The 275,502-nt window shown below is 47.5% G+C and overlaps 3 protein-coding genes and 2 non-coding genes across 6 annotated transcripts; 3 read left to right on the top strand and 2 right to left on the bottom strand.

Moving 5' to 3' along the window:
* Positions 1 to 38,984: 38,984 nt before the first annotated feature.
* LOC119946244 lies at positions 38,985 to 39,122 on the bottom strand. The gene has a single exon (XR_005456352.1). It is a non-coding gene; the product is annotated as a small nucleolar RNA SNORA7 (small nucleolar RNA).
* A 33,933-nt stretch (positions 39,123 to 73,055) lies between these two features.
* On the top strand, positions 73,056 to 212,735 carry ITGA11 (integrin subunit alpha 11). The gene is made up of 30 exons (XM_038767246.1): positions 73,056 to 73,126; positions 105,792 to 105,903; positions 139,656 to 139,756; positions 147,632 to 147,723; positions 150,184 to 150,298; positions 152,240 to 152,367; positions 155,565 to 155,713; positions 156,998 to 157,142; positions 157,987 to 158,152; positions 158,947 to 159,017; positions 172,015 to 172,159; positions 175,739 to 175,887; positions 179,126 to 179,266; positions 181,378 to 181,581; positions 183,991 to 184,121; positions 185,936 to 186,102; positions 187,889 to 188,031; positions 188,996 to 189,106; positions 191,403 to 191,488; positions 192,459 to 192,666; positions 196,875 to 196,973; positions 199,775 to 199,851; positions 201,326 to 201,415; positions 202,521 to 202,611; positions 202,906 to 203,019; positions 204,097 to 204,183; positions 205,410 to 205,520; positions 206,391 to 206,486; positions 210,298 to 210,411; positions 211,347 to 212,735. Exons 1-30 carry the CDS (start codon positions 73,072 to 73,074, stop codon positions 211,416 to 211,418), a joined length of 3,570 nt encoding a protein of 1,189 aa, XP_038623174.1. The 5' UTR covers positions 73,056 to 73,071; the 3' UTR covers positions 211,419 to 212,735.
* LOC119946263 lies at positions 141,933 to 142,070 on the top strand. The gene has a single exon (XR_005456369.1). It is a non-coding gene; the product is annotated as a small nucleolar RNA SNORA7 (small nucleolar RNA).
* A 6,518-nt stretch (positions 212,736 to 219,253) lies between the features above and the next one.
* FEM1B (fem-1 homolog B) lies at positions 219,254 to 232,226 on the bottom strand. The gene is made up of 2 exons (XM_038767337.1): positions 231,821 to 232,226; positions 219,254 to 222,646 (listed from the first exon to the last, which is right to left on the bottom strand). Exons 1-2 carry the CDS (start codon positions 232,066 to 232,068, stop codon positions 221,011 to 221,013), a joined length of 1,884 nt encoding a protein of 627 aa, XP_038623265.1. The 5' UTR covers positions 232,069 to 232,226; the 3' UTR covers positions 219,254 to 221,010.
* A 687-nt stretch (positions 232,227 to 232,913) lies between these two features.
* On the top strand, positions 232,914 to 270,070 carry CLN6 (CLN6 transmembrane ER protein). Of its 2 annotated transcripts, none has more exons than XM_038767240.1 (7): positions 232,914 to 233,010; positions 260,298 to 260,412; positions 261,186 to 261,284; positions 263,958 to 264,146; positions 264,241 to 264,296; positions 267,458 to 267,580; positions 269,705 to 270,070. In XM_038767240.1, the coding sequence occupies exons 2-7, from the start codon at positions 260,311 to 260,313 to the stop codon at positions 269,973 to 269,975; spliced, it is 840 nt and encodes a 279-aa protein (XP_038623168.1). In that variant the 5' UTR covers positions 232,914 to 233,010; positions 260,298 to 260,310; the 3' UTR covers positions 269,976 to 270,070. The 2 variants fall into 2 exon arrangements, with proteins under 2 accessions (XP_038623168.1, XP_038623167.1); XM_038767239.1 differs by lacking the exon at positions 232,914 to 233,010 and adding an exon at positions 247,842 to 247,876.
* The last annotated feature ends 5,432 nt before the right edge of the window (positions 270,071 to 275,502 follow it).

Raw genomic sequence — 275,502 nt, 5'->3', positions numbered from 1 at the left:
TTAGATGATGCAATCAGGTCAGATACAGTCCCTGTTCCATATGGGGGTCACAATCTGAATTAGGGAGGCATGGATATTTTATCCCCTTTTTGCAGGTGATGAAACTGAGGCACAAAGAAGTTGTAACTTGCTCAAAGTCGCACAGCAGACAAGTGGCAGAGCTGGGATTAGAATCCAGATCCTCTGACTCTCAGGTTCCCGCTCTTTCCACTAGGCCACACTGTTTCTCTAACAAGATCCAATTTGGGGTTGGCTCAGATGGCACGACTCCACTTTTCAAGTTGAGGAATCCAGCATTCCAACCTCTAAGCCCCTTTTCCCCAAACAGGGAGAGTGGGGAATGACCCTGCTAACTGCATTAAGACTCCTGCCCCATTCTGTTTCTCCCATTTCCTGTGAAACTACCTCACAAGGCTGAGCCAGAGAACAAACGGTGAATGAAACCCACCTCCTCCCCCAACCCCAACACACACACACTCTTACTTCCTCATCCAATAACACATATTAATAATAATTGTCATACCAAATCCAATCGCTGTCTCACCCAGGGCTCACAATCAATAGGAAGAGGGAGGAGATGTCTTAGCCCCACCTTACAGATGGAGAAACAGGCCCAGAGAGGCCCAGGGAGGTTCAGTGACTCACCCAAGGTCACACTGTAGGCTGAGGACAGGGCCGGGATTGGAACCCACGTCTCCCAACTCCCAGACCCGTGCTTTTTCCTTCAGACCATGCTGCTGGTATTCCCATAGCCTGTGTCTCCGGAGCTCTGGGATGTTTGAGGAGTGACCTTCCGCTTCTGTGAAACCTCTCTGAGAAGGAGGAAGGAGACAGACTAAGGAAACTGAAGGAAGTTATGGTTTGGAGGGCTTATGGCCTTATTTTGGTGTTCCTTAAACAGTCAGGCCCATAATAGGTGAACTGCATGGCAGTTTGAGAACAAGAAGGCTGAGCAGTTTCCATTTCCTACTTAGCAGCTCCCAAAATAATACCTTGAATTAGTAGGGGCTTTGATTTTTTCAAAGTGCTTTCACATCAGTTTCCTGTTTTATCCTCTCAATAACCTTGTCAGATAAGAAGAGGCAGGTAATAGTATCCCCATTTTACAGATGACGAAACTTAAAGGGTCTTGCCCAAAGTTACATAGCCATCCAGAGGCAGATCTGGATCTGGAACTCAGATTTCCTGATTCTCTGACCCATACATGCTCTTTTTTTAAAAAAAAAAATGGTATTTGTTAAGCTCTTACTATATGACCCATGAGGAGTTGTGGCTAAGACACAACTTCTCTCAGAAAAAGTTATTTGGAAAAAATATATTTCCCTCGTGTCGATGGATCTCAAGTTAATCAGCCAAATAAATCTTTTGAGTTCTATTAGATTGTAAGCTCCTTTACAGCATGGAATTTGTCTTTTACTTCTATTGTACTCTACCAAATGCTCAGTACAGTGCTCTGCACTTAATAGGTGCTCAATAAATTCCATAAAGACTGGAAAAGGGGTAACCCTGTAGCAGGAGGGGCCACTTAATGGTAAGACTTGCTCAATGCCAACATGGCCCAGTAGACTGTAATATCCTTGAGGACAGGGATTGTGTCCAACCAACTATTGTATTGTACTCTCCCATTGCTTAGCACAGTGCATGGCATAGCATAGCACACAGTAAATGCTCAGTGAATGCCATTGTTGGGTTGATTGATTGATTGATTGGACTATGAAGGCAAGTTGTGGAAACACCTTCTCCAGGGACCAAGAAGATCTCAACAGTCTTGGATTGCAGTTCTGAGTAGAGACAGAAAAGCAGTGAGAGTAGTGCTTAATGAATATTATTATTATTGTTGTTGTTATTTTATCCTCTAGACTATAAGATCCTTGAGGGCAGGGAACATGTCTACCAACTCTGTTGTTCTGTACTTTCCCAAGTGGTTAGTACAGTGCTCTGCACAAAGTAAGTGCTCAATAAATACCATTGATTGACTGATTATATGGGTAGCTGATCTCTGAACTACCAGGGGTCTCTGACAGCCAAGCCCTAAGCGAGTAGGAAAACAACTGGTGGCCTAGTTGAAAAGTTCATGAGTCTGGGAAACAGCACAACCATTGGCCAGCTGTGTGAGCTTGGGCAAGTCACTTAACTCCTCTGTGCCTCAGTTTTCTCATCTGTAAAGCGTGGCTCAGTGGAAAGAGCACAGGTGTTGGAATCAGAGGTCATGGGTTCTAATCCCAGCTCCACCAATTGTCAGCTGTGTGACTTTGGGCAAGTCACTTAATTTCTCTGTGCCTCAGTTACCTCATCTGTAAAATGGGGATCAAGACTGTGAGCCCCCTGTGGGACAACCTGATCACCTTGTAACCTCTCCAGCGCTTGTGTGTTACTTTGCACATAGTAAGTGCTTAATAAATGCCATCATTATTATTATTATTATCTCCCCGCTCCCCCTGTCTCTTAGATTGTGAACCCCTGGTGAGACTGGAAATGTGTCTGATCGGATTATCTTGTAATTATCCAAGTTCCCAGGTAGACTGGGGACCCACTGGAGATCTGCTGGGTAGACTGGGATCTCATTACATGTCTGCTGGGTGGCCTGGGATCCCAAAGGAGGTCTGCAGGATAGGTTGAGTTTCCACCGGAGGTTTGCAGTGTAGACTGGGATCCCACTGGAGGTCTACTGGGTAGATTGGGCACTAGACGTCTTCTGGGTAGACTGGGCTTCCACTGATAAGTAGACTGGAGTCCCACTGCTGGGTAGACCCTACCAGAACCCCATCCCTGACCACTCCCATCAACTTTGGGACAAAGGCTGAGAGTTAGAAGCCTCGAACTCTCCAAGATAGCACACCTGGCGAACCCGGACTCCCTCCCCAGGACCAGCGTGCTGGCCAGAGAGGGTTCGTTTCAGAGAACCACCTTGGAGCTGCTTCACCCAGACAATCAATCAAGCAATAGCATTTTCAATCAATTAATGGTATTTATTGAATGCTAACTGTGTTCAGAGTACTGTACTAAATGCTTGGGATAGTACCATACAATAGAGTTAGTAGAAAAATTCCCTGTCCACAAGGAGCAGTGTTTATGACAAACCCTTCCCCTCTAGCCCCACAAAGAAGGCGATGGATCTGAGACCAAAATGTCCCAACAGCTGGCATTGTCGCTTCTCTCCTTCTAGCCTTAGGAGACAGTCTTGCCTAATGAGTAGAGCACCAGATGGGGAACCAAGAGAACGGGGTTCTCATTACTGCTCTACCACTTGCCTGCTTCTTAACCTTGGGTATTTCGTTTAACTTCTCAGGGCCTCAATCTTCATCTGTAAAATGAATCTTCTCCTTTCCCCTTAACTGTGGACCCCATGTGGGACAGGGGCTGTGTCTACTCTGATTGCATTGTACCTACTCCAGTGTTTGGTACGTAATAAGTGTAACTACCACAACTATTATTACTAATAAACCCGGCCACTTTATGACCTGGAGAAGTCACTTACCCTTTCTGGGGCTCTCTCCTGGTAGATCCCCTTTACGTCTATCTTGTAGGGATCCAGAGTTTAAGGATAGGAGGAAAGAGGCCCTCAAAATGCTTTGAATGTTTCAGGGCAAGATAATAATAATTATGGCATTGTTAAGCACTTACTATGTGCCAGTCACTGAACTAAGCGCTGGGATGGTTACAAGCAAATCAGGTTGGGCACAGTCTTGTCCCACACGGGGCTCAAAGTCTCAATCCCCATTTTACAGATGAGGTACCTGAAGCACAGAGAAGTGAAGTGACTTGCCCAAGGTCACACAACAGACAAGTGTTGGAGCCGAAATTAGAACCCACCACCCTCTCACTCCGCTATGCCAAGCAAGATGCTGCCAGGTATTCAATCAACGGTATTTACTGAATGCTTACTGTGAGCAGAGCACTATACTAAGTGCTTGGAAAAGTGCAATACAAGGGAGTTGGTAGAAATGTTCCTTGACCACAAGGAAACTTACAGGCTAACGGGGAAGATGGACAGACAGATCTGAAAAAAACTGGCCATAATCAATCGATAATATTTATTTATAATAATAATAGTGGCATTTATTAAGCACTTACTATGTGCAAAGTGCTGGGCAGGTTACAAGGTGATTAAGTTGTCCCACGGTGGGTTCACAGTCTTAATCCCCAATTTACAGGTGAGGTAACTGAGGCACAGAGAAGTTAAGCGACTTGCCCAAAGTCACACAGTTGACAATTGGTGGAGCAGGGATGTGAACCCACGACCTCTGACTCCAAAGCCTGTTCTCTTTTCCACTGAGCCATGCTACTTCTGTGGGCACTTATTTGACCACTTTACTCTATGCAGAGTACTGTACTGTACACTTGGGAGATCCTTGCCCTCAAGGGGCTTTAAATATAGCAAGGGAGACAGACACTAAAGTCAATTACAAGTAGGGGAAATAACTGAGCATAAGAGAGAAGTAGTAGGAAGTAGAAGTCGTGCAAGGGAGTAGGATGTGAATCCTTACATGCTTAGAGGGTACGGATGGAGGGAGAAAAAAAGATTGGGACAGAGGGAGAATAAAAGTTTGGGGAAGTTGAAAGATTAGTACAGGAAGGCTTCCTGGAGAAAGTGTGATTTTAGTAGGTCTTTAAAGATAGGGGAAACAATGGTCTGGTGGATGTGAGCTTCTTGTAGCCATGGAACGTTTCTGTGTATTGTTGTATTTTACTCTCCCAGGCATTTAATACAGTGCTCTGCACAAAGTAAGCACTCAATAAATATGACTGAATGAATGTGAGGGGGGAGGAAGTACCAGACATTTCCCCTACTCCTTCTTTCCACAGTGTCTCTGCACTGGAATCAGTTCCCTTTAAGCACTTGATATTCATCCCACCCTCTTCTCCACAGCTTTTATGGACGTAGCCATAATTTACTTTAATGTCAGTCTCCCCTTCTAGACTGTAAGCTCCTTCTAGATGGGCAATGGGGCTACTGAGTCTGTTACAAAGTGTTCTGCCCACCGTAAAGGCTCAATTAATACTATCAATCGATCGATTCTGAGCATATACACTTCATCCACGCATACATTACCTCAAGGACACAGAATAAAAAACATGGGTATCTTTCTCTGCCAGGGGCTTTCTAGAAAATATCATCCCCATCTGATAGCTAGAGACAAACAAATGAGTCATAAAAAGTGCTTTGTGCCCATAATTTCCTAAAAGCTACATCTTTGTCCTAGGCAAATGATTCTGAGAAATGGATTTTAGACGAGGAGAAAGGTTAACTAAATGCATTTCAATCACATAAGCCCAGGCAGCGAGCACCTTGAATCTCCAATTTTCCCACAAGTGACCTCTTAATCAACAAACAGCCGGTTTTCAATGTGAGACCGGCTCCAGCTGCTGGTGGGTGCTGGGAAGCAGCTCCAAACGGAAGGGGTTTATGAAACACACTTTAAGTGAAACTGACAGAGAACAGCTTCCAAGAGAAATCAGCCAGAGGGGTGTCAGGCAGACTTTTGATAATAACAACAACCCTAATAAATAATAGTTGTGGTATGGGTTAAGCACTTACTATATGCCAATCACTGGACTGCAAGCTCATTGAGAGGGAATGTGTCTCCCAACTCTGCTAGTTTGTATTCCCCCAAGCACTTAATACAGGGCTCTGCACATACTAAGCACTCAATTGGTACTATTTATTGAAAGCACTGTACTAAGCACTGGGGTACATATAAGATAATCAGTTCTCACATGGGGCTTACAGTCCAAGTAGGAAGGAGAACAGGTATTGAACCCCCATTTTGTAGATGAGAGAACTGAGACACAAAAAATAAGTTGGTTGCCAAAAGTCCCACAGCAGGTAAGTGGGAGAGGCAGGATTAGAACTCAGGTCCTCTGACTCCCAGGCCCATGCTCTTTCCACTAGGCCATACTGCTTTTGATCCTGTTGACATACATGCCCCAAAAGAGTCAGTGTGGCTTATTCCATGTGAATGGATTTCAGGAAAGAGGTGGGGAGAGGAACAATATCACTGCTAAGGAAAATATTTTGCCCATTAATGAAAATATAACCAGCCAAGAGAGGGGTTGTTAGACTAAGTCCTCACCCCAACCCTGCCACCACCCCAACTTTAATAATAATAATATTGATGATGGTATTTGTAAAGCCCTTACAATGTGCCAAGCCCTGTTCTAAACACTGGGGTAGATACATGGTATTCAGATTGGCCCACATGAGGCTCACAGTCTTAATCCCCATTTTACAGATGAGGTAACTGAGGTACAGAAAAGTTAAGTGACTTGCCCAAAGCCACACAGCTCATAAGTGGGGGAATCAGAATTAGAACCCACATCCTCTGACTCCCAAGCCTGGACTCTTTCCACTAAGCCACACTGCTTCTCTTTCTTAAAGGAAAGGCTGAACAGAAAGTGGCTGCAGCCAATTATAGAATCATTCAGTCAATAGGCTTTATTAAGCACTTACTGACTACCAAGGCCATGGGTAGAGTACATGACAATTAAACTCCCTAGTCCCTCCCCTCCAAGAGGCTGCCAGCCAGTGATAGCTAAACTGTTGTAAATAGGGCTCTCTTCTACCATTAGAGAGGAATCAGCTGGGATGTGGCCCCCCATCTACTCCATCTCAAAGCAGGGGTGATGGTTCCCCAGAGAGAGGCTTTCGTCTCCTGTGGAGGGCCTGGCCCCTAAGCTGTGGGCCTGGCTCTTCCAGCCTCAGTCTCTAGAGCCCCTCTCTGCCCACTTAGCTTGCCCTGCTGGCCCACTTGGCTTCACAGCTGCAGGAAATAATGAAGAGCTTGGGTGAAAAGCACAAGCAAGACAGATTCTGACTGTAGTTTTTAACTCGGATGCTGACTCTCCACTACCTTTCTGCCTCCTTGCTGAGGGAGGGGGGAGCCTCCTTCTCTCTTTCCAGGAGAGAGCATAAGGCCTAAGAGAGTGGCTGAGTAAAGCCCAGTTTAGTTTGCGTGTTCCCCTCCTGAGCAGAAGGAGTTTGCTGAAGCTGAGACTTGGGACCAGCCTGGGGATGGCCTGACAGCGGGTGAACATATCAACCCCAAAGTGGATGGTGAGTTTGTTTCTTCCTAGAATGCCCTGTGGCTGGCCCCCTTGGACCTGTAAAGAGCCCTGAGGGCTCTGATCTTAGGTTGCTGCTAGTGGTGTAACTGATGGTGATGGGGAATTAAATGGAGAAGCCACTAAAATGGGAGTCAAGACATTGGTTTTGTGCTACAAAGAGATGACTGATTGAATTAAGTCTTGTTCAGAGCATCATTGTTCCTGGACTTGGGCTTTGTAATTAATTTCCAGCAGATGACAGTGGATCTGGGGGCTTTAATTAGGTGCTCTCCTGCTGCCTGCTCTCAAACTCTCCTTGGGCACTGAGCCATCTTGGCTGGTTCAAGTGCTAATGTGGGGGTGAGAAGGGGGGCACAGACAGCTGCGGAATCCCATTCTTCCATCTAGGATGCTTGAGACCCACCTTCCAGGGTGGAATGATATATGTTGGTCTTGGGGGAATTTGGGAGATTGCACCATTTTCTAATGTGCCCCAATAGAGAAAACTACATTGTTTTATTTGGATTAATGAAGACAGGTCAATAGGGGGTGCCCTGATGACCTCTGATTGGCTTATTGGCCCCCAACACCTCACTCTTGGCTGTGACAGCCTCAGTTTCCTCTGTGGTCCTATTTTGTACTTGAACCTTCCCTCCTCTTCCATTTTGCTCTCCAGGCTAGGAGAAAATTGACAGAAAGATCAAGGCTTTCCTCTTTCAAGTCCTGGCACAGGACAGAAGGGCACTGGAGTGGAGAAAATCTATGGTGTGAGTGCTTCCCATGTGTAGAGTACTGTACTAAGCCCTTGGAAAAGTACAACACAGTAGAGTTGGTAGATATGATCCCTACCCATAAGGAGCTGATGGTCTACAGAATGAGACAGACACTAAAAAGCTGCAAACATCGCAATCATATTGAGTGCTTACTGCGTGCAAAGCACTGTACTAAGTGCTCAGAAGAGTGTGATATAGCAATCTCTTTTTTCCTCACACCATCTGTGAACCTCTGAAGGGCTTTGAGCCAGGAGGATTCTGGCCACAGGAATAATTCCATAGGGAAAAGGACAAGAGGAAATGGACTTTCATGGGAAGCTTGGGGGTGGGGGTATGGCAGAGGGGGGAGGGAGAAGAGAGGCTGGTTATCGAGCTGGAAGAACTGGGGGAGGGAATGGTGGAGCAGTTAAGGAGGGGCAGTCTCATTCTTCTTAGCCTCTGTCCTCATCTGCTTTTGTAGTCGCTCTTTTATTCCCATTCTCCATTTTGGGCAAATGAAAAATTCCCCCCAGTTTATCACTTCTCTTTATGCTGTTCCCTTTGTCTGAGCTGGCTTGATTTCATAAATATGCTGATTACAGTGATCACTTGGTGCCCAGCTGAGCCTCTGGAGTCTAGCACCCAATGCCTGGGATTAATTAGTTCCAATTAACACCATGTAGCTTGCTTCTCTTCTTTTCTCTCTCCCAGCCCCCACATCCCCACCCCACCCTGCTTCTTCCCCTGCAAGGGGACAGTGAGTTGGGGCTGGATGAAAGCCTTCAGTAACCTTAGTCATGTATTAGGCCACACACAGCCCTCTAAACTGTAGGCTCTCTGTGGGCAGGGAATGTGTCTATCAACTCTGTTGTAGTACATTCTCCCAGGTGCTTAGTATAGTACTTGCCCACAGTAAGTGCTCGGTAAATAAGATTGATTGATCCCAACCACCAAACTCTCCAGGCTGGACCAGCCCAGTTGCCCCTGGGAGGAACAATGGGTTCTCAGCCTGGGGGAAAGGGGACAGGGGCCTGAACCATGAAACCTGTAGATCACTGGAACACCCAGGAGGTGGGAGGGTAGACTGTGCAGGCATTTTTAATCACAAGACTGTGGCCCTCCTGGGCTTTTGTTTGGAAGGTGGTCCCCAGGGAGAGGGGGGAGAGGTTCAGGACCATGGCTTGGGCTAGCAAAGGGAAAATAATAATGATATTTTTTAAGAGTTTATTATATGCCAAGAAATGTTCTAAGTGCTGGGGTAGGTACAAGGTACAGAAGCAGCATGGCTCAGTGGAAAGAGCACGGGTTTTGGAGTCAGAGGTCATGGGTTCAAATCCTGACTGCCAATTGTCAGCTGTGTGACTTTGAGCAAGTCACTTTAATGTCTCTGTGCCTGTTATCTCATCTGTAAAATGGGGATGAAGACTGTGAGCCCCATGTGGGACAACCTGATCACCTTGTAACCTCCCCATCACTTAGAACAGTGTTTTGCACATAGTAAGCACTTAATCAATGCCATTACTATTATTATTATTACGCAGTTGTCCCACGTAAGGCTCACAGTCTTAATCCTCATTTTACAGATGAGGTTAGAGGCACAGAGAAGTGAAGTGATTTGGCCAAAGTCACACAGCTAAGTGGCAGAGCTGGGATTGGAAGCCACTGCATCTGACTCCCAAGCCCGTGCTTTTTCCATTAAGCCATGCTGCTTCTTGGAAAAGGGCAAAGGGGAAGCATCGTGCCTACTGGTTAGAGCACGGGCCTGGGAATCAAAAGGACAAGGACTGTAATCTTACCTCTGCCACTTGTCTGCTGTGTGACCTTGGGCAAGTCATTTCACTAATCTGTGCCTGTTACCTCATCTGTAAAATAGGGATTGACTGTGAGACCCTTGTGGAACATGATTACCTTGTATCCACCCCACCTCTTAGAACAGTGCCTGGCATATAGTTAGCGCTTAACAAATACCATTTAAAAAAAAAAGAAACGTCTGATTGGGGGCCGCACCGGCCATAGAGAGGCCTCATAAACAAGAGGGTTGACAGGCCTCTGCTTTGCCCCTCTGCCTCCTCCAGATCCCAGTGGCTTTTCCCTGGGTGACACAATGTGCACCTTTGTGTGGTTGTGGGGCCTGTGCCAGCTCACTTTCTCTTATTTATTTATTTTTTCCCCCCTCCTACTGGACCATGGGAGGAGGGGGTGGGAGCAAGGTTGAGCACCCAGAAGGCCACAGCTGCCCGAGGCTGACAGGACCACTAAGAGTGCAGGGGGTCAGTGTTTCTGGGCAGCTACCGGGGTGCTGAGTACGGTGCCTCAAAAGTAGCAAAGGAGCAATCTCGCGGTGGGGAAGGTACACTTTCACCTCCGCCCCTGAGTCCCAGCCAAGCACATGCCGGTACCACTAGTTCTCCTTTTGTCCCACCTTTTGGGTTTCACTGGCAGCTACAGTAACCTCGAACAGCTGTGCCGCCGACCAATTATCCAAACTGGGCAGGCTCTGCCTCGGAATTGTGGGTGATCTAATAATGGTATTTGTTAAGCGCTTAATATGTGCCAAGCACTAGTGAGGGAGCCCAAAGTGACGGCTCCGAAGCAGATCCTTTGCCAGAGGTCGGAAGGGGTGACTGGGTACCTTGCATTTTACCCCAGCACTTGAAACAGTGCTTCATGCATAGTAAGCGCTTAATACTATTATTATTATTATTAAATAGGGTGGAGGAAAAGTGGGGCAAAGGGAGAGTAGTTTTGCAGAATTTCCTTGCATTAGTAACTGGAGTCACTTGTATTGATGTCTGTCTCCGCACCTCTAGACTGTGAGCTCGTTGTGGACAGGGATTGTCCTTCTTTAAGTATTGCATTTTCCAAGCGCTTAGTACAGTGGTCTGCACCCAGGAAGTGATCAATAAACAGAATTGCACTTAGTACAGTGGTCTGCACCCAGGAGGTGCTCAATAAACAGACAGGATTGCGCCTAGTACAGTGGTCTGCGCGCCGGAGGCGCTCAATAAACAGGCAGGATTGCACCTAGTACAGTGGCCTGCGCGCCGGAGGTGCTCAATAAAGACAGGATTGCGCCTAGTACAGTGGTCTGCGCGTCGGAGGCGCTCAATAAACAGACAGGATTGCGCCGGGCCCGGATAGCGTTGGTGGGAGCGCCCTCTGCTGGCGGCTCTGCGGAACGGCCCTAGGAGGCGGTGGCCTCAGCGTGGCCGGCAGCCACCAGCTCTTTATTTTGTTCTTGGCTTGTTTTTAGACGGTATTAAGCGCTTTCAACGTGCCAGACGCTGTCCTGAGTGCTGGGGTAGATACACGTTAAGGAGTTTGGACATAGTCCCTGTCCCACATGGGGCTCAGTGTATAGAGAAGCAGCGTGACTGAGTGGAAAGGGCACAGGCTTGGGAATCAGAGGTCATGGATTTTAATCCCGACTCTGCCACGTATCAGCTGTGTGACTTTGGGCAAGACACTTCACTTCTCTGTGCCTATTACCTCATTTGTAAAATGGGGATGAAGACTGTGAGCCCCACGTGGGACAACCTGATTACCTAGTATCTACCCCAGTGCTTAGAACAGTGCTTGACACATAATAAATGATTAACAAATAGCATCACTGTTATTATTACTACAAACACAGACCTGGGAGTCAGAAGGGCCTGGGTTCTAATCTCAGCTCTGACACTTGCCTGCTGTATGACCTTGGGCAAGTAAGTTCGCTTATCTGGGCCTCAGTTTCTCTCATCTGTAAAACTAAGATTGTGAGCTCAATGAGAGACATGGGCTGTGTCCAGTTGGATTTGTTTGTCTCCACTCCAGCACTTAAAGCAGTGCCTGGTACATATCAAATACCATTTTTTGAAATCCCCATTTTACAGAAGAGGTAACTGAGGCCCAGAGAAATAAAATGACTCTCCCAAGGTCACACAGCGGACAACTGGCAGAGCCTGACGCATCCAAATGGCCCAATCTCTTCAGGCTGGATGGGCCCAAAATGAACGAGGAGGAAGGAGGAAGACCCTGTGGGATTCGAGTACATCTTAGCAATAAGTGAATAATATGTGGATTAGCAGACAGTCTTATTTTGGTGCAGGCACATTTTATACCAGAAATACTTCACTGCCTGAAGGAATCTGTTGCTAGCTGTTCTAGCAGAGGAACAAGAGCAGGGCCTGATGCAGGGCAGGGGAGCTGCATGGATTCCTGTTTCTGTGGTTTTGGGGAAACTAGTTTTCCCTTTTCTCCTGGAGGGAGAGAGAATGGTGGGGTTTTTTGTTTGTTTTTAAAGGGTGGGGGTGGCATCCTGAACTGATAGAACTCTGAGAGGGGTTGATGTAGCTCAATAAACTGATGAACTTGAAAGCCTGCTCAGAGGGCAAGGACTATCTGTCCAAATGGATTCACCGTAAACCCTGGAGTCCTCTTGCCTGGAAGTGAGCTGGAAAGGTAATCTTGTCATCCCTCTGCCTCCACATCAGACTCCTTAATCAGGCAATTGTATTTATTGAGCACTTACCATGTGCAGAGTACTGTGCTAAGTGCTTTGGAGAGTACAATATAACAGAGTTTGTAATCACGTTTCTTACCCACAGTGAGTGTGTCTAGGGGGGGAGACAGACATCTCTCAATCATATTGTGTATTTACTGTGCGTAGAGCATTGTATTACCCCTTGGGAGAGTACTATATAACAGAGTTGGTAAACATATTCCCTGCCCACAATTGGCTTACAGTATAGAAGGACTGGTACTTCCATTCTTTTACAAAATATCACTAGTTTCTGTTGAGATGGTTATTTTCCAAAAGAAAGCTTTCTCTTGGGTCTGCCCTGAAAGATAAGATCTACCCACAGCCACCTGGCATGCTTTGTTCAGGATATTTTCTGAGCTCAGGACAGTGTAATAAACAAAACTCCTTGTGGGCAGAAGCTATGCTTCCCAACTGCTTAGTGCAGTGTGCCAGGAAGGTAGGGAGTGCATGGAGCCCAGACTCCCTCATGCCAATGCTGGATTCCGAGGCAGGGTATGTGTGTCTACATGTCTTCTCTGTTTGCTCTCCAATGGCTTTTTCCCCACTGCTTTCAAACATGTTCATGTTTCCCGTATCCTAAAAAAACCATCTTGACCCCCAGCTCCCTCTAATTATCTTCCCATCTCCCTCCTTCCATTCCTTTCCAAACTCCTTGATTGAGTTGTCAACACCAGCTGTCTCAAGTTTCTCCTCCAATTCTCTCCTTGACCCCCCACCCCCAATGTGGCTTCCATCCTCTTTACTCCACAGAAACTGCCCTCTCTAAGATCACAAATGATCTCCTTTTTGCCAAATCCAGTGGCCTCTACTCCATCCTAATCCTCCTCAACCTCTCATCTGCCTTCAACAATGTTGACTACTCCCTTCTCCAGGACCCATTATCTAGCCTTGGCTTCACTGACCCTGTCCTCTCCCGGTTCTCCTCCTATCTCTCTGGCCACTTGTTTTCAGTCTCTTTCATGGGCTCCTCTGTCTCCCACTCTGTGACTGTGGGGGTCACTCAAGATTTGGTTCTGGGTCCCATCTATTCTCCATCTACACCTACTCCTTTAGAGAACTCATTCATTCTCATGGCTTCATCTACCACCTCTATGCAAATGATTCTCAAATCTCCATCTCTAGCTCTTCTCTTTCTCCTCTGCAGTCTCACATTTCCTCTTTCCCTCAAGACATCTCTACATGGATGTCAGTCAATCATATTTATTGAGCACTTAATGCAGGCAGAGCACTGTACTAAGTGCTTGGGAGAGTACAGTATAACAGACACATTGCCTGCCCACAGCGAGCTTACAGACTAGAGGGGAAGACAGATGTACAAATAAATAAATTACAGATATGTACATAAGTACTATGGAGCCGGGAGGGGGGGGATGAATAAAGGGAGCAAGTCAAGGAGTTGCAGAAGGGAGTGGAAGAAGGGGCAAGAAGAGCTTAATCCGGGAAGGCCTCTTGGAGAAAATGTGCCTTCAATAAGGCTTTGAATTTTGGAGAGTAATTGTCTATTGAATATGAGGAGGGAGGGCATTCCAAGCCAGAGGCACACGGGTGAGAGGTCAGTGACAAGATAAATGAAATAGAGGTATAGTGAGAAGATCGGCATTAGAGGAGCGAACTGTACAGGCTGGGTTGTAGTAGGAGAGCAGGAAGATGAAATAGGATGGGATAAGGTGATTCAGTGATTTAAAGCCCATGGTGAGGAGTTTGTTTGCAGGGGTGGATGAGCAACCACTGGAATTTCTTGAGGAGAGGGGAAACATGGCCTGAATGCTTTTGTAGAAAAATGATCCAGGTGTCAGAGTGAAGTATGGACTGGAGTGGGGAAAGACAGGAGGTTGGGAGGACAGCAAGAAGGCTGGTACAGTAATCAAAGTGGGATGGGATAAATGATTGGATTAACATGGTTGCAGTTTGGATAAAGAAGGCAGGGTAGCTGTTAGTAATGTTGTGAAGGTGTAACTGACAGGATTTAGTGATGGATTAAGTATGTGGATTAAATATGTGGGTGGAATGAAAGAGAGAGGAGTCAAGGAAAGCACCAAGGTTCCAGGCTCGTAAGACAAGAAGGATGGTGGTGCTGTCTACAGTGCTCTGCACACAGTAAGCACTCAATAAATACAATTGAATGAATGATGGGAAAGTCAGGGGCAGAACAGAGTTTGGGTGGTAAGATCTCACCCAGAGAAGTAGCATGGGTCAGTGGAAAGAGCCTGGGCTTGGGAGTCAGAGGTCATGTGTTCTAATCCCGGCTCTGCCACTTGTCAGCTGGGGGACTTTGGGCAAGTCACTTAACTTCTCTGGGCCTCAGTTCCCTCATCTGTAAAATGGGGATTAAGATTGTGACCCCCATGTGGGACAACCTTGATTACCTTATATCCCCCCCAGTGCTTAGAACAGTGTTTTGCACATAGTAAGTGCTTAACAAATACCAACATTATTAAGATAAGGTGTTTTTGTTTTAGTTTGAGGTGATGGAAGGAACTCCAAGTAGAGATGGACTTGACACCTGTCCACATGTTTTGTTGTCTGTCTCCTCCTTCTAGACTATGACCCCCTTTTTGGGGGAGGGACCATCTCTATATGTTGCCCAACTTGTACTTCCCAAGCACTTAGTACAGTGCTCTGCACACAGTAAGCACTCAATAAATATGATTGAATACTTTGAAGGCAGGAGGAAATTTGAGACTGCAGGGAAGGAGAGAGATCAGGGCTGAAGATGCAGATTTGGGCATCATCCACATAGAGGTGCTAGTTGAAGTCATGGGAGCAAATGCTTTCTCCAAGGGAGTGGAGTGGATTCCCACTGTCATCTCAAACTTAACCTGTCCAAAACTGAACTCCTTATCTTCCCAGCCAAACCCAGTCCTACACTGACTTTACTATCACTGTAGACAGCACCACCATCTTTCCTGTCTCTCAAGCTTGTTACCTTGACATTATCCTCAACTCATCTCTCTCATTCAACCCACATATTCAATCTGTCACTAAATCCTATCTGTTCAACCTTCACAACATCACTAAAATCCACTCTTTTCTCTCCATCCAAACTGCTTCCACGTTAATCCAAGCACTAATTATCCTATCCCAGCTCGATTACTGTATCAGCCTCGATGACTGTATCAGCCTCCTTGCTGACCTCCCTGCCTCCTGTCTATTCCCCCCTCCAGTCCATACTTCACCCTGCTGCCCAGATCATTTTTTCTACAGAAATTTTCAAGTCCAGGTTTTCCCCACTCCTCAAAAACCTGTGGGGGTTGCCCATCCAACCACCGCATCAAACAAACTCTTCACCATTGGTTTTAAAGCACTCAATTAACTTGCCCCCTCCTACCTCACCTTGCTTCTCCCCTACTACAACCCAGTCCATAAACTCCACTCCTCTAATGCCAACCTACTCACGGTGCCTCAGTCTCATCTATTTAGTTGCCAACCTCTCACTCACATCCTGCCTCTGGCCTGGACTACCCTCCCTCTTCATATCATCCCCCATTCAAGGCCTTACTGAAGGCACATCTCTTCCAAGAGGCCTTCCTTGACTAAGCTGTCACTTCCCTTCTCTCACTCCCTTCTGCATCCCTCTTGCACTTGCATTTGTACCTTCAGCACCACAACATGTGTACACGTCTGTAATTTATGTATATTAATATCTCTCCCCCTCTAAACTGTAAGCTCATTGTGAGAGAAACATGTCTACCAAATCTGTTATATGGTTATATTGTAGTCTCTGCACACAGTAAGTGCTCAGTAAATATGAATGAACGAAAGCCTGGGCAATTGAGATTGAAAAATAAGAATAGAATAGTAGAAGCAGCATGGTCTAGTGGGAAGAGCACAGGCCTGGGAATCAGGACCTGGGTTCTAATCCTAGCTCTGCCACTTGCCTGCTCTGTGACTTCTCCATGTTTCCATTTCCTCAACTGTAAAATGGGGATTGATATGGTGAGCCCTATGTGGGCTATGAACTGTACCCAACCTCATTAACTTGTATCTCCGTCAGTGCTTAGTACAGTGCCTTGACATAGTAAGCCCTTAAATACCACTTTTAAATAAAGACGGGTGCGAATGAGAGAGTTCAAAAGGTGCTAGAATCAATTTCGTGGTCCTGAAGTCTTTGTGACTGGGCTAAGGCGTTTCCATCGATAACGACGGAAAACCCCCTCATGAAGTTGTTCTGCTTCATTTCCCTTGGCTGCTGCCCCTGTTCTTGCACCTCCGGGTAGGTGTCTGGGTCTCCCACCATCCCAGGACCCCCTGATGGCGAGCGTAAGAATCCAGCCACCTGAAACCTCACGGCCCCGGCCTGAGGCTCCTTCTGTTGGCAAGAGTCTTTTCACTGCAGCAAGCTCTGCCTTTCCCTCCTCCCTGCCACCAAGCTGAGCCAGAGCTGCTGATCAGGCAGCAGAGGCTAGCATTCATTCATTCAATCATATTCACTGGGCGCTTATGTGGGAAGAGCACTGTACTAAACACTTGGGAGAGGACAATACAACAGTAAACAGGCACATTCCCTGCCCACATTAACCCCGGACTGCAGTGGTAGTTCTCTGTCCTTGCCGCTGCCCTCTCTCTGGGTGGTGGTGGGGGTGCAGAGCTAGCAGGGTTAGACCCATTTTGCCGGTATGGAAACTGAGGCACCCCCAATTTTTTTCTCTCTAAATGTGACTTGCTCCCATCCCTCTGGGGGTCAGTTTTGGGGGGCAGAGGGATGAAATGCTGAATTAGGGTACAGATCAGGGAAGGTTCCTGGCAATAATCTCACCCTATTGCTGGTGTCCTTACTGGCACCTGAATCCCAAGGCAGCCTGGGGGTGAGGGTAGTGACCTGCTTCCAAGGGAGTTCCAGGCCGGGGTCATCTGGGGTTTGGGCCTAGGTTTCCCATGGATTTAGGATGTGGACTCTTTCACCACTTCCCCACCCCTCAATTCATTGAAATGCTCCAGAATTTCAGTGGAGTTCAGGGGTTGGAAGTTCGTTGAACTGGGAGAAGCTCTCCCAATTCAGGACATGTCATCCCACTCCTCAAACTCCAGTGGTTGCCCATCCAACTCTGCATCAAACACAAGCTCCTCACCATTGGCTTTAAAGCACGCCATCACCTTGCTCCCTCCTACCTCACTACTCTATTACAACCCAGCCCACACACTTTGCTCCTCAAATGCTAACCTTCTCACGGTGCCTCAATATTGCCTATCTGGACCAACTACCCCTTGCCCACATCCTGCCTCTGGCCTGGAATGCCCTCCTTCCTCAAATCCAACAGACAATTACTCTCCCCCTCTCAAAGCCTTTTTGAAGGCACATCTCCTTCAGGAGACCTTCTCTAAGAGCCTCCTTTCTGCTTTTCCCACTCCCTTCTGCGTCACCCTGACTTGCTCCCTCTGTGCTTCCCTCCTCCCTGCCCCACAGCAGTTATGTCCTTATCTGTAATTTTTTTTTTATATTGACATTTGCCCCACCCCACCAAGCACACACACAGATTGTAAGCTCATTGTGGGTAGGGAATATGTCTGTTTATTGTTGTATTCTCCCAAGAGCTTTGTACAGTGCTCTGCATACAGTAAGCACTCAATAAATACAGTTGAGTGAATGAATAAATCTGGTTTAACCCTCCAGTTGCCTCTGGCCAAGGAACCCCAACCCCACAGGGGTCCTGGGTTCCTCTGTAAGTTTCCATGAGCCCCCCCACCCCCCACCCCTTCCGACCCAGCAGGCTGGGGGAGTTGCACAGGTTCTCAGGCAGCTAGTCGGGTTTCCATGGGAACTTGTGTGGGATGGATGGAGCCAAGTGTCTTTGTTACTGGCAGGAGCTGGTGGTCTCGGGGGTGGAGGGGGCTGTGGAAGGGAAGAGTGAAGCTCAGAGAGGTGAGGTGGCCTGTTGGGGTCGCTGCTGAGCTTTGGTTGGCTGGAATTCATAACCCAGATCATTCCAATAAAAAAAAATTCTCATTGCTGTTTTTTTTTTCCTTTTTTTTAAAAAAATGGTGGGGTATTGGGGATTTGGGAGAGGGCTTTACCCCCTCTCCTCTTTGACTCCCCTCACACCAAGCAGGACTTCCCTGGGAATTTTTTTAAGGCATTTGATTCATTCATTCAATTGTATTGAGCGCTTACCGTGTGCAGAGCACTGTACTACACGCTTGGGAAGTACAAGTCGGCAACATATAGAGACGGTCCCTACCCAACAACGGGCTCACAGTCTAGAAGGGGGAGACAGACAACAAAACAAAACACTGTACTAAGCGATGGGGTTGGAAACAGTCCATGTCCCACTTGGGGCACACTCCATCTCCATTTTACACAGTCCACAGCCCACATGAGACTCACTCTTAATCTCTGTTTTACAGATGAAGTAACTGAGGCACAGAAAAATGAAGTGACTTACCCAATGTCATGCAGGTGGCAGAACCAGGATTAGGACCCAGGTCCTTCTGACTCCCAGGCCCAGGCTCTAGTCACCAAACCACACTGCTTCTCATTGGAGCAGATTGCTGCATTCCACTTCCCCACCCAACAAGGCCAACTCCATTTTCCTTCTCCCTTTTTTGCCCTCCTCCTCCCGAGGTGCCTCTTTCCTCTTTGAGGAATTATCCTTGGGTCTAGAAGCAGCGTGGCTCAGTGTAAAGAGCGTGGACTTGGGAGTCAGAGGTCATGAGTTCAAATCCCTGCTCCCCCACATGTCTGCTGTGTGACCTTGGGCAAGCCACTTAACTTTTCTGTGCCTCAGTTCTCTCCTCTGTAAAATGGGGATTAAGACTGTGAGCCCTATGTGGGGCAACCTGATCACCTTGTATTACCACCCCCCCCCCAGAACTTAGAACAGTGCTTTGCACATAGTAAGTGCTTAACAAATATCAACATTATTATTATTATTATTATTATTACTATTATTATTATTATTATTATTATTATTATTATCATTGGAACCCAGCCAGGGCTCATGGGGCATGAAAGTATCAGGCAAGGTTGGCCACCCCATGCCAACTCTCCTAACCCACTGCTCCTTCCTGTGAATTAACCAATTGATGGTATATGAGTGCTTACTTTGTGTAGAGCACTGTGCTAAAACCTTGGGAGGGTACAATACAATGCGATAGACAAGTTCCCTTCTCATTATGGTCTAGGAGGGCAGAAGCAATTGTCAGCTATTCTGTTGTATTGTGCTCTCCCAAATACGTAGTATAGTGCTCTGTTCATAGTAAGCACTCAAAAAATACCATTAATTGAGAGGGTGGGAGGCAGCTTGGTCTCTTGGAGGGAGGGGGACACATACACTACCCCCCCGCCCCCCGACCACTCTGAGTGGAAGAGAAAGCCTGGGATCTCTGAGCTGTTGGAAGGTGGCTCTGCCCTCCTGTGCAGGGAGAAAGGAGGAGAATTGGCCTCTTGGCGTCCCTGATGGTCATGTGACCAAGTGATGCCTTATTGCGCTCTGCCTTAGGCACAAAGGAGGATGATGAGGAACTTACAGTGAAATGGGGGAGTTGGGCAGAAACTTAAAAACAAAATGCATACAATGAATTCAACCAAAGAAAGGTGACGATCAACTTCCAGGCTCTCCACCATCTGGTCCCACCTTTCCTATCTGCTTTTTTTTTTTTTTCATCCATTTCTCCTTCAGCTGCAGAAGCACAGTGGCCTAAGGAAATAATAATTCATTCATTCAATTGTATTTGAGCACTGAGTGCGTGCAAAGCAATAATAATAACTATGGAATTTAAGCACTTTGTGCCAGGAATTGTACTAGACACTAGGCTGGATTCAAGCAAATTGGGTTGGACACCGTCCCTGTCCAATACGGGTTGCTCAGTCTTAACCTCCATTTTACAGCTGAGGTAACTGAGGCACAGAGAAGTGAAATGACATCAAATCTCACAAGGGGCTCACAGTCTAAGTAGGAAAGAGAAGAGGTATTTCATCCCCATTGTACAGATGGGGAAATGGAGGCATAGAGAAACTCAGTGACTTGTCCAAGGTCACATAGCAGACAAATGGCAGAGCTGGGATTAGAATTCAAGTCCTTCTAAATCCCAGGCCTGCACTCTAACCATTAGGCCATGCTGTAGAACACAGAACTAGAAATCAGAGGACCTGGGTTCTAATCCTGTCTCCAGCTGCTTGCTAGCTGTCTGTGGGCAAGTTACTGAGTTTCTCTGTGCCTCCATTTCCTTATCTGCTCAGTGGGAATGAAGTACCTGTTATCTATCCTACTTAAACTTTGAGCCCCTTGTGAGACCTGATGATTTTGTATCTACCCCCAGCTTGACACATAGTAACTGCTTAAAAAATACTACAATTATTATTAGTATTAGTAGTAGTATTTTTTATTAGAATGTATACCCCCATATGGTCAGGGATTGTGTCCACACTGATTAACCTTTATCTACCCCTGCCTTTGGAATAGTGCTTGAGAATAAGTGTTTAGCAAACAGTAAATAATAATAGGTTTCAATAGAGCTATGAAGGATAAATGTGGAAGGGGAAAAACACTCCATTGTCGGGCAAGGGTGTGGGTGGGTGTGTATGCAAGGGCAGTGCTAATGAATGGCCCCATGGAAAGTTGAAGCAGAGTGGCCTAGTGGATAAAACACAGGCCTGGGAGCCAGAGAACCTGGGTTCTAATCCCAGCTCAGCCACCTGCCTGCTGTGTGGCCTTGGGTAAATCACTTAAATTCTCTGTGCTTCAGTTTCCTCATCTGTAAACTGGTAATTTCATACATGTTCTTCCTCCTACTTAGACTGTGAGCCGCAAGTGGGACAGGGACTGTATCTGGCCTGATGATCTTGTACCCAGTGATTAGAACAGAACTTGACACAAAGTGCCTAAAAAACAACTTTGGGAATCCAGAGTGAGTATTTGTTCTAAGTACTTGCTCTCTCCTCCTTTTTCCTCCTCTTCACCTTCCCCTCTGCTTCTTAATGATGGGTGGATTTTTAGGATGGCAGTAAGTACTGCGTGTGAACTAAAGCTGGGTGTGGGGAGAAATTCCCAGGCCCTGTCCAGAATTTTCCAGCTCCCTGCCTTGGTTTCCAAGCGCTCCTTGTTGTGTGTATGTCAGGAGACTAAGCCCCCCCCTAGCAACCCAGCCGAGCCGGCCCCCCGAGCTCAGTCTCTCTCTGTTCTCCAGGCCAGAGCGAGGGCCAGTGCCCCCAGCTGTGAGCAGAGCGAAACTGGCACCGGCTGAATGCCTGGCACAGGACACCGGCTAAGAGCTGGGAGTCCTGTGACAAGGACGCCAAAGGACGCGTTTCACCCATCGCTGTCAGAGGAGCAGTGTGGTTTAGTGAATAAAGCATGGGCCTGGAGTCAGAAGGTCAAAGGTTCTAATTCTGGCTTTACCATTTGTCTGCTGTGTGTGACCTTGGGTAAGTCATTTCACTTTTCTGGGCTTCAGTTCCCTCATCCGTAAAATAGAATTAAGACTGTGAGCCCTATGTGGGACAGGGACGGTGTCCAACCTGATTATTCACACATTCATTCAATCATATTTATTGAGAGCTTACTGTGTGGGGAGCACTGTACTCTAAGCACTTGGGACAATACAATACACCAATAAACAGACACATTCCCTGTCCACACGAGCTTACAGTCTAGAGGATCTAGATTAGCTTGTAGCTACCCCAGCCCCTGGAACAGTGTTTGATACATAGTAAGCACTTAAAAATTCCATTTAAAAAAAAATTAAAAACTTCACTTCTCTGTGGCTCATCTATAAAATGGGGATTAAGACAGTGAGCCCTATGTGGGATAGGGTCTGTGTCCAATCCAATTACTTTGTACTTACCCCAGTGCTGGTACATAGTAAGTGCTTAATAAGTGCCATAAAAAAAGGTGGGGGTTGGGAGGGTCTCTCTCCCTGAGGTACGGTCCAGTTTGCCCCCTCTACCTTCGACTTAACTGTGTCCAGACAGTATCTCTGTGTCCTGGCAGGAAGAGAGAAATTCTTCTTTTTCCATAGTGGCAGCAGGCCAGGGTACTCAGCCTCCAATTTCCACAGCTCTCAAAGCTGGAAAATTCCTGGAAGTGGTTCTGGGAGGATTCCGGGCACCTGGACCAGCCCACCAGGCTGGGTTGACCAGTCTTGGTCTGGCTCTATCCCAGGTCGGTGTGGCCCCGGCCCCTCCCTGCTCTCAGTAGGGGAGTTGGAGGCTGGGTCACCACCAGGGAGGGACTTCAGGGAGCCCAATCCAGTTTCCATCACCGACATCCCTAGGCTGGATTCATCTTCTCCCCTCCCAAAAATGTATTGGCTCTGCAGGCCAGCTCTGCTGTGTGATCTTTTATGTGATCTGCATGATCAGAGAAGCAGCATGGTGTAGTGGATAGAGCACAGACCTGGGAATCAGAAAGTCATGGGTTCTAATCCCCGCTCTGCCACTTGTCTGCTGCGTGACCTTGGCAAGTCATTTCACTTCTCTGAGCTTCCGTTCCCTCATGTAAAATAGGATTAAGACTGTGAGCCCTATGTGGGACAGGGACTGTGTCAACCAGATTGGCTTGTATCCACCCCAGCGCTTAGTACAGTGCCTGGAACATAATAAGCACTTAAATACCACAGTTATTATTATTTTCTTGGACAAGCCTATGCCTGTTTCCTCAGCTGTAAAATAAAGATGAAATACTAGTTCTCCCTTCCTCTTAAATTATCAGCCCTGGGTGGCCAAGGAATGTGTCTAATTTGCTTATTTTGGGTCAACCTCAGACCTTTGAACCCCCTCTCTAGGCTGTAAGCTTGTTGTGGCCAGGGAATGTGTCTACTAATTCTGTTGTATTGTGCTCTCCCAAGCACTTAGTACAGTGCTCTGCATATAAGTGCTCAATAAATGTGATTGCTTGGAATATTATAATAACTTTAGGGTTTTTATTAATATTATTTTTAGTCCCTGCTGGGAAAGAATGAATTCCCCTGCATTAACCATGCCTTCAAAATCAATGGCATTTGAGTGCTTATTTTGCAATAACTGAACTAAGTGCTTAACAAATACCATCAGGAGCTTACAGTCGAGCGGAGAGATTGTGAAGCCCTCTTATATTGATGGTCACAGACTGTGACTAACTTTCAACTATGTATTTTTTCTCTGTGTTTAGTACAGTGCTCTGCCCACAGGTGCTTAATAAATAGCATTATTACCACTGAAAAAGGAAACTGACCATCAACAGGAATTGTGACTAGTGCAATGTTCAGGTAGTTTGGTCTCTAGCATGAATTTCGGTTTTGCCTTTGCTCTTAGGAGACTCAGACTTGGTGGTAGTTTGTGCCAGGTGATTTTTTTAACTATGGAAAAAAATAATAATAATAGTGGTACTTGTTAAGTGCTTACTATGTGCCAAGTCCTATTCTAAGCACTGGGGGTAGATTCAAGTTAATCAGGTTGGACACAGTCCCTGTCCCACGTGGGGCTCACACTCTTAATCCCTATTTTATAGATGAGGTAACTGAAGCCAAGAGAAGTCAAGTGACTTGCTCAAGGTCACACAGCAGACATGTGGCAGAGCTAGGATTAGAACCCAGGCCCTTCTGACTCCCAGGCCAGTGCTCTGTTGACTAAGCCATGCTGCTTCTCTCTGGCCTGGGAATGTATTTCAGGTGTTTGCAGTCTGTTTCCCATTCTGATCATTCCCAAGTTTAATAATAATAATGGCATTTATTAAGCACTTACTATGTGCCAAGCACTGTTCTAAGTGCTGAAGAGGTTACAAGGTGATCAGGTTGTCCCATGTGGGGCTCACAGTCTTAATCCCCATTTTACAGATGAGGTAACTGAGGCACAGAGAAGTTAAGTGAGTTGCCCAAAGTCACAGAGCTGACAAATGTCAGAGCCAGGATTTGAACCCATGACCTCTGACTCCAAAACCCATGCACTTTAGGTTTAGTACTGAACTCTTAGACTTTCAGGAGTGTTTGGGAGGGATCTAATTCCAACAGGGTCTTAATGGGATCCTCTCTCCTCAACCCCCACCCCACCATTTCCCTGCAATCATTAAAGGGAACAAATTTGGAACTTGGAAGACCTGCCCTCTAGTCACGACCTGCTATGTGAACTTGGGTGGGTCCCTTAGCCTTTCTGGGCTTCAGTCGTCGCAGTTTAAATTGAGGATAGCGACTGCCTCTCCTTTCCTCTCAGGGTGGTCACATTTTTTCCCTTTCACCTCTCCCCCAATTTTCACCCTCAAAGGCTATGCATCAACTCATCAGCAGTTTCTGAGCTGTAGAGTAAGACTGTTTAACCAGACTATCCCTCCCCAGCCATGGAGGGGGGGGGGGGGGGGGGGGCTTCTTCTCCCAGTAGAATGGGGGTCCTGTGGAAGCTCTGGGGGTGGGGATGTTTTGGGGGTAGAACAAGGCATGTGTGCTGGGCGTTCCTGCTGGGAAAAGCAGCCTGAAACTCAGCTTGGACCACCTGGTCAGTAAGTGCATTCACTCGGAAACACTGCCACCTTGTGGGACTTGTCGGTTTTACAGGGCTCCCCAGAACGTTCCCCACAAGCAAAGCGAAGATACCTCATTCATTCAATCGTATTTATTGAGCGCTTACTGTGTGCAGAGCATTGTACTAAGCGCTTGGGAAGTAGAAGTCGGCAACATATAGAGACGGGTCCTACACAGTAGCGGGCTCACAGTGTAGAAGGGGGAGACAGAAAACAAAACATAAACAAAATAAAATAAATAGAATAAATATGTACAAATAAAATAGAGTAATAAATACGTACAAACATACATATATACAGGTGCTGTGGGGAGGGGAAGGAGGTAATGCGGGGGGGATGGGTGGGGGAGAGGAAGGAGGGGGCTCAGTCTGGGAAGGCCTCCTGGAGGAGGTGAGCTCTCAGCAGGGCTTTGAAGGGAGGAAGAGAGCTAGCTTGGCAGATGTGCAGAGGGAGGGCATTCCAGGCCAGGGGGAGGACGTAGGCCGGGGGTCGACTGCGGGACAGGCGAGAACGAGGCACGGTGAGATTAGCGGCAGAGGAGTGGAGGGTGCGGGCTGGGCTGTAGAAAGAGAGAAGGGAGGTGAGGTAGGAGGGGGCGAGGTGATGGAGAGCCTTGAAGCCGAGGGTGAGGAGTTTTTGCCTGAGGCGTAGGTTGATTGGTAGACACTGGAGATTTTTGAGGAGGGGAGTAAGATGCCCCATTTCTGCACAGAGACGATCCGGGTAGCCGCATGAAGTATGGATTGAAGTGGGGAGAGACAGGAGGATGGGAGATCAGAGAGGAGGCTGGTGCAGTAATCCAGTCGGGATAGGATGAGTGATTGAATGAGCAGAGTAGCGGTTTGGATGGAGAGGAAAGGGTGGATTTTGGCAATGTTGCGGAGGTGAGACTGGCTGGTTTTGGTGACGGATTGGATGTGAGGGGTGAACGAGAGAGCAGAGTCGAGGATGACACCAAGGTTGCAGGCTTGTGAGACTGGAAGGATGGACGTGCCATCAACAATGATGGGAAAGTCAGGGAGAGGGCAGGGTTTGGGAGGTAAGATAAGGAGTTCAGTCTTGGACATGTTGAGTTTTAGGTGGCAGGCAGACATCCAGATGGAGATGTCCTGAAGGCAGGAGGAGATGCGAGCCTGGAGGGAGGAAGAGAGAGCAGGGGCAGAGATGTAGGTTTGGGTGTCATCAGCGTAGAGATGATAAGTTGAAGCCGTGGGAGTGAATGAGTTCACCAAGGGAGTGAGTGTAGATAGAGAACAGAAGGGGACTGAGAACTGACCCTTGAGGAACCCCTACAGTAAGGGGATGGGGGGGGGGAGGAGCCCGCAAAAGAGACCAAGAATGAATGGCCAGAGAGATGAGGAGAACCAGGAGAGGACAGAGTCTGTGAAGCTAAGGTTGGATAGCGTGTTGAGAAGAAGGGGGTGGTCCACAGTGTCGAAGGCAGCTAAGAGGTCGAGGAGGAGTAGGATAGAGTATGAGCCATGGTATTTGACAAGCAGGAGGTCATTGGTGACCTTTGAGAGGGCAGTTTCCATGGAATTCAGTCATATTTATTGAGCGCCAACTACGTGCAGGGCAATATATGAAGTGCTGGGGACAGTACAGTATAACTAAGTTGGCAGACATGTTTCCTGCCCACAGAGAGCTTACAGTCTAGAGGAATTCGTCACCAGTGGTATTTAGCCAGCCCTTACTTTGGGAGAGTATAATTCAACGGAGTTGGTAGGTTTGCATAGTCTGAATGCTGTGGTGACTCCAACTGCCATATGAACATGTTTCAGATAAGGGAAACAGCATGGCCTAGTGGATAGAGCATGGGCCTGGGAGTCAGATGAACCTGGGTTCTGATCCTGGCTCCGTCCCTTGTCTGCTGTGTGATCTTGGGCAAGTCACTTAACTTCTCTATGCCTCAGTTACCTCATCTGTAAAATGGGGATTAAGACTGTGAGCACCAAGTGGAATAAGGATTTTGACCAACTTAATGAGCTTGTACCTGCCCCAGCTCTGAGTGTTTGACACATACTAAGTGCTTACCAACTACCATTAATATTATTGCTCTACTGCTGGCTGGAAGACTGAGGGTAGAAATGAGGCTTGTTCCCAAACATAAACCTGTGGCCTAGTGAAAAAGCCTGGCACAGGGGTTTTGGGTTCTAACAGACATTAGTATGAATAAATAAATGACAGATATTTGCATAAGTGCTGTGGGCTGGGAGAGGAGATGAATAAAGGAAGCAAATCAGGGCGATGCAGAAGGGAGTGGCAACAGAGGAAAGGAAGGCTTAGTCAGGGAATGCCTCTCAGAGGAGTGATGCCTTCAATAAAGCTTTTAAGGCAGGGGAAAGTAATAGTATGTAGGATATGAAGAGGGAGGGCATTCCATGCTAGAGGCAGGACGTGGGTGAGTGGTTGATGCCAAGATAGGCAAGATGGAGGTACAGTGAGAAGGTTGGCATTAGAAGAGCGAAGTATGTGGGCTGGGTTGGAGTAGAGTAATGATGGCATTTATTAAGCACTTACTATGTGCAAAGCACTGTTCTAAGCACTGGGGGGATACAAGGTGATGAGGTTGTCCCACGTGGGGCTCACAGTCTTAATACCCATTTTACAGATGAGGTAACTGAAGCACAGAGAAGTTAAGTGACTGGCCCAGTGTCACCCAGCTGACAAGTGGCAGAGCCGGGATTTGAACCCATGACCTCTGACTCCAAAGCCGTGGCGGTGGGTTGACCCAGAACTTTCTTGCTTAGCATCGACAGGGTTTGGTTTCCTTGGGCCCTCGTTCTGAGTTTGTTTCGGTTTTTGTTTTTAAACCGGACAATGGTGTTTATCTTCTCCAAGAGGAGATGATCCCCTCCAGGTGCCTGGGATAGAGCCATCCTCTGGCCGGCTCGGGCTCGATTTACATGGTCCTGTGGCTTCCCAAAGTTGGGAGCAGCCATTCCTGGCTGCTTCCCGACTCCTAGAGCTGGTGCCAGCAGATGGGGAATAAGTTGGAGAAGCAGCACAGCCTAATAGAAAGAGCAGGGGCCTGGGAGTCGGAGGACATGGGTCCTAATTCCGGCTCTGGCACTAGTCTACTTTAGACAAGTCACTTCACGTCTCTGTACCTGTTTCCTCATCTGTTAAATGGGTATTAAGAGTGTGAGCCCCACTTGGGATGTGGACTGCATCTAACCTGATTATCTTGTATCTGACCCAGTACAGGGCTGGGCACATAAGTACTTAGCGAATACCATTTTTAAAAAAGTTCCAAATTGACCCTCTGTACTTACAAATGCTGTTATTTAAGCGCTTATCCATTATCCTCATTCTCCTATCCTAAAATCTTTTGTGCCTCTAACTGGATTGTAAGCTCCTTGAGGATACCTCTTCTGTCTTTATTGCACTCTCCCATGTGTTTAATCCAGTCCTGAACACTCAGAAGCCTTTATCCCAAAGGACACTTTTTCTAAATTGCAGTGTGGAGTGCAGTGATCTGGCTAGGAAGTTGGTTTTACCATCCTTTTGGGGCAGAGATGAGACAGGAGAGTAAGATGCGCTCTCAGCCCTCAGAGAGCTTCTAGCTTCGGGGGATCACCAAGCAGCTATAACTAAACACAGCAGTGAAGGATGTGTTGGAGTCTTGGAATTTTTCTGGCTAGCAGTGAAGTGCTGTCTCCTCTAAGGAGAGACCGTATGGAAAGTCACTTAGAGGAGCAGCGTAACTTAGTGGAAAAAGCACAGATTTGGGAGTCAGAGGACCCAGATTCTAACCCTAAATCTGAAAATTGCTTGTTGTGTGACTTTGGGTGAGTCATTTCACTTCTCTGACTCGGTTTCTTCGTCTGTAAAATGTTGTTTAAATACCTGCTCTCCATCCCCTCCTTAGGCTGTGAGTTCTATATGGGACAGGAACTGTCTGACCTGATTATAATAATAATAATGGCATTTGTTAAGTGCTTGCTATGTGCAAAGCACTGTTCTAAGTGCTGGTATCTACCCCAGCTCTTAGCAGAGCACTTAATCATATCACTCTAGACTGTAAGCTCACTGTGGGAAAGGACTGTGTCCATTTATTGTTGTATTGTACTCTGCCAGGGGCTTAGTACAGTGCTTTGCACACAGTAAGAGCTCAATGAATATGATCAAATGAATGAATTTACTGAGTTTACTATATGCAGAGCACTGTACTGAGCACCTGGGAGAGCTTAGGACATAGTAGTGCTTAACAAATACCACTATTATAATTAATAAATAATATCTCAGGTCTTGCATAGGTCTCACCCAGCCAACAGGATCTTAACAGCAACTGGAAGGTGCCCATAAGAAGTTTAGTGCACCCCACCAGAACCTAGTGCCATGGGCACGGTCCCATGTCTCATTGTCCCTGGCCTCCTCTGACCACAGGTGAAAAGGGATGGATGATACCAGATGAGTGAACGGGTCCAATGCGGCTGGGATAAACCCTTCCTAGCTAGCCTTGCTGGATGTTCTGTTCCCTGGGCTGGGGTTATATTTAGCATATTTAAATGAAAACAAGAAGGATAGAAAAGTCCCCTGATCTAATTAGGTGGGAATACGTGGAAGCCAATTACAGAGAGGCTGAGGTCCCAGAGGGGCTGGGATGGGACAGGGTAGGGTTTGGTGATGGAGATTATTGTTGTAGTGTCTTCTCCCAAGCGTTTAGTACAATGCTCTGCACACAGTAAGTGCTCAATAAATATGATTGAATGAGATGGTCCACCCATGAGGGGAAACTGCAAATTCTATCTGTGCTTGTTACTGTACAAGTGTCTGATGATAGCTGCATTTAAACCTCTCAAATTGATCCAATCACTCAATTGAATCGAGTGCTCACTGTGTGCACAGCACTTTACTAAGTGCTTGGGAGAGTACAATAAAATAAACATATTCCCTGCCCATAACAAGCTTACAGTCTAGAAGGGGAGTCAGACATTAATAGAAATAAATGAAATTATGGAGATGTACACAGTGCTTTGTGGCAGGGGGTCAGTGGGAAGGAATAAAGGGAGCAAATCAAGGAGGCAAGAAGGGAGTGAGAAAAGAGGAAAGGAGGGCTTAGGGACAGCCTCTTTGAGGAGGTGTGCCTTCAATAAGGCTTTGAAGGAGGGGAGGGTGATTGTCAGATACCTCATCTGTAAAATGGGGATTAAGACTGAGCCCCATGTGGGATAGGGACTGTGTCCGCCTCGATTTGCTTGTATCCACCCCAGAGCTTAGTATGGTGTTTGGCTCATAGTAAGCACTTAACAAATATCATCATTATATGAGAAGGGAAGGTATTCTAGGCTAGAGGCAGGAAATGGGTACAAGGCTGGTGGTGAGATAGATGAGATTGAGGTGCGGTGAGGAGGTCAGCAGTAGAGGAGTAAAGTGTGAGGGATGGGTTGTAGTAGGAGAGTGGTGAGGTAGGAGGGGGCAAGGTGAGGACTTTAAAGAGACCCCGGACTTTGTATGGGGAAGGGGGAAGCCGGCCACTGAGGAGCAATGTGACCCAGTGGAAAGAGCATGAATCTGTGAGTCAAAGGACCTGGTTCTAATTCCTGTTCTGCCACTTCCTGCTGTGTGACCTTGGGAAAGTCACTTCACTTCTCTGAGTCTGTTACCTTATCTGGAAAATGGGGATTGAGTGTGAGCCCCATGGAGGACATGAACTGTGTCCAACCAGATTATCTTGTTTCTACTCCAGTGCTTAGAACAATGCCTGGTCCATAGTAAATGCTGAACAAATGCCATAAAAAGGATTCCTGTCAGAGCACCTTGGGGAGGAACTGCATCTTCTGGTGACTCCAGGTGGCCCGGGGCAGGGCTGGGCACCCCTGCCTAGGAGAAGCAGCATTGTGTAGTGGGTAGAACACAGGACTGTGAATCAAAAGGACTTGGGTTCTAATCCCAGCTCTGTCCCTTGTCTGCTGTGTGATCTTGGGCAAGTCACTTCGTTTCTCTAAGCCTCAGTTCCCTCATCTGTAAAATGTGGATTAAGATGGTGAGCCCTGTGTGAGACAGGGACTGTGTCCAATATGATTAGTTTTAATCTACCCCAGCACTTAGTACAGCGTCTGGCACATAATAAGCAATTAGCAAATACAATTTAAAAAAAAATGAGAAGGGCAAGCATGAGGAATGTTTGAATTATGTTAGTGCATGTGCCTCCTTGGAGTACTGTGCCTCAGTGCCGAGTACAGTGTCTGACACATAATAAGCACTTCACAAATACCATAAAACAAAAAGGCAAGATATCGGGGGCGGGGGAAGCTGAGGATTGGTGGAGAAGTTGAAGGAGGGTTGGGGCACTTAGAGTGGGTATATGAGCTCTCTGCGCTCTTCTCTCGGAGCCCCCTGTGCCCTGAGGTTCTCCCACGGCCTGAGAACAGGGTGCCCCCATCCACAACTATAGAAAAGCCTCAGGAAGAGTAGATTCCAACTTCAGGGGCCCGACCTGCAAAACTGCTTTTCAGTTGTTATTCGATCCAGTCTAGGGGAAATCGAGGAGCCGTCCCACCCCCATCCCCACGCCCCCGCCCCCGGCCCCCACCATGTCTATTTCCCAGCCTTAAACTTTCCACCACTTCCGCAACCGCCCACACTCTGGGCATCTTTCCGTGGTCGGGCTTTATGCGGAGGCGAAATACCGATCCCATTGAATCGTGCTGTGCTGCCTCTAAGAGTTTCCCCCGCCCAACTGACGACTTCTTTCTTTGCCTCTTCCCCAGCCCCAGTGGGATCCTCTCGTTTACTGTGTGCAGAGCACTGGACTGACCGCTTGGAAAATACAATTTGGCAACAGATACAGTCCCTATCCAATAATGGGCTCACAGTCTAGAAGCGGGGAGACAGACATCAAAACAAGTAGACAGGCATCAGTAGCATCAAAATAAATAAACAGAATTATAGATTTTCTTTCCTGACCATTAGTAGGCATTCTGACTTAAGAAGCAGCTTGGCCTAGTGGAAAGAGCACAGCCCTAGAAGTCACAGGAACTGGGTTCTAATCCTGACTCCTACTTGTTTGCTGTGTGACCTTGGGCTAGTCACTTCACTTCTCTGTGCCTCAACTCATCTGGAAAATGGGGATTAAGACTGTGAGCCCTAGGTGGGACAGGGACTCCTGACCTGATTACTTTGTATCTATCCCAGCACTTAGAATAGTGCTTGGTACAAAGTAAGTACTTAATAAATATCACAATTATTATTATTCTCACGTGGTGCCTTTCAGCTGCAGAAACCCCTCCAGTCAGGACCCCGTGCAAGTTGATTTTCTGCATGTCTGGGACTCAAGTGGTCATGGGTTCTAATCCCAGCTCTGCTACTTGCCTGCTGTGTGACCTTGGGCAAGTCACTTCACTTCTCTGGGCCTCTCTTCCCTCATCTGTAAAATTATAGGCATGGAGGCGAACCTTCTAAAATGTTGTCTTTTTTTTTGGCTTTGTAGTAGTAATGTTATCTGAGTGTCTACAGAAAGCAATATCTTCTACTAAACTCCTTTCTTCCCATAAGGGGTTTAGGTTCCAATAGGGAAGACAGGGATAAGAATGATTTGGAACAAGTATGCTAAATGTTTCCTTGAATGGATGTATGCACGCCAGTTCCGACAATGAGCATAAATCAGTATACAAGTCCCAGAGGTGGTGGTTGAATTGCTACGACTTGGGGTGTCTTAGCACTTAGCCAGCTTAATAGGAATCTAGCCTAAATCCCTCCTGCTGCAGTTGAACTTTAGTTTGAAAATGGATGCTATCATTTTGTGGACATGCAAGCAGGTAATTGCACCCCCTAAGATGGTTTTCTTCCCAGATTTCCATGCCTAATGAAGTGGAAAGTCTGTTAAGTCAGGCCAGAGTGCCAGCTAAAGGGGGAACTAATGCTATCCAACTTGGCCAGAGATTGGCCCTGCTGGTAACTGCAAGTGTGAGGGGACTCTGTAGGGACCCAAGACCAAACAGGACATTTGTCTGGCATTAGGTCAGTCCAGGGATCAGACGGGAGGTCCCCTCTCCAGGATGGAAACAACACTGGATGCCTCTGTACATCCTGCTTCCTTCAACTGCTTCCTTCTTCTAGCGCTTAGAACACTGCTTCACACAGAGCAAGCGCTTAACAAATACCATCATTATTTATTATTTATTCTACCTCCACTCCTGCAGCTGAGTTCAATGACGCAAAAGTGGCACCCATGTTCACAGGGATGGGGGAGGGGAATCAAAAGGCAGTTGCGGGGAGTGGAGGGGTGGCAGGAATCCCTACAATGCTATAATTTTAGGCCGATTCTAGCAGATGTTGGCAAAATGATGACCAGATGCCGTCAACTCTGTTGGGCTGTCCTCTCCCAAGTATTTAGTACAGTGCTCTGTATACAGTGAGCACTCAATAAATACCACTGATTTTTTTTCAATGGCATTAAGCACTTACTATGTGTTGGACAATGTAGTAAGTACTGGAGTAGGTACAAGCTAATCAGGTTGGGCACAGTCCATCCCCACATGGGGCCAATAGTCATGATTCCCATTTTTGCAGATGCGGTAACTGAGGCACAGAGAAGTTAAGTGACTTGCCCAAGGTCACCCAGAAGACAGGTGACAGAGCTGGGATTAGAACTCAGTCCTTCTTGTGATGGGTAGGGAATGAGCCTGTTATATGAGTCTGTCTCCCCCTTTTAGACTGTGAGCCCAATGTTGGGTAGGGACTGTCTCTATATATTGCCAATTTGTACTTCCCAAGAGCTTAGTACAGTGCTCTGCACATAGTAAGCGCTCAATAAATGATTGATTATATTGCTGTATTGTGCTCTTCCAAGCGCTTAGTGCTCTGCACATGGTAAGTGCTCAATAAATATGATTGATTCCCAGATTAAGCCCTCTTCCCCAGCTCAGTCTCCCTTCTCTTTCTTCTATGCAACTGGATCTGTGACCTTTGAGCATCTGATGTTTTCCCCACCTCCAACCCCACAGTACTTATGTTGATACCTTAAAATGATATATTATAAATTATTTATTCATGTTAATGTCTGTCTCCCCCTCTAGACTGTAAACTCATTAAGGCCAGGAAATAGGTCTGCTAATTCTGTTGTTTTGTACTCTCCCAAGTGCTTAGTGAGCCCCTTCTAGACTGTGAGCCCGTTGTTGGGTAGGGACCATCTCTATATGTTGCCAACTTGTACTTCCCAAGCGCTTAGTGCAGTGCTCTGCACACAGTAAGCACTCAATAAATGATTGAATGAATGAATATGCTGTGCATGGCAAGCTCTCAATAAATATTAGTTGATTGGTCTGTCAACATCACTTAAAACTGAGCATGGGTGTGGCCTGTAATAACAATAACTGTGGTTTTTGCGTGATACTATGAGGTTCTCATGGTCTGAACTTTTCAAGGGTTGTTGTTGGCTTACCCTACATGACCTTCCATAAAGTTAGCTCAACCTAAACCAAGAAGGATAATCGAGAAGTCCTGTCCAGACAGCTCCATGACTAAAGGCAAATTTGGAGAAAATGGCCTGAGCCCCTCCGCTTCCAAAGTCTCATGACCAAAGTTCCAATCCATTAAGGGATGGGAAGGCAGGGGGTAGAGACCCCCTTAACCATTCTCAGTAGTACAGTGCTTGGCACCTAGTTAGTGTATAACAAATACCGCTATTTAATCACTATTATTTTCCTATTTTTAATGGTATTTAAACGCTTACATGTGCCTGGCACTGGCATAGATGCAAGTTAATCAGTGCCATATGGGGCACTTGTTTATGGTTGAGTTCTCCTTGCTGCCTCTGACTCACGCCCTCTTTCCAGTCTTCGGTGAGCCTGCCAGAAGACTGTGACACAGAGGTATTTTCTAGAAATTCACCAGATAAACCTTCCCAAGATCATCAGCATATTTGGGGAACATAGATGTGGACATGTTCATTCAATCGTAAGACTGGGTGCTTCTTCATGGCAACCTGCTAGGTTATAAGATCCCCACTAGATCATCATAATAATAATAATGATGGTATTTAAGTGCTTACTATGTTTCAGGCACCGTACTTAGAGCTAGGTTGGGTACAAGGAAATCAGCTTGAACACAGCCTCTTTCCACATGGGACTTACAGTCTTAATCCCCATTTTACAGATGAGGGAACTGAGGCATGGTGAAATGAAGTGACTTGCCTAAGGTCATACAGCAGACAAGTGGCAGAGTCAGAATCAGAGCCCAGGTTCTTCTGTCCCGCAAGCCCATGCTCTATAACTTTCTCCAACTTACTCAAGACTCCTCTTTAAAAAGGGAAAAAGATAAATTGGGAGCCTCATGTGGGACGGGGACTGTGTCCAACTTGATTACCTGGTATCTACACCCATGCTTAGAACAGTGTTCAACACATAGTAAGCACTTAAATACTCTTAAGAAAACTTTAGGAAGAGGGCAAAGATAGCAACAGATTTAATGGTAGTATCCTTTCATTCATTCATTCACTCAATCATATTTATTGAGCACTTACTGTGTGCAGAGCACTGTACTAAGCGCTTGGGAAGTACAAATTGGCAATATATAGAGACGGTCCCTACCCAACAGTGGGCTCACAGTCTAGAAGGAGGAGACAGACAACAAAACAAAACATATTAACAAGATAAAATAAATAGAATAAATATGTACAAGTAAAATAAATAGAGTAATAAATATGTACTATGAGCTGGAAGAGATCCAAATTTAGCAGGTTGGATGCAGCCTTCTATTCCACGAGGGTAATCAATAGTATTGAGCGCTTACTGGGTGCAGAAAGCTATACTAAGTGCCTGAGAGAGAACAATACAGCAAAGTTGGTACACAACAAGCTTACAGTCTTTTTTCTCCCATCTTACAGATGAGGAAAATGAAGCCCAGAGAGGTTCAGGGACTTGCCCAAGGTCACACAGAAGGCCGGGGCAGAGCTAGGACTAGAACCTGGGTCTCAATCCCTGCCCACAAGGAACTTAGGAATCCCATGCTCTTTCCAGTAGACCTCACTGCCTCCCTGAAGTGGGAAATGTCCAATTTAATTGTGTTCCATCATGTCAAGTCCTGACTGACATGTTATGAAGAGGGAGGGAGGACGTTACAGTCCAGAGGCAGGTTGTGGGCTTGAGGTCAGTGGCGAGATAGACAAGATCGAGATACAGTGAATAGGCTGGCATTAGAGGAGTGAAGTGGGTGGGCTGGGTTGTCCAGAGCTCATGCTTATCAAAGGATATGCCTGCTTCCACCTCCCCCTGCTCCTTTTCCATGTGTGCAAAGAGATGTGGCAAAGTTGGTGTCGGAACCTGAAATTTCCCCTCTCAAAGAGGTCTGGAAATTTGGGGAGCCAGGTTAATAATAATAATAACAATAATAATAATAATTGTGGTATTTGATAAGTGCTTACTATGTGCCAGGCACTCTTCTAAGTGCTGGAGTAGATACAAGATAATCTGGTTGGGCACAGTCCCTGTCCCACATAGGGACTTGGCACATAGTAAGCACTTAACAAATGCCATAATTATTATTAATCCCCATTTTACAGGTGAGGGAACAGAGGCCCAGAAAAGTGAAGTGACTTGCCCAAGATCACAGAACAGACAAATGGCAGAGCCGGGCTTAGAACCCATGTCCTTCTGTCTCCTAGTGGGAAGGACACCGAGAGAGCAGAATTGGGGGTGGGGGGGCGGGGGCACCCCGATGCCCAGGACAACTATTTCTGGTGAATGTTTTGTCAGAGCAGTCAATCTTATTGAGCACTTAGCATTTACTAAGTGCTTGGGATAGTAGAATATAACAATAAACAGACATATTCCCTGCCTGTAACAAGCTTACATTCTCTTTAGGAGCAGACTTTTCATGCTTACTCAATCTCTATGCTACTTTCCTTCTACAACCCAGCCCACCCACTTCGCTCCTCTAATACCAGCCAACTCACTGTACCTCGATCTCATTTATCACGCCAATGACCTCTAGCCAATGACCCACCTCTGGCTTGTAATGTCCTCCATCTTCAAATCCGACAATCACTCTCCCCACCTTCCCTATCTTATTCAAGGCACAACTCCTCCAAGTGGCCTTCCTTGACTAAGTCCTCATTTTCTCTTTTCCCACTCCCTTCTGGGTTGCCTTGGCTTTTGGATTTGCACCTTTCATTCACCCCTCCTTCAGCACAGCACTTATGTACGTATCCATTAGTTATTTAATATCAATGTCTGTCTCGCCCTCTAGACTGTGAGCTCACCGTGGGTAAGGAACGTGTCCACTGACTCTGTACTCTCAAACACTTAGTACAATGCTCTGCACAGAGTAAACACTCAATAAATACTATTGATTAACTCTTCTGAGGCCATAGTTCAGTGCTTTGCCACAAAAAGATCTAACAATGCCACTGAATAAACAAGTCTGTTTAATATCAAATAGCATCCCATCAGTAGGAGAGCAGGGGGAGCTTGTTACTAGAAACAAGAGGCTTGACATCATCTCCAGGGAAACAAAGCTGCAGCAAAAATCCACACTGAGGAGGAAAAACAACTTGGAATCACCACGTGGTGTTTGGTTTCTGTCAGAGGATCATTTGTGTCTAGAAAACCAAACTGCTTATGTTCAGGACTCAGCTTTCTTTGACCTGGGTTTTCCTGCCAAATAGCACTTCTCTCCTCCCTCCTTTCTTCCCACCTCAAATACCCAGGCTGACACATCTGTCTGGGATGCCCCTGGAACTGGAAAAGGTTAAGTATCCTAAAAACCACACCAGGGAGATGGAAGTTTCTCTGCAGGCTTTCCAAATGCAAGCAAGGACATACAAAAGAGTTTCTCTGGCTTTATTCTTCCCCCTCTCACCCCTTTGGAAAGTGAGGGGTGTCCCTGTCAAAAGTGGTTATTTTACCCAAAGTCTTATTGGATCATGAGCTAGAATTTGAGAGGAACTAAGACCTTTGTGGGCAATTGAAAGGCCAGCTGTGACTTTTCTCCAGAAATTCATTCTTGGACAATGTGCCATCTTTCTACTTGAGCATTTGGTGACCTGAACTATATTAACCATTGGATTGTAAGCTCCCTGAGGGCAGGTAGTTTCTGCTGTACTCCACCTAGGGCTTAGTTCAGGACTCCAGAGGTGCTTAATTTTATGGAGGTCCTATCCATTTACATTGTATCTACATCAGCTTTCAGAATAGCATGTGACACATAGTAAATGCTTAATAAATACCATTATTATTATTATTGATTGATCATGTATAGTGGAATATTTAATGGATTGAGATGACGGTGAAATCTGGGGCAAAGGTGGAACTGAAACAAAAGTAAACTGGAACATCCATTCTCTGATGATGACCAGTCTTGACTATGGGAGGGAGAGTCAAGCAGAGGCCTACCCTTTCCATTCCTAGCTTGGCCAGTGGCTAGCGAGTAGAAGGCAATCTGCTACAAGTCAAAACTCACCTGTGCTTGGCAGCAGCGGTGTGGGAGAGAGTCGAGGGTGGAGACCCGAGTTTACTGCGTGAAAGGAGGCAATGGTAAACTGCTTCTGTATTCTTACCAAGAAAATTCTATGAAGACACTACCAGAACGATTACAGATGGAAGTGGGGCATTCTGGGAGAGATGTGTCCATGATCTTGCTATGGATCGGAGATGACTCGATGGCGTAAGACAAGACAGGCCAAGCATTGGGGTAGATAAAGTATAATTAGGTCCTACACAGACTGTCCCACACAGGGTTCACAGTCTAAGGGTGAGGGAGAACAGGAATTTATACCCCATTTTACATTTAATCCCCATTTACTAGATGAGGAACAGGCCCAAAAAAGTGAAGTGACTTGCCCAAGATCAGACAGCAGACAAGTGGAGGAGCCAGGATTAGAACCCAGCCCCTTCTGACTCCCAGGCCCGTGGTCTAGCTACTAGGCCACGTTGCTTCTCTGTTGGCAGAAATCCTACTAGGCTCTGTGAGAAAACATCCCATTCTCTTATGGTATTGTATACATTTGCACTAAGAATCAGTAGGATTCAAGATTCAGTAGGATGCAGTTATTAATTTTCATGCAAATAAAATAAGTACTTGTCTTGTCCTACAATGTTGAGTTGTCTCCAACCCATAGGGACACCAGGGACATGTCTCTCCCAAAACGCACCACCTCCATCTGCAATCATTCTAGTAGTGTATCAATAGAGTTTTCATGGTAAAAAAAAAAAAAAAAGCCTCCTTCCATGCAGTAAACTTGAGTCTCCGCCCTTGACTCTCTCCCATGCTGCTGCTGCCCAGCACAGAGGAGTTTTGACTTGTAGCAGGTTGTCTGCCACTCACTAGCCACTGGCCAAGCTAAGAATGGAATGGGTAGGCCTCTGCTTAACTCTCCCTCCCATAGTCAAGACTGGGAGAGTACTGGAAACTCTCCAGGTGCAACTCTGAGAGGGGATTTAAGTGCTTACTATGAGTCAAATACTGTTCTAAGCACTGGGATAGCTATTAAGTTAGGTCAGGCACAGTCCCTGTCCCACATGGGGCTCACAGTCTAAACAGAAGGGAGAACAGGTATTTAATCCCCATTTTACAGTTGAGGACACTGAGACCCAAAGAAGTGAAGTGACTTGCTGAAGGTCACCCAGCAGGCAAGTGGCAGAGCCAGAATTAGACCCCAAGAGACCTGATTTTACAGACCTGTTCTTCTCCCACTAGGCCATGCTGCCTTTCAGTGTCTTAAGGAATCAAAGAATCCAGAAGGGTATATGGTCTTTAAGTTGGTCAGTCATCAGGGCCAGACCTCTGACTCCACCTGCTCAGAACTGTGTGTGTTCTGCATTTTTAATGGTCCCCCAGGAAGGGATGAGACTCCACAATCTTCCCCAGTGGTTGACTCCAGGATTTTATCACCCTGACAGTCAACCAATCTTTTCTTATTCATTCAATTGTATTTATTTAGCGCTTACTGTGTGCAGAACACTGCCCTAAGCACTTGGGAGGGTACAAATCTTCAAATCTGCCAGACAATTACCCTCCTTCTCTTCAAATCCTTACTGAAGGCATATCTCCTCCGATGCCTTTCCAGACTAAGCCCCACTTTTCTTCATCACCTACTCCCTTCTGTGTCACCCTGACTTTCTCCCTTTGTCCTCTGCCCCCCTCCCAGCACTTATGTATATATCTGTAATTTTATTCATTTACACTGATGTCTGTTTATATTGATATCTGTCTCCCCCCCACCTGCCCCCCCAGACTGTGAGAAGGGATTGTCACTCTTTATTGCTGTATTGTATTTTCCCAAGAGCTTAGTACAGTGCTCTACATACAGTAAGTCCTTAATAAATATAAATGAATGAATACCATAGAACAATAAACAAAGTTCCTGTCCACAATGAGCTTATGGTCTAGAGGTGGGGAAGCAGACTTTAATAGAAATAAATTACAGATATGGACATAAGTGTTGTGGGGTTGGGATGGGGATAGAACAATACGAGCAAGTCAGGGCGATGCAGTTAAGAATTTCTCAAGATATAAGTTTTGGGAGTGGAGGTTAGGGGGAGAAGAGGCTGTGGATGCAGTCTGATCAATCAATCATATTTAATGAGTGCTTACTATGGGCCAAGCATTGCACTATATGCTTGGGAGAGCAAAATACAACAGGCTTAGCAGACAAGTTCCCTGCCCACAGGGAGTTTACAGTCCAGAGATGATGAGACTTCCCCACTCCCCCGTCCCCACTTCCATATCTCCTTTCTTACTAATGGGAGCTGGATGCTTTTGGTAAACCATAGAGAAGTTTAGAGGGAGACTTAGTCACTGGATTTTAAAAAAAAAAGGATTTTTTGGAAGATTTTTCTTAAAGCTTTTTCTTGGTGTCCAGCAGACCCCTCCCAGCTCTCCTGATGGGGGTCACCTCCATTACCATTGTCCCTCCAGAGACAGCATTTTGTTGTCTCTCTCTGGGTCATTCACCTCAGAAATTTCATGCCTTAACCTTCTCTTGGAAAATGCACATGCTGGAAACTTTGAAAACTGCCCTAGAATTTCAGGCATTTACTTGAGAAAGAACTAGAATGTGGCATTCATTCCTAACATTTCATTCCAAAACCATCCAGGAGATGCATGTAGATAATTTTTTTTTAAAAAAAGATCTTTTTGGCTTCGTTTTTTTTCTCAACATTTCTGTCTTAGTTTGGGACCATCTTGACGAGTCTATTTTTGAAGCCCCAGGATCTGATCTGTTTTTGCCTTTTGGTACCATTCTCTGCTTCCCCTCACCCCCCACATCCTCCCTGAATTTTTTTTTCCTCCCCCAAATGGGCAGCTTCTAATCATCAATTATATTAAGTGCTTACAGTTGGCAGAGCACTGTACTAAGTGCTCAGGAGAGTCCACTATATCAGGGTTGGTAGGCACATTCTCTGACCAATAAATATGGTAACTTTTTTTTCAAAGGTATTTAAGCACTTGCTATATACCAGCATCTTTCTAAGTGCTGAGGCTGATACAAGGTAATCAGGTATTACCCTATTTCAGATGAGGCTTACAGTCTTAATTCCAATTTTACAGATGAAGTAACTAAGACCCAGAGACGTGAAGTTACTTGCCCAAGGTCACATAGACAAGTGGCAGAGTAGGGCCTAGAACTTAAGTTCTTTAGACTCCCAAGTCTGTGCCCTATGCACTATAGACTGCATTGCTTCTCTTCAGACTCAGCTTCAGTCTCTCAACAGATATAATAATAATAATGGCATTTATTAAGTGCTTACTATGTGCAAAGCACTGTTCTAAGCGCTGGGGAGGCTACAAGGTGATCAGGTTGTCCCACAGGGGGCTCACAGTCTTAATCCCCATTTTACAGATGAGGGAACTGAGGCACAGAGAAGTTGTGACTTGCCCAAAGTCACACAGCTGACAATTGGCAGAATGGGGATTTGAACCCATGACCTCTGACTCCCAAGCCCGGGCTCTTTCCACTGAGCCATGCTGCTTCTCTGTCCAAGAGAATTAAGGGGAGGTTCTATTGTATTTTGGGACCTGAGGTGTCAATTAAGCTGGGGTCCAGGCTGTGAGTAAACCAGTGGGTAAACTGAGCAATTGTCCAAAGCTGACTGTGTGCAGGGAGTCTCCGTGGCTACCAGGGGGCCCCCAAGGCAGCCAAACAGCTTCACTCCTCACCTCGTCCTGCCAATCGTACTTCTTGGGCTCTGACTGTGCAGAGCACTGTACTAAACGCCTGGGAGAGTACAATATAACAATTATAACTAACTGTGGTATTTGTGAAGTACTTACTATGAGCCAGGTTCTGAACTGTCTTGGCTCCACCGCTTGTCTGCTGTGTGACATTGGGAAAGTCACTTCACTTGCCTGTGCTTCAGTTCCCTCATCTGAAAAATGGGGATTGAGACTGTGAGCCTCACATGGGACAGGGACTGTGTCCAACTCGATTTGCTTGTATCCACCCCAGCACTTACTACAGTACCTGGCACATAAGCGCTTAACAAATACTATTATTATTATTATTATTATTAAGTGCAGGGGAAGACACAAGTTTATCAGATTGGTCACATCCCTGTCCCACAGTGGGGCTCACAGTCTCAATCCCCATTTTGTGGATGAGGTAAATGAGGCTCAGAGAAATGAAGTCACTTGCCCAAGGTCACACAGCCAACAAACAGCAGAGCTGGGATTAAAACCCATGACCTTCTGACTTCCAGGCCCAAACCATGCTGCTTCTCTAAGACACATTCCCTGCCCACAACGAGCTTACAGTCTAGAGGGGTACTAAGTGCTTAGTACAGTGCTCTGCACACAATAAGCATGCAATAAATATGATTGAATAAATTGAGGGGGAGATGGACATTAATATAAATAAATACAATTACAGATATGGACATTAGTGCTATGGGGCTGGGAGGTCTTTACCAGAGACCGAAGTAAACTGGTTCCTTGGGGGAATATGAACACTCTGAAGGCAGTGAGCCAGTGAAAATTCCCATTGTGATTCTTTGTTCCCTTAGATTACAAACTTCCAGTGGACAGGAAACCTTTTTACTTTCAGTATATTCAATTGTATTTATTGAGTACTTACTGTGTACATAGCACTGTACTAAGTGCTTGGGAAAGTACAATACAGCAACAGTGACATTCCCTGCCCACAGCAAGCTTACAGTCCAGAGCATATGTATAAGGTACAGTGCTTAATAAAAGGCTGTAGATGGGGCCTCTGCTCCAGTTGAAAAAAAGCTCATCTCACGAGGTGCTTCAGTAGCATGTGCAGGGAGTGGAAATGAGCTTTCAATTTCATGGAGTTAGAGGTCGAAGTTGGTCAAGCTATCCTGCACTATCAATCCATCAGTGGTATTTATCTTTATGAATAATAACTGTGGTATTTAAGTGCTTTCTATATGTCAAACTGTACTAAGCACTGGGGTAGATAGAAGATAATCAGGACCCACATGGGACTCACAATTTAATTAGGAGGGAGAGCAGGTATGAATCAGGTGAGGGAACTGAGGCCCAGAGAAGTTGTGAGTTCCCCAAAGTCACAAGCAGACAAGTAGCAGAGCTGGGATTAGAACCAGGTCTTCAGACTCTCAGGCTCTTTCCACTAGGCCATGCTGCTGATTGAGTACTTCCTGTTTGCAGAGTACTGCACTAATAATAATAAAAACGATGGTATTTAAGTGCTTACTATGCACCAAGCCCTGTTCTAAGTGCTGGGGGAGATACAAGGTTATCACGTTTTCCCAGGTGGGGCTCACAGTCTTAATCCCCATTTTACAGATGAGGTAACTGAGGTATAGAGTAGTTGTGACTTGCCCAAAGTCACACAGCTGACAATTGATGGAGCTGGGATTAGAACCCACTACCTCTGACTCCCAAGCCCGTGCTCTTTCCACTAAGCCGTGCTGCTTCTCTAAGCGCTTAGGAGTGTACAATACACCAGATTTGGTAATCGAATTTACACTACTAACTTTTTTCACAAGTTTCCAGGAAATGAGACATAGGCTTCAGTGTTCAGTTTTTAATCAAATGTGGTAATGATGATATTAAGCGCTTTCTATCTGCCAAAGCACCATAGTTGGTACATAATCGCAGTCCCCAGGATACATGGGGCTCACAGTTTAAGAGCCTTCACCACCAGTAGGTCTCTTGCAAATGATGAAACTAAGGTCAGAGAGGTTATGCCACCTTCCCAAGGTTGCCCAGCAGGCCAGTGGCAGAGCAGGGTCCAAAATCTACTTCTGGTGAATCTCAGTCCAGTGCTCTGAACATTAGGCCCCACTGTCTCCCCTAGTTGAAGGAAAGGAAAATGGGAAGTGGCTTCCCATACCTCTCATCCCAGATGTGCTTTGGGTACTCTCAGAGTTCATTCAGGAAGTGGCCTTTAGAGAAGCAGCGTTGCCTAGTGGATAGACCAGGACCAGGGTGTCGGAAGGACCTGGGTTCTACTCTCAGCTCTGCCACTTTCATTCATTCATTCATCCATTCAATCGTATTTATTGAGTGCTTACTGTGTGCAGAGCACTGTACTAAGTGCTTGGGAAGTACAAGTCGGCAACATATAGAGATGGTCCCTACCCAACAATGGGCTCACAGTCTAGAAGGAGGAGACAGACAACAAAACATGTAGACAGGTGTCAAAATCGTCAGAACAAATAGAATTAAAGCTATATGCACATCATTAACAATAAATAGAATAGTAAATATGTACAAGTAAAATAGAGTAATAAATCTGCACATATATACAAGTGCTGTGGGGAGGGGAAGGAGGTAGGGCTGTGGGGGTGGGGAAGAGGAGAGGAAAAGGGGGCTCAGTCTGGGAAGGCCTCCTGGAGGAAGTGAGCTCTCAATAGGGCTTTGAAGGGAGGAAGAGACTCCTGTTGTGTGACCTTGAGCAAGTCACTTCATTTCTCTGTGCCTCGGTTCCTTCAGCTATAAAATGGGGATTGAGACTGTGAGCCTTATGTGGGACAGGAACTGTGTCCAACCCGATTATGTTGCACTTACCCCAGTGCTTAGGACAGTGACTGGCATATAGTAAGCGCTTAACAAATACCACATTCATTCAGTCATATTTATTGAGCATTTACTGTGTGCAGAGCACTGTACTAAGCACTTGTGTTATTATTACAGTTATTAGTTATTATTACAGTTATTATTAGTAGTAACTCTGCAGTAAGTGCTCGATAAATACTGCTGGCTGACTGCAGCATTAATGCAGCAGGAATACCCTCATGCTTCAGTTATCCAAATTTAGATAAAATTGTGGCAGCCCAATTACCCAGGCAAACTAAAAGTGTACGTCTGCAGCTGTTGTGCAGAAGATATCCAAGTGCAAACGCTTAGTACAGTGCACATTTTAAGTGCTCATTAAATACAAATGAATGACTGAATCCAAGTCTCATTGTTAGGGTTGCCAATGGAAGTGTAGGAGATCGTTTTGGCTCTGGGGCTAACTTGAGAAAAAACCCCTGGCCCCATGATATGCACTGTGGCCAGTCAAGAGTGTCTCTGGGCTCCCTCGGGAACTCTGCATGGCATAATGGATAGAGCACAGGCCTGGAAATCGGAAGGTTGTGGGTTCTAATTCCAGCTCTGCCAGTTGTCTACTGTGTGACCTTGGGCTTCAGTTACCTCCTCTGTAAAATAGGGATTAAGACCATGAGCCCCATGTGGGACAGGGACTGTGTCCAACCTGATTTGCTTGCATCCACTTCAGTGCTTAGTACAGTGCCTGGCACACTGTAAGCGCTTACCAAATACCACGGTTATTATCCCAAGGAGTGAGGATACACCCATTCTGCCCCTCTCTCCCCCTTACTCCAAGGCTGCAACCTGCACCCTATGCTGAGAGGCTTAGGCAACTAGAACTTAATAGAACAAGACAAGAATCCTAGACCCAGATTCTTGTCATTCATTAACCTGCTCTGTTTGCCTATCTTGGCTGTGGCCTTCAAGGCCTGGTCTCTTCCCACAGGGGCATGAGAGGAGAAGATGTGCCTCGCCCTGAGCTCTTTCAAGGTCCAAAACCACAACTCCCTAAAACAGTTTGACATCTTTTACTTCCTGGGAAGAGTTATTGAGTTGCTGGTATTTCCTAACAAAACTGGTTGTAAATCAATCAATCATTGGTATTTTTTTAAAGTATTTTTAAATGCTTACTTTTTGCCGAACACTGTACTAACCTTTGGGGTAGGTAATAATGGTGGTATTTTGTTAAGCACTTACTATGTGCCAAGCTCTGTATTAAGCGCTGGGGTAGATGCAAGATAATCGGTATGGACACAGTCCCTGTCTCACATAGGGCTCACAATCTTAATCCCCATTTTACAGATGAGATCACTGAGGCCCAGTGCTTATGAGCAAAGTACTGTACTAAGCACTTGGGAGAGTACAACACAACAAAATTAGCAGACATGTTCCCTGCCCATAATGAGCCTACAGTCTAGAGAGGATGAGAGACATTTAATATGAATGAATAAGTAATTAGTAATAAACATTTTAAAGGTATTTACATAGGTGCTGTGGGATTAGGGGTGGAGTGAATATTAATTATCCAAAAGTCACAGGTTGAAGTACATAGAAGATGTGGTTGGGAGAGTGAGCTGGGGAAGAGAGGGCTTAATTGGGGGAGACCTCTTGGAGAAGACATGGCTTTAATAATGCTAGGATAGGTAGGAGGGAGAGAGCCAGTGGAGTGCCTCAAAGCCGGTGAAAAGGAGCTTAGGCTCAAAGGACAGATGAATCAGCCAGTTAATGGAATTGAGCTTTTACTGTGGGCAGAGCACTGAACTAGGTATTTTGGGATGGTACAACAGAGTTGGTAGACATGTTCCTTGCCCACAAGGGGCTTACAGTCTAGAGGGATGGGCAGCCAGTGGAAGTTTTTGAGATATGTGCAGAATGGGTTTTTTTGGATGATTTTGGGGTTTTTTTTAGAAAAAATGATCCAGGGAGGAGAGGGAAGGGGTCAGTGAAGGAGGTTTCTCTCCTTCTCCAACCCAGCCTGCACACTTCACTCCTCTACTGCTAACCTTCTCACTGTGCCTCCATCTCACCTGTCTTGATGCCAACCCCTAGCCCAGTCATCCTTCTGTCCTGGAACGCCTTCCTCCCTCAAATCTGCCAGACAATGACTCTCCCCCACTTAAAAGCCTTACTGAAGGCACATCTCCTCCAAGAGGCCTTCCCAGACTAAGCCCCACTTTCCCTTAACTCCCACTCCCTTCTGCATCACCTGGACTTGCTCTCTTTGCTTTTCCCCCCTCTCCCAGCCCCACATCACTTTTGTATATATGTTATTTATTTATACTGATGTCTATTTGTATTGATGTCTCTCTCCCCCTGCCTCTAGACGGTGAGTTCATTGTGTGCAGGGACTGTCACGTTTTATTGTTGTATTATGCTTTCCCATACACTTAGTGCAGTGCTCTGCATACAGTAAGGATTTAATCAATATGACTGAATGAAGGAATGAATGAGGCTGAGGCAGTAATTGAGGAGGGATATGACATTACAGAAATTATAAATATTCTGGGGATTTGAGAAGTTTTCAGGAGTGAAAGACCTAAGCACAAAAGAGGGGGTGGGAAAGCCCAGTGGCATCCCTCTCTGATCCTCCCAAACAAGACTTCAAGTTCAGTAGGTACCCTGATAGGATTCCCTACCCATCCAATTAGTTCCAGTGGAGAAGGAAGCTTGTGTGAAGCCTCCATCCCTTGAGGGGATGTGTCTGCCAACTTTGTCATATTGTACTCTCCCAAGCGCTTAATCAGTCAATCGTAGTTATTGAGCACTTACTGTGTGCAAAGCACTGGACTAAGCACTTGGGAGAGTTACAATGTAATAATAAACAGATACATTCCCTGCCCACAATGAGCTTACAGTCTAGAGGGGGAGACAGGCATGAATAGAAATAAATAAATTACAGACATGTATGTAAATGCTGTGGGGCTGAGAGGGGAGATGAATAAAGAGAGCAAATCAGGGTGACCCAGAAGGGAATGGGAGAAGAGGAAAGAAGGGTTTAATCTGGGAAGTCCTCTTGTAGGAGATGTGTCTTCAATAAGTCTCTGTTGGATAAGAGGAGGGAGGGGGTTCCCAACTTGAGGCAGGACGTGGGTGAGGGGTCAGCAGCAAGATAGATCAAGGTACAGTGAGGAGGTTAGAATTAGAGGAGTGAAATATGCGGGCTGGGTTGGAGTAGGAGAGTAGCCAGGTGAGGTAGGAAGGAGCAAGGTGATTGAGTGTTTTAAAGCCAATGATGAGAAGTTTCTGTTTGATGCGGAGGTGGATGGGCAACCACTGAAGTTTCTTGAGGAGTGAGGCAACGTGGCCTGAGCATTTTTGTAGAAAAATGATCTGGGCAGGAGAGTGAATTATGGACTAGAGTGGGTAGAGACTGGAGGCTGGGAGGTTAGCAAGAAGGCTGATGCATAATTAAGGCAGGATAGGATAAGTGACTGAATTAATGTGGTAGCAGTTTGGAGAGAAAAGGGTGGATTTAGCCATGCTGTTAAGGTGGAACCGAATGCACTCTGTAAATATGATTTTTTTGTCAATGGTATTTAAGTGCTTGCAAAGTGCCTGGCACTGTACAAAGCACTGGGGTAGAAACAAGTTAATCAGGTTGGACACAATCCCTCTCCCGCATAGGACTCGGAATCTTAATCCCCATTTTACAGATTAGATAAAAGGCACAGAGAAGTGAAGCGACTTGCCCAATGTCACACAGCAGAAAAATTGCTAGAGAACTTTTTAGGCCTGTTCTGTAATCCACTAGGCCATGCTGCTTGCTCTGCTTCTAATGATTGAATGATTGATCGCTGAAAAGACAATCACCACCCAGCAATTCACCTCCTGATGTTCCTTCCAGCTTTGCCAGGAGCTAAGACCTGAACCTTTTCTAGAGTTGGAGCCCTTTTGGTTTAAGGGGACTACTTGCTTCCTGAGGTCACCCCACCCTCAGTCCAACCTTATAGGGGAAGAGGAAAATTGGGTTTATGGAAAGGTGGTGCTTCCTGGGAACTAAGCATGGCACCAGGCATCTGCAACAGCCTCCTTGCTCACCTCCCTGCATCCTGTCTCTCCCCACTCCAGGAGTACTTCAGTCAGCTGCCCAGATTATTTTTCTACAGAAATGTTCTGTCTGTATTTCCCCACTTTTCAAGAACCTCCAATGGTTGCCCATCAACCTCTGCATCAAACAGAAACTTCTTACCACAGGCTTTAAAGCACTCAATCACCTTGTCCCTTCCTATCTTATCTCCCTGATTTTTCTACTGTAACACAGCCCACACAGTTTGCTCCTCTAATGACAGCCTACTCACTATCCCTCCATGCTTCTATCTCTCCGCCGACCACCCACCCACATCCTGCCTCTGGCCTGGAACACCGTCCCTCTTCAAATTCTCAAATTCCATAAGCTATTACTCTCCCCACTTTCAAAGCCTTATTGGAGGCACATCTCCTCCAAGAGGCCTTCCCTGAATGATCCTCCTTTCCTCTTCTCCTACGACCTTCTACATCAGCCTTGTACCTGGATTTGCACCCTTATCCATCCCTCCCTCAATCCCACAGCACTTTAGTAAACATCCATAATTTATGTATATTCATTTCTATCTTTCCTTTTAGATTTCCCTTTTAGATTGTGAGCCCATTGGATAGGGATTCTATTTGTTGCTGAATTGTACTTTCCAAGTGCTTAGTACAGTGCTCTGCACACAGCAGTCAATAAATATGACTGAATGAATAGATTATAAGCTCATTGTGGGCAGGAAGCATATCTACCAACTCTTGTTATATTGTACTTTCCCAAGTGCTTAGTATAGTGCTCTTGCACACAGTAAGTGCTTAATAAATATGATTGATCTGGAGGTGGTAGTTTGTGTTTGCCTTGAGATCACCTTGCCTCCAATAGTTTGATGGCTCCTCTTGGCAACCAGATGCTTGGAAAGTTTGGGGATCCTTGTTGCTATTATCTGCAAACAACCCACAACAAGTACTTAGTTGTTCACACATCTGGGTTGGAGATTAGCTGACCCTGGAGAAGATTACCAATAAGAGAGGAATCAAGACTTTTTAAAATCTGGAACAGACTCTGGTCCAGACTGCCTTTCGAATAACCTTTTTTAAAAATGATATTTAAGTGCTTATTATGTGTCAGGCACTGTACTAAGCACTGGAGGCGATACAAGCTAATTAGGTTGGAACCAGCCCCTTTCCCATATGGCCTCACTGTCTTAATCCCCTTTTTACAGATAAGGGAACTGAGGCCCAGGAAAGTGAAGTGACTCACCCAAGGTAACATAGCAGACAAGTGGCAGAAATGGGATTAGAACCCAGGTACTTCTGATCCCCGTTGTATCCACTAGACCACACTGCTTCTCAGCATCCTGAAGAACTCCCAGATCCCCCTTCTCTCTCACGATGTTTCTGAAGAAGGACAAAATCATGGAGGTCCTAAACTATGTAATTCGGGATGGAAATTCAATGTGCCAAAAGGGCCTCAGGGAGGCGGAACGCCTTGGGCTCCTGAACCCTCCAGGCTGAATCACACTTGGCATGCCTTGGAGTGTGTCACCGTGGCCTCAAGCCAATCAGCACCATCAGTCAGGTCACATAAGGCCACGTGGTTAAACTGACTTCAGAGCTGCCTCCCTTGGTCATCAAGACATTTGTTTTTGGTGGCCTCTTGTTAAGGTGGGGAGTCAAGGGTGGACCAGGAAATCTGGCTTCATCCCTTTACATTCGGGATCAGGGGCAGCAGAGAATTCTGGGCCTGTATTTTTTTATTTAATGGCATTTAAGTGCTTACTATGCTCCAGACACTGTACTAAGCACTGGAGGAGATGCAAGCTAATCAGGTTGGGCCCAGCCCCTGTCCCACATAGGCTTCACTGTCATAATCCCCATTTTACAGATGAGGGAACTGAGACCCAGAGAAGTGAAGTGACTTGCCTAAGGTCACACTAAAGACATTTGACAGGATTAGAAACCAGGTCCTTCCGAGTCCCAGGTCTGGGCTCCATCCACTAGGCTATGCTGCTTTTCAGATGTTTAGTTGAGGCAGAAGGGAAGGGTGGTAAGAGTCTGGAGGGGAGAGATTTGTCTGAGAAAGCTTCCTAGGGAAGATAACATAGGATCCGGGCAGGTGAGCAGGTCATCATCATCATCAATCGTATTTATTGAGCGCTTACTATGTGCAGAGCACTGTACTAAGTGCTTGGGAAGTACAAATTGGCAACATATAGAGACAGTCCCTACCCAACAGTGGGCTCACAGTCTAAAAGGGGGAGACAGGGAGCAAAACCAAACATACTAATAAAATAAAATAAATAGGATAGATATGTACAAGTAAAATAAATAAATAGAGTAATAAATATGTACAAACATATATACAGTTCTCCAGGGGTGGTCAGTTCTCCAGGGGAGGAGATTTCCCCAGCCAATATATTGTACTCCCCCAAGTACTTAGTACAGTGCCATGCACACAATAGGTGTTCAATAAATACTTTTGATCGATTTGTTTTTGCCATGCTGGGAAAGAATGGGTAAAATCCTGGGTAGAGGCAGGGTGATGGATCAGATGATACCCTAAGGTCTCCTCTTGAACTGTGATTGCCCTCACAGAGAGGAAAGCAAAGCCCTGGCCTCTAAACTGGTGTCTCGGGGGTCCTGGGCTGTTAGGGAAAAGGAAAGAAAAGAGTCAGATGTGAGCTGCAATGAGGGTTTGGTCCAGCCTCCTTATGGCTTGGCATTCCAATATTCTTGGGAGCTTTATTTGGCATCTAATAGCATCTAATTGGGAGAAGTCAGCAGTGAGTCATGCAGACATGCCTGGTGGTGTTTTTCCTCCTCTTTAACATCTTAGCCATTGACTATTTTTATTTCAGGTCAAAATGCATCTTTCTTGCTTGTGGAAGGTTTTTTGGTGTTTTTTTTTTTAATCTGTTACCATGAGAACTGTGGTACTTTCTCTGGATCTTCAGGGTTGGCCCTGGTTGATTGCCACTAAGCAGGGAGGACTTGTCCTGATGAGGGGAGGGGAGAAGTGTGGCCAGTATGGATTGTTGATTCTCTTTGCTGCCCACCCCCACCTCAGCCTCCCTTCATCCCATGGGGCAGAGAGCTGGGCCATCTCTGGCTCCACCAGAGGAAGGGGCAGGAAATGGGCATCTCCCCTCTCCTCCGGCCCCTTCCCACCGCTCAGGGCATGGCTCATCCATGGGCTCATCCCTTGGCTGCTCTAGAATTAAACTCCCACAGAGGAAGGCTGGCCAGGCCATGCAAGACTAGGATGGTCCCTTGTCCAGTCTTATCTCTGACAGTCTCGCTGTTAGGGCCATCCTCTGTCCAGTACCCATAAGGCACCTCTACCTCTGGGAATGTATTCATATTTAATGGCATACAAAGTACCTGTAACTATATATTTTCAAAATAAACCTAATTCAGCCAGTCAACAAGTTGGTGACTTGATAAAATCAATGCCTATTCTTCGGCAAGACTCCTTGGCCTTCTTGGTAACTAATTAATAAAACCTAATCATTTGATGCCTGATTAAACAAGACCCATATCTGCCCCATTCAGGGTCCTGGGAGTCAGAAGGATCTGGGTTCCAATCCTGGCTCTGCCACCTCTGCTGTGTGACAATTATGTAAGTCACTTCATTTCTCTGGGTTTCAGTTCCCTCATCTCTAAAATGGGGATTAAGAGCTAGCTCTCTTCCTCCCTTCAAAGCCCTACTGAGAGCTCACCTCCTCCAAGAGGCCTTCCCAGACTGAGCCCCCCTTTTCCTTTCCTCCTCCCCATCCCTCCCTGCCCTACCTCCTTCCCCTCCCCACAGCACCTGTGTATATGTTTGTACAGATTTATTACTCTATTTATTTTACTTGTACATATTTACTATTCTATTTTGTTAATGATGTGCATTTAGCTTTAATTCCATTTGTTCTGATGACCTGACACCTGTCCACATGTTTTGTTTTGTTGTCTGTCTCCCCCTTCTAGACTGTGAGCCCGTTGTTGGGTAGGAACCGTCTCTATATGTTGCCAATTTGTACTTCCCAAGTGCTTAGTACAGTGCTCTGCACACAGTAGGTGCTCAATAAATACGATTGAATGAATGACAGGGACTGTGTAAAAACAGATTGTCTTGTATCGACCTCAGTGCTTAGTACATTGCCTGACACATAGTAAGCACTTAACACCATATAGATTTGCACATGATGCGAGGGTATTGGATGATCTTGATGGAACAGTCACCTCATTGGAGCTAAGGTGGCCATTTGTCCACTTTTTCAGGTAGTCCATCCTCTTTCTGGCATGGATATGACAATGGACATATTTGGTATTTTTTTATTTCAGTTCCCAGTCAGTGGTATTTATTGAGCACTTACCATGTGCCAAGAACTGTACTATGTGCTTCAGAAAGTGCACACAACAATAGAATTAGATGACAAAATCCTTGCCTTTAAGTGCCACGAGGCTGGGATGAGGATCCTAGTATGTCAGTTGAAGTTTTGGAGTGCTTTCTGTGTGCAGAACACTGTACTAAGGGCTTGGGAGAGTACAATAAAACCATATAACAGTCACATTCCCTGCCCACAAAGAGCTTTCGTTTTTGAGGGGAAGACAGACTTCAATATAAACAAATTACTGGTATGTACGTAAGTGCTGTGGGGCTGGGAGGGGTGAGGAATAAGTACTAAGAGGGTATGGGCTTAAGTGCAGAGGTGATGGAGAAGAAGAAGAAAAGTATGAGGAGATGAGTTAGTGAGGGAAGCCTCCTGGAGACTTGTGATTTTAGTAGGGCTTTAAAGATGGGGGGGAGCAGTGGCCTGTCAAATATGAAGGGGGAAGGAGAACCGAGCAGGAGAGAGAGTGTGTGTGAGTAAGGGGTTGGCCTGATTCATTTATTCATTCAATCGTATTTATTGAGCACTTACTGTGTGCAGAGCACTGTACTAAGCACTCGGGAAGTACAAGTCGGCAACATATAGAGATGGTCCCTACTCAACAATGGGCTCACCGTCTAGAAATGGAAAGAACACAGGCCTGGAAGTCAGGGGACATGAGTTCTAATCCTGACTCTGCCCAGTGCTTGCTGTGTGACCTTAGGTAAGTCATTTAACTTATCTGGGCCTCCCTCATACTTAGATTGTGAGCCCAGTGGGGAACTGGGACTATGTCCAACTTAATTTGTATCTACCCCACTGCTTAGAACAGTTTTTGACACATAGTAAGCCTAACAAATACCATTTTAAAAAAGCTTATAGTCCAGAAGGGGATACAGACATTAATAAAAAATAAATGAATTATGGATATATGCATAAGTGCTGTGGGGCTGAAGGAGAGGTGAATAAAGTGTGCAAATCCAAGTGCAGAAATCATCCAGGAACCCCTCCCATCCCATGCTGCTCCCTGCAATTAGTTGGAATACAAAATCATTTCACCTCCTCTCCCTCCCACCCCCTACCAGCTTCTTCCCTGACCCACCCCCTTCAGTGCACCTTACAGGCACATTAATCACATTTTTCCTTTAGGTTCTGTTCTTCTCTAGGAGCCGGCTGGCTGCTTTTCATTGAAATCAGGATTTGAAATGGCTTTACCATTTGTGAGCACGGCTTAACTGTCCGTGCTGCTTCCGCTGAGTTAAACTGGAGAAAAACAGCCCTGTGACGCACACCCACCTTCATTTCCCCCCCACCACACAGACCGACGAGGAGCTAAAAATATTGAATCTTGGGGAATGTGAGGAGGCAGATGAGTTTGGGCATTCCACAGCGATATGGATTTCCTCCATTCTTTTAGCGCTGGGGTCTCAGAAACCATCCAAGCCGAGACTGGTCATCCTTGGGAGGACAGTTTCATCTCTTCAGGTGGATAGTGATGGGTTTGAGGGGTGGGGGTTGCCAGGAGCCCTTGGGGTGATGGTGACACCTCAGATTCCTGACTGAGCTGCCGCTGCTCCCATTTTCTTCCATGGTTGGGATAGAGCATGGGCCTGGGAAATAGAAGAACCTAGGTTCTAATCCCAGCTCTGCCACTTGTCTACTGTGTGACCTTGGACAAGTCACTTCATTTCTCTGGGGGTCATCAGTTACCTCATCTTTAAAATGGGGCTTAAGACTGTGAGCCCCATGTGGGACATGGACTATGTCTGACCTGGTTAGCTCCTGTGAGCTCAATGTGTTCAACCCTGTTTATCCTGCCTTGAAGTCACTTCACTTCTCTGGGCCTCAGTTTCCTCATCTGTAAAAGGGGGATTAAGACTGAGCCCCATGTGGAATAGGAACTGTGTCCAACCTGATTAGCTTGTATCTACCCCAGTGCTTAGAACAGTGCCCGGCACATAATAAGCACTTAACAAATACCATCATCATCATCACCATGCCACCCAGAAGAATATCGCACTTAGCTATCTGAGGATGATGAATAATAATAATCAATCAATGGTACTTATTAAGTACTTAACTATGGGCAGAGCACTGTACTAAGCACTTGGGAGAGTACGTACAGAAGAATTAGCGGACACATTCCCTGCCCATGATGATCTTAAAGTCTAGAGGGGGAGAATAATAATAATAATAATGTGTGATATTTAAGTGCTTACTCTGTGCCAGGTAAGTGCTGGAGTAGATACAAACTAATCAGGTTGGACACAGTCAGGGTCTCACGTGGGGCTCACAGCATTAATCCCCAATTTACAAATGAGGTTAACAGAGGCACAGAGAAGTGAAGTGACTTGTCCAAGGTCACACAGCCAACAAGTGGCAGAGCTGGAGTTAGAACCCAGGTTCTTCTGACTCCCGGACCCGTGCTCTATCCACGAGGCCACACTGCAGAGGTTACCTTCGCTGTCCTTCCTCCCTAAATAAACCCATTTTCCCATGAGCCCTAGTAAACAGGCAGGCAAAGGCAGTCTTGGAAGGATTTGAGCTGAGGCTTCAGAAGTCCCCTGTTGGCCCCTGCTCCATGTCCAGTTGGAGAGAGTTACTGTTCAGTGATGCAACTGACATCCAAATAGTGGCACGGGACTTTCATTCCCTTCGGAGAGATGTGAAATAATTCCCACGCAGTGAGGAATCATTTCCCAGAATCCCTGGCTGTCATTTGCCCCCCTATCCATCCTGTCCCTCTCTTCCTTTGGTTTCTACCTCACGCTGTTGGCAACCCACGCTACAGGGTGAACCCTTGCATTTGCCACTTTATCAATGAGTGCAGAGTTCATCGGGCAAGAGTCAACGAGGGCATAGTTTGACTTCTAACTGGCCTCTGCATCAACATCCTTTCAGCTTTAAGGACAAAATTGCTCAGGCATTTCCTCATAAGATGGGTCTGGCATGGTGAGAACCCAGATGGAACAACAGTAAACTCAAGCTTTGTTGGAATTCATAAGAATTTACAGTAACATTTTTTTTCCCCTATTCCCAGACTATTTACATTCCCCGAACTCCACTTTAACTCTTCTGCACACCGAGGTCATTCTGAGCCATCCATCTTGTCCCAGTGAACCAGTTCACTTGGCTAAGGGAAGTTTCTGTAGGAAGCTTTGACTTTGGGAAAAGAGGGACATCTCTATGAAGATTAACTGAATGCTCAACATTTGGACACCAGTCATCCTGAATGCTACTGGAGGGAGAGCATTGAAATAATGCACCAGGAATGATAACGGCAAAAAATGGGATCAGATCTGATCCATGTATTGAAAAGACCAAAATCCCAGCAGTGGAAATAGCCCAGAGAAATTGTGGTGGTTTTTTTTTTTTTTTATTAATGAAATTTGTTTAACTCCCTCATCAACGCTCTGACCCCTCATCTCCGCTATCTCTTGCCCTTAATGAACTGGTCACCTATTTTATTCAATCTGTCACTAAACTCTGTTCAACCTTCTCAACATGGCTCAAATCAGCCCTTTGCTCTCCATCCAAACTATTCCCATATTAATCAGAGTACTTATCCTATCTTGCCTTGACTACTGTATCAGCCTTCTTGCTGAACTTCCAACCTCCTGTCTCTCCCGACTCCGGTCCATTCTTCACTCTGGTGACCAGGTCATTTTTCTACAGAAACATTAAGTCCATGTTTCCCCACTCCTCAGGAACTTCCAGTGGTTGTCCATCCACCTCCACATCAATCAGAAACTCCTTAAGTTTGGCTCAAAAGCACTGAATCACCTTGCCCCCTCCTACCTCACCTCACTACTCTCCTACTAATAATATATAATATGATGGCATTTATTAAGCACTTACTATGTGCAAAGCACTGTTCTAAGCACTGGGGAGGACACAAGGTGATCAGGTTGTCCCACATGGGGCTCACAGTCTTAATCCCCATTTCACAGATGAGGCAACTGAGGTCCAGAGAAGTCAAGTGACCTGCCCAAAGTCACAGCTGACAAGTGATGGAGCCAGGATTTGAACCCATGACCTCTGACTCCAAAGCCTGTGCAGTAGGTCACGTTGCTTCTCTAGACTTCTCTTTAGTCAATAAATACTAAATGCACTAAGGTAGGGGGGATATAATAGGATTATTTGCTGTGATCTCTGCCACAGGGAGCTTCCAGTTTAGGTGGTAATTTTACACCTCCAACTTTTGGGTCCCAGCCTGATCGACGGAGCAAGTCTCACAAATGTTGACTTCAGAGCCTAGATCTGGGGAAGTACTGACTAGCTGTTGTGTGGATTGGTCTCTAACTCATCAACATTCTTCCTGCACCTGAGCCCAGGTCTTTGCTCTCCTGTTATGACAGACATCTATCTCTTTCTGACTGTTTTTCATCTTCCTCTGCCTAGAGAGTCTGGAATAGGTATTCCTACAGGAAAAAAAGCATTGAGCTCCATAATTTTCAACATCCTTGAATTATTGACATGGGATGATGAAAAATGAATTTTCAGTTTTCCAAAATGAAACATGGTTGGGTCCTGAAATGTACAATCCTAGAAAACAGGGCAGAGAAGATGAATAAGATAACATTTGTGAGCATCTTTAAACGAATGATCTCCAGAGAAGAATCCACAACCCATGAAGTACCAAAACCCTTAAAGTACAAAAGGTTAATTATCATTATCATAAGTCTGACTTTGAGAGATGTACTTCCAAAAGTGAGAGTAGCTATAGTTTGGGGTGACTTGGTTAGCCCTGAAGTATACAATTAATTCAAGTAATTCTCAGTTGTTGGTTTAATGTTTCAATTAAGGATGACTTCCTTCTCTTTTTAAATTATTTTGTGCCCATATCTCCTCTAGATTACATGCTCCTTAAGGATAGGATAGTATATTCTTCTTCTATGGCATTCTTCCAAGTGCTTAATATAGTATTCTGCACATAGAAGATGCTCAATAAATATAATTAATTTACTGATTGATTCAGGAAAATTTTCACTGGATGAATCAAACCCTAAGCAAGTTCTGTACCTCAAGACCCAAGTTGCTTTCTCTGCACCAGTTCTTTCTGATATTATCAATGTTTCACCGGCGTTTCCTGGACTTTCTGCTTCAGTGAAGCAGTGGGGCTCAGTGGAAAGAGCACGGGCTTTGGAGTCAGAGGTCATGGGTTCAAATCCCGACTCCACCATATGTCTGCTGTGTGACCTTGGGCAAGTCACTTCACTTCTCTGAGCCTGTTACCTCATCTGTAAAATGGGGGTTAAGACTGTGAGCCCCACGTGGGACAACTTGATCACCTTGTATCCCCCCCCAGCACTTAGAACAGTGCTTTGCACATAGTAAGTGCTTAACAAATGCCATCATCATCATTCATTGTCCTCAATATCTGGGCTATTGTAATAGCTTCATGCTCTACTTGTAACTGTTTTGTCCTAAACAGAAGTCCTTATCCTTCCACCTAAACCCTATCCTCCCCATGGCTGTCCAATCACTGCAGACAGTACCACTCCCCGCCTTATCTCATAAGCAGCGTGGCTCAGTGGAAAGAGCCCGGTCTGGGGAGTTAGAGGTCGTGGGTTCCAATCCCGCCTCCACCACGTCTATGCTGTGTGATCTTGGGCAAGTCACCCAACCTCTCAGTTTTACCATTATTTCATCTCTAAAATCTGCCATTTCCTCTCTATCCAAACTGCTACTAAACTGATCTGAGTACTTATTCTATCCCACTTTGACTACTTGCTGACTTACTCAGCTGTTTGCCACACTTTACTCCTCTAGTGCCAACCTACTCACTGTACCTCAGTATTGTCTACCACCACCGATCTCTTACCCATGTCCTACCTCTGGCCTGAAATACCCTCCCTCCTCATTTGGGCAGACAATTTCTCTCCCCCGCTTCGAGGACTTATTGAAAGCACATCTCCTCCAAGAGGCCTTCCTTGACTAGGCGCTCATTTCCTTTTTTTCCACTCCTCCTGCATCACCCTGATTTGCTCCCTTTATTCATGCTCCCTCCCATTCCACAGTAGTTATGTATTTGTAACTCATTTATATTCATGTCTATCTCCCCCTTTAGACTTTTAGCTCTTTGTGGGCAGGGGATGAGTCTGTTATGTTGTTGTAATTTCCTGCCATGCTTAATACAGTGTTCTGCATATAGTAAGCACTCAATCAATGATTGCCTGATTGATTTGTTAAGTGATTACTATTTGCCAGGTATGTACTAAGCACTGGGATAGATACAAGTTAATTAGGTTGGACCCAATCCATGTCCTACATAGGGTTTGCAGTTTTAATCCTCATTTTACAAATTAGGTAACTGAGGCACAGAGAATAATAATTGTGGTATTTGTTAAGCGCTTTTGTGCTAGACACTGTATTAAACACTGGGGTGGATAGAAGCAAATCGGGTTGGACACAATCCCTGTCCCATGTGGTGCTCACAGTAGCCGCTGGAGATTTTTGAGGAGTGAAGTGAAATGACTTGCCCAGGGTCACACAGCAGACAAGTGACCGAGCTGGAATTAGAACCCAGGTCCTCTGGCTCCCAGGTCCATGCTCTTTACATTAAGCCAAGCTGCTTCTTTAATTTTTCTTGGGGCTCTGGGCAATCTCTCCCCTTCCATCCATCCACTTCCTCAGAATGGGATTCTAGAGAGAGATTTGAACTGAGGGAAAGAGATGGAGCCTGGGAATGTGGATGAGCCCTAGAGGTAGTAAGAGTACAGCTATGATGGCACTGGATGTTCCTGCAGACAGCGAGCCTTCCCTCTAGAATATCCAATCCTGTTTATATTTGACAACATTGATTAGACTGGAAGCTCCCTGAGGGCAGCAGGTGTCATTTATTTCTATTATACTTAGCACTTGCAGTTGGTTCAGTGGAAAGAGCCTGACTTTGGGAATCAGGAAGAGCTGGGTTCTGGGCTCAGTTTTTGCCTGCAGCCGGCTAACATCAATTAATTCATCATGTCTATTGAATGCTTAGTGTGTGCAGCACACTGTACTGAGTGCTTGGAAGAGTACAATAGTACAGAAGCAGCAAGGCTTAGAGGAAAGAGCATGGGCTTGGGAGTCGGACGTCGTGGGTTCTAATCCTGGCTCGGCCCACTTAACAGCTATGTGACTTTGGACAAGTCACTTCTCTGTGCCTGTTACCTCATCTGTAAAATGGGGATTAAGACTGTGAGCCCCACCTCAGACAACCTGATTATCTTGTATCTACCCCAGCATTTATAATAGTGCTTGGCACATAGTAAGCATTTAACAAATACCATCATTATTAACAGAGGTGGTAGACATGTTCCCTGCCCCACCAGCTCAGTCTAGAGGGAGAGACAGGCATTAATATGAATAAATTATGGATATGTACATAAGTGCTGAGGGGTGTGAATGAAGAGGGCAAATCCAAGGGTGACGCAGAAGGGAATAGGAGAAGAGGAAATACCCTCATAGTAGAGAAGCAGCGTGGCTCAGTGGAAAGAGCCCAGGTTTAGGACTCAGAGGTAGTGGGTTCTAATCCCACCTCCGCCACTTGTCAGCTGTGTAACTTTGGGCAAGTCACTTAACTTCTCTGGGTCTCAGTTCCCTCATCTGTCAAATGGGGATGAAGACTGTGAGCCCCATGTGGGACAACACGATTACCTTGTATCTACCCCAGCGCTTAGAACAGTGCTTGGCACATAGTAAATGCTTAACAAAAACCATCATTATTAGTAGAGAAAGAAGTCTTGAAGGAGACCAATCAATCATATCTATTGAGCGTGGCCTGTATTCAGAACACTGTACTAAATGCTTGCGAGAGTACAATATAAGACACATTCCTTGCCCACTGTGAGCTTACAGTTTAGAGGGCTAACGGTGGGGGGGTAGGAGAAGACTGCACAGGCACATGACCACCTATTTGCCTGTTGCACTCTGCCCAGAGGAAACATGACCGGCAGGAATGAGAGAGAGCCTGAGTGGCCCTAGGCAAACCACTAAGTGCAGCATCATGGCAAAGAAGATAGAGCCTAGGCCTGGGAGTCAGAAGGTCATGGGTTCTAATTCCAGCTCTGCCACTTTTCTGCTGTGTGACCTGGGGCAAGTCACTTCATTTCTCTGGGCCTCAGTTTCCTCATCTGTAAAATGAGAACTGACTGTGAGCCCCATGTGGGACAACCCGATTAGCATTTGGTACAATGACTGGCACATAGTAAGAGCTTAACAAATACCATAATAATTTATTATTATTATTATCATTAAGCACCAGAATCCCACATGGGTTCTCTTTCCTGGCACCTCAGGTGTGAGGTTCATTCACCTTTCTGGTAGGAGGTTTTCATTACTGTCATCCCTGATAACTCAGTACAGTGCTAGGTTCCAGATAGACTTTCAATAAATGCCATTGTTCAGTGGGATGATTGCATGAGACCAAGTTAAATGCAGAAAACATCTGTAAAATGGGGATTAAGACTGTGAGCCCCATGTGAGACTTGGACTATGTCTAACCTTGTGCCTTCCCCCAATGCTTAGTCCAGTGCCTGGCATATAGTAAGCACTATACAAATACCATTAAAACATACATACACACACACACACAGCACACACACTTCCAGGGCTTCTAAGATGACTGTCGAAACAATTCAGGAGGAAAGTAGAACTGTGGCCCTGGGACACTGTTTTCTACCTCATTTTTTAATGGTATTTATTAAACACTTACTATGTGTCCAGGACTGTTCTACACACTAGGGTAGATGCAAACTAAATCAAGATGGATATAGTTCCTGTCCAACATGAGGCTCACAGTCCAAATAGGAGGGAGAACAGGTATTGAATTCTCTCTTTGCAGATGAGGAAATGAGGCACAGAGAAGTGAAGTGACTTGCCCAAGGTCAGACAGCAGGCAAGTGGCAGAGCTGGGATTAGAATCTAAGTAATCTGGCTTCTAAGCCCTTGCTTTATCTACTAGGCCATGTTGCATCCCTTTTTTGGAGGGTGGGGAGGCTGAAGTAGACCTTTTCAAGTCATTGGAAGACCAAAAGAATGGAAAACCCAGGCTAGTTCCTTCCATCCTTAATGAATCTCCGGGAGTCTCAGCAGCCTGTTACATGAAGAATGCAGAGGAGCTGTCCTTGCCCAATCACAGTGACTTAAACCAAAAGGAATGGACAGGAACTGCAATGGGAGGGATTTAGATTTTTGGTGTTTTGTTTTTTTTAAAATGGCCTTTATTAAGCACTTTGTGCCAGTCATTGTACTAAATGCTGGGCTAGATAAAAGATTATCAGGTTGGACACAGTTCCCATCCCAAATAGGAACAAATGCCATCATTATAATTAACAGAGTTGGTAGACAAGTTCCCTGCCCCACCAGCTCCTATCCCAAAGCAAGCACTCAATAAATATGATTGTATTTACCCCAGCATTTAACAGAGCGCTTGGTGGATAGTATGTGCTTAGTACCACAATTATTACTTAATTACATTCCCCACCCACAGTGGTTATCAATATCAATCAAGGGTATTTAATGAGCACCCACTGAAGCAGGAGGAATAAAGGTATTTAAGTGCCACTTTAGTATTTGCAAAGTACAAGACATTTGGGAAGTATAGAGTAACAAAGTGACATGTTCCCTGCCTAAAGAAGCTTACACTCAGAGTGAGGAAATTGAGTGAAGAGCATTATAGTCAGAAGATGCATTCTCTGTCCTCAAGCAGCTTGCAGTTTAGCGGTGAAGACAACACAAAGTAAAAGTGGCCTAGGTGGGAGGTTGGCAAGGAGGCTGAGGAAGTAATCAAGGTGGGGTAGGACAACTGCTTGGATTAATGTGGTAGCAGGAAAGGACGTATTTTAGTAATTATGATGGTATTTAAGCACTTACTATGTTCCAGACATTATACTAAGCGCTAAGGTGGATACAAGCAAATCAAATTGGACAGAGTCCCTATCCCATGTGGGGCTCAATACCCCTTTTACAGATGACAGAAGTAAAGTACCTTGCCCACGGTCGCACATCACACAAGTGGCAGAGCCGGGTTTAGAACCAGGATAACCTGACTCCTGGTCTTGTGTTTCTAGTAGACTCTGCTGCTTCTGTTCTGTGCAGATTTGTGTTCTCCCAAGCATTTTGTAGCATGCATTAAACTCAATAGTGAGCCCATTGTTGGGTAGGGACCATCTCTATATGTTGCCAACTTGTACTTCCCAAGCGCTTAGTACAGTGCTCTGCACACCATAAGCGCTTAATAAATATGAATGAATAGGAGCTTAATAAACACTGTTGCTTTAGGCCGGCTGGCCTGAAGGCAAGGGGATGATAAATTGACCTCTTGGGCCCCTTCCAGCCTGAAGACTCCTAGCCCCCTCCCTTCTCCACAGAGGGCCAGGGAGCTTTGACTCATTTGAGGGGAGATCTTGCACAGAGTGGGGAAGACCATTTCCAAGTGATTCTTCTGGCACTGCCCTACGTTGCCACCTGGAGACCCCACCAGCTGACCCCAGTGGGCACCCTCTCTTTTTCTCTTCCAGGCATTTGTCTTCTGCAGTTCTGTCTCCAGAACCAGCCGAAGTCCAGCACTTGCCCCACGCATTTTCATCATTAGTGCTCAACTGAGAAGAATGCTCTTAGAAGCATTTTATTATCCAAACAACACCGAGGAAAGGAAAAAAATAAAATGCATCTTCAGCTCCCAGCTGTGGATCTCTGAGGAAATATTTATTTTGCGGTAGAGGGGGGATGGCCTCTGGCAGCTGGAAAATGTAGGGATAAGTAACAGTAACCTCCCCACTGCAAAAAAACACACATATATATACATTTTCTCTGATCTCCCTGGGACTCCATGCATTCCCCTTGCTCCCTTGGGCCCTTGCTCTCTATTCAAGGTAGTTGTCTCCTGCCTGGGTTCCTAATCTCCCAGGTCTGACCCAGTGTGCCCCCTAATCTCCCTCTCAGCCTCCAGGTTGGACCCCTGCAAGGCTGGAACCTCGTCTGGCTTCCTAAGGCCAGCCTGAACACAATTAGAGCAGTGCTGGAAAGACAGAGATAAGATGCCATCCAAGCTGCCACTCTAGGTTTTCTTACCACTCCAGAGTCTGCCTCCCATCTTCCCTTCCTCCCCCTCTTTTTCCTTCCTACGCTTCTTCCCTTCCTCCCCCTGTTTTTCCTTCCTACCCTTCTTCCCTCCTACACTTCCTTCTCTCTCCCTTCTTCCCTCCCCAGCTCCCTTCCTCCCTCCTTTTTTCCTTTCCTCCTTCCCTTCCTCCTTCTCTCCCTTCTTCCCTCCCTCCCCTTTTTCCCTCCCTTCCTCCCTTTCTTCTACTTATAAAGCCTTTCAGTGTTGTTTGTGGTCACAGAAGGGCTCAGCACATTTCTGCAGTGTAGGGCTGTTAGCCCTAAAGTTCTGGACAAGTTCCACTGTCTGTAACTCCGGTCTGTCTGCCTCTGCTTCACCCCTGCATGGCAACGGGCCTTGCAGTTAGAGACTTAGCACTGCTGGGAAGCATGGCTAGGCTTTGGTGGTCTGCACTTCTCCAGGAGCAGAGGCACTCCATGCCGGGAGTCTCTTTCCCTGAGTGGTTGGTGGGCTTTGAAGCTCTTAGTAGGAAGCCAAAGGAGGAGCCGCATGTCCTTGTCGGAAGAGCACAGAACTGGGAATCAGGAGACCCAAGTTCTAATCCAGGTTCTGCCACTTGCCTGCTGTGTGACTTTGGGAAGGTCACTTAACTGTTCTGTGCCTCAGCTTACTCATCTCTAAAATGGGGGTTAAATTTCTGTTCTCCCTCCTTCTTTGACTCAGAGCCACAGGTGGGACAGGTACTTGTCCAGTCTGATTATCTTGTATCTACCACAGTGCTTAACACATGATAAGCCCTTAAGTACCACAATTTTTTATGGTACTTGTAAAGTGTGATGTGTCAAGGACTTTTCTAAGTGCTGGGATGGATACAGTCCTCATCTCACTGGGGCTCACAGGTGAAGTAGGAAGGAGAACAGATGCTCAATCCCCATTTTGGAGTTGAGGAAACTGAGGCACAGAGAAGTGAAGAGACTTGCTCAAGGTCACACAACAAACAAATGGTGGGGCCAGGATTCATTCATTCATATTTATGGAATGTTCTAAACCCTTGGAAGAGTACAATACACCAATAAACAGACACATTCCCTGTCCACAATGAGATTACAATCTAGGAGCGGGGAGACAAACATTAATATAAATAAATAAATGACAAATATATGTGCTGTGGAGCTGGGTGGTGGAGGGTGGGGGGAGAACAAAGGGAGCAAGGCAGGGTGATGCAGAAGGGAGAGGGAGAAAAGGAAAGGGGGGATTAGTCAGGGAAGGCCTCTTGGAGGAGATGTACCTTCAATAAGGCTTTGAAGGTGGGGAGAGTAAACTGTCTGTCAGATTTGAAGGAGGAAGTTTCAGGCCAGAGACAGGATGGGGGTGAGGGGTTGGTGGTGAGATTGATGAGATCGAGACACAGTGAGAAGGTTAGCACTAGAGGAGCAAAGTGTGTGGGCTGGATTGGAGTAGGAGAGTAGTGAGGTGAGGTGGGGGGGCAAGGTGATTGCTTTAAGGCCAATGGAGAGGAGTTTTGTTTGATGCAAAGGTGGATGGGCAACCACTGGAGTTTTTTGAGGAGCGGGAAAATGTATTCTGGGCATTTTTGTAGAAAAATGATCTGAGCGGTAGAGTGAAGTTTGGACTGGAGTGAGGAGAGACAGGAAGCTGGGAGGTGAGTAAAGAAGCTGATGCAGTAATTCAGGAGGGATAGGATGTGATTGCATTAGCGTGGTAGCAGTTTGCCTAGAGAGGAAAGGGCAGATTTTAGTGATGATGTGAAGATGGGACCAACAGGATTTAGTGATGGATTGACTATATTGGTTGGATGAGAGGAGTCAAGGATTAGAACTCAGGTCCTCTGACTGCTAGGTCCTTGCTTTACTAGGACATCCCGCTTCCCAAATAATGATTTTTATTATCATTATTATGTGATTTACACTTTTGCTCATTGGCTAGAATAGTTTCCAGACTTTCCCAGGATATCATGAGCTTAGGCTACTTTGATTGTGAGCCCTGTGTGGGACAGTGACTATGTCTGAACAGATTATTTTGTAGCTTCCCCAGCTCTTAGAACAGTGCCTGACACAGAGTAAATACTTAAGAAAAGCCACAATTATTATTATCACTACGTTAAGTGCAACGGAAGCTCAAGGCACCTTCCCGGCTTCAAAGTTCTTGTACTCTAATGGAGGAGACAGATCTAGAAATATTTACAAACAGTAGAATCAAAGTAAATCATTGACTGTACATGGAGCAGGGAGAATTTCTCCAGAATGCCAAAGGATATGATTAACAAATTCTCCCCACCTCCCTCTGTTCTGGGCCATGAGAGTTTGGACCCAGTCCTGAATATGGAGTCAGTAGATGTAATGAGTTGACCAATGACACAAGTTTTTGTGCTCAAAAAGCCCAATTCCCTGTGGGAAAAATGTTCTGTCTCTTCCATCCCTCCGACTGTAGCTCTGCCTATGGCAAACAGAAGTAGTGTGGTCTAGTGCGTAGAGCCTGGACCTGGAATTCAGTGGATGTGGGTTCTAATCCTGGCTCTGCCACTTGCTTGCTGTGTGACCTTAGTAAATCACTTTACTTCTCTGTGCCTGTTACCTCAACTGTAAAATGGAGATTCAAACCGTGAGCCCCAGGTGGGACAAGGGACTGTGTCCAACCTGATTAGCTTGCCCCTACCCTGGCGCTTAGAACAGTGCTTGGCATGTAGCAAGTGCTTAACAAATTCCATAATTATTACTATGATTATTAAACTCTCATTCCCCGATTGTCAGCCCGACACTGTCTCACTGGGAAGCAGCAAGGCCTAGTAGAAAGAGCTCAGGTCTGGAAGTCAGGGGGCCTGGGTTCTATTCCCAGGTCTGCCAACTTGCCTGCTGGGTCACCCTGGGCAAGCCACTTCCCTTCTGTACCTCAGTTTCCTCATCTGTAAAATGGGGATTCAATATCTGTTCCCCCTCACACTTTGGCTATAAGCCTCATGTGAGACAGGGACTGTGTCTGACCTGATTGTGTTGTACCTACCTAGAGCTTGGCACTCTAAGTAAGCACCTAACAAATACTACTATTTATTATTATTATTATTATTATTATTATTATTATTATTATTATTATTATTATTCTATTCTGTAAAGCATTGACACAAGTCTCTTGCTTTCAGGAAACCTTCCTTTCATGCCTTTGGCAAAACTCCCTGGACTGAGAATCAATCAATCAATCAGTGGTATTTATTGAGAGCTTACCGTGTGCAGAGCACTTCACTAAGCACTTGGGAGAGTACAATATGGCAATATAACAGACACATTCCCTGCCCACAACAAATCTCTGCTCTCCAATGGGAAGCAGTATTGCCTAGTGGATAGAGCATGGGCCTGGGAGTCAGAAAGACCTGGATTCTAATTCCATCTCCGCCACTTGTCTGCTGTGTGACTTTGGGCAAGTTACATCACTTTTCATTGCCTCGGTTACCTCATCCGTATAATGGGGATTAAGACTGTGAGCCCTCTGTGGGACAGAGACTGCGTTCAACTAGATTAGCTTGTGTGTACCCCAGTGCTTAGAAAAGTGCTTGACACTAGTAAACACTTAACAAATACCGTCATCAAACCAAGCATTCAGTGGTATGTTCTGGGCACCATACTAAGGGCATGGCAGAGCCCAGCAGTCACAAGACATAAGCTTCTTGTCCTCAAGGAGCTTATAGTGTAAAGGCCAGCCCCTTCATGAGACCTGTACCAAACGCAGCCTCTTTTTGGCCATAGGAAAATGTAAGGTTATCTGTCTCTCTGTTACTTTGTGGGCTTTTGGCCCTGCCTAGAGCTGGAGAAGATCGAAATTGAAGTTGCCAAGTTGGTTAACTGGCTACATGTTAGGGTTGATCGAATGCTTAGTACGGTGCCCGGCACACAGCAAGCACTTAATAAATACCACTTCTAGGTGATCAGATCAGGCACAGTTTCAGCCTCCCACAAGCCCATTCTCTGGGGCTCATGAACTAAAAATGGTAGGGAGGCTGTTACCTTATCCCCATTTTATAGATGAGGAAACTGTGGCTCAGAGAGGTAGCGCAGCCTGGCAGAAAGAGCATGGTTCTGGGAGTCAGAGAACATGGGCTCTAATCTTGGCTCTGCCTATTGCATGACTTTGGGCAAATCACTTGGATTTTCAGTTTCCTCATCTGTAAAATGGGCAGAAAATACCAGTTCTCTCTTCTACTTAGATTGTGAGCTCCAAGTAGGACAGAGACTGTGTCCAATCTGACTAGTCTATCTTTGAGCTCAAAACAGTAAGTGCTTAACAAATACCACAATTATTATTTTCCCAAGGTCACACAGCGGGCCAGTGACAGAACCCGATCTAGAACTCAGGTCTCCTGACTCTGTCACCTGCTCTTTGCAGTAGGCTATGCTACCTTCCTATGCCTCTTCAGAGAACTTCCAGCCCACCCATGTGTGCTTGGGGAGGTCAGAGGAGCTTTGGTGGTTTATATCAAAAATTCCCTCTCCGATCTTGAGATTTTTCTGGATGGAACTTCTCCTCTTCTTTACTCTTTATCAAGTTTTCTCTTCAAAGAAATTCTTCCCTTATCTGTCGTATCTTTCCGTTTGGTCATTCCTTTCCTCATTTCCTCGTAATATCTACACTGTATAAGCAATACATGGCTGAGGCCTGATGAATGCAGATTGTAAAATAAGGGCTCATATTTGTCCACAGTGTAAACAGCAATACATTTATCCCACTAACATGGCCAGAATAGGGGCAACAGGCATGGGGGGGGAGGGTGGATTTTTAACTCGGTGGGCTCAGGAGACCTGGGTTCTAATCCCAAGTCTCCCACTAGCTTGCTGTGTGATCTTGGGTGAGAACCTTAACTTTTCTCTTCCTCAATTTTCTCATCTGTAAACTGGGGATTAAATACCCATTCTCTCTTTTAGATTGTGCAACTCAATGCTCTCCTAGTACAACCCAGCCTGGACAGTTTGCTACTCTAATGCCAACCTACTCACCTTGTTCTCATCTATCTCACTGCCAACCTATTGTCCACATCCTGCCTCTGTCCTGGAATGCCCTCCCTCTTCATATCCAACAGTCAATTAGTCTCCCCACTTTCAAGCTTTATTGAAGGCACATCTCCTCCAAGAGGCCTTCCCGGACTAAGCCTTCATTTCCTCTTTTTCCACTCCCTTCTACACTGCCCTGATTTTCTCCCTTTATTCACCCCTCCCTCAGCCCCACAGCATCTATGTGCATATCCATGGTTTATATTAAAGTCAGTCACCCCCTCTAGACTGCGAGCTTGCTGTGGGCAGTGAATGTATCTACCAACTCTGTAATATTGTCCTCTCCAAAGTGCTTAGTACAGTGCTCTGCAAACAGCAAGTGCTCAATAAACAGAAGTCATTGATTTCAGCCCTTGAAGGGCAGGGACTGAGTCTGATCTGATTATTTTGGCATATAGCAAGCACTTAGTAAACACCATTATTGTTGTTATTATTAGAGGGGAAGCAAGTTGGAAGAGGACAAACCTCAAAGACCTAATAGGAAGAAAATCATAAATTTGGGTCTTTTTTAGCCCTAAATGGAAATTCTTAGGAAATTCTTAGTAACCCATTGAAGTGGACACTCACAGTGGGAGGCCAGAGTTCAGTCATACCCAAGAAAAGCACCTTGGAGAGACTGCAGGGCCAAACAGATGGAGATTCTCAGAGAGACAGGAAGATGGAGATGGATGGAAACAGACAACGGCTCTGAGGGATAGAGGCGGCACAATTAATCGTCTTTATTGAGCACTTACTGTGTGCAAAGCACTGGACTAAATCTTTGGAGAGGACACTAACAGAGGTGGTGGACATGTTCATTCAATTGTATTTATTGAGCACTTACTGCGTGCAAAACACTGTACTGTGCTTGGGAAAGTAAACTATAACAATCAACATACACCCTGCCCACAGTGAGAAGTGGTGTTGCCTAGTGGATAGAGCATGGGCCTGGGGGTCAGAAGGACCTGGGTTCTAATCCTGGCTCTGTGGGGCTCCTGGGCAAGTCACCTCACTTCTCTGGGCCTCAGTTCGCTCTTCTACAAAATGGGGAATAAGACTGAGAGCCCCATGTGAGACAGGGACTGTGTCCAACCCTATTAGCTTCTATCTACTCCAGCGCTTAGTACAGTAGCTGGCACATTGTAAATGCTTAACAAATACCACAATTATTTATTATTATTATTATTAATGAGCTTACATCATTAATGATCTTACAGTCTAGAGGGGGAGACAGACCATAATATAAATAGACAAGATAGATGGGCCCAGGGAACTTTCTTTTATTCATTCAATCGTATTTACTGAGCACTTGAAAGCACTCTATTAAGCGCTTGAGAGAGTACAGTATAACAGTAAACAGAAACATTCCATGCTCACAATGAGCTATCAGTCTAGAGGGGGAGACAGACATTAATATAAATAAATAAATTACAGATATCTACATAAGGGAATCTGCTCCAGATGTAAGAAAGTGCCTTTTGGTGGGAAGGCTTCATATTGGATGTTAGTTGTGCACTGCTCAAAATGGCGAGCTCCTCGATCTGAGGGTTGTGCCATTCCCCCTTTCCTCAGAGTAGGACCAAGGCTAGTTGTCAAATGAACCTACTCACTGTGCCTCCCTCTTGACTCTCCTGCTGCCAAATCCCTTGCTCAATTCCTCCCTCCTGCCTGGAGTTCCCACCTCCTTCACGTTTGACAGATCACAACTCTCTACATCTTTGAAAGCCTCCTAAAACCACATCTCCAGAAGGCCTTCCCTGATTAATTTCTCTTCTCCTTACCTGCATTTTTCTCCCTAACTTCCACTTCAAAGGTTATGGGCCACCTAAGCACTTTTTTATGGTATTTAAGCACTTACTACGTGCCAGGCACTGTACATAGCACTGGGGTGGACACAAGGTTGGTTACAGTTCAAGTCCCACTTGGGCTCACAGTCTTAATCTCTGTTTTATGCATAAGGTAACTGAAGCACAGAAAAGTTAAGTGACTTGCCCAAGGTCATACAATGGGCAACAGTTGAATTTAAGTACATATCTTATATGCTCTATTACTTCCTCCTCTCTGTAATAAATCTTAATGCCTACCTCCCCCACCGGACTTCAAGCTCTTTGAAGGCAGGGATTATGTCTACTAATTCTATTGTACTCTACCCAGAATTTAGTATAGGCCCTCAATAAGTACTCTTGATTAGTTCAGACCATCCATGCTTAGATAATCAAATTAAAACTGCCTTTCCTGACTAATGTTTCATCTCCCCTAGTTACCCCCAATACTTTGTCACTTATGCACTTGAGTTCTCATACTCTAAACTCACTCCATCTCAACAGCACTTATGTACATACCTTTAAATCTGATGGCTTCCCCTTACCTATAATTTGCTTTTGGATCTGTTTCCTCCTCTATATTGTAAGCTCCTTGAATCAATCAATCAATCATATTTATTGAGCACTTACCAGATGCAGAGCATTGTACTAAATACTTGGAAAGGTTTAATCCCTTGGCTTAGTGGTAAGAGCACGGGCTTGGGAGTCAAAGGTCACGGGTTCGAATCCTGGCTCCGCAACTTGTCAGCTATGTGACTTTGGGCAAGTCACTTAACTTCTCTGTGCCCTCAGTTACCTCCTCTGTAAAATGTAGATTAAGACTGTGAGCCCCACGTGGGACAACCTGATAATCTTGTACCTACCCCAGTGCTTAGAACAGTGCTTGGCACATAGTAAGCACTTAACAAATCCCATAATTATTATTATTGTTATAATACAACAGAGGTGGTAGACATGAAGACAAGAAAAGTATCTACTAACTCTATTATCCTCTCCCAACTGCTTAGTACAGTGTTCTGCACAGAGTAAGCACTGCATAAATGCTATCGATGGATCAACCGATGTGACAGACATTTGCCCAACTGAGTGTAGTTATCTGAATCTTTTTCAGTTTCTCCAAAATGGAGCTTGGCTTTCCACTGCACCTTATCCAGGGGCCCAAACCAAGCTCTGACTCCACTCTTGAAGAACCTGTGTGGCCTAGTGGATAGAGCCACTGCCTGGGAGTCAGAATGACCTGGTTTCTAAACCTGGCTCGGCCACTTGTCTTGTTATGTGACCTTGGAAAAGTCTCTTAACTTCTCTGCTGTGCCTCAGTTTCTCTTCTGTAAATGGGGATTAAGACTGTGAGCCTCACATGGGACACGCGCTGTGTCCAACCTGATTTCTTTGTGTCTATTCCAACCCATTCATTCAATCATATTTATTGAGCACTTACAGTGTGCAGAGCACTGTAGTAAGCACTTGGGAGCATACAATATAACAATGAGCAGACACATTCCCTGCCCACCACAAAATTACAGTTGAGAAGCAGCATGGCGTAGCTAGAAGCAGCATGGGGTAGTGGATGGAGCACGGGCCTGGGAGTCAGAAGGTCCTGGGTTCTAATCTAAGCTCTGCCACTTGCCTGCAGTGTGACCTTGGGCAAGTCACTTCACTTATCTGGGCCACTTGCCTCATCTTTAAAATGGGGATTGAGACTGTGAGCCCCACATGGGGCAGGGACTGTGTCCAACCCATTTGCTTGTATCCACTCCAGCATTTAGTACAGTGCCTGGCACATAGTAAGCGTTTAACAAATACCATGCCAAAAAAAATATAATTGTCTTGGACTAGAGAACAAGAGCAGAGTGTGCAGAAAAGGCTACTGAGGGGGAGAGAGACGTCTCACAGCAAGGAGTGCCCTCAGCACCTCCCTGTTCAGCTTGGTCCCTCCCACTTCCTCCCTGCGAACTGTTTGTCAGGGAGTTGGCTGGGGCGTGCTGGGGAAAGCATAAGTTTTCCTCAGGCACGCTACCACTCTGGCTCACTGCCCCTCACGGATGGTCGGGACAAGGGACCGGGAGTTTCGGGAGCTTCGGAAGCTGCAGCATTCACATGGACTTCCCCAGAGAGCTCTTTGTACCCTGGGCTCTCAGCCTGCTGCTGCCAGGTAAGTCTGCATCCCTCAACCCTCGCCCGCCCAAGGACCCTCTCCTCAGGCCCCCTCCTCCGCTGAGAAGCCTGGATCTAATTTGCGAGATCTGAAGGCGAATGGTGGGGGTCGTGCTTAGCAGCTGATGTGTGTTTAAGGGGGATGGCCGGGGTGGGGGGAGATAAATTTGGCTTCCACCAGCTAGGACTTGAGAACAATCAGAAGTTCTTGGAAGGGCCCATGTCAGCTGGCCCAAGTTCCCGAGTCCGGGGCCTGGTCGGATGTTTCTCGGTCTGGATGTGAGAGATGGAGAGGAGGGGAGCCCTCGGTTAATTTGGAGAGAGAAGAACAGAGATGGCAGGAGGAGAAATCTGTGCCCGAGGGACATACCTGTCAGAGGAATGATTGGCACATTTCTCTGTGGGTGGATGAATGTGACTCTGGCTGTCGGGCACCTCGCCCTCAACCAGAGACTGGTGTCTTACCCACTGCTCAGAAGAAGCCTCGGACAAGGTATCTGGGAATGTGGGAGCAAGGGAGGGTAAAATGTGGATCTAGTGAGGTGGCTGGATTTTGTCCTAAATTCTGGAAACTTGTGAGCAAGAGTGTTGGCCTCTCAAACGGTTCAGCTCGGGGCTGCAAAGCCAGGTTGGGTTTCAGCAGGGAAAAGAACAGTTATTGTTGGAAACTTGCCTGGCAGTCAGAGTCGAACGAGTCTAACAGCGATCGCCAGCGAGAGAGGTTAGCTGTCCCCTGCCCCAAGATGATCAATCAGCAGCTTCTCTTGAGGGAGAGGCTAGAGGGGTCCTGCTTTCCCCTTTGGTGAAATTTGGGGCCAGAGAGTGGGATCAGGAGACCGGAGGGTTGATGGGGGGGCAGGTTATGAGGTTGGTGTTAGGTTCCAGACTCTGCCATCTGCCTGAAAGCCTCCCAAATAACTCTAGGGGGAAAGGGCACCCCACCTTTTTCAAATTATTCAATTACTTAATGGTCCCTGGGAAGCCACAACCGAAAGCCTCTCCTCCCCGCTTAATCTGGAACACGTGTGCATGCCATACACGTTGACAAACTGGTTTATATTTTGCACACAACTCCAAGTGAGACACAGAGGTTTTCATTTCAGGAACAATTTTAAGGGGAATTGTTAAGAAGCAATATCTGCAAGCAGCAGCAACAAGTCTCCAGACGGACCTCGGCCCGGGACTTTGAAGCTAGGTGTCTTGAGTTCTTCTGCCATTTGAACAAACGGGAGCCAGGCTAAAGCTGATTGTGCATTTCCTGTAGTTGAGTGGAGTTTTTACTTGATTTATTTCTTGCTTTGGGAGTCTTCCCACCTTTGCAGGGAAGAGTTATGGTCCAGCAGTCCAAACCCAGATGGAGATCTGTTCTCTCACTATAGCATGGGTCTGGTGATTTCAGCTGGAAAGCCCTCCTGGTTGGGGCAGGGGGGGTGGGGGGGCACTAAGGAGATTCAGATTCACGCTGGACTTAGAATGAGTTCAATTACCCCTGAGGATTTGTGAACATTAAGACCAAAATGCTTCAGCAGTCTTGGAAGTGGTCACAGTGTTAACTGGAGAGAAGAGAGGAAATCAATCATTCATATTTATTGAGCTCTTGAAGTGTGCAGGACACTGTACTAAGTGCTTGAGAGAGTGCAGCACAGCAACAGGCACATTCCTTGTCCACAATGAACTTAGACTAGATTACAAAATGCCAAGAAACAGCTAAAACAGAGCCAGCACTGAGGTGCCCTCACCTGCATTTCTTAGACTTTGAGGACCAACAGGAATCTCAATCAATCGTATTTATCCATCTGTTATATTTATCAATCAGTGGTATTTATTGAGTGCTTTCTTTGTGTTGAGCACTGTACTAAGCACTTGGAAGAGTACAATATAACAGTCGGTAGACAAAATAAGTGCTTGGGAGAGTACAATATAACAGAAGAGGTCTTTTCCCCTTCCTTGGGGGAAGTTATGTGCTCAGACCTCCCCAGACGGATATAGTTGGCAGTTTAAACTCTCCAAGGGCAGTAATTGCATCATTTCCCTAGGGACGTCTAATTGTCAGGAAGCTTTTCCTGAGGTCTAATTTCAAGTCTTTCAGCAGCAATTTTTTTAATGGCATTTAAGTGCTTACTACATATCAAGTACTGTTCTAAACATGGAGGGTAGATACAGGTTAATCAACCCAAATATAGTCCCTGTCCCACATGGGGATCACAGTCTAAGTAAGAGGGAGAACAGGTATTGAATTCCCATTTTGCAGTTGAGAAAACTGGAGCCTAGTGAAGTGACTTGCCTAAGGTCACACAGCAGGCAAGTGGTGGAGCCAGGATTAGAACCCAGGTCCTCTTGTGCCCATGTGGCCATGCTGCTACTGGTGGTTCAAAGCTAAAATTCCTTAGTGGAGAAAGAACACCAATCAATGCATATGCACAAATTGAAAGATTTTAGACATAAAGGAACCTCCTTACCCCCTGTTGAGATAGGCTTTATCATTGGAGGTCCCCAAAATGAAGAAAGTGACCCTTAGGTCTCAGGCCATATTTGAAGAGTCAGGCTAGGCGGACAGGACACTTACCCTATCTCAGCTCGATTACCACATCAGCCTCCTTGCTGACCTCCCAGACTCCTGTCTCTCCCTACTCCAATCCACACTGCACTCTGCTACCAGGATCATTTTTCCACAGAAACGTCCAGTCCACGTTTCCCCACTCCTCAAGAAACTCCAGTCATTGCCCATCCACCTCTGCATCAAACAGAAACTCCTTACCATCGGCTTTAAAGCACTCAATCACCTTGTCCCCCCACTACTTACCTTGTTACTCTCCTACTACAATCTAGCCTGCACACTTCACTCCTCTAATGCCAACCTACTCACTGTACCTCTATCTCACCTATCCCACCACCGAGCTCTCACGTATATCCTGCCTCTGGCCTAGCACATCCTCCCTCCTCTTAACTGACAGACAATTACTCTACCTCCCTTCAAAGCCTTACTGAAGGCAAATCTCCTCCAAGAGACTCTCTCTGACTAAGCCCGCTTTTCCTTTCCTTACCATCTGCATCACCCTGACTTGCTCTCTTTATTCATCTCCCCTTCCAGCCCCACAGCACTTATGTCCATATCTGTCATTTATTTACGTTAATATCTGTCTCCCCCTCTAAACTGTAAGCTCCTTGTGGGCAGGGAATCTGTCTCTTATAGTGTACTCTCCCAAGCACTTAGTGCAGTGTTCTGCATACAGTAAGTGCTCAATAAATACGATTGACTGACTGAGTGGTCCTGTGACACCAAGATAACTTAGATCCAGATAACTGTCAGAGAGGTGCCCTGTATAGTATTTCTATATTGGGTCCCTCTGCTCCTCCATCAAGATCTATTTCCCTTCTAAGATTTTTCCCCAACCAAGAAATTGCTGGCTCCTTGAAATCCTGTAGTGCTTGGTGCAGTGTTTAGCACATGTACATGCTTAAGAAATACCACAATTTTAATTATTTTTTTCTGCATTGTCTATGCACTTGGATCTGTGCCCTTTGGGCATTTGATATTCCTCCTCAGTCCCACAGCACTTATGTTCATAGCTGTAATTTATTTAGAGTAATGTCTGTCTCTCCTTCAGTCTTGTGGCGAGCAGGGGATATGTCTACCAACTCTGGTACTTCCTCAAGCGCTTAGTACGGTCCTCTGCACACAGTAAGTGCTCAATAAATACCACTGATTGATTGATTAAAAGATTCTCCCTGGATGAGGAGCCAACTTTTTACTATGAGCGAGGGAGATTTTAGGGGAGGTGGAGAGTGGGAGGGAAAGGCCTTCTGAGAGCCACCATTTTGGACCTTTTCAGTCCTGGCTAGAACCTCTCAAGTCTTGTGAGAGATTCAGGTTGGACAAGTCTGGAAATTTGGTTCGCTGAGCTGTGGGGGGGTCAATGCCCCTAACCATCTGTGTGCAATGGGGGCACCCAAGCCCCTAAACTTCATTTGCTTGTCCCTGACAGGAGTGCCCAGGGTAGGGGGGAGGTGTTTATCACCTGTAAACAAACCTGAAGGGCCCTCTGAGAATTCCAAAAACATAAACAGCCTCTTCTCTTGTCCTGCCGCTCTTGGAAGTGAAATAATAATAACAATAATAATAATAATAATAATAATAATGGTTAAGCATTTATGATATGCCAAGCACTATACTAAGCACCAGCTTAAATAGAAGATAATCAGGTGCCACATGGGACTCATAGTCTTAGTAGGAGGGAGAACAGACATTGAATGCCCATTTTGCAGATGAAGGAACTGAGGCACAGAGAAGTGAAGTGACTTGCCTAAGGTCACACAGCAGGTTCATGATGGAACCGGTATTAGAACCAGGTCCTCTGATTCCCAGGCCCATGCTCTTTCCCCTAGGCCATGCTGCTTCTCTCCCTGGTCACCATTCCTGAGTGCTCAGAAGGCTGGGGCAGAGGCGGGGATATGTTTTCCCCATTTTACAGTTGAAGAAACTGAGGCCCAAAGAGGTTAAGTAACTTGCCTAAGTTCAACAGTGAACCAGGGCAGTTATGCCTTAACCCTGTGCTCGATCTGAAATTTCACTTTTCCTAATTTGTTTGGGCAAAGACTCCACCACAAAAGAGACCAGGCTCTAAGGTTCATATTGGTCCATATTGGCACTTCCTTTCCCCATTAGCCAATCAATCAGTTATTTGTATTTATTGAGCACGTACTGAGTGCAAAGCACTGTATTAAGTGCTTGGGAGAGTAGAATATGACAGATGGTCACAACTCTGTTGCATTCTACTCTCCCAAGCACTTAATACAATAAATACGATTGATTGACTCTGAGCCAAAGGAGGGACAAGGATTGTGCCTGTTCTGACTAGCTTGTAGATAACCCAGTGCTTAGTTCAGTGCCTGGCACATAGTAAGTGCTTCACACACCATTGTTATCATAGTTATTATTGTTATTATGGTACTCTTGGGAATTTGAGTGAGCTGGCCTTTGAGAAAGGGCCTGTGCTTGGCTTCTTGATTCCGGGTGACTCAAATAGCATTGTGGATAGAGACATTTGGCAGTAGGAAGGTAATAACCCTGACGCTGGACACCGCAAATGGGGTCAGGTTCTGGGAGAGGCTGAATTTTTTGGGAATGTTGTCCTTTCGGGCCCCAGATATTTGCCAAGGTTTGAAGGCTGTTGCAAAACCTCAGCTGGAACAAGCTGAGGCAACAGGCTGCGAAGCAACGTGGTATAGTGGATAGGGCGCAGGCCTGGGAGTCAGAAGAACCTGGGTCCTAATCCTGGATCCACCACTTGACTGCTATATGATCTTGGGTAAGTCACTTCACTTCTCTGGGCCTCAGTTCCTCATCTGTAAAATGGGGATTGACTATGAGCCTCGTTTGGGGCTGTATCCAACCTGATTAGCTTGTATTTACCCCAACACTTAATACGGTGCCTAGTACACAGTAAGTGCTAAACAAATGCAATAAAAAATAAGACTCGGGTCTCCTGGACTCCCAGAGCACAAATCCATAGCAGGAGTTTAGCATCCACTGTTGTTTCAATAATGCTAACTGTAGCATTTGTTAAGCACTTACCCTGTACCGAACACTATATTAAGTGCTGAAGTAGATGCAAGATAATCAGGTCAGACACAGTTTCTGTCTCACATGGGACTCATGGTATAAGAAGGGGGAAGGAGAATGGTTATTGAATTCTCAATTTACAGATGAGGAAATGGAGCTCCAGAGAAGTGAAGTGACTTGCCCAAGGTCACAGGGCAGGCAGGGAATGTGTCTGTTTATTGTTATATTGTACTCTTCCAAGTGCTTAGTCCAATGTATCTCCCCCAGTGCTTAGAACAGTGATTCTCACGTAGTAAGCGCTTAACAAATGCCATTATTATTATTATTATTACTCTAGTAAGAGCTCAATAAATACTATTGAATGAATGAAGTGGAAGAGGCAGGATTAGAATCCAGGTCCACTGACTCCTAGGCCCATTCTCTTTCCACTAGGCCACACCACTTCTCTCTGAGCAAACACACTGCAATTACCAATCCTACTGGAGCCCACCAATCAGCAGTGCTAATTAATGATGGTATTTGTTAAGCGCTTACTATGTGCCAAGCACTGTTCTAAGCACTGGGGTATTCCCATCATTGCTCATAACCACATGCTTGAAAAGACAGGAAGGTTGAACTTCCACATAAGAAGAAATCCCAGATGTGAGGAGGGAGTGAGACATAGAGGCCACATGACCTGTGACTCCCAAGCCCGTGCTCTTTCCACTAAGCCATGCTGTTAGTTTGTGTCTAGTACAATGCCTGACATAGTAAGCATTTAACAAATACTATTTAAAAAGTCCTTAGAGCAAGTTCTTGGTGCTAAAGCCTCAGGACTGTGAGGGTCTTAAAAATAATAATTATGGTACTTGCTAAGAACTATGTGCCAAGGGTTGTTCTAAGCACTAAGGTAGATACAAGTCAGATTGGACAGTCCCTGTCCCACATGGGGCTCACGTTTTATAGATGAGGTAACTGAGACCCAGAGAAATGAAGTGACTTGCCCAGGGTCACACAGCAGACATGTGGCAGGGTCAGGATTAGAACCTAGATCCTTTTGGCTCCTAGCTTCATGCTCTATCCACTAGGCCAGGTCTCAACAGGCGATGCCGGAGGAAGTGGTGTGACACCAAATAATTGAGCATTTGCCACCTGCATCACACCTGGCACTCCTTGCCTTGGCCATGAAATGGTGCCATGTTCCAACCCTCCTGGCCAAAAGTCCAACCACATGCTCCTACTAGCTCCAGATCAAGCCTCCTGAGCCATGACTAGGGACTGTTCTTCAGGGCACTGTTCCCCATCTGGAGACTGGAAGCAAGCGGCAACCGCATCCTGGGCCTGTTCCCTGGGGGATCAGGAGTTCAGACCCAATAACACCTTTAAAATCCAAAGGAAAATATCTGAGATGGGCAGGTCTGGGCCAGCTGTGAGCCAAAGAGCAGGCATGGAACTTGAGCACTCACATTCCAGCTGCTGCCCCCAGCCAAACACTAGCTGTGGCTGGGAAGGTGCTGAGATCTGGGCCTGATTTTATTACAGTAGAGTCAATCCCTTTTTCTTTTTTATAAATGGTATTTGTTAAGTGGCTACTATGTGGCAGGCACTGTACTAATCTCTGGGATAGATCCAACCCCAACTGCTTGTAAACAGTCCACTGTCCCATATGGAGCTCACAGTCTTAATCCCCATTTTACAGATGAGTGAACTGAGGCCCAAAGAAGTGACATCACTCAGTAAATCACTTAATTTCTCTGTGCCTTGGGGACCTAATCTGTAAAATGGGGATTAGAACTGTGAGCCCCTTGTGGTACATAGACTGTATCCAGTCTGATTAGCCCATATCTACCTAGCCCAAAGCTTAGTAAAGTGCCTGGCATATAGTAAGCGCTTAACAAATACCATAAAAAAGTAAATGCTGAATAAATACTATTGATTGAATTCCACACCCATCTTCACATCTGTGTATTTGGACCACCGGTTTTCCATCCTTCCCAACCACCTTTTCTCAGCTGGGAATGATGGCAGCTCCAGGAGATAACTGTCAATCACTCCATGGATCAGTTGTATTTACTGAGTGCTTAACATGTGCCGAGCACTCTACTAAGCACTTGGGAGAGGGCAGCAAAATAGAGATCACAGACACAGGGCTCTGCCCTCAAGGAGCTTTGCAGTCTAGTAGAATGCATGCAGCATGCAGAGAAGCTGTTTGGGCTAGTAGACAGAGCCCAAGTCTGGGAGATAGATGACCCGGCTTCTAATCCTAGCTCGGCCAATTGCTTGCTCCTTAACCTCAGCCAAGTCACTTAACTTCTTGGTGCCTCAGTTTCCTCGACCGTGAAATGGAGATTAAATACTTTTTCTCTCTCCTACATAAACTGTGAGCTCCATGTGGGACAAGGACTGTGTCCATCTTGACTAACTTTGTATCTACCCTGCTGCTTAGGCAGTGTTTGACACCCAGTAAGTGCTTAACAAATATAATAATAATACAATGATAAATGAGTGGCGGAATCTCGGGCCTGAGATTTCAGAACCCAGGACCCGTGCAGACTGATTTTTGGTCATGCTAATGGCTTGCCCTGTGCCACTCATGCTCTTTCAGCCTTGTCAGTCTTGTTCTTGCGGGGCCTTGGAATGAAACAAAGGATGAGGAGGAGAGGATGCAGCATGTTGCAGAGTGTTTGCAAAAGTGCAGGACTCATAGCTGAAGTGACCACCACATAGTTCCGCAGCCCAAAAGTTTGTTCGTTCGGTTAGCGACTCGGGTTTTCCGTGCCCCATTATGTCTAATTCTCACCTGTGTATTCTCACCCGATGTTTAGAACAGTGCTCTGCAAGCAATAGAGAAGCAACATGAGTATAAAGAGCCTGAGAGTCAGAGGACCTGCATACTAACCCCAGCTCCTCAACTGGTCTGCTGTCTGACCTTGGGCAAATCACTTCATTCTCTGGGCCTCGGTTACCTCATCTAACCCCAGGTCCTCCACTTGTCTTCTGGGTGACCTTCAGCAAGTCACTTCACTTCTCTGGGCCTCAGTGAGAGGCAGCATGGCCCATTGGATAGAGCACGGGCCTGGGAGTCAGAAGGCCCTGGGTTCTAATCCCGATTCTACCCCTTGTCTGCTGTGAGACCTAGGGTAAGTCACTTCACTTCTCTGGGCCTCTTTTACCTCAACTGTAAAACGGGAATTAAGACTGTGAGTCCCATGTAGGACAGGGACTGTATCCAACCCGATTTGCTTGCATCCAACGCAGAACTTAGTTCAGTGCCTGGTGCATAGTAAATAATAAATACCACAATAATAATAATAGTTACCTCAACTAACTGCAGCTCCTCCACTTGTCTGCTGTGTGACCTTGGACAAGTCACTTAACTTCTCTGGGCCTCAGTTGCCTCATCTAAACCCAGGACCTTCACTTGTCTGCTATGTGACTTTGGGCAAGTCACTTCACTGGGCCTCAGTTACCTGTGCTGATGTCACTTTAACCACAAATGGGTCCTACCCATAAAAACCTGTGGGGCCTTTACAATGGGCAGTCCCCCTACCTGCCAGCACACACGTTGCGCTCTGTGTTCCAGAAGTGACCCGAGAGGGTGAGTGGTGCCATGCCAGCCACCAGCACAATCAGAGATTGTCCCATAGAGGGCCAATCCTGAAATGCCAAGTCCGAGTTTCATCCATCAATCTCGATGGGAGACCCCATCGTCCTCGTCTCCTGGAGAATGAGGTTCCAAGAACCTGCAGAGAATTGATCCATCAGTGGTATTTATTGATGCTTAATGTGTGCAGAGCGCTATACTCAGTGCTTGGGAGAGAGTAAAGTGTCCAACAGATTTGGTACACATGCTCCCTGCCCACAAGGAGCTTACAGTCTAGATGGGGAGATAAACATTAAAATCTATTACAGGATTGTGGCACTGCAAGTGGGGTGAATATCCAGAGTGTAAAGGGAATAGATTCAAGTAACTAGGTGGCACAGAAGTGAGAGGGCAAAGGGGGAAAAATACTTAAAAATAATGGTATTTAAGCACTTACTATGTGCCAAGTGCTGTTCCAAGCACTGGGGTAATAATAATGGCATTTATTAAGTGCTTACTATGTGCAAAGCACTGTTCTAAGCTCTGGGGAGGTTACAAGGTGATCAGGTTGTCCCAAGGGGGCTCACAGTCTTCATCCCCATTTTATAGATGATGTAACTAAGGCACAGAGAAGTTAAGTGACTTGCCTAAAGTCACACAGCTGATAATTGGCAGAGCCGGAATTTGAACACATGACCTCTGACTCCAAAGCCCGTGCTCTTTCCACTAAGCCACGCTGTTTAAGATGGCTTAATCAAGGAAAGACTCTTGGTGGAGAAGTGATTTTGTTTAGAGTGGTAATCTGTTGTATAGGGTGGGGGAGAGAGTTCCAGGACACAGGGAAAATGTAGTTAAGGGATCAGGGGAGAGATAGAGGAGACTGAAGTATTGTGAGGAGGTTGGCATTAGAGTAGTGAAGTGTGTGGAGAAAGAAATAAATCAGTAAGAAATCATTGAGGTAAAATAGGAAGGGGCGAGCTGATTAAATGCCTTAAAACCAATGGTAAGAAGTTTCTGTTTGGGGAGGTGGATGGGTAAACACTGGAGATTCTTGAGGAGTGGAGAGATATGAGCTGACATTTTTAGAGAAATGATCCAGGGAGGAGAGAGAAATAAGGACTAGAGTGTGAGCGGCAGGGAGGTCGATGAGGAGGCTGGTATAGTAGTCAAGATGGAATATGATAAATGCCTGTATCAGCATCATAGCAGTTTGGATGGAAAGGTAAAGACAGATTTTAGCCATGTTGTGAAGGTAGAACTGACAGGATTTGGTAGAAGATTGAATATGGGGGATCAGTGAGAGATATGAGTTAAGGTTATGGGCTTGTGAAACAGGGAGGATGGCAGTGCTGTCTATAGTGATGGGCAAGTCAGGAGGAGGGCAGGGTTTGGGTGGGAAGATGAGGAGTTCTGATTGGGACATGCTAAGTTTGAGGTGTCTGTGGGATATCAAAGTAGAGATGTCCCGAAGCCTGGAGGAAATAAAAGATTGCAGAAAAAGAGAGAGGTCAGGGCTGGAGAGAGAGATGTGGGAATAATCTGTGCAGTGGTGATAGTTGGAGCCGTGGAAGTGAGCAAGTTCTCCAAGAGACTGTATGTAGATGGAAGATAGAAGAGTCTTCTAGACTGTGAGCCCGTTGTTGAGAAGGGACTGTCTCTATATGTTTCCAACTTGTACTTCCCAAGTGCTTAGTACAGTGCTCTGCACACAGTAAGCACTCAATAAATATGATTGAATGAATGAAAGAGGAAGGTTGGTTGCTTGTTAGGTTTTCTGAAGATGGTCCGTTCTGAGCTAGGGCTTGGAAATGAACTAGTCACACTGAGCCTCTCTGCTGGCTGTAGCCCAGCCTGAGACTCAGCCGACAGTGTCCAGGTTTTTTGAAGTGTGTTTTCTCCGTGGTTTTGACATGGCTCCGCTTCTCTGACAAAGACCAGAAACCACCCTGGCATCCACTGGAAGGATGTCCTGGAGTGTCACTTGCAAATAATGGAAAGAGCCAGTCTAGTCTCTTCCTCCCCACACTTACCAGCTCACCATGGAGGTCACTCAGGAGCTGTTTATGTAAGCTGGACCCCCTCCTTTTCTCATTCATTCATTGTCATATTTATTGAGTGCCTACTGTGTGCAGAGCATTATATTGAGCATTTGGGAGAGTACAATACAACATCAGACAGACACAATCCATAGTGTGCTGGCTGAAATGAGAAGCAATATGGCCTAGTGGCTAGAGCACAGCCTGGGAGTCAGAAGGACCTGGGTTCTAATGCCAGCTCCGCTGCTTGTCTGCTGTGTGATCTTGGGCAAATCAGTTGACTTCTCTGGGCCTCAGTGACCTCATCTGTAAAATGGGGATTAAGATTGTGAGCCCCATGTGGAACAGCAGCTGTGCCCAACCTGATTTCCCCTTTCTAGACCGTGAGCCCGTTGTTGGGTAGAGACTGCCTCTATCTGTTGCTGAATTGTACTTTACAAATGCTTAGTACAGTGCTCTGCATACAGTAAGTGCTCAATAAATACAATTGAATGAATTAATGAATTTGCTTGTATCCACCCCAGCATTTAGAACTGACTGGTATATAATAAGCACTTAACAACTACAATGATTATTATTATATTTTTATAGGCAGATGTGGCCACAGGGGGAGACTAGTGGTGCTCGTCTAAGATGGGACCGGGGGAGGAGGTGTTAAATATGGAATGGGAGGAGGCACCAAGCCGCAGATGAGAGATTTGCCCTCGCTGGTTACCCTGGTAATCCAAGCTCTCAAAATAGCCCTGCCTATGTCTTGATTGTCTCTAAAAGCAGCACTTTCAACCAGGGTGGAGAAGTCTCCAGCCTGGGAGAAGCCTGTAAAGCCCAACTTTCTAGGTCAGTACTTCCCAACTCATGCCACCCCTTCCATTTTGGGGGGGTGGGGGCAACGGTATTTAAGTGCTTATTGTGTGTCAGGTACTGTACTAAGCACTAGGGCAGATACAAACTAATCAAGTTGGACACAGTCCATGTCCCAAATGGGGCTCCCCATCTTAATCCCCATTTTACAGATGAGGGAACTGAGGCCCAGAGAGGTTAGGTGACTTGTCCCGGTGACACAGCTGGCAGAGATAGGACTAGAACCCCATGCCTCCTGCCTTCCAACCCCATCCTCTTTCCCCTGGGCTGGGCTGAGATCTCTCTTCCAGCTTCACCCACCGAGGAAAGCCTTGCCACAAATTGTATGTCTCCACTAATGTCCGTTGTCATCATCCTCTCGGGAGTCCCTCCCTTCCTCCCTCATTCTCTAGACCGCCCCAGTCCACCCTCCCATCTGCCATGGGCATAAAGATGCCAAGCCAAAGAGGCAGAAAAATAAACCCAAACCATCTTGAGTTCTCTCAGCCACTCTGTGCAGCACTGGGGAGGAGGCATGACACTCTGGATCCTGTTTTCTCTGAGATTTGGTGGGGCAGGGCAGGGGTGGCCTGTCACCCCGTTTGACACCAAGCTGTTCAGTTTCCAGCCAGGCTGACCCCCTGTCCAGCATGGATATGGTACTGGATATCTTCACATCTGGTATTTTATTTTCGGTGGCCAGGTCCCCCTGCCTTGGCTCCTGACGCCAGGTGCCATGGCTCGGGAAGCAGCACCCGTGTTCAGCTGCCTTTGTGACAGAAGCCTGAGACCATTTTTAGCCTTAAAGAGCTCCCATTCCAGCCTCAACCTTGAGCTACTGAAACACTCAGAAGATACAGATTAAGAAAGCCAGCCTTCCTGAAGGAGAAAGAGAAAAGAGAGAGAAAAATGGAAGAAAATAATTGTGGAGTCCCTTCTCAGCCATATCCTACATCTTCTAAATCTCTCAACCTTTTCCATCAGACTACAGATGCTTCTTTCCTTTTTTCTTAACCAGTTAATCAGTCAATGGTCAATCAATCAATCATATTTATTGAGCACTTACTGTGTGCAGAGCACTGTACTAAGCGCTTGGGAAGTACAAGTTGGCAACATATAGAGACAGTCCCTACCCAACAGTGGGCTCACAGTCTAGAAGGGGGAGACAGAGAACAAAACCAAACATATTAACAAAATAAAATAAATAGAATAGATATGTACAAGTAAAATAAATAGAGTAATAAATATGTACAAACATATATACATATATGCAGCTGCTGTGGGGAAGGGAAGGAGGTAAGACGGGGGATAGAGAAAGGGGGACAAGGGGAGAGGAAGGAGGGGTCTCAGTCTGGGAAGGCCTCCTGGAGGAGGTGGGCTCTCAGTAGGGCCTTGAAGGGAGGAAGAGAGCTAGCTTGGCGGATGGGCAGAGGGAGGGCATTCCAGGCCCGGGGGATGACATGGGCTGGGGGTCGATGGTGGGACAGGTGAAAACGAGGCACGTTGAGGAGATTAGCGGCAGAGGAGCGGAGGGTGTGGGGTGGGCTGTAGAAGGAGAGAAGGGAGGTGAGGTAGGAGGGGACAAGGTGATGGAGAGCCTTGAAGCCAAGGGTGAGGAGTTTCTGCCTGATGCACAGATTGATTGGTAGCCACTGGAGATTTTTGAGGAGGGGAGTAACATGCCCAAAGCGTTTCTGGACAAAGACAATCTGGGCAGCAGCATGAAGTATGGATTGAAGTGGGGAGAGACACGAGGATGGGAGATCAGAGAGAAGGCTGATGCAGTAGTCCAGACGGGATAGGATGAGAGCTTGAACGAGCAGGGCAGCGGTTTGGATGAAGAGGAATGGGCGGATCTTGGCAATGTTGCGGAGCTGAGACTGGCAGGTTTTGGTGATGGCTTGGATGTGAGGGGTGAATGACAGCAGAGTCGAGGATGACACCAAGGTCGCAAGCTTGTGAGACAGGAAGGATGGTAGTGCTGTCAACAGTGATGGGAAAGTCAGGGAGAGGGCAGGGTTTGGGAGGGAAGACGAGTTCAGTCTTGGACATGTTGAGTTTGAGGTGGCGGGCAGACATCCAGATGGAGATGTCCTGAAGGCAGGAGGAGATGTGAGCCTGGAGGGAGGGGGAGAGAGCAGGGGCAGAGATGTAGATCTGGGTGTCATCAGCGTAGAGATGATAGTTAAAGCCGTGGGAGCGAATGAGGTTTGAGCACCTACTCTGTGCAGAGCACTGTACTTATTGCTTGGGAGAGTACAGTAGAGATAGGAGGCACAATCCCTGCCCTCCAGGAGTTTACAATCTAACTGGGGAGGTGGTCATAGAATAATGTACAGATAATTATCAATAATGATAATTGTTGATTTATCGAGCACTTACTGTGTGCAGATCACTGTACTAAGTGCTTGGGAGAGGACAGTACAACAAAGTTGGTAAACGTACCTGCCCACAGGGAGCTTACATTCTAAAGGGGGAGATGGACATTAATATAAATATAACGTACATATTTACTATTCTATTTATTTTATTTTGTTAATATGTTTTGTTTCGTTGTCTGTCTCCCCATTCTAGACTGTGAGCCCGCTGTTGGGTAGGGACCGTTTCTATATGTTGCCAACTTGTACTTCCCAAGAGCTTAGTACAGTGCTCTGCACAAAGTAAACGCTCAATAAATACGATTGCATGAATGAATGAAAATAAATTAATGCTATATACACAAGTGCTGTGGGACTGAAGGTGGGGTGAATATCACCTGTTTAAAGGGTACAGGTCCAAGTACACAGGTGGTGCAGAAGGGAGAGGGAGTAGGGGAAAAGAGGGCTTAGTCAAGGAAGATCTTTTAGAAGAGATGTAATTTTTGACAAGATGCTAAAGGAGAGGAGAGCGATCGACTGTCTTACATTTAGAGGGAGGGAGTTCCAGTACAGAGAGACAAGATAGGGTTGGCCGGGAGATTGATGAGGTACTGTGAGTAGACTGGCATTAGAGGAGTAAAGTGGGTGCACTTGTAGTAGGAAATCAGTGAGGTGAGGTAGGAGGGGCTGAGCTGATTGAATGCTTTAAAAGTGGCAGTAAGGAATTTCTGTTTGATTCCGAGGTGCTTGAGGAGTGGGGAGACGTGGACTAGGTTTTTCTTTTGTTTTTTTTCGAAAAGTGGTCCAGGCTGCAGAGTGAAATAAGGACTGGAGCCAGGAGAGACTGAAGGCAGGGTAGTCAGCAAGTAGGTTGAAACAGTAGTCCAGATGGAATATGATAAGTGCTTGGATCAACATGACATCAGTTTGGATGGAGAGGAAAGAGTGGATTTTAGTGGTTCTGAAGGTACAACTGACAGGATTTGGAAATATTGAATATGTAGGTTGAATGAGAGAGATGAGTAAAAGATGCCAGAGTTAGGGCTTGTGAAACAGGGAGGATGGTGGTGCTGTCTACAGTGATGGGAAAGTCAGGAGGAGGACAGGATTTGGTTGGGATGATAAGGAGTTCTGTTTTGGATGTGTTTAATTTGAGGTGTCGGCAGGACATCCAGAAAGACATAAGACACTAGAGGAGAGAGGTAGGTTTTGGAATCATCCATGTAGAGATGGGAGATGAAGACCTAGGAGCAAATGAATTCTCCAAGAGTGTGTAGATGAAGAACAGAAGGGGGTTCAACTGAACCTTGAGAGATTCCCACATCTAGAAGGTAGGTGGCAGAGGAGGAGCTTGGGAAAGAGACTGAGAATGAGGAGCCAGAGAGATAGCAGGAGAATCAGAAGTGGACAGGCTCAGTAAAGCTGAGTTTAGATATTGTTTCCAGGAGAAGAGGGTGGTCCACAGTGTTAAAAGCAGCTGAGAAGTCTAAGAGGATTAGCATGAAATAGGGGAATCAGATTTGGCAAGAAGAAGGTCAGTGGTGATCTTAGAGAGGACAGTTTCTGTGGAGAGAAAGGGATGAAAACCAGATTGGAAGAGGTTAAGGAGACAGAAGTAGGGAAAGGAAAGATTGATATGTTGTTGAGTGTTTGGTTGTGTGACTTTTCTGTTATTTTAATTGCATTTGTATTTAATGGTAATGGTAGTTAAATGCTGACTATATATTAAGTTTTTTTCCAAGTGCTGGGATAGAGACAAGTTAATCAGATCAGACAGAGTCCCTGTCCCTCATGGGCTTCATGGCCTAAGAATTGAATCCCCATTTTACAGTTGAGGAAACTGAGGCAATGAGAAGTTAAGTGACTCACCCAAGGTCACACAGCAGGCAAGTGGCAGAAGTGGGATTAGAACTCAGGTCCTCTGACTCCTAGCCTGAGCTCTTTCCATTAGACCATGCAGCTTCTCTAGATTCTGTGCATTCACGTTATAAGTACAGAAGTGCTTCAAGTGGGGCTACAGTGCTTTAGCTTTCAATTTTAGTTATCTACATCTAGCAATTAGAATTGTTTAAAAAAAGAGCCTGTTTGGGCTAAGGAAACTGGTCAGAGGTAGTCAAGTGCCCAATTTGGAGGGTTTTCTCTTTGACAGAGGTTTTCCAAATCTCTTCAGGAGGCCTCAGGCTGTTTTTCAAGACTGGTAGCAAAACCATCATTAGTTACACCAAATTTTTCCTGGTGCCGGACTGTTTCTGATTTGTATGGCTTGTTTGTGAGGAGTGTGGACAGTCCTGGCTGTGGACAGCCCCGACTCCCATCCCCTACTCCCAAATTTTTGGCTAGACTCCAGCTCCCAAGAAAATGAAGCCCTGGCCAGGGGCAGGATTTTGGAGTTATGGAATGTAAGGTTGTCAGCTGGTTTGTTCTGAGTTGCTTTAAAAAAAAATGGTATTCATTAAGCACTTACTATGCACCAGGCACAGCATGGTTCAGTGGAAAGAGCCCAGGCTTGGGAGTCAGAGGTCATGGGTTCTAATCCCGGCTCTGCCACTTGTCAGCTCTGTGACTTTGGGCAAGTCACTTCACTTCTCTGTGCTTGTTACCTCATCTGTAAAATGGGGATTAAAATTGTAAGCCCCAAGTGGGACAACCTGACCACCTTGTATGTCCCCAGTGCTTAGAACAGTGCTTTGCACATAGTAAGTGTTTAACAAATGCCATTATTATTATTATTATTGTTGTAATAAGTGCTGGAGGTTGATACAAATTAATCAGAATGGGCATGGCCCATGTCCCACATGGATCTCACAGTCTTAATTCCTGTTTTAAACATGAGGTTACAGAGGCACAGAGAAATTAAGTGACTTGCCCAAGGTCATAAAGAAGCAGAAAAGTGGTAGAGTTGGGATTAGAACCCAGGTCCTTCTGACTTTCAGGCCCATGCTCTATCCATTAGGCCCTACTTCTTCTCTGTCTCAGCCAATCATTGAGCCGGTGTTCCTGTTCACTGCCTCACTTCCTGAGCAGGTAGGCCAACGGTCAAAGCCAGAAATTGAGGCACTAGGCCATCACAGAAAACAAGCAGTATGGTCTAGGGGATAGAGCCTGGGCCGGGGAGACAGAAGGTCATGAGTTCTAATCCCAGCTCTGCCACATGTCTGCTGTGTGTCTTTGGGCAAGTCCGTTCACTTCTCTGTGCCTCAGTTACCTCATCTGTAAAACGGGGATTGAGTTTGAGTCCTACATGGGTCAAGGGCTCTGTCCAACCCAATTACCTTGTCTCTACCCCAACACTTAGTCCAGTGACTGGTATATAGTAACTGTCACCCTGTTAATCCCCATTTTACAGATGACATAAATGAGGCCCAGAGAAGTAAAGTGACTTGCCCAAGGTCACGCAGCAGACACCGTGATGCTGTGATTAGAACTCAGGTCCTCCTGACTTCTAGGCTTGGGCTCTCTCCCTTAAGCCATGCTGCTTCTGCTGCAAAAATCCCTGGATCGGAGGTGGTACCTCTGTTCCCAGGGACCTGAGAGGGGAGCTAGTGGGAAAGGGTCAGGAGTTCTCTGGAGAAACATTCTAGATTCAGGTGGACTTGGCTGGATTTCAGCAAAGAATTGCATATGATGTCATGCATTATTCCATGGGATTGATGTAAAACATAGCGTTATGTGTGTCTTTGTGGCCCCCATAATGCCTCAATCCCAGTCCCCAGCACCTCAACCAGTCTGCCAATGGAACATTCCCTCCACCCCAACAATTCCTACTTCAATCCAGTGAAGGAAACTGGAATCTGCCTCCCATAGGGGAAACGACGAGAGTCAGGGAAAAGCCAAAAGTCCTGCCCAAATAAACAAGTTATGGGATATTTCCACTTTTCTCTTTGAGGTGGAGAAAGCACTCCCCACCCAGTTTCCAGCTCAGCAGCACTAAACCGGTAAACCCAAGATGGCTCAGCTTTGGCCTCCCTCCCTGAGCTGGTGAAGAGAAACCAGATTACCTAATCCAGTGCAGTCCAACTTTCCTTCCCACTTGGATCAGGGAGAGGGAGAGGAAAATTTCAGGAGAACGTGCAGGAGACGTCATTGTCTTTCGATTCACTCCTGCCACTTGCTCTCGCCACTCCTTGGGAGTGCACAGACTGGCCAGAAAGAGCTAGAGGTAGTTCTGGAACAACAAATCAATCGTATTTGTTGAGTGCCTATTGCTTGCTAAACACTATTCTAAGCAGTTGGGAGAGCTCAGTACAATAGTTGGTAGGTGTGTTAGCTCACTGTGGGCAGGGAATGAATCTTTCCATTGTTATACCATACTCTCCCAAGATGTTAGTGCAGTGCTCTGAACACTGTAAGTGCTCAGTAAATATGACTGAATGAATGAACGAACGAACTTACAATCTAGAGGGGAGAAGGATACAGGGAGATGAAGAGCAGTTAGGGAACAAAATCTGTGACAAGAAGACCCAGTGTGTCTCCAGGAAGCAGTATGGGCTAGTAGTTCTAAACATTGAGGTAGATACAAGTTAATCAGGTCAGACTCAGTCCCTGATTCCAGGTGGGGCTCATAGTCCAAGTAGAGGGGAAAATGTGTGAAGAGCAAGTAGGAAACAAAAACTGCAACAAGAAGATCCAGGGACTCTCCAGGAAGCAGTATGGCCTAGTGGAAAGAGCCTAGGCCTGGGAGTCAGAGGACATAGATTTTAATCTTGGCTCTGCTACTTGTCTGCTGTGTGACTTTGGCCAAGTCACTAAATTGTATTTATTAAGTGCTTATTGTGTGCAGAGCACTGTAGTAAGCCCTTGGGAGAGTATAATAATGGTATTTGTTAAGTGCTTACTATGGGGTAGATACAAGGTAATTAGGTTGTCCCACAAAGGGCTCAAAGGCTTCATCCCCATTTTACAGGTGAGGTAACTGAGGCACAGAGAAGTTAAGTGGCTTGCCCAAGGTCACACAGCAGACAAGTGACGGAGATGGGATTAGAACCCTCATCCTCTGACTCCCAAGCCTGTGCTCTTTCCACTAATCCATGCTGCTTTTCTAGTGAGTCCATTAAGTGCATAAAGGTCTTTCTACATATCTTACCATTGTGTTAATTGATTGTACTGAAAAGGCTCAACAGTGGGCACTTGTAACTCTAACTCCTCCTTCCTCGATGTTGCTATTTTTATTATAATTATGGCATTGAAGCGCTTAGTATATAAGAACTGGCATTCTAAGTGCTAGGGTAGATAAAAGTTAATCAGGTTGGACACAGTCCCAGTCCTGCATGGGGCTCATCATACGCAGGAGAACAGGTATTTATTTAATCCCCATTTTACAGTTGAGGAAATTGAGGAATGGAGGCGCTAAGTGACTTGTCCAAGGTCACACAGCGGGCAAGCGGCAGAGCTGGGATTGGAACCCAGATCCTCTGACTTCCAGGCCCTCAGTCTTTCTATTAGATGTCACTGCTAGTATCATTTACAAGAGGAGCACAATGATTGCCTTAGGTTTCCTAGAGAAAGCCCTTCAGAGCAGGGAACGTGTCTGCTAATTCTGTTGTATTGTACTCTCCCAAGAGCTTAGCATTGTGCTCTGCACATAGTAAGCACTCAAATATGATTAACAGTATGACAGACTTGGTAGACACGTTCCCTGCCCACAATGAGCTTATAGTCTAGAAGGGGAGACTGACATGGATATAAACAAATAAATTGTAGCTGTGTACATGAGCGTAATGGGGCTGAGGGAGAGGAGAATACTGTGAACAAATCTCAGTGCCAGGGCATTGGAGAGGGAGCAGGAGAAGAGGAAATGAGGGCTTAGTTGGGGAAGGTATCTTGGAGGAGTTGTGGCTTCCATTTTCTGTCAGATATGAAGAGGGAGGGAATTGCAGGACGGGGACGAGACGTCTGTGGCGAGATAGACGAGATCATAGTACAGTGAGTAGGTTGGTATTAGAGAAGTACAGTGTGCAGGCTCGATTGTAGTAGGAGAGTAGCGAGGTGAGGTAGGAGGGGGCAAGATGATTGAGAGCTTTAAAGCCAATGATGAGGAGTTTCTGTTCGATGCGGAGGTGGATGGACAACCACTGGAGGTTCTTTAGGAGTGGGGAAACATGGCCTGAATGCTTTTCTAAAAAAATGATCTGGGCAGCAGAGTGACGTATGGACTGGAGTGGGGAGAGACAGAAGGCTGAAATCAGTGAACTTAACTTGTGTGTGCTTGTTTCCTCAACTGCAAAATGGATGCAGATTCATTGTATCTTTTATCTTGCCCAGTGCTTAGAACAGTGTTTGGCACATATTAAGCACTTAACTACCATTCAAAAACATTTCTAAGAGAGTTGGAGCCTATGAGAGAAGAGAAACTGGAGAAAATGGATGAATTCATGCTTCTGTTGTACTTTCTCAAACAGTACAGTGCATTGCACTCATTGGGTGCTCAGTTAATAGTATTACTACTATTACTACTACTACCATTACCACTACTAGAAATAGTCCCTGAGTTCATGCAAGAGAGTCAGCGATTCCAATGAGGTCCAGAGAGAGGGAAAGAGAGGAAATGGTATCAGGTAGCAGACATTCTGTGAACCCAAAAATGTTCATAACCAGTACGCAATGGGACTTGCTCACTGCCACCTTCAAGTCGAATTCCACAAAATCAAAGATTTCAAGTCACCTCTGCTCAACCATAATGACCAAAAATGCCGATATCCGAAATCTTAACCAGTCACTGGCCTCTTTGGGAGACCCTGCAGTCTCCAGTTTGTTAGCATGGGACGTTTTTGAGTTATTTCTCTGTCTAGGACTGGCAGAGAGTGTGGTTTCTGGTAGCTCAGATTTGCCAAATGAGGTGAAAGCAGTGATTACCCAGAGGACGTAAATGGTTATTTATGTTCGGTTCATTCCATAGGAAAAGACAGTCCCTGCCAATGTCCCCCAACTCCCTGACAAAAAAAATCATTCTCTCTGTCTCTGGTTCTGCTGCACGGGTGGCCTCTGTTGACTGAGGTGAGCCATGACAGCCCTGTACCCCTGTGTTATGAGTTAAAGGGAGAGGCTAATAAACACAGAGAGCTTCATTTTGCCCCCAAGGATGGCTGGTGGCCTCCGTTATCACACAGCCAAGGAATCTGAGGATGCCACAAGGCATAGAATGGAACGTACCAGGGTCGTCTTGTCCCGGTGCAACTTGGGAAGATATAAGCAACTTCCTCCCCCGGGGTTGTCCCAATCTGGCTTCCTCCTGGTGACTCATACTGTAGTTTGCAAGTCTCCCTTTCTGTGGTTGGTCCCCGCCGCTAACTGATGGGGTGGAAAGGAGAGCTCTTGTTCCTGCAATGTTTTACTGGAGGCCTGGGGAAAGATGGCAGCCTGGTTTGGTGGCAATGGGTCTGCAGTGCCTTGTGAAGGGAGAGAGAAGGCACAGAGAGGTTAAAAAAAATCTTGCCCAAGGTCACACAGCAGACAAGTGGTGGAGCCAGGATTAGACCCAGGCACTTCTGACTCCCGGGCCACGCTCTGTCCGCTAAGCCATGCTACTTTCTGCTAGGCCATGCTGTTCATGCTTGGTTGGATAATAACTGAGGTATTTATTATGTGCTTGCAATGTGCTAAGCACTGTACTGAGCATTAGGGTAGATACAAGATTAACCTGGGCTCCAGGATCTTAACCAGTGGATTTTCTGGTCCTTCCACTCTTCCTAAGGAGGTGATTGTGTTGACAAGAGCCAAGGCACGGGAGTGGGGTCTACTGAAAAGAGCCCGGGCCTGGGAGTCAGAGGGCCTGGGTTCTAATCCCAGCTAATAATAATAATAATGGTAGTACTTGTTAAGTGCTTACTATTGCCGAGCACATTTCTAAGAGCTGGGGTTAGCAAGTTAGCAAGTTGTCCCGTGTGGGGCCCACAGTCTTAATCCCCATTTTACAGATGAGGTAACTGAGGCACAGAGAAGTTAAGTGACTTGCCCAAAGGCACACAGCTGACAACTGGCAGAACCGGGATTAGACCCACGACCTCTGACTCCCAAGCCCGGGCTCTTGCCACTAAGCCACTTACCTGCTTCATGACCTTGGACAAGTCACTTGACTTCTCTGTGCCTCATTTCCCTCATCTGCAAAATGTGATTCAATGCCTGTTCTCCCTCCAACTTGGTGAGCCTCAAGTGGTACCTGATTATCCTGTATTTACCCCAGCGCTTAGTACAGTGCTTGGCATTTAGTAAACACTTATCAAATACCATGATTATTATTTTAATAGATGGCAGGCTAGACAGTAAGCTAGTTGTGGGCAGGGAATGTGTACTCTCCCAAGCACTTAGAACAGTGCTCTGTATGTAGTAAGTGCTCAATAAATATGATTGACTGACTGACATTCTCTCTTCATGATGCATTTTCCTGCTAGCTCATGGGTGTGCAGCATGTGTAGAAAGGAGATGGAGAAGAGGAGTAGGCTCTTGGCTGTTTCTTTCCCACCAGACCTCTAGTTGGCTCAGAGGAGGTCATCTTGAACCTTTTCTCATTTGGTCTGACTCCCCACATCTGAGGTCAAAGTGAGGCAGGGCTGGGAAAAGGCAAAGAATTCTGGGCTGTGAGCATATGCTTACTGGGGAGAAATAACAATGGAATTTATTAAGCACTTTTTTTGGCACCCAGTGTTCTGTATACTAAACACAGGGATAGATACAATACAACCAGATTCAGACATGTTCTTCATCTGACATGGGGGCTCAATGGGGCAGGTGAGGGGAGACCAGCTATTTTCCCCCGTTTTACTGAATAGGAATAGGCCCAGAGAAGCTAAATGACTTGCCCCTCATCACAGAAGAGGCTAGTAACATAGCCAAGACAGTAACATTCAAGGCAGTGTGGCCTAGTGGAAAAAGCCCAAGCCTGAAAGTCAGATGAACCTGGATTCTAATCCCGGCTCTGCCACTTTTCCAATCTGTGACCTTGGGCAAGTCATTTAATTTCTCTGGGCCTCAGTTACCTAATCTACAAAATGGGGATTAAGACTGTGAGCCCCATGTGGATCATGGGTTGTGTTCAACTTGATTATCTTGTATCTACCTCAGCACTTAGTACGGTGTGACTCTTTCCCCTTGCCCTCACAGAGGTGCTGGACAATCCTGGACCAAAGTATATTAGAGGGGCCATCAATTTGACCTCTCTCATCTTTCCACAGTACTGTGTAATGTCCTAAAATTCTGTCCCTTTCTTCTCCTTTCCCTTTCATTCATTCATTCAATCGTATTTATTGAGTGTGCAGAGTGCTGTACTAAACGCTTGGAAAGTACAATTCAGCAACAGATAGAGACAATCCCTACCCAACAATGTGCTCACAGTCCTTGTTCTGACTCAGGGCTCTCTGCAGAAGGGTGCTGAGGGCTCTGATTGCAGAAGACATGTTTTATGTTGTATGGTTACCATGGCAATTAGAAGGTGACCTCAAATGGTGGTGGGAATAGACCATTGGTCAAATGACTCCATGCCTGGGTCTGGGCCACAGCAACTCTTTGATTCAGGGAGCTGGAATGGGTGAAGTTAGGGAGAGAGCTGGGAGGGGCTGGGATTGTTCAATCAATTAATAATAACTGTGGCATTTGTTAAGCTCTTACTATGGGGCAGGCACTGTACTGCTGGGGTAGATACAAGATATTCAGGAACCACATGGGGCTCACCAAGTAAGTTGGAAGGAGCACAGGTGTTGAATGCACATTTTGCAGACGAGGTAACTGAGACATAGAGAATTTAAGTGACTTGCCAAAGGTCACACAGCAAAGTGGTGGAGCTGGGATTAGAACCCAGGGCCTTCTGACTCCCAGGCCCATGATATCTCCACAAGGCCACACTGCTTCTCACTGAGGTCCAGTGAAGCTCGGCAGGCAGAATATGTTAACAGGTTCAAGAAAATTAAGCACTTTGCTACTCTCTCCAGCTTCACAGTACTTACGTAATTATTTTTATACTCTAGCATTCCCTCTATCCCTAACCCATTTTAATATCTGCTCCTCCTGTAGACCGTAAGCTCTTTGTGGGCAGGGATTTTCTACCTTCTCTGTTGTATTGTCCTTTCCCAAGTGCTTAGCACAGTGCCCTGCAAACAGTAAACACTTAATAAATACCACTGCTTGGGTAAATTTACCCTCGCTCTTTCTTTCACTCTCTGTAAATATTTTTTTCATCTGTCTTCATTAGACTGCGAGGTCCTTTAAGGCAAGGAATATGTGTTTTTTGGCTTTTGTACTCTCATTGCCTAGCATTTAGTACAGTACTTAGTGTCCAGTTGGTAACCAATAAAAATGCCAGTCATGTGTTGATAAATTTATGGCTGAGAAGTTCATAAGTTGGTTATTAGAGAGAAATTCATGCGAGAAGCTGTCAAGATCAACCGTTTGTTAGTAGAATCCAGTATCGATATTTTTATTGTTATATTTCTTAAGTGCTTACCATGTGTGCACTATTGTTCTAACCACTGGAGTAGAAACAAGTTAATCAGGTCAGACTCAGTCCCTGCCCCACATGGGGCTCAGAATCTAAGTAGGAGGGGAAGCAGGCATTAAATCCTCTTTTTTTTACAGTTGTGGAAACTGAGGCACAGAGGAGTTTAGTGATTTGCCAAAGGCCATAGAGCAGAGAAGTGGCAGAGCCGGGATAAGAAGCCAGGTCCTCTGACTCCCAGCCCTGTGCTCTTCCTACAAGGCCACACTGCTTCCCATGGCTTTTTGTTCTTAAGCTGGTAAGGAGGTGGCTGAAAGATCCCCAGTCCTGCCCTCCCTCCTGTATTTAATGCTCTTCATCTGGAAATGTAACAATAATTATTGTGGTATTTAAGCGCTTACTATGTGCCAGGCCCTCTACTAAATGCTGGGCTAACACAAGTAAATTGGGTTGGACACAATCCCTGTCCCAAATGGAGCTCACAGTCTGGCACATAGCACTTAATAATAAATGCCATAATTATTATTAATTATTATTATAATCTCCATTTTACTGATGAGGTAACTGAGGCCCAGAGAAGGGAAGTTATTTGCCTAAGGTCACACAGCGGACAACTGGTGAAGTCTTCTGGAAGGAAATCAATAAATCACTGTACTAAGTACTTGGGAGAACACACTACAACAGAGTTAGAAGACACACTCAATAGTAAGTTTACAGTCTAGGTTGAGTGATTCTGAGGAAGAACATGGGGTTGACGGTAATCTTTCCTATATCTTTGAGGAACATCAAAATTTCCATTTCCTTGCTGGGTAAACTGGCCAAGACTTTATTATACTGGTTCCTGGATCTCTCTAGCACTTGAATGGAACTCTTTGTGGGAGTGGGTGAGTCAATGGACTCTCTAGACTGTAAACTCGATGTGAGCAGGGAACGTCTGCTAATTAATAATAATGATTGTTATAATTAATAATAACTGTGGTATTTAAGTGCTTACTATGTGCCAGGCACTGTACTAAGCACTGGGGTAGATACAAGATAATTGGGTTGAACACAGGCCCTGTCCCACATGGGGCTCACAGTCTTAATCCCCACTATATAGATGAATAAACGGAGGCACAGAGAAGTGAAGTGACTTTCCCAAGGTCACAGAACAGACAAGTGGATTAATACACAGATCCTCTGACTCCCAGGCCTGTGCTCTTTCCACTATGCCAAGCTGCTAACTCTGTTGTATTTTCCTAAGTGCTTAGTGCAATGCTCTGCACATAGTAAGTGCTCAGTTAATACCATTAATGGTGATGGTGATGATAATAAATATCCTTCATCTTTCATCCTGGTCCCTTATAGCAACAATTTACTGGATTGAATCCATCCATAAATCACTGGGTAAGAGCTCCCGAAAAGCTGGTAAACTAGAACTGCTGACATACTTTCCTCTGAGGAAAAAGATCCAGAGATTTTGTCAGGAAAGATCAGAGGTTAAGGTCAGAAAATTGGCCATAACACCATTTTGATGAAGCTCTCTATCATTTGGTTTTGGTCAGATTTATGCTGCTTTAATGGCAGAAACTGGTTTAAATTATAACGTCATTCCCCCAGTGATTTCAGTGGCCTCTTAACTAGCAGCCACCAGATCATAAAAAACATCGAAGAGCAGACCAAGGGGACGAATTGGCTATTCTAGGAATGGTGGCTGTCTCCCCCTCTAGACTGTAAGCTCCTTGTGGGCAGAGAACTTGTCTACCAATTCTGTTGTACTGTAACAATAATAATAATAACAATAATAATAATAGCATTTATTAAGTGCTTACTATGTGCAAAGCACTGTTCTAAGCGCTGGAGAGGTTACAAGGTGATCAGGTTGTCCCATGGGGGGCTCACAGTCTTAATCCCCATTTTTCAGATGAGGTAACTGAGGCACAGAGAATTTAAGTGACTTACCCAAAGTCACACAGCTGACAATTGGCAGAGCTGGGATTTGAACCCATGACCTCTGACTCCAAAGTCCAAGATCTTTTCCACTGAGCCACGCTGCTTATTCTCTCAACCGTTTAGTACAGTACTTTGAAAGCAGTAAAGACCCAATAACTACCATTGATTGACTGACTAGAGTTGGCATCTGTACTTTCCCCAGATTTAGTAGCCACTGATGGTCCTCACTGACACCAGATTCTGACATATATGTAGATCGTGGGTGTTACATGCAGCATAAAATAAGATTGGGCAGAAATCTGTCCGATCCTAAAGTGTTCCTCCAGGGGCATCCCTAGCACCCCCTTCTCTCCTTTGCTCCAGAGCCATTTCTGAGCTATGGCACTCAGATTCAGGAAGAGAAGGGGGAGAAAGATTGGGTGCTGAAAATTAAAACAGTGGACAGAAAGGTGTCTGGCACCATCTCTCAAGTGGTCCCCTTAGCTGAGTCTGTGTCGTTGGATTTTTTTTTAATATACTTTTTTTCAGTTCAGGATTCTGTGACCTCTTCAAAAATGCTCTCCTAAGAGGAGCAGCATGGCTTAGTGGAAAGAGCAAGGGCCTGTGGGTTAGAGGACCTGGGTTCTAATCTCAGCTCTGTCATTTGCCTGCTGTGGGACCGTGGGCAAGAAACCTATCTTCTCTGCTCCTCAGTTCCCTCACCTGCAAGATGGAGAGTGTAAACCTGTTCTCCCTCCTACTTAAACTGTGAGCCCCATGTTTGTGACAGAGCTGTGTCAAATCTGCATGTACTGCATCTGCTCCAGGACTTGGTCCATGGTAAGAATTTAATAAATACCACAACTCATTTATTATTGTTAGCATGCCACTGCTAAGTTGCGTAAAACAGGGAGAAGGGGAATGGGAAAAGTCCAGAACTGAACAAAGCAAGGGAGTCATTCAAACCAACTATACACAGTTGGTGTTTCTTTGCCAGACTGACTCTTTCCATTCTATTTCCTAGGGTATCAGCCCTGCAGCATGGTTTTTGGCAAGGGGGGAATGCTTCCAGTCAATCACATTGAACGCTTACTAAGTAATGGGGAAGGCACAGTCAGTCACCTTGCCCCCTCCTACCTCACCTCTATTCTCCAATTACAACCCATCCCACATACTGCTCCTCTAATGCTAACCTTCTCACTGTACCTTGATCTCATCTATCTCACCACTGACCTACCAACCTGCCAACTTGTACTTCCCAAGCGCTTAGTACAGTGCTCTGCACACAGTAAGCGCTCAATAAATACGATTGATGATGATGATGATGATGATGACCTCACACCCACATCCTGCCTCTGGCATGGAATGCCCTCCTTCCTCATATCTGACAATTACTCTCCCCACGTTCAAAGCCTTACTGAAGCTACATCTCCTCCAAGAGGCCTTCCCTGACTAAGCCTTCCTTTCCTCTTCTCCCATTCCCTTCTGCATCACCCTGACTTGCTCCCTTTATTCACCCCCCCAACAGCATTTATGTCCATATCTGTAATTTATTTATTTCTATTAATGTCTGTCTCCCCTCTAATCAATCAATCAATCGTGTTTATTGAGCGCTTACTGTGTGCAGAGCACTGTACTAAGCGCTTGGGAAGTACAAGTTGGCAACATATAGAGACAGTCCCTACCCAACAGTGGGCTCACAATCTAGAAGGGGGAGACAGAGAACAAAACCAAACATACTAACAAAATAAAATAAATAGAATAGATATGTATAAGTAAAATAAATAAATAAATAAATAGAGTAATAAATATGTACAAACATATATACATATATACAGGTGCTGTGGGGAAGGGAAGGAGGTAAGATGGTGGGGATGGAGAGGGGAACGAGGGGGAGAGGAAGGAAGGGGCTCAGTCTGGGAAGGCCTCCTGGAGGAAGTGAGCTCTCAGTAGGGCCTTGAAGGGAGGAAGAGAGCTAGCTTGGCGATGGGCAGAGGGAGGGCATTCCAGGCCCCGGGGATGACGTGGGCCGGGGGTCGACAACGGGACAGGCGAGAACGAGGCACGGTGAGGAGATTAGCGGCAGAGGAGCGGAGCGTGTGGGGTGGGCTGTAGAAGGAGAGAAGGGAGGTGAGGTAGGAGGGGTTGAGGTGATGGAGAGCCTTGAAGCTGAGGGTGAGGAGTTTCTGTCTGGTGTGCAGATTGATTGGTAGCCACTGGAGATTTTTGAGGAGGGGAGTAACATGCCCAGAGCGTTTCTGGACAAAGACAATCTACAACCCTCTAGATTGTAAGCTCATATTGGGCAGGGGTCATGTCAGTCATATTGTTATATTGTAGTCTCCCAACTGCTTAGTACAGTGCTCTGCACACAGTAAGCCCTCAAAAAATATGATTGACTACTGTATAATGTAACAGACACATTTCCTCCTCATCCCAACTTCCCCCTCATGCTATCCAAGGGGGTTGGGCCCTCCAACATCCACAAGGAATTCAGAAGCAGTGTGTCCTAGTGGATAAAGCCCAGGCCTGGGAATCAGTTGGATCTGACCTCCAATCCCAGTTCTACCACTCATCTGGTGTGTGCACTTGGTGAAGTCACTTCACTTCTCTGGATCTCAGTTCCCTCATCTGTAAAATGGGGATTAAGACTGTGAGTCCCCTGTGGGACATGGTCTGTGTCCAAACTGATTAGTTTGTATCCACCCCAGCACTTAGTACAGTGACTGTCTTAATAAGCGCTTAACAAACACCATTTAAAAAAACAACTCGCCAGACCTGTGTTCTTTCAGAAGCAGCATGGCATAGTGGATAGAACATGGGGCTGGAAGTCAGAAGGTCATGGGTTCTAATCCCAGCTCCCCAACTTGTCTGCTGTGTGACCTTGGGCAATTCACTTCAGTTCTCTAGGCCTCAGTTACCTCATCTGCAAAATGGGATTGAGACTGTGAGCCCCTTGTGGGACAGGGACTGAGTCCAGGCGATTTGCTTGTATCCACCCCAGTGCTTACTGCAGTGCCTGGCACATGTTAAGTACTTAACAAAGACCTTAATTATTATTGTTATTATTATTATTTCTACTAAGCCAACCTGCTTCCACTGAGACCTGGCCAGCAGCCAGGGCTCATTTGGAGTGGTGGAACATTCTAGACTGTGAGCCCATTGTTGAGTAGGGACCATCTCTATATGTGGCTGATCTGTACTTCCAAGTGCTTAGTACAGTGCTTTGCACACAGTAAGTGCTCAATTAGTAAGATTGAATGAATGAACACATCTGTAATATATTTTTATGTCCATCTCTTGCTCTAGACTTTAAGCTCCTTGAGGGCAGGGAAGGTGTCTACCAAATCTGTTATATATGTATTCTGCCAAGCACTTAGTACAGTGCTCAACAGTAAGTGCTCAATAAATACCATTGATTAACTGACTGGGGGCTTGGATTTAAGGAAGGGAGACCCAGTGATGTGATAAATGGCAGGGAAGTCAAGGAGCTTGGGATCTCTTCCTCTGGACTCTCAATCTAGATGTTCCTTCCCATGGTTTTAGTCAGTCACAACCTTGGCTTCTGTTGCTCACTGTGTTTGTGTCTGGGAATTTGCCAGGGTCAGGGGGAGACTTGTCCACTGGGTGAGGGTCCCTGCTGGGCTAGAAGCTGAAAGACTGAAAAATGAGAAGCAGCACAGCCTGACAGGAAAAGCCCTGGCCTGGGAGTCAGAGGACCTGGATCCCAATCTCGCCTCCTCCACTTGCTTGCTGTCTGACCTGGGCGAGTTGCTTCACTCCTCTGGGCTAGAGTTTCCTCCTCTGTAAAATGGGGATCCAATACCTGTTCTCCCTCCTATTTAGACTGTGAGTTGCAAGGGGGACAGGGACTGTGTCTGACCTGAAGATCTTGGATCTACCCTGACACTTAGTACAGGGCACAGTACACAGTAAGCGCTTAACAAATACCACGCTTTGTATTATTAATTAGGGGACTCTTTTGTGGAGGGGGAAGAAGTCCACCAGGAGAGGTTAAAGGAATTTGTCTTCCCCTACTCCATGGCCAACCCCCTCCTCCAGCCCCTAGGTGGGCTGAAGTCTAAACAGTTTTTCTTCCAATAGTTCACACAGAGGTCAGCCCAGACAGCTTGCCTCAACGCGAAACCAGAATCCAAATGTATGACTCGAGATTGGACCTCGGTTCTCGGCCCCATCTGCTGGCAGGAGGATGAGGAGGAGCAGGGAGAGGGCAAGGAGGGAGAGATGGAGGATAAGAAGGAATGGTTAGAAGGTGTGTGAGGAGGAGAAGGAAAAGAAGGATTATGGAGAAAATATTGTGGTAAGATTACACTTTGTTAAGCTCCAAAGAATGGCTTAGTCAGAAACCCAGGAGGTATAATACTAATGATAATAATAATGGCATTTATTAAGTGCTTACTATGTGCAAAGCACTATTCTAAGCACTGGGGAGGTTACAAGGTGATCAGGTTGTCCCACGTGGGGCTCACAGTCTTAATCCCCATTTTACAGATGAGGTAACTGAAGCACAGAGAAGTTAAGTGACTTGCCCAAAGTCACACAGCTGACAGTTGGTGGAGCCAGGATTTGAACCTGTGACCTCTGACTCCAAAGCCCATGCTCTCTCCACTGAGCCATGCTGCTTCCCTTGCACTCTCCCCAGGAAGAGAGGAGAGGAGGGTTAGAAGGGTCCAGAGGTTGAGCATCAGAGGTCAAGAGGGAGGATGAGAAACAGTATGGCCTAGAGGATAGAGCATGGACCTAGGTTCTAATTCTGGCTCTGCCACTTGTCTGCTGTGTGACCTTGGGCAAATCACTTCACTTCTCCTTGCCTCAGTTCCCACATCTGTATAATGGGGATTAAGACTCTCAGCCTCAGGTGGGACAGAGACTTTGTCCAACCTGAATACCTTGTATCTAATCCAGAGCTTAGTACAGTGCCTGGCATGTAGTAAGCACTTAACAAAAACCATTAAAAAAAAGGTCGATTAGACAGGCCTCAGACACAGGCCTAGAGCCACTCACCGTCTAACAGTATCCTGGTCAACCAGAGAAAGAAGGGGCAAGCCCTGGATGATCAGCCAACTGGTCAAACACAGATGTTGTGATAAATAATAATTGTGGTATTTGTTAAGCACTTGCTATGTAACAGGCTCTGTACTAACTACTGAGGTAGATACAAGCAAATTAGGTTGGACACAGTCCCTGTCTGACATTGGACTCAGTTTTAATCCCCATTTTACAGATGGGGTAACTGAGGCCCTGAGAAATGAAATGACTTGCCCAAAGTCACACAGCAGACAAGTGGTAGAGCTGGAATTAGAACCCAGGTCCTTCTGACTGCCGGGCCCCTGCTCTATCCACTAGGCCATACTGATGACCATAATCCCCTGTGCCTTATTGGCAGCCTCAGGCCCGTTAACCTGTTCATCTTGGGAAGAGCTTGGCTTCCGTTATATTGTAACTCTGTTTTAGTGCACTCTCCCCAGTGCCTATTACAGTACTCTGCACATAGTAAGCACTCAATAAATACAATCAATTGATTGGATGAAAGATTGTTTCCTCCCCAGCTGGAAAGTCAGCTATCACCAGAAAAGCTATGAGGCCTAGTAGAAAGAGCCCGGGCCTGGGTGTGACCTTGGACAAGTCACTTCAGTGCTCAGTCCCTCTGCTTCCTCATCTGTAAAATGAAGATTTAATGCCTGTTCTCCCTCCCCCTAAGACTCTGAGCCCTGTGTGGAGCGGAGAGACTATCTGATTGTATGTGCACCAGCCCTTAGCCCAGTGCTTGACAGATAGGAAGCGCTTAACAAATACCACAGCTATTATTATTATTACTCCACTGCCCCTAGGGACTGCTTTGTCCCAAACCCCAAGCGAGGTGCCAGACTGAAAGGAATACTGCGTGTTTCTTCTCTAGACCCTGTGCTGACCACATTTTCTCTCTCCCTTTCCCCCTCCCTTCCTCCAGGGTTCTGTGGCGCCTTCAATATCGACACCAAAAGCTCCCGGATCATCCCCGGGTCCAGAGACGCCTTCTTTGGCTACACAGTGCAACAGCATGAGATCAGTGGGAAGAAATGGTGAGTCCCATGGGTGGAGAGAGAAGAGCGTGGTCCCAACTTCAGGTTGTATTTATTGAGCACTTACTTTGCACAGGGTACTGTATTAAGCACTTGGGAAAGTACAACACAACAATAAATTCCCCATCCAAAACAAGCTTACAACCTTAACCTTCACACTTTGCCGATAGCTCCTTGCTTCAATTCTCCCTAGAGCCACTTGGGTTTGGAGACTGCCTTTGTTCAATCAATCCTTCAATCAGTGCTATATTGAACATTTAATCTGTTCAGGGCATTATAGTAAGCGCTTGGGAAGCAGTGTGGTCTAGTGGATAGAAAACGGACCAAGGAGTCAGAGACCGTGGGTTCTAGTCCCAGCTTTGCCTCTTGTCTGCTGTATGACCTCGGGAAGTCACTTCACTTCTCTGGGCCTCAGTTACCTCATCTGTAAAACAGGGACTAAGAGTGTGACCCCCATGTGGGACAGGGACTATGTCCTGATTTGCTTGTATCCACCTCAGTGCTTCATGCAGCACTTAACAAGTGCCATAGGTATTACTATCATTATTAGACCGTGCGCCCCATGTGGGACAGGGACTGTGTATAATCTGATTAACTTGTATCTAACTCAGCACTTAAAACACTGTTTGATACATAGTAAGCCCTTAATAAGTACCATAGTTATTATTGTTATCATTAATATTATTATCATTACAACAAAGTAGACACTACCCCTTGCCCTCAAGGAGTTTACAATGGATTTACCTCCAGGAAGCATCTTGACTGCCATTTTCTCTACCTTGCTGATAGCTCCTGAACCCCTTGACCAACGGGACTAGAGCAGTCAGGCCCATCCTCTCAAATTGAGCCCCCTCCTGAGCCCTCTCCTTCCTCTCCCCCTTCTCCCCCTCCCCATCCCCCCCCACCTTACCTCCTTCCCCTCCCCACAGCACCTGTATATATGTATATATGTTTGTACATATTTATTACTCTATTTTATTTGTACATATTTATTCTATTTATTTTATTTTGTTAATATGATTTGTTTTGTTCTCTGTCTCCCCATTCTAGACTGTGACCCCACTGTTGGGTAGGGACCGTCTCTATATTTTGCCAACTTGTACTTCCCAAGTGCTTAACAGTGCTCTGCACACAGTAAGCGCTCAATAAATATGATTGAATGAATGAACGAATGAATTCAGGCCAAAGGACAAGGCCTTTCCCAGTGACCAGACAGCAGGAATCCGCCTCTTGCTTCCATGAACAGAGAGATATCAGAGGAGACCGCACTTCCTCATATCTAAGAAGTGATAGGTCTTCGTCTGTGGCTAAGCCATCAATAATGTTCATTCAATCATTATTTATTGAGTGTTGACTGTGAGCAGAGCATTGTACTAAGTGCTTGGGAAAGTGCAATATAATAGTAAACAGACACATTACCTGCCCACAGTGAGTTTACAATCTACAGAGGGAGACAGACATTAGAAGCAGTGTGGCTAAGTGGAAAGAGCATGGGCTTTGGAGTCAGAGGTCATGGGTTTCAAACACTGGCTCCACCAATTGTCAGCTGTGTGACTTTGGGCAAGTCACTTAACTTCTCTGTACCTCAGTTACCTGTAAAATTCTGTAAAATGGGGATTAAGACTGTTAGTGCCCCGTGGGACAACCTGATCACCTTGTAACCTCCCCAGCACGTAGAACAGTGTTTTGCACATAGTAAGCACTTAATAAATGCCATCATTACTATTATTAAATCAATTAATTAATTACAGATATGTAATAAATTACAGATAAGAGAAGAAACATGTCAGTTAAATAGGCCTAAAATACCTGTACTCCTTCCTCCTTAAATTGTGAGCCCCATGTGGGACAGGGACTGTGTCCCAGTAGATTATCTTGGATCCAACCCAGAGCTTAGTACAGTCCTTGGCATATAGTAAGCACTTAACAAATATCCCAGTTTTTAAAACTAGCGACCCTAGAAAGAGCCTTCTATGCATCTTTAATTAGTATTCCCAACTTTTTTAATGGTATTTGTTCAGCACTTACTATGTGCCAATCACTGTACTAAGCTCTGGGGTAGTTACAACTTAATCAGGTTGGACACAGACCCTGTTTGATGTAGGGCTAACGGTCTTAATCCCCCTTGTACAGATGAGGGAACAGAGGCCCAGAGAAGTGATTTGCCCAAGGTCACCCAGCAGCCAAATGGTGGAGCTGGGATTAGAACCCAAGACCTTCTGACTCCCAGTCCCGTGCTCTAGCCACTAGGCCAGTGGCTGGATTGGGCCTGAGAACTGAACTCCAAAGATCTCCTCAGTCTCTCTTCTCTGAGGAGGAGTAGCTGGAAATACTGTTTCTGGGGGACAGACGGCAGGTTTGCTCCAGATGTTGCTGCTGAGATCCAGCGGGTCTGTTTACCCAGCCAGACAAAGCGGAAAAAACAAAGCAAGACCTCACAGAGGTCAAACCAGGTCCTGCTTCAGCCAGGCAAAGACTGTTCAGAACCCTGCAACCACAAGAATTCCACCAAGCTTGGAAAATGCCTACCTATGCTTTCTCCCCTCATTTCCCAGTGTTCTTCACCCTCCACCTCCAGAACCCCTTTTCTCAATGACTGGCCTCTGCCCACAGAGACAAAACCCTCAGAGTTTCCCCATGGATACAGGGTCTTGTGGAAATTCATTCAATCATATTTGTTGAACGCTTACTATGTTCAGAGCACTGTACTAAGCACTTGGAAAGTCAATTCAGCAATAAAGTGAGACAGTCCCTACCCACACCAGGCTTACAGTCTGGAAGTTAAGCAACAGGGAATAGGACTCAGAGGTCAAGTATATTTCTGTTAGTTAATACCTGCTGCCTGACTTCCAGTAGCCCCTCAGCCTGGTTTCCATTATGTTGAGGGCTCATTGCCAAGGCTTTAATGGTCTATTTCAGTTCCTGCCCAAGATCTAGCCGCTTGACTTGTTTCTCTGTTTATTTGTTATTCATTTATTCATCTGTGTCTAGATCTACTCACTCACTCTTAACTATGATATCCATCCCTACTGTCATTTGCCTGTGGTGGGATCTTGGACAAATCACTTAACTTCTCTGGGGCTCAGTTTCTTCATCTGTAAAATGGGGTTAAAATGCTGTACTCTTCCTCTTAGATTGGGAGCCCGGTGTGGAACAGAGACTGTGTCTGACTGAATTATCTTGTGTCTACCCCAATGCTCAGTAGAGTGTTTGGCATGTCGTCAGCGCTTAACAAATGCGATGATTAAAAACCCTTACCACAGGCTTTAAGGTACTCAATCCACTTGCCTTCTCCTTCCTTACCTTTGTGATTTCCTCCTGCAACTCAGCCTGCACATTTCACTCCTCTAAAATCAACCTACTCTCTGTACCTCGATATCATCTGTCTTGCTGCCAACCCCTCAGCCTTATCCTCCCTCTGGCCTGGAACTCCTGCCCTCTTCATATCTGACAGATGTTCACTCTCCCCACCTTTAAAGCCCTATTAGAAACACATGTCCAAAAGGCCTTCCCTAAGTCTTCCTTTTCTCATCTCCCACGCCCTTCTTGCATTAGGATTTACACCCTTTACTCACCACCCCCCCCCTCAGTCCCTCAGCACTTACGTACTTATCCATAATTTATTTATATTCATGTCCATCTCCCCCTCTAGACTGAGAGCTCATTATGGGCAGGGAACATGTCTACCGACTCTTTTGTACTCTCTCAAGCCCTTAATCCAGTGCTCTGCACATAGTAAGACCTCAATAAATAGATTGGTTGTAATTATTGGACATCTACTGAGTGCAGAGCATGTGCCTGAGTGCTTTGAAGTGAACATCAATTAATAGCATGAACAGAGCACTTATTCTCTGCAGAGAACTGTAGTAAGCACTTGATATAGTATGACAGAGTTAGTAGATATGAACTCTGACCTCAAGAAATTTACAGTTTAGCTAGGGAGACAGATACTAAAAATAAATTACAGTTAGGGGGAAGCAGTGGAGTTTAAAATATGTCCATAAGTGTTGTGGGGAAGTAATGGTGGGGAAAAATACCTAATTGTTTAGGAGGTAAAGCACTCAAGTGATTCAGTAGGAGAGAAATAGAATCTAGAGAAGAGATTAGTCAGGAAAAACTCCTGGAGGAGATGTATCTTAGTGGGACTTTGAAGATGGGGAGCGTTGTGAGCTGCTGGTTGTAAAGGGGAAGTCCTCAAATGCATATTTCATGTTTCTGGCCCTCCAGGGGCTTATAATCCAGTTTGTCCATTGACTTATAACCACCACTTCCCTGACTGGATTGTGTGCTCCCCAGAGCTGAGATGATGTCTTTGGCTTCTACTAAGCTCACTGTGGGCAGGGAACATGTCTACCAACTTTGTTGTATTGTACTCTCCCGAGTGCTTAGTACGGTGCTCTGCCCGTAGAAATATCTTAATAAATACCATTGATTATGATGATGATGAAGCAGCATTACGTAGTGAATAGAGCATGGGCCTGGGAGTCAAAAGGTCATGGGTTCTAATTCTGACTCCACCACTTGTCTGCTGGGTGGCCTTGAGCAAGTCACTTCACTTCTATTTACCTTAGCTCCCTCATCTGTAAAATGGGGATTGAGACTGTGAGTCCCAAGTGAGGCAAGGACTGTGTCCAACCCGGTTTGCTTGTATCCACCCCAGCGCTTAGTACAGTGCTCGGCACATAGTAAGCACTTAACAACTATCATTATTATTATTGTTATTATTATTATGTTTCCTAAGTGCCCAGTATAGTTCTCTGCCTGAGGTATGAACTCAAAAAATTATGTTGAAAATGGCATTGATCCTAATAGCCACATAAGGAATGCAATCCTAGGCAGACCCCTAGGCCCCTGGGACCTCTCAGTTTCCTCTTAGGACTTTTTTTTACAGTATTTATTAAGGGCTTACTATGTGCCAGGCACTGTAATAAGTGCTAATCAGGTCGGACACAGTCCATGTCCCTCATGGGGCTCACAGTCCCAATTCCCATTGGATGAGGGAACTGAGGCATAGAGAAGTGATGTGCCATACCCAAGGTCACATGGAAGACAAATGGTGGAGCTGGGATTAGAACCCAGGTCCTTCCAATTCCCAGGCCCGTGCTCTATCCACTAGTCCACACTTCTTAATTTCTCTCTCGAGCCACTTGGGTTTGTAGAGCGCCCTGTTCTATCAATCATTCAATCAGTGGTATTTATTGAGAGCTTACTCTGTGCAGGGCATCATAGTAGATGCTTGGGAAGCAGTGTGGCCTAGTAGTTGAGCATGGGCCTCAGAGTCAGAGGACCTGGATTCTAATCCTAGCTCTGCCTCTTGTCTGTGTGACCTTAGGCAAGACAGTTAACTTCTCTGTGCCTGTTACCCCATCTATGAAATGGGATTAAATCCTACTCCCTCCTATTTAGAGTGTGAACTAAATGTGGGACAGGGACTGTGTCTAACCTGATTAACTTATATCTACCCCAGTGCTTGGCACATAGTAAGCACTTGTGCTATTATTATTATCATCATTACAACAAATTAGACACCTTCCTTCCAACTCTATGGCATAGTCTCTCAAGCACTTAGTACAGTATTCCACACACTGTAAGCACTCAACAAACAAAATTGATTAAGTCTCTAAGGCCTCCCCTTACCCTCCAAGAAGTCCAGGGAGGAAATGAACTTTGACCTGAGGTCCCATGTCTTCCCAGAAGCTGATCAGAAATATATCCTGGGGGTGAGGGATTGATAGGATTGGGACTCAGAGGGAAGATTTTGGGGTGCAGATGGTAGTCTGGGGTTATCTGCCTCCATCATCATTCAGTCCAGCATGCCTGGAATACATACTGGCTGGAGCTCGCCACTCATTCAGCCTCTCAGACATCTTGAACAGTTTTGCTTCTGTCTTGGGGCTGATAAAACCCCAAATTCCTCCTGCCCCAAGCTCTCTCCATGTGGCTTTTTAAGCCCCTGTGTATTTTAGGGGAAATTTAATCCACGTACTTCTGATCCATTTGCATTCAAATCGTTAGAATGGTTTTCAAAAACTATTTGAGGTTCAAGATGCCCAGTTTGAGGCCATTTCACGAGGCCCCTTCGGGCCTTTTATTTCTCCGAGCAGCAAGTCTTGTTTTAATAATAATAATGATGGTATTTGTTAAGCACTTACTATGTGCAAAGCACTGTTCTAAGCGTTGGGAGGGATACAAGGTGATCAGGGTGTCCCACGTGGGGCTCACAGTCTTAATCCCCATTTTACAGATGAGGTAACTGAGGCTCAGAGAAGTTAAGTGACTTGCCCAAGGTCACACAGGAAACATGTGGTGGAGCTGGGATTAGAACCCATGACCTCTGACTTCCAAGCCCAAGCTCTTTCCGCTGAGCCACGCTGACACGGTGCTTCTCTTTTGCCAAGAGAACACAAATGGAGATCCCAGGAGTTTCCAATTGGTGTCTGAAGCCCGCGCCCTGAAATTCTGAGTGGGTTTTGACCTTGACCTGGTTGAGAGAACCAACCTCTTGAAAGTCTGGGGTGGAAAGTGGGGGCAAAGTCTAGGAAATGGGGGGATGTGGAAATAAATCACTTATTGTGTTTTACAGGAAAGTCTAATGATCAATGAAAATATAGACTGCTCATCAGTCTTCCAGCCCCATGGCACTTATGTTCTTCTTATTCTTAGATGCCGTTGAGTCATTTCAGATTCATAGTGACTTTATGGTTCTTTTTCCATTTAGTTTTCTTTGTTAAAAAAAAAAGTGGTTTACCATTTCCTTCTTCTGTGCAGTAAAAACGTTTACATATATATCTATATCTATCTATCTATCTATATATATATATATATATCTGTAATTGATTTATATTAATGTCTATCTCCCCCTCTAGAATGAAAGCTCATTTTGGGTAGGGAATGTGCCTGTTATATTGTTATATGGTACTCTCCCAAGGACTTAGTACATTGCTCTGTGCACAGTAAGTGCTCAATAAATAAAATTGACTGACTGACTGTCTCATATCAGTCAAATTTTCTATCTTAGCTAACAAGGGAAGCCTGTGTCTTCAAATAGTATTTGGGTGGCCAATCATCTGGGATTATATCAGATAATTTGGTTTTCAGATGGTCAATCCTCTGTCTGATAGAGATACAACACCAGAACAATTTGTGTCTGAAGACCAAGCCCAGGAATTCTGAGTGGGTTTTGACCTTGACCTGGTTGAGAGAACCAAACTCTCGCAAGCCTGGGGTGGAAAGTGGGGGCAAAGTCTAGGAAATGGGGGGGTCTGGAAGTAAATCACTCTCTGTGTTTTACAGGAAAGTCTAATGATCAATGAAAATATAGCTTCTTCTTCACTCTTGCACTTGGATTTGCTCATTTCCTCTTCTCCCACTCCTTCTATATCACCCTTGCCCTTGGATTTGCCCCCTTTATTCACCCCTCCCTCAGCCCCACAGCAATTATGTCCATAACCATCATTTTTTATTTGTATTAGTGTCTGTCTCCCCTTTAGACTGTAAGCTCATAGGCGGCAGGGAACGTGTCTACCAACTCTATTGTATTGTACTCTTCCAAGTGCTTAGTACAGTGTTCTGCACATGGTAAACTCTCAGTAAAAACCATTGACTGATTGATAGTGGAAAGATCACAGGCCTGGGAGTCAGAGCATGGCATAGTGGATAGAGCACGGGGCTGGGAGTCAGAAGGTCATGCATTCCAACTCTGACACCGCCACTTTTCTTCTGTGTGGCCTTGGGCAAGTCACTTCACTTCTCTGGGCCTCAGTTGCCTCATCTGTCAAATGGGGATTAAGACTGTGAGCCTCATGAGGGACAGGAACTGTGTCCAACCCGATTTGCTTGTATCCACCCCAGTGCTAAGTACAGTGCCTGGCACACAGTAAGCACTTGACAAATACCACACATTATTATTGTTACTATTATTCTCATCCCGGCTCCAACCCTTGCTTGCTGTTTGACCGTGGTCAAGTCATTTTACTTCTTTAGGCCTCAGTTTCCACATCTGTAAAATTGGGATAAGATACTTATTCTCCCTCCCTACTCAGACTGTGAGCCCCATGTGAGCCAGACCTGATTATTTTGGATCAACACCAGGGCTTAGCACAGTACTTGGCCCATAGTAAGCACTCAACAAATACCACAATTACTACTATCATCATCACCGTTGTGATTACTATATGTCTAGGGCTTAAAAAACACTACAAACTGAGGCAGACTTAATAGAAACCAGACAGGAGACCTAAGGAAGGATTGCAGGTGGAAAACCTAAAGAGAACTGAATGTATTTTGCTTTTCTTTTCTCTTTTCTGCAGGTGAGGCTGGGGTGTTTTCTGAATGATTGCTGCCTCGACTAAGATTTATGTTTTCTTAGTCTAGGAATAGAGACAGTGATGGAAGAAGGGGAGTTGGCTGGGCCTGGGGGAGGGGGAGAACCAGGCCCATGCACATTTTGAGGCTGAGTAGAATTTTTGTGGCTAAATGATTTCTGAGAATTCTCGGCCAGGCTGAAAGCAATGACTTCTGGTATTCTTTCGCTCCAAGGTCTGTCATTCTCCCTCTCCCTGCCTCTCTCTCCCTCTCCCTGCCTCTCTCTCCCTCTCCCTCCCTTATTTTTTTATGGTATTTTTTAAGTGCTTACTTGGTGCCAGGCACTTTGTTGGGGGTAGATACAAGCTTAGTCAGGTTGGACATAGTCCACAACCCACATGGGGCTCACAGTCTTAAACCCCATTTTACAGATGAGATAATTGAGGCCCAAATAAGTGAAGTGACTTGCCCAGAAAACAACTGGCAGAGCTGGGATTAGAACCCAGGTCCTTCTAACTCCCAGGCCCATGCTCAATCCATTAGACTACACTGCTCTTCTCCTTCCCTCCCTGTCTATCTCTCCCTCTCCCTCCCTTTCTCTCCCTTTCCTTCCTCCTTCCCCCTCTATCTTTCTGCCTTCCTCCCTCCTTTGTTCCTTCTCTCTTCCTCCCTCTCGGCTTCCCTAATAATGAAAGAAAGAGAAGGGCAGGATGGGTGAATTTCAGAACAATCTTGAAAGGCCCATTTGGAAATAATTTTAGCACACACTATCCAGCCACTTCTCCCCATTAATCATCATCACCTTGTTAGGAAGGAATTTCCTTTATGTGTAATGGCAGGTTATGGAGACTTTGAGCAAAGTTGAATGGTTCCTGAGACCTGCATCCTGTCTGGTTTCCCTAATACCAACAGATGCTAGTGAGTCAGTTACTCAATCCATGCTAAACACTGAATCAAGCTCTTTTTTATGGACTTGAAGCCCTTATTATGTGCCTGACTCTGTACTAAGCATGGGGTAGATACAAGCTAATCAGGTTGAACACAGCCCATGCTCCACATGGGGCACTCAGTCTTAATCCCCACTTTACAGATGAGGTAGCAGAGGCACATAGAAGTGAAGTGACTTGCCCAAGGTCACTCAGAAGACATGTGATAGAGCCAGGATTAGAACACAGGTCCCTCCGAGTCGCAGACCCGAACTCTATCCACTAGATCACACACCCCATTAGCGTGTAAGCTTCTTGTGGACAGGGAATCTCCCCCTTCTAGACTGAGAGCCCGTTGCTGGGTAGGGACCATCTCTATATGTTGCCAACTTGTACTTCCCAAGCGTTTAGTACAGTGCTGTGCACACAGTAAGCACTCAATAAATACGATTGAGTGAATGAATGAATGTGTCTATTGTTTGTTGTACTTTACCAAGAGCTGTAATAATAATAATGATAATTATGGTTTTTCTATGTGCTAGGCACTGTACTAAGCACTGGGATCAATACAAGTGAGTTTGGACACAGTCTCTGTCCCACATGGGGCTCACAGTCTTAATTCCCATTTGACAAGTGAGGGAACTGAGGAACATTTAAGTGAAGTGACTTGCCCAAGCGCAGACAGCAGAGAAGCCTTGGAGCTGGGATTAGAACCCAGGTCCTCCTGGCTCCCAGGCCTGTGTTCTATCCGCTAGGTTGCACTGCTTCTCTATGGGCCAAACACTGTGCTAAACTTTGGGGTAGAAACAAGAGAATCAGATTGGACCCAATCCCCATGCCATAGAGGGCTTGCATCTTAAGAGAGAGGGAAAGCAGATATTTTATCCTCATCTTTCCAATAGACCAAGCTGCCTCCCATCACTGCAATTTTTATCGGAGGGGTTGAGGAGGTTTCCGTCAATTTAGCCTAATGATTTCTTCTCTTGCCTGGTTTCAGATTGAATAATGAACTGGTTTATGGTCCATTTGTAGTTTCATTTTCTACTCCTGTTGCTGTCCCAGTGCAACAGGGACAGTGCAACAATTACAGTAGGGGAAGGCAGAGAGGCTATTTGTTTGCATTTAGGGGATTCCCTGTTGCTGTCCCAGTGCAACAGGGAATCCCCTAAATGCAAACAAATAGCCTCTCTGCCTTCCCCTACTGTAATTGTCTTTCACCCCAAAAAAGCCCAAAAAACTTTTCATCCACAGTTTCATGCCATCATTTCACTTTGGGATGGGAGGGGAGATGATTTTTTGGCCTCCTCCAGAAATTGTCGTGTTCCCTTGGCAAGAGAGCCAGGTGCCCCGTTCCTCGGCCTCTGAGAGCCCATAATCCACACTTGTAAATGGACGGAAAAACAAGAAGGCTGGAAATATAAGCATTTCCTTGGGCCTCTAGGCCCCTGTCCTGCCCACCCACCACAACCCTAATCCTCCCGCCTGACAAGACATCAGAGAAGACAGAAGAAACCAATAAGCCGAAGTCCCAGAAGAGCTGAAAGCCAGGGGTTGAACAGATGTGGGCCACACACCATGCCTATTTGCCCAGAGGAAACTGCCCGGTCACCTGCATTCTGCCTCTCTGGTGGCCAGAAAGTTGCTCCCAGCTCATTCACTCAGGGGCAGGAAGGAGAACGATGCTTGGGGGCCCAGGTCTGACTCATAAAATATGTAAAAGACCATAGGCCTGGAAGTCAGAAGGACCTGGGTTCTAATCTCTGACTCCCAGACCTGTGCTCTAGCCAGTAGTCTATGCTATGTCACCTCAAACAAGACTCTTTACTTCTCTGGGCCTCAGTCGGAAGGACCTGGGCTCTAACCCCGGCTCTGCCACTTGTCAGCTGTGTGACTTCAGGCAAATCACTTCACTACTCTGGCCTCCGTTTCCTCATCTGTACATTGGGGATTAAGAGTCTGAGTCACACATGGGACAGGGACTGTGTCCAACCTGATTAACTTGTATCTACTCTAGTGCTTAGAACAGTGCTTGGCACATAGTAACAAGTACCATTATTATTATTATTATTATCGTAACTAAGAAATTGGCAGAGCAACTGGTAGATCCAGGATTAGAATCCAGGTCCTTTGACTCTGAGGCCCATGCTCTAACCGCTACACCATGCTGCTTCTGTGGTGTCTCTTGGACATAAGACTGGAAGCTGTAAAAAAAAAAAAATATAATAACTCTTCAGGACCAAAAGTTATTTTTATCATGCCTCCCAAAGAGATGTTCATTACGGTTCTTTCTCAAAGACTTTCCATTCAGTGAGCGAGAATGTTCTACTGAAGTTTAGTAAGACGGTTCCTTAGAATTCACGAATTTATTGCCCTACCCTTCTTTAATGCTGTTTAAGCAGCTTCTATGAGTCATGCACTGTTCTAAGCATGGAGTAGAGATAAGTTAATCAGGTTAGAGTCCCCATCCCACAAGGAACTCACAGTCTAAGTAGGAGGGAGAACAGGTACTGAATCTCCCATTTTAAATTGAGGAAACTGAGGCACAGTGAAGTGATCGGTCCAGGGTCACCCGGCAACCAAGTTATCATGCTGGGATTAGAACCCAGGTCCTCTAATTTCCAGGCCCGTGCTCTTTCCATTGAGTAACACTGCTTCCCCTTAAAATCATCTCCCAACACCGGTGTAACCCACCCAACTTTCCAAGAGAGACCTAATAAAAATTGCCACCACAGCTGGGCAGAGGTGGAACAAATAATAGTAATAATGATGGTATTTAAGTGTTTACTATGTGACAAGCACTCTACTAAGTGCTGGAGGACCCGAGGTGGGGAGAGGGGTATTTTGGGTGGCAGACATTGAAGGACAATGAAAAGAGCAAGGGATTGGAGGTCAAGAGGCTTGGGTTCTAATCCCAATTCTGCCACTGTCCTGCTGTGTGACCATGGGCAAGTCACTTTACCTCTCTAGGCCTTTGTTTCCTCAGCTGTAAAATGGGAATGAGATAGACTGTGAGCATCATGTGGGTCTGCAGATGTAACCCATCTGATAATTTTCAATCTCCCATGGTGCTTAGGATTTAGCAGCCCTTTAATAAATGCCAAAATAATCAAAATAAAAATAACAAGCAAAGTCCCACCCCTGCCTGGATTGGTAGGCTGATGTTGATTGTCATAGTTGGCTTCAGCTTTGCTTTGCCTGCTCTGGTCACCCTAGATTCACACCCTACCCTTTTCCAACTTGGGGCACTTCACCTTACCGACATAATAATTATTATGGAATGTATTAAGTGCTTATTAGGTATAAGATTCTGGAGAGGAAACAAGATAATCAGGGCAGAAATATTCCCTGACCCAAATGGAACCTGGCGTAGTGGGTTCTAATCCTGGCTCTATCGCATATCTGCTGTGTGATCTGGGGCAACTCACTTCACTTCTCTGGGCCTAAGTTCCCTCATCTATAAAATGGTGATTAAGGGTGTGAGCCTGATGTGAGACAGGGACTGTGTCCAACCTGGTTAACTTGTATCTACCTCAGTGCTTAGTACAGTGGTTGGCACATAGTAAGTGCTTAACAAATACCTTAAAAAAATAAAATAAAATAAACAGGCAGGCCTAGGGAGAGCCCATGTTAGTTCAGGCAGAGCTAAGCAAATCTAGGCTAAGCAGCAGTCTAGACCCTCTTCTTGATCCGGGCCTGAAAAAGTCAAATTTCCAGAAGGCCGAGTCCCCTCTGATATTTTCTTTTGAAATAGCCACTGTGACTCATTTTGGTTCAAGTCTAAGTCACAGCACAAATAAGACTGGGGCTTGTTGGAACTCAGAAGGTGAGAGAGAGAGAGAGAGAGCCCCTCCACTGCAGGATAATGACAGTGGGGAGCCTGCCAGCCCACAGGATCAGAAACTGGAAGGCAGCCAGTGGAAGGGAAATGGAAAAAAGAAATGACAGCTTGAAGGCCGAGGAGACGTCGGATGGTGGCCTTGCTCGGAAGTTCTTGGCTTCCCCAAAGGGGCTTGTAGTGTACAGGAAGGGCTGAGTACCCGGCTCCTGACACTCCATTTCAGGAAAGTGATGATCATAGACATGTTCCCTGCCCACAGCAAGGTTGTGTTCTGGGGGGGGGACAGAAATTACTATGCATAAATATATTATGGATACAGATATAAGTGCTGTGGGGCTGAGGGAGGGGTGAAAATGTGGGCAAGGGAGAGGGAGCAGTGGAAATGAGGGCTTAGGGAAGGCCTCTCCTCTTGGAGATGTGCCTTCAATTAGACTCAAAGGTGAAGAGAGTAATTATTAGTCGGATATGAGGAGGGAGGGTGGCCCAGGCAAGAGGCAGGTTGTGGGTAATCAATCAATCAATCGTATTGAGTGCTTACTGTGTGCAGAGCACTGTACTAAGTGCTTGGGAAGTAAGAGGTCAGCAGTGAGATAGATGAGATCATGGTACAGTGAGTAGGTTAGCATTTGGGGAGCGAAATGTACAGGTTGGGTTGTAGCTGGAGAGCAGTGAGGTAAGTTAGGAGTGGGGAAGGTGATCGAGTGCTTTAAAGTAAGGGGCTTCTGTTTGATGTTGAGGTTTGACTGGAGATTCTTCAGGAGTGGGGTAACAGGGACTGAATGGTTCTGTAGAAAAAAGATCTGGGCTGCAGAGTGAAGTAGGGACTGGAGTGGGGAAAGACAGGAGGCAGGGAGGTCAGCAAGGAAGCTGATGCAGTAATAAGGGCAGGATAGCATAACTGCTTGGTTTAACATGGTAGTAGTTTGGATGGAGAGGAAAGGGTGGATTTTAGCAATGTTGTGAAGGTTGAACCAAGAGGGTTTAATGGCAAATTGAACATGTGAGTTGAATGAGAGAGAAGAGTTGAGGATAATGCCTAGTCTGTGGGCTTATGAGACCGGAAGGATGGTGGTGCTGTCTACAGTGATAGGGAAGTCATGGGGAGGACAAAGCTTGGGTGGGATGACGAGGACCTCTGATTTGGACACATTAAGTTTGAGGTGTAGGTGGGACATCCACATTGGGATATCACCTCTGACAGATGATCACTCTCCCCAACTTCAAAGCAGTATTAAAGGCACATCTCCTCCAGGGAACCTTCCCCAACTAAGCCCTCATTTCCTCTCTCCCACTTCCTTCTGTGTTGCCCTTGTACTTGGATTTGCACTCTTTATTCATTCCACAGCACTTGTGAACATATCCGTAATTTATTTACTTATATTAAAGTCTCTCCCCCTCTAGTCTCTAAATTCGTCATGGTCAGGGGACATGTCTACCAACTCTGTTACACTGCACTCTCCCAAGAGCTTAGAACAGGGCTCTGCACACCATAAGTGCTCAATCAATATGACTGATTGATTATACAGCACAAACACCCCAGTTCACCCACAGATAACTGGGCACAGATCTGTGCCTCAATTTGAGCCCGAACTAGTCAGTCAGTCAGTTAATACTATTTATTGAGTGCTTACTGTGTGCAGAGCACTGTACTTAGCACTTGAGAGAGTACATTATAACAATATAATAGACACATTCCCACCTACAATGAACTTACAGTCTGGAGGGCTGTAGTTCTTTGATGTTGTAGTTCTTTGTTGTTGTAGTTGCTGTAGTTCTTAATGTTGTCATTAATAATGTTGTAGTTCATCAGAAAAGCAGCATAGTGTAGTGGATAGAGCATGGGCCTGGTTGTCAGAAGATCATGGGTTCTAATATCACCTCCGCCACTTCTCTGCCAGGTGACCATGGACAACTCACTTCTCCGTGCCTCAGTTACATCACCTGCAAAATGGGGATTGAGACTGTGAGCCTCATGTGGAACAGGGACTGTGTCCAACCCGATTTGCTTGTAACCACCCCACCACTTAGTACAGTGCCTGGCACATAGTAGGCACTTAACAAATACCATAATTATTTAATGTTGTAGTTACAGTTAATGCCATAGTTCTAAAGGTTGTAGTTGTTTAATGCTGCACTCCCAGGGCAGCAGACCAAGTATTGCACACACTTGAGACTCTAAGCATAATCTTGGTAGTGGAAAGTTTGAAAGGAAAGAATCCAGATTGCTAACCTCCAGAAAGAAAATAAATTGAATTTGTGTTGTGCTGGGGATGGCGGGGCAGGTTGCTGGCTCAGCGTTTTCCCTCAGTGAGTTTTTGCAAGGCGATCTAGGTCCCACCAAGCCACTCTGCAGAGGTTGCTGTGCATGCCCCACCCTTCCGCAGAATCTTTGCTCTTCGGGCCTGGCAGGAGACCTACTTCCAGTGCACATGCTGGGAATTTCGGAGGTGGGCGGCATCTCTGGGAGAAGCAGTGGATTAACTACCAGGATGTGCTCTGGGCTCCTATTGGCTAGGAATCACAGAAGAGACACAGCCCGAACTAAAGCACATTTTACAGTCAACCGGTCAATCAATCAGTGGTATTTATTGAGCACTTTACTCTGTGCAGAGCACTGTACTAAGCGCTTCAGAGAGAACGACAGGGAAGGTGTCCAACCTGATTTGCTTGCATCCATCCCTGAGTTTAATACAGTGCTTGGCACACAGGAAATGCTTAACAAATACCACAATTATTATCATTATTATTATTATCATTAGCTTTTGGATCTGTGTTCTTTGGACATTTGTTAAATAAGCAGCATGGCCTAGGGGATAGAGCAAGGGCCTGGAAGTCAGAAGGACCTGAGTTCTAATCCCGGATCTGCCATTTGTCTGCTGTGTGACCTTGGGCAAATCACTTAACTTCTCTTTGCTTCAGTTATTATTTTAGTATTAAGTGCCTTTGAGCGTTTCCGATTCATAGTGGCTCCATGGATATACTTTCTCCAGAACGTCCTGTCCTCTGCCATAATCCACAACCTTACTAATGGTTCTTCCATTATCATTGCTATGGTCTGTAGCCATCTAGCTGCCAGTCTGCCTCTTCCACATTTTCCCTGGACTTTTCCTAGCATTAGCGTCTTCTTCAGAGAATTAGTCCTCCTGATTATGTGTCCAAAATACGCTAATCTAAGTAGAGTCATTTGGCCTTCCAAAGACCACTTTATTTTAATTTGCTCCAAAATCCATTTATTTGTTTTTCGGGCAGTCCATGGTATTTGCAAAAGCCTTCTCCAACACCACATCTCAAAAGAATTGATGTTCTTTGTAGCCTGTTTTTTCACTGACGAGCTTTTGGATCCATATGTTACTCAAAAATCCTGAGTAGGAGCATCCAAAGGGTAAGAGAAGAACCAGAAGTGGACAGTTGTTTTTATTTTTATGGGTTTTTTTATGGTATTTAAGTGCTTATTATGGGCCAGGCACTGTACTAAGTGCTGGCATCTTACAAGCTGATCAGGTTGGACATAGTCCATATCCCACTATATCCCATTTGGGGGTCACAGCCTTAATCCCCACTTTACCGATGAGGAAACTGAGGCCCAGAGAAGTGAAGTCATTGCCGACCTCTTGCCCACGTCCTGCCTCTAGTCTGGAACTCCCTCCTTCTTCCTATTTGACAGACGATCGCTCTCCCCACCTTTAAAACCTTATTAAAAGCACAATTCCAACAGGTCTTCCCAGACAAGGCCCTTGCCCTTAGATTTGTATCCTTTATTCACCCCACCCAAAGAATTTAGGTACATATCCGTTATTTACTCATTTATATCAATGCCCGTTTCCCCCTCTAGACTGTATGCTCACTGTGGACAGGGAATGGGTGCCCCAACTATGTTATATTTTACTCTCCCAAGAACTTAGTACAGTGCACTCTGCACACAGTAAGTGCTCAATGAATACCACTGAATCAATCAATATCTTCCAAGAGGCCTTCCCTGACTAATCTCTCCTTTCCTCTTCTCCACTCCCTTTTGCATCACACTGACTTGCTTCCTTTATTCATCACCCCTTTCAGCCCCACAACACTTATGTCCACAGCTGTAATTTATTTATGTTAATGTCTGTCTTCCCCTCTAATAATCAATCAATCAATCAATCGTATTTATTGAGCGCTTACTGTGTGCAGAGCACTGTACTAAGCGCTTGGGAAGTACAAATTGGCATCACATAGAGACAGTCCCTACCCAACAGTGGGCTCACAGTCTAAAAGGGGGAGACAGAGAACAGAACCAAACATACCAACAAAATAAAATAAGTAGGATAGAAATGTACAAGTAAAATAAATAAATAGAGTAATAAATATGTACAACCATATATACATATATACAGGTGCTGTGGGGAAGGGAAGGAGGTAAGACGGGGGGATGGAGAGGGGGACGAGGGGGAGAGGAAAGAAGGGGCTCAGTCTGGGAAGGCCTCCTGGAGGAGGTGAGCTCTCAGCAGGGCCTTGAAGGGAGGAAGAGAGCTAGCTTGGCGGATGGGCAGAGGGAGGGCATTCCAGGCCCGGGGGATGACGTGGGCCGGGGGTCGATGGCGGGACAGGCGAGAGCGAGGTACAGTGAGGAGATTAGTGGTGGAGGAGCGGAGGGTGCGGGCTGGGCAGTAGAAGGAGAGAAGGGAGGTGAGGTCGGAGGGGGGCGAGGTGATGGACAGCCTTGAAGCCCAGGGTGAGGAGTTTCTGCCTGATGCGCAGATTGATCGGTAGCCATTGGAGGTTTTTGAGGAGGGGAGTAATATGTCCAGAGCGTTTCTGGACAAAGATAATCCGGGCAGCAGCATGAAGTATGGATTGAAGTGGAGAGAGACACGAGGATGGGAGATCAGAGAGAAGGCTAGTGCAGTAGTCCAGACGGGATAGGATGAGAGCTATAATAATAATAATAAGGATAATTACTGTTATTATTGTGGTACTTGATAAGCACTTACTATCTGCCGAGCACTGCTCTAAGCGCTGGGGTAGATAGAAGTTAATCAGGTTGGGCACAGTCCCTGTCCCATATAGGGCTCATACTCATACCCATTTTACAGATGAGGTAACTGAGGCACTGAGAAATTAAGTGATTTGCCCAGGGTCACACAGCAGATATGCGGCAAAGCCGGGATTAGAACCTAGGTCTCTCTGACTCTCAAGCCCATGCCTTATCCCCTAAGCCATGTTGCTTCTCATGCTTACTGTAACTCAGTGTGGGCAGGGAACATGTCTGTTTATTGGTATATTGTACTCTCCCAAGTGCTTAGTACAGGGTTCTGCACACAGTAAGCACTCAAATACAGTTGACTGACTGACACTGTACTAACTGCTTAGGAGAATACAACAGAATTAATGGACCCATTCCCTGCCCATAATGAGTTTACAGTCTAGAGGGAGAGGTTGCCGGATTGAGGAACGATAACAGTCGACTTCCCAGAAGGTTGCTGGGTTCCAAAGCCCGAGAAAATTAAGGGAAATGATCCAAGTCCACAGCATCCAGGCAGAAAGCCCCATTGCTCTGGGACTCCTACCTTTCCCAACCCAGAACCCTAAAGACAATTAAAAGGAGAAATTGTTTCTTCCTCCTGGACTTTTGTTTTCGTTTCTTCCATGGCTGAAAGCCAGAGGCCAGGAGTTCCTGAGATTCCCCATCTGGATCCCAGAGGGCCCCGGGCCCGTAACCAGACACCCTGGCTTGGTTGGGGAGGAGGCTTCTGGGTAACTCTGGGGCCACAGTTTCCAGGGGTGGTGGCAGGCCTGCTGCCCGGCCTCCGCTCTGTTTACAAACTGGACAATCCGGAAACTGGCCCGAGTGTTGGCATTACCTTAGCTACTGATAAGGAGCCCTCTGGGGAAGCTGGGGTGGCGGGGGGATGTTTGCCTTTATTCACCCATTAGATCGTATTTATTGAATGAATATATAGTCTAGAGTCCACCACTCTTTGACACCAAATGGAGAAGTGGTCTCAGGGCCCAATCACTAGAGAACAGAGTCTCCCACTGGAGACCCCTGATGGATGACTTTGGGCAAGTCACTTAACTTCTCTGTGCCTCAGTTACCTCATCTGTAAAATGGGGATTAAGACTGGCACATAATAAACACTAAGAGATACCAGGAAAAATCCATAAATTGGATATTATTTAGCTCTTTGTGGGCTAGGAACTTGTCTACCAACTCTGTTGTATTGGACTCTCCCAAGCTTTTAGTTCAATGCATTGTACAAACGAAGCGCTCAATAAATAGCATTGATTGAGTGAGAGAGCTCAGGAAGTGTGATCACTAATATGTGGGGAGTAGAGTTGATTTCATTTATCATTGCTCAGTTGGAATGACGGGAGAACCAATCAGGAGATGTGAGATTCTAATCACTTTCTTGGTTTTCAGAGCACGTGTCAGAGAAAAACTGCTCCCTCCACCAAAAGACACTTTAAAGTAAATATTATTCTCCACTGCCTAGAACCATTCAAAGGCAGTGCTGCTAAAAGGCAGGAAATGCACAAGATGACAATCAATCATTTAGTTAAACCATAATATTGTCAATCAGTTAATCACTTAGGATTGATTAGGAAGCAGCATGGACTAGTGGAAAGAGCACGGGACCTGGATTCTAATCATAGCTCCACCACTTGTCTGCTGTGTGATCTTGAACAAGTCATTTCACTTCTCTGTGCCTCAGTTACCTCATCTGTAAAATGGAGATTACAACCATGTGCCCCTTGCAGGATATGAACTGTGCCCAAACTGATTAGCTTGTATCTACCCTAGTGCTTAGGACAGTGCCCAGTACATAGTAAGTGCTTAACAAATACCACAATTATTACTATTAGAGAAGCAGCATGGCCTAGTGGTAAGTGCATGGCCCTGGGATTCAGAGGATCTGGATTCTAATCCCAGCTCTACCACTTGCCTACTGTGTTAGTTTTGGCTGTCACAACTTCACTGGGTCTCAGTTTCCAGGTTCCTTCATCCATAAAATGGGGATCAGATACCTGCCCTCCTTCCCACTTAGAGGTTGAGCCCCGTGAGGGAGAGGGACTGTGTCCAATATGACTATCTTGTATCTATCTCAGCACTTAATGCAGTGCTTGACTGTGTCCAACCTGATTACCTTGCATCTACCCCAATGAGGCAAGTCACTTAATTTCTCTGTGCCTCAGTTACCTCATCCATGTGGGACAGGGACTCTGTCCAACCTGATTAATTTGTATTTACCCCAGTGCTTAGAACAGTGCTTGACACATAGTAAGTGCTTAACAAACACTATTATTATTATTATTATTATTCCAGTGCCTGGCACAGAGGCCTTTCCAGACTGAGCCCCCCCTTTTCCTCTGCTCCTCCTCCCCTCCCCATCACCCCTACTCCCTATCTCTGCTCTACCCCCCTCCCCACCCCACAGCCCTTGTGTGTATATGTACATATTTATTATTCTATTAATGATGTGTATATATCCATAATTCTATTCATGTTTTTGATGCTATTAATGCCTGTCTACTTGTTTTGTTGTCTGTCTCCCTGCTTCTAGACTGTGAGCCCATTGTTGGGTAGGGATTGTCTCTATCTGTTGCTAAATTGTTCATTCATTCGTTCATTCAATCGTATTTATTGAGTGCTTACTGTGTGCAGAGCACTGTACTAAGCTCTTGGAAAGTACAATTTGGCAACCGATAGAGACCCAACAACGGGCTCACAGTCTAGAAGGGGGAGACAGACAACAAAACAAAAAAAGTTCTGAAGAATGGTTTTTTCCAAGCGCTTAGTACCATGCTCTGCACACAGTAAACACTCAATAAATATGATTAAAAGAATGAATAATAAGCGTTTAACAAATATCATAAACAACAATAGTAAGTACTTAATATTATTATTATTGAGCTCAGCACATCATTTCTACCTGCTAATGGTATCAGCTGTGTTACCCACCCTAAAATGGCCAATTCTCCCTGAGGTGGTAAACTCTTCCACAGACGGAGTAAGCTAGTGATGAATAATCAGTTCTCTCCACCTTTGGCCCCACACGTCGCTGTCTGGAGGTCCTCACCCTGTCTGGTGGGCATTGGTGGTCCTCAGTGCTGGAGACAGGGAGACCATGGCAGAGCTCCAGACTCTCCTTAAATGGCAGATGGGTCGGTCCTCCAACCCCCATCTTGCCATTCTGAGGAAGGCTCTTTCACAGTAGGGGTCTGGTGCTCTTCCATCCTCTAGACCTACAGTCCTCTTAGCCTATAAGCTCACTGTGGGCAGGGAATGCATCTAGTATATTCTTGGGCTGTACTCACCAGAGTGCTTAGTCCAGTGCCCTGCACACAGTGAGCACTCAGTAAATGCCACTGATTGACATGATGCTTCTGGTCCATCCCAGCTAATAATAATAATCAGGATTATGGTATTTGTTAAGCACTTAGTATGTGCCAGGCACTGTATTGCATGCTGGAGGCACTGTACTAAGCACTGGGCACTGTCTTCATGTGGTTTTCCGGCCCTGGACTCTCCCCTACTGAGTGGTTCATCCCATTCCATCTTGAACGCATTAGCCTCCCTTGAACACATCCTGGAGATTAAATTTTCCATGGATCAAAATATCTGGTGAGACTAGACCCTCTTTGTTCCCCCCCCCTCCTCCCCTTCCACCAGTTTGAGGCTTCTGAAACCAGACCTGCTATTTCCCCCTCTGACTTGTTCTTGTGAGACTGAAATGTTTGGTGAGGAAACCCAGGTTTATGAAAATATTCCATGGATTTATGTGTATCCAGGACTCAGGTGACAAGGGGCTGGGCCGGGGTAACGGGGAGAGTTTGGATGGAGAATCTGAGCTCTCAGGCCTTAGCAGGTGACTGGCAACGTCTGGTGAACTTTGAGGTAAAAAGGGAGAGATCCTACCCTGAATGGGTGGAGCAGGTCTGCAATAATAATAATAATTATGGTACTTGTTAAATGTTAACTGTTCTAAGTGCTGAGGTAAATGAAAGTTGATCAGATTGGACACAGTCCCTGACTCACATGGGGCTCACACTCTTAATTCCCATTTTACAGATGAGGGAACTGAGGCATGGAGAAGTGAAGTGACTTAGCCAAGGTCACACAGCAGACATGTGGTGGAGCCAGGATGAAAACCCAGGTTCTTCTAATTTCCAGGCCTGTGGTCTATCCACTGCAAGAGCTCTGAAAGAGCAAAGTGAAGCAGAGAATCCAAGGAAAGGCCAAAATATGTTTATGTCTGTCTTCCCCATGAGAGTGAAAGCTCCCTGAGGATAGGAAACTGCCTTAACTTCTGTTAGATTTTCCCAAATTCATTGACCCCAGTAAACTTTTAACTATCATTGCTGCTACTACTACTACTATTCATTCAATCATATTTATTGAGTGCTTACTGTGTACAAAGCACTGTACTAAGCACTCTGTACGATATAGAGACACATTCCCTGACCACAACAAGTTTACGCTGCCTGAAGTATGAATGAACCAGGTCAAGACCCCAGTTCTCTGTTCTCTGTTGTTAGGACTTGCTATGTGCCAAACACTATGCTATAAGCTGTGGGATAATAATAATAAGGGCATTTATTAAGCACTTACTATGTGCAAAGCACTGTTCTAAGTACTGAGTAAATGCAGTACGATCAGATCAGTCACAGTCCCTGTCCCAAATGGGCCTCCCAGTCTAAAGTGGAAGGAGAATGGTTATTTGATCCCCATTTTACAGATGAGGAAACTGAGGCCCAGACTAGTTGTAGCTTGCCCAAGGTCACACAGGGAGAAGCAAAGTTGCCTAGTGGCTAGTGCACAGGCCTGGGAGTCAGAAGGATGGATTCTATTTCCAGCTCTGCCACTTGTCTGCTGGGTAAACTTGGGCAAGTCACTTCACTTCTCTGTGCCTCAGTTACCTCATCTATAAAATGGGGATTAAGCTTGTGAGCCCCATGTGGGACAGGGACTATGTCCAACTTCAATATCTCGTATGTATCCCAGTGCTTAGAACATTGCCTGACACATAGTAAGCACTTAACAAGTACCATAAAAAAAAAAAAGAAGTGACAGTCTGGATTAGAACCTAGGTCTTGTGACACCCTGTCCTCTGCTCCTTCCACCAGGCTGCCCTGTTTGAGGTGGGGTTTTCAGCCCCCAGCTTCCAAGAGTTTCAATCTGCTTTTTTTTGAGTACCCAGGAGGTTTTCTACATTCCTACACCTGTGACTGGGAAAACATCACTTGAAGATGATGATTTTTTAATTTTTTTTCTCTCTCCTTCCCACCCCTCCCTTTCTTTCCCCCTCTGTAGAATTTATTAAACACCCACTTACAAAGTGCTTGGGAAGTACAAAATAAAGAAATAACCCATCCCCGGCCCACAAAGGAGACATAAGACATAAAAATATTTACAACCAAGTGTGGTTAAAATAAATAGTTGAGGACACATACATGCATGAGGGCTAACGAAGGTGCAGATAAGTTCATCAGTGCTAAAGTTGGCTGCAGGCTTGAGGGGCTGGGAAATCAATCAGGGAAGGCTTGTTGCAAGAGGTGGGATTGTAGGAGGGATCAATCAATCATTATTGAGTGATTATTGTGTGCGGAGCACTGTGCTAAACACTTGGGAGAAGACAATGCAATAGAGTTGGTAGACACATTCCTTGCCCATGAGTTTACAGTCCGGAGGAGGGATCTGAGTGCGGAGAGAACTGTGGTCTGTTTGATGTGGGAAGGAGAGAATGGTAAAAAGTTGTGCCTTTGCCTCCTTTTAAACTGTTTCAATGATGTTCACTCCTAGCTCATCATAAGAATACCTTGATTTGTGTGGTCTTAAGCACTTGCCTAGCTTAATTAATACAGAATTCCACTGATTCTCCCCAGAAATGATGTCTCCAAGCCTCAGCACAGCCTTTATGAGGGTGTCTTATTTTTTATAGTATTTGTTAAGAGCTTACTATGTGCCAGGCACCGAACTAGCTGCTGGGGTAGATATAAGATAATCACATTGAGTCCCATATGGAAGAGGGACTGTGTCCAATCTTAATCCCCACTGTACAGATGAGGGAACTGAGGCAGAGGGGAGTTAAGCGATTTGCCCAAGGTCACACAGCAGGTAGGTTGTGAAGCCGGGATTAGAACCCAGGTCCTCCATTCCCAGTCCCATCTCCTTCCACTAGGCCACGCTGCTTTGAAACTGTGGTCTCCCTCCACAAGGGTAAAATGGGGGAGAACAAAGCAACATCGTTGATTACCTGCTCTACGTGCTCTCAGCGCTCCTGCCACTACCTGTTGGTCAACGCAGGCCACCTCCCACCTAGGCACTGAGCCAGAGAGTGTGGATGGTTCAACCTAACCCATCCCCACTACAGGGAAAACAAATTAAGTACACGGCATTCTAACTGTAGAATACCACTTTCCCCTTTCTGCCTCACAACCCTGGATCAAGGACCTGTGTAAACTGTAGTAGTGTTTATGGGAAGGGTATTTATTGAGAGCCCCCTGGATGTTTGCACAGCTTTCGACAGTCTGTTGATGAAAAACAGTTGACCTCCTCAGGGATTTTGGGCTACAAACATTCCTTGTAGCTATAGTTTGGAGGGGAATTTTTTGGGTCAGTCAACAGCACTTGTTGAGAACTTTACAAATATGCACTTATGCACTCAATATTCACCATACCTTCAGCCCCCCAGCTCTTGGGCACATATCCATAATTTATTTTAATTGATTGTATTTATTGAGCACTATGTGTACAGCACTGCACTGAGTGCTTGATGAAGTACAGTACAACAGACTTAGTAGAAACGCTCCCTGCCCATAAGGAGTTTACAATCTAGACATAAGAGATACATATGAGATATCAGACTACTAGAGAGATACCTTATGTTTATATCTATAATTCTATTTATATTGATGCCTGTTTACTTGTTTTGATGTGTATGTATCTATAATTCTATTAGAGAAGCAGCATGGCTCAGTGGAAAGAGCCCGGGCTTGGGAGTTCTAATGGGTTCTAATCCCCATTCTGCCAATTGTCAGCTGTGTGACTTTGGGCAAGTCACTTAACTTCTCTGATCCTCAGTTACCTCATCTGTAGAATGGGGATTAAGACTGTGAGCCCCACGTGGGACAACCTGATCACCTTGTATCCCCCCAGCGCTTAGAACAGTGCTTTGCACATAGTAAGTGCTTAACAAATGCCATCATTATTATTTATTTATATTGACGCCGGTTTACTTGTTTTGATGTCTGTCTCCCCCCTTCTAGATTGTGAGCCCGGTGTGGACAGGGATTGCCTCTCTTCAGTGCTGAATTGTAATTTCCAAGCATCTAGTACAGTGCTCTGTACAAAATAAGTGCTCAATAAATATGAATGAATGAATGCTTAGACTGTGAGCCCCATGGGAGATAGGAACTGCATCTGACCTGATTAACTGTCTACCCTAGTGCTTAGAACAGTTCCTGTTTAACAAATACAACTTTAAAAAAATTTGAAATTTGATACCTGTTCACCCTCCAGTCTAGGAGTCCAGTGGCTTCACTTCTCTGTGCCTCACTTACCTCATCTGTAAAATGGATTCAGACTGGGAGCCCCAGATGGAACAGGGACTGTGTCTGATCTGATAATCTTGTAACTACCCCAGTGCTTAGTACAGTGGTTGACACATTGCAAGCGCTTAACAAAAACAAAAAGAGTAAATGCTTTACTATTATAAAGGTGGTCTGGGCAGAGAATTGTAGTATAGACTTAAGTGGGGGAGCAAGAGAAATAGCACTGTCAGCTCTGTCAACTTTGGAAACCAAAGAGAGAGGGAGACACACACAAACTCACAAACTCTCTCTCTCTCTCTCTCTCTCTCTCTCTCTCTCTCTCTCTCTCTCTCTTTCTCTCTTTTTCTCTCTCTCAGAGGTTTACCAGGGAATCTATAAGCTTTGCTTCTTGCTGACACAAGAGGTCTCCTCTTCAAGTCTTATGTGTGGGAGCAAGGGACATATTACTGACAGCAGCATCAGTTTAGGAAGCTGAGGAGACGCACACAAATACATGCATTTAGAGGATTACCAGCGTTTCTATAAGCTCTGCTTCTTGCTGACACAAGTCATGTAAGAGAAGGGAAAAATGTATCATTTCCCACACGGACCTAGGGGGCTCAAGCATTGCCTGTGTGGCTTTGCTCCCCGAGGCTGTAGACATCAGAGACACAATGGTTTTCCAGGGAAGACCCCCGACCCTCACCTCCCCTCGGCATTTCCCCGGGGTCCCCTCCCCCACTCAGCCAAAGTCCATCTGGCTCTCCATCTCTCCAGAAACAGAGAGAGGGGTTTCTTCAGGTGCCAAGTTTCCAGAGGGATATGCTGACTCTGTCTCCTTAGCCATGTCATGACAGACCCCGGAATGTGACCTGACTGGTCAGTGGTATTTATTAAGCACTTACCATATGCAGAGCACTAATCTAAGCACTTGGGAGAGTACAGTACAACAGATTTGGTAGACATGTTCCCTGCCCACAAGGAGCTTACTGTCTTCATCTCTTGAGGACCAAAACAGAACTATTTTTAGACCAGCCTTTCCTCCTTCAGGTGGTTGCTTGGGGAACTGTCTCCAGCTATGTCTCTTCACTGAGGTGGGGGATCTGACACTTATTTAGCATTAGAGGGATGTTTGGGGTTGATGCCCAGTCTTTTTTGAATAATTAAGGTACCTCAAGTGCTCCCTATCTGTGCCAAGCACCATGCTAAGTGCCAAGATGGATATAAATTTGTTAGATTGAACACAATCCCTGTCCCACACAGAGCTCACAGTCTAAGAGAGATGGAAAGCAGGAATCTTCTCACCACCATTTTGCTAATGAGGAAATGGAGGCCCAGAGACATTGTGACAGACTGAAGGTCACACAAAGCCCCCTTTTCCTTTTCTTCAACTCCCTTCTGTGTCACCCTGACTTGTTTCCTTTATTCACCTCCCCCTCCTAGTCCCACAGCCCTTATGTCCACATCTGTCACTTATTTATTTATATTAATGTCTGTCTCCCCCTCTAGAATGTATGCTTCTTGTGGGCAGGGAATGTGTCTTTCATAGTGTTATATTGTACTCTCCCAAGAGTTTATTACAGTGCTCTGCACACAGTTAAGTGCTCAATAAATGTGACTGACTGACTGATAGACTGACTGTACTAGGCCTAGTGACACAGGCTGGGACCACCATCGAGGAGATGAAAACGTACTGAAACAGGGAGGGAAAATACAGTATAGGGAGGAAACTGTATGGAAACTCACTAAAATAATATCAATTGATTTCATATTAATGTCTGTCTCCCCTTCTAGACTGTAAACTCATTATGGGACGGAAATGTGTCAGATAATTCTCTTGTACTGTATTCTCCCAAGCACTTAGTACAGTGCTCTGCACAAAGTACGCACTCAATAAATGCAATTGATTGATTGAGAGCGCCTTGGAACTGGTTGAGGAACCATGTCAGGGATACATAGCAGAGTCCACAGACCTAATCTGAGCCCAGAGGAACTGGAATCTATTCCTGGCTCTACTACTTTGATGCTGTGTGATCTTGGGCAAGTCATTTAACTTTGTTGGGCCTCAATTTCCTCAAGAGGGTCACACTCTAGAGGGGAGGAAGAACATACGTAATCCCCGTCTTGCAGATGAGGAAACTGAGGCCCAGAAAAATTAGGTGACTTGCCCAAGGTCACCCAGCTGTCAAGTGGCAGAGCTAGAATTAGAGTCCAGGTCCTCGGACACCCAGTAGTTTGACTTTAAAGGAGTGAAGGGTCAGGTCTGGGCTATAGTAGGAGATTAGTGAACAAAGCAAGGAGGGGGCAAGGTGATTGAGGTCCTGGGGAATGGGGATAAAATCATGCTTTTTATGGTATGTTTTAAGCACTGTACTAAGCACTGAGGTAGGTACAAGTTAATCAGGTTGGACACAATCCCTGCCCCATATAGGACTCACAGTCTTAATACACTTTTTACAGATGAGGTAACTGAGCCACAGAGAAGTGAAGCAACTTGCCCAATGGCACACAGCAGACAAGTGGCGGAGGCAGGATTAGAACCCAGGTCCTTCTGACTTCCAGGCCCATACTCTATCCACTAGGCTACATTGCTTCTGTTGAGGAGCGGGGCTCTGACCTTTCTGTCTCTGAAATGGACAAGATTGAAAACCTCTCTGAGTGGGGAAGAATCCAGTGGCTTTTCAAATCTTACCAAAAATTGAGGTTCATTTAGTTGAGCTTGCAAGTCCAAGGGGTCTGTGCTTCTTTCTGAGTCAGCCTCCCCATTCCGAGTTCTTGGCAAAGGGACCCAAGTGGTAGAGACATCCTTCTGGAAGATTAGACCTAATTGGACTTGGTCTGAATCGTTGAAAAGAAAAAGCCTCAATCTTCAACTCTGCCAGTCAGCAAGAGAAGCGTCTGATGAGAGAGTTCTCTTCTGGAGAGCTGATGTTATCCAGACATATTATTATTCATCAGGTAAAATTACAGCTGGATTTCAGGGAGCTTGAAGCAGTGTGGCCTAGTGGACAGAGCCTTGACCTGGGAGTCCAAGGACCTGGGTTCTAATCCAGACTCCTCCACCTGGCTGCTGTGTGACGGTGGGCAAGCCATTTTGCTTCTCTTTGCCTCAGTTTTCTCATCTGTAAAATGATTCGATACTTGTTCTTCCTCTTACTTAGACAAAGAGCCTTATGTGGGGTGGGGACTACATCCAACCTGGTGATAAAGTATCTACCCCGGGGCTTAATACAGTGCTTAGCACAGAGTAAGAGCTTAAGAAATGCCAGTAGATACTATTTTTGGCTGGGGTAAGATGCTGCCTGCAGAGCAAATCAGTTTTCTTTACATTTATGAATTTAGATTGGGTGATGGTTACAAAGAGTGCCTTGGCCCTCTAAAGGGAAATTCAGTCCCTTACTGTCCCAAAGCCAGTCCTCAGACCTGAAACCTGGTTACTCATGCATTTTACCAAGGTCTTGTGGCATCCAAATTGGGCAGGGCATGAGCATACCTTGTTAAGCGCTTACTATATGCCAGGCACTGTTGTAAGCATTGGGGTAGATACAAGCCAATCAGATTGGGCACAGTTCATAGAGTTGGGTCAGACAGCCCAGCCCAAGCAAGATTCATTCCTGACTGGTCCCTGCAACTTTTCCTTTACCCCAACTCCTTTCCCCTTTCTTCCTTCTCTTCCTCTTCATCGCAGAATTCACAAGTTGTCAGAGTCCAGAGAGGAGAATACCACCCTGTCTCCCAGCAATATGGTTGCCCTTGTTTTCAAAAGCTTGGCCATCCCCACCCCCAGCAACATGATCATCTACCCCTCTAGGAACATGGCTGAACCCGTGCCACTGAAATAAGGTCAACCATAGCCCCAGTAACATGGTGGCTCCCACCCTCCAAGCAACATTGGCACCCCCATCCCCAACAACATGGCCACACTCATCCCCCAGCAACCCAGACTGCCCTCATCTCCCCAGCAACATAGCCGCCTCCACACCCAACTGCCCCACCTCCATCTCTGGCAACATGACCTACTCCATGCCACCCATATCTCTGGCAACATGGGCACCCACCCCCCAGCAACATAGCCTTCCACACTCCCAGCAACATGGCCACCCAATCTTCCAGCAATATGGATGGTGAGGGAGCCAGGAGAAATGATGGTGGAAGGTTATCTTTCCCTAGTCCTTCCTGGAACTCCACGGGACACCTCTGGCCCCAAGTCTGGGCCCCAACACAGGATCCTCCCTTCCCAGCTCTTCCCAAGACCAACTAGGTCAGAGCAGGGGGAAGCCATATCTGGCTGCTTCACAAGGACTTCTCTGCAGGAGAACAAACTGCTACTTTATTTTTGAAAGGCTCATTTGAGCAGGCAGTGAGGGTGGGAGGTGGGGAGGAGGAAATATTTGCTTGAAGGTGCCACATTTTTCATCGCTGAAGAATCTGGTGAAAACCTGATTCCCTTACACTTTGCGGCCAGTCTCCCCCACCATCGGAATTTTGGAACCAACTTTCTGGGGTCTGTGACTCACAGCCCCTGAGGAAATTCAGCCACCTTCTCTTGGGACCTTTTGGGTTTAGTGTTTGAGGGCCCTGGCAGGGAGGATAGCAGCTCTGTCCTAAGCAGACGTGACAAGGAACCGGCCTGAAGACAAACTACTATATAAGGATTGAGGGCAGAGGCTGCGGGAAGAGGGAGTCATGCCAATTCTCCCTGAGCAATTTAGCCGCTCTCTGTGGTGAACTTGACATTTTTTTACGAACGTCAATGGTTACCCCATTACGAAGAGGAGGGTTTGGGGCCTGAAATCCGAAGCGCAGCAGAGGATCCATGCAGATCACTGGCCAGATTGAGGCCCTTTCTGAAATGTGTCGGAGAGCTGCCCGCTTCCCAAATTTGTTTTGTAGTATTTGTTGAGGACTCACTGTGTCAGGCACTGTACTAAGCACTGGGGTAGGTACAAGCTAATCAGGTTGGACAAGTTCCCTGTCCTACATGGGGCTCATAGTTCTTAATCCTCATTTTGCAGATGAGTTAACTGAGGTCTAAAGAAGTGAAGTTACTTGCGCAAGGTCATACGGCAGGTATACGGTGGAGCCAGGGTTAGAATCCAGGTCTTTCTGACTCCCAGGCCCGAGCTCTAACCACTAGGCCACGCTGCTGCTATGCTTCTATCTGATATGAAGGGGGAGGGAGTTCTAGGGGTGAGGGAAGGGTAGTTTAAGGAAGCCCTGTCATCCAGTCTCATTCAGGACAGTTCTGTTTTCAGCAGGTGTATCCCCTGAGTGGTATGGAAACAGAGACCCAGATGATGTCACGTGCATCTCAGTGTCTGGGCTCTCAGGGTGCCATTGGCAACTGCTCTGAAAGTACCAAGGGGCCAGAAGACCCTTGGTCTTGTGTATTTCAAACCGTGGAGTTGGGAGAAGAGGATTTGGGGTGGGTTCTGGTTTTTTTTTCATGGTTTTTGTTAAGCTCTTACTATGGGTCAGGCACTGTACTAAGCACCGGGCCATCTTGTCTTATGCCATCGAGTCGTTTCCGACCTGTAGAGACACCACAGACACATCTCTCCCAGAACGCCCCGCTCTCCATCTGCAATCATTCTGGTAGTGTATCCGTAGAGTTTTCTTCGATGCATGTTAATCAGGTTGACCACAGTCCCTATCCCATATGGGGCTCCCAGTCCAAGTAGAAGTGAGAACAGAAGAACTGAGGTAAAGGAAGTTAAGTGTCTTGCCCAAGGTCATACAACAAGGAATTAGCAGAGCTGGGATTAGAACCCAGGTCTTCTGACTCTCCGGCTTCTGCTCTTTCCATAGGCCCTGTGCTTCTCACTGCAAGCACTCAACAAACACCCTAAGAAGGAGAAAAATTATGATTTGGAATTTCAACTATCTCCTCTTTAAAGGCAGGGAGAGCTGGGGGTTGGTGGATTTGAAAGGGAAGGGAGGTTTTTTTTGTTTGTTTCTAGTGATATTTGTTAAGTGTTTACTATGTGTCTAACACTGTTCTAAACACTAGGGAAGGTACAAGTCAATTAGGTCTGACACAGTCTTTGTCCCATACGGGGCCTCACAGTAGGAAGGAGAAAATGTATCCCCATTTTACAGTTGAAGAAACTGAGTCCCAGAGAATTGAAATGACTTGCCCAAGGTCACGCAGCACACAATTGGCAGAGCCAACGTTAGAACCCAGGTCCTTCTGACTCCCAGGCCTGTGCTCATTATGCTAGGCCACACTGCTTCTCATGCTGCTTCTGAGCAGGGTGGTGAGCCATAGTTGAGAATGAGGCAGAGTAAGAGCCCGCCCGCCCTCTTCCAATCAATCAATCATTTGATGCTATTTATTGAGTGCTTACTGTGTGCAGAGCACTCTAATAAGAGCTTGAGAAAGTAAAACAGAACAATATAATAGACACATTCCCTGCCCACAGTGAGCATCCACTTTCCAGCGGGTGAGACAACCTTTTCCAGACACAGCGAAATACTCCGTGCCAGCTCCAGCGAAAGTTCTGGAGAGATGCCAATCACATCTTTGATCCTCCCAATTGCCACCTACTGTACTTCCCAGCCAGGGCACCATCTGCCTGGAAAACAGGAGGCTCGGGCCCCATCCACATTACTGTTAAGAGGAAAAGTCAGGGTGACCCAACCGGGCACCTGAGAGTCACATGCTCTGTTTTTAAACTGAAAAGAATGCCGGAGCCTTTCGCTGCATAAACAGCCATAAAAATAAGTAGCCAAAATGGCCAACGTCTAGACAAGCACATTTTATAGGCCCAGTTAATTGGGCGACTCGCGGCAGGTCAAAAATTAGGGGAATGTAATAGGTGGATATATTTAGATCCTCGTCATTATCCGGCTCTGTGGGGACCCTTTCTCCTGCTGATTTTGCAGGAGCTTAATTTCAGACAGCCTTCTGTGGAGCATAGAAGCCTTTATTGTTTCCTGGTGGTTGTGGAGCCCGAGGAGCCCCTGTGTTCTACTTGCCCCCGCTCTTCGGAGCTTTCTTGAAGGCACCTCTCCTCTGAAAGGCCTCCCCTGACTAAGCCCTCCTTTCACTTTCTTCCTCTCACTTCTGTGTCACCCTGACTTGCTCCCTTTATTCATCTCCCCCTCCCATCCCCACAACACTTATGCCCATATCTGTAATTTATTTATATTAATGTCTGTCTGTCCCTCTAGACAGTGAGCTCACTGTGGGCAGGGAATGTGTGTGTTCTGTTGTACTCTCCCAAGTGCTTAGTATAGTACTCTGCACATAGCGTTCAATACAATGGACTGACTTTTGTCACTGGAAGGAGGTTAGAAAGCTTTGCCTAAGACCCACTGAGGTCTTCTCATATAATAATAGTAATAATAATAATGATGGTATTTGTTAAGCACTTACTATGTGCGAAGCACTGTTCTAAGCCCTGGGGGTTGTCCCACGTGGGGCTCACGGTCTCAATCCCCATTTTACAGATGAGGTAACTGAGGCCTAGAGAAGTTGTGACTTGCCCAAAGTCACACTGCTGACAAGTGGCGGAGTCGGTATTAGAACCTATGACCTCTGACTCCCAAGCCCAGGCTCTTTCCACTGAGCCACGCTGCTTCTCCATAGCCACACTGCTTCTTCAACAGATGATCACTCCTCCCACCTTCAAAACCTTTTTGAAGGCACATATAATAATAATAAATTATTGTTATTCATAAAAATAAATACAATTGATTAGTTGGGTCTTATCCTGGCTCTGCCACTTGTCTGCTGTGTGACCTTGGGCAAGTCACTTCATTTCTCTATGCCTCAGTGAACTCATCTGTAAAATGGAGATTAAGACAGTGAGCCCCATGTGGGACACAGACTCTGTACAGTTTGATTAATTCTAGTACTAAGAACAGTGCCTGGCACAGAGTAAGTGCATAACAAATACCATAAAAAAGTTACTCTCCTTAGGCCTCTCCTGCCTTCTCTCTGCTCCACTTTCCCTCCCAACAGGGTCTCCACCTGTTCCAAGATCAGTCCCTCAAGTTGCCGAAAGCCAGAACCTATTACTACTAGACTGTAAGCAAGTTATGGGCAGGGAACATGTCTGCTAGTTCTGTTGTATTGAATTCTCCCAAGTGCTAAGTACAGTGCTCAGCGCATAATAAGCACTTAAAAAATACCATTGATAGGTTGACTGATTTTTTCTTTTTTTGCTACCTAGGCTGGTGGTGGGAGCCCCCTATGAAACCAGTGGGCACCAGAGGACCGGAGATGTTTACAAATGCCCAGTGATCCAAGGCAACTGCACAAAGCTGAACTTAGGTACTTGGGCTGCTGCCCTGGCTGGCTCTCCGGGAGGGCACAGGGTGGGCAGATAATTGTTAAGCACTTACTATGTACCAAGCAACATTCTAAGCACTGTGGTAAATGCAAATTAATCAGATAGGACACAGTCCCTATCCTACATGGGGTTCCCAATCAGGGGGAGGGGGAACCGGTATTCGACTCCCATTTTCAGGTGAGGAAACTGAGGCACTGAGAAGTCAAGTGACTGGCTCCCTCTAGATAGTAAGCCCCATCTAGACTCTTAGGTTTATTTTGTGCAGGGAATGTGTCTGGTAATTCTGTTGTACCATACCCTCTCAAGCACCTAGCACAGTGCTCAGCACATAGTAAGCACTCAATAAATTGCCTTGATTGATTGGATTAGAAGATAGGCTCTCTGGCCGTTTGTCCTGGGCTCTTTCCAGGGGAGCACACTCCTTCTCTAGGCCTTAAAGGTACCAAGCGGTGGGCAAAAAAAAAAAAAGCATCTTAATATCAATGGAAATGATAGTCTCCCAGTCTCACTTAAATGCGGCTTGAAATCTGGTCAGGCTAATAGTTATTGTTCATATAAGTGAAACTTTGCTCTGCCTGATATGGCCTGGAGTGAGACTTGTCCCTCGGTGACAGGAGACAAAAGGTTCCGTTTGTCATTCATGGCTGAGGTTATTATTTGGGGCTTTAATGAGCACTCACTGTACCAAATACTTTTCGGAATTCTGGAAACTCTTTGTTTACAGCCCATGTTCTCCTGAAATAGTCATCCACGGTTATGGTCATTACTTAGTGCATTGGGCCTATGAGACTTGGCTGGGGTTTCGTTCATGTGGAGTGAGAAAGTTTCCAAGGTGAGGGAAGCATTTCTTCATCAATAATCAGTCCTGTGTTTTCGCAACAGAAAATTTGAGGACCGCCAGCTAGCCCTTCTGAGGGCTTTGCTCTGGATGATCAGCATGGAGTATGTTGGCAATTCAGAGTGTAGAAGTTCACTTAAGTCCTTGCAGTGCTCTGTGGATTTACTAAGAAGGGAGGAGGCAATTCTGTCCTCTGGACTGTAAGTTCATTATGGCCAGGGAATGTGTCTGCCAATTCTGTTGCATTGGACCCTCCCAAGAACTTAGTTCAGTGCCCTGCACATAGTAAATGCTAAATTAATTTGATTGATTGGTTGATTTTTGTATTGTACTTTCCCAGAAGGTTAGTTCAGTGCTCTGGCACTCAATAAATGACACTGATTGATTGTTTGACGGAAGAAAGTTGCACCCTTTACCTGAGCTGCAGGCTTTTATAAGAATAGCAATAGTAATTTTTAAGCGCTTACTACATGCCAGACATGAAACTGGGGTAGATACAAGTTAATCAGTCCCTGTCCCACTTGGGGCTCACAGTCTAAGTGGGAGGGAGGATATATATTTATCCCTTTTTTATAGATGAGGAAACTGAGGCACAGAGCTGTTAATCGATTTGCCCAAGGTCACATAGCAGGCAAATGGCAGAGCCAGAATGAGAACACAGATACTCTGACTCCCATACCTCCTCTGATGGACAGGAAAGTGTTTGCCGACTCCCCTCCCTCAACAGCGGCATGGTGGGGTGCGGAGCGGTGGGTGGGGGGAAATCATTCGACCCTGGCAGATTTCCACCAGTCCCAGGATTATCTGTCTCATCCCAACCATCCCACCCTGTCCTTCCATCCCAGCTGACCGTGAGACTCCACTTTCCACAACTCCATCCTCCAGCCCCCGGAACTGGAGAGAGGAAGTCGAGAGAAGCAGCACTGAGGGATTAGGAAATTCTTGGGTTTCTAGAACAGCTTTATTATGCTCTCTAGATCTTCCCCCATCGATCCTTACACCAAATGCCGGATGGGATCGGGCCCTGCGTTTCACCAGGAAACTGGTGGGCTTCCCCCAATCCCTCCATGGGACCCAGAGAAAGGAAGCTGGAGGAGAAGAATGCTATCAAAGGAATGCCCTCAGTATATATGGAGCCAAACTGACAGTCAGCCCATGTCACACGGGGTGGCTTCAAACAATTGTCATTCAGTGCTGCTGAGGTCACGAGTTCAGGTCAAAGCCAGGGCTGATGACAACAGTTATTTTTTTTTATGGTATTTGTTAAGTGGATGAGGTTTGGTTTTTTGGGGGGTGGAGGGTTATGGTACTTGTTATGCCCCTTCTTAGGGTCGCACCTGGAGAGTTTCCAGGACTCTACCAGTCTCAGCTACAGGAGGGATAGTCAAGCAGAGGCCTACCCATTCCATTCCTAGCTTGTCAAGTAGATAGCGAGGGAAAGACAACCTGCTACAAGTCAAAACTCACCCATGCTGGGCATCAGCGGCATAGAAGAGAGTTGAGGGCAGAGACGAGTTTACCGTGCAGAAGGCGGCAATGGTAAACTAATTCCGGATTTTTACCAAGAAACCTCTGTGGATACACTACTAGAATGATTGCAGATGGGGACCCAGGTGTTCTGGGAGAGATGTGTCTGTGATGTCTCTATGGGTCAGAAACGACTTGACGGCATAAGACAAGACTTGTTATGTGCATACTATTTGTCAGGCACTGAAGTAAGCACTGGGGTTAGATACAAGATATTCAGATAGGACACAGTCCCTGTCTACATGGGACTCACAATTTTAATCCCCATTTTCCAGTTGAGGGAACCGAGGTACAGAGCAGTGATGCAACTTGCCCAAGGTCACACAGCAGAGAAGTAGTGGAGCTGGAATTAGAAGCCAAGTCCTTCGGACTCCCAGGACTATGCTTTAGCCACTAGGACATGCTGCTTCTCCATTATCTTATCTTCTGATTTTAGGAAGGCTGTCTGGAGTTGGGATTCAAGGATTGTTCCTGGAATGATTGTGATAGGAATGCAGAAATATGGAGCAGGGAATCATGGATAAGAAGATGGTTCTAGATTGCCCAGGGTTGCTCCTATTTTGGATGGCAGGAATCAAATTTGGAGGGTCATTTCTGGTCACTGTTGAAGCAGCGAGCTTGAGGGTGGGTCACAGGACCTGGGTTCTAGTCCTGACTCTGATACTTGCCTGCTTTGTGACCTCAGGCAATTCACTTCACTTCTCTGTGCCTTCATTCCTCCTCCTTCCAACTTAGACCATGAGTCCCCTGAGGGACAGGGAGTGTGTCCAACCTATCTTATTTCTTAGATAGATAGAACTTAGAACGGTGCTTCTCATAAAGTAAGTACTTAACAAAGACTATAATTATTATTATTGTTAAAAATGGTCCCACAAAACAGGCAAAGTGCAAAATATTACACCTCTCATATCTGCGTAGACAGTCACAAGTGAGGCATTTTGCCAAATCCAAGCTATTCAGTAGTCCTTGTAAAACATTGGCACCTATCTGGAAGGGTTGAAAGCTTGAAAAAGAGGTGGGTCAGATCTGTGGGAAGCAGCGTGGCCTAGTAGATAGAGCACAGGTCTGAAAGTCAGAAGGACCTGGGTTCTAATTCCAGCTCCACCACTTGTCTGCTATGTGGCCTTGGACCAATCACTTCACTTCTCTGGGCCTCATCTGTAAAATGGGGATTGAGACTGTGAACCCCGTCTGAGACAAGGATTGTGTCCAACCTGATTTGATTGTATCCATCCTAGTGCTTAGTACAGTGCCTGGCATATAGTAAGTGCTTAACAAATCCCATTATTATTATTATTATTGTTGTTATTATTATTATTATTATTATTATTATTATTATGTTCCACCAACCCTCAGAGTCTCTATAGAAGACAGGAACTGAATTAGGCCAGACCCTGACTCTTCCTCTTCCTGCTCTCCCAAGCAATTAGTGCACTGCTCTGAACACAGAAAATGTTGATTAAATGCCATAAATTAATTGATTACTTGATTCCCCCAAAGGGAAAAGGGGAGGTGGTAGTCACACATTCTCATTTCGCTTCTCAGTAGGTGCCACAATTATTATTTTCATCACTACTATCATCATCATCATTATTATTATTACCCAGCACTTAGAACAGTGCTTGGCACATAGTAAGCGCTTAACAAATACCAACATTATTATTATTATCATCAGTCAGCCAATCACTATTATTTACTGAGTGTTTACTGTGTGCAGAGCACTGTACTAAGCATTTGGGAGAGTACAATATACCAGAGTTGGTTGATACGTTCCCAGACTACAACAATCTAATAGTCTAGAGGGGGATTATTATCTATTATTATCTATGATCAATGATGTTATTATCAGCAGCTCTGGTGAAAAATTTGGTAGGAGAGATGGTTGAGTTTATTGGTGAATGAGAGTTTGGATTATCCGTGGATTTCGATTATCCCCTTTCAATTACCCCTTCCCTCCACAGACCACCAGGCATTTGTTGGATGGAGGTTCAAAGGTAGGAGGGCAGAATTTGGTCCATCCTTATAATAATAATAGCAATAGTAATAATGGTATTTGTTAAGCGTTTACTATGTGGAGGCACTGTACTAAGCACTGGGGAGGATACAGGTTAATTGAGTTGGACACAGTCCCTGTCCCATTTGAGGCTCACAGTTTCAATACTCATTTTACAGATATAATAATTATTATTATTATGGTATTTGTTAAGTGCTTACTGTATGCTGAGCACTGTTCTAAGCTCTGGGGTAGATACTGGGTAATCAGATTGTCCTACATGGGGCTCACATTTTTAATCCCCATTTTACAGATGAAGTAACTGAGGCACAGAGAAGTTCAGTGACTTGCCCAAGGTCACACAGCAGACAACTAGCAGAGGCGGGATTAGAACCCATGTTCTCTGACTCCCAAGCCCGTGCTCTTTCCACTAAGCCATAACTGAGGCAAAGAATAGTGAAGTGACTTGCCCAAGATCCCACAAGTAGCAAATCTGGGATTAGAACCCATGACCTTCTGACTCCCAGGCCTGTGCTCTATCCATTACACCATATGGTCTGCTTGGTGTTTTACACCTTGTCTCGATATGATAATAATAATAGTATTTGTTAAGTCTTTCCTATGTGCCAAGCACTGTATTACAATTAGATCAGACACAGTCCCTGTCCCACCTCGAGCTCACAGTCTTGGGGGAGGGTGAACAGATCTTTAATCCCCATTTTACAGCTTAGAAAGCTGAGATGCAGAGAAGTTACTAGCCCAAAGTCACACTGCGGGCAAGTGGGCAGGGCCAGGATCAGAACCCAGGTCTCCTGTCTCCTAGGCCTGTGCTCATTCCACTAGGCCTCGCCACGTCACAACGAGAAGCAGTCTGGCTTAGCAGAAAGAACTCAGGCTTGGGAGTCAGAGGCTGTGGGTTCTAATCCCCGCTCCTCCACTTGTCAACTGTGTGACTTTAGGCAAGTCACTTAACTTCTCTGTGCCTCAGTTACCTCATCTGTAAAATGGGGATTAAGACGTGGGACAACCTGATTACCTTGTATCTACCCCAGTGCTTAGAACAGTGCTTGGCACACAGTAAACACTTAATAAATACCATAATTATTAACCATAGAACTGAATAGGAACATGGTGAGAAACAGAAGGAGGTCAGGTGTAAAAGCAGGAAAACAGATTCCCTTAGAGCCCGTTTCACCCGGAGTTTTCCTGGAGAGTTGATGGGGCAGAAAGAAGCAAGCCTACCCTTGGGGAATTCGATATTAGTGCCATAAAGCTGTAAAACATTTGAGGTTGTTATATCATCTTTGAACAGCCGCCAGGAGTGCTGAGGGACTCAGTCATGTGTGCTGGATGCCAGAAGGCATTAAAATTAGCAACTTCAGGGTGGTACAGTGCTAAGCGCTTAGTACAGTGCTCTGCACACAGTAAGCGCTCAATAAATACGATTGATGATGAGATTCCCAATTTTCAAGTCATTTCAGAGGAAATTGAATAGCCACCCGTATGAGTTATGCTGCGTGTTGGATTCATCCCGCAGGGGAAAAGGGAGAACGATAAAGCGATGGGAAAGTTTTCCTGAGTAATTTCCTTGCAACTGGGTTTTTGCTGGGGGCCATCCCTAAAACTGGAGGCTCCTCTTCATTATATGATGGGATTTGTTGAGTGCTTACTATATGTCAAGTACTGTTCTAAGTGCTGGGGTAGATACAAGCTAATGAAATTGGACACAGTCCCTGTCCCACTTGGGGCTCACAGTCTTAATCCCCATTCTTCAGATGAGGTAACTGAGGCAAAGAACAATGAAGTGACTTGCCCAAAGTCACATAACAGACAAGTGATGGACTGGGATTAGAACCCAGGTCCTTCTGACTCTCAGACCCGGGCTCTGTCCACTAGGCCAATTCTGCTTCCCATCATTCATGGGGAGGGCAAGCCATGGCCTTCTTGAGATGTCCCTGGTGGCCACCTCAGAGAGAAGGTGAGGACCACCTGGAGTGGGATGGGATGCTGGAGAACATTGAGAGGTCGGGTGGCTTTTTAAGGGAAATGCCCCCTGGTTCTTAGGATAGTCAGATGCTCCCCTGAACTGAAGGACTCAGTAAATGCCCTACCAATCAATCCCCAGGAGTATTAACTGAGCACCTGCTATGTGCAGAACACTGAACTAAGTGCTTCAGTGAGTACAATAAGACTAGTAGATGTGCTTTCTGCCCTCGAGATTCTTACCTGGGAAGAAGAGCAGCCTAGTGGAAAGAACTCGGGCCTGGGAGTCAGAAGGTCATGGGTTCTAATCCTGACTCCTCCACTTGTCTGCTGTGTGACCTCAGGCAAGTCACTTCACTTAAGTGGTCCTCAGTGACCTAAAATGGGGATTGAGACTGTGAGCCCCATGTGGGACAGGGACTGTGTCCAACCTGATTTGTTTGTATCCACCCCCAGTGCTTAGTACAGTGCCTGGCACATGGTAAGCACTTAACAAATACCATGAAAAGAAAAGGGAACCTAACTTAGAAGCTGAATGAGAAGGGACTCACTCAAGAGAGCATGTGATTGAGGAGTAACAGCCTGGCTCTGAGGAGGCAGAAGACTGAGATGCTCATCCCAGCCTAGGCTAAGTCCCGTGACCTCTCGGGGCCTCAATTTCCTTAGCTGAAAATGGGGTGATAACACCTGACTTTACTATGTCTGAGATGATTTCCTTGCATCTATCCAAGTGTTTAATACCACAGTCATTATTATTATGGATGTCGTGAGGACAAAAATGAGAGGTCATGTAAAAAAGCTTTGGAACAGAAAGGCGTTCCATGAAGTTGAGGTACCCGTGGGGAAGGGAAGAATGTTGGGTTGTAAGACCAGCCTAGGAATGTTCTCCCCTATCCACCTCTTCCACTGAGTTTCAAACAGAAACTCCTCACTACTGGCTTTAAAGCACTCCACTGTCTTGCCCTTGCTACCTCACCTCACTACTCTCCTACTTACAATCCAGCCCCCACACTCTGCTCCTCTAATGCCAACCTACTCATTGTACCTCAGTCTCATCTATTTCACAGCCAACCCCTCACCCATATCCTGCCTCTGGCCTGGAACATCCTCCTTTCTCATATCTGACAGACAATTACTCCCCTCCCGCTTCAGAGTCTTATTAAGGCCTATCTCCTCCATGAGGCCTTCCCTGACTAAACCTTCTGTTCCTATTCTTCAACTCCTTTCTGCATCGCCCTGACTTGCTCCCTTTATCCATCACCCCCCCTCAGCTCCACAGAACTTATGTCCATATTTGTCACTGATTTATTCACATTAATTATTATTATTATTATTTAATGCCTTTTTTCCCCTCTAGACTGTAAACTCGTTGTTGAGGGGGGAAATGTCTCTGTTATATTGCTTTACTGTCCTCTCTCAAGAGCTTAGTACAATGCTGTGGAGACCATAAGCATTCAGTAAACAGGTTTGAATGACTGACTCCATCCACAATGTAATATGGCTGTTCTCTCTCAGGACGAGTGACACTCTCCAACGTGTCAGAGCGTAAAGACAACATGCGTCTGGGCCTGAGCCTCACCACCAACCCCAAGGATAACAGTTTTGTGGTAAGGACCATGACGTGCCCTCAGTCATTGAGGTACACTGGGCTTGGGAGGGTTTGTGGAGGGGGGGCACATGTTGGGTCGGGGGGGAGTCGCTGTCTTCTCTACCCCCTGGTGCACGGGGCCAACTTGGATGTTCACCCTTCCAGTCTTCAATGGCCTTGTTTCCACAGCATTTTGGACTGAACTCCCAGCCTCACTCTTCCCAAGTCTCCAAGAAGTCTGGAGAATGACCTTAGGTTGCTCCTTTCCTTCTGGAGTGAGGAAATGGAGCCAGTTTTTTTAAATAGTATTTGTTTAGTGCTTACTATGTGCCAGGCACTGTACTAAGCACAGGAGTAGATACAAGCTGATCAGGTAGGACATAGTCCCTTCCCCAGATGGGGCTCACAGTCTTAACCCCAATTTTACAGATGAGGGAAATGAGGCCCAGAGAAGTGAAGGGACTTGCCCAAGTTCACACAGCAGATAAGTGGTGGGGGCGGGATTAGAACCCAAGTCCTCCTGACTCACAGGCTCAAGTTCTATCCACCAGACCTACTGCTTCTCAAGTTAAGTCACTTCTGGTTCCAGTTTAAGCTATTGGGCTCAGATTAGAGCTGGACCAGTTAGGAGCTCTCCTAGGACGAGTCCACTCTGGTGAACAATGGAGCCTTGGGTCTCCTCTCTACCTGCCCCAGAGCACATATTTGTAATTTTATTTATTTCTATTATGTCTGTCTCCCCCTATAGACTGTAAGCTCATTTTGAGCAGTGAATATATCTGATATTTTGTTTTATTGTATTCTCCCAAACTTTTAGTATAGTGCTCTGCACATAGTAAGCACTCAATAAATATGACTGACTAATTCAGGCTAGGTCTTTCTGGACCTGAAGATTCCAAAGTAAACTGGGGAGGTTTCAGATCTCCAAGGGGATTCTGGGTAGGAGATTTGTAGGTCAATGTGCCCTTCCCCTCTCTAAACCATATGTCTGCCAGCGAGGAGAAAGTGGACAAAGGAATTAGATCACCTCCCAACAACAGGGGACTGTTTAGTGGAACGACTGACTCTAAAGGGGGATTTAATCCCTGTTCTCCCTCCTACCTAAACTATGAGCCCCATGTGGGACAGGGATTGGGTCCTAACTTATTAACTTGTATCTTCCCCAGAGCTTAGAATGATGCTTGACACATAGTAAGTGTTTAACAAAATAATAATAATGATAATACTAACAGTAGTAATAATAGCAATAATAATGATGACAACAACGAAACCCATTTCTCCCAGCATGAAACCAGTTTCTCCCAGTTTTAGGACGTTTCTCCAGAGGGACCCCTCAGCACCCTGCACTTACTCCACAGCCTCTGGATTCCCCTCCCAGGTTCTTGTGAATTATTGTCTGTAATTCATTCATGTATTTTTTCCATTAATGTCTGTCTCCCCTTGTAGACTTTTAGCTCATTGTGGGCAGGGAATGTGTCTATTGTTATATTGTACTCTCCCAAGTGTACAAAGGTACAGTGCTTTGCACACTGTAATTGCTCAATAAATATGACAATGATTGAAACGAATAGTGTTGTACCTTAGCTGTGGACCTTGGAGCAGAAATTACAATGGCAAGAGGTTTGGGGTGAAAAGAGGAGAAATAGACACAAGAGTAACCAGTACTGTACTGGGAACAATCCAGCTGAAAAGCAGACTGTCCAATATAAGCCAGACCACTGACCACCTAAGACCTATTGGGTTTTGGGTTTTTTAGGGGAGTGGGCATGTGGTTGTTGTTTTGCCCCTGTGAGCCAGATACATCAGCAGTTGACTATGTAAGTGCCTACTCCTGACCTTGCTTCAAGCACCCTAGAGGAAGGAGGACAGGAGTTAAAGGACAGATTTCCTTCCCAATAATAATAATAACGTGGTATTTTTTAAGCACTTAAAATATGCCAAGCAATATCCGAAGTGCTGGAGGAGTTACAAGATAACCAGATTGGACACAGTCCCTGTCCCACCTGGGGCTCATGGTCTTAAACAGGAGGAGAATGAGTATTTGATCCCCATTTTACAGATGAGAAAATTGAGGCCCAAATGAATTGACTAGCCCAAGGTCACAAAAGAGGTAAGTGAGAAGAACCGTGACCTAGTTGCAAGAGATTGGGCCTGGGAGTCATAAGGACCTGGGTTCTAGTCCCGGTGCCAACACTTGTCTGCTGTGTGATCTTGGGCAAGTCACTTCACTTCTCTGGGCCTCAGTTATCTCATCTGTAAAAGGGGATTAAGTCTGGGAGGCCCATGTAGGACAGGGACTGTGTCCAACCTGATTAGCCTGTATCTACCCCAGTGCTTAGAACAGTGCTGGGCACACAGTAAGAGTTTAACAAATTCCATCACAATAATAATAATTTTGAAGGAGGGAGAAAGTCCCTTCCAATTCTCACTTCTAAGATTTGGTACCCAGGGCCTCACATTGGATGGTTATCTTTTCTAGGCCTGCAGCCCGCTCTGGTCTCACGAATGTGGCAGCTCCTACTACACCACGGGGATGTGCTCCAGGGTGAACGCCAACTTCAGATTCTCCAAGACTGTGGCCCCAGCTCTCCAGAGTACGTTGCTAGATAGCTACTCCCTCAGGCCTGGTCCCATATTGCTCTAGGAGAGTTTTAGGGCTTTAATAGCTTCAGCCTGGTGGCCAAAGCCTATCTGGGTGTGGAGGTAAAGGTGGAGGTAGGGATGGAAGGAAACCATTCTAGAAAATTTCCCTCAGAGACGTGATGCCTCCTGACACCTGGGAGTCATTCTTCTCAATCAACCAGTCGTATTTGTTAAGCACTTACTATGTGCAGAGCATTGTAATAAGTGCTTGGGAGAGTACAGTTCAACAGAATTAGCAGACACGTTCCCTGCCCATAATGAGCTGACAGTCTAGAGAGGAAGACAGGCATTAATATGAATAAATAATAATTGATTTGCTTACTAGACTGTAAGCTCCTTTGCATATCAGGGTTGCACCAATATTCTACCAGTCTTGACTAAGGGAGGGAGAGTCAAGCAGAGGCATACCTATTTCATTCCTAGTTTGGGCAGTGGCTAGCAAGTGGAAGGCAATCTGTTACAAGTCAAAACTCACCTGTGTTGGGCAGCAGTGGCATGGGAGAGAGTCGAGGGTGGAGATTCAAGCTTATTGAGTGGAAGGAGGCAATGATAAACCACTTCCATATTTTTTCCAAAAAACTCTATGGAACCACTTCTAGAACGATTGCAGATGGAGTTGGTGCATTCTGGGAGAGATGAGACCATGGTATCACTATGGGTCAGAGATGACTCGACAGTATAAGGCAAGACAGGTTTCTTTACTAGATTGTAAGCTTCTTCTGGATAGGGGTCATGTCTAGCCCCACGTGGAACAGGAACTGTGTCCAACCCAATTTACTTGTATCCACCCCAGTGCTTAGTACAGTGCCCATCACATAGTAAGCACTTAACAAATAACACAATAGTGTGGCTCAAAGGAAAGAGCCTGGGCTTGGGAGTCAGAGGTCACGGGTTCTAATCCCGGCTTTGCCACTTTTCTGCTGTGTGACTTTGGGCAAGTCACTTAACTTCTCTGGGCCTCAGTTACCCATCTGTAAAATGGGTATTAAGACTGTGAGCCCCACGTGGGAAAACCTGATCACCTTGTTTCTACCCCAGTGCTTAGAACGGTGCTTTGCACATAGTAAGTGCTCAACAAATACCATTATTATTATTATTACTAATATTACCAATGCTATTGTGTTTCACCCTCCCAAAGGCTTAGTACAGTGCACTCAGTAAGCACTCAATAAATACCAGTGAATGGACTGATTGATACCGATTGATTGATCCTCAATTAGGGCAGACCAGCAAGGGGATGGTCAGAGCCTGTAGAAAGAGATATCAAGATGGATATGAGAAAGAAGTTCTGGACTGAAACCCTGGAACAGATTGTGATGGGAATTTGTGAAATTCCATTTCATGGAGAGATAGCTCCATTAAAAAGATGGCTCCAAAACAGGCCTGCCCAGACAGGAGGCTGGATTAGATTATATTGAACCTATCAGCCCAAGGATTTTGAGATTCTAGATACCTGATTGTAAGGGTTATGAGAGATGTCTCACATGGGCTTGGGCAACTCCATCCTCCTTCATGACCAGCAGGTCTCTGTTCTCCCCATTTCCAAAAGCCTATTATAATTACATCTCCTCCAGGGAGCCTTCCCAGACTAATCTTTCATCTTCCCGCACTACTGTATCACCCATGAACTTCAGTCCTCATCTCCTAAGCACTTAGATACCACACTCCCAAAGCATGTCTGTCCATATGTTTAAATTCAGATGCCTCCTCTACCTGTAATTTATTTTAGTATTGAACTCCCTTTAAGAGAATGTAAGCTCCTTGAGGCCAAAAATCATGCCTACCAACTTTATTGTACTCACCAAAGTGCTTAATCCAGGGCTCTGCACAGAGTAAGCAGTCGATAAATATTACTGATAGATTGATAATGAATATTTCTTTTCTTTCTTCAGGGTGCCAGACATACATGGACATAATAATAGTTCTGGATGGTTCCAATAGCATATACCCCTGGGTGGAAGTTCAGCATTTCCTCATCAACATTTTAAAGAAGTTTTACATCGGTCCTGGTCAGATCCAGGTGAGTGCCTAGAGAGGCCACAGTTGGCACTGGAGAACTCTGGACATTGAGATAACATAACATTATATAACATCCATGCATAACCCCGGCCACTCAGCATGACGGGGTGACTTTTCAGTTGTCATTTTGTGGCAGTCCACCAAGCTCACCCCAACCTAGAGTGTGTCTCAGGAGGGGGACTCCTGACCCCCCTTCCTGCCCCAATTGCTCCAGAGTCAGACTTTCATTCATGCATTTATTCAATCATATTTATTGAGCACTTAGTGTGTGCAGAACATTGTACGAAGCTCTTGGGAAGTACAAATTGGCAACATATAGAGGAGGTCAATCAATCAATCAATCGTATTTATTGAGCACTTACTGTGTGCAGAGCACTGTACTAAGCACTTGGGAAGTACAAGTTGGCAAAATACAGAGACAGTCCCTACCCAACAGTGGGCTCACAGTCTAGAAGGGGGAGACAGAGAACAAAACCAAACATATTAACAAAATAAAATAAATAGAATAGATATGTACAAGTAAAATAAATAAATAGAGTAATAAATATGTACAAACATATATACATATGTACAGGTGCTGTGGGGAAGGGAAGGAGGTAAGACGGTGGGGACGGAGAGGGGGAAGAGGGGGAGAGGAAGGAGGGGTCTCAGCCTGGGAAGGCCTCCTGGAGGAGGTGAGCTCTCAGTAGGTCCTTGAAGGGAGGAAGAGAGCTAGCTTGGCGGATGTGGGGAGGGAGGGCATTCCAGGCCAGGGGGATGACGTGGGATGGGGGTCGACAGCGGGACAGGCACGGTGAGGAGATTAGCGGCAGAGGAGCAGAGGGTGCAGAGTGGGCTGTAGAAGGAGAGAAGGGAGGTGAGGTAGGAGGGGGCGAGGTGATGGAGAGCCTTGAAGCCGAGGGTAAGGAGTTTCGGCCTGATGCGCAGATTGATTGGTAGCCACTGGAGATTTTTGAGGAGGGGAGTGACATGCCCAAAGCGTTTCTGGACAAAGACAATCCGGGCAGCAGCATGAAGTATGGATTGAAGTGGGGAGAGACACGAGGATGGGAGATCAGAGAGGAGGCTGATGCAGTAGTCCAGACGGGATAGGATGAGAGCTTGAACGAGCAGGGTAGCGGTTTGGATGGAGAGGGAAGGGCAGATCTTGGCAATGTTGCGGAGCTGAGACCGGCAGGTTTTGGTAACGGCTTGAATGTGAGGTCCTACCCAACAACAGGCTCACAGTCTAGAAGGGGGAGGCAGACAACAAAACAAAACAAGTAAACGGGTGTCAGTTGTTCCCGTGAGCACAGGCACTACTACCAAGCCAAGGAACTTGGCAGCAGGAGCTGAGCGAGGGAAGGTCTGTGTATTGAAAATGAAAACTCCAGATATAAAGGCATATTAGGATCAGAACAGCTGAAACCCAAACTGACCAGCAGAAAATGGAACAGCTGGTCACCATCTAAGTTTCTTAGGATGATACGTGGTCCTTTCCTTGGTGAGGTTTTTTTTTTATCTTTCTGTGGGTAAGAAGATCCATTCCTTCCTACAGGCCTGGAGACTGCCAAGTATCTTTCCTTCAGCCAACAAGCAGATAGAGCCAGACCCTTCCACTGGGGTGGGAGGGGACTTCTCTATTCAGCCACCCACTTTTGGCCAGAAGGGTTAGCTGGACAGAAAAAATCATCTTTGTTGAGCCAATGTGATACTTGACCTTAAAGAGGCAGATTGGAGAAACCATGTGAACACAATAAATACTTCCTAGATGTGGAATGTGCCAAGTTTAAAAAACAAATACTGCACTTTGGCAAACCCAGAAATATTGGGATAGGATTGGGGTAATAATGATTCAGGAATTTATTAAGCACTTGCTCTGTACCAGCAACATGCAGAGCATTGGGGTAGGCAGAGATAACGAAATCCAACATGATGCCTGTCCTACCCAAAGCTCCTACACGAAGCTCACAGTTTAAAAGGGAGGGTAATCGGGTGGTTTATCCCATATTACAAATGAGGAAACAGAATTCCAGAACTTGAGTGACCTGCGGATCACGCAGCAGACAAGTGACAGAGTGGAATAAGAGAGTGGATAAGTAGGAGGGAGATAGTTGTTGGAGTGCTTTAAAGCTGTTTTTAACATCAGCATTCATGCAGGAAGAACAAGAGGAGAAGCAGTGTGGTCTAGTAGAAGGAGCAGGGCCAGGGAGTCAGGTGACCTGGGTTCTAATTCCAGTTCTGCCCCTTGCCTGCTGTGTGATCTTGGGCAAGTCTCTTAATTTTTCTGTGCCTCAATTTCCTCATCTGTAAAAAGGGGGTTAAATAACTGTTCTCCCTCCGCTTAGATTGTGAGCCCTACATGGGGATAGGGGCTGTGTTCAATCTGACTATATTGTTGTAATAATAATAATAATAACCTTTATTAAGCACTTACTATGTGCCAAGCACTATATTAAGGGCTGGGGTAGACACAAGATAATCAAGTCAGATACAGCCCTTGTCCTGCTGGGGGCTCACTGTTTAAGTAGGAAGGAGAACAGATATTAAATCCCCATTTTATAGATGAGGCTACTGAAACTGAGAGAAGTTAAGTGATTTGCCCAGGGTCACCCAAAAAGAAAGTGGCAGACCTGGGATTAGAACCCAGGCCCTCAAATCCCAGGCCCATGCTCTTTCCACTAGGCCATCCTGCAGCACTGGACAAATGCCACAGTTATTATTATTAGTGGCATTATTAAGATTTATTTTTATCATTAATAATCCATGTACAATCCAGACTATATTCTTAGGTAGAAATCCCTCCAGGAAGGAGCGTTATAATTCTTTTGAGGACTTGGTTTCTAATCCTGGCTCTCCTACTTGTCTGCTGCATGACCTTGGACAAATCACTTCACTTCTCTGTGCCTCAGTTTGCTCATCTGTAAAATGGGGGTTAAGATTGTGAGCCCCATGTGGGACATGGACTTTGTCCGATCTGATTAGCTTGTATCTGCTCCAGTTCTTAGTACAGTGTCTGGCATATAGTAAGTGCTTAACAAATATCATTTTAAAAAAATGCTTAACAAGGAACTATCCATACCCATATACTCCCAAGTCTATCCTGCTCAGTGAGTTGGGAAAATCAGCAGCCGCTTGGGGTCTCCAGGGAGGTACAACAGGGAACCCGGAGAGTCTCATCTTAACCCCTGAAAACTGGTGTCCTGTTCCCCTTCCCAGGTCGGCGTGGTTCAGTACGGAGAGGACGTCGTCCATGAGTTTCACTTAAGTGACTACAGGTCGGTAAAAGATGTGGTGGAAGCCGCTAGTCACATTGAGCAGAGAGGAGGTACAGAAACCCGGACAGCGTACGGGATAGAATTTGCTCGGTAAAATCTCCTAACCAGACTCCCGTCTATTACGCGCGGCCAGCTGGGGGTATGGTGTGCCTGGTGTAGGCCAGAGATGAAGTGGTTGCTTTCCTGATGTTCCTCTGCAGCCAGAGAATTAGAGTTCCCGTATGAACAGTGAGAGATGATTTAAGCCCTTAAGCCAAGTCACCGCCTGGCACAACCAGAGTTTAGACCAGTTTGGAAATTTATTGCCCACATGCTTTGTGCCTCCTGTTTGGCTATTCATTCCCCTAATTTCATACTAGAATCCACACATCCTGTAGAATTTGGTGCATAGAAAGTGCATCTCCCCAGCAGTTCCTCAAACTTTGTTTGACTTGAGGGGGTGCCTTCGTCCCCTCTCTCCTCTGCCCCCCGACCCCAACATTCAATTAGTTTAAATTTGAACGGAGCCCTTGGCCCAAAGGAAAATCCAATCCCGGCCTGAGGGGCCTCACCAGGAGACATAGGAGAGGTTGGTGATGAAGCAGTTTTGGTCACCGCCATTAGAAGAGTTTTCTTTCCCCCCACCCTGTGTTCCTCACTCGTACTAGCTGGGTTCATGGACAGGGATATGGTATGATATGCTAGAGAAGCAGCATGGCTTAGTGGAAAGAGCACAGGCTTGGGAGTCAGAGAACGTGGATTCTAATCTCAGCTCTGCCACTTGTCAGCTGTGTGACCTTGGACAAGCCACACACCTTCTCTGTGCCTCAGTTCCCTCATCTGTAAAATGGGGATTAAGACTGTGAGCCCCAAATGGGACAACCTGATTACCTTGTAACTACCGTAGTGCTTAGAACAGTGCTTGGCACATAGTAAGTGCTTAACAAATACCATTATTATTATTATTATTATTATTACAATAATTTCAAGTTTACCAGAAATAATCACCCTCCAACAATATCCTCCCAGAATCTTTCCTGCCCCTGGCTTCCAACGCACACATGGGCATGAGGTTGATGCTATTCCAAGTGTGACAGGTCCGGTCGCCTCCCTTCCCTGCCCCCATCAACACTTCCTGAAACAAGCCCCCACTGGCCCCCCGGTTCTGCTCAGGGCCCCCAACTTGTATGCGGATGAGTCAGGAACCTGTGCCCAAGTGCCAGATGACTGGGTTGTTCCCATTCCCTTTCATGCTCTTGTGACTCACCCCACTAAAGCCAAAAACAGGAGCTTCCCAGCATGGTGGATTGCACCCCTTCACCTGCTCCGTGCCCCCACCCCCTGACCAGAAATAACCTCTGCTCTGAGGGGCCTTGGGGCCGACTCTGATTCCAGCTCCGAAGCCTTCCAGAAGGGCGGGAGAAAAGGCGCGAAGAAGGTGATGATCGTGATCACGGACGGGGAGTCGCATGACAGCCCGGACCTGGAGCAGGTGATCGACGCCAGTGAGAAAGACAACATCACCCGCTATGCCGTGGCGGTAGGTCTCTTTCCACCCTGACCTCCCAACCACTTAGTACAGTGCTTAGCATGCAGTAAGTGCACATATTAAGGTCTGTCATCTAAGTTAAGTTTAGAGGTCACCTAAACTGTAAGCTCACTGTGGGCAGGGAATATATCTGTTTATTGTTATATTGTACTCTCTCAGGCATTTTGTACAGTGCTCTGCCCTCAGTAAGTGCTCAATAAATATGATTGAGTGAATGATGTTTCGGTCGCTTGGGGTCTCTGACCAGACCCTGTGGGTGTCCACCCACATATCCCCAGCCACAGCTGTGAGCCCACCCAAGGGTTCCAGAAAATGACCCCCAGGCCTTGTGCCAAACCATGGGACCTATGGGAAAGAGCACAGGACTGGCTCCCAGAAGACCTGGGTTCTAGTCCAGGCTCCTCCGCTTGCCTGCTGTGCATGACCTTGGGCAAGTTTGGTTGTGGGGTGATTTGTGGTCTTCTTTATTGCTTATAATGTGCCAAGCCCTGTGATAAGCACTGGGGTAGATACAGGATAACCACATCAGAGCCGGACCCTGTCCCATGTGGAGCTCACAGTTAAAGAGGGACGGAACAGGTATTTTATCCCTGTTTTACAGGGGAGGAAATTGAGGCCCAAAGAAGTTAAGTGATGTGCCCAAGGTCTCACAGCAGGGAAGTGGTGGAGCCAGGACTACCCAAGTCACCTGACTCCCAGATCAATGATTTTCCCATAAGGCCATGCTGCTTCTCAAGTCACTTTACTTCTTTGGGCTTCAGTCCCAAAAGGCCGGTGGTTTGGGGTTGCAGCAGTAAAGAGAAAGGCCAGATCTGTTTTTGCATTGCAACTATAGGTGCTTGGCTACTACAACCGGAGAGGAATCAACCCAGAAGCATTTCTGAGTGAGATAAAATACATAGCAAGTGACCCAGACGACAAGCATTTCTTTAACGTCACGGATGAAGCTGCTTTAAAAGATATTGTGGATGCCCTCGGAGACAGGATATTCAGCTTGGAAGGTGAGGGGAGCCCATTTCTGCATTTGGTCCAGGGTCTTTGATCTTCAGACCTGCCCGGAACTCAGGCTGGAGAACTGTTGGGCTTGTTACTGTAATGTCAGGGGGCCATGAGATTTCATCTTAGAATGTAGATTTCACTAGACTCTAGACTCATTGTAGTCGGGGAGCATGTCTACCAACTCTATTATTTTGTATCCGTCTGTCAATCATGTATTGAGTGCTTGCTATGTGCAGAGCACTGTACTAAAACAATTGGGAGAGTACAATGTAATAGAATTAGCAAGCATGTTCCCTGACCATAAAGAGCTTTCACTCTCCCAAATGCTTAGTACAATGTTCTGCGAATAGTAAGGACTCAGTAAATTTGAATGATGGATAATGGAAGGAGACTTCCTTGGGGAGTAACATTCTTCCCTTAGAGAAGCTAAAGGCCCGTGGGCATAGTTAGGTGGGGTTAGGTGGCTGCCATTATCCTTCCCTTGACAGTTCCAGCTCAACAGGACACTGCCCAACTTGTACTTCCCAAGCGCTTAGTACAGTGCTCTGCACACAGCAAGCACTCAATAAATACGATTGAATGAATGCTCAACTCCAGGGGCAGAGGGAGAATGGGGGGCTGGCGGAGTCTCTCCCACAGGTTGCCCCAGCCTCTGCCGCTCCCCATCCCTCTTCAGAAATGTACTCCATCCCCTACTACAGGCTGGATGTGTAGAGGCGACTACTGGTTGAGCAGATCCTTGGTCCTTGTCCCTGGGAACACAGTTACCACCTCAAATCTCTTCTCTTTCTTTCAGGAACAAACAAGAATGAAATCTCTTTTGGCCTAGAGATGTCCCAGACTGGATTTTCCTCCCACGTTGTGGAAGTAAGGGCAGAGACGGCAACAGTTTTCACCTTCTCATTCTCTTCTACCTCCCGCTCCTCCCACCACCCTCTGTAGGTTCTTCCTACCCCAGTGGTGTAGGGGTGTCACCGACATGAGGAAACTGTGCAAGATGGCTTCTGGGCTGCCCATACCTATCCATGAAACATATCCAGAGAAGCAGCATGACACAGTGGAGAGAGCACGGGCTTTGGAGTCAGAGGTCATGGGTTCAAATCCCAGCTCCATTAACTGTCAGCTGTGTGACTTTGGGCAAGTCACTTAACTTATCTGGGCCTCAGTTACCTCATCTGTTAAATGGGGATTAAAACTGTGAGCCCCCCGTGGGACAACCTGATTACCTTGTAACCTCCCCAGTGCTTAGAAACGTGCTTTGCACATAGTAAGTGCTTAACAAATACCATAATTATTATTATTATTATTATGAAAGCCCAAACGAATGACACTTGTCATCCCAGAGAAAAATTGCTCCAACCTAAAAAGACCCAGGTGTAAATTTCTGGTCCACTGGGATTCCAGGAGAAGGATGTTTAGACATCTATAACCTTGAAGTGTGATCTAATGGCCCCCTGACATTACAGTAATCAAGGGTATTTAATGACAGCATACTGTGTGCTGAGTAGTCAGTTTCATTTGTTGAGCGTTTACTATGTGCAGAGCACTGTACTAAGTACTGGGGAGAGTACAATATAACAGTCACATTCCCTGCAATGAACTTACAGTCTAGAGGGGGAGACAAGTGTTAATATAAATAAAATACAGATATGGACATAAGTGCTGTGGAGCTGGGTTGGGGGATGAATAAAGGGAGCCAGTCAGGGTGATGCAGAAGGGAGAGGAAGAAGAGGAAAGGAGGGTTTAGTCAGGGAAGGCCTCTTGGAGATGTAACTTCAATAAGGCTTTGAAGCAGGGAAGAGTAGTAGAAAATGAGGAGGGAAGGTCATGGGTTCCAAGCCAGAGGAACTTGTGAGTGAGGGGTCAGTGACAAGACAGATGAGATTGAGGCACACTGAAAAAGTTTAGCATTAGAGAAGCAAAGTGTGTAGTCTGGGTTGTAGAAGGAGAGTAGCAAGGAGAAGTAGTAGGAGAACCTGTCCACATGTTTTGTTTTGTTGTTTGTCTCCCCCTTCTAGACTGTGAGCCCGTTGTTGGGTAGAGACTGTCTCTTTATGTTGCGAACTTGTACTTCCCAAGCGCTTAGTACAGTGCTCTGCAAACAGTAAGCGCTCAATAAATATGATTGAATGAATGAATGAATAGAAAGGGGTGAGGTGATTGAGTGCTATCATTTGGTTGAGTCCAATAGAACAGAGTTGGTAGACATGTTTCCTGCCCACAAAGAGCCTATAATTCATTCACTCATTCAGTCATATTTATTGAGTTCTTACTGTTTGCAGAGCACTGTACTAAGCACTTGGGAAGTACAAGTTCGCAACGTATACAGAGGCACAAGCCTTCTAAGCTCAGTCCGATCCCTACCCTTAAGCCTGAGATAGGGGGAAAGTTCAGGCCATGAGACCAGAGAGCCCATAATTCAGAATTATGCAGAATTTTGACAGTCACCATCCAGCTTGTCCCCCTGGGTACCACAAGGATACAGTCCAGAGGGGTGAGGTAAAGCCTCCTGGGTAAAACAAGCCCTCCTGTTCCCTCTGGAAAAGCTAGGACAGAACATGCTAGAAGGAAGAATGGAGGAGTTACTGGCCTGAAGCAAAGGATGGTCGCAAAGAGGGAAGAAAACAATGGGAGGAGGGAGAGAGCGATGGGGCCTGAGTTAGCAAGCAAGAGGCCTCCATAGAGTCCAGGTTGGCCCTCATAGAGACTGGCTTAGGCCAGAAATTTGGGCCTCAGCCTCCCCTGAACCCGGCCTCCTCAAGCCTGATCTGACCCAGAACCCACAGCCGCCCATGCAGAATTTACCAGAAGGTTCTGGGGCAACGGCCAAGTACCACAGAGCCCCCTAGAAATGTGCTCCAGACAAAGTGAGGCTCACCATTCATTCATTCAATAGTATTTATTGAGCGCTTACTGTGTGCAGAGCACTGTACTAAGCGCTTGGGAAGTACAAGTTGGCAACATATAGAGACGGTCCCTACCCAACAGCGGGCTCACAGTCTAGAAGGGGGAGACAGACAACAAAACAAAACATATCAACAAAATAAAATAAATAGAATAAATATGTACAAGTAAGATAAATGAATAGAGTAATAAATATGTACATACATATATACAGGTGCTGTGAGGAGGGGAAGGAAGTAAGGGGGGGGGGGGAGGGGGAGGAGTGCAGTTCCCCCCAGCCACTATAGCAATGAAGAGGGAGGGCTCCTGAACCTGACTTTGTGCCAGCCCAACCTGGCCTGAGGACTTAGGTCCTGTGAGGGATCCAGAGCCAAGCACAGACCGGGCAAGGGGGTGCTAGGTTGGGGGTGCCATCAGCGACTTGGATGGGAGGGATTTCAGTAGCACATACAGGAAGGATTAGCATCTCCTTGGAGATCATTCCAACAGCCAGATGGAAGGATTCTGGTTTCTGCTGTCAGGGATTTGAAAATGTGCCAGAAGACACTGCTTATGTTCATGCCCCATCTTACTGCACCTCTCCTTGGCACTTGGGCTCACTAGCATTTTTCCTGTGACCAGTTCATGCAGCCCAAACTAGATCCTAGAATCCCTTGAGGCTCTTTGTTCTAATTCCCACTTGAATAGATCAGTGTTTTAGAAGCCCCTAATCTCCCAGCAAAGGCAGACCACTGAGTCAAGATAAAGATAACCCCAGAGGGCTCCTAGTCTATTAATGTCTCTCTCCCCTCTCTTTTTTCTCTTCTGGCTCTCTTTCCTCTCCTCTCTCTTCTCTTTTCTCTCTTTTCTCACCTCTCTTCCCTCTCCTCTCTTCTCTCTCCTCTCTTCTCTTTTCTTCCCTTCTCTTCTCTCTGTCTCTTCACCTCAGTCTCTTAACCTCCTCTTGGTCATCTCTCCCAGGCCATTTCTGGTGACTGTTCTATTTAAATATGCACAGCAACAGGAGGGACAAGAGAAACCATAAAACCATTTGTATACAACTCAGGTTGTAAGGGAATGCTGTTATAAGGGATCCCAAATATAGTCTGTGGTTGTGCTTCCTGTGAGTACATGCTTTTGTGGGGGTGCATTTGATGTGTGCTTTGTGATGATGTGTCATTTGGTATATATTTTTATGTGTAGTTTCCTGTTTTATGCATTCTTACTATAATGGTTGAGTGCATGTTCCAGGAGTGTGAGAGCTCAATGTATGTACCTGCTCTGTGAAGGTATGTGATGTGTGTATGATGTTTGTGACTGTTTGATGTCTCTTTGGCCATGCTGTAGGAACATGGCCAGTGAACAGAGAATGGGCCTGGGATTCAGAAAGACCTGAGTTCTAATTTCAGCTCCACCACTAGTCTGCTATGAGACTTTAGGCAAGTCACTTCACTTCTCTGGGCCTCAGTTCTCTCATCTGTAAAATAGGGATTGAGACTGTGAACCCCATGTGGGATAGCGCTCAATAAATACAATTGAATGAATGATAGGGACTGTGTCCAACCTGATTTTCTTGTATCCACCCCAGCGCTTAGTACAGAGCTTGGCACATAGTAAGGGCTTAACGAATACCACAGTTATTATGAATATTATTATTAGTGTGTACTCCAAATGTGTGTGCTTTATGGGTGTGTTCTGGTATAAAGGTGGTTTAAAGGGCTAGGCTGGAACAGTGAAATCTGCTTGTTGATCAGTGAGAAAAGGAAAATGCATTAGTTTTCAAATACATATTGAACTACCTGTTTGTAACTCCCCCTTCTGTAGCTGCCAACTTTTAAATGGGTCTAATAATGGCTTTTAAATCAATAGGTTACCTCCGTTACCTCATCTGTAAAATAGGGATAAAAACTATGAGCCAGGTATGGGACATGGACTGTGTCCAACCCAATTACTTGTATCTATCCGGCACTTAGAACAGTGCCTGGTACACAGTAAGCACTTAACGAATACCATAAAATTAAAAGACTCTAATCCCCAGCTTTCGGCTGTGTGATCTTGGGCAAGTCACTTTACTTCTCTGGGCCTCAGTTACCTCATCTGCAAAATGAGGATTAAAGACTATGAGCCCCATGTGAGACAGGGACTATGTCCAACCTGATTAGCTTGTGCCTACCCAACCTGATTAGCTTGTATCTACCCCAATGCTTTGAACAGTGCTTGGCACATAGGTGCTTAACAAATAACATGAGGCTGTTGGCAATGATTGTGACCCAACTCTGTCACCAGGCTCAATCTGAACTCATCAGGAAAGGCCAGGGATGTAAATGGATTCAATCAGGGGGTCAGAGAATGGAGTTTCAAGGAAGTGGCCTAGTGGATAGAGCCCAGACCCGGGAGTCAGAAGGACCTGGGTTCTAATCCAGATTCCACCAATTGCCTGCTGTATGAACCTGGGCAAGTCACTTCACAAGTCCCGGCTCTACCACTTGTCAGCTGTGTGACCTTGTGCAAGTCACTTCATTTCTCTGGGCCTCAGTTACCTCATCTGTAAAATGGGGATTAAGATTGTGAGCCCCATGTGGGACATGGAATGTGGCCAACCAGATTACTTCATAACTACCCCAGTGCTTAGAACAGAGTCTGGCACATAATAAGTGCTTAATAAATACCATGAGAAAAGAAAGTGTGTTTTAGTTCCTGGGAAACCCCTCGAACACCAGAGTCCCTGTAGGCTTTGCAGCATTTGGGATCTGCTCCCGAGCCAGAGAACCTCTTCGGGATTCTGCATTCTCCAAAGGCAGCGCCTCTCGCCCCACTGGGCAATATTAAGTTGCCCAGAGGAGGCCCAGAAGGAGTCCGGCATTTCCGTTCCTCTCGGAGGGAGATCTGAGCCAGAGCACGTCAATCTTCTGGTGAAATTTCCATCGCCCTGTTTACGGAAAGTGATACTTGAGTGCGGTCCAGGATTTCAGTCTTGAAGATGTGATGAATGAACTCTGGGATCCAAACCACCTCTGTCTGGCAGCCAGGGCAGCCCTGGTCAAAGCATGTCAGAGATCCAGCCTGAGAACCCTGGGTGAGATGCCCTGCTCGGCAGCCACATCATCTGCTGGAAATGGTGGCCGTGGAGGCTTCCTGTTCATGGCCAAATGATAATAATAATAACTGTGGTATTTGTTAAGCACTTACTACGTGCCAGACACTGTACAAAGCTCTGCGGTGGATCTGAGCAAATCAGGTTGAACACAGTCCCTGTCCCACATCGGGTTCACAGTCTTAATCTCCATTTTACAGATGAGGGAACTGAGGCCCAGAGAAAAGAAGCGACTTGCACAGGGTCACCCAGAAGGCAAGTGGCAAAGCCCGAATTAGAACTCATGGCCTTCTGACTCCCAGGCCTGTATTCTATCCCCTGGGCCAAGCAACTCTGTTGGGATGGGGGAGCCCCATCCCCAAAGTGTTTACACACTCGTTATGAGCCCCATAAATCTCCTCATTTGGAAAAATGCAAAGTCAAGATCAAGGGAAGGAAGATCTTGGATCCAACTTGGACAGGGTCCCATTGAGATGTGAGGGATTAGCTCGAGCAGGGAAGGAAAGGGGAAGCATGCCTCCCTCCAGCTTCGCTTGGCTCTCCATCTGACAATAGCTGGGATTCAGACTACCCTCCTCCCCACCCAACCCTCCAAAACCCTCCTGCAGGTAAGATCCCACCCAGATTCTGGGACCGGGTTGGGGGAGGGGGAAGAACCTGGAAGAAGTTGGCCCTGAGGTTTGGGGAAGTGAAAGGAGTCCCAATCACTGCATCTAAACCCTGAACTGCCTCCTACTCTGGGAGACCAGCAGCCTCGACGGTTATGGAGGAGCTGGATGCCCCACATGGGGAACACAGAAGACCATCCCCCCATCACCTGGACACCCCCTGGGTGAAGGTTTATGGGGCCCCTAAGGCATCTCTGATTCTAGGCAGGCAAGGCTGCTTATAAGCTCCTGAGGTCAGGGATTGTGTCAACTTCAGTGAACTCAACTCTCCTAAGTGCTTAGTAAAAGTAAACACTCAATAAATACTATTGACCAATCCCCACTAGATTGTAGACTCCTTACAGGAAAGGATAATGTGTACTAATCTAATTGTACTCTTCCAAACAGTACAAGTGTTCTGCCCTAAGTACTCAGTAAATGTTATTATTATGGTATTTGTTAAGTGCTGACTGTGTATTGAACATTGTTCTGAGTTCTGGGTTAAATACAAATGAATAAGGTTGGACACAGTACCTGTCCTCCATGGGGCTCACAGTCTGAGCAGGAGGGGGAACAGGCATGGAATCCCCATTTTACAGCTGGGAAAACTGAAGCACAGAGAAGTTAAATGACTTATCTAAAGTCCCACAGCAAGCATTTGGCAGAGTCAAGATTAGAACCCAGATTCTCTGACTCTTATGTCCGTTCTCTTTCCACTAGGCCAGACTGCTTCTTTAAATGTGATTGATTCAGTGATTGTTCAGTTGAGAAGCAGCGTGGCCTGCTGGAAAGAGCACAGGCCTGGGAGTCATTCATTCAGTCGTATTTATTGAGTGCTTACTGTGTACAGAGCACTGTACTAAGCGCTTGGGAAGTACAAGTTGGCAACATATAGAGACGGTCCCTACCCAACAGTGGGCTCACAGTCTAGAAGAGTCAGAGTCAGGCTATGACTCTTCTAGTCTAGAGTCAGAGAACCTGGGTTCTAATACCGGCTCTGCCGATATCTTGCTGCGTGACTTTGGGCTTGTCACTTCATTTCTCTGTACCTCAGTTTCCTTAGCTGTGAAGTGGGGATTCAGTACCTGTTCTCCCTCCTACTTAAACTGCAAGCCTCATGTGGGACAGGGACTGTGTCTGACCTAATTCATTCATATCTATTCCAGCGCTTAGAACAGTGTTTGACACATAGCGCTTAACAAATACCATTAAAAAAAATTGAGAGCTCAGTGCAGAATGAGGGAAACCAAGGCTCCAGACCCTTGACCTGCAGAAGCTGTCTTTGGGAGGCCTGCCAAGATGAGATTTATGCAGCCCTATCTGCTCTAAACCAAATGGTTAACTGGTCCTCAGGTGGACACTGCTGGCCCCTGGAGGAATCTTCCACCTCGCTTGGGAGTTCCTGTCTTTTCAATAGTAATAATAATTGTGGTATTTGTTAAGTGCACATTATGTGCCAGGCACTGTTCTAAAACTCTGGAATAGTAATAAGCTAATCAGGTTGGACATAGTCTCTGTCCCACGAGGGGCTCACAGCCTTAATCCTCATTTTACAGATGAGGTACCCGAGGAACAGTGAAGTGACTAACCCAAGATCACACAGCAGACAAGTGGCGGAGTCTGGATTAGAACCCAGATCCTTTCCTCTCCCAGGCCTGGACTCTATCCACTAGACCATACTGCTTCCCAGTTCATGTAGCCTCTTGGTCCCCATCTACGGCATTCACCTTCTCTTCCAAACTCAGCCCAAGGAGAGTCCAATGGCCATTTTTTATGGTATTTGTTAAGGGCTTACTATGTACCAGGCTCTGTACCAAGAGCTGGAGTAGATACAAAGTAATCAGGTTGGACACAGTCCCGGATGGGGTTCACAGTCTGAATTCCCATTTTACAGTTGAGGTAATTGAGGCACAGAAAAGTGAAGTGACTTACCCAAGTGGTGGATCTGGGATTAGAACCCAGATCCTTCTGACTCATAGGCCCAGGCTCTATCCACTAGACCACACTGCTGACTAATGGAAATCTGTTTGTTAGAGGGTTCTCCCTTGCGGGAGGGGGTTACCGGGGATCAGGAAGGCATCAGGAAACTTGTTGGGTTTAAACACACTAATCCATCAATCAATAAAATTTGTTGAGCTCTTACTCTGTGCATAGCACTATTCTAAACTCTTGGGAGATATGTTGCCGACTTGTACTTCCCAAGCACTTAGTACAGTGCTGTGCACACAGTAAGCATGCAATAAATATGATTGAATGAATTAAAATAGAGTTGTTAAACACCATCCCTGCCCTCAAGTAACTTCACTGTGGTATGTGTTGGGCACTTACTATGTGCCAAGCACTGTTCTAAGTGCTGGGATAGATACAAGGTAGTCAGGAAGGACATAATCCCTGTCCCACATGGGGCTCCCACTCAATCCCCATTTTACAGAGGAGGTAACTGAGGCTCAGAAAAGTGAAGTAATAATAATAATGGCATTTGTTAAGCACTTACTAAGTGGCAAGCACTGTTTTAAGCACTGGAGTAGATCAAGGTAATCAGCTTGTCCCATGTGGGGCTCACAGTCTTAATCCCCATTTTAGAGATGAGGTAACTGTGGCATAGAGAAGTTAAGTGACTTTTCCAAGGTCACACAGCAGATGAAGTCAGGAATAGAACCCACTTCCTCTGACTCCCAGGGCAGTGTTCTTTGACTAGGTCACACAGAGACAGTCACTAAAATAAATTACAGATACCTCTAGATTACAGGCTTGTTATGGGCTTGTTATGCTAATTCTGTTTTATTGTACTCTCCCAACCACTTAGTTCAGTGCTCTGCACATAGCAAGCGCTCAATAAATACTATTGCTTGATTGATAGGGGAGGCAACAGAGTACTTTGGGAAAAGGGGAGGGAGTGCATGGGGGAAGTGGTAGGGGAGAAGTATGGCCTATGAGAAAGTAATAAGCAGTTAACACGTCATTAAACAAAGTGGTAGAAGGGGAAATAGGGTGGGGATGGGAGAGGTTTAGTCAGGGAAGGCTTCCTAGAGGAGATGTGATTTTCGTAGGCCTTTGAAGACAGGGAGAGAAGTGATCCAAATGCCAAGAAGTGTTTTGGGTTGTTTTTTGGTTTGGGGTTTTTTATTTTCCAGAACTTGATGGTTCCCTGACTTCCTCTGGTCTACTGCCTGTCCCTCTGAGTTTGCCCAAATGCAAGGCTTAGGGCCTTCCTCCCCTGCCCCTCAGGACCTCGTGGACCCCTACCCCTGGAGTCTGACAGGGAGGAAAATTTCCCAAAACCAAAGATGCAAAATGAGTTCCCAACCTCGAGGAAGGGAGAGAAGCATTGCCTTCTCTCCTTTGATTTCAAGCTTCTGGTTTCAATCAGTCTTTCTGCTCTGTGCTGTAAATGTGAAGCAAATGATAGCATCTGTGGGGCAAGAATGTGTTTTCAAAAACCTCTCTCTGGAAAGCTGATTTATTCATTATGGCTTCACCTGGGAGCCAGAGGATCTGGGTTCTAATTTTGGCTCTTTTATTTGTGCTGTGTGACTTTGGGCAAGTCACTTAACTGTTCTTGCACCTCAGTTTCCCCATTTGTAAAATGGGGATTAAATACCTGCTATCCCTCCCCCTTAGACTGTGAACCCTATCAGGGACAGGGACTGTGTCCAAACTGCTTAGTTTATGTCTACCCCAGTGCTTAGTAGAGCTTTGGCATGTAGTAAGTGCTTCACAAGTGCTGCAGTTACTAACCGGAGCCCATCTTACCTCAGCAGCCACGAGAGATAAGATGGGAATGGCAGAACTAACCCCAGGGAAGAATTGGAGGTAGACGCTGGAGGTCCCGGCCAAACTAATCAGGGCTTGTACTCCTGGGTCCTTTCAGATTTTTCCTGGATTAAGGTTCCACGGTACTAATGGGTTTGAGTGACATCAGGACAGGTCTCTCAGACGTTGGATCCAGGAGCTGGTTTTGGTATAACAGGAGGAGAGAGGAAGGGCTGTCATTAGTCTGGTTTATTTTTAATTATTATTATTGTTATTAACAACAATAATAATAATTAAGATATTTGTAAAGTGCATTCTGTGTAACAAGCACCATTCTAAGAGCTGGGGAAGATATAAGATAATCGAGTCTGACAAAATCCCTGTCCCATACAGGGCTCACAATTTATGTAGAAAGGGGAAACAGGTACTGAATCCCCATTTTACAGATGATTTAACTGAGAAACAGAGAAGTTAAGTGACTTACCCAAGGTCACAATGCAGATGGGTAGCAGAGCTAGGATTAGAACCCAGGTCCTCTGACTCCCAGGCCTGTGCTCTTGCCACTAGGCCACATTGCTGCTGAATTGTTTGATTTTATTATTTAAAATTTATTATTATGAACATTCTTATTAATAGTAATTTATTTTAAACAAAGTGGCTTACCAATAAAACTCTTAGCAAACCTTTCTACCAATTGTTATATTGTACTCTCCTGAGCACTTAATACAGTGCTGTGCACACTCTAAGTAATCAATAAATATGACTGAGTGATTGATTGGTACTTCCACAGCTTTAAATTTTTCTGGGGGTGGAGAGAGAGAATGAGAGACAAAGAGCAGGGAACTTGCCACTTCTTTTTTTTTTGTCCCTTCAAGTGCCTAGTACAGTGTACTGTACCAGGTGGGTGCTCAGTAAATAGAAAAGACAAACAGAGTGAGTGCAGGCCTCCAGATATCATCTCCACAATCCAGTGGCATGCCGGCCCCCCAAATTGGTTTTTAATTGGTGGGGAAGCTGCAGGCCACTGCAGAGGTACTGCTCTGCTCTGCTCTGTGGTCTGCCCTGCAACAAAAAACCATTTGATGAGAAGGAGCTGCTGGGCTGGCTGGGCTTTGATTGTGTGCTCAGCACTAGCAGCTGTTTGTAATAAATTTCCCCCGGGGTCCTTCGTGACTGAGCAGCAGCTGGGGCTCCCCCTCCCACCCCCTTCAGAGCTGGTTGATAAGCCGGGGCTTGTTAATAAAAAGCCCGCATTGGATTAGACTCCAGGCCATCTCCCGCCTATGGAGGGGTTGGGTCAGGCACAACCATCTGGGACCCTTCACTGGATTTTCTGTCACCCCAGCATCGTTGACCGTTGGCTTCCTTTGGGGTCCTTGATCCTTAGAGCTCACTAAAGTTACTTCACTCCTGGCAGTGGGGCAGGATATGGGGATGGGAAGTATAATAATAATAATGGTATTTGTTAAGTGCTTACTATGTGCAAAGCACTGTTCTAAGAACTGGGGGGATACAAGGTGGTCAGGTTGTCACATGGGGGGCTCACAGTCTTAATCTCCATTTTACAGATGAGGGAACTGAGGCCCAGAGAAGTTAAGTGACTTGCCCAAAGTCATACAGCTGACAATTGGCAGAGCCGGTATTTGAACCCATGACCTCTGACTCCAAAGCCCGTGCTCTTTCCACTGAGCCACACTACTTCTCATAGGATGGAGTTGAGTGGTGGCTGATGGTAGTCCATCGTGAGCTCTGTGAACCTAATCCACACGGTTCCTACAAGAGGCTGCTTGTCTATAAACTAGGAACTCAGTTCATCCTCCTACTTAGACTGTGGGTCCCTTGTGGAACAGGAACTGTGTACACCCTAATTCACTTGTATCTACCCCAGTATTTAAAACAGTGTTTGACACATAGTAAATGCATAACAAGTACCATAAAAAAACCACCTCAGACTCCCTTTAGTCGTCAGCCCTATGGAGTCATGAAATCAGTCAGTGGTATGTACTGAGTGCTTTCCGAGTGCAGAGCACTGCACTAAGTGCTTAAGAGGAAGCAAACTGCCCTCCCGGGGTGTGAATTGTGGGAGAGGGCCTATCCAGCAGCAGGCAGGGAAGCAATGTGGCTCAGGGGAAAGAGCATGAGACTTTAATCCCATCTCTGTCACTCACTACCCTGATGTGTGACCTTGATGTGCCACTTAATGTCTCTGGGCCTTGGTTTCCTCATCTGTAAAGTGGAGTCCCATGTTGGGCAGGGACTGTGTTGGAGGTGATGATGAAAATGATGTTTGTGATATTTGTTAGGCACAAATTATGTGCTAAGCTCTGATCTGTGTCAGATCCGACACAGTCCCTCTTCCCTAGAGGGCTCACAGTCTCTGTGGGAGAGAGCATAGGTATTGAATCCCCATTTTACAGCTGAGGGAACTGAGGCATAGAGAAGCAAAGTGACTTTCCCAATACCACACAGCAGGCAAGTAATGGAGCCAGGCTTAGAACCCAGATCTCCTGATTCCAAGTACAATGCTCTTTTCTGGACCATGATACTTCTCACCTTGTACCTATGTTGTATAGCCTTGTAGTTACTGTAGCACTTAAGAAGTGCCATCATTACCATGAGCATCTGGATAGGGGGCTGCTGCCATGGGGGCCGCCCAAGAAGCTCTCCCATTGGATGTGGTGAGAAGGCAATTGATGTCTCAGAGTGTGGTCCCGCGGTCCAGGATGGCCTTTCCCATGCCTAAGGAGAACTCTAACCCACTGGAGCTTCTGCGCTCCAGCTTGGCTGTGTGACCACAGCCAGAGTTGGGGGTCTTTACTGGTGTATGAGTGGAGCAAGAGTGGAGAGACTTTACTGGTGTGGGCCCAGAGCTAGAGTGGGAAGTCTTTACTGGTATAGGGGAATGGAATCAGAGTCAGGAGTCTTTGATGATGTGGAGGACCGGAGTCACTGGAGAGAGCACAAGCCTGGGAGTCAAAAGGACCTGGGTTCTAATCCCTGCTTCACCACTTGTCTACTGTGTGACCTCGGACAAGTCACTTAACTTCCTCGGGCCTCAGTTAGTTACCTCATCTATAAAGTGTGGATTAAGACTGTGAGCCCCACTTGGGACATGGACTATGTCCAACCTGATTAACTTGTATCTACCCCAGTGCTTAGTACAGTGCCTGGTGTAAATTTGTTGTAGTGTACTCTCCCAAGCACTTAGTACAGTTCTCTGTCCACAATAAGTGCTCAATAAATATGAATTGAATGATTGAATGGGGAGGCTTTACGTGTGAGGGACCAGAGCTAGAGTGGGTAGTCTTTACCACTGTGGGACCTGAGCCATAGTTGGGGGTCTTTAATGGACTGCGAACAAAGCCAGAGTGGAGGTTCTCTAACTGATGTGGGTGACCAAAGCCAGAGTGGAGGGTCTTTATTAGTGTGGGACTGGAGTCAGAGTGGGAGATCTTTACCAGTTGATTTCTCCTCTCCCCCTGCCCAGGATGGGATTCTGCTGGGAGCAGTCGGTGCCTATGACTGGAACGGAGCAGTCCTGAAGGAGACCAGCGGTGGGAAGGTGATCCCTCACCGGGAATCTTACCTGCAGGAGTTTCCAGAAGAGCTGAAGAACCACGGGGCCTACCTGGGTAAGACCTCTCAGCTCCCTACCCAGGGGGAGCAGGTGTTGGGATAGAGGTCAGTCACAAACTCTGCTCACCCACTTCCCCAACTACATGGGACCCCCTCACGTCCTTCTCTCCCCACTATGGTTGGGAGACATTCATGTGCAGATTGTCCCAGGAATGTCCACACATGTGCTGCCTGCCCTCCAGAAAGTATGGAGCATCTGTAAGGGGCAGATTCCGGAATTGGGAGCTTGCCAGTCATGTGAAAAAGCAGACACATCCCAGCTCTCAAAAGGGTTTGAGATCTACTGAAAGGCAAAATGGCCAAGTGGAACAAGCACAGGTCTGGGAGTCGGAGGACCCAGGCTTTAATCCTTGCTCCACCACTTGCCTGCTATATTATCTTCAGACAGGACACAACTTCTCTGGGCCTCAGTTTCTGCATCTGTAAAACAAGGATTCAGTACCTGTTCTCCTGTCCCCTTAAACTGTGAGGCTTAAGTGGGACAGATACTGTGTCCAGCCTGTTTATATTGTGTCTACCTCAGTGCTTAGTCCCCTGCTTGACACATCGAAAGTGCTAAACAAATACCATTGATGATGATAATGATGATGGTATTTGTTAAATGCTTACTATGTGTCACGTACTGTTCTAAGTGCTGGAGTAGATACAAGCTAATCAAGTTGGACACAGTCTCTGCCCAACATGGAGCTCACAGTCTTAATCCCCACGTTAGTGATGAGGTAACTGAGGCTCAGAGATGTGAAATAATTTGCCCAAGGTCACACAGCAGACAAATATTATTATTATTATGGATCAGACAAAAAAATATCTGCATCAATATGTTTGCCCAGCAGAGCTCTTACAGATCTGGACCAATCAGAAATAAAAAAAATGTAGCAGAAACACTGTATAATAAGGTCTCTATTGTACTCTCCCTAGCGTTTAGTACAGTGCTCTGCACATAGTAAGTGTTGAGTAAATGCAATTGATTGATTGACTGATTGACTTTCATCATGCTTACTTTCTGATCTCTTGCTATTCTGGGCAAAAGCAGCATGCATTTCTAGTGCTCTCAACATTCACTTGGTGCTGAAATCAGTGTGGGGGCCTAAATTGTGTCAGCAGACTGGAAAACAGGATAGAGTTGAGGCTGAAGCCCAGTAAAGGCAGGAGGGATTAAAAAGTTGCAAAGAAGATTAGTCAGGTACCGAAATGATGAGCGAGGGCTGCACCTTCTAGAGTTCTATCTTTGTTCCCAACTAATGAGTTCTATCAGGGAAGCCAAAAAAAATCCCCCTTGGAGGCTATATTTGGGTTCTTTTGAGATATGTGATATGACGTGACACTGTTCGTACTTCAAAATCCACCGCCTGCCACTTTCCCTTTCTATACAGTAATTACAAGGAGTCGTGAGGAAAGAGTGGATCTGGTTGAGCTGACTGGTTGGTGTTTGGGCGGGGTTACTCAGGAAAAATATCCTGGAGGAGGAAGTCGATGAGCTTTAATCTGAAAGAAGGAAGGGGATGAGGAATGGAGGGCTTGGACTGGGAGACCATTCAATGCCCAGTTGTCCCTTCTTTTAGATTATAAGCTTCTTGAGGGAAGCGGCCAATCCCCAGAGGCTTCAACACTGTGCCATGTGGTAGCTGCTCAACCAGTGATTTTGTTGATGCTAGTGATAAAAGAGGAGACTTGGTAATAATAATAATTCTGACTAACTAAGCATTTACATGTGCCAATTTTTATCAGATCAGACATAGTTCCTAGCTACAAGGTACTTGCAGTCTAAGGAGGAAGGAAACAGCTATTTAATTCCCATTTTACAGATGAGGAAACTGAGGTTCAGAAAACCCAAGTGATTTGCCCAAGATCACACAATAGGCAAATGGCAGAGCTGGGATTAGAAGCCATATCCTGTCTCCCAGTACTGACTATTTTTAACTAAGCAATGCTGCTTCTCTTGCTGGCTGGACTAAGACTAAGAGGTTATATAGAGTCTTAGTCAAAAGTGATTTTTTTATGGTATTTGTTAAGTGTTATCTAGGTGTCCAACACTGTTCTAAGCACTCGGGAAGTTACAATTAGGTCAGACACACTTCCTGTCCTGTATGGGGTTAACAGTCTAAGTGGGAGGGGGAACTGGTATCTCTGTGTTACAGTTGAGGAAACTGAGGCACAGAGAATTTAAGCAATTTTCCTAATGGCACACAGCAAGCAATTAAATTAGAACCCAGGACCTTCTGACTCCCAAGCCCAGGCCACACAACCTTACACATGGAATGTCCGGATAATTGTGGAAAAGTGTAGTTTGGGGACTAGAGCTCCTAGAACCTTTTGTCAGGTTGGTTCTGAGACTGGAAATCTGGAGGGATTCATGGAGGAGGGATGTGACCCTCTTAAATTGGGATATGCCAGATCTGCTTTTGAGCCATAAAAAAATAATCCTCTCTTCAACAAGCCTGAGGAACTAGAATCCATTCTCAAGGTTGCTACAGAGTCATGCTGTCCACATTTTTTTGTGTGTGGTTTATTTTTTCATCCTAGATTTTTCTCTAAAGCCCCTTGTCAATCTCGGTGCAGGGCTCGGGAGGGGAACTTGAAAAAAATGGTAAGAAAAAGCCAGGCCCAAGCTAGGCTGGGGAGGGAAGATGAGGAGAGGCTGGGGCAGGAGTCTGCAGCCAAGAAGTCACTGAGGATTAGGAGAAACAACATGATCTAATAGAGCCCAAGCCTGGGATTCATAAGGACTTGGATTCTAATCCCAGCTCTGCCACTTGTCTCCTGTGTGTCCTTGGGCCAATCACTTTACTACCTCATTCCTCAGTTCTCTTATCTGCAAAATGGGGGTTAGGATGGTGATCCCTAAGTATCACTTGGACTGCATTCAACCTGATTATCTTGTATCTACCCCAGATCTTAGTACAGTGCTCGCACATAGTAAGTGCTTAACAAATGCCCATAACCAAAGAAAAAAGGAAGCCTAGCTGTCTACCAATCAGCTTTGCTGAGCACTGTACTAAATGCTTGGGTGAGCACAATGCAGTTAGCAGACAGAATTTCTGTCCTCAAGAAACCTACAATCTTAGCAGAGAGAGACTGACATTAAAATATCTCTAGGATGCCTTCTCTGATTAATTTCACTTTTCCTCACCTGTATTTTCTTCCTTACTGCCACTTCAACACTCACCAACACGCACACTCTATCTCTTCAACACGCACCACTCAGTGGAAAGACCACAGGCCTGGGAGTCAGAAGGACCTGGGTTCTAATCCCAGCTCCGCCATATACCTGCTGCATTACCTTGGGCAAGTCACTTTGCTTCTCTGTGTCTCAGTTCCTTCATCTGCAAAATGGGGATTCAATATCTGTTCTTCCTCCTACTTAGACTCTGAGCCCGATGTGGGACCCGATGATCTTGCGCCTCCCTCAGTGCTTAGTGCAATGTGTGGTGTATATGTTGCAAGCTTGTACTTCCCAAGCGCTTAGTGCAGTGCTCTGCACACAGTAAGCGCTCAATAAATACGATTGACTACAGTAAGCGTTTAAAAAAGGCCACAGTTATTACTGGTGCCTATTATGTTTTCTCCTTCCACAGGCTACACCGTCACCTCCGTCATGTCTCCAAAGCATTGCAGGATTTATGTGGCCGGGGCACCCCGTTTTAACCACACCGGCAAAGTCATCATTTTCACTATGCACAACAATAGAAACCTGACTATTCACCAGTCCCTGAAAGGAGAGCAGGTAAGGGCAGGGAAACTGCTAGGGGTGGGTGCTCGCATGCGTGTGTTTTTGCCCCTGTGTGCTGGTGGGGAAAGGATCCTGGCTCGTGGAAGTTGGACTCAGATTTGTTTCATGAATTTTTGGCATTTTCCCCCTGGAGTCCACCTCCAACATCTGAATGATAAACCACAACTCCAAAAGTAAGGAGATTCCAGATTGACATGATCCACATGGCTGAGAGTTTTCTGGTCCAGATGTTTAGGAAGGACATCTCCTCCTCCTCCTCCTTCTCTCTCTCTCTCTCCCTCTCCCCATTCTCTCTTTCTCCCACTGCCCTTCCATCTTTTTCTCTCTCCCTCTTTCTATCTCCCTTTCTCTCTCTTTTTCTCTCCCTTTCTCTCTCCCTTTCTCTCTCCCTCCCCCGCCACCGGCTCTTTTGCTCATTCACACTCTCTCTTTGTCACTCTATCTCTCCGCCACCGCCCCCCCCATGTCTGTCTGTTTGCCTGTCTGTCTTTTTCTCCCTCCCTCTCTCTCCTGAACAGTTGTCACCTCCTTGAAGGCAGGGATCACATCTAGTAACCCCTCAAGGAATCCTTCCCTGACTCATCTCTCATTTTCCCACCCTATTCTCCTCCCTTCTAAACCGCCTTTGGGTCTGTAATAATAATAATAATAATGGTATTTGATAAACGCTTACTATGCGCCAAGCACTGTTCTATGCACTGGACCCAATAAGCACTTTGATACTGCCCCCTCCCTGTCCCAGTTATGTCCATACCCTTATACCCTATTGCTTCTTCTATCTGTAGTCTATCTCCCCCACTATACTGTATTAGCTTCTTTTGGTCAGGGACCCTGTATACCTACTCTGTTGTACTGTACTCTCCCAAGGACTTAGTACAGTAGTCTGCACACAGTAAGCACTCAAAATATACCACTGATGGTACTCTCCCAAGTGACAGTACTTTATCCAGAGGAAATGCTCCATAAATACTATTGAGTGATTTTTTTTATTCTTTCTCCATTTCTCTGCCTCTTTTTCTTTGTTTCTCTCTGCATCTGTTGCTCTTTATTTCTCTTTCCTCCTCTTTCCTTTTCGTTTTGCTTTCTCCCCACTAGAAAAGCCTTTAATCTCCTTAGAGAAGGTTGTGGAAATTGAATCTTGACATATACATACTGTCTTCAGAAAAATAAATTGAGCCCAGCCCTGATTTTTTTTTTTTGGTATTACTGAGTCCAGAATGGGAGTGTTTTCTGTTTCCCATACAACTGCTGGCTTCACCCACCCTTAAAAGGAGACTTATGAAGATTTTTAAATTAAACCAAAGCCATCGACCAGCTTCTCCTCCCTCAGGGAGGAGATTCTGCAAGTAAAATCATTGATCCTGATATCGTTCCTGCTCGTCTGGCTTTATACCAATATGAGTATAAGCAGCAGCATGATGTAGTGGATAACAGCACTGGCCTGGGAGTCATGGGTTCCAATCCCGGCTCTACCACTTGTCTGCTTTGTAATCTTGGGCAAGTCACTTCACTTCTCTCTGCCTCAGTTACCTCATCTGTAAAGTGGGGATTGAAAGTGTGAGTCTCACACTAGACAGGGACTTTGTCCAGCCTGATTTGCTAGTATCCACCCCAACCCTTAGTACAGCGCCTGGCATGTAGTAAGCGCTTAATAAATTCCATAGTTATTATTATTATTTATTATTATACCAGAGAGTGTCTGCTTTTCAGCTTGTCTGTCCCCTGAACAGTATGAATATAGCCCCAGATGCCTCTGTGTCTATTTTATTGTCAGGGTCTAGCCTCCCTCCACCATGGCTCCTACTGCTGAGTGCTGAGGCTCAGAAGCAGTGCCTAAGTAATAATAGTTATAATAATAATTGTGGTATTTGTAAAGAACTTACAAGGTGCCAGGCACTGTACTAAGTGCTGCGGTGGATACAAGCAAATCAGGTTGGACACAGTCCCTGTCCCACATGGGGCTCACAATCTCAATCCCCATTTTACAGATGAGGTAACAGAGGCACGGAGAAGTGAAGTCACTTGCCCAAAGTCATGCAGCAGTTAAGTGGTGGAGTTGGGATTAGAGCCCATACCTTCTGACTCTCAGGCCTGTGCTCTGTCAACTACACCATGCTGCTTCTCATGTCCACGGGGACCCGGGAAGGGGTACACCCCAGATCTGGAGCAAGAGGCGGGGATCAGGGATTCCCCCACCCAGAGGCAAACTCTAAGTTTGAAGGCCTCAGGCGGACTTCCACAAAATGGAACACTGATGTCATCATGTTCATCTGGTGTTCAGCCATGTGATGTCAAGGGATCAATCAATCAGTCATATTTATTGAGTGCTTTCTATGTGTGGAGCACTGTACTAAGCACTTGGGAGAATACAATACAAGCAGCGTGGCCTAGTGGATGGACATGGGCCTGGGAATCAGAAGGACCTGGGTTTGAGAAGCAGCATGGCTCAGTGGAAAGGGTACGGGCTTTGAAGTCAGAGGTCATGGGTTCAAATCCCAGCTCTGCCAACTGTCAGCTGTGTGACTTTGGGCAAGTCACTTCACTTCTCTGGGCCTCAGTTACCTCATCTGTAAAATGGGGATTAAGACTGTGAGCCCCACGTGGGACAATCTGATCACCTTGTATCCCCTCAATGCTTAGAACAGTGCTTTGCACATAGTAAGTGTTTAATAAATGCCATCATTATTATTATTACTCTCTGAGCCTCAGTTACCTCATCTGTAAAATGGGGATTTAGACTGTGAGCCCCATGTGGGACAACCTGATCACTTCATATCCCCCCAGCGCTTAGAACAGTGCTTTGCACATAGTGAGTGGTTAACAAATGCCATTGTTATTATTATTTATTCTAATCCTGACTCTGCCACTTCTCTGCTGTGTGACCTTGGGCAAATCGGTTAATTTATCTGTGCTTCAGTTACCTCATCTGTAAAATGAGGATTGAGACCCATGCAGGACAGGGACTGTGTACAACCTGACAAACTTGTATCTATCCCAGTGCTTATTACAGTGCCTGGCACATAGTAAGTGCTTAATAAATACCATAAAAAAACACTCAAAATTAGCATACACATTCCCTGTCCTTAATGAACTTACTTTCCAGTGTCCATGAAGTCCATCAGAGACTGCCCTAATTGCTACCCATCAGGCCAAAACTTTTACCAGCCCTCGGCAAAGAGAGGGTTTCAACTCCCCTCCCTACCATCCTTACCCCACACCTTGTATGTTTCAGATTGGCTCATACTACGGGAGTGAGATCAACTCCGTAGACGTGAACGGCGATGGAGTGACAGACATTCTGCTTGTTGGGGCACCGATGTTCTTCAGCGAAGGCCGAGAAAGAGGGAAAGTGTATGTCTATGTTTTAAGACAGGTAATATATATGCTTACAGTGTGGATCAGGGCAAGCGAAGCAGAGCTCCTGTTCAGGCCGGAATAGCCATCTAGACAGGTGGGGGTCCAGGACTTGGAATCAGGAAGTAAATTTACTTACATCCCTTTGCTCCTGATTTGCCAACACCCCTTTAATCAATCAATCATTTACTGAGCACTTACTGTGTGCAGAGCACAGTACTAAGCGCTTGGGAGAGTACAATATAACAGAGCTGGTAGACATGTTACCTGCCCTCAACAGGCTTACAGTCTAGAGGTATCTTCTCCATATCCCATCTTATCCATGAGAGAAGTGGCATAATAGCAGCTTTTCTAGTTAGTTATGGAATTTATTGAGAACTTACTAAGAGCCAAGCACTGCACTTAGCCTTGGGGTAGATACAAGATCATCAATTTGGACACATCCCTTGTCCCACATGGGGCTCCTGGTCAAAGAGGGAGGGAGAGCAGGTACCTTAACATCACTCTGCAGATGAGGAAATGGAGGCTGAGAGAGGTCAATTGACTTGCTCAAGGTCACCCTGGAACCTGGGACTATATTCCAGGGTCCCCTGGCTCCCAACCCCATGTCAAGTCATGTCCCAGTGTGGCTCAGTGGAAAGAGCATGGACTTGAGTCAGAGGTCATGGGTTCAAATTCCGGCTCCACCAATTGTCAGCTGTGTGACTTTGGGCAAGTCACAACTTCTCTGGGCCTCAGTTACCTCAAAATGGGGACCTGATCACCTTGTAACCTCCCCTGAGAACAGTGCTTTGCACATAGTAAACGCTTAATAAATGCCATTATTATTATTATTTTTATATCCCCACTAATTTAGAGATGGCTGAATACAAGTGGGCCTCAGGTGGCACCCTCGTTATCTCTGATTCTGACTGGCCTCTCTTGACGGTGCTACAAAGAGCAGCTGCATTGGGAGAATGCACACCTCCTCCTGGCTCTCTAGCCCAAGAGCAGTAAAAACAATCGCATTTATTAAGCAACTACTCTGTGCAAAGCATTCTACTGGGTGCTAAAGGACTTTTTTATGGTATTTGTTAAGTGCTTATTATGTGCCAGGCACTGTACTAAGCTCTGGAATAGATATAAGATCATCAGGTTGGACACAGTCCCTTTCCTACATGGAGCTCATGATCTAAGTAGGAAGGAGAGCAAGTACTGAATCCCCATTTAACAATTGATGAAACTGATGCACAGAGAAGTTTAGTGACTTACCCAAAGTCATACAGCAGGCAAATGGCATAGCTAGGATTAGAACCCAGGCTGAGCAACAAGATAGCACCTAAGGAAGCAACTCCCCCACATCACTTTTGTCTTCATTATCACGTTCTTTTCCTAATTATGTCTCTCAAGAAAAAGCAACTGGAAAACAAAATTTCAGAGTCCAAAACGGTAGCTCTGAGTTACTCTAATGCTCCAACTGTCTTCTAGAAATGTATTTTCTTCTGATTGGCAATGGAGGACCTTTAAAGAGAGGAATGAGGGATTTTGTCGTACTGTCCCAAGCGCTTAGTACAGTGCCCTGAACACAGTAAGCTCTCAATAAATACTAATGATTGATTGATGTAGCAAAAGAACCATGGTGGTAGGAGTGGCTCATAGGAACTCGGTTCTGGGGCCCGCAGAACTTTACTGATGGTATTTATCCAGCATTTACTACATGCCAAGCACTGTAATAACAGTGGGATATAGACACAGTCCCCATCCCACCAGGGAGACCTGGTATTTTATCCTCATTTTACAGGAGAGGAAACTGAGGCCCAGAAAGGCAAAGTGACTTACCCAAGGTCACTCAACCCCCAAAGTGCCTGGCACGTAGTAAGGGCTAACAGATACCATCATTATTAAATGGCAGATCCGGGATTTGTCCTACCTGCCAGGGTAGCAAAATAAAGCCTTCCCAGAGAACATAATCCATGGCCACCACTGTATCCATCATCGTGGCCCATGTCTCTCTGGTCTCCATAGTCAGAGCCTGGCAACCTGCTGCAGCCGGTCTTGTTAGGACCTAAGGCCTGGCTGGCCGTCACAAGCCCTTTCCTCAAGGCCTCCGATGGGCGCTTACTGATGATTTCTCCTTGTTTCTTCCCAAAGAGCCAGTTTGTTTTCGATGGGGCGCTCCAGGATGGGAACAATTACCAGAATGCTCGCTTTGGCTCTTCCATCTCATCTGTCCGGGACCTAAATCAGGACTCCTACAATGACGTGGTGGTGGGCTCACCCCTGGAAGACGACCATCAGGGAGTCATCTACATCTTCCACGGCTTGAGAGGGAACCTCCTGAAGAACCCCAAACAGGTATTCATTCATTCATTCAGTCAGTTGTATTTATTGAACACTCTGCCCACAGGTGCAGAGCACTGGACAAAATGCTTGGAGGAGTACAATATAACAGTGAAAAGACACATTCCCTGCCCACAGTGAGCTTACAATCTAGATGGGGAGAGAGACATTGATATAAATAAATTACAGATATGGACATAAATGCTGTGGGGCTGGGAGGATGAATATTCATTCATTCATTCATTCATTCAATCAATCGTATTATTGAGCGCTTACTGAGTGAAAAGCACACAGGCCAACACTCTCTTAGTCTCCCCAGCAAAAATTGTAGCTTTACCTGGACTAGTGTCTATTTGCATGAGTCTTTTTCTTCCCTCTTGAAGGAATAAACATTACTGAGCATTAAAAATGGAGTACCACTTCTTAATAAGAGCCTGGGCACCAACTGAGAAGCAGCTTGACCTGAGGGATAGAGCACGGGCCCGGGAGTCAGAAGGACCTAGGTTCTAATTCTGGCTCTGCCACTTGTCTGTTGTGTGACCTTAGGCAAGTCACTCCACTTCTCTAGGCCTCAGTTACCTCATCTGTAAAATGGGGATTAAGATCAGGAGCCACACATGGGACAAATACTATTATTATTACAAATACTATTTAAAAAAAGATGCTGACACCAGGCTGGGGGATATCTTCAAATCATGTGGTGGAGGCCATATCTAGGAGGGTTCGTTTGTACTTTAATTTTGAAGGATAAAAATAATAATAATAATACTTGTTAAGCCCTTACTATGTGCCAGGCACTGTACTAAGTGCTGAGGTAGATACAAGTTAACCAAGTAGGACATAGCCCCTATCTCATATGGGGCTCAGACTCTAAGGGAGGAAGTAGGATTCAATCCCCATTTTACAGATGAGGAAACTGAGGATGAGGGAAATGAAGTGGCTTGCCACACAGCAGAAAACTGGAGGCGCTGGGATTAGAACCCAGGTCCTCTGACTCTCAGGCCCGGGCTCTTTCCACGAGACCACATTCCTTCCCAAAGATGCAGAGAAGTAATGATGGGCAATGTACACGCAGGTTGGGGAGGAGCCGGAGAACCAGGAATCTCTGGGAACGAGCTTGTTCCAGCTTGTCTCAGACCTCCGATGGTCCTTGCAGGTCTGGGATAAATAATAAATAAATAAATAAATAAATAAATAATGATGGCATTTGTTAAGCGCTTACGACATGCAAAGCACTGTTCCATGTGCTGGGGAGGATACAAGGTGATCTGGTTGTCCCACGTGGGGCTCACAGTCTTAATCCCCATTTTACAGATGAGGGAACTGAGGCCCAGAGAAGAGAAATGACTTGCCCAAGGTTACACAGCAGACAAGTGGTGGAACAGGGATTAGAACCCGGGTCCTTCTGACTCCAGGCCCGGGCTCTATCCACTAGGCCGTGCTGCTTCTCTGTTCCCCACTGAGATAGAAAACCCAGATCTTTTCTTGTGGGGGAAAAAAGCATCAGGGATAAGCGAGGACAAGGAAAAGCCAAGGGGCAGCAGGTGAAAGGCAAATTCCATCCCTGCTTGGCCCATCTCTGCCTCTCCCCTGAAAAGAGAGTGATGGAGTCGTCGGCCAAAAGTCGGGACAAGAAAGGGTGGGCCTCCCGGAGAAGTTCACCCAAGCCATCCCAGGATGCGGTGGAAAATTCAGACCCTTGATGAATCGCTTGACGGAGAAAGCATCCAACACCCCCCAAACCCAAAGCTGAATCGCCAGCTTGGGGACCCCTCAAAAAGTGCTCAGCCACTTCCATCCACCCAGTCCTCCCTCTGCCATTTGCTTTTTTTTTATGGTATTTGTTAAGCACTTAATATGTGCTAGGCCCTGTACTAAGCACAGATACAAATGAATCAGATTGGACACAGTCTGTGTCCCACATGGGGCTCACAGTCTTAATCCCCATTTTCCAGATGTGGGAACCGAGGCACAGATATGTGAAATGACTTCCCAAGGTCACGCAGCAGAAAGGTGGAGGAGTCGGGGAGAGAACCCAGGTCCTCCTTACTCCCAGGCCCGAGCTCTAACCACTAGACAATGCTGCTTCCTGCTCCCCAAGGACCAGGAGGAAAGCTGTTGGCTCCCAAGCGACAGACGCTTGTGAGCTCTGGGCTGTGCCTGCTGCCCAGACGGAAGGAAAGGACCTCTTGAATTTTCCAGGTCCTGGAGTTGAAGGAGAGGAACTGTGAACATTTTGGGGGCAGGGGAACAGAGTTGGGTGGGCAGACTGAGCCCCAATCTGCTTGTGGAGCAGATGGTTGTGGGGGAGAGCCTCAAAACTGTGGAATGAGCAGCTCAGATCCACCCTCCACAGTGTGCCCGGGTCTGAGCCAGCATCCCACCAGCCAGAAATGAGCCCCGCTTTCTCTCTGCCCCTTCTAGAGAATCGCGGCTTCGTCCCTGGCCCTGGGGCTCCGTTATTTTGGCTGCAGCATCCACGGGCAGCTGGACCTGAATGAAGATGGCTTGGTCGACCTGGCAGTCGGATCGCTCGGTAGTGCTGTGTTATTATGGTCTGTTCCACTTTTCTTGGCTCCTGAACCCCTTGTCTTCCCACCCTCCTCCCCTTCTCTTCCTCCTGACTTCCCCATCATGGGTAACGCCCCTGCCCTGGAAGATCACAACCTCACTGTCCTTCTTTCACTCCTCTCTCTCAACTCCCACACCAGATCTGTCCCTCCATCCTCCACGATATTTCCCAGATGCCCATTACCCGGATTCAAATTCTTTTGGCTGGACTAGTCAATCAGTGGTATTTATTGAGCGCTTACCATGTGCAAAGCACTGTACTAAGCACTTGGGAGAATTGGTAGACACTGTGTCAGACAGAGTTTGCCACATAGTAAGCGCTTAACAAATACTATATAAAAAAAACCCAAACACATTCCCTATCCAGCAGTCTAGAGGATCACTGCACAGCCTCTCTCTCTGCCTCCAAACTCTTCCCTCTTCCATGAGTCCTGCTCCTCCACTGCCTTTGTTCCTTCCACATTCTTTCCTTCCTCGGTCAATCAATAGTATTTATGTGCTAGCACAGCTGTTCCTTGCTCTCAATGCCCCCATCTCTGACTCCTTACATGCTTCCCGCTGCCTTCCTCCCTCTTCCAAATCATTAAACCTTAACAGTAATAATTAATAATTACGGTGTTTGTTAAGCGCTTACTATGTGCCAGGCACTGTATCCACTGGGGTTGGACACGGTCCCTGTCCCATGTAGGGCTCACTGTCTCAATCCCCATTTTACCAATAGGGTAACTAAGGCCCAGAGAAGTGAAGTGATTTGCCCAAAGTCACACAGCAGACAAGTGGCGGACCCAGGATTAAAACCCATGACCTTCTGACTCCCAGACCCTTGCTCTATCCACTATGCCACACTGCTTCTCAAACCTTGTCCCTACAATCTTCCACGCCCTCCTGAAATCACCCCTCCTTCTCCAGGAGCATTCTCCAAGCCCTCCCCAGGTCCAATAATCTCACCAGGACCCCCTTTGCATTTCCAGAGATATTTATTTGTTTGTAATAATAATTCTGGCATTTGTTAAGCACTTACTGTATGTCAGGCATTGTACTAAGTGCTGGGGTGGATACAAGCAAATAGGATTGGACATAGTCCCTGTCCCAAGTGGGGCTCACAGTCGCAATACCCATTTTACAGGTGAGGTAAATGAGGCACAGAGAAGTGAAGTCACTCTCCCAAGGATATACAGCAGACAAGTGTGCAAAGCACTGGGGAAAGCTTGGGGAAGCTTGGGGAAGCAGCATGGCTCAGTGGAAAAAGCACGGGCTTTGGAGTCAGAAGTCATGGGTTCGAATCCCGACTCTGCCACATGTCTGCTGGGTGACCTTGGGCAAGTCACTTAACTTCTCCGAGCCTCAGTTACCTCATCTGTAAAATGGGGATTAAGACTGTGAGCCCCACGTGGGACAATTTGATAACCATGTATCCCCCCCAGCGCTTAGAACAGTGCTCTGCACATAGTAAGCACTTAACAAATGCCATCAAAAAAAAAAAAAGTGGTGGAGCTGGGATTAGGACCCATGACCTTCTGACTCCCAGGCCCATGCTCTATCCACTATGCCACGTTGCTTCTCCAAGTGCTTAACAAATACCACACCCAAAAAAAAAAAAGAGGTGGGAGGAAGGGCAGAGGCCACAGGGCTGGGGGCCTTCGGGAAGTTTGGAGACCAGTGCCAAAAATGAAAGTGTTTTTGAAGCATTACACCCGCAAGCCCCAGGCTGGTCCCCCCATTACCCTGATCCACGCCAGTGGAGAAGTCCCGGGGGTCTGGGCTCGGGGCCTGAATGCGGATGGCCCTCTCTCCTCAGGACCCGCAGCGTGGTGAGAATCAATGCCAGCATCCGCTTCGAACCCTCCAAGATCAACATCTTCAACAAGGATTGCAAGCGCAATGGGAAAGATGCGGCCTGCCTGTCAGCCTTCCTCTGCTTCACCCCGCTCTTTCTGGCACCCTCTTTCCAGGCCGCCACTGTAGGTGAGTTTGGGGGCTGTCCTCCCGGGGCCTCATGCTCCAAGGGGCTGGGGAGTTGGGGACATGTGCCACCCAGAGAATGAATGATGGATGATGAGGAGCAAAAATGGCCCCTCCTCATCGATCTACCGATGGTATTCATTTATTTACTTATATTAATGCCTGTCTCCCCCTCTAGCCTGAAAGCTCACTGTGTGTGGGGAATGTGTGTTTATTGTTATATTATACTCTGCACACACTAAGGGCCCAATGAATACAACTGACTGACTATTGATTGAGTGTTTGAGTGCAGAGCCCTTACTAAGCATTCATTCCCATGCTCCCTCTCTGTCTCCCGCCTGGGACAGCTCTCTGTCTCATGGTTCTGGTAAAAGGAAGCCTGAGTTCCACTTCAGCCTCACCCTGAAGAACAGAGCAGAAAGGGGAAGGCCAAAGTAGGGGGGCAGAAACTGGGTTTAGTTCTCAGTAACTTGCAGAGGGTTTGCTGCCTCTCTCAAGTAACAATAATAGTAATATTAATAATCAATTGATCATGCTTATTGAGTGCTTACTGTGTGCAGAGCACTGTACTAAGCACTTGGGAGAGTCCAATATAACAGACTTGGTACACATGTCCCCCGCTCACAGTGAGCTCACAGTCTAGAGTGGGAGACAGGCATTAATAAAAAATAAATAAATTATGGATATGTTCATGAGTGCTGTGGGGCTGAGGGAGAGGTGAATAAAGGGAGCAAAGCATGGTGACAGAAAGTAGGGGGAGAAGAGGAAAGGTGGGCTTAATCATGGAAGGCCTCTTGGAGGAGATGTGCCTTCAGTATGGCTTTGAAGGTGGAGAGTAATATATGTCAAGTATGAAGAGGGAGAGCGTTCCAGGCCTGAGGCAGAACGTGGGAGAGAGGTCGGCGGTGAGATAGATGAGATCGAGGCACAGCGGCATTAGGGGAGTGAAGAGTGTGAGCTTGGTTATAATAGGAGAACAGAAATAATAACAATAATAATAATAGTATTTGTTAAGAACTTAGTATAGCACACCTGCGATAGATACAAGAAAATCACACTCATTCAATCGTATTTATTGAGTGCTTACTGTGTGTAGAGCACTGTACTAAGCACTTGGGAGAGTAAAATATAATAATAAGCAGACACATTTAGATCCGACAAAATCCCTGTCCCCCATCGGGCTCATGGTCCAAGTAGGAGGGAGAACAGGTTTTGAACCCCCATATGACAGAAGAAGAAACTGAGGTCCTGAGAAGTTAAAAGACTTGCACACGGTCACACGGCAGGAGGAGTAAGGATTAGAACTCAGGTCCTCTGATTCCCAGGCCCATGCTCTTTCCCCTAGGCCACACTGCTTCTCCAAGGGTGGCAGTGGCCTTAGGGAGCAACCCCTGGGTTTTTCCCTGCCCACTGAGATCTTACGCTTTTTAGCAGAGATGTCAGGGAATCCTGGCTGGTGGAGAAACCTTGGATAGAAACCTCTGTGAGAATGGGGGAAGGGGAGGGCAGTCCCCAAGCCAGCCAGAGGTGGGGACTGCGGGTTTCTGGGAGAGGGTACTGCAGACAAGCCTCAGTTTCCCTCAGCTGAACTCCCAGTAGGCACCCCCTCCCCCCAGCCACAGGTCCTGACTTGTTTTTCAAAGGGTCTCCCTTCTCCCCAGATAGGACACTGAGGTTAGTTTGGCCTGCCCTCTCTTACAGTCACCCACCCCATGGGGTTGGATGGTATCGGGCTCTGGCCTTGCTGAGAAAGCCTCCCCGGCCCCTCGTCCCCCTGTTCTTCCTGCAGGCCTGAGGTACAATGCCACCATTGATGAGCGGCGGTACACCCCGCGGGCCCACCTGGACGGGAGTGCAGACAAGTTCATGCAGAGGGCCGTGCTGCTGACCGCCAGCCAGGAGCACTGCGACCAGATGGACTTCCATGTCCTGGTAAGCAGGGCTGGGAGTGTCCACTGGCTGCCAGACACCGATTGGTCTGTTGATTCCCATCCACCCATTGGCCTGCAGGGATACATGACCAAACCCAATCCAGTCCTGAGGAATGGCATCCCCAGGAGGAAGCTGTTTTGTTTCATTTTGTTTTTTTAAGCACTTACTATGTGCCAGGCACTGTACTAAGCTCTGGGGTAGATACAAGATTATCAGGTTGGACAAGGGGCTCACAGTCTTGTAATGGGAAGAACAGGTATTAATTCCTCATTTGACAGATGAGGTAATTGAGGTCCAGAGAAATGAAGTGACGTGCCCAAGGCCACAGAGCAGATAAGTGTAACAGCCAGCATTAGAACCCAGGTTCTTCCTACTCCCAGGATGTTAACGGCTCTGGTCAGAGCTGGACTGGGCAGAAGCCTAGGGGTCTCCTTATGTGCAGACCTCCTTTGGCAGTCTACAATGCCCTCTCCCCTCAAATCTGCCAGACTACAGCTCCTCCCATCCTCTGGGCCCTCCTGAAATCCCACCTCCTCCAGGAGGCCTTCCCTAGTTAAGCTCTTTCCCCAATCTACTTCCTCAATTTTCCTCTCCCAAGCATTTAGTACAGTGCTCTGTGCACAGTTAGTGCTCAGTGCATACCTCCAACAGCCCCCCTCAGCACTTCTGTTTCTCCCTCTTACCACTTAATAATGACTTTCGTGGTATTCAAGCGCTTACTGTGCACTTTATCCTCAACTTAGTTTTTGTTGTTTTTTTGTGATGTTTGTTAACTGCATACTATGTGCCAGGCACTGTATTAAGCACTGGAGTAGATAAAAGCTAATCGGGTTGGACACAGACCATGTTCTACATGGGGCTCAGAGTGAATAGGGGGCGGTGGTCAGCTGGCTCGGCAGTTGTCGCTGTGGAGGAGACACTGTTCTTCATTCCTCGCTGTTGTTCTTCATTCCTCTCCCCTCAGGACACGGCCGACTACGTGAAGCCGGTGGCATTTTCGGTTGAGTACGGCCTGGATGGACAGGACCATGGGCCCATGCTTGAAGATGGCTGGCCAACCTCCCTCAGGGTTTCCGTACGTCATATCCCAGTATTCCCTCCAAACTCCACCCAGCCCCTGTTCTGGGAATGTCCCGGGACAGAGCATTAGTAACAGTCAGTCATTCAGTCAGTTTTATCGATTGAGTGGGAGAGGACAATAGAACAATATATTAGACACATTCCACGCTCACAATGAGCTTACAGTCTAGAGGGGGAGACAGGCACCAGTAAGAATAAATAAATGACACATACGTACAAGTGTGGTGAGGCTGGAAGGGGGTTGAACAGAGGGAGCAAGTTAGGGTAACGCAGAAGGTGGTTGACAAAAAGGAAAAGAGGGCTTAGTCAGGGAAGGCCTCTTGGAGGAGATGGGCCTTCAATAAGGCTTTGAAGATGGGGAGAATATTTGTCAGATATGAGAAGGGAAGGGGTTCCAGGCCAGAGGCAGAACAAAGGTAAGAGGTCAGAGGTGAGAGAGACGAGATCGAGGTACCGTGAGAAAATTGGCATTAGAGGAATGAATTTTGCTGGCTGGATTGTAGTAGGAGAGTAGTGTGGTGAGGTAGGTAGGAGAGGTAGGAGGAGAAGGTGACTGAGCCTTTAAAGCCAATGATGAGGAGACACAGATGATCCATATGTCGGTGCCAGCCTAGCAGTGATGGCCTGGTCTCCCCTCTGACTCACTTCGAACCAGGAGCTGCCTTTATCGGGCGCTGGCACCCAGGTTAGCAGGAAGTTCCAAAGCCTTTCCGTCTCCAAGCTCGTTCCCCAACTCACGACATCTGCTTTGGCTCCTCCTGTATTTCCCAGTGACAATAAAGATAATAATAATTGTGGCATTTGTTAAGCACTTACTATGTGCCAGATATTATGCTAAGCACTGGGATAGATACGATTTAATCAGATCACACAGTAGCCCCTGTCCTACATGGGACTCACAGTCTAAGTGGGAGAGAGAGAGCTATTTTACAGATGAGGAAACTGAGACACAGAGTAGTTGAGTGACTTGCCCCAAGTTGCCCAGCAGGTTAGTGGCAGAGAAAGAATTAGAACCTTATTTTTGTGTGCGGTATTTGTTAAGCGCTTTCTGTGTGACAGGCACTGATCTATGCACTGGGGTTGATACAAGCTAATCAGGTTGGACATAGTCCATGTCCCATATGGGGCTCACAGTCTTCCCCATTTGTACAGGGGGAACTGAGGCACTGAGAAGTTAAGTGATTTGCCCAAGGTTACACAGCAGACAAGTGGTGGAGCCAGGACTAGAATCCAGGTCCTTCTGACTCCCAAGCTGGTACTTTATCCATTAGGCCATAGTTCATTGTGGGAAGGGAATGTGTCTGTTAAATTGTTATATTGTGCTCTCCCAAGTGCTTAGTGCAGTGCTCTAAGTGCACAGTAAATACTATTGATTGATTCTCACTGCCGTTCCTCTACTGTTTCTACTAGGCTAGGCAGTGCCTCACTAATCCCCTCTAAAGGGGTCGTTTACCCAGTCTTATTCTGTGCTGTCTGATTTTCAACTGGTCCACCCCCTAGCCAGTGCAGACAGGTTACTGGAGGTCTTTGTCAGGAGTGTTTATCTTAAACACCCACCCTCCCCTTTCCTTGATCCTGCCACCAAGTTCCACTGCTCAAAAATGGTGCCTGTGTTCACAAGTTTCTGGGAGGGGAACGTGGAAGCCCTGAGCAAGGGGTGGGTGGGAGAAGGTCAGGGATCAACGACAACCCGTTCGAGGTTCTGGGGACTTTCTGATAGAACCTTTCTGTGAGCCCTTATGATGCCGTTGGGTTATTGGTGTTATGTAGATGATGAAAAGTTATGCCTGTTACTTCTGAGTCAGTAAAGGGGTGTTGGGGATTTTAAGAGAACAGTGGGTAACCCCTCCCCCACCCAACTTTCCAACTCCCTGCTCAGAGCAACCCAGTAGCCCCTGCAGAAGACCCCATTAGGCTCTACTCACCCTCTTCTCTCTCTGCCTATCTTACACTCACAAGCACACATTCACATCCATCCATCCCAAGGAAACTAGATTTTTAAAAAAGAGATCAAATCCATTAGAGTTTTTAGGGCCTACTGCCCAATTGCTTTTTGACCCTGGTCCTGGGCCTCTGCCAGCCCATGAAGCCTGTCTGAGCAGGGTTCAGAAGTGGGCGGGTGGAGGAGCCCACTCTCTCCTGAAGGAGAATGGAGGCAGTTGTGTCCAGGTTTGTCCAGGTGTGACCGGGCTGCATTTCCGGGACTTGGGGCTTGGAAGTGCGTGTCCAGGGCCCACCCATGATCCGTGCCTGCAGAGGGTCTCCAACTGGGCTCCCTTCTCCCGGCCCAGGTGCCCTTCTGGAATGGCTGCAACGAGGATGAGCACTGCGTCCCCGACCTAGTGCTGGACGTTAGGAACAACATCCCCAGTGCCATGTGAGTAGCTCTGGGCAGTTACTCCCTACCCCCTCTTCACAAGCAATCTGACTCCCCCAGGTCAGCTAGTAGCCCTCTCCCTTCTTTCCCCTCCCCCTTCTCAGCTGGACTAAACCAAATGTCCTCCCACTGCAGAGAGGAATGGAAGATGAAAAGAGCTAGATGTGCATCACACACACACTCACAATCACACACACACACACACACTCAGAAAAGTCACAACTCATACAAACACACACAAAGGCACAAGACTCATCACACGTACACACACACAAAGACACAACACTCACAATCACAGGTATGCACATGCAGGCACAACACTGACAATCGCACACACAAACACAGTCACAATACTTGCAATAATAATAATAATTGTGATATTTGTTAAGCGCTCACTATCTGCTAAGCACTGCTCTAAGCGTTGGGGTAGATACGAGGTAATCCCGTTGGACACAGTCCCAGTCCCAGATGGGGTTCACAGTCTTAATCCCCATTTAACAGATGAGGGAACTGAAGCGTGAGAAATTAAGTGACTAGCCCAAGGTAAAACACACTCACACATATGCACACCCACGGTCACAACACTCATAAATACACACCAAGTCACAACACACACACACTCACACACACAAAATTATCTGCCACAGAGGAAGCAACACACACAAGTCGGACTGAGGCCGAGGTTGCTACTTCCAGCACGTCCTCTCTCATCTCTAAGTGTTCAGTGTATGGTTTGGTGACATAACCAGAGGAAGGCAGTTTGGCCTAATGATAGAGCATGGATCTGGGAGTCAGAAAGACCTAGGCTCTAGTCCCCACTCTGCCACTTGCCTGCCGTGTAATCCTCAGCAAATACTTGTATCTACCTCCACGCTTGTCCCGTAGCAAGCATCACAATTATCTTCCATTGAGTTGCCCTCCAGCAGCGGGCTCACCGCTCAGAGGCTCTCGGGCTCCGCTTTCTCCACAGGGATTACTGCCAAAGAGTCCTGAGGAAGCCACCCTCCGACTGCTCCACCTACAAGATGTCTTTCGACTCCTCCGTCTTTATCATCGAGAGCTCTCGGCGGAGGGTGGCCCTGGAGGCTACCCTGGAGAACCGGGGGGAGAATGCCTACAACACACTGCTCAACATTTCCCATTCGCAAAACCTCCAGTTTGCTAGCTTGATTCAGAAGGTAAGGGGATTCGAGCCATCCTGGGTTTGAGGGACAGGATAGGGATCTCTGCCCATAGGCACATCCCGGCTCTGGACACTTCCAACTCAGTGCAATTCTTTTCCTGAAATCTTTATTTTTAAAGGCATTTGTTAAGCACTTACTAAGTGCCGGGCACCATTCTAACCACTGGGGTAGATACGAAGTAATCAGATTGGACACAGTTCATGTCCATGATGGGGCTCAAAGTCTTAATCCCCATTTACAGAGGAGGTAACTGGGGCACAGAAAAGTGAAGTGACTTGCTCAAGGTCACATAGCAGACGAGTGGCGGAGCCGGAATTAGAATTCAGCTCCTTCTGACTCCCAAGCCCGGGCTCTATCTGCTAGGCCATGCTGCTTCTCATCGATGTGGAGGGCAAATACTTCAGGAAGTCCTCCATGTAGTACTCATTATCATCGGTGGTATTAAGCATCTTGCCACCCCTGTGAAACTGTGAGCTCCTTGAGGGCAGAGAGTGTGTCTACCAACTCTATGTTATTGTCCGCTCCCAGGTGCTTAACGTACAGTGCTCTGCACACATTCAGTGCTCAATAAACACCACTGATTGAGCATTTATCCAGTGTAAAGCACTGAATTAAACATCTGACAGAGTGAAACATATGATCACTAGTTTATAAGCTCCTTAAGGGCAGGGAGCATATCTACCAACTCTATTGTATTGTCCTCTCCCATGAGAAGCACTGAACTAAATGTTTGCAGAGTACTACAGAGTGAGACACAGGATCATCATCATCATCAATCGTATTTATTGAGCGCTTACTGTGTGCAGAGCACTGTACTAAGCGCTTGGGAAGTACAAATTGGCCGTTAGATTGAAAGCTTCATGGGGTTTACAGACTAAGTAGGAGTGAGAACAGGTGCTGAATCTCTATTTTAGAGAAGCAGCATGGCTCAGTGGAATGAGTATGGGCTTTGGAGTCAGAGGTCATGGGTTCAAATCCCTGCTCCGCCGCTTGTCAGCTGTGTGACTTTGAGCAAGTCACTTCACTTCTCTGGGCCTCAGTTACCTCATCTGTAAAATGGGGATTGAGCCCCACATGGTACAACCCGATCACCTTGTATCCTCCCCAGTGCTTAGAACAGTGCTTTGCACATAGTATGTGCTTAACAAATACCAAAATTATTATTATTATTATTATTAGATGAGGTAACTGAGGCAAGAAGAAGCAAAGTGACTTACCCAAGGTCACCCAGCAGGCACATGGCAGAGCCGGGATTAAAATCCAGATCCTCTGACTCCCAGGCCCTTACTCTTTCCACTAGATCATGCTGCTCCTCAGAGGGTCGGGGTCCCTCCAGAGAAATACTCTAGGGTCAGGTGGTCCAGAAAAGCTTCCTGAAAAAGGGCTTGAATCGATCAAAAACGGCCTGTACGATGTCACTGCATTAAACTGTGGGCCCAGCCCACCACAGGTGGCATCACAGGCTTCTCCAGCAGCCAGCCACCCCCAGCCCGAGCCAGAACCCTGCATCCCAGTAAATGTAATGAACCCACAGGGGTCTCTGTCCCCCAGCCCAGTGACATCATGTCGAATTTGAGTCTCCACTTCAGGTTTCCATGTCTCTGTCCAAGGTAAATGGTGGGAATCCACAGTCTTAGGGGAGGAAGGCAGCCCTGTCCCAAAGGGAGGCTGGAAATCAGCATAGGAACAGACGACTGTGGGATGAGCCAGAACGAAATGAATGCAAGCAGGGCCTAGAGAAAACACTGCGGTCAATTCCCTGGGCTCCCAGAATCCCCCGCTTCTGAGACGGCCCCCGCTCTCCTGGGCCAGGGATGGCTCATCCTTTACCGCCACGTCCAACGCTCATGAGATTTATCGCTGTATTAAGTTGCCTCGTGGTCTCAAACTGTGACCAGTTTGGTGTGTAGCTTGGCCCGGGACAGTGATCATTACCGTCTTTGAGGGAGTTCTGATCATAAGGGGAGACGTCAGCCATCTGGCCTATCACCAGAAACCCACCAGGGCTCAATTATCCACTGTCACAGGAGGAGGGGAGGGTGCAGAATCAGGAACCGCAGATAATCTGAGTCCTTGTTGCCCAGACCCTGGCCTCATTGCTTGTGCCCACTCTAGCAGAGGTAGCCATGAGCCGGGAAGTGGACAGTGGACAGCAAAGCACACCATTCCCTCCCTGCACCTCCAGGGCCTAGGGTGGGGATCGGAGCTAAACCGCCTACAAAGTCCAGAGCTGACTGGGCGGGGAGCCCCAGGCCTGAGGGACTCCGGGGACCCAGGTGTCCCATCCCAGCATTCTCTCGAGGGCTCCCCCTCTAGTTTGTAAGCTCATTTGAGAAGCAGCAAGGCTTAGTGGATAAAGTACGGGCCTGGGAGTCAGAAGGACCTGGGTTCTAATCCCAGCTCCACCACATGTCGGCTGTGTGATATTGGGCAAATCACTTCACTTCTCTGCGCCTCAGGTACCTCATCTATAAAATAGGGATAAGAGTGTGAGCCCCATGTGGGACAGGGACGGTGTCCTACCTGATTTGCTTGTATCTACCCCAGTGCCTAGAACAGTGCTTGGCACCTAGTAAGTGCTTGACAAGTACCATAATTATTATTACTGTGGGCAGGGAATGTGTCTGCTTATTGTTCTATCGCCCTCTCCTAAGCGTTTAGTACAGTGCTGTGCACACAGTAAGCACTCTATAAATGTGATTTACTGACTGGCTAAGGTCACCGCTGTACTGTCCTGGCATGTGGCCTAGTGGAGATCCCACAGGGAGGGGAGCTGGACTCTTCAGAAGAGAGTCATGTCTCCCTGGGTGGGGGTCCTTGGGGCTGGGGTGACCTGGGGCGTGAGTGATGCCCAGGTTCTTTTGCCTCGGGCTGGGCTGGTTGAGACACTGAAACTGCAGTTTTGTGTGGGAACTGATCCCACTGGTCCATCCACAACTCAGAGGAGGGAAATGGTAGCCCAACTTCAAGCCTCCTACCTCCAGCTCCCTGCTAAACGGCAACTGTGTCCAACCCAATTTTCTTGGGTTTAGTACAGTGCCTGGCACACACTAAATGCTTAACAAATACCAAAATTATTATTATTATTATTATGGTATTTGTTAAGCACTTACTATGTGCAAAGCACTGTTCTAAGTGCTGGGGAGGGTACAATCAATTAATCGTATTTACTGAGTGCTTACTGTGTGCAGAGCACTGTACTAAGCGCTTGGGAAGTACAAGTTGGCAACATATAGAGACAGTCCCTACCAAGCAGGTGATCAGGTTGTCCCATGGGGGGCTCACAGTCTTAATCCACATTTTACAGATGAGGTAACTGAGGCACAGAGAAGTAAAGTGACTTCCCCAAAGTCACACGGCTGACAACTGGCAGAGCCGGGATTTGAACCCCTGACCTCTGACTTCAAAGCCCGGGCTCTTTCCACTGAGCCACACTGCTTCTCTTGAGCCACGCTGCTTCTCTATTATTAACTAAGATGGGAAAGGGAGCATGGCCACAGGGCATGGTATCACAATCAAATAATCAATTGTATTTATTGAGCACTTACTGTGTGCAGAGCACTGTACTAAGCGCTTGAGAGAGTTATTAAGATATAAAAATAAGCAAGCATATTCCCTGCCCACAACGAGCTTACAGTCAGAAGACCCGGGTTCTACTTCAGCTCTGCCCCAGGCTGGCTGTGTGATCTCGGACAAGCCACTTACCTCTCTGGGCCTCAGTTGCCTCCTGTGTAAAATAGGCCCTTGATGCCAGCTCTCCCTGGCTTTTAGAGTGGGAGCCACAACTGGGACAGGGACAGTATGCGATGGGATTATCCTGTGTCTACTCCAGAGCCTAGCACATAGTGAATGCCTAATAAATTCCATTAACTAAGCCATTCCAACTTCAGCTGTCATAGGCCAGCACCCCACCGGGGACCCAGGCGCCCACCCCAAATTAGAGAAATCAGATCCCCCTCTAGACTGTGAGCTCGTTGTGGGTAGGGATTGTGTGTGTTGTTATAGTGTACTCTCCCAAGCACTTAGTACAGTGCTCCAGCACACAGTAAACATTCAGTAAATACGACTGACTGACAGAATTCCTTCCAGAGCTCCCCGTTGGCTTTCCTGGCCCCCTCAGGGCCCCACACAGTGTTTTAGTTTCGCTCAGGTGAAGCGAGTTTCTCATCAAGGTGATGTTTGCCCCTCCTCCCCCCACGCAGGATGACTCAGATGGGAGCATCGAGTGCATAACTGAGGAGAAGCGGCTCAACAAAAAAGTGTGCAACGTCAGCTACCCATTCTTCAGAGCCAAAGCCAAGGTGAGTGCAGTGAGGGCTGCTGGGAGATGGAAGACATCCCTGCTGCCTGAGTAGGCGAGTCTCAGGAGCTGGTGGAGGAATCTGGGAGGCTCACTCATCGACAAAGGCCTTCTCCAACCCCAGGGGCCTGGGGGAGCCCAGGATTTCAGCTGAAGCCCCTTTGGTCAGCTCCTGACTTGACCAGACCCCCTGAGGATGTAGCATGCTCTTGGGGCAGGGAGCCAGAGACCACCTGGGACCTAGTTCTGGCTCTGCCATGACTCACTGTGTGACTTTGGGCAGATCACATGTCCTCTCTTGGCCTCAGTTTCCTCATCTACCCAATCATCCCTGCCCTCTCCTCTCCATCATTTTTTTAATGATATTTGTTAAGCGCTTACTATGTGCCAGGCCCTAAGCACAGGATAGAAACAAGCTTAATCAGATTAGACACAGTCCATACCCCATGTGGGACTCACAGTCAATCCCCATTGTACAGATGAGGGAACTGAGGCCCAGAGAAGTGGCTCATTGTCGGCAAGGACTGTGTCTGTTTATTGTTAGATTTTACTCTCCCAAGCCCTTAGTACAGTGCTCTGCACACAGTAAGCACACAATAAATACAATTGACTGACTGACTTGCCCAAGGTCACATAGCAGACAAGGGGCAGAGTCAGGATTAGAACCTAGGTCCTTCTGACTCCCAGGCTCATGCTTTAACCATTAAGCTATGCCGCTTCTCATGGTGAGGACTAATGAAAGGCAGCCAAAGCTGAGGAGTGTTGATCTCTAGGGGAGAAAAGGCAGGAGAGGAATTGCAGAGAGCAGACAGCAGTGCCCAAACTCCCACCACCACCACCCCCTCCTTCAGGGGAGCAGTGGAGGCACTGAGAGAGTAGCTTTAACTCTTTCGGGCCACAAAGGGAGCAAACCAGAGCATTGCCAGATAGCTGTCATGTTCCCTGCAGGCTGACTCAGGACTTCCCTCTCTCTGTCCTTGGGTTTTTATAGAAAAAAACAAAAAGGAAAGCCTCTTTTAGTTGTAAAGTTACCTTATAAATCAGAACAGCTGCAAAAGAAATCACTAACCCCTTGGCCTTCGGATAAGTTTCGTGTTTGGGGGGTGAGGAGGACAGGTTGAAGGATTAAGAAATACAGTCACAGAATGAAGAGAAACGAAAGGTGCCTATGAGTGTATTTGTGATGTAGCCTGAAATTCATCCATCAATAGGATTTATTGAGCAATTACTGTGGGCAGAGCACTGTACTGAACGCTTGGTAGAGTACAATACAGGAGAGCTGTTGAACAGGTTCCCTGCCCAACGTGAACTTACAGTTTAGAGGGGCAATCTGTACTCCCTGAGAAGCGGTTTGGCTTAGTGGAAAGAGCACAGGCTTGGGAGTCAGAGGTCATGGGTTCTAATCCTGCCTCTGCCACTGGTCAGCTGTGTGACTTTAGGCAAGTCACTCAACTTCTCTGTGCCTAAGTTACCTCATCTGTAAAATGGGGATTAAGACTGTAAGGCTCACATGTTCCCACATGGGACAACCTGATAATGTTGTATCTACCCCAGTGCTAAGAACAGTGCTTGGTACACAGTAAGTGCTTAACAAATACCATTATTATTATTACTGGGTGGTGTTTGGGATTAGGACTCATCTTGGAGCAGTCTGGAGACTCCCCCACAAGGCTGCCCGGGCCGCCCCATCCTCCCTCCCACTCACCCCCACCCCCCCTCGGACTCCTTCCCATGACCTGAGGCCCAGGGGTGCATCCCGGGATCACCAGGTAGCCTTCCACTGGCCAAGGCGAAAAAAATCTGGGAATGGAAAGGCCAGACAGGACCAGATCCCATGGAGAATGCTGTTCTCATCAGCTGTGCACAGCTGGAGGGCATTGCTCTGGGGCCTAGAAATGTCTCACTGATCCCCTGTTCTCCTTCTTGACCCCCCACCAACCCACTGAGCACTGTCCCACCCGACTTTGGCAGCACATGCCCAGAGGAGCACTGTTGTTGCAGCCCGGGGAGCCCAAGCCGGAACCCCTTGGTGTGAATTGTATCCACACTTTTCCCTAGGCTCTTTCAAACAAAATCCCCAGCTCCTGCGCCGGCCCCAGAATGGAATCCCGGCCTGGGAGCTGTTGTCAGTCAATTGTATTTATTGAGCACTTACAGTATGCTGAGCACTGTACTAAGCACTTGAGAAAGTATGATATAACGATAAACAGACACATTCCCTGCCCACCAACAGCTTACAGTCTAGGATCTCTGGAACGGTTGAACCAAGCTGAGCGGCTGACTTCTCACTTCACGTTGCCTAAATCATCCCCATTCCTCTCCGAGTCAGTCAGTGATGTACTAAGCACTTAGGAGAGTACAATAACAATATAATGGACATATCCCTGCCTACAACAAGCTTATAGTCTAGAGGGGGAGATAGATATTAATATAAATAAATAAAATTTCAGACGTACATAAGTGCTGTGGGGCTTGGAGGGGGGAACGAATAAAGGGAGCGAATCAAAGTGATGCAGAAGGGAATGGGAGAAGAGGAAAGGAGGGCTTAGGGAAGCCTCCTGGAAGAGATGGGCTTTCAATAAGGCTTTGGGGGGTAGGAGGCAGAGAGTAATTGTCCAAGGTAATTTTCTATGGGCTGGGCCCAGCCAGGGGTTGGGAGGGGGAGGGGAGGCTGGAAAGGAGTTAATTTGGGCCCAGGGGCAGGAGGAGAAAACTGCTGCCTGCCCCTCGTGGTCGGGGAGAACAGTTGTCTGGTGCCACTGCTCCCCTCAGGTTTACTTTGCTCGGTTCTAATCTCCACAGGTGGCTTTCCGCCTGGATTTTGAGTTCAGCAAATCTGTCTTTCTTCAGAGCATGGAGATCGCCCTTACCGTCGGCAGGTCAGTGACATGGCTCTCCGCCTGTCCCGGGCTTTGGTTTGATCTTGTTTGCTGCTTTGGATCCAATCCCAGCATTGCTTCTGGCCTGCTGGGTGAACTTGAGGAGGTCACGTAACCTTTCTAGGCCTCAGGGGTTTCTTTGTTTTTTTATAGTATTTGTTAAGCAGTTACCATGGGCCAGGCACTGCACTAAGTGCTGGTGTAGATACCGTAAACAGGTTGGAAACAGCCCATGTCCCACAAGGAGCTCACGGTATTAATCCTCATTCAACAACCTAAATTGGGAGAGAACAGGTATCCCCATTTTACAGTCGAGGAAACTGAGGCCCAGAGAGTGAAGTGACTTGCCCAAGGTCACAGAGCAAGCAATTGCCAGAGGTGGGATTAAAACCCACTTCCTTCAGACTCCCAGGCCCTGCCTCTCTCCACTAGCCCAAAATGTTTTTCTATATTAAGTGCTTGGGAAGTATGATCCCTTTTTCTTTTAAGTAGGTTGCCCCCCTTCTACACCTCCCAGATTCCCCTCAAGGCAATGGGGAGAAATGGCAAGATATGCGCTGCCCATTCCAGCTATTCCTGAAGTTGCCTCCATGAAGCCATCTATAAAAAACTAACCAAAAGCCCAGCTATTTGTACCAACAGTGGACAATTCATCAGAACTGAGCCTCATGACATTGTTTGAGTAGGTTGGATCCAAGATTTTCAGCCTCCATTTTTTTATGGTATTTGTTAAATGCTTACTATGTGCCAGGCACTGTACTAAACGCTGGGTAGATACAAGATAATCAGGTTGAACACAGTCCATGTCCCATATGGGGCTGTCTAGAATCCCCATTTTACATGTGAGGGAGCTGGCACAGAGAAGCTAAGTGACTAACCCAAGGTCACACAGCAGACCAGTGGTAGAGCCGGGATTAGAACCCAGTTTCTCTGACTCCCAGGGTTGTGCTCTTCCCACCAGGCCATGCTGCCTCCTTGGAGGTCTGCTCACATAAGTGACCTCTGGAGGTCATCTTGTTCACACCTCTGCCTCTAAAGCAGGGAAAGTCCTGCCCCTCCTCAGCTAGGCAGAGGACTTGATTTCTAAAAATGAATAATCTCAGGAAGTGATGCCAAACCTCAATCAGTCAATGGTATTTATTGGGCAAGCACTGTGTGAAGAATACTGCATTGAGAATTTGGGAGAATACAATGGAGTTAGTAAACACAATCCCTGTCCTCAAAGAGATTATAATCTAACAGGAGAGACAGACACACCTATGAACTCTATTGTAGTCTCCCAGGCATTCAGTACAGTGCTCTGCATAGCAAAAACAGTCAATAAATAGTACTGACAGACTGAAACATCACAACTGGGAGGAAGAATAGAGATTAAAGATATGTACAGTAGCCAGTTGGCTACCATGGGAGGCTGTTGGGTCGAGGGGAGTTCTTGGCCTAGGACCTAAACATTGTCCCTCTGATCTGGCTCCAGTGACAGCGAAGAGAAGGAAAGCACCAAAGAAGACAACTCAGCCATACTGAATGTCCACCTCAAATATGAAGCCGACATCCTGTTCACCAGGTAAGGCCCGTTTGTTCCCCCTGGGCCGTGTTCTGACAATCTCTGCCTGTCAGGCTGGGAAAATTCCCATGATGCTGTGGATCTCAGGGGGAAGGACATCTGGGAGTAAGCTTACAGACACCAGTTCATTTAATCGTATTTATTGAGTGCTTATTGTGTGAAGAGCACTGTACTAAGCACTTGGGAGAGTACACTACAACAATAAACAGACACATTCCCTGCCTACAATGAGTTTACAGTCTAGAGGTGGGGAAACAGACATTAATATAAGTAAATGACAGCTATGTACATGAGTGCTCTGGGGCTGGGAGGGGAGAAGAACAATGGGAGCAATTCAGGGCAACTGTTCTAAGTGCTGGAGTAGATCCAAGCTAATCAGGTCAGACACAGTCCCCATCCCACCTGAGGCTCACACTCTAAATCCCCATTTTACAGATGGAGGAACTGAGGCCCAGAGAAGTGAAGTAACTTGCCCAAGGTCACACAGCAGATGTGGTGGAGTCAAGATTAGAACCCAGGTCCTTCTGACTCCCAGGCCTGGGCTCTAGCAACTAAGCCTCACTGCCAGGCAGGCACTCAGCACCTGGCTCCAGTCCCCCCACCCCTTCCCCCTGTCAGGCACTGCCCCTTCCCCCACCCAGGGGGCCACATTAATGACTTCCTAGGTGACATCACTAAGGATAGGGTGAAGGACAGTATGTGGAGATGGTCTTCCCTCTCTCTGGTTCTCCCTCCTTCCCTCCCTCCCTCCCCTAAGGAACAGTCCACAAGGCAAATGCCCCAATGATTTGCAGGGGGCAATCCACTCTTGCCCTGAGCCTGCTCTTTGTCTCTCCTTGGAGATGGAGATGGAGGAAGGGTTGGAGGGATGAGGAAAGAACCTGAAGGAAGGAGTTATAGGAGAAATGGGTCTGCTTCACTCTGGGCACCCCAATCCTCAGGGGAATACTCTGGCCCTTCACGGCCTGGAGGGTTTTGACCTTGATATGCCACTTTGGGGCTCAATGTACCCGTATGGCCTGTCCTGAGGGGAAACCCAGAGCGCTTGAGCCCTGGGAGAGGCCCCGAGATCATCCTTGGTCATACTTATCCCTCATTTGGCCAGGACCTCCAGCCTGAGCCGCTTCGAGGTCAAGTCCAACAGTTCCTTGGAGCGGTACGACAGCATCGGCCCCCCTTTCAACTGCTCCTTTAAGGTAAGACTGAGTGGTCCCATGTCCTCCCCAACCCTGTTCCCCACACCCAGCGGAAGGCCCTTCCTCTCAGAACCACCCTGATGTCTAAAACCAGAAAGTCTGGGGAATGGGCCAGTGAACCCCCAACCTGTTCATTCTCCAAGGGGACTGGGTGGGGCCCATGGGGCCCTGAGAGAAATCCAGTCACAGTGACAGAGGGCGGGTCTTTCCCTGGGGCCCTGGACCTCTTGCTTCCCCTTCCCCTCCCTCAGTATTATAATCCGTTCTCCCCTCTCCAACCTTCCCATGTAACAGATCCAGAATTTGGGCTTCTTCCCTGTCGACGGGGTGACGATTAAGATCACGGTCCCTGTGGCCACGCGGGGCGGGAATCGTCTGCTGATGCTCACTGACTTCCTCGTGGACCAGGTAGGGATCCAGACTAGGGGTGGCTCGGGCTCGGACTCAGGAGCTGGGGTTCTGGGCCGGGGGACGTCTAGGGGGACAGGCAGTTGGAGTGTGGAGACCAGGGTGGGGAGAGGAAGAAAGAGTAGGGCACAGAGTAGGGCACCAACAAATAGCAGTTATTAATCAGCGCTTAGAACAGTGCTTTGCACATAGTAAGCACTTAATAAATTCCATTATTATTATTATCAATCAATATTTATTGAGTTCCTACTCTGTGCCCAGCACAGTACTGAGCACTTGAAAGAGTTACGATGGAGTTAATAGTCACGATTCCTGCCCTCAAGGAGATGACAATCTGACAGGTTGTAGAACCGAAGTACGGGCATGTCTGCCTGTTATATTCAGGTGAGGCACTGTACTGAGGTAGGAGGATGGACTCAAAGACCTCTCAGAGGTCTGGACAGCCTACGGTGGAGCTGGCTGCTCCATGAGGGCAGGAAGAGAGAGCCTTGCTTCTGCTGACATTTCTGAAGTGTTGAGTACAGAGCTTTGCCCTCAGAAGACATTCATTCCCTACCACTGATCCCCTGAGGAGACTGAGAGAGGCCGGAGTCCCCAGAAGGTCTCTGGCCATCTGCACTAGCCTGAGGCTCCTTTCTAAAATCCTTCGTCCCATTTTCCTTCCTTTTCCTTCTCCTTTCTCGGTGCCCACTGCAGCCAGGGTCCCAGGGTGGCATGAATACTGACACAGCCCCTGCCCACCGGGGAGCTTACAGTCGAGAAGGGGAGACCTCGCCCCCACAGGTGGGGAGTGGGATTGGTGGACATCCAGGTTGAGCAAACGGAGTCCAGCTGGGCTTTGGTCCAATCGATCAGGGCTGGTGTGGTTAGGGAGAGTAAAGGCCAGACAGAGACAGCTTAGCCCCAGGCGCCTAGGAGCTGGGCCCTGCCGCTGGGCATTATGGGTCAGGAGGGGCTAGGCTGCCCAATGGGAGGTGAGGGGAGGCAAGCAGGGGTGGAGGACAGTGGATCATGTTTTTATCCTATGGAAGCCCTGACTGCCAGGTCCTGAGGGGGGGACAATGTGTATGCCCACAGATGAACACCACCTGCAACATCTGGGGAAACAACACAGACTACCGGCAGGCCCCGGCTGAGGAGAATCTGAGCCACTCCCCGCAGCTGGTATGTATCTCCCATGGGAGGTTGAGGTGGGGGACACCGTACCCCACTCCCCACAGAGGCCTGGGCGCTGCTGGAGGGTGGGCACTGCAGAGAGCCATCAGAGCCTGGGGAGAGGTGGGGCTCCTGAGGTTGTGGGGGTGAGAGGCAGGGGTCTGTGAGTGAGTCACTCTGGCTCCCTGGGCTTTCCAGGATGGGGCCTTTATCCCAGCCTCAAACCCCTCTCTTTGGCCATTCCTGGCTCTCCATGGCCCAAGCAGCAGCTAGGGTCATTCACCTGCTCCCTCATCTGGGCTGGACCCGTTGAGGTTGGGGCTTCTCCAGCTCAGGAGACACCTCCCTACCTCCCCACCTCCCGAAGTCCACAGATGGCATTTATAAAGTGCTTACTATGTGCAAAGCACTGTTCTCAGTGGTGGGGAGGTTACAAGGTGATCAGGTTGTCCCACAGGGGGCTCACAGTCTTAATCCCCATTTTACAGATGAGGTAACTTAGGTACAGAGAAGTTAAGTGACTTGACCAAAGTCACACAACTGACAGTTGGCGGAGCCGGGATTTGAACCCCTGACTTCTGACTCCAAAGCCCATGCTCTTGCCACTGAGCCACGACAGATCTCATGGATCTTACCCATTTTGCCCTGGTTCAGCCCACTCGAGGAACCCAAGACACCTTTATGGTTCTGGGACATTTGTCCCCCATAGCAGCAGCTTGTGGGTCATGCCTAGGGGGTCTCCACTTTGGGACTGGGGCCAGGAGGGGAGGGAATGGGACATTGTTTTCTCAGGAGATCAGGGTTACAGGTGGAGATGGCTGACCAGGGCTGGGGACCATGGGAAGTAGCGTGGCCTAGTGAATAGAGCCCGGGCCTAGGACTCAGAAGGACCTGTTTCCAATCCCTGCTTCTCCACTTGTCTGCTGTGTGACCTTGGGCAAAACACTTCATTTCTCTGGGCCTCAGTTACCTCATCTGGAAAATGGGGATTAAAACCGAGTGCCCCATGTGGGACAGGGACTGTGTCCACTTGATTATCTACCCCAGAGAGTCAATTGTATTTATTGTGTGTTTACTGTGTGCAGAGCACTGTACAAAGCACTTGGGAGAGTACAATATAGCAAACACATCCCCTGCCCACAGCGAGCTGACAGTCAGCGCTTAGCCCACAGTAAGCACTTAATGAATATCACTGCTATCATTATTACCTGACTGACTATTCCCTTCTCTTTCAGAATTACAGCAACTCGGATGTGGTTTCCGTTGACTGCCACGTGCGACTGGCTCCCAACCAGGAAATCAACTTTTATCTGATGGGCAACCTTTGGTTGAGGACGCTGAAAGCCGTAAGCCTCTCCTCGGTGCCCAGGGGGCTCTCTGAGACATTGCTGGGATTAACTTATTCATTGGGTTATGCACTGGGGCTGGTGTCAAGAATAGAGGGTGGGGGGTTGCAGTGAAACCCCAAGGCCCATTGGAGGGGCTGAGCAGGGAGATCAGTTGTTCAATCAGTGGTGTCTGAGTGCTTACTGGGTGCAGAGCACTGTACTAAACTATTGGGAGAGTACAACAGAGATGGTAGACATATTCCCTGCCCACAGAGTTTACAGTCCAGAGAGTTGAAGTCCCATGGTCCCCCCTGAGTTGGGTGATGATTCATCTGGGTTTTGGCCAGTCTGTCCCTTGTCCAGTAGGGGCACGGACCGGGGCGAGTGAAGGAGGTCAGGGGCTGTAGCCCCTCTTCCCCTGAGGAAACGATCTTGCTTCAGGTGGCTTCAGACAGACTTCCATAAAGTGGCCCAGATGATATCATTACATTACGCAGCGGGCCTGGCCAACCACTTGTGTCATCAGGCAGGTTACATGTCTTTTTTCTTCTCATGTGGTACTCTCCCAAGTGCTTAGTACAGTGCCCTGCACACAGTAAATGCTCAATAAATGCAATTGATGGACTGACTGATGGGTATCTGCGTGCCCATTTTCCACGAGGGCTGACTGTGATCCTGCCCTGCTCAGCCAGGCCTCTGGTGCCATGTTGGATGGGGGAAGGAACAGGGAGGAGCAGCTTGCTCCCCTCCCCTGCTTTTGCCCAGAGTCCCTTGCAGCAGGAGGGAGGGAAGGCTGCTTGCTGGCCCATGTTCTGTCCTCAGGTGCCAGGCTTGCAGGGAGGGGCCCTGCCGTGGGGAGCCACACCTGAAGTCTCTGCTTCCCCGCAGCTCAAATTCAGGTCTCTGAAAATCACCACCAATGCAGCACTCCAGCGCCAGTTCCACAGCCCATTCATCTTCAGAGAAGAGGACCCCAGCCGCCAGGTGGGCTTGCAGCCGAAACCCCAAAGGAAGCCCCCACCCGAGCTGGGAACAAAGCCCACAGGGACCCTCAGGGGCTGGGGGAGGAGGGACCAGGTCAGCTCCCAGCCCTGATTTGGGTCCCGTTAACAAACACCACTTACTATGTGCCAAGCACTGTACAAAGCACGGGATAAAGAAGTTTCAGATGCGATGCTGTCCCTTGTCCCACAGAGAGCTCACATGCTGTTACTTAGCCACATGCCGCCTCGGAGCCCACGATAGTAACGGCTGAGACCTTTCCTGTCACCCCACTCCGTATTTCAGGGGAGCACTGGGGAAGGAGGTGGGGACTGTAAATATCATCATCAGTGGTACCTATTGAGCACTTACTATGTGTAGCGTGCTGTACTAAGCACTTGGGAGAGCATAAAAGACATTCAAAGAGGATTTCTGCACTGTTCCTGTGAACCTGTTCATTTTTGTTGCAAGCCTTTCAGTAGCCAGCCACAAACCTTGTATTCTTTCAAGTACTTTAATGATATTTTTAAATGCTCGCTAGATGTCAAGCACTATACTAAGTACTGGAATCAACAGAATATGATCACACCTAGTCTTAGATGGGCCTCCCAGACTACAGGGTAGGGAGAGCAAGTATCTTATCCCCATTTTATAGGGGAGGAAACTGAGGTTCAGGGGCTTGCCCAAGGTCATGTGGCAGGAGGCCTATTCTTGATCCGAAGGGAGATGCCTGGAGGGGGAACAGGAAGGACTGGGTGAAATCAGTTGCTGTGTTTCAATCCCTGCATTCTGGAAATGGAGTTGTACCCTCAAGGAAAAGAGAGAGAAAGAGTTGAGTGATTGAGTGAATGAGTGTTAGGGATAGGAAGGAAGAGGTCAGAAATCCTCCAAAAGTAGAAAATGTGAAAGAAAAAGAATAGGAAAAGGTGATGGAAAAGTACTCACTTCCCCATCGCTTCTTTCACTGAAGTGACAGCCAAATCTCCCCTTTAGCAAAGAATATCCACAGTAGGGATTATCTAAACCCCTTTGCCAATCCCCCGGCCTAGAGGAAAGAGCCTGGGCTTGGGAGTCAGAGGATCTAGGCTCTATTCCCAGATCTTCCCCTGGCAAGCCATGGGACATTAGACAAGTCACTTCACTGGACCTCAATTTCCTCATCTGTAAAAAAGAGATGAAATACCTGTCCTCTCTCCCCCTGGGATTGGGAGTCCCATGTGGGACAGTGACTGGGTCCAATCTGCTTACATTTTACCTAGCCCCATGCTTAAAACATAGAAAGTGCTCCACAAATGCTATTATTATGATCTCTACAGCCATTTTACTGCCCTGTGGAGCCTGAGAGAAGAGAGGAAGTTCAAGGTGGTTAGCATGGGTGGGGAGGCATCCACAGGTTTTTTCCCCTCCCTTGTCTTTCTCACAGGAGCCTACAAGCCTGGACCATTCATTCATATTTATTGAGTGCTTACTGTGTGCAGAGCACTGTACTAAGCACTTGGAAAGTACAAGCGTGGCTCAATGGAAAGAGCCTGGGCTTGGGAGTCAGAGGTTGTGGATTCATTCATTCATTCAATCTTATTTATTGAGTGCTTACTGTGTGCAGTACTTAGTACTTACTAAGCACTTGGGAAGTACAAGTCGGTAACACGTAGACACAGTCCCTACCCAACAATGGGCTCACAGTCTAGAAGGGGGAGACAGACAACAAAACAAAACATGTAGACAGGTGTCAAGTCATCAGAACAAATAGAATTAAAGCTAAAAGCACATCATTAACAAAATAAATAGTAAATATATACAAGTAATAGAGTAATAAATATGTACAAATATATATATATATATATATATATATATATATATACAGGTGCTGTGGGGAAGGGAAGGAGGTAGGGCTTGGTGGGGGATGGGGAGGAGGAGAGGAAAAAGGGGGCTCAGTCTGGGAAGGTCCCCTGGAGGAGATGAGCACTTGGGCTTTGAAGGGAGGAACGCACGACCCCCACTCGTGTTCTCAGATGACCCCCATGAACTCTCTGTGACCCCATTTGTGTCCTCAGATGACCCCACTTTCACTTTTGAAATGGAGAAAATGTTCAAAAAGCATTCCAATGTCCCAATCCACCTCAAATGACCCCAATTGTCCTGAAATGACCCAATGAGCTCTCCCTAACCCCACTCATATCCTCAGATGACCCCACAAACTGTCCATGACCCCATCCATATCCTCGGATGACCCCACTTCCACTTTTGAAATTGGGAAAATTTTCAGAAAGCAGTTCAACGTCCCATTTCACCTCAAATGACCCCGTGAACACTCTGCGGCCCCCTTAGTGTCCTCGGATGACCTCACTGGCTCTGCCACTTGTCAGCTGTGTGGCTTTGGGCAAGTCACTTAACTTCTTCCTTGCCTCAGTGACCTCGTCCGTAAAATGGGGGTGAAGATTGTGAGCCCCACGTGGGACAACCTGATTGCCTTGTATCCTCCCTCCCAGCGCTTGGAACAGTGCTCAGCACATACTGAGCGTATTATTGAGGCAATCGCTGCCCACAAGTGGGGGGTGGGGGGGTGGGGGGGGGCTCGGGATGGGGCCGGCTCCAAGCAAAAGCTGGGCACCCCAAGGTAGCCACTGCGCTTGCTTCTCAGAGCTTTGGAGTAGGCTCCGACTCATTTGGTTTGAGCGGGCAGCGTGGCTCAGGGGGGAGCCCAGGGCCGTCCCCTGCCCACCTCCAGAGGGTGAGGCCTATGCCCAGCATGGAGCTCTACCGCCCTCTCCTGGCTGTGCCCCAGAAACACAGGAGCCAGGGCTCCCGCCCTGACAGTCACTCACATTAGGCACTTCAAGTGTCTCTCTGACCGCTCCCTCCTTCCCTCTTACCTCATCCATCTGGGTCCGGGAGACGGCCTCACACATTTCTGGACCCTCCATTGTGGCTTCTGGAAACAAGATTAGTGACCAGCGGACAGACCATAGTCTGGTGGAACTGGGAGTCCTGTAATAATAATAATAATTATTATTATATATTATTATTATAGATTTAAGGGCTTACTGTGTGCCAGAAACCGTACAAAATGCTGGGGTGGACCCAATCAATCAATCGTATTTATTGAGCGCTTACTGTGTGCAGAGCACTGTACTAAGTGCTTGGGAAGTACAAGTTGGCAACATATAGAGGCAGTCCCTACTCAACAGTGGGCTCACAGTCTAAAAGGGGGAGACAGAGAACAAAACCAAACATACTAACAAAATACAATAAATAGAATAGATATGTACAAGTAAAATAGAGTAATAAATATGTACAAACATATATACATATATACAGGTGCTGTGGGGAAGGAGGTACGATGGGGGGATGGAGAGGGGGACGAGAGGGAGAGGAAGGAAGGCTCTATTCCCAGCTCCCAGACCCAAGCAAATCGAGTTGGACACAGTCCCTGTCCCATGTGGGGCTCCAGTCTCAACCCCCATTTTACAGATGAGGGAACTGAGGCATAGAGAAGTGAAGTGACTTGCCCAAGCTCACACAGCAGACAAGTGGCAGTCAGTATGAGAACCCATGGTCCATGCTCTATCCACTACAGCACTCTGCTCCTCTAGCCCAGGCTCTAATCCCAGCCCAGTCATGGGCCCGCTGAGTGACCAGGGGCCAGTACCAACTTCTCTGGCTCTCAGTCTCCTCACCTGTTGGAAGGCGATAAGATGCCCTGGTCTGGAGGCCCCAGGCCACCTCGAGGGAGGAGGGTTGGGGTGGCCCGTGGGCAGCTGCGGGGGAGAGCTGGACGGGCATGAGGTTTGACCCAGCCCCTTCCGGTTTTCAGATCACATTTGACATCTCCAAGCATGAAGCCTCTCAGGTCCCCATCTGGATCATCATTGGGAGCTCTCTAGGGGGCCTTCTGCTCCTGGCCCTCCTGGTCCTTGCACTTTGGAAGGTGAGCACGGATCCATCTCCCCTTCTCCACCCCAGTCCCTCCTCCCTCCACCACCAGATCCGACCCAGACCAAGCCTGTCCCTGAGAACACAGCCTCACGGGATCCCACCCTCTAAATTTGGACCCTCAAGTACCAAAATCCTCACCGGCTGCAGTAGGTGGAGCCTAGATTTAACCCTTTAGTTCATACCTGCAGCCTGGTTTCTTCATGGGGCAGCCTCATTTCTCTAGGCCATGAGCCCAAGCATGACCCCATTTGTGTCCTCATTCTGGCTGATTCTTGGGCCTGGAATAAAGCGGGGTGGGAGGGTGAGGTGGGGAGAGACAGTGGGTCACTGGGGTTTGGCTGAAGGCTAGCCTCCTACTTGTACCCCAGTACCTAACTATCACGAAAGGGTACCGGGTGGTGAAGGTCACAATAATAATAATAATGTTGGTGTTTGTTAAGTGTTTACTATGTGCCAAGCACTGTTCTAAGCACTGGGTAGATACAAAGTAAACACGTTGTCCCACATGGGGCTCAGTCTTAATCCCCATTTTCCAGGTGAGGTAACTGAGGCACAGAGAAGTGACTTACCCAAAGTGGCGGAGCTGGGATTAGAATCCATGACCCTGACTCCCAAGCCCGGGCTCTTTCCACTGAGCCAAGCTGCTTCTCGACACCCCACCTCCAGCCTAGGAGCATCTAAATCCATATCCTACTTTCCCTCTAATTTATTTTAACATCAGTCTCTCCACCACTAGACTGTAAGCTCCTTAGGGGCTGGATCTTCCAACTCCTTTCTATTGTATTCCCCCGAGCGCTTGATACAGCACTCTGCCCCCAGTAAGCCCTTGCTACATCCCGTTGACTGATCAATCGATCAGTGGGTGGCGCGAGCTGTGCTGTGCCCTGCCCCAGCACTGATGATAGTTTCTCTCTTTGCTGCCCACAGCTGGGATTCTTTGACAGTGCCAGCCGGAAGAGGGACTCAGAACAGGAACAAGAAGCCAAAGTGCTAGAATGAGGCTCGAGGGTCGGGGGGGCTTGCCTGGCCAGGCCGACTGAGGGGCTCCCATGCCACACTCGTCCTCACTGGGAGGGGGGACCCTTCTCCCAGCCCCCTCCACGGCCTTCACTCTCGGGGTGGAGGGGGTGCACAGGGCCCCAGGACACCCCCCGCAAGGTACTTCAAACTGGTTTTAAACGGTGCCGTTTCACCTAGATGCTTGCTCCCTCCCTCCCCTCCGTACTGGCTGCTGGCATCCCCGCAACAGGCCCTGGCTCTAGAAGAATACACATCGCCAGTGGAAACTGTAAGGAGAGAACAACAGATTCCCTCCCCCCACCATGCTGCAGCCCCTCTGCCCTCCCCAGCCCCCTTCCTCTTGGGGTGCTGCCCTGTGACCTTTTCCTGGACATCTCTCCGACATCGCTCATCGCCTGGCACTGTAGCAACCAGGCAGACTTGGGTGCCAATGGTTCACTGAGAATAATCAGAGGGAAGTGGGAGAGACAGAGAGGCCGTGGAGTTCATTTTAACGGCAAGGGTCATCCCCTTCTGCCCCAGAAAACATGGCTGGCACCCCTCTGCCCAACAAGCTGGCACTGATGAGGAGCTGGTGTGAAGCTGGCACAAAGGCTTCTGGGAAACCTCTCTGCCCAGGCCAACCCCAAAAACAGCAGCACGTTCTCCACGGCTGTGCACTGAGACCCGCCAGGGTGTAAGGATGCCAGGAGAGAAGGGTGGTGTTGCGACCCTCCCCGTGGCCCTTGATATCCCTCCTGCCAGCGAAAAAGCCACTGGGGCTGGAGTTCCCCCCAAAGGACAGTTTAGATGATGCCAAGTAGCCAAAACTCCCATGCACAGAATCTCTGCCTCTCTGGGCTCCCCTGCCCCAAACTTCGTGGCCGAGGAGACGTCAACAGTCCATCCTCCCCTGCATCAGCCCAGGCTCTAGGTGACAACAGTTTTGAGATTTTTTTTGATCTGTCATCTTTCGAATGCACTGAAGACATTTAAAATCAAATTAAGCACCTTACTGCAGGATGTTCAGTGCCCGGCTGTATATACTTATTCAGAAAATGTTTACCTACCCAGGAGACAGGATTCCAAAATCAGTTTGAAGTGCTCTCTGCCAAACGTGGGTGCTCTGCCCGTCTTCGGGGCAAGCGTCGCAGCAAGAAACCTCGGGTGCTGGGTGGACAGAGGACCGTCCTCCGTTGCCGAGATTTATTTATGCCGTTAAGCCGTCTCATGATTGAACCAGATCTCTCCACTACCTGTGGCCAAGTACTGTCTTGACTGTCGGTCAGCAATTTCCAACATTAAAGGTTCAGTGTTTAAAACGGTTGGAGTCTGGCCCTCGTTTTGCGTCCAAAGACTCACCAGGAGCATCTGCACACCTCAGGTTCCCTTCCCCATGGGACGGAGGTCAGAGGACGACACAGGTGGGGAAAAAATAGGGGTGGGGAGAACTCGAAGAGGCACTTTGGATGCTGCCTCTCATACCCAGCGGGTGCTCAATAAATACCACAAGCTTGTTGTGTGCAATGTGTGTTATATTGTTACAGTATACTCTCCAGAGTGCTCAGTACACACCCACTAAGCACTCAGTAACTATGACTGGCTGACTACTGAGACAGAAGTCATAGAGGGCAGGAAGGGTGGGGGTGACCATCACAAAGAGGCAATGAGGCTGAGACAGAGGAGGGGCTGGAAAGGAAAATCGTTCAAGAGGGGCCAGCAATGACTCTAGGTTGGGGAGGAATGTGTCTGTTTACTATATTGTACTCGCCCAAGTGCTTAGCACAGTGCTTTGCACACAGTGAGTGCTCAATAAACTCCATTATCTGACTAAGCCCCAGCCCTTCATTCTAATGTGCATGGGGCAGACCCGGACCAAAACCAGCCTGAAAAGTCAGGGGAAGCACAGATTCACCAAGCCCACTTCAGGGGCTAAGAAACCCAGGCTGCGGGTACAGTCAAGTGCCAACCTCACTGCTTCAGTCTTAAGTCACCCCAGGCTCAACACCCCCAGTCCCACCCCGCAGAGGGTGGGCCAGAAAATTAATCCTCCCAGTGGGTCCCCCCCATGGTGGCCCCTGGCACACCAGGCAGAGCCAAACTGACCTGGGTTCGGTGTCCCTCGCTGCCTGAAGTCATGTCCAATCCAGTCAGAACTCCCAGCCATGCCAGCCTGGAATTGTCAACGACCGGCATTGCAGGCAAAAGGAACTGTCCACCCTTTCTTAGGTGGACATTCACTCTTCCTCCATCCGGACCCCCACGTGGGGGTAGGCGGGGTCCAACCCCTATCCCTCGCCCGCTGAGAGTTTACAACTTAAAACGGGCCACCATGGCAGTGAACAGAGCCAAGGCTCTTCAGACAACTCAGTGAACCTTGAACAAGACCTGGAGCAAACAATGCATTCATTAAATGGGAGCGGAAGGGGAGGAGGGGCGGGTTTAGCAGGCCTGCAAGCTGTGGGATTTCAGAAGGGTGGGTCAAATACAAGCATCGCTATAAAAGGCCCAGGGTTGGACCCACTTAGTGTGAGATTGGGGAGGGGGGGCAGTGTTGGAAAAGTGGAGTGTGCGGCAAAGTGCTTGGATGAGGATCTGGAAAAGTGAGGAGTCATGGATTTGCCCCAAAGTGCAGTGGGACACCATTCCCAGAGAAAACCAACTAACCTTCAGGCTGCAAAGGAACTGGAAAGTCTTCTTGCTTCTCTGGACTGGTGCAGCAGACAACACGCTCCAAGGTGGAATTTCCATGTTGACCTGACCAGACACCCCCTTCTCCACAAGGTTGCAAGAACAAGATTCTCCCTTTACCGACTTACGTCTTAAGAATGTCAGGTTCGGGAAGCTAAATACGGCAGAACTGGCTCTTAAATCAGTTCCAGGAAACCCCAATTCCCCTGCACATGAATGATAAAAAATGCTCTCACGAGATTCACAAGTTTACTATCTTTATGAGAATAAGGTAAATGGTTTGACCAAAGTGCACACAATGACATCATTGGGAAGTAGCAGTGAACACCGATGCCATGTCCTCTTCACCTAGGCCCGAGGGGCTGGGGAGTTGGGGAGAAGTCAGAAGAACTGGGATGATTCAATGAGGTAAAAAGTTGGGCCCGTTTCACTAACTAGTGCAGTTGCCCAAACCGAACGCTGCTGAGAACAGTAGTTTCTCTTTTCCTATCCCCTTGTCCTCTTCATTTTCTCTATCCCTCTCTCTGAAAAGAAACACTTGGGATGGGCCATATCTGTTTCTACCAACAATCTTAAAACAAATGCTATGTTCACGTCTCAATCGATTTCAAAACGGAATCTTCCTTTTCTTCTCCAGAAACCTGTGTCATTTGTCAAACTCTATTTTTTTTTTGAGTAACAATCGTTATTTATTGAGCCCTTCCTATGCGCAGAGTACTGCACTAAGCGCTCAGGATGATACAACACTTTACAGACACGTTGAGAAGCAGTGTGACCAAGTGGACAGAGCACAAGCCTGGGAGTCAGAGGCCCTGGGTTCTAATCTGGCTCCACCACTTGTCTGCTGTGTGACCTTGGGCAAGTCACTTCACTTCTCTGACCCGGTTACCTCATCTGTAAAATGGGAATTAAGACTGTAACCCCTAGGGGGGACAGGGACTGTGTCCAACCTGATTAGCTTGCATCTATCCCAGCTCCTACTACAGCGGCTGGCACACAAACGCTCAACAAATATTAAAAAAAAAAAGGTCCCTTGCCCACAGTGAGTTTACAGTCTAGAGGGCAAGAATAGATCTGTCTCCCCTACGAGACTGTAAGTTCCTTGCAGGCAGGGATCATGTCCACCACTTTGAATGCACTGTTCTCCCCAAGTGCTTAGGCCAGTACCTGCTCACTAAACACCACTGATTAAGCAGTGCAACTGAGATATAATCTTACACCCGGCAATCTGATATCACGCGCCATGATCGATCCCCTCTCTTGTCCTAATTACCGTACCCTCTCTCAGAGTGCAATTACTCACACTGTCAGTTTGCTGGACCACTGTACAGGTTTCCCATTCGACCACTTTTGAAAAATATTTCCCTGCATTGGGCCAATGCTGGAGGTCAATACAAGCCAGGTCCTTTTACCCAAGTCAGGGGGCAAACTGCACTTTGTATAAATGCCTAACAGCAATGTTTTTGTAATGAAAGGTACACATGGAATGGTCCTGGGAGTCAAGAGGTCCCGGGTTCTAATCTCAGCTCTGCCATGTGACCTTCAAGTCACTTGATTGCTCTGTGCCTCAGTTTCCTCATCTGTAAAATGGGAATTAAATCCCCTCTGAGCTAGACTGAGCCCAACCTGGGACAGGAACTGTGTCTGCCCTGATAATCATGAATCTACTCTAGCACTTAGTACAGTACAGTGCTTGGTGCATAGCACTTAACAAGTATCATTTAAAAAAAAAGTTCTTGTCTAAGAAATAGTAGGCAGTTTCCTGCTTTAAACAGTTCAGCTGCATATTTTTTTCTGAATAGGATTGAGGCAGTGGCTTAAGATCAAGCAGGGTAATAATGCTCCTTTTAAAAGGCAGATTTTTTTTTTCCTTCTCATGGGAATTTTAATGTTTCAGTGCCCCGACTGATAGGATAGTTAAATCTGTGGCTAGAGACGGGCCAGGATCATTAAATCCACAACTACCAACTGACATAGGTTTGACAACAGTCCAAGGGAGACTTTGTTAAAGCAACGGATTTCACAGGAGAAAGCACCATAAAATGAAGCCCTTTCAGAATACCTTTTCCCATCTAATTGCTAGTTTAATTACTGGCCTTATTAGGCCAAAATTTTACTGGCAAAGTTGGGAGAGAAAAAAGGCAATTACCCAGATTACTAGTACCCCAAAATACTTTTATCTTGCTGTTCCAGGTAAATGGGACAGAGATAGATTCACGCCCTGTATTAGGCAAATCATTACCTCAATTCCACAGTGATCCAAGCCCTGGTTGTTCTTTCCAACTGGTGGGTTCTTCGGAACAATTATATACCCTTTAAAGTAACATTACATCATTTTAAAATTATTATTCATTTTAAATAATTAAACCAAAGTGTACTGTTGCCGCAACCAAAGGCCTTTTCTGTTCTTCACCCGGGTCCCGGAGAGAGGAATCCAAGAACCGTTCCAGTAATACCGGCCCGTTCACGGCAATCAGAGTCACAGACCCGGCCGTAAAGCACGTTACCGCCCCCCACCCAGACTCCCCCCGACCCCGAGGGCGGGGGGAGATAAAATCTGGGGTGAAAACACGCCAAAGTCCCTGCTGTGGGCAGTGCCAGCTGTCTCCCTACCCATGTGCCATGTGCAGGGAAGCCCGGCCAGTGACTGGAGCGATTTTAAAGCTAGGTTTTCCAACCTGGAAGCCATCTCAAGCCAGATTTGGCGACCTTCTGGCCAACGGAGAGCCGGGCAAGGCCGGGTCTGTCTGGTGGTTCGGGTCTGTCTGGTGGTTCGACATCTGTCTGTGAGGCCTTGGGGCCGAAGGCGCTTCAAAGCAGGCACCCTGGGCCCCACAGAGGAAGGATGGGGGACCCTCTCTGACATCACAGGAATTTGAATCCTTGCCTTTGCGGCTCTGCAGTCTGCTCCTGCAGGGGACCACTGACATCAAGCACTTAGTACAGTGCTGCACACAGTAAGCGCTCAATACATACCATTGAGTGAATCATCGCAAATAGGCAACCCTCCCCAAATGGCCACACCCTCCATTCTTTGCCACCCCCGGGGGCTTCTGGGGCGAGGCTATTTTCTCCCACTTTGTGAGGATTCACCGAACATTTCTTCAGACGAGAGGTGTTAGGAACCTGACAGTTTTTTGGTTCTAAGGCATTTGTTAAGCACTACCTACATGCCAGGAACTGTACTATGTGCTGGGGTAGATACAAACTAATCAGGTTAGACAAAGTCCCTGTCCCACGTGGGGCTCATAGTCTTAACCCCCATTTTACAGATGAGGTAACTGATGCCCAGGGAAGTTAAGTGATTGCCCAGGTCACAATGCAGGTAAGTGGTCCTTCTGACTCCCAAGCCCGCGTTCTTTCCACTAAGCTACGCTCCTTCTCGGCTGCACCCGATGCACTGAAATAATGCCAGCTCCAAGCTCCATCTGATTTCTATTGGTTTTCTGTAGACCCACAGAGTATTACAAAGCATGTCGGATTGTTTGAAATAAAATCAGGGAAGTTCAAAAACCAGTAAAGAGCTCCTCAAATGAATAAACACAAATCAACAAAATAGAGATGTACAGAGTTTACGGGCAGACAATTACCAATATTCATATTTTTTCCCCCTGAAAAAAATGGTACTTCCCTCCCGGCCCTCAACTAACTTTACAAAAGAAATCAAGCCTCTAGATCACTTGTTCCAAGATTGGTTTTATACGGGTATTTCACAATACACACTTCAATCTTACAAGCCAGAACTATATTCTGAGCAAGATAGTGCAATGAATGCTGTTGTAACAGTACAGGAGTTACCTTTGAGAACTCAAGTTTTCATTCAAATATTACTTTTTAGGGAATTTAAATATGAGCAAATACCTTCCTCCGATTTTACTAGCATTTTAATCGATTAGTACCATTCCTCCACCCCCGTCCTCCCTTTGTAAAATAACTGTGGGGGGCTGGGGGGGGGGGGGGGGGAGGTAGTACATTTTTGGAAGCCTGACTAGCCAATCAGAACCACTCCTGCCATTTTGAAGGAACGCTATAAGACACTCTAATCGGTTTTGGCCTTGGGCCAAAGAGGGTGGGGGAATACACTTAAAATGAGTATGGAGATGGACAACCCAAGTGTGTTTCCTACCGGCCACTTATACCACCATCACCAGAGTGGCAGGGCTTCCCCTAGAATTTGGAGACAGCATAATTGACGGTGTGATCCTATTCGACACCACCAAACCCTGAAGTTGGTCCAGTGGAAAGAGCCCAGCTCCTGGCGTCAGGAGACCTGGATTCTAATCCCTCTTCCACCTGGGGGTGAAGACCGGATGCCTGCCCGAACGCCCTTGTGAAGCATAGCGCCCCTTCCGCTACTCGCCCATGGCACTCTGGGCCAAAATGGGAACCCGGTGGGAGGAGATGAGGGAGTGAAAGTGACCACAGGCAGACCTCCGGCCCGATCGTCCATCCTGGAATCTCTCCCGTAGGCCATGGCCCTCCCCACAGAATAAATGTTGGACATTTGAACCCCAATCCGCCCACCGTGATGAAGAGCTCTGATCCCAAAGAGAAGTGGGACCGTGAACTGCTCTTCCTGGGCACTGCCACCTACCCTTCCAGGCCTAAGGGAAGTCAGCAACTCTCGGCTCCTTTACGGGCAGGGAACGTGTCAACCGACTCTGCTCTTATTGTCCACTCCCAAGTGCTTTGGACGGCACTCTGCACACAGTCAGTTCTCAATAAATACCACTGAATGATTGAGGGGGGAATGGGGCCAGGGAGCTTAGCTCTATGGTCTATCAAAACATTTCCCCTCACCCCACGACCGACTCAAACCTTCCTCCCAAAAAAGATCAGCGTAGCAAAAACAGAAATCCATCACAGTGGTGAGACTCATTTCCATTTGAAATAGAAGACGTACCCCAGGATACAAAATTTCAGTCACTGTAGAAATCCCCCTGGGAGTTCTTGCCCCCCACCCCCACCCCCCAGGACTCTTTGAAAACAGAAATGCCTTTCTCCCTTCCTTTCGCATTTCATCTTATAGCATCGCACAGGTTTAAGCGCCCCCGCCCAAGCTAGATGAGTTAGGCCTGGCCGTTCAGGTCTCCGCCAGTTCCCTGCGACCCAGAATCTCTAGTCCGCAGAGCGAAACACATACGTGAGACACAAATGAAAATACTTTTATTTCTCCACTTTTCCGATCTTGTTCTCGTTCTCCAGGAAGGGAGAATTCAGTCACGTTTAGAACTACCAAAACTTTGACACTATTTTCCTTTTTACAGTCCTGCGTTCCGTACTGTCAGTACAGACAGCAACCCCCGCCCCTGCTCCCGCCCCCTCAAGAGCAACGGTGGGAGGCGGGGGACAGTGAGGTGGGAGGGCGACCGGGGAAGTCCGTGGGGCACTAGACAAAACTTACCAAGTTACACATTTATTTCACATTCAATATTCGTCAAACTGATACAAACAGGTGTGTGCCCCTTCCTTGAATGTCCATTCTGCTTTCGCTTAAGAGAAAGGAAAAACAGAACCTTCTATCAGTCTGGAGGTTAAAAAGCTGCAGCTAAATAAGAATAAGCAGAGGATGCTCACTGACTGTTCATACGAGTGACATTTTACTGCTGAAGATGCTCAGCCCTCAACAGAAGGCAGTACCTTGCGGGGTGGCTTGATACAATCCCTTTATACCATAAAAATATTTCATTTAACCCATTATCCTTGTGATTTTGTATTTTCCAACTGCTTCTGCTGTAGCTTGATCAAAGAAAGTAATGGGGGAGGAAAATAAAATACAATAAAATAAAAATTGCCCTGGCTCCCTCCCATCTGAGCCAGGGAGGCACAAGCTTTTCCCTCTGAAAAGGGGTTTCGCATTTGAAAGGAAGACACCACAGAGGGGAGAGAGATGGAAACAGAAAACTGTCAACTGTCGGGGTTGACAAACTGTGGTGGAATTACAAAAAAATCTCTCTACTCATCCTTCAAAAGGAGAGTGGGATTTTTCAAGTCCAAATCCTGCCTGTTACAGATACAAAGAAAAATATAATAATAATATTTGATAAGACTAAAAGAAAAACCCTACAACCTTCTCCAAGAGCCCATAAGTGTTTTAAAAAGAGCTGGTTTGATTCAGATTCGTTTGCATAACATGCACACGTTTGTTTCCACGACTCTTCTTTCCTTAAGCCAACAGCACGTGTGACAATCGTTTCTCATGGACTGAAGCAACTACATGTCTCTAACTACACAGATGAATTTAAACCTCCATTTTTTTTTAAATCCTTCCCAGGCATCTCAATCTGTTGATTTATTTCACGTCAATTAAATGGGACAGGCAAAGGCTACAGACAGCGTCTACGGTGCCGACTGGCAGCGGAGGACCGTTAGCTGACGCTGACACTGATTTTTCCAATTTCTCCGCTCTGCCCCGCGACCAGAGCTACGGGGAAAACACAGGGACCGAGCAGAAATGCCCTCTGCGGTGGTTGTTTAAAAGCCGGGTCGGCTGCAAAACGTCAATTTGCTTTTGCACATTACAGCCCAGATGGTTTGTATTCCTTTAAAATAAAGAGAGAGAGAAACAGAGAGCGAGAGAGAGAGAGAGAGGCGGACACAAAAGCAGAACCAAAAAAAGTTAAAAAGCACGCAGTGATGACGCCACACCTCTTTGTTCCAAATGTGACCGATCTCCAAAGGCCGTTTCCACCCCAGTCCAATGTGGGTTCTGTTTGTTTGCCTCCTTAGCAGACATTGCCGATTGACTGCTGTGAGGGAGGGAAAAACCGAGGGGATCGGGGGACGGAGGGAGGGAGAGAAGGAAGGGCGGCGATCCCACCGTCCGCGATGAGTCGTTTCCCGTTTAGCACCACGAGGAGGGAGACCCTTCTCCCCACCTGCCCCCCACCCCGCCGGTCACCTAGTGGAACTCGACAAATTCTTCCAGGGTCCTGGGGATCTGATTCCGGTAGTGGATGTTATAGATCCGGACGGCTCGGGCGGCCAGGCACTTGAGGCTCAGCTTCATCTGGGTCTTCAGGAGGATTTCGGACACGCCCGTGGTGCTCTTGTCCAGCGGGGTCTTCTTCTGCTTGTTGGTCATGTCCGTGTGGGCGCCCGCCTCCACCAGTCCGGTGATGATGGCGTGTAGAGTGAGGAAGTCGCTGATGGGCCGGTTGTACTGGACGATTACGTGCAGGGGGCTGTTGCCCTCCCGGTCCACGGCGTTGACCTCGGCCCCGCAGTCCAGCAGCAGCTTGGCCACCAGGGCGTTGGGGAAGCTGCAGACGTCGTTGGTGTGGAAGTCGTCCACGGGGGTGTTGGAGTTGACGGCCAGGTGGAGCAGTGTGGCCCCGTCCCGGGTGCGGGGGTCCAGCTGGATCAGGTTGTAGATCTGCCGGTTGAGGCGCGCCTGGTCATCCTCGCTGCGCTGAGTCTTGGTGGAGATGCACACCAGGTAGAGGAAGGTGAACAGGTTGCACTCGTGGTTGTCCAGCGCCCCAGGCAGCTCCGCCTCCGGGGGGCCCCGGCCCCGGGCCATCCCCTGCTCGATCTCCAGGACGCTGCACTGCAGCACGCTCTCGATGTCCCGGGCCCTGACCTCCTCGTGCAAGTGGATCATCTGCGAGAAGACCTGGGCGAAGCGCAGGAGGTCCTTGTGGGTGTTGCGGTTGCCCTTCTGCCGGAGGCGCAGGGCATGGAGCCACAGCTCGATGCACTGCTCGAACTCCATGTTGTCCGCGTAGACGGCCCCACGGTAGATGATGGGGTGCGACACGTCGATGTTGTCCGAGCCCAGGATGCGCTCGCGCACGATCAGCCCCTCCATGTGCAGGGCGTCGCGGTCCTGCCGGATGGCCTCCAGCTCCTGGGGGCTCCGGCACTCTGTGCGGTTCCCATAGGCAGCGATCGGCGGGAGCACCTCCTTCTCCACCACGTGGTCCCGGTCCCGGTAGCGCTCCAGCATGGCCAGGTACAGGTAGTGGTACGTCTTCAGGACGTCGTAGTTCTCGCGGTCGTTGGCAAACGAGGCCCCCAGCAGCTCCAGGGCCTCGATGCGGCTGGCCCGATCGCAGTCGGAGTGCGACAGGAGCAGCTCCACCACGTCCGCCTTGCAGCTCTCGGCCGCCACCTTCAGCGGGGTCATCCCGTGGCCGTTGACCGCCATGGCCGCCTTCCAGCGGACCAGCTCCCGCACGATCTCCAGGTGGCCGGCCTCGGCCGCGAAGTGCAGGGCCGTGGCCCCGCAGTGGGCCCGGGCGTTCGGGTCCGCCCGCTGCTCCAGGAGGTAGCGCACCACGTCTGTGTGCCCCTTGTAGGCCGCGATCATGAGGCAGGTGTTGTCGTACTTGTTGGCGATGCTGATGTTGGCGTGGTTCTCCACCAGGTACTTGACGATGTCTAGGCGCCCGTCAAAGCAGGCCGCCCGCAGGGGTGTCGAGTTGGTCACCGTCGTGTGGTTCACGTTGGCCCCGTGGCTCACCAGGAGTTTCACCACCTCAAAGTGGCCGGCACCCGCTGCGCACCACAGGGCGGTAGCGCCATCGATGACGTAGCTGCGGAGGCAAGGGGCGCAACACCGTTAGGACGCATGGGCCGTGCGGCGGGGGCTCCAGGGCAGCCCAGCGGTTTGGGGAAGGGGGGGAGGGGAAGGGCGGGAACAGGAAGGGGAACCTCCCCAGCCATTTCCAGAAAGCTTCCCACATGGAAGCCGTTCCCGCCACGGGTGGGACCCCTCCCGGAGGGAAAGCCGTTTCACCTGGGATGTCAGAGTCATGCCTGGGAACATCGGTGGGATGACAGTCTGTCATACATTCAACTGGACAAAGAGGTGTGCTGGGTGGGTGGGGGAAAGTGTGTATGTGGTAGAAGGTGTGTAGAGTGGGGCCGGGGTGCCAGGACACAAAACTCCAGAGCCCTGAGGAGAAAGCAACTGAACAAGGAGTTGTGCTGGGTATGGTAACACAGAGGGAGACAAAACCCCAGAGTCATGAGGAAAGAGCAATTGAACAAGGAGGTTGCGGGGGGTGGGGGGGTGTTGTGTGTTGTGTGTGTGTGTGTATAGAGGAAGAGGACAAAACCTCAGAGCCCTGAGGAGAGAGTATCTGAACAAGGAAGTGTGGTGGGTAAGGGAGTAGCACAGTGCAGGACAAATTAGCGCTCTCTGGGCTTCCATTAAATCATATCTGTTGAATGCTTACTGTGTACAAAGCACAGTACTAAGCCCTTGGGAGAATACAATATAACAACAGACACATTCCTTCCCACAATGAGCTCACAGTTTAGAGGGGGAGACGGCCATTAATATAAAGAGATAAATAAATAAATCACAGATATATGCAGATCTATACATACGAGCCTTGGGGACGGGAGGGAGGATGAATGACGGATCAAGTAAGAGCAGTGCAGAAGGGAGCAGGGGAAGAGGAGAAGAGGGCTCAGTCAGACTTCGCTCTCTTCCAGGAGGGAAGAGAGCTAGCCAAAAGGGCCGAGTTTCAGCAGAGCACAGGGAAGAAGATGGAAGGGCATGGGCAGGCGGCAGGCCCCGGGAGGGAGGAGCACTCAGGAGACCCTCGTGGTGTTCCAGGGAGGCGGGAACAAGTGCAGACTCAGCGATCAGGCTCGGGATCAAGTTGTACCACCCCCGTCTCTGTTGAAACCTTTTAACCAAGTAAACACTGCCTATCGGTTTACAAGGAAGAGAGCGTCTGGATGATCCGTGGTGGGGGAAGGTGAACGGGAACGGAGACTCATGGTCACGGGACGGGCTCCGGCCTTTGAAATCCCTCCCTGGGGCAATGGGGCCAGAACCCGGAGTGTTTCCCATCCGTTTCAGGGGGACTCCCGGGGATGAGGGTCCGGGAGCAATCTCGGGATGCACCGGCTGGAGCTCCAGAAGGATCCCCTCATGGCTGTAAAGTGCCCCGGGGCCCTGGGTGTTAAAGGCCAGCCCTCCAGGCCCAAACGGTCACAGACAAGGCCAAATGACTAACCCAGTTTCTTCCCAAGTGAACCACTAGTGGAGTGACACTCAAAACACCAGACAGACCAAATTCCCACTGGCAAAAAAAACCATCAGTTTTGGAAAACCTACCCTTATTAATAATAATAATAATAATTACGGTGTTTGTTAGGCACTTATTCTGTGCCAGGCACTGTAGTAAATGCTGGGGTGGATACGAGCACATCAGGTTAGCACAGTCCCAGTCTTGGTGCCGGTCACGGTCTGGGTCCCCACTTTACAGATGAGATAACTGAGGCCCAGAGAACTTAAATGATTTACCTAAGGTCACACAGCAGACAAGTGGCAGAGCCGGGATTAGAACTCATGGTGCTTCTTACTACCACCTCTAGAGACTAGTAACCGGGGCATCTAAATTTCCCTAGTGGCTAGAGCACAGGCCTGGGAGGCAGAAGGATGTGGGTTCAAACTCCGACTCTGCCATTTGTCTGCTGTGTGACCTTGGGCAAATCACTAAACTTCTCTGTGCGTTAGTTCCCTCTTCTGGAAAATGGGAATCGAGACTGTGAGCGCTACATGGGGCAGGGACTGTGTCCAACCCAATTAGCTTGTATCCACCCCAGTGCTTAGTACAGTGCCTGGCACAGAGAAAGCGTTTAACAAATACCCCTGAACTAAAGCTGGCCCAGGGAAATTCCATGCAAGAGCACCATTTTTCCCACTCCCCAATCCCTCCCATCCACCAAATCTCTCTCCTCCCTCTCCTCCCCCAACACAAATCAATCACTGGTAGGTCCTGAGCCAAATACTCTGCACAGGACGCTCTTCTAAGTGCTCCGAAGACAACCGGTGAGGTAGTAATCAATCAATTAAGGTATTTACTGAGCGCTTACGACATGCAGCACTGTACCTAGCACTTGAGAGACTACACTACAACTGAGTTAGTGCACAGGCTCCCTGCCCTCAGAGACCTTTCCATCCAAATTGCACCACCACCTGCCATCAGGGGTCCTTCCCTGGGGAAAAAAAAAGAGAGGGAGGAAATCCACTGGGCTTGACGGGCAAAGACAGTCGGGGGAAGCAGGTGGGAATCACAACTGCCCAACTAGAAAAGACTCAGACCTCTGCTCTTGAGATGGGCTGTGGCCAGGACATGAGCTCAGAGACCACAAACTCCTCCCTTCCCATTTCATCCACCCAAACTGCCTCCTCCAGCCCCACCCGGCTCCCTCCGACCTTAGAGGGGCCAACTGGAACACTTCCTCAGCCAAAGTCTGCTATTGGCAGGGCTCTCCCTGGCCTACCTTTCCCCATTGTTCCACAGCCTCCCAGTTGGCTCCCAGTTGACAGGCTGGCTCGCCCTCTTACGCAGAGTCCCCTCTCCCCAAAGGTCGAGATGTACGTCCAATCTAATTATCCTGGATGTTTATCATCATCAATGTATTATAAATACTACAATTAATAATAATAATAATAGCTTTTATGGGGCAAAGTCCTGTCATAGTGCTATCCACTACCCAAGTGGTCAACAAATGCCTGGTGACTGGCTGGATGTTTAAAACCCCACCCAGACTTCTACTACTACTAATAATAATAAATGCCATTATTATTATTATTAATAATAATAATAATAATAATAATAATGGTATTTGTAAAGCGCTTACTATGTGCCCGGCCCTGTACCAAGCACTGGGGTGGATAAGACCCTAGCAGGAACCCTTAAGATGAAGTTGTTTTGAAAGGAGTACGGAAATCAGTCAATGGCATTTATTGTTTACTGTGTGCAGAGCACTGGACTAAGCGCTCGGCAGAATACAATGCAACAGAGTTGGTAGACAACGTTCCCACAACACACAAGCCCGCAACAAGCTTACAGTCTACAAAAATTGCATACAGAGATCGCCACAGTATCATCACAACTTTGAAAAAAATTTCATACCTTCAAAGGCAATAGGCCCCATTTCTAAAATATGCCTTTGAGTTACAAAGGATTCAGAAAACTATTTTTAAAAGGCTTTTGAAATAAAAAAAATTAAAACTACAGGGTTTAAGTGACTTTTCTTTACCATGGAGAGTTTACAAATGAATTTACACACAGAGGCAGGAGCATCTGACAGATGGTCAATTTCTCCAAAGCCATGAGGCAGCGTGGCCTAGTGGACAGAGACTAATCCCGGCTCTAATCCCGGGTTCTAATCCCGGCTCCACCACTTGTCTGCTGGGAGACCTTGGGCAAGTCACTTCACTTCCCTGTACCTCAGCTACCCCATTCTTAAAATGGGGATTAACCAACCAATGGTATTTACTGAGCGCTCACTCTGTGCAAAGCACTTTACTGAGCTTTTCGGAGAGGGCAACAGAATTAGCAGACATGTTAAGATTAAGAGCCCCATGTGGGACAGGGACTGTGTCCAATGATTAGCATAGATCTCCCCCAGCACTTAGCAGGGTGCCCGGCACACAGTAAACACTTACCAAATACCATTTTAAAAAACAACACAAAAACTTGAAACCAAACCCAGCCCAGCAATCCATCCCATTATAAGGCTCTCCCTCAACAGGGCCAATCAACTGTGACATTGGCATTCCTTCACATCAGTCGGCCAGTCGTATTTATTGAGCACTTACAGTGTGCAGAGCACTAAGTACTTGGGAGCGTATAAAACTAGAACAGACACATTCTCTGTCCACAACGAGCATACAGTCTCGAGGGTGTTTTCCCTTCCAGCACTTTGCCCCATTCTTGCTCCGAGCAGCAAACCCAGGCCCCACAGGCGGCTGCCACTAACTCCTCGCTCGATTGTTGAGTCTCACGTTGTGGTGACTCCCCAAATAAGACACTACCCGGCACGTCGGCGCCTCTGAACAAATCACAAATAATGCAACACGGCAGCAACAGGCTCTGCAGGGTGGTTTATGGTGACAGGAAAGCTCTTTTATTAACAGGCGGAATTGAAACCAAAATCAAGGGCTGTAAGGGAAAAATATCTGGAGCTCGTTGTGGACAAGGAATGTGTCTCGTTAGACTGTACTCTCCCAAGCACTTACTACAGTGCTTTACACAGTTAGCGCTCAATAGATACAACTGAAAGAGCTGGAGTCTGGCAGTTATGTTACAAGTGCCTAAGAAACTGACCTCAAGTGAGCATCAAATCGGGGACTGAGGGGTTTCTTGGGAGGGGTGGGTTGGTTTTTTTAATGTGCATACACTGTTAACATTTCGCAGTTTAAATTCAAACTCTTTTCACTGTTGATACAGTGAAAGTTAACAGTGATCATGTAACTTAGTGATCACTACATTCGTCACGTCTTACCGCTTTAAAAATACACTGATGAGCAAATGACATTTCTCAAGATCCCCCAAATTGACCAAGCACTGATGTGCTTTACATCACTTCCGATGGGAAATGCTACTTTGTTTAGGATTATTCTGCTTTAACCAACCACAGAACTAATTATGAACACTCACTGGGATTTTTCAGTATTTTGATGTCTCTATTTCCTCCTCAAATTAAAATTTACTCTACAACATGGACTTCTAAAATTTCGCAGGAAAGTGAGCTAAGAAATGGCTCTCAAGAAAGGTCATTTTTTCACATTCCGCACTTGACTTGGTTTGGGTAATGAACAAATCGGTCGGCTTTGTTTTTCACCTTAGAGGACATCGGCTCAGTGGGGCAACATTCAGATGACCACAGGGGTCTGATTTAAACACTGCCCTTCCAGTTAAGTTACGGGAAAACATCAGGGAAATACAACCCAAAAAGTTAATACGGTGTTCCGTAAGTGACCGCTCTTTCAGAACTGGCCTGAGAAGAATCTGCCGAGTAGCAGATTTCATTTGAGCATCACAACCCAACTAATATTTTTAGCCAGTTTTTGATCTACACTGAGTAGCCTCGGAAAGCCTTTACAAATCCCTGTTTACCACCCTGGACAGAAAAATGAATAGGGTACATGTGGCTTCTTTATGTCAAAACGAGCTGAGGACAAAATTGACCACAAACTACGGGCATTTCCTCCGAGACTCAAAAATGATCTGCATGTCGGCCTTCCAATTTTTCCCTAAAAAGGATCCATTCGGATAAGTGCAAAGACTTCAAAACTTGTCTGGCTACGCATTTAGCCTACTAAAAGGGATTGTTTGTAGTCACTTTCAGGTTTCAGGAGAGGAAGAGTTCTCTTATTTAGTAGTTCTTCAGCAGTTGATGTTGACAAAGTGCTTACTACTAACCATTCACAGGTAGATGACGGTTGATTAGGCTACGAGTAGCTCCTTGCTTATTTTTTCCTCGGGGACCTGCCCGATCTAGTTTTTCTAGCCTTCAAAACAGAACTCTCGCTACTTCTTTCTGGATGCGCATTTAAATGAGCAGAGCAGATTTTTTTCAAAGCCAGAGCACAAAGAGAGAGTGCTCCAGGCCTTCCAAAATCCCTGTTTCTCAATCCCATTTCCTTCCCTGCTCTTTGACAGCCCCTCACCACCGCCCCCCACAAGTACAAGTGGGTCCCAAAACCGACGCTTCTATTGAAAAATCAATCACACAGCCCGGTCCGACGAGCCTCTGAAACATTCCAGGAATCCCACGATTCCTGATGAGCAGCAGCGTGGCCTAGCAGAAAGAGTCCGGGCCTGGGAGTCGGAGGACCTGGGCTCTAATCCAGGCTCCGCCACTTGTCTGCTCGGTGACCTTGGGCAAGTCACTTCATTTCTCTTGTGCCTCGGTTCCCTCATTTGCACAATGGGGATTGACTGTGAGCCTCACGTAGGATCCTACTCCAGCGCTTAGTACGGTGCCCAGCCCATAGTAAGCACTTAACACCACAATTATTATTATTATGATCCTCCCTTTGGCTTTGTTCTGTTCTTATTCCTTAATATGACCTGCTTCCTCTCTCCTTTCAGCCCGTTCTTCTCTCACATTCTCCTTTTCCTTGCCACTTGCCTTCCTCTATCCACCTACCTGTCCAACTAAAACTGGGCAGGCTTAAGTGGTTTTGCTGTACATGGAATATCCACTTCTTTCAAAGTTGTGCTAAAGCTGACAGTAGCCAGAATACTTTTTGTAAAGTGTGCTAACTGCATCAGATATTTTCTCGTCATTCATCAATGGCATTTACTGAGTGCTTACTGTGTGCAGAGCACTGTACTAAGCGCTTAGGAGGGTCCAATACAAGACACATTCCCTGCCTCCAACGAGTTTACGGTCCAGAGGACTCATCAGGTTTTCTCTCTCTCTCTCTCCTTACAACAGCCCAGTTCCCCAATAGCTGCTCTACAGGAGGGAATCCATCACATTCCACATGCACTAAAAATGCAGAGGATCACTGTCAAGAGGAACTGTTGAGATGCAGCGTGGCCTAGTGGATACAGCATGGGCCTGAGAATCAGAAGAACCTGGATTCTCATCCTGACTCCATCACTTGTCTCCTGTGAGACTTGGGTAAGTCACTTCACTTTTCTGTGCTTCAGTTACCTCATCTGTAAAACTCAGCTCTGAGTCCCATGTGGGACATGGACTGCATCCAAATTGATTAGCTTGTATCTATCCCGGTGCCTAGTACGGCTGACTGACACACAGTAAGCATTTAATACCATAAAAAAGAAAAAAAGAAAGTGCCCAGGAGTGCTCTGCCATCTTGCTCTGCCTACTTGTTCAAAGAATATATTTATGCCAAATTTAGGCCTAAATCAAGAAGTTGCTTGTAAAAAAAAATGCAGACCATGTTGTCTTTACATTCAACAATGACAAAGGGAGCAAATGAGGTATGGATGAGATGTTTCTATTCTCAGTCTTTATCTTTCAACTGTAACTTTTTCATGCATTTCCTCTTGCCTTATAACCTGGAACGAGGAGGAAAAAAAGATGTCTTCTTTAAGGATCCGGGATGAGTAATAAATCCGTCTTAACGGAAAAATTCCATTTAGTCAAAGCTGAACCTGAAAGTCCGGGTTAAAGTGGTACGCATTAACTACAAAGTATCCAGAGTAAGTTACTAAACATCCCCTAGAGAGGCCCTACTTCCTAAAGAAGGCAGTTCAAGTCTAAAAAGCCCTAGGGGGTTCTCTCAGGCTGGGAGGGAGATGCCAAAACCACCAGACCTCAGCATTATACCGAGTTCTTTGTGTTCAACTGTCAAGTGCTTAGTACAGTGCTCTGCACAGTAAGTACTCAATAAATGCCAGACTGATTTGCAAACCTCCAAAACAGAATGCCCGTTCAACCCCAAGAAGTGACTTTGTCTGGGGCTGCCTTCCTACCGCAACAAGGGAGTAAGAGTTGAAAAATTTCTTCCAATAACACCACCACCTTCATCACCAGATAAAATTCTGTCAACAACTCACATGCCCACCCCTGGGGGCGGGGGGGGGGGCACCACAGTGAATCCTGAGTCTTGTTTTAGTTTGTCTGTCTGAAGTGACATTCTTCAGGCCCGTTGATGTGCAGGGAGCTTCAGCACTTAAGAATGGCACGGTACCAACTCTGGCGGGACTACCCTCCGAGTCCCCCCACCAATGTGAGGAATGCCTGGCCAGGCCACGGGCGATGGTGGATTAATTCTGTTGTATGCATTCTCCCAAGCACTTAGTAGAGTGTTCTGCCCACAGTAAGCGCTCAGTAAATACGATTGATTGGCGCTAAGAGGTACAGGGAATGTGGCTGTTATACCGTACCCTCCCAAGTGCTTTGTACAGTGCTCTGCACACAGTTAGGCACTTGGTAAATACGAGTGGGCCCTGATGCTTGCCAGTGGTCATCGGCGTGGCCTAGTGGAAATCAATCAACCGACTGTATTTCTCAAGCGCTTACTATGGGCAGAGCACTGTACTAAGCGCTTGGGAGAGAGCCCGGGCCTGGGAGTCTGAGGACCTGGCTTCTAATCCTGGCTCCGCCACTCCACTGCCGTGTGACTTTGAGCAAATCACTTCACTGTGCCTCAGTTCCCTCATCCAGAAAAATGGGGATTCTGTGCCCATGGGACATGGACTGTGTCCAACCTGATGGGCTTGAATCTACCCCAGTGCTTGGTGCAGTCAGTCAACTGTACTTACTGAGCATTTACTGTGTGCAGATCACTGTACTATGTGCTCGGGGGAGTACAACATATTAATAAAAATAATAAATAATTACGGTACTTGTTAAGCACTTACTAGAGGCCAGATACCATGCCAAGCTCTGGGGCAGATACAAGATCAGGCTGGACAAAGTCCCTGTCCCATATAGGGTCTCACAGTCTTGATGCCCCTTTTTCAGAAGGGGTAACTGAGGCCGGGGGTGGGGGGAGTGACTTGCCAGAGATGACCGAGCAGACAAGTGGTGGGAAGAGAACCCAGGAGAAGCAGGGAGAAGCAGCGTGGTTTAGTGGAAAGAGCATGGGATTGGGAGTCAGAGGTCGTGGGTTCTAATCCCACCTCTGCCACCGGTCAGCTGTGTGACTTTGGGCAAGTCACTTCACTTCTCTGTGCCTCCATTCCCTCATCTGTAAAATGGGGATGAAGACTGTGAGCCCCGCGGGGGGCGACGTGGTTACCTTGTACCTACGCCAGTGCTTGGAACAGTGCTTGGCACCCAGTGAGGGCTTCACAAATGTCATCATTATTATCCTCCTGACTTCCGGGCCTGAATTCGACCCAGTAGGTCACGCTGGTCCCCTTGCTTCGATGGCCACGACACACTCCCCGTCCCCGGCGAGGTTAGGGGCCGGAGACAGGGGCCGGACGTTGGCGTGGCGGGCACGACGGGCGGCTGTCGGGGTGGGTACGTACCCGTCGAAGCGGACGGTGCCGGTCTGCTGGGTGTGCACGCGGTAGTGCTCGAGCAGCAGGCGGACCACCTTGGCGTGCCCGTTGCGGGCGGCGATGATGAGGGGCGTGGAGCGCTGCCCGCCCTGCTGGCTGACGTAGGTCAGCAAGTAGTGGATGTCGCTCTCGGAGCGGTTGAGGAGCAGGGCGGCCAGGGTCAGCACCCGACCCTCGCTGGCCGCCTTGTACACGTAGCCGGCCAGGCCCTCCATGCTCGCCCGGCCCCCCCCACTCCTCCTCCTTCTCCTCTTCCTCCTCCTCCAGGTCCTGGTCCCGGTCCCGCTCCTCCTCCTCCTCCGGACCCTCGAGGCGGCGGTGGCCGCCAGCGCCTCAGCCCGGGCCCCGCACGGCCCATTCAACACCGGGGCCCCCGCCCGCCGCTCAGGGGCGGCGGAGAACGAGGGCGAGGACGAGCCGGCCCGGGGGCGGGGGGCAGGGGGCGAGGGCCGGGGGTCGGTCCCGGGGCGCGCTCCCCGATGAGGCGGGCAGCCGTCAGGGCCGTCCCCGGCGGGCGCCTCCGGCCGCGGAGGCCTTCATGGCGGCGGCGGCGGCGGCGGACCGGTCCTGGTGTTCACAGTCCGGGCCCGGGGGAGGCTTCGGGGAGCCGAGGGCCCCGGGCCTGCCCCGCGGCGGCGGTCGGGCTGGGGCTCGGGTCCGGTGGCCTCAGGCGAGCGCGGAGGCGGCGACGGAGAGAGACCGGAGAGGAGGACGAGAGGATGGGGGCGGCCGGGGCGTGCTCCTGCTGCTGCTGCTGCCGCTCCCGTTCCTGCTGCTGGCGGCGGCGGGGCGGTACCGTCCCATCCCAGCGGGCCGAAGGCAGCGGGCTCCGGGCCTCCGGGGCCTCCGGGGCGGGCGGAAGCGAAGCCAAGGGACCGGTCCTCCGCGCGTTGCGGCCCAACCGGGGAAACGCCGCCCGGGAACAAAGGTTCCGGACGGACGGACGGACGGACGGGCTCTCCCCCCAACCCCGCCCCATCCCGCGGCCGCCGACGGGGAAGGCGCGGGGCTCCTCGGGGCGGGGCGGGGCGGGGCGGGGCCGGGCCGGGCTCGGGGAGCCCCGGGGGCCGCCGACCTCCGCCCTCCACGGCCCCCGCCACGGCCGTCTGTAAATACGGTACACCTGCTTCCGACCGGGGGGGAAGCCCGTAAATACGGTAAGGCTGGTTCCGGCCGGGAGGCGGGCGTGGGGGGAGGAGACCAGCCCGTAAATACGGTAAAGCTTGTCCGGGGCGGGGCGAGCAGCCCGTAAATACGGTAAAGCTACCCCCGGGCAAGGGGAGGAGAGAAACAGCAGCCCGTAAATACGGTAACGCCGCTCCCGGGGAAGGGAAAGAGAAGCCCGTAAATACGGTAACGCTGCTCCCGGCCGGAGGTGCGGGGGAGCAGCCCGTAGTAATAATAATGGCATTTATTAAGCGCTTACTAGATGCCAAGCACTGTTCTAAGCGCTGGGGAGGTTACAAGGTGATGAGGTAGAGAAGCAGCTTGGCTCGGTGGAAAGAGCACGGGCTTTGAGGTCATGGGTTCGAATCCCGACGCCGCCACATGCCTGCTGTGTGACCTTGGGCAAGTCACTTAACTTCTCTGAACCTCAGTTCCCTCATCTGTAAAATGAGGATTTATCAATCAATCGTATTTATTGAGCGCTTACTGTGTGCAGAGCATTGTACTAAGCGCTTGGGAAGTACAAGTTGGCAACATATAGAGACGGTCCCTACCCAACAGTGGGACTGTGAGCCCCACGTGGGACAACCTGATTACCTTAATGATGGCATTTATTAAGCGCTTACTATGTGCAGAGCACTGTTCTAATTGCTGGGAAGGTTACAAGGCGATCAGGTTGTCCCACAGGGGGCTCACAGTCTTAATCCCCATTTTACAGATGAGGTAACTGAGGCATAGAGAAGTGACTTGACCAAAGTCACACAGCTTACAATTGGCGGAGGTGGAATTTGAACCCATGACCACTGACCCCAAAGCCTGAGCCACGCTGCTTCCCGTAAATACGGTAAAGCTGCTCCCAGGAAAGGAGGGGGCAGAGAGCGGCCGGGGCTTCGTGCGTCCCCCAAACCCCAGCCCCTGACCCATGACCCCTGACCTCCCCTGACCCCGTTGCGCCCTAAACGCCGGAAGTGCCCAAACCGGCACCGGCTTAGGAAGCCCGGACGCTTGTCCCCTCCAACCCCCCCACCCCCACCCCACCCCAAAACAGGGAAAACAGAAAACAGTCCTTGGCACATAGTAAGCGCTTAACAAATACCACCATTGTTATTAAAACCGAACGAGACAGGGCACCACATCTTCCCGCAAATGCCCTCCTGGACCCTTGAGGCTAGGTATTCTCTGGAGGGCAGCCCCGATGATGATTTTTAAAAAAGAATACACATTCCCTCTTTATTCCTTTTATACCGTTTAGAAAATGCCAATCGATGATGTGGGCAGGGAACCGTGTCCACCAGCTCGGTTCCACTCGCCTTTTCTACCCATTTTCTCCCTTTAGACTGTAAGCTCGTGTGGGCAGGGAATGTGTTGTTAAATTGTACGCTCCCAAGTGCTTCGTAACAATGCTCGGCACACAGTAAGCGTTCAATAAGCACCATTGATTGATATTGAGCGCTTACCACGAGAAGACGGTACGAAGCACTTGGGGGAGTACAAGAATTAGCAGATTGCTTATGTCCTGAAATTGTTAGGGTTTCCTTTTTTTTATCTTCGATCTACACTTCTAAAAAGAAATGAGGATGGAAGCTTGGGGTGTTTGTTCTTTTTTTCCCACCCAATTCCCTCTGAATTTCTTCTCACCCTTTTCTCTGCCAAACCATGTCAGGCTGTGGGTCCTAATACCTTGAGACATCTTTGACAATCCCAGATGTTTATCACTGACCTGCAACTCCAGCAGCCAAAGGCATAGAAGTGCCCCAGAAAGGTTGGATTTAGAGCTAGTTTTTTACACAATAAAGTGCAAATTGAAAGTGCTGCTGGAGTCTTCCTATTAAAAAGAAGGGCTTCTGGGGAAGGACGAGGAAGGCCAGAATCCCTGGAGACCATCACGTACCAAGCCAGCCTGATTGTGACTTAATAAGGGATTTTCCCCTCGATACCAAGGCAGCCTCCTCCGGCTTACCCCTCTGGACCCCGGCAGCCTCTCTCACCTGTTAGAATAGTCTGACGATCCATGGATTATAGCTCACACACACAGACACATACATACACACCCATGGTTTCTTTCTGTGATTGTGTGATGCACGAAATAGGTGAGGATGGACCCGCCCCCGTCATTTCCGTGGCAACAAAGTCTCGACCAAGACCCTTTCATCCTTCTATCTTCCAGGCTCAGGTTTGACTTTGAAGCCTGAGGGATCTGTAAAAGTCTCCTTTAATGATGACAATAATAATGATAATAATCGTGGTATTTGTTAATCGCTGACTTAGGTTTCCCCTCTCGCTGTGGGCAAGGAATGTCTGTTGTAGTATTGTATCCAAGCAGGGCTCAAAGTCTTAATCCATATTTTCCAGATAAGGGAACTGAGGCCCAGAGAAGTGAAGCAACTTGCCCAAGGTCACACAGCAGACAAGTCGAGAGCTGAGGCCAGAACCCAAGCCCTCTGATTCCTAGGTCCGCGAACAGTGCTTGGCACATAGTAAGTGCTTAACAAATGCCGTCATAAATTATTTCCAATAGGCCAAGCTGCCTCCCTTGGGTAACTGACCTTCAAACAACAGCATGGGAGGAAATGGTCAGCCAGTCAATCACATTTATTGAGTGTTTACTGTGCGCAGAGCACTGTACTAGATGCTTGGGAGGGTACAGTATAACAATAAATAGACACATTCCTAGCCCACAGGATGGACAAGCCTCTCTCTGAAGGGGAGACAGGGACAATGTACCCCCAGGCTTGAGGGAGGTAGATGATGACTGTGAAGAAGTTGAACAGCTTCTGATACTCCACCAGATCCATAAACCAGGCTAGGGGGCTGTCCAGAAGCATGCAGGGAGGATTAGAGAAAGACTTAGTTTTGTCCTTTCTCCCCAGCAATTAGTACAGGATTCACACTTGAATGAACTAGTAAATCATTTAGTGTCTCCTTCACTCGACTGGAAACCCCTTGAGGGCCAGGATCCCAACTACCTACTCTCTTGTCCTCTCTCAAACCTTTAGCACAGTGCTTGCATCCACTAAGAACTCAGTGAATATTATTGCTTGATTGATAAATGCCATTAGCAATCAATCCATCAATCATATTTATTCAATGCTTACTGTGTACCGAGCACTGTACAAAGCGCTTGAGAGAGGACAGCAGCATGAAGCATGAGGCAACATGGCTTAGTGGATACAGCACAGGCCTGGGAGTCAGAAGGACCTGGGTTCTAATCCCAGCTCTGCCACTTGTCTGCTGGGTAACCTTGGATAAGTCACTTCGCTTCCCTGGGCCTCAGTGACCTCATCTGTAAAATGGAGATTAAGACTGTGAGCCCCATGGTGGGGACAGGGACTGTGTCCAACCTGATTAGCTTCTTAGCTAATTAGACAATTAGATCTACCCAGGGCTTAAAACAGGGCTTGACACACAGTAAGAACTTAAAAATACCACCATTATTATTCCCAGCACCTAGTACAATGCCTGGCACATAGAAAGCACTTAACAAATACCATAATTATTATTCATCATAATTATTATGACACAATATAACAGACACATTCCCTTCCCACAGTGAGCATCAATACTAGACGGACCAACATCCAGGATCATGGAAGAGGAGTGGTGAATATGAATAACGCAAAACATCTGTCACAATTATTATCTGTATGCCGCTCAGGTGGTAATTTCCCCTCCTCCCACTTCCCTGTCCCAGGGAACTAATGCCCCAGGGAGGCATGAGACATAGGGAGGAGGGGGAAGAGCTGAAATATGGCTCACGCACAAACCGGATCAACTCCTGGACAATTCAGATATAACACCACATAGTTCTACAGAGCACCAGGAGGGCTGCAAATAAAACTGCCTCACCCGCCCCCACCCTTTGACATATTATTAAGCTGTGTCACCTCTCCTAGTCTTCAACATTTACACAACATGAAATCCTGAACTCGGACTTTATAACCCAGGAGAAAGACCATATGGCTCAATGGAAAGAGCACGGGCTTTGGAGTCCAAGGTCATGGGTTCGAATCCCAGCTCTGCCAATTGTCGGCTGTGTGACTTTGGGCAAGTCACTTAACTTCTCTGTCCCTCAGTTCCCTCATCTGTACAAAATGGGGATTAAGACTGTGAGCCCCCCATGGGACAACCTGATCACCTTGTAACCTCCACAGCACTTAGAACAGTGCTTTGTCCATAGTAAGCACTTAATAAATGCCATTATTATTATTATTATTATTATTATTATTAAAGACCAGCCCTGCCCTTGGGGAGTTTGCTGCCTCAGAGCCATGACTCAATCGAAGAAACAGGTCCAGACAAACCCACATGCAAGGGGAAAATGAGGGGGTGTGAAACACAAACAATCACACACACACACACACCTCTTGATAACAACTTGTTCCTCAAACAACTGAAGAGGAGAGAAAGCAGCTCTGATTTTGTGTGGATTGTGCTTCATTTTGTGCCCTGTTCCTGTGGCTTAGTGGATAGAGCAAGGGCCCAGGAGTCAGAAGGACCTGAGTTCTAATTCAGTCAATCGTATTTATTGGGCGCTTACTGTATGCAAAGCACTGTACTAAGGGCTGGGGAGAGTGCAATATAACAACAAACAGACACATTCCCTGCCCACAGCAAGGATCCAGGCTCTGCCACACATCTGCTGTGAGACCTTGGGCAAGTCACTTCACTTCTCTGTGCCTCAGTTCCCCCTTCTGTCAAATGGGAATCACACTGTGAGCCCCATGTGGAACAGGGACTGTGTCCAACCAAATTAACTTGTATCTACCCCAGCACTTAGAACAGTGCTTGGCACACAGCAGGCAATTTAACAAGTACCATAGTTACTATCAAGCCATGACATTTCTTGACTTTTTGTTTGCTTCTATATTTTATTTATACATTTATCTGTTCATTCCATTATATGCTCAGCCGTTCTGACCTGATCAACCAATGGTATTTATTGAGCACTTCCTGGCTGCTGAGTTTTTCCAGTAATTTATTTATTTCTATTAATGTCTGTTACCTCCTCTAGACTGTGAGCTCCTTGTGGGCAAGACAATGTGTCTGCCTACTCTGTTATACTGTCCTCTCCTAAGTGCTTAGTACAGTGCTCTGCCCACAGTAAGCACTCAATAAATAGGGTTGATTGATCAATTCAATCCTCTTGCCCACTCCTACCTCACCTCGCTGTTCTCTTACTCCAACCCAGCCCACACGCTTCGGTCCTCTAATGCCAACCTACTCACTGGACCTCGATCCCATCTATCTCGCTGCCGACCTCTCTCTCGCCCATGTCCTGCCTCTGGCCTAGAATGCCCTCCCTCTTCATATCCAACAGACAATTACTCTCCCCAGCTACAAAGCCTTATTAAAAACACATTTCCTCCAACAGGCCTTACCTGACTAAGCCCTCATTTCCTCTTTTTTTTATAGCATTTGTTAAATGCTTACTATGTGTCCAACTCCTACTGTGTCTCCTTTGCACTTGGATTTGCCCTCTTTATTCAGCCCACTCTCAGCCCCACAGCACTTTTAAGTTCTTACTGTGTGTCAAGCCCTGTTTTAAGCCCTGGGTAGATCTAATCAGCTAATTAGCTAAGAAGCTATTCAGGGTGTCCCACATAGGGCTCACAGACTTCATCCCTATTTTACAGATGAGGGAACTGAGGCCCAGAGAAGTTAAGTGACCTACCCAAAGTCACATAGCTAACAAGTGGCAGAAGCGGGATTAAAACCCACGACCTCTGACTCCCAAGCCTGGGGTCTTTCCACTAAGCCGCGCTACTTCTCACTAAAGCACTTGGGAGAGTACAATATAACAACAAACAGACACTTTCCTGCCCACAAGGAGCTCACAGCCTAGAGGGGGAGACAGGCATTAAAAAAATATATAAATTACAGGTATATACCTATGTACTATAGGGATGGGAGGGAGGATAAATGAAGGAGCCAGTAAGAGCAGTGCAGAAGGGAGTGGAAGAAGAGGAGAGGAGCATGTAAGCAGGGAAGGCTTCTTGGAGGAAACGTGCCTTCAATAAGGTTTTGAAGTGGAGGAGAGCAATGTGGGCGAGAGGTCGGCGGCATGATACATGAGACTGAGGTACAGTAAGAAGGTTGGCATTTGAGTAATGAAGTATGCGGGCTGGGTTGTAGCAGGAGAGTAGCGAGGTGAGGAAGGACAGGGCAAGGTGATTAAGTGCTTTAGAGCAAATGGTGAGGAGTTTTTGTTTGATGTTGAGTTTTGTTGGATGGCAAACCCTCCAAGCCTACAATCTGATGCTCAAATTAAAAAGAATCAGAGGTGCACCAGAAGAAGAGGAGACAGAGTGGAGGCTCTAAGGCCCATTAATAATCCAATACCTTAAATACCAACAAAATCCACCTTTTCCCCTTGAACTGACAGCTGCACTGTGAGCAGACGGGATCCTAGCTATGCAGGAGACACCATCTTTGGGAAATGGACATGATGAAAAGTCTCAGTAGGAGAATTTTACCATCGCGGCAGGAGATAATCCCCTCTCCCTCACTGCCTGCCACTGGACTGTTTTTTTTAAAATAACATACCCATTAGCATGCAAATTACATGGAAATTGGGGATGGAAAGGAAGCCAAACAGGAGCTGGGTCCTGGCTGGGGAAAGGTAGATGGGGGTGGGCGTGGGTGGGGGTGGGAATCTATTTTGAGAAGCAGCATGGCTTAGTGGATAGAGCCCGGGCCTGGGAGTCAGAAGGATCTCCCCCTTGTAGACGGTGAGCCAGTTGTTGGGTAGGGATTGCCTCAATCTGTTGCCAAATTGTACTTTCCAAGTGCTTAGTATAGTGCTCTGCACACAGTAAGCACTCAATAAATACGATTGAATGACTGAATGACTGACTCTGTAATCCTGGCTCCACCACTTGTCCGCTGTGTGACCTTGAGCAAGTTACTTCACTACTCTGTGCCTTAGTTACCTCATCTGTAAAACGGGGATTGAGATTGTGAGCCCCACGTGGAACAGGGACTGTGTCTAAATTGATTTGTTCATATCTGCCCCAGCGCTTAGTAGAGTGCCTTAAATGCTTAACAAATACCATTGTTATTACTACTACTATTTTCAGAGGCTAAATGGGGAACTCAATAGAGAAGCAGCGTGGCCTAGTGGATAGAGCCTGGGCCTAGGAGTCAGAAGGACCTGGGTTCCAATCCCAGCTCTGCCACTTGTCTGCTGGGAAACCTTGGGCAAGTCACTTCAACTCTGTGCTTCAGTCCCCTCATTGGCAAAATGGGGATTAATACAGTGAATCCCATGTGGGACATGAACTGTGTCCAACCTGATTAACTTGCATCTCCCCTAGTGATTAGTACAGTGCCTGGCACATAGTAAGCACTTAACAAATACCATAAAATTAAAAACTCACTGTACAAGCTTCTAGAAGAAGGGTCCCACACACACCAAGTTAAACTCTGTCTTAGAGTCCTCTCTTTGATCTCTTCCCTTCTGCACCATGTACACACCATTTACATATGTGCTGGTTTCTTCCTTTCACCAACCATGGCCTCCATAGGGGGTCTCATGGATGTCATGTCATGGCTTAGTGGATAGAGCCCTGGCCTGGGAGTCAGAAGGTCATGGGTTCTAATCCCAGCTCCGTCACATATCTGCTGTGTGACCTTGGGCAAGTCACTTCATTTCTCTGGGCTTCAGTTACCTCATCTGGAAAATCGGGATTAAGACTGTGAGTCCCAAGACTGTGTCCAACCCGATTTCCTTGTATCCAACCCAGCGTTTAGTACAGTGCCTGCCACATAGTAAGCGCTTAATAAAGACCACAATTATTCCTTCCCAAAATTGCCACAGTACTCACACCTGCCCCTGCTCCATGAAACTCCCTCCTCCCTCCAATTAATTCATTCATTCATTCAGTCGTATTTATGGATTACTGCATCAGCCTCCTCTCTGATCTCCCATCCTCCTGTCCCTCCCCACTTCAATCTATACTTCACGCCGCTGCCCATATTGTCTTTGTACAGAAACGCTCTGGGCATGTTACTCCCCTCCTCAAAAATCTCCAGTGGCTACCAAACAACCTACACATCAGGCAGAAACTCCTCACCCTCGGCTTCAAGGCTCTCCATCGCCTCGCCCCCTCCTACCTCACCTCCCTTCTTTACTTTTACAGCCCAGCCTGCACCCTCCGCTCCTCTGCCGCTAACCTCTTCACTGTGCCTCGTTCTCACCGCCATCGACCCCCAGCCCACATCCTCCCCCTGGCCTGGAATGCCCTCCTTCCGTACATCCGCCAAGCTAGCTCTCTTCCTCCCTTCAAAGCCCTACTGAGAGCTCACCTCCTCCAAGAGGCCTTCCCAGACTGAGCCCCCTCCTTCTTCTCTCCCTCCTCCCCCTCCTCCCCGCCCTACCTCCTTACCCTCCCCACAGCACCTGTATATATGTTTGTACATTGTTCTTATTCTATTTATTTTACTTGTACATATTTACTATTCTATTTATTTTATTTTGTTAATATGTTTTGTTTTGTTGTCTGTCTCCCCCTTCTAGACTGTGAGCCCGCTGTTGGGTAGGAACCACCTCTATATGTTGCAAACTTGTACTTCCCAAGTGCTTAGTACAGTGCTCTGCACACAGTAAGCACTCAATAAATACAATTGAATGAATGAATGAATGGAGCGCTAACTGTGTGCACAGCATCAAACCAAGGTCTTCCCCACCTTTAAAGCTCTCCTAAAGCTGTCTTGTGAGCCATTTACGTCTAGGTATGATGAGGGTGGCCATCCATCAGCACTTAGAACAGTGCTTGGCACATAGTAAGTGTATAACAAATACCATCATTATTATTATTATCCAGTTGCCCTGCCTGGTGTGGATACACGACTGGACGTTTGAGGTCTGGCGTTTTGCAGTGCCCATCCTCCCTCCGCTGTGGCTCCTGCAGCCGAGTTCCACGGCTCAGAAGCTGCGCCCATGTTCGGAGGGACCCAAGAGGGGAACGCAGGAGCTCTGGTTCAAGTGTGTGTGTGGGCGGGACAGAGGTTACCAAAAAAACACACCTTAGGCTCTGGTGAGCTCAGCAGACTCCCCCCAAATGGCACAGACCTCATCTATCTCACCACTGACCTCTCACCCATATCCTGCCTCTGGCCTGGAATGCCTTCCCTCCTCAAATCCGGCAGACACTTACTCTCCCCAACTTTAAAGCCTTATTGAAGGCACATTTCCTTCAAGAGGCCTTCCCTAAGCCCTCTTTTCCTCTCTTCCCACTCCCTTCTGCGTCACCCTGATTTGCTTCCTTTATTCACCCCGCCCCCAGCCCCAGAGCACTTATGTCCATATCTGTCATTAATTTATCTTTATTAATATCTGTCTCTTAATGCCTGTCTCCTCCTCGAGACCGTAAGCTCATTGTGGGTCAGGAATGTTGTCAGTTATGTTGTACTCTCCCAAGCACTGAAGTACAGTACTGTGCACACAGTAAATGCTCAATAAATAGGATTGACTGACTGACTGACATATGTCATCATATATGGGTGCCCGCATAACATATATGCATAACATATATCTCCCCCTTCTAGACTGTGAGCCCACTGTTGGGTAGGGACCGTCTCTATATGTTGCCAACTTGTACTTCCCAAGTGCTTAGTACAGTGCTGTGCACACAGTAAGCACTCAATAAATCCGATTGATTGATTGATTGATATATGACATCTCATGTACATCAGTATATACTATTTTCAAGTACTGCCCCTTACCACACTTCTTGTCCTCCACTTTAGACTGTGAGTTTGTTATGGGCAGGGATTGTCTCTACTGCTGTATTGTACTTTCCCAAGAGCTTAGTCCAGTGCTCTGCACGCAGAAAGCCCTCAATAAATACGATTGAATGAATGAATGAATACTTGCCTCCCCCATTTGATTATAAGCTTCTTGAGGGCAGGGACTGCATCTTTTATTCTGTTGTAGGTCCCAAGCCCCCTGTTCTGTGCACAGTGGCCTGCACACAGTAGACCACAATAAATGTTGTGGTGGAGATGAAAACAGTAGACCTGAAGTCACTGCTTTCCCTTCTTTTTTCCAGGAAATTCATTTGATATTTACTCATGAATTCTTCTTTCCACACCTTTAATCATTTTTGCCCTTGTTTTAGAGACCCTCTCCTGTGTCTTCACCTCTTTAAAATGAGGTAACCACAACTGGACAGGGTTCTCTAATAAACGGTCTGACCTTTGCTTGTCATGTTCCTGCCAACATATCCCAGGACCATTTGGGCTATTTTAAGAACACCACTATGTTCACACAGCTGAGTTAAATTCAGCTTGTAGCCAACAATTTCTGTTAGGTTTTCTCCTCCATTAGGGTGTGAGATCTTCAAGGGCAGTCATTGCACCTCAGCTGCCTTCTAAGTTTCCCAAGCTCTTTGTGTAGTTCAGCTCTAGGCTGTCAACCTTGAATAACAATGACATGATGATGATGGGAGTCAGAGGACCTGGCCTGGCAGACTGAGCATGGGCCTGGGAGCCAGAAGGACCTGGGTTTGAATTCCCAACTCCACCACTTTTCTGCTACTGTTACTTTGTTACTCTGTTACTTTGGGCAAATCAATTCACTTCTCTGGGCCTCAGTTCCCTCATCTGGAAAATGGGGACTAAAACTGTGAGCCCCATGTGAGACAGGGACCGTGTCCAACCTGATTTATCTTCTATCTACCCCATCACTTAGATGTGCTTGGCACATAGCAAGTGCTTAAAAGTACCATTATTATCATTATTATTATTAATCCTGGCTCCTCCACTTGTCAGCTGGGTGACCTTGGGCAAGTCATTTCACTTCTCTGGGCCTCAGTTCCCTCATCTGTAAAATGGGGGTTAGGACTGTGAGCCCCCTGTGGGACATGGATTTTGTCCAAACTAATTAGCTTATATCTACCCCAGTGCTAAGTACAGTGCCTTGCCCAGAGTAAGCTCTTCAAGAGCAGAGAATGGGTCTGCTAACTCTGTTGTATTGTACTCTCCCAAGTGCTCAGTATAGTGCTCTGCACATAGTAATCACTCAATAAATACCATTGATTGATTGAGAGTAAGCGCTTAGCAGTTACCCGAAAAAAATGACCAAATGCCTCCAGTTCCTCTTCTCCCGCATTTTGGCCTGGCCAGCAAAGTTGACAGATTTTAAAGTTAATTTGGTTTCATCATCATCATCATCAATCGTATTTATTGAGCGCTTACTATGTGCAGAGCACTGTACTAAGCGCTTGGGAAGTACAAATTGGCAACATATATAGACACATGTTCCAAGCTTCTAGGGCATTAAATTGTAATTCTTTATCTAAAGGTCTAAGCACCTTCTAAGGCTTCAGCCCATAGTCTCCTTCCTTGTTCGATATGTTGCCGATTTGTACTTCCCAAGCTCTTAGTACAGTGCTCTGCACACAGTAAGCGCTCAAATAAATAAGATTAAATGAATGAATGTGAGCCCCACGTAGGACAACCTGATCATCTTGTATCCCCCCCAGCGCTTAGAACAGTGCTTCGCACATAGTAAGCGCTTAACAAATACCATCATTATTAATGATGAGAAGTAGCTTGGTTCAGTGGAAAGAGCATGGGCTCTGGAGTCAGAGGTCATGGGCTCAAATCCCGGCTCCACCACTTGTCAGCTGTGTGACTTTGGGCAAGTCACTTAACTTCTCTGGACCTCAGTTCCCTCATCTGTAAAATGCGGATGAAGACTGTGAGCCCCAAATTAATGAATGAGTAAAGATATGGTCCAAAAAAAAAAAAAATAACCAGGAACTGGATCACGGTTCCCTTGGGATTCCTCCCAGAGTGGTGCAGTAAACATCCGGGATGGATTCCACTGTCTGGAATGGGGTCCTTGCTCATTCGCTGAGCGGTTCGGAGGCAGATCTGGTCCTGAAGCCGTAGAAGGAGCAGTACTGCTGGCAGGCTTTTCGTCTTTGCTTTCCACAACAGATTGCACTGTTTATCTCTCCTGGCCCTCGGTCAGTTGTACAAGTTCAAGGACTAAGGCTAATGTTTGCAAAAACAAAAGAAAATGTACAGTGGCCCCTTGCAAAGGTTTGGTCCCTATTAAAACGGTTAGTTTTCTTGCTCTCCTCTCCCCCGTTAGCATATTGACAAAACTATTTTCTGGAGAAAAAGACTTAATTCCCTCTGGGAACAGTGAACTCCACTAACACCTTCCCAGCAGCTTCATCCTGGGATATGGAATAGTCAGGAGGGTCTGTGAGAACAGTGCCAGCGCATAGAACAATGCCAGCGCATAGAACAGTGCCAGTGCTTAGAAATAATAATAATAATAATAGTATTTGTTAAGTGCTTACTATATGCCAAGCACTGTTCTAAACCCTGGGGTAGATACAAGGTAATCAGGCAGATGAAGTAACTGAAGCACAGAGAAGTTAGATACAGGGTAATCAGGTTGTCCCCCCTGGGGTTCACAGTCTTAATCCCCATTTTTACAGATGAGGTAACTGAAGCACAGAGAAGTTAAGCGACTTGCCCAAGTCACACAGCTGATAATTGGTGGAGCCTGGATTAGAACTCCCGACTTCTGACTCCCAGGCCCATGCTCTTTCCACTAAGCTATGCTGCTAGCACTTAACAAATACTGTTATTATTATGATGTCACATGTGTTTTTTGTGTGCATGTGTGTGGCTGCAAATATTTTCACATGCAGCTCATTCATTCATTTGTTCAACTGTATTTGAGTGCTTACTGTGTGCAGAGCACTGTACTAAGCACTTGGAAGAGTACAATATCTGTTAGCTCTCTCCAATCAATGCAGTTTATTAGACAATTACTATGCGCAGAGCACTGTAGTAAGGGCTTAGGAAAGTACAATAACGGTATCAGCTCTCTTCCCCTACTACTCCCCAGCTCCCTTACTTTCCTCTCTCAACTATGTCTCGCTCCAGAATTTCCCATGTTTGACCTCTCACGCTATTCCTGGAATTATTTCCATCTCCAAAGCCCCCAGAAAACTACCAGACTATAGCTTTCCCTGTCTTCGAATCAATCAATGGTATTCATTGAGGTCCTAGCAGGTGCAGAGCACTGTACTAAGTGCTTGGGAGACTACAATAAAACAGGGTTGGTGAACACGTGCCCACGCCTTCCCCAAACCCCACACCCTCCAGGAAGCCTTCCTTGATTAATTAAAAAACTGTCATGTGTGTCCACCCAACACCCTTAGCATTTAAACACTTGATGCCCAACCCTGGCACTTACATACATTGCCTATTTATTTAGTTATTTCATCATGGCATATTTGTACTGCCTGTTATGTCCTTTTTCTTCTTTCTGCTCCCACTCGTAAATAATTGTTGCCTGTCCTTTTCCTCCATTGAACTGTAAATTTCTTAAGGGCAGGAATATGTATTTTGCCTATGCTGTCCTCTCTCAAGTGTTTAGCACGGCACTCTGCCTCAGCAGGCTCTTTTTTAATGGTATTTGTTAAGCGCCTTACTCTGTACTGGGCACTGTATTAAACCCTGGGGTAGATGCAAGAAAGTCAGATTGGACACAGTCTCTGTCCCACATGGGGTTTACTGTCTTAATCCCCATTTTACAGATGAAGTAAGTGAGGCCCAGGGAAGTGAAGTAACTTGCCCAAGGTCACACAGCAGACAAGTGACAGAGCTAGGATTAGAAACCAGGTCCTCTGACTTCCAGGCCCATGCTTTTTTTTTTTTTTAATGGAATTTGTTAAGCACTTACTATGTCCCAGCCCCACAGCACTTATGTACATATATCTGTAATTTATTTATTTAGATTAATGCCTGTCTCCCCATCTAGACTATAAGATCGTTGTGGGCAGGGAATGTGTCTATTTATTGTTGTATTGTACTCTCCCAAGTGCTTAGTACAATACTCTGCACACAGAAAGTGCTCAATAAATACGATTAAATGAATGAATGAATACAGATTAATACAGAATACAGATTAGGGACAGTCCCTATCCCACACTGGGTTCACAGTCTTAATCCCCATTTTACAGATGCGGCAACTGAAGCAACAGGGAAGTGAAATGATCTGCCCAAGGTCACACAGCAGACAAGAGGCAGAGCCAGAATTAGAACCCAGGTCTTTCTGACTCCAAGGCCCATGCTCTACCCACTAGGCTACACAGCTTCTCCATAAACACCACCTATCGAGGGTTAAGTATCCGCCACAGAATTTCCCTTGTAATTCCCAGGCAATTTGCAAGTTAAAATGTCACTGGTCCAGATTCCCCTCCCTCCCACTCCCCTCCCTCCCACCCACCCGCCGAGCTAACAGCAGAGAGGCAGCAAACCCCCAAAGAGCAGATGAAGGGTCTGTCTCCCCCCAACCCCTCTAGACTGTGAGCTTGTTTTGAGCAGAAAATGTCTCTGTTTATTGCTGCACTGTACTCTCCCAAGTGCTTAGTACAGTGGTCTGCACACAGTAAGCGCTCAATAAATATGATTGAATGGATGAATGAATGACAGGAAGAGTTTACCTGAGTCCTCTGCATGGCCCCAGATGGTCCCCAGGTCGGAGAACCCCCAGTCCGGAGGCTTTCAGGATCGCTCCCACCCTGGCGCTGACCGAACCTCTCTTCCAGCCTCTTCCGTCTCCCCATCAATAGAGGCCGCCATTAATAACGAGGCCCCAAGACCCCCACATTCAATCCGGAGCCGCCGTCCGAGAAGACCTCTCTCCGCCAGCCGCTTGTCACCGGAGCTTCCCCGCTGGGCCAGCGACCTGCTGGAGAAAAAGGAATGAGGGTGGCGAGCGGAGAGCCTCGGGAGGGGGCCTGGGTCATATCGAGGGACCTTCTTGCCCTGTCCTTGGCAACCAGGAACTGGGCCCTCTCTGCCTGGGAGAGCTGGGATGAGGAGGTGAGGATGGATCGGGGTGTGGTTTCTATCGTGGCTGGCCAGATTTCCAGCTCACCAGGTCCTTCTGTTTCCTGGGGTGTGGTCAGCTGGGAGGAAGGCGCACAAGTCATACCTGTCCACGGCCTGGCCCTTTTTGATGCATATTTCCCCCTGGTGGGACAACTGGAGAGTTCTTGTTCTCTCACATTTTCTCCCTGATCCTCAGAGCAGCATGATTGATTGAGAAAAGATCAGAGCTGCTTATCTAATAATGATAATAGTAATATTTTTAATGGTATTTGTTAAGCACTTATTACATGCCAGGCATTGTACAAAGTGTAGGGGTGGATACAAGCAAATCAGGTTGGACACAGCCCCTGTCCCATATGGGGCTCCCAGTCTCAATCCCCATTTTACAGATGAGGTAACTGAGGCACTGAGTAGTGAAGTGACTTGCCCAGGGTCACACAACAGACAATTGATGGAGCCAGGATTAGCATGCACTTTATTAGGGGTTTCCTAAAATAATCAGTTTTGACCCAGTCCCTGTCCAGAGAGGTAAGGAGAGCAGGAATCTTATCCCCATTTTACAGATGAGGAAGTTGAGGAATGGGGAGATTAAATGGCCTGCCCATAATCATCATCATTATAATTGTGTTATTTGTTAAGCACTTAATATGTGCCAAGCAGGGAACTGAGCCCTGGGGCCAGGTAACCAGGGACAGAGCTGGGATTAGAATCTGGGTCTCCTGGCTTCCAGTCCCACGTTCTTTCCACCAGGCCATCTTGCCTCCATTTTTGTCCTCCGGAGGCCAGAAATAAAGAAGAAAATTGAGGGAAAGAGAGAGGGAGGGAAATAGGGAAGGAGGGAAAGAGAGAGGGAGGGAAAGAGATAGAGACAGAGACTGTGTGACTTGGTCAGGATTGATTAGGGAAGTGAGGGTGGGCCAGACTAGAGATGTAGCTGAGTTGGAAAAGGGACTGTGTCCTCTAGGAACCCTGCCTGCCTCACTGCCCAAGTATTTGTCTATTCCTGGGGAAGAGGGGGGCTGAACTGGGTCCTTCTCCATTTCCACTACTGCCTGGAAATGGTGGTGGAGGTAGTAGTAGCAGTAGTGGTAGTGGTGGAGGTAGTAGTAGTAGTAGAAGCAATCACATTTATTGAGCACCCATTGGGTGCAGTACACCATTCATTCATTCAATCCTATTTGCGCTTACTGTGTGCAAAGCACTGTATTAAGCGCTTGGGAAGTACAAGTCGGCAACATATAGAGACGGTCCATACCCAACAACAGGCTCCCATGCTCAGCATTTGGGAAGTACAAATCAAGCAAGTGACACATTACCTACCCACCAGGAGCTTTCACTCAAGTCAGGGAGGCAGATAGATGGAAGTATATTTTCAGAGAAAGGAAAATAAATAACTGAATGTATAATTGAAAAACTATAAGCAGTCGTATTTATTGAGCGCTTAGTGTGTGCAGAGCACTAAGTGCTAAATAGAGACACAAAAGTGCTGAGGATGGGTATATATAAGAACAGAAGTGCTAGAATTGACTGTTGACTCTGCCACTTGTCTGCAGAGTGACCTTGGGCAAGTCACTTCACTTCTCTGGGCCTCAGTTTCCTCATCACAGAGATTCAATAGCTAGTCTCCCTCCTAATTAGACTGTGAGCACCAATGTGGGATGAAGGCTGTGCCTGCCCTGATAATCTGGTATCTATTCCAGCACTTAGGACAGTGCTTGACACATAGTAGTGCTTAACAAATACCACGATTATTATTATGGGAGGTGGGATGCTGGGAATGAATCAGGAAATGCATGTTGGAAGAGGTGGACTCTCAGGAGGGCTTTGAATAGGGGAAGGCCAGAGTCAGTTGGATTTGGGGAGGCAGTGTGGCGGGCACAGGCCTGGGAGTCAGAGGACGTGGGTTCTAATCCTGGCCCTGCCACTTGTCTGCTGCGTGACCTTGGGCAAGTCACTTAATTTCTCTGAGCCTCAGTTCCCTCATGAGTAAAATCTGGATTAAGACTGTGAGCCCTAGGTGGGATAGGGACTATGTCCAACCTGATTATCTTGTATCTACCCCAGTGCTTAGAACAGTGCTGGCACATCGTAAGTGCTTAACAAATACCACAATTATTATTATTATTACTTCCGGCTCTGCCACCCAATTTGCTTGTACCCACCCAGTGCTTAGTTAAGTACCTGACACATAGTAGGCGCTTAACAAATACCATTATTATTAGTAGTAGTAGTATTTTCTCCCACTTTTAACAACTCCCAAAGAATGACACCGTCGATAAGCCCTACCTTAGAGTCTTCCCCCAAGAAGCGCTTGGGCAAGTGAATCACAACCTGTAGCAGCGTCACGTCTGAAGGACAACGTGGAAATTAATCGTCTTTCCAGAGGCGTCTTTCTGCCACACAGAACCCTTATTGAAGCCAGGTTAAAAGCAGGGTACAGTCCAGAGTGGGGTGCTTCCCTTCCTAGGATTCGGTATTTCATTTCTTCCAAGTGCCTTCAGCACTGTTCAAACTATTCTCTCCTCGTAGCCATTACGGAAGCACCTCGTAGCCATTACGGAAGCAATTCTGGATTCCAGAAACCACCTCCAGGAACCCTCCGGTAGTTACCACTGAATCTGCCCCAAGCTGAATTTCATCATTTTCAGTTCATTCCCGGTTCCTGGGTTTGGTCAGCCCATGATGTGTTGACCAGGCTTAACTAAGCTCTTAAACTTTTCTCTTGTTGGAAAAACAGTCTCCCAACAGAGTAGCCATCCAAATGAATTTTACAGAGTTCTGAGCATCTTGGGAAGACCAAGTGGGGTTGGTCAATTCTTTTCTTTCTATCCATTTTTTTTTAATTATGCTATTTGTTAAGTACTTACTATGTCCCTTTCTAGACTGTAAACTGATTATGGGCAAGGAACGTGTCTGCTCATTTTTCTTGTACTGTACTCTCCCAAGTGCTTAGAACAGTGTTCTGCACATCGTCAGCGCTCAATACATACCATTGATTGATTGATGTGCCAGGCCCTGTTCTAAGCGCTGGGGTAGATACACGGTAATCAGATTGGACACAGTCCACGTCCCACATAGGGCTCACATTCTTAATCCCCATTTTACAAATGAGGTAACTGAGGCCCAGAAAAGTAAAGTGACTTGCCCAAGATCACACAGCAGACAAATGGCAGAGCCGGGATTAGAACCCAGGTCCTTCCACAATAAATTATCCTGCCTGGCAGCATACTGTGACATTATACTTTGCCAAACTACATTCACCCCCCCACACACACTTTAAAACCCTTCCATTCATTCATTCAATTGTATTTATTGAGTGCTTACTGTGTGCAGAGCACTATACTAAACACTTAGAAAGTATAATTAGGCAACAGAGACAATACCTACCAAACAACGGGCTCCCCAGTAGGTAGTTGTCAGAGTAGCAGTAGTCATATTTATTGAGTGCCTACTGAATGCAATGCACTGTAATAGATCAATTATATTTACTGGGTGCAGAGCACTATACTAAGTGCTTCGGAGAATACAATATCACAATGTAGCCGAGTTGGTAAACATGTTTCCTACCCACAATGAGTTTACACTCTACACAGGGGTGACAGACATTACTATAAATGGGAAAGTCAATGGAAGCATGAGACACATTCCCTGCTCACAAGTAGCTTCCACTAGGAGGGAGTGAACACTTCCCCTGATTGATTCTTCCCTCCATTTATTTATTCATTATGGCATTTGTTAAGCTCTGAGTGATTTCCAATCCTAGCCAAGCACCCAATCGATCATATTTGAGTGTCTACTGTGTGCAGAGTGCTGTGCTAAGTGCTTGAGTACAATACAACAGACATACTCCCCGCCCACAGTGAGTAGTCTACCCTGGAAAATTTTCCAGTTAATTGAGGACCCGCAAATAATAATAAGAAGAATAAGAATAAGAATAAGAATAAGAAGAATAAGAATAAGAATAAGAATAGGGTTTTCGTTAAGTGCTTACTATATGTCAGGCACTGAATTAAACCCTGGGGTAGATATACGGTAATCAGGTTGGACACAGTCGCTTTCCTACATAGGGCTCCCAGTCTTGATCCCCATTTTACAGATGAGGGAACAGAGGCCTGGAAAAGTGAAGTGACTTGCCCAAGGTCACACAGCAGACAAGTGTACATATTTACTATTTGTTTTGTTAATGATGTGCATATAGCTTTAATTCTATTTGTTCTGACGATTTTGACACCTGTCTACGTGTTTTGTTTGGTTGTCTGTCTCCCCCTTCTAGACTGTGAGCCCGTTGTTGGGTAGGGACCGTCTCTATATGTTACCAACTTGTACTTCCCAAGCGCTTGGTACAGTGCTCTGCACACAGTAAGCGCTCAATAAATACGAATGAATGAATGAATGAATGAATGGGGCCCGGTCCCCGCGGGCGGCGCGGGCTCGCAGTCTGGTGAGGAAGGGCGGGCGGACGGACGGACGGATGGACAGACAGACAGGGCCGGGCCAAGGGTGGCCCAGGGATAGGCGGGGCGAGCCCGGGCAATCCACCGCCGACAGGCCCAATCCGCCCGCAACGGACGACGCCGAGGGCCGCCAACGCCACGCGCCCTCCGTCTCCTCAGCCCGACCCGCCGCGCGACCCGCCCCATCCTGCCGGCCCCGCCCCCTGAGCGCGCGCCTCCTCGTGGCCCCGCCCATCCCTGATGGCCCCGCCCCTGGCCCTGTCCGCCCTCCCCCCTCAGGCCCCGCCCCCTGGCCCTCCCCGCTGGCCCCCTTCCCCAGCGCTCTCTGCTCGCCCCGCCTCCCCGGAGCGCTCGCCTCCTCGCTGGCCCCGCCCCTCCCCGCTCGCCCCGCCCCCTGGCCCCTCCCTGATGGCCCCGCCCCCCTCCCCGCTGTCCCCACCCCTCCCTGCTGGCCCCGCCCCCTGGCCCTCCCCCCGTCCCGCCGAGCGCTCTCCGCTCGCCCCGCCTCCCCTGAGCTCTCGCCTCCTCGCTGGCCCCGCCCCTCCCGGCTCACCCCGCCCCCTGGCCCTCCCCGATGGCCCCGCCCCACCCCTCCCTGCTGGCCCCGCCCCGCCGAGCGCTCTCTGCTCGCCCCACCTCCCCTGAGCGCTCGCCTCCTCGCTGGCCCCGCCCCCTGCCTCCCCCGCCCCTCCCTGCTGGCCCCGCCCCCCGGCCCTCTGCGCGCGCGCCCCGTCCCCCCGAGAGCTCCCCCCTCCCGCGCGCGGGCCTCGCCCGCACCCCTCCCAACTAATCAATCAATCAGTCGTATTTACGGAGCGCTTACGGTGTGCGGAGCGCTGTACTTTTAGACTGTGAGCCCACTGTTGGGTAGGGACTGTCTCTATATGTTGCCAATTTGTACTTCCCAAGCGCTTAGTACAGTGCTTTGCACATAGTAAGCGCTCAATAAATACGATTGATGATGATGATGTACTAACCGCTTGGGAAGGACAAGTCGGCAACACATGGAGACGGTCCCTACCCAACAGCGGGCTCACAGTCTAGAAGGGGGAGACAGAACAAAACCAAGCATATTGACAAAATAAATAGAATAGATATGTACAAGTAAGATAAATAAATAGAGTAATAAATATGTACAAACATATATACATGTTTATATATAGATATATGTATATGTATGTGTGTATATATACATATATGTATATATGTGTATATATATACATATATGTATATATATGTGTGTATATATATATATATATATATATATATACTCCCGCCCCGCGCCCTGGCCTGCCCCGTGGGCCCCGCCTGTTCTCGTCGATCGCCCCCGCCCCCTGGCCCCGCCGTGCCCTCCCCTCTTCCCATCGGACTGTCCCAAGCGCCTGGGCCGGAATACGATTGATTGCCTGGCCGACTTCCTGCCTCCTCCCTTCTCCCTCCTCCCTTCTCCCTCCTCCCTCCTCCCTCCTCCCTCCTCGGTGCCGGGGTCGGAGCGCGACCATGGAGCCTGCGGCACGGAGTAGGCGGCCTCGGCAGCAGCAGCAGCAGCAGCCTCCGCCGTCCCCGGCCTCCCGGTGGGGGTTCTCGGCCGCCCCCGGCCCCCAGCCCAGGTGCGGACGGGGCCAGGGGGGAAGGGGGCGGGGGGCCCCTGATCCCCAGGCCCCTTAGGGAACAGTCCCCGGCTCACCCCACTTCCCAATAATCGTAATAATAACGATGATGGTATTTGTTAAGCGCTCACAACAGCGCTTGGCACGAAGCAGGCGCCTAACAAATACCATCATTATACCTCGTCCCCCTCTCCATCCCCCCATCTTACCTCCTTCCCTTCCCCACATCACCTGTATATATGTATATATGTTTTATAAATACTTATTACTCTATTTATTTTCCTTGTACATATCTATTCTATTTATTTTATTTTGTTAGTATGTTTGGTTTTGTTCTCTGTCTCCCCCTTTTAGACTGTGAGCCCACTGCTGGGTAGGGACTGTCTCTATATGTTGCCAACTTGTACTTCCCAAGCGCATAGTACAGTGCTCTGCACACAGTAATTGCTCAATAAATACGACTGATGATGATGATGATACCGTGTGTCAAGCGCTGTTCTAAGCGCCAGGGTAGATACAAGGTAAGCAGGATGTCCCTCGGGGGGCTCCCAGTCTTCATCCCCATTTTACATTTGAGGGAACTGAGGCACGAAAGTGAAGCGGCTTGCCCACAGTCACACAGTTGGTAATAATGATGGTATTTGTCAAGCACTTACTATGTGCGAAGCATTGTTCTAAGCGCTGGGGGGTGGGGGGATAACGACTGTGAGCCCGCTGTTGGGTAGGGACCGTCCCTATATGTTGCCAACTTGTACTTCCCAAGCGCTTAGTACAGTGCTCTGCACACAGTAAGCGCTCAATAAATACGATTGAATGAATGATCAGATTGTCCCACGTGGGGCTCCCAGTCAATCCCCATTCTCCAGATGAGGTCACTGAGACCCAGTGAATAATAATAATAATAATAATGTTGGTATTTGTTAAACGCTTAGTATGTGCAAAACACTGCTCTAAACGCTGGGGAGGTTACAAGGTGATCAGGTTGTCCCATGGGGGGCTCAAAGTCTTCATCCCCATTTTACAGATGAGGGAACTGAGGCCCAGAGAAGTGACGTGACTTGCCCGAAGTCACACAACTGACAAGCGGCAGAACGGGGATTAGAACCCATGACCCCTGACTCCCAAGCCCGGGCTCTTTCCACTAAGCACAATTGTGGTGTTTGTTAAGCGCTTACTAGGTGTCAGGCACTATACTGAGCCCTGGGGTGGATGCAAGCAAATAGAGTTGGACACAGTCCCCGGACCACGTGGAGCTCACAGTCTCAATCCCAATTACAGGTGAGGGAATTGAGGGACAGAGAAGTGAAGTGACTTGCCCAAGGTCACCCACCAGACAAGTGGCAGAGGCGGGACACCCCCATAGCACTTGTGTATATATGTACATATTAATAATTCTATTTATATTAATGATGTGTATATACCTATACCTCTATATTGATGCTAATGATTTCTGTTTACTTGTTTTGATGTCCAACCATCCCCCTTCCAGACTGTGAGCCCATTGTGGGCAGGGATTATATCTATTTGTTGCTGAAGTGTATTTACCAAGCGCTTAGTTCAGTGCTCTGCACACAGCATGCACTCAAAAAATATAATTGAATGAATGAATTTGTTGCTGAATTGTACTTTCCAAGCGCTTAGTACAGTGCTCTGCACACAGTAAGCATCCAAGTCATTCATTCATTCAATCATATTTACTGAGCACTTACTGTGTGCAGAGCACTGTACTAAGCACTTGGGAAGTACAAGTCGGCAACATATAGAGACAATCCCTACCCAGCAATGGGCTCACAGTCTAGAAGGGGGAGACAGACACCAAAACAAGACATGTAGACAGGTGTCAACATTGTCAGAGCAAATAGAATCATAGCTATATGCACATCATTAACAAAATAAATAGAATAATAAATATGTACAAGTAAAATAAATAGAGTAATAAATCATAAATTCTATTGAATGAATGGAAACCCTCTGACTCTCAGGCCCGGGCTGTAGCCAGTGTGCCATGCTGCAGTCTCTCCGCCCTTCCCTTCCTGTAATGGTGCCCTCCACAGTTGAGACCCAGGAAACCAATGCCCTCCTGCAGCTGTTCTTGTTCCCCTGCCCTGAGCCACTCCCTCTGCTCCTTTCCAGCTCCAACTGTGTGACCTTGGGCAAGTCACTTGGTTTCTCTGTGCCTCAGTTCCCTCATCTGTAAAATGGGGATTAAGACTGTGAGCCCTATGTAGGACATGGACTGTGTCCATCCTGATTAGCTTGTATCTACTCCAGGGCTTGGCACATAGTAAGTGCTTAACCAATACCATAAAAAAAGAAACAGGTCATATTGATTCTTGACGTGGAGGGAGAGCCCTGTCCAGGGCCCTAAATTCACCCAGGACTGAGGGGGACCTGGGAAAGGAGAAGTCGTGTGGCCTAGTAGAGAGTTGGCCTGGGAGTTGGAGGAACTGGGTTCTAATCCTGCCTCTGCCATGTGTCTGCTGTGTGACCTTGGGCAAATCACTTAACTTCTCTGTGCCTCGGTTACCTCATCTGTAAAATGAGGCCTAAATCCTACTCCCTCCTTCTTAGCCCGTGAACCCCATGTGGGACAGGGACTGTGTCCAAACTGATTAACTTGGATCTACTCCAGTCCTTAGAATAGTGCTTGGCACAATAGTAAGCACTTAACAAGTACTATTATTATTACTATTATTATTAAAGGAGAGAAGGCACTGACCGAGCATGGGTAGAACCACATCACCGCAGGGCTCCTGGATCACGTTTTCTAGGGCTCCTCATCATTTGGCCCTGGACTCTGTGTTTGCCAGTTTTCATGATCGATCTGTCAGTCTTCCGTCGATGAGTTCCATCTATAACAGCCTTGTTGGTGGTTCACTCTTGGAAAAAGAGAGGGAGGGAAAAAATGGTTAGCAAGCCTATATCTTCCTTTACGTTTCAAAGTCTCAAAGGCCAAAGGTGGCTACTTCTTGAGCAGATTAGATAACTAGCAGGATGGGGAAGGAAAAAAGACACTAAACTTTGTAGGATCTCTATCCTTCCCCACTCCTTAGGGTGTAAACACCTCTGAGGGCAGGGATTGTGTCTACCAACTCTACCAAGCACTTAGTACAGTGCCCTGCACACAGTAGGCACTCAATACATATTACTGATAGAGTGACAGGAAGGAGAATAAAGGAAGGTTTGGGGAAAAAGAAAAATAAACATTAGGCATTCCAGCCTCTGGAGTCCACCTGAAATCTGTGGTCTAGGAAGAGTGTGTGAGTCTAGGAAGGGGGGTGGTGAAATCCACTCTGGGTGAGAGTGACTGATCCCCTCAGACACCATCCCTGCTCTCCACCGGGCTGCCATTCCTACCCTTTACCAGCAAAACTATGACAGGCTTGGGACTGCAATCTATCCAGGGAGCTGTTTGCCCAGAAAAAGCGACACAAGGTACAATTTACCACAGCCACAAAGACTTAAGGTTAGGATTGATTCTTGGAACTTAACTAGTTTTGACTTTTTATAAGAAAAATGATAATTGTGGTATTTGCTAAGCGCTTAACTATGTATCAAGCACCTTATTAAACCTGGGGTAGAGGCAATATAAGCAGATCGGACAGTCTCTGTCCCACATAGGGCTCACAGTCTAAGGGGAAGAGAGGACAGGGATTGAAGCCCCATTTTATAGATGTCCAGAGAAGTTAAATGACTTGCCCAAGGTCACACAGCAGGCAGGTAGCAGAGCTGGGTTTAGAACCCATGACCTAATGGCAAGAGCATGGGCTTGGGAATCAGAGGATGTGGATTCTAATCCTGACTCTACCACATGTCTGCTGTGTGACTTTGGGCAAGTCACTTTACTTCTCAGTGCCTGTTACCTCATCTGTAAAATGGGGATTAAGACTGAGCCCCACGTGGGACAACCTGATTACCATCAGTGCTTAGAAAAGTGCTAGGTACATAGTAAGCGCTTAACAAATACTATAATAATAATTATTATGATTATCATGTCCTCAGACTTCCAGGTTATTAGGGGAAAACTGTGCTTTAGGGGCTTCTAGGAGCCGATGGAGAAGGGGAAAATACATGCCCCCAGAAACATTGGCTTTCACTGTTAAACAATGGATTACATTTGGGGCTGGGAGAATTTATAGGAATTATTTCATAGTATTAAGTGGGTACAGGCCATAATGTTGGGTCAGTGATGTACATCATAAAGCTAATGGGAGTGGCCCAAGCCCTCTATGAGCTTACACCAAAGTAGAGAGAGCACCCAGGATGTAGTGTCAGACTGTTATTTTCTGTAAGGGTAGGAGTTGGGGGAGGCAGTTTGTACTATAAACTAAAAAAACTTCCTTCTTCTGAGCATTTTTGTTGACCTCCACAACCTTTTCAAGAGTGACAGGAGGGAGGTCCCAGAGCAGAGATTTTATTATTAAGAATAAGAATAATCACTGTGGTGTTGGTGCTTATTGTATGCAAAGCACTGTACTGTGAACTGAGACAGGTTTCCTGCCCATAAGGAGCTCACAGTCTAGAGGGGTTTGTTAAGCACTTATCATGTGCCAAGCGGTGTACTAAATGCTGGGACAGATACAGAATAATCAGATCAGACACAGTCCTTGTCACCCCTGGGGCTCACCAAATAATGGAGGAGGGAATAATAATAATAATAATAATTGTGGTACTTCTTAAGCGCTTATTATGTGCCAGGCACTATACTAAGCTCTGGGGTAGGTACGAGTTAATCTGGTTGGACACAGTCCCTGTCCCACATAAGGCTCACAGTCTTAATCCCCATTTTACAAATGAGGTAACTGAGGCCCAAAGAAGTGCAGTGACTTGCCCAAGATTATACAGCAGATGTGTGGTGGAGTCAGGATTAGAACCCAGGTCCTTCTGACTCCTAGGCCCGTGCTCTATCCACTAAGCCACGCTAACAGGTGAGGAAACTGAGAAGTTAAGTGACTTGTCCAAGGTCACATGGCAAGCAAGTGGCAGAGTTGGGATTGAACCCATGTCCCCTTACTCCCAGGTCTGGGTTCTTTCCACTAGGCCACACAGCCACACCTTCCTCCTAACCTCCTTTCCAATCAATCAATCAATCGTATTTATTGAGCGCTTACTATGTGCAGAGCACTGTACTAAGCGCTTGGGAAGTACAAGTTGTCAACACACAGAGACGGTCCCTACCCAACAATGGGCTCACAGTCTAATCTCCCCACCAGGTTCATATCTGAAAAGGGGCAGCAAAAGTAGATACGTATTAGGCAATACCTACCAAACTCTGATCTGTCACATGGGGCAGATGCTTACTTTTTTTTTTATCCTATTAGGCTTTTTTTATGGTATTTAAGTGCTTACTGTGTGCCAGACACTCTTCTAAGCACTGGGTTAGATACAAGGTGTCCTACATGGAGCACACAGTCTTAATCTCCATTTTACAGATGAGGTCACAAGGCCCAGAAATGGGAAGTGACTTGCCTAAGCAGAGCGGAGAAGTGGCAGAGCCAGGATTAAAACCCAGCTCCTTCTGATTCCCAGGCCTGCACTCTATCCCCTAGGCAGATTTGCACAACCTTTTAGGGTAGCCGGGGAGTCCAGGGGCACGAATGGCCAATGCCAGGAGAATCCGCTCTCCCCAGTGGCTACCACGGAGCCCGTTTCCAGCTACTGCAAGGCGTTATTAGTTGCCTTCATTGGGGGTGTGTAATGCTGAATAATAATAATAATAATAATGATGGTATTTGTTAAGCGCTTACTCTGTGCAAAGCTCTGTTCTAAGCGCTGGGGGGATACAAGGTGATCAGGTTGTCCCACGGGGGGCTCACAGTCTTAATCCCCATTTGACAGATGAGAGAACTGAGGCACAGAGAAGTTCAGTGACTTGCCCAAAGTCACACAGCTGACATTTGGCAGAGCAGGGATTTGAACACATGATCTCTGACTCCAAAGCCCGTGCTCTTTCCACTGAGCCATGCTGCTTCTCTAAGCTTGTGGGTGTTCCAGCTTCATGGCTTGACTTGAATTCAGGCTTTCCCTCCACCCTTAGACCAGTTTCTGATTTTTGTGCCACCAAATCTCCGGCTGCTTTGGGTCCCTCCATCAATCAATCAATCAATGGTATTTACTGAGCACTTCCTATGTGCAGAGCACTGTTTTAAGCACTTGGGAGAGTACGTCAGCCTCATCTCAGCCCTCATCCTGGCCCATTGGAGAGACATTGGGCCCTAGCTCTTCCTCCAGCAGGGCCCTGTCTAGGAAGGGGACCCAATCCCCTAGACTCTACCTGTCCTATCCCCAGTCCCTGCTTTTGGAGGGGGAGAGGCTGACCCTGCCCCTCTCCTGCCCATCCCATCCCAGGCCCAGCCCAGCCATGATGGATGGTACCTCCAGGAGCGCCCCTTTCCACCTCGATCTCTGGTTCTACTTCACCCTGCAGAACTGGGTCCTGGACTTCGGACGGCCTATCGCCATGGTGAGCAGGCGGGAGGGAGAGGGAGGAAGGGAGAGAATGAGGGAGGGAGAGGGAGGAAGGGGTGAGAGAGGGAGAGTGAGGGGGTGAGAGAGGGAGAGTGAGGAAGGGAGAGAATGAGGGAGGGAGAGTGAGGGAGCGAGAGAATGAGGGAGGGAGAGAGAGGTTTGTGGGGAGGGAGCAGCACCCAAAAAAGGTGGTGGGAAGGGGTGAAAGAGGCAAGAATGAAGGGCTTTAGCTCCCTGGGCAGACCAGGGGAAATGGCTCTCGATGTTCTCTTTTCTGACCAGGCCTTATGAAGCCAGACAGCTGATCTGCCTGACAGCGCTCTGGTTCTTGGGCTATCTGGTTTCCACTGCCACGGCCTAATTTCTTCTAAGAAGGAGTTCAGAATAAACAAACACACTTGTAATGGAAAGTCCTTGAAAATATCTTTCAGCACCTAGCCAGCAGCAGAGAGATTGAGGAATCTCCCAGGACAGAGCTGTAGCAGCTCCCCGCCCCTGCCTCTCCTCGACCTCTCCTCTCACCCCCCAAACGTGGCAGTCACCGAGGCGCAGGGTGAGCAGACTGACTGGGATGTGCTCTCTCCACAGGGGGCTGGCGTCTCCAAGCCCAGCCCTACATTCTCAGGATCCAGAATTCCAGCCGTTCCAGAGGCAGCATGGGCCCGGATGTTTGCCCACACTGGCAGTTTGGTTGGGCCTCCTGCCTGAGCCCGACCCGCAGCCAGGATCAAAGGTCAGGGGACTGACTTTCCATCCTTCCTTCCCCAGATTGTCTTCCCACTGGAGTGGTTTCCGCTCAATAAGCCCAGCGTTGGCGACTACTTCCACATGGCCTACAATCTCATCACGCCCTTTCTTCTCCTCAAGGTAACCCCGGGGCAGGGAGCTGAGGCTGTCCTCAATAATAAAAACTGTGGTATTTGTTAAGCACTTACTATGTGCCAGGCACTGTTCTAAGTGCTGGGGTGGATACAGACAAATCAGGTTGGGCACAGTCGCTGTCTCACATGGGGCTAGTGGCACGAGCACGGGCTTGGGAGTCAGAGGCTGTAGGTTCTAATCCCGGCTCTGCCACTTGTTTCATTCAATCGTATTGAGCGCTTACTGTGTGCAGAGCGCTGTACTAAGCGCTTGTTTCCTGGGTGAACTTGGGCAAGTCACTTCACTCCTCTGGGCCTCATTTCCCCTCATCCATAAAATGAGGATTAAGACTGTGAGCCCCACGTGGGACAACCTAATTACCTTGTATCTACCCCAGCACTTAGAACAATGCTTGGTACATAGTAAGCACTTTACAAATCCCATCATTAGTATTAATCCCCATTTTACGGATGTCACTGAGGCATAGAGAAGTGACTTGCCCAAGGTCACAAAGTAGAGACATGGTGGAGGCAGGATTAGAACTCAGATCCTTCTGCACTCCCAGGTCCATCCTCTATCCACTAGGCCATGCTGCTTCTCACCCTGGGCACTTGGCACCTGACGCTTTGGGGAGTGCCGGGGAGGCCTTTCTCTTCCATATCCAAGGCACGGAAAAGTTTTATAAAAATACTAATAATAGTGGTGTTGGTTACATGTGCTAAACACTGGGGTAGATACAACGCAGATTCAAACATAGTACCTGGCACCCACTGTCCAAGGGGGAGGGTGAACAAGATGAGGAAACTGTCAAGATTTTAAACAACTTGCTCAAGATCACGTAGTGGGCAGGTGGCAGGACTGGGCTTAGAATCTGAGTCTCTGGACTCCTGGGCCTGGGCTCTTTCCACTAGACCACAGTGTTTCTCAAGAGTTGGTTTGGGGAAGTTGAGGAGAGGGAAGAGGAAGGGTTACAGAGAAGAGAAAAAGGGAAGAGGGGACTCTAGACTGTCAGCTCGTTGTGGGCAGGGAATGTATCTGTTATATTATATTTATTGGAGATTGTATTTTGTTATATATATTGTTATATATATTAGAGAAGCAGTGTGGCTCAGTGGAAAGAGCCTGGGCTTGGGAGTCAGAGGTCGTGGGTTCTAATCCCGGCTCTGCCGCTTGTCAGCTGTGTGACTTTGGGCAAGTCACTTCACTTCTCTGGGCCTCAGTTCTCTCATCTGTAAAATGGGGATTAAGACTGTGAGCCCCATGTGGGACAACCTGATCACGTTGAATCCCCCCAGCGCTTAGAACAGTGCTTTGCACATAGTAAGTGCTTAACAAATACTATTATTATTATTATTATTATTTTACTCTCCCAAGCACTTAGTACAGTGCTCTGCAGGCAGTTAGTGCTCAATAAATACTATTGACTGCCTGACTGGCAGGGGAAGGGAGTGGATGGATGATGGGGTTTGGGGGGAAGGGGGGGTGTTTGTGGGGTGTGTGTGTGTGTGTGCGCGCATGCGTGATGCCAATTTCCACCCTCAGGCCCACAGCACTTATGTCCATAACTCTAATTTATGTTAATGTCTGCCTCCCCCCCCACCCCAATGCTGTTAGCTCCCTGTTATATTGTACTTTCCCAAGTGCTTAGTACAATGCTGTGCACACAGTAAGTGTTAAGTGATGATTGAAAATAGTTTCTGCCTTCAGGCAGACCAGCTAGGCTCCCTCACCCCCACTGAACTCCTGGGGAACCCTCCCCCATTTCGCATCAGCCCTGGGGGATCCAACCTACTTGAAGGTTCAGGTTTGAGCTGCCCCCAGGGCTGTGGGTAGGAGCAGAGAGGGCAGAGGGAGATTGCCAGAACCTCTTTGCCAATCTAGAGTCCTTCCAGCTCCTGGATCAATCCCACCAGCCCCTAATTCCATTCTTTCCCCCACCAATGCCCCCTGCCTCAGGAAACCCTCCCCACTAGCCCCACCTCTGCTGCAGGCTTAGAAATTAGGTCTCAGGCCACCTGCCCTGCACCAAGGCCAACTGCAGCATAGAGCTAGGCCCTCACCGAGGCCACCTGTCCAGCACTGAGGCCACCTGCCCAGCCGTGGCCACCACCCTGACACTGAGGCTACCTGTAGCACAGAGCTGGGCTCTCACCGAGGTCACCTGTCTAGCACTGAAGCCAACCACCCAGCACCGAAGCCAGGCTGCAGCGAAGAGCCGGGGGCTCCGGGAGGCTGGAACCTCCTCTCCAGGAATAAGGCCAGGCACGGCACAGAGATTGGTCCAAATCACATGCCAGAGGAAACCTTCAGTGCTGGCCAGGGCTTTCGCAAAGATGAACCACCCCTCTTTTCCCCTCCCTTCCCACCTCTCAATTTTGTTGTCATGGAAAGTTGCTGGAGGCTTGGCCTGCCAGTAGGGGGCGCCCCACCGCTTTGGGAGGAATCCGGGGGAGGGGGCGGGAGCTGGAATCCTGCTGAATGCCTCAAGACACGAGGGTCACATATTTGATCGTTTGTCTCCCCTCCCCGCCTTCGATTGGAAGCTCCCTGTGGGCAGGGATTTTACCCACCGAGTCCCCCAGGCTCTCCCAAGCAGCAAGCAGAGCGCCCCCGTCTCAGCTCAGCCCCCATGGCCGGATTGAGGGTGGGCTGTCCCCCAGAGTCCACTCCCCATTGCAGCTTTTGGAGCGTTCTCCCAAGCCCCTGCCCCGCGCGCTGGTGTACGTCAGCGTCATCACCTTCATCATGGGCGCCAGCATCCACCTGGTGGGCGACTCGGTCAATCACCGCCTGATTTTCAGCGGGTACCAGCACCACCTGGCCGTCCGGGATAACCCCATCATCAAGAACCTGAAGCCAGAGACCCTGGTAAGGATGTCTTCGGCCCCACCGCTGGCCTCGGGGAATCCCGAAGGCCTGAGCCTCCCCGCCTAACTCCACTGCTGTTTCACTTCTGCTTCAGATAGACTCGTTTGAGCTGCTGTACTACTATGACGAGTATCTGGGGCACTCGATGTGGTAAGCAACCGCCCGCCCAGGGAGGCTATGGCCTGAGGGAGGCTGGAGGGAGGCAGGGGCTGTGGGCCATGGGCCTGAGGGAGGCCGGAGGGAGGCCAAAGGGAAGCTGGAGCAGTGGGTCTGAGGGAGGCTGGGTCAGTAGACATACAGAAGGCTGAGGCAGCCGGTTTGAGGGAGGCTGGAAGGAGACCAGGGCTGCGGACCTGAGGGAGGCTGGAGTGGGGGCCAGGGCTGCCAACCCGAGGGAGGCTGGAGAGAGGCTGGGGCTGCCAGCCTGAGGGAGACTGGAGAGAGGCTGAGACTGCCAGCCTGAGGGAGCCTGGGACTGCAGGCCAGGCTGCTGGGCCCTGCGTGTTCCCAGCCTCAGTTTAGCACCACTATGGTTAGACTGCATAAGACTTTCAGCATGGACTCTTTCCACCTTTTCTGCTTGACAGCCCCATGACAGGAGTGAGGGTATGTGAGAGTATATTTGTGGTTGGGGGTAGGATGGTCTAGTGGAAAGAGAATGGGCCTGGGAACCAGAGATCCTAGGTTCTAATCCCGGCTCTGCCAGATGCTTGCTGTGTGACTTTGGGCAAGTCACTTCACTTCTCCATGCCTCAGCTCGCCTGTACTCCTCCTCCTTAGACTGTGAGCCCCATGCAGGACAGGGACTGTGTCCAACATAATTCACTGGTACCTACCCTAGAGCTTAGAACAGTGTTTGACACATAGTAAATACTTAACAAATACCTTTTTTTTTAAAGAAAAACAAGGACCCTCTACCTCCTTCTGGCCTAGATGACATGGATAGGCTGCTGGCAGAGCCAGCCTCAGTTGCCAATGACAAGTCCAGCCCAGGCGGGAGTCACACACATTTCTACATGCAGATGCAGTCAGGCGAACCCAGCCCTGCAAGTGTGTGGACTCTGCAGTCCCGAGCAGCGGGGCCAAACTGGCTGGCTGTGACATGTATCCTGTCCCCTGTCTGACCCGGGCACTCAACCCTTGGCCCCAAGACGGCTGGCCTCGAACCTCCTCAGCCTTGTGCGGGAGGGCACGCGGAGCGAGAAGCGGCCTGACGAAGGTCCCAGCTCCCTTGGAGTAGGGGGAGGCCTGGCCATTCCCTTCCAGGAGGAAGCCCCTCAACAGCTCTACAGAGCAGGGCTGCCCTCCCCCTCCTCCCTCCACACTGCGGGTCCGGGTCATCATGTTGATGATGAGTACAACATCATCGTACTCCTCTTTCAGCTCTCCCTCCTCCCCTGGGAAACAGGCAGTTGAGAGAGAGTTATGTGGCAGGGCAATTGGTTGTACAAGAAACCGCTTTCAGCTGTTTGCATGTACCCTGACTGGAGCGGGCTCCTGAACACTGCTTTTTCACAGTAGGAGAAAGGCACACACACACACACACACACACACACACACACACACACACACGCAAACCCATCACCCCCTTCCCTCTGCAGAAGCACCCCAGTGGCACACCAACACACATAAACACCCAGGGGTATACGCAAGTACACCCAACTCTCACTTTTTTATCCAGGAAATCTCTCTCTTTCTCTCTCTCTCTCTCTCTCACTGTCTCTCTCCTCCTACCCCCTACCCCCTTCCCTTTCTCTCCACCCTCTCCCCGACCCCTACCCCCACTGTCTCCAATTCCCAGTTATCCGGCAGTCTCCGCATCCTCCTCCTTTGTGAGTTCTCAGGCAGTGCTCACCACATCAAGCCCAGTCCCCAGATGGGGGAGAGGGCTGAAGTGTGCGAGAGGGCTTGCAGGCATGCACTGAGCCCGGCAGAGACCCCTCCCTTCCTCCCTCAACACACCCAGCTGGGTGGGTTGATTTGTAACCCAGGCGGTCCCAGCTGGCCTGGCTTCCTCCTCTCCCTGGGCTGCCACTCAGGGGCATCTTGGCTCTCTGAGTCCAGGCCCACCCTTAGCGGGGTGAGGGGCAGTGTGAGTGGGGAGGGGAGGGGACGGCACAGGTTGCATTTAGTACAGTAAGCGCTCAATAAATACGATATGAATGAATGATATCTAGGTGTTGGTGGATTGGTATGTGTGTGTGTATGAGCGCATGTGAGAAGCAGCATGGCCTAGTGGATAGAGCCCAGGCCTGGAAGTCAGAAGGTCCTAGGTTCTAATCCCACCTCCACCACTCATCTGCTGGATGACCTTGGACAAGTCACTTTACTTCTCTGGGCCTCAGTTACCCCCTCTGTAAAATGGGGATTAAGGCTGTGAGCCCCATGTGGGACATGGATTGAGTTCAACCTAATTAGCTTGTGTCTACCGTAGTGCTTAGTACAGTGCCTGGTACATAGTAAGCAATTAAAAAATGTCACGGTTAGTATCATTATCCTTCTATCTGGGAAGAGCCCAGCCAGCCACACTCGGTCTGCTGCCCAGACACGGCTCAAGGCCGAGGATGCTGGGAAACAGGTCGGCAACCTCTGCCGTCAGAAGGGCCGGCTTCTCCTCGTTCCCAGCACCAAGGAGGCGCCCCTATGATCCTCATCCTCGCTCCCCCTTTTCCCCTTCCCCCCACAATGGCAGCAGCAGCTCAGCATGGAGGAAGCAGCCCCCGCCCAGCCACCTGCTCACTGCCTCCTTCAGACTCGCGTGTGAAGCTTTTGTGCTAGGAGGTGGCAGGGAGACAGGATGCTTTTTTCTGCTTCAGCCTTGAATAATAGAGGAGGAGGAGGAGGAGGAAGTGATCAAAGTGGGGGACCGTGTCTTCTTCATGGTCCTCGTAGCACTGGGCCCAGGGCCCGCTCCCTCAGGAGTGGCTGCAGAGGTAGGCCAGGGCAGGCAGGGAAAAAGGGAGAAGTTGGCTTAACCCCAAAAAGAGCCACTAAGAGCCTCCGCCTCCAGGGGGTGACCCCTCCCCCGCCCCCTCTCCAGGGCCACAGCCAGATGTGTGCAGCAGGGTGGCCCCATAGTGCACGATGGGTAGGATTGGCATGGGCCTCCGTCACAAGGTTTAGACTTAAGCAGCTTTTCAGCAGAAATGGTGTTGCTTCTCTGTCCTCTCTGTAGCGGGAAGACAAGTGAGGTTGTGGGGGAAGGAGCAGTGACCCCAAAGGAGGGTGGTGTGGAGGTGGGGAGGGCCAGCCAGGGCCCCTACCCCTTGGTTGCTGAGGTTGGGGGACTCAGGGGCACTACTCTGTTGCAGGTACATCCCTTTCTTCCTCCTGTTGTTCATGTACTTCACCGGCTGCTTCACCCCGGTCAGGGAGGATAGCTGGATGCCCGGAGCGGCCGTGCTGCTAGTGGGCCCAAGCAGCCTGTACTACTGGTGAGTGAGTGAATGACCAGAGGCCTGGGGAAAGCCAGGAGGGCTTGGGTGCGGGTTGCGGGGGTGGGGGGGAGAGCGAGGGAGAGGGGGCAGGCCCGACCAAGGAAAGTGGCCTGGACTGGGAAGATGGTAAGTACAGGGGTGCGATGTTGAGGGAGGAACAAGCCAGTCTGTCCCACCAGTAATAATGATAATAATGAAGGCATTTATTAAGGACTAACTATGTGCAAATTACTGTTCTAAGCGCTGGGGAGCTTACAAGGTGATCAGGTTGTCCCACGTGGGGCTCACAGTCTTAATCCCCGTTTTACAGATGAAGTAACTGAGGCAAAGAGAAGTTAAGTGACTTGCCCTAAGTCACACAGCTGACAAGTGGTGGAGACGGGATTTGAACCCATGACCTCTGACTCCAAAGCCTGGGCTCTTTCCACTGAGCCATGCTGCTTCTCGGTACTGAAGCAGCATGGCCTGGTGGAGAGAGCTCTGTTCTAATCCTGGCTCTGCCACTTGTCTGCTGTGGGACCTTGGGCAAGTCACTTCACTTCTCTGCCTCAATTCCTTCATCTGTGAAATGGGGGACAAGACTGTGAGCCCCATGTGGGACATGGGTAATCCAATCCGATTACCTCATATTTACTCCAGTGCTTAACACACAGTAAGCGCTTAACAAATACCATTAAAAAAAAAAGTCTGCAGAGAGAACTTAGAATCCACTTGATAGCTTTCCACGTCCCCGGGCGGGAGTGGACCGAGTTGCCTCAGTGTGCTCTGGGGGCCAAGACTGACTGCTCAGGCCTCGTGGACCCTTGGCCCTTTCCTCCCCGTCCAACCATTCCTTCAGCCTCGGTCGGCCACCTGACTTCCCCAGATGTGCAGTACTGCCCGTGGACAGAATATGCACCTCCCCCTTCCTCATATGCCCCACCCCTGCAGGCCCCAGCTCTGACCCAACCTGAAAAAGATGTTTTGAAGGGAAAAAAAAGAAAATCAGCAGACAGGAACAATGCTTGCTGACCTGAAGAGTCTGCTTTGGCCCCAGCCCCATTTCCCAGTCACTGAGCGCCCTCTCCGAACTAGTTGCCCCCCCGACACACACACACTCTCTCTCTCTCTCTCTCTCTCTCTCTCTCTCTCTCTCTCTCTCTCTCTCACACCCCTCCCCCCTCCAACTACCACTAAATCAAACAGGGATTAGAAAGAAGACAGAGAGGATATTCTGTTTCCCTTTGCTTCAGTGCCTGGTCTCCTTTAGCCCTCAAGCAGGGCTATTTTTTTTCCCATAGCTACTATCTATCCTCAGCCCCCCTTCCCCACACCTCCCCTTTCCCCGCTGATGTCCACATCTCATTAAGGCCAGGCCTTGGCCCATTACATCTTTGTCATTGTCAGGCCCCTCTGGCCCTGCCAAGAAGATCCACTAATTAAGACTAATTGCAGCCCCCAGCCCAGTTAGCAGAGAGGGTTTGTATGTGGGGCCAGAGATCTCTGCCTCCAGGTCGATTTCCAGGGCCCCTCCTAGGCTGCCCCTCACTCTCTGCCGCCCCCACCCTGGGTCCAGCCCGGGTCTGCCCACCGGCCTGCTGTTCTGTTTTCTCAGCCGAGACCACCTGCTGGGGGCGGGGGGGGGGGGGGGGGGGGCGGCAGGGGTGGAGCATCTTACTGGGGGCAGGAGGAGCGAAGGAAGGGAGTTACTGGAGAAAAAACAAGAAACCTCCCCTGGCCCTAAACAAGCTTATGGATCAGTGGTCCAGGGAGCCCATTTTGGCCCCGGAGACCCTTCCCCAGCAGCTCCGGGATTGCCAGCATGTGGAAGGCCAAGGCCTATCTCTGAGCTCGTGCAGATCAGGTCTGAGCAAGAGGAAGCAGCTGTTCTCCTGAGGACGATTAAGAATGGGCTGAAATTGCAGTGGGCAGGCTTGAGGTTAGATCTCGAGAAGAATCTCCCACAGGGGCTGGGAGACCCCGAAAAGGATGACCAGAGGAGGTTGGAGAATACCCTCGATCGATATTTAAGGAGTGTATTTAGGGGTGAGCCAGCCTTGAGGGAGGGGAATGGACTAGATGACCTCTGAAAGTCCCCTCCACCTCTCATCTCTCCCTCCCTCCCTCTCTGGGCCACCCTAGGTACCTAGTCACCGAAGGGCAGATCTTCCTCCTCTTCCTCTTCACGTTCTTCGCCATGATGGCCCTGGTCACGCACCAGAAGCGAAAAGGCCTCTCTCTGGACAGCAACGGACTGTTTTTGTTCTACTCCTTTGTCGTCACGTTGGTGCTGGTGGCCCTGTGGGTGGGCTGTCTGTGGAACGACCCCACTCTCCGGAAGAAGTACCCCGGGGTCATCTACGTCCCTGAGCCTTGGGCCTTCTACACTTTGCACATCAGCGAGCAGCACTGAGACACCTCCCCACTCTTCCCCCACAGCCCAACCCACCAGGCGGCCCCAGCCCCACCCCCCACCAAGATGGCATCCAAGTTTCCTTGGGTCCTTTACCGAGTCTCACTCTGTCTTTTTGACTTCTGGGGAGCTGTCTTTAAAAGCGTAGGAGGGAGGGGGTCTCCAAGGCACTCCTCTCCCCGCCCCCAGGCCTGACTTCCCGGGGGTCGGCTCGCTCCTCACTCTGTTGGGAACTGAACTCGGACCCTGGTAAGCAGCTGCCTCTGCAACCTCCTCCGCCCAGGCCCTGGCTGGCGACTTCCGGCCAGAGGGAGGGGGACAGGGACTGCTCCAGGTGGGAAGCAATGGAGGCAGCTACTTCAGGGCTCATCATCGGGATCAATCAATCAATCGTTATTTATTGAGCGCTTACTGTGTGCAGAGCACCGAACTAAGCGCTTGGGAAGTACAAGTTGGCAACATATAGAGACAGTCCCTACCCTCCGCTCCAGTTCAGACTGAGGGCAGGGAATGTGTCTTTTATATTGTTCTATTGTACTCTCCCAAGAGCTTAGTACAGTGCTCTGTGCACAGCACTCAGTAAATACAACTGACTGACTAACAGGGCCCAGCACAACTTAACAGGAACTTGGGAGGGGAACCCAGTGATTCTGGAGAAACACCCAAAATTCCAGAGTTCCACTAGACTGCAACACAACATCCTGTGGCAGTTTTTCCTAGCTTGGGTGGCCAAATGCCTGAAGCCAGCCCTGAGGATCATGGGTAGGGGAAGGGCTTTGGCAAGGCAGTTTCGATGGTAGACTCAAGTGGCATCCCCCATTTGTCACCCTAAGGGGACAGATTCCATCCAACACCCTTTGGCTGCCCAAAGGGGCCACCGGTTCTCCGCTCCCCTACCCGGGTTAATACGTCACCAGCTCAGCAGAGCTAATCCGACTCCCCGTATAGGCCGAAGGAAAGGCTCCATGCCAGAAGGTCTAGGCCCAGGCCGGGCCCCGGGAGAGCTGGGGAGACAACTCCAGATTTCGGGAGGAGGGACCCCAGGCAGGAGCAGAGGTGGGTGTGGCATAGTCTTCCAAATTCCCCACCCCTCTCCCCCACCTCCACCAGAAAACCAAAACAGGACCTCAGGACCCCCCTGCATTCATTCATTCAATCATATTTATTGAGCGCTTACTGTGTGCAGAGCACTGCATGTCACTCGGGCTGGCCCGTGCAGGTCAGAAGCTGAGAGCAGTGAGAGAAAGGTGGCCGGGATGGTCAGGGGATGGAGCAGCTGCATTGGAGGTTCAGTTCAAAGGGGCTCCTGCCAGAAGGAAGGGAGTAGGAGAGTGTGTGTCTGTGTCAGGGGCAGTTGTATTGGAGGCTCAGTTCAAAAGGGCTGTCTGCCAGAAGGTGGGGGAATGATTTAAGGGGTGAGCCAGCCCCGAGAGAAGGGGATGGACCAGATGGCCTCTGAAAGTCCCCTCCACCCCTTATCTCTCCCTCCCTCTCCCTCTCCCTCTGGGCTGTCCTCCCCACCTCCTTCTTGCTCAGGGGATTGGGGCTACAGGAGGCTGTCGTTTTCAGTTGTGTCTCAGCAGTGAGGATTCTGGGAGGTGAGCAGGCCCCTCACTTTCCCTGGCCAGGCCCTTTGTGGCCCCCTTCCTGCCTCTCAGGTAGCCAGCGCTGACTAGTGAGGGCCCAGTATGGAAGAATTTAAAAGAAGAATTGGGGGCCGGGGGGGGGGGGGGGGGGGGGGGGGGAGGGAGATGTCCACCTCCCCCAAAGCTTATCTCTCTTCTGTCTTATCTCTTCTTATCTTGTCTTCTCTCATTTCCCTTCTCTCTTCTTTTTACCCTACCCCAAAGAACAACCACAAAAGAAGAAATTTCCAATAAAAAATGTTTTCTAGGGGCTGTCCTGGTCCTTTTCCTTTTCTGGGCGGGGTAGCCAGATTGTTCACCCGGTCAGGTGGGGGGGGCGGTCCTAACCCCAGCAGGACCCTTGTGAACAAGAACCTTCTAGACTGTAGGCCCCTGGGCAGGGAATGTGTCTGTTCTATTGTTCTGTTGTCCTCTCCCAAGTGCTTAGTCCAGTGCTGTGCACTCAGTAAGTGCACAATAAATTCAATTGATTGCCCCAGGTGGTGGAGCTTGCAGGTGGGCAAGAGCTCCGGGAAAGATGTCCCTTAATGGCTCTGGCGCTGTTAGAGACATGGAGGAGGGAAAGGCCATGTTACTGGACACCTCGGGACAAAAACAAATGGAGCAGGGAGGTGGATGCAGGGCAGGAGGTGTGCCCACTCACAGGGAAAAATAAATTGTGGTATTTGTTAAGTGCTTACTATGTGCCAGCACTGTATTAAGCACTGGGATGGATTCAAGCAAATCAGGCCCTATATAAGGCTCACAATCTTAATCCCCATTTTACAGATAAAGTAACTGAGGCACAAACAAAGCATTCCTCTCATGTTCTGCAGGTCCTTCACAACAATCACTCTCCCCTTCTTCAAAGCCTTTTTGAAGGCACATCTCCTCCAATAGGCCTTCCCTGACTAAGCCCTCTTTTCCTTTTCTTCAATTCCCTTCTGTCACCCTGATTAGCTCCCTTTACCCCTTCCCTCAGCCCTACAGCACTTATGTCCATAATCTGCAATTTATTTATTTCTATTAATGTCTGTCTTCCCCTCTAGACTGTAAGCTTGTAGTGGGTAGTGAATGTATCCATTATATTGTCCTCACCCAACTGCTTAGTATAATGTTCTGCATACAGTAAGCATTCGATTAATATGAGGGACTGACCTCTCACGGCCCACACAGTCTTGGAGCTCCAGTGGTGGAGTCAGATGGTGTCCTTGCTCAACTGCTTCTTGGCCTCTGGCAGAGGAAGCTGATCTGTATTTTCAAAGGAACGGGATCCAAGCCTCCACCGCTTCTGCCAAATGGTGAGAACGAGCTGGCTCCTAGGGTGTGGTTGAGAATCAGTCAATCAATCAATCATATTTATTGAGTGCTTACTGTGTGCAGAGCACTGTACTAAGCGCTTGGGAAGTACAAGTTGGCAACATATAGAGACAGTCCCTACCCAACAGTGGGCTCACAGACTAAAAGGAGAGAAGCTGAAGGAGGGTAGGAATAATAATAATGATAATAATTATCTTAATAATAATTGTAATGTTTAAGTGCTTACTACGTGCCAAACACCATACTAAGTCTGGGATAGATCCAAGCTAATCAGATCAGACACAGCCCCTGTCCCAGAGGGACTGTTTACAGTCTAAGGGGAAGGAACAACAGGAATTGAATCTTATTTAACAGATGAAAAAACTGAGGCTCAGAGAAGTGAAGTGACCTACCTAAGATCACACAGCAGGCAAGTGGCAGAGCCGGAATTAGAAACCAGGCCCTCCAATTCCCAGGCCCAGCCACTACCTAGTAGGCCACACTGCTCCTTGGGGGGAAGGTGGGAGGGCCACAAGCTACCGGACATCATTGGAGTTCACAGGGACGCTGGCCACCTCCTCCTAAAGGATCGACTGTAACTGTCTCTTCCTGGCCATGTGGGCAGGGAGGAGGGGAAAGGCAGGAAATGGCCTTTTATGCCTCAGAGAAGCTTTTTTCCTGGAAAACTGAGAAACAGGATGGAGGTTGGAAGCTGAGGAACGAGAATGGTCGGGAACGGAAAAAAGCACTTAAGAAAGGGAGAAAGAAAAGCTAGTTAAGAGGCGAGTTAACAAAACTTTTTGGCCCCTGAATGGCCCAAAAGGGATCAGAGGAACATGGGCTCGTGAGGAACTGTCTACCAACTCTGTTATACTCTCCCAAGTGCTTAGTACAGTGCTCTGCACACAGTAAGTGCTCAACAAATACCATTGACTGATTGATTGATTGATCGAAGATTGTGTGATTATGATGATGGAATCTTCCTTCAGGGACAACGGATGAGCCTCAGTCCTGAGGAGGAAGCAGCATGGCCTAGTGGATAGAGCATGGGCCTGGGAGTCAGAAGAACTTTGGTTCTAGTTCTGGCTCTCCAACTTCTCTGCTGTGTGTGACCTTGGGCAAGTCACTTCAACTCTCTTTACCTCAGTTGCCTCATCTGTAAAATGGGGATTAAGTCTTTGAGCCCCACGTGGGACACGGACTGTGTCCGACCTGATTAGCTTGTATGTACCCCAGGGCTTAGAAGAGTTCCTGGCACAGAGGAAGCCCTTAACAAATACCTTAAAAAAAAAAAAACCCTCACAGAGGGTTTGATGGTGATGGTGTGAGCTCCTCATGCCAAGCTACTCATACTGTCTGATCTCTGCCCATCCCATTTCCACCAGGGTGGAGAGTACAATGAGCTCTTATGTTCTAGCCTTACAATGCAACTGGCGGAAATCTAAACATCAGGCCGACCTTGTCCACTTCAAGTTTGTCCTTTCTTGCCTAAACTCTGCCCAGCCAAACTATTTCTCTTCCCTTAATAAGGCATGGACACCCATGCCCATCACCATCGCCAGTTGTTCCAGACATTTAACTCCCTCCTCAGGCCCCCTGTCTCCCATCCCCCACCTCTATCCCTCTCCCCTAACGATTGGGTCATCTACTTTATTGAGAAATTAAGCAGCAAGGGTACAGAGTGCAAGTGTGGTCTTTGCTGTCTTTAGCCAGCCACAGGCAGATCCAGGACCAGAATTCAGGTCTGTCTTATTCATTCATTCATTCATTCAATCGGATTTGAGTGCTTACTGTGTGCGGAGCACTGTACTAAGCACTTGGGGGAGTACAATATAACAATAAACAGACACATTCCCCACCCACAAGGAGCTTAAAGTCTAGAGGGGGAGACAGACATTAACAGAAATAAATAAAGGATATGTTCATACATTTTGTGGGGCTGAGGGAGGGGTGAATAAAGGGAGCAAATCAAAGTAAATTAATGACAGATAATGGACATAAGTGCTATGGGGCTGGGAGAGGGGATGAATAAAGGGACCCAGTCAGGGCGATACAGAAGGGAGTGGGAGAAGAGAAAAGGAGGGCTTAGTTAGGGAAAGCCTCTTGGTGAAGATGTACCTTCAATAAGGCTCTGAAGCCGGGGAGAGTCATTGTCTGCCAGATATGAGGAAAGAGACCGTTCCACGCCAGAGGCAGGATGTGGATGAGAGCTCAGCGACAAGATAGACAAACTCTGCTGTGTCCCTTAGCAGTGCTCCTTCCCACTGACCGAGCTAGCAGCCAGCCTGAAGTAGGTATGGTTCTGGAGTTCAAATCCTTCAGGTCTCCAGCCCTGAGGGAAAGGGTATGGCCAAGGCTCTCAGAAAGCCTCAGATTAGAAACACACCTGGGGAACTCCTGTCCCCTTGGTAAGCTTGGCCTCTTTTCCTCTGCCTTTGTGGATAGGCCTCCTCCACGGTCCCCTTCGCTCTGCCACAGGATCTCTCTCAAAGCCAGCTCTGACGGGCAGCTCTGGCTAGAGACATATCGCAGAGTCGGGGGGTGGGGGGTGTCGAGGGCTTGTGGGAAGGAAGGAGCCGCTAGGGAAACCATCAGTCCACCCC

The sequence above is a fragment of the Tachyglossus aculeatus genome, chromosome 26 (assembly GCF_015852505.1).
Source record: "Tachyglossus aculeatus isolate mTacAcu1 chromosome 26, mTacAcu1.pri, whole genome shotgun sequence".
NCBI lineage: Eukaryota > Metazoa > Chordata > Mammalia > Monotremata > Tachyglossidae > Tachyglossus > Tachyglossus aculeatus.
Note: the sequence above shows the minus strand (reverse complement) of the source record. Positions and strands in the feature narration are given on the sequence as shown.

What these genes read in the sequence shown, in the direction of transcription:
- FEM1B (XM_038767337.1), bottom strand. Translation starts at nt 232,068, where the DNA reads ATGGAGGGCCTGGCCGGCTACGTGTACAAGGCGGCCAGCGAGGGTCGG. An exon ending in GGCACCGTCCGCTTCGACGG is followed by an intron (nt 222,647 to 231,820) that starts GTACGTACCCAC and finishes TTGCCTCCGCAG; the next exon opens with CTACGTCATCGATGGCGCTA.
- ITGA11 (XM_038767246.1), top strand. Translation starts at nt 73,072, where the DNA reads ATGGACTTCCCCAGAGAGCTCTTTGTACCCTGGGCTCTCAGCCTGCTG. An exon ending in CAACCTCCCTCAGGGTTTCC is followed by an intron (nt 189,107 to 191,402) that starts GTACGTCATATC and finishes CTCCCGGCCCAG; the next exon opens with GTGCCCTTCTGGAATGGCTG. An exon ending in AAGAGGACCCCAGCCGCCAG is followed by an intron (nt 206,487 to 210,297) that starts GTGGGCTTGCAG and finishes TCCGGTTTTCAG; the next exon opens with ATCACATTTGACATCTCCAA.
- CLN6 (XM_038767239.1), top strand. An exon ending in ACCTGAAGCCAGAGACCCTG is followed by an intron (nt 264,147 to 264,240) that starts GTAAGGATGTCT and finishes CTTCTGCTTCAG; the next exon opens with ATAGACTCGTTTGAGCTGCT. An exon ending in CCAAGCAGCCTGTACTACTG is followed by an intron (nt 267,581 to 269,704) that starts GTGAGTGAGTGA and finishes GGGCCACCCTAG; the next exon opens with GTACCTAGTCACCGAAGGGC.